The 288,358-nt window shown below is 37.0% G+C and overlaps 2 protein-coding genes across 2 annotated transcripts; one reads left to right on the forward strand and one right to left on the reverse strand.

Annotated features, from left to right (window-relative positions):
* The first annotated feature begins 7,813 nt into the window (after nucleotides 1-7,813).
* On the forward strand, nucleotides 7,814-216,270 carry sntg1 (syntrophin gamma 1). The gene is made up of 20 exons (XM_004915197.3): nucleotides 7,814-8,331; nucleotides 63,488-63,533; nucleotides 119,718-119,829; nucleotides 127,696-127,749; nucleotides 145,456-145,590; nucleotides 150,515-150,571; nucleotides 152,542-152,599; nucleotides 156,667-156,710; nucleotides 156,797-156,838; nucleotides 174,282-174,384; nucleotides 178,513-178,595; nucleotides 184,318-184,448; nucleotides 188,036-188,165; nucleotides 192,440-192,478; nucleotides 198,070-198,186; nucleotides 199,851-199,922; nucleotides 200,610-200,762; nucleotides 207,193-207,285; nucleotides 209,949-210,059; nucleotides 214,408-216,270. The coding sequence occupies exons 4-20, from the start codon at nucleotides 127,723-127,725 to the stop codon at nucleotides 214,579-214,581; spliced, it is 1,569 nt and encodes a 522-aa protein (XP_004915254.1). The 5' UTR covers nucleotides 7,814-8,331; nucleotides 63,488-63,533; nucleotides 119,718-119,829; nucleotides 127,696-127,722; the 3' UTR covers nucleotides 214,582-216,270.
* A 59,313-nt stretch (nucleotides 216,271-275,583) lies between these two features.
* pcmtd1 (protein-L-isoaspartate (D-aspartate) O-methyltransferase domain containing 1) lies at nucleotides 275,584-284,668 on the reverse strand. Its single transcript, NM_001011375.1, is given in 2 exon segments — nucleotides 275,584-276,862; nucleotides 284,607-284,668. A coding segment is annotated over 1 exon segment (414 nt). The 5' UTR covers nucleotides 276,746-276,862; nucleotides 284,607-284,668; the 3' UTR covers nucleotides 275,584-276,331.
* Nucleotides 284,669-288,358: the final 3,690 nt, after the last annotated feature.

Here is a 288,358-nt window from a genome sequence, read left to right on the forward strand (position 1 = left end):
TCGTAATGATCGCTATTTGGCGATTTTTTCGGAAAATTATCGCGACTTTTTCGTTGCCATCCGAATGTTGCGTAAAATCTGGTGATTTTTTCGTAGCGTTAAAACTTGCGCGAAAAGTCGCGCCTTTTTCGTAGCCATTCCGAAAGTTGCGCAAAATGTTGCGATTTTTTCGTAGCGTTCGGATTCATTTAAGCTTCAGTATGGTGACTTTTCTTGGGCCAGGTTGGAGCTGCAGGGTGCCATTGAGTCCTATGGGAGGCTTCCAAAATCATGCTAAGTCTGAAAGTTTCGGCCACCGCTTACGAGCGCTCAATACGAAAAAGTCGCGACAAGATACGAGCGATTCGTAATGGCTACGAAAAACTCGCGTTTTTTCGCGAAAATCGTATTGGTAACGAAAAAGTCGCGACAATTTCCGAAAAGTCGTAAAGGCGCCGAAAAAATCGCAAAAAATACGAAAAAGACGCAAAATGTTTGTTTTCCAATCGGAATATGTCCAATTCGGATTCGAATTTGTGTCTTAGTAAATCAGCCCCTATGGGTATAAATGCAGTGCTGTACTCTGTTACCTGCAAACAGGGGACACTGTTTTGTTACCTTTACCTGTCCTCAACCGAGCAGGGTGAGGGGCAACTTCCATCTACTCTTAGAAAAGCAGGCGTCACATGTGATGATTAAGAGCCCCAAGGGCACAAAATGCGTAGGGTCTATGGAGATGTCTTATGTTTTTGTGACCCCTGTGGAGATCCGAGTGCCTGCATGCCCACACTGGTTGCTGCTTTTTCTTTATGAACCCTATGCTGAGGGGCTGGGGATGGTGCACCTGGATCACCACCTTCATTTGGTGAGTGTCTTTCTAAAACTGGTCTTTTGTGCCTTTTATTATCATTTCTACAAGTTGTAAATTACCCTTATTGTTTCAACTTTCTGGGTCCAGCAATATATTTCATAACCGTTTTGTTGGCTATATATATAATTATATATAAAAATCCAATACTCATCCTTTCAAATAAAAAGTAAATTGCATATATGGGAAAATTCTTTCACCAGTCAAGAAGTAACTGACCATCTGCAATGGACAAATGCCATTTTTGCTGTGTGCATTTTTAGTATATATATAAATAATAAAACTTGAACTTACAAACAATCAGACAAAAATGCTTTTTTATAAGTCAGGCTTCATATTTTTGTTGTATTACAAGAAGATGAATTGATATCTGGTTATGAGGTCTTACTAGGCAGAACAGGAATGGTTGTATTTCTTCATATACATATATAAAACACCCTGCTCAGGGATGAAATACACTATACAACATATTTATATTAGTGTATCATTGCTTAAATTTTGTCAACTTGTAACATTGTCTTTGACACTCCTTTAAATTGAGGTACAAGTTGGATATTACATTGGTCCTTAGCGTAACGCTCATGTTGTTCCTAAATAGTAATTTCTTGTACAACAGGTAATGTATGGACTTAACATGAACAACATAATGCATAGGATTGCCATTTTTCAATTATCTGTATTGACCATTGGGGGTGTGTTTGTGATGTCACTGGGTGGGGTTATGACATCACAGGGGTGGGGCCATGACACAAAGAGGACAAGTTGCTTCATCAAATGTGGAATCCAAATAGGATTAGGTGATTAGCTAGAAAAAGTCGGGCTGGGGTGGATTGGAGGCAGGCTGGGGCCAAATTCACAAGTTATTACAGATTTAACAGCATGTCTGTTGCTGGCAAATTTGTAGTACCAGCCCCAGCCTTGTCTGGTCTAGGGTGGCGACCCTAATTATGCATTTTACTAACTTTATCGCTGCTTTTACAGCCATCTTCCCATGTCATGTTTATCTAGATGCAGGTCAGATTTAATTTTCTAGAATTTTTACTCCTCGAGCTATTTCCCTGTCCCCTATTGGCATACAGCCTAATGCCTAGTAACAATAAGATAGTAAAAATAGTTCACAGGTGTCAAGGTCCTTTAAAGAGGCTATTTGGTCTCTTATGAAAATAGGTTGTAATGTTCTGACTACAATAAGGAGCGCTGAAGTTATTGGAAAGTGCTACAGTCAAGGGTTTTTACAAGCATCTCAGATGCTCTTGCCAAAGAGCAAAAGAACTCTGCCATTAGTTCTAAACTGTGCTGCAGATAAAACAATGAATACTGAAGCAGAATAATGTGTAATAAAATATCTGCCAGAAATGTTAGACAACTCTTTTTAATATAAAAACGCCTTCCACATAAATCAGTTATCCATTTTGTTTCTGGTATGAAAATTGTCATGAAACCATTAGTCTATGGAAAAATTGTTGAAAAAAAATCACAAGTAATAAAAATGACTTGATTTAGGGTGCCTAGGCTGATGTCCCTGTCCAGGTATCTATCTGGGATCTGCACATGTGACCAGACTTAAAAAGAAACCCCTGGTATGTACCCGGAAGCCAACAGCCTGCAACCCAGCACAAATAAAAGTGCTGAGCAACAGAATCTCTTCAGAATGTGGCACAGTTTTATGCCTTCCAACATACAGGTAAGTGTGGTATTGCTGTCATTCCCAGCATCATTGCCCATGGAATAAGTACCCTTTGTGAGAAGTCTTCCTTTGTGCCACCCTTCCATGCAGATCAGTATTAAGGAGGGGATTAAGTATGACTGATACCTGTAGTTACGAACAGGGAATTGGCATTTGATAAAATAGAAGGAAGAATGGATGATGGAAAAGAGAACCTCAGTTAGCCAAAAATCCAAAGCCTGGTAGGAATTCAGTTAGACAATGACTGGGAATAGAAGGCAAAGTAACATAAAAAAGTGAATGTCCTGCCTATTCAAGGCCCTGATCTTAGTCCAGTTAAGAATTGCAGTACTCTTTAACATTTTGAGGCTTTAAGCTGTTATTGCTGCAAAAAGTGACTTTAAAAATATTAATGTGTGGGGACTAAATGTTTTTGGGGTTTTTTTTTGTTTGATTTCTTACGGTTTTTGCTAACAGTCCTATAAAAATACTTACAGGGTTATGTAATAAAAGGCACTAAGTTTGCCCAGGAACAGTAACCCTTAGCAACAATTAGATGTTTGCTTTTAAACAGGTGACCAATAAATGCTACCTGCTGATTGGTTGCTATGGGTGACTGCTATTTAATGACATATAAGAATTTGTTTGACTGATAAACATGATTTATATTCCCTTTAATGGGGCACAGGGGTGTTTCAGCAGCCTACTTAAGGTTGCTTTCCCACACTTAGGGGGCGATTTACTAATCCACGAAGGTCCAAAGGCGTCCAAATGCATTTTTTCGTAATGATCTGTATTTTTGCGACTTTTTCGTCGCCGTCGCAACTTTTTTGTATGTCCCGCGATTTTTTTGTCGCCGTCGCGACTTTTTCGTATATTTTCTGCAACTTTTTCGCCACCGTCACGAAAAAATCAGATTGGTTTTTCCACCGTTTACTATCACTCAATACGAAAAAATCGCGGCGGCGATGAAATAGTCCCGCAAAATACGATAAAGTCATGATGGCGTCGAAAAAGTTGCGACAAATACAAAAAATTGTGTCTGTAACTAAAAAGTCGCAAAATTTTCGTTTCCAATACGATTTTTTCCCTTTCGGGATTCAGATTCGTGGATTAGTAAATATGCCCCTTAGTTTTTTGTGTTATAGCGAGTCAAGGGGGGATGCAACACTAGTGCAGAGAGCACAATATAACTCTCTATTCAGAAATCAGAATTTAAGCTCTTGAAGTTGTTTGCTGCCCTTGCAGTAACTTGTGGGGCACTTGAGGTGGGTTTTTCATCTTTACTGAACTAGAGGCTTGAGTGGCTGAGTACTAAGGGCAGCAAAAAAAAAAATAAAAAGTGAAAATGGAGTCCCAAATTGTTATGCTACAAGGGTTGTTGCAGGTGCAGCGCTTCTGTAGACAGCAAATGTTACTAGATATGCATCCATCAGGTTTAATTCTTTTTGTCTAAATGAAACTTCCTAACTGCTGGTCTATCCAGAGGAAGGCAAAAACTAAATTAACTAAATAAATAACTAACTAATAAATAAAACATCTGAAGCCTCTGTAATTTGCATTTTTGCTAACCTGACTTCAAGCCCTTGGATCAACTTTGTACTTTGTACATTTAACTTCAGTAACATATTATGGAGACATTATACCACATGGCCCCAGTAGAGCCTATTAGTGATGAGCAATATTTTTCACCAGGAATTTGCTGCAAAATTCAGAATTTTGCTGGTGGCAAAAAGACAAAAATTTGCCTTCACATCAAAAAATGTTGCCCATGTCAAAAAAGTTGAGCAGCAGTCGCATTTTGAGATTTTTTTGCCATTTTGTGAATTTTTCAGCAGTTTTGCTAATTTTTGGGTGAAGAGAAAAACAGACAGATTAGCCCTTCACTAGAGCCTATGTTCACAAAATAATTTTACAAAATTAAACATTAATGTCTCTTTATTTAGACACCATCATTCACAGAGATACCAATTAACCCTGTGTCAGGCAGGCTTAGGCTGATACCACACCAGACGTATGGAGTATTTTTTTGGCAAGCTAAAAAAAAAACGCTTGCCGAAAATATGCGCCATACGCACCATATGCCCCCTACCTGTGCCTGCACCGGAATGAATGGAATACGCTCGGGTGCAGGCACATGTAGCCGATATCCACATAAAAACGTGAGAGAATGCAAAGTCTTGCGTTTTCATGCGTATTTCTGCACCCAATCGTATTCCATTTATTTCGGTACAGGCACAGGGAGGAGCGTATGGCGCATATTTTCAGCAAGCGTTTTTCAGCTTGCCAAAAATATATGCCATACGCTGTGTGTGGCATCAGCCTTACACCTCAGTGTTTCCTTTGGAGTCATGTGACCCTCACTTCAATTTTGCTTCCAGTCTCGGTGATGCTCACGCTGCTCTATGTTGTACAAATGTACAGTAGAGCAAACACCTTGTCTTTCATCTTCTAATTCCTAGTTTTGCTCTACTGTGCCAGGGCAGCAGTGGAAGTTAAAGTGACAAAAAAGTATAGTACTCATAACTTAAAGCTCTGGCCTGGTATTTCTCTGCTGAAAACAGCACTGCGCTGGGGTCTATGGTTAACGATTATATATAGTTTTGTATGAAGGTTTCTATGGGAGACAGAAACGTCGAGTAATAAACCTTTCTATTTTTGCATTTACATTTTGCTCACAATTCTTTAAATCCTTAGAGTGCTGCCCTTGTTCCAGTGCATTTTTTTGTACTAGCACCCAGGTTTTGTTGTTGCAAATGGTGTGCACCCTATGGACTATTTTATATATATATATATACAGTATATATATAAATATATAATATATATACAGTATATTGGGGGGAGACAAAAATGGGCACACTCCGATGCGGAAGACTTTCTGTTCATTTACTTCAAAAAAGTGCCTGCAATGCAGTATGTTTTCCATGTGCTTGCACAGGGCTTTCTTTGTGTACTATGTGGTTTCCTCATATAGTATACAAGCAAATTAGTATGCATGGATACGATGGGGATCTTACATTATAAGCTTCATTGGGGCAGGGAATGATGTATAATATCTATAAAGTGCTGCAGAATATGTCGGTGCTATATAAATAAAAAAAATGAAAACCTATTCATCAATCCGATTTTGCTTGCCATTGTCAGTGGCCTTGACAGAATTTTGAAAGAACTACATTTTCAGTTGCAGGCTATAATATAGTAGAAGGAGGGCACACACCACAATGGGAAAAATGCCTGGACTCAGCACTAGCAGGTATAGGTGAAAAAAAAACCAAAATATGTTTTAATGTGCAAAAATCTACATTTCAGTCACAATTTAGGACTTTCTCCCGATCTATTTTGAGAAGCTTACCGTCACTTAATTTACCCTGTGTCACATCTCTTGCGTTGCTTAACTCTGATCTTATTCATTCCCATACCTTGTGGCTCAACCCCTTCTCCTTATAGATTGTAAGTTCCTTTGGGCAGGGCCCTCTCCACCTCTTGGATCAGTATTGGTTGCTTGGTATATAACTCTGTATGTCCATTGTATAAACGTACTTATTGTACAGCTGCTGCGGAATATGTTGGCGCTTTATAAATACATGTAATGTAATAATATATGTTAAGTCATTTACTGCATTACCTGTCCGTGTGGGCTCTAGTGTGTAGGTAAATGTGTTACTTCTTTTAAATTAAGAATGAACAATCATGGATCTAATATAAGAGCTGTGTTGGCTACATACCCCAGAAAAAGGTTCCAGAGTGTTAAAGTTACACAGGAAGGTGAGAATTCCAAAGAAGGGACAAATCAGGAATAGTGATGAGTGAATCTGTCCCGTTTCCCTTTGCTGAAAAATTGCGAATCTTTCAAAAGATTCACGAAACGGCTAAAAATTCGCGAAACAGCGAAAATGTCACGCGTAAAAAAAAATAGTTGCCCGTGGCTATTCTTTTGTCGCGCAACTATTCTTTTGTCACCCGCGGCTATTCTTTTGTCGAACAGTTATTCTTTTGTCGCCCGCGACTATTCTTTTTTGACATGTGACTATTCTTTCGACGCGGGCGACAATTTTTGGATGTGCACAAACAACGTTTCGTGAAACAATCCGCCAAAGGCAAAATGCGGAAATTTGCCGCAAATCCATGCCTAGCGAAACATTTCGCCCATCACTAATCAGGAATAAGTTTGCTGTTGAACTGTGAACTTTAATGTTTATGTTGGGAAGAGTTTGCCTCAAATAAACTTGTGTTTTTGCCAAAAGAAGTGGTGTCCCAGACCCTCTGCTTACCTGCCTACCATAGCTAATTTCCCCTAAAAGTTACGTTTACAGGAAGTCGGTATCTCATATTGATTTATTTTGTGAAGATGTTTTTATATAGGGTGTGATTTATATTGTTTATTGTGGGATTGTGTTGATTTATGCTGTTTAATTATGATGTTTTTGGCCTTAAGATGGTGTATGAGCGCAGTATTTTAGCTTAATTTATAGAGCACATGCACTATCACTGGTCATATAATCAGTCTACAATTGGTATAAGTTGCACTAATTTGAATTGATACAATGTTGAAAGATACATATGTTTTCATATGAATTGTTCTTTTTTACGCTGATTGTTTATATATATATATATATATATATATATATATATATATATATATATTGACTGACTTGCATTTTGCACATTGCATCCTGCATTGTAAATGACCCCATTCGTTTAAAGAGTAACATGATTAGTATTTGGGACTTAATTAATACTATCTATAAAATACTAAGAATTCAGGTAAAAGTGAGTAGAGAAGTCACTGATAAGAACGAGATTTTAGAGATAGACGCACTACGTATGCTAGATATACATTTGTTGTCATGACTTGTTGCTAATGTAACTGCCGTGGTTTATGTCAATTTTTTGATTCCCCCCCCCTTCTTGCCTTCTGTATCCCCTATTTCAGTGTTGAAAATGAAAAAAAAGAATATTTTAAAAAAAAAGTGAATTTTGCAGGAAGCTGATTATATAGACCTTTTACAAAAATAAAGCACTAGCAGGGGACACAGGCAGGCGGAGAAGTGAATATGAAAGCCAGTTTAATCATATAATTAGCATTATTACTGCCCACCACTTCTAATAAAGCACAGCTTGTTGTATCAGGATTATATTGCACTGAGATGAATGAGGGCTTCTTCAGTGATACAGCCTTCAGTTATCAGCAGTGCAATTGAAAATACATAACGGAAACCTGAAATACACCACTAACATAAGTCAGACATTAGATTTCAATTAAAATGGAGTGAAGAGCATCTGGGTGCAAAATCAAATCTAATGAAGAGCCCTGCAGCCAGAGAGATTCTTTTCCCTTCCTATTAGATTCCATGTCAGATTTTCTGGGAGCTTACAAGAGGCGTGCCTGTGTGTGGATGGAGAGTTGGAAGCAGAGAGGAGAATTGCAGCTGTGCAAGGCTGAATTGCCACTGTGTGGAACAGAGCTCCGAGCTGAGGATGTTTCTGTGCGATGCTGCCAGACGATCCTAAACACTGTGCCTAGAGATGGACAAAGAAGCGCTGCAGTTGCAAAGCTTCCCACTGGATCTTTAACTGTTCTCCATCACTTTTCTCGTGAATATAAAGCCACTGACTAGACTAGAAAGAGAGCGTGATTACAGGCATCTGTCTCTGTCTCAGAGCATGGCTATTCAGGATACATTCTGCTCTTAGCAAGCCAGAGAATAAGCAAAGCTGAAGCTGAAGATGGTTTGGAATTAATAGGAGTTTGTGCATAAGTGTGCCCTTCCAGCCCAACTGCAGCGCCTGCTGAATTGTCACCTCGTGCATTTGGCCGGTACGTACCTGTTATTACAGTTATTTTCTGCAATGTTGGACACTTCCTTTGCAGTTTTCCCCCAAATTTTCCAGTTCCTGAGAGATTTTTATCTAGAAGTCTTCTTTTTTTAAAGCCATGCTATACAACGCAGTCAGCTCCCATCTGAATGCAGTCAGTGTCACCTACTTCATCAGCAGATGTTGCAGCTGCCATGTACCCAGAACAGACATTAAGCAAAAGAATAATACCTTCTTGTTGTTGTTGTTGAACAGTTTGCAAACAAATGGCTAAATATATCAGTGTCAATATTTTGGGGGGGGGGGGGGGGGGGGGGCACACACATACATTGGTTCAGAAAGCCTAGATATAAATTGGTGGTCTTGGCACCTGGATGTTGTCTAAATGCATCAGGCAACAGAGTAGTGCAGTTTCTGGTTCTCAGTAGACAGGCATGTTGACTGGGGTCCAAGAAAATTGTTTATTTATAGGATGCCTTTTTAGCTGGCAGTTTGAAAGTCATGGGGGGTCAACTTGTGGCTATCTAGCTACTATTGAACTGTATATCCTGCATGTGAGTTGCCGGGAGTTGTAGTCCAATAACAGTCTGTGGGGCCTATGTTATCATGGGAATTCATATACTTTAGACTTCAGGGCAGAATTGATTCTCTGGAATCAGAGGCCACATGGAGGACTGACCACCCTAAATTCAACAACAATTATCATTTGCATACACACTGACTTTGGTTTGTGAAAATGAACCACCCGATAAACTGTTGCCAATTAAAGTTGGTGGATTTAAGGCAAGAAATTAAGAGAACAGTGAAATTGTTCATGGGATTAGTTGCAAGTGACCCATAATACAACAGTGCAGAGAAACAGCAGTGCTAACCTCCGTCTTTATGCAAAGGGCTCGTGTGCACACATATCTCAAAAGACTGAAGTAAATGTTTATTCCATGCTTGGAAACTGTTCCGTTCAAACCATTAGGACGTAGCAGGAAAGGGCTCTTGCGCAGATTTATAGCAAAACAGTAGCATTATACTAAGAGCTTGATCAATTCCAATCATTCCTGTGTAGGAGGAACAGGCAGTACTGCTGGGTCCTGAGGGTCGAATAAACTTTCACAGTCATTTCTCTTTGAAGTCACCACACAGCTTGCAGTATGAAAAGAAAAATATCAAATGTGGGTATGAATGGGAATTTATCTTCCACCCTCGTGATGGGCCTGATGAATAAGGTGTAGGTGTGCTAGAAATGAATGCCAGCTATTATAAGAGATTTATAGACCACTATGGTAATCATAAGGTGGATTTCATTATATGCAGCTTGAACCAAATAGAACTGCACCCAGTTTGGGGAACGTAATACCTCCAGGATTACTTGGAAATGAAGGATGAATGACTTGAATAATTAAGGATTGTGATGCGCTGAAGCCAAGCTCATACAATAATGTTGCTAAGGGGATATATGAATGGTCCTTCTGTTAGCTCAGATGCGGAAGAGAAAACTGTAATTAATATATATGTTCAGTGACTCTTTTATTCACTGATGTTTTATTCCAGGTCAGTGGCTTCAATAGAAGGTGGTAAATTCATTAGAAATGGATATGTAGTTCCCTAGTACTGCAGATAACACATTGCTGGCTCTTGATTTAATAAATGATAAAGGAGCAAGCATGTCTCCTGGTGCTTAATCTTTCCTTAACTATTTGCAGCACATCCGTGTTGTAGTTAATGTTGACATACAGTGTGCTACGTACATTGATTCATGGCAAATCAGTCTTCTTGGGGGAAAATTCATCAATACAGTAAGAGACATTTACTTTTTTTCTGTATGCAGTATCCCCAGGGATATGTGCTTCTCTTCCATGCTTCTTTCCACTTGATTTTCACCTCTTACTAATTAAACCTTTTACATTTAGAAAATGAGTTTGCGTGCTGAATATTGTGAATTTGATTTTAATACAATAACACTGTAATGTCTAGACATCCCTCTACCAACCTTCAAATGAACTTAACATCTTTTACAGTGTCCAAAGGAAACATTAGTGTGTAATGAAAACAGCATAATTACCCACTCTGTATTTTCTAATGGAACAGATGTTTTCCCTTGTTTGATAAGAACCATACAAGGAAAGATTAGCTAGTCCTAAAATTAGCCATATTACCTGGGGAGAACATAGATGAAATCAGTGTGTAGCTTTAAATAATGTGGTAGAATAACAAAAGAAAATCAAAACAGTGAGCCTTTGATCTTGGAGGATGAATATTTGAATAGCTTGCTTTATTTTAAGGGTAGGAAGCTGTTCCCTCCGGTAAAGTGTAGACACAAAGGCTTCCATTTCAGTTTCACCCACAGACAAGTTACAGTTTATACCTTAACAGTTATTCATTTACAGTATGAAGATATGGGATCTGTTATCTGGAAACCCTCTATGCAAAAAAGAAAAACAAATACAATTTATAATTACTTTATTTCTAGCGTTTGATGGATACTAGCAGAAGTCCATGTTGGTGGCCAAAGGGTCCTATTGCTTGTTTTAATAATTTTATAGTAGCCTTCATGCAAAGTGGAACAAACCCATTATCTTTAGAAAACCCACTTCCCAGCATTTCGGTAAGAGATCTCATACTTTTGCACATAATGCCTACACTGCCATTTGCCTAAAGTTTGACAGATGGTAACTTGCTGCTTTGGAACATAAACATAGTGCTACTTGTTTGCAACATCTGATAATAAAGGATTATTATAATGCATATTCTGTGTCTGCTGAAAGGTCCAAACCAAAGTGCCTAGTGTCTCGCCAGACTCATGAGAACAGAAGAGTCAACATTGGACTCTTTTAGCTTTAGCTTTTGCTTTAGATCACGGTCTCAGCATTCTTCTTTCCATCAGGTATTTGTCTCTAACCCAGGCTATGCTTTCTTGTAGTGTCGGTCTCTCCTTCTTTCACTTTAGTATATATAATACATTTCTTGGTCTATCTTTTTTTATATGTTAACTTCTATATCCCAATTCTCAGTGTAATATAGTTCTCAGTGAAATATTTCCTCCACTCTATATTTTTGTTTTTCAGAACACTTTTTGTTGGATCTGTGATTCTATTATTAGTTTTTTTCAAAGGAGAGAACCACCCTAGGATAGTGAGAAATCATTCTGATACTTGTCTGTGTATTTTTAAGACAGAGTTTGAGGCAATGACTTATGTATTAACCAATTCACCTACTACAGCTGTAGTAAGAATGTAGAAGCAAGTAGTAAATTATCCTGGTCATTGCTTTCTATGATAAATAATTTACATGACAGCACGGATATTTTAATCCAGTCAGCTTGTAGTATTATTGCCCCATTTTCCATACAACTTAGTTTGAGTGCAAAATGTACCCCAGGGAGTTGATTCTGGGATAATGCTATCAAATTACAGCTAGTGCAGGTTTTGTACAGGTATGGGACCTGTTATCCATTTTGCTTGGGACCTGAGGTTTTTCAGATAAGGGGTCTTTCTGTAATTTAGGTCTCCATACCTTAAGTCTACTAAAAAAAACACTCAAACATTAATTAATCTCACTAGGATTGATTTGCCTCTAGGGATTAATTATATCTTAGCTGGGATCCAGTACAATGTACTGTTTTAATATTACAGATTGAATCGGCCATCCAATCAGGATCAAATCAGTTAAAAAAAAACCAACTTTGTACCCCACAGCTAAGAATGTATATAGCAGTTGCCCTACAGTAACTGCACACTAATCCTAACACACACATGCATCACATTCTTTTAATTTATTTGCAAACACAGTCATTAACCCTTGGAGTGATGTTTTTAAACTAATACACACGTGCTTGCTCATTCACTTCAAAAGAGATATACAGACACATATAAACAATCACTAATTCATAATGATTACAGTTTTGATTTAAACACTGTATTGATAAATACCTGGTCACCCTATAACCCATTCTTAGAAATATTATTATGATTGCTGTCATAAAGAGATATGATTATATACAGAGAGGAGCAAGCCTTAGTTCTCATTAAGGTAGCACTTCTGCCTAGGGGAATAGATAAACCGCGCACCTTGCGGCAGATAAAGCATCCAGAACAAGATGTTCATTGCACTGTCAGATGGTGTAGGCCAGCTTGGTCCTTATTGCCATGGGGGGTGCGTATATCCCCAAACCCTAGCCGGTCCTCTTGAATAGAGCTGTGCCAAAACAAAAATGGAGAAAGATCGTATGCACGATTAAAAAAAATGGTCAGTTGCAATTGTGCACACTGCCTTTCTTGTTGTAGATGACCCCTAATGTGCGCTTGCCTAAAGTGCTACATTCAAATCAATCCTATTAATGCAAGTTAAGCACACATTCACTTGAGATGGCCAGAACACATTACAGGCCTGTTGAATGCAAGATAAGCAAAAAGTGAAGAGACAGAGGATAAAGTGCAAAATCAAAAACATCTCCCAGAAACTTTAAAAAAGTCACATTTAGCAAAATGTTAGGATTAGTACAGATTTTTTTTCACAATTACATTTTGGACTGGGGAAAGAGGCAAACTGAGGAAGAAAATGACTGTCCATATCATACTTGATTCTGGGACAGAATTAATATTGTTCATGATTTTGTTCCTAGTGGCAACAATTGCTACTGCTAAAAAAAAGCCCAACAACTGGCTTACAATTAGATATCTGTTCTGACATTTTGTGAATATAAGATGGGGAAGAGAGGAGCAAAATCACTAAATTAATTCCATGAATTCCATAAATTTCCAAATGTCAGGAAAAGGTTAGTCAATTCATACAGCTTGGAAAATAACTTCATTCCTAATTTAACCTTTAATATATCCCCCTGATTAGCTGAGCAGCTCATTTCAAGAGGGCGATATATATAAAGATGTGTTTATCAGGCCAGGTCTCTAAACAAGCCTATGACCAATGCTCTGAGGGATTTTCACCTGACGAGAACAGCATTTGAATATGCCCACATCTAATACCATTTGTCAATTGGTTTGGTCTTATGCAGGGTTTGATGGGCTAGCATCCAATGGAATTGATTGTGCATTCTAATGACATATACACAGCCCAGCATAACTGGGACCATCTAGGCATTATAGGCTATCTGTCGAGCAAAGTGCATGTTGTCAGGTAAGCACTTGTCAAAGAAAACCTTGTAGTCTTAGCAAATGCTATTTTCTATCTTTTAACCTTGGTGTGCTGTTTTCAGCTCCACATTCACATTCTTATACATTTGATTTTTGCTGTGACTAAAAAAATATTTTATGATGAATGCCTCTTACTACTCATCAACTTATTCTGCTTAGGAAAAGATAATAGTCCTTCATAGACTTGATTTTGACATCTGCCTGGCTGGTTAAATTGTGCAGATCTATGTATCTGGCTCACATGGAGCCTGCAGATGAGTGTGAACTACAGCAGATTCAATACATGGGCCGCTGCTTTTCTCAGTTGACCAATTTTTTGCACAGCTTGATGAATTTCTGTATGTGCCAAATCAGATATTGTTTTGGGAAATTATTGCTTTGGCTGATATTTATTAACTAGAGTGTCATCTTTATTGACAACTATAGAAGGGTATAGATTTATTTTAACAGAAAACCTCACTAATTTGCCTCAGAAGGGGGAAAAAATCCTTTCTGACTCCAAGATGGCAATCAGTCCAGTCTCTGGATTAACGTTATATTCAACCCTTTATTTTCCCACTTGCTAAAAAGCTACCCAACCCCTTCTTGAAGCTATCTAATGTACAATGGCCAGTACAGCCACTTCATGAAGAAAATTCCATAACTTTACAACTTTCACTGTAAAAACCTTTTTCAAATATTACGATGGAACCTTTTCTGAGTTCATGTCGAAGGGAAGGCCCTACTAATAAATAAAGCACTAAAAAGTGTATCATATGGGCCCTTTATATATTTAAACATAGTTATCATATCTTAAGTGCTTCTTCTGCAGTGTAAATAAATGTAGCCATATACATTAAGATCCATAACAAATCTGCAGTACATATTCTAGATGGGGTCAATATCATACCGGATGCTTTTCACTATATATGGGTACACCATTGCTGCACTTTGTAAAGTCTCTCCTTAGTATTCCATTTAGAAAGGGCCCATTTAGAAGGTTGGTTAGGACAAAATTTGTAGAAAATGCCTATTTGATCTGCTACTTCTTGAGCTCAAAGATTAGCCTCTTGGTTAGCTTCCTCAATTTGAACTATAAAGCACTGTCTTAATATTTAAAATATATTTTAAAAGACATTGCCATGCATTGGATGGGGCCTCATTCACAAACAGTTACGAAATACAAAATAAAAACTGTAGTACTGTGTTAGCCAGTGTCAAAAATAATAATAAAAAAAAACAACAAAACACAAATACAAGTGTATTGTAGAAATGATACCTATATTGGCTAACAATAAAAATACATTGCAAGCTTTCGGAGCTCTAAGGCCCCTTCATCAGGCAAAATGAAGGGGCATTTGCCTGATGAAGGGGCTTTAGAGCTCTGAAAGCTTGCAATGTATTTTTATTGTTAGCCAATATAGGTATCATTTCTACAATACACTTGTATTTGTGTTTTGTTGTTTTTTTTTATTATTATAGTTACGAAATAGAAACCATTAGTTAACAAGGTAATTCCACTAATTCCAAGAAATGGAAACCATTAAGTTAATAAAGTAATTCCAAAAACTTACTTTGGAGGCAAGAGGGGCAGAAGCGAAATTCAACTAAGTCTGGACCCACAGTGAGAAGTTTGATTGGAATAACTCACTGTATAACTATGTTGATACATTGACTAGCAACTTCAAACCCACCAGTGTTTCTCCTGAAATTGCTCCTAATGTCGTACTGTTTACTCTGTAAATGTAACAGTTTTCTTCCATCGCTTGCCTTGTGTTTAATATTAGCTTGGCATAATGTTACGTTTTGCTTATTAAAACCAATAAAAACTTAAAAAAGATATTGTAATGAAGAAACAAAATATTTTATATATAGGCATTTTTCTTCACTGGTAAGTCAAGTTTACTGGAATTTATTTAATTTAAAAGGATGCTATAATCATAGTATTCATATAATTATTCCCCTGTTTCATAATTCTATTTAATTTTCAGTAGAAGCTTCAAAACGGCAGTTATTCACCTTCAGGATATCAGATTTTATATATTTTTAAAGTTTTATGGTATATTTTTGACTTCTCTAAGCATCATTTTCCAAAGAAGCGGTGCAGCAAATATAATGGATCTTATCATGTATCTTTCGAGACACTGGTACTGATCCTGATTGAATATATAGAACCTTTGGCATGAAGTATAAAAGAACTGCTGGATTTTGCTAGACTGGTACTAAAGTCACCAGAATAACATTCACCTATTCCCTATACGTTACTTTGCTGATGTAAAGAGCGAAAGCTCCATTTATTTAACCAGAATTAACTTTGCATTATAGTTTGCAAAATGTAATTATCTACGGCAATAATTAATAGTTTAGAAACAGAAGTTTGGCACATTTACTGTGCATTTTATAATTTTTAGTAAACATTGTGAGTGAGGGCCTCCAATTATGTTCTATTTATGCATACAGTTTGAACACGTTGGACATCAAATGTGCCATAATGTCATAATATTTATTATCTTTATTATTTTCATCTTCCTAGTGCTGATATTTTATCTTCATTCCACATGCAGTTTTTTCTTCAGAGATTGAAAAAATCTATTAACTTGGCTGAATTTATTTAACAAAAGAATGCGTGAGTGTGATGTCTGTGTGTTCCTTTCTGATTTCAAGCATAGACAGTCTTCATTACCATAGCTGTTGGGAAAACTCCATTGCTAGGGTGGTGCTGTGAACTTAAGTTTAAGAATAATCACCCCTGTGGTGCTTGCCTTTCTTTAAAAGAGCATTTGTTCAAGAAGAGATTACTCCCTGTTATTTTTTTCTTGATGGACATGGTTTCTCATACACACTGATAAATCAAAACTTGGGTTTTGATAGACATGCTAACCCTGGGAACATGAACGTTAAATGGCTGGATTGGTACTAATGACTGAAATGTAAAAAGATGACTGGTAGTCATACTGTGCATAACACAGTGCCTGACAAACCTCGGGTGGTTTATATACTGATAGGCATTGATTTATTGCAGCTTTTATTGTGTCATCAATAACAACGGTTGGTAGTGCTTTAATCCAAATACAATTTTCAGTTGTCCTTGAGGAGCCAGGAAAGAGAAAAAATTCCCTTCCCTCAAATTAAAAAAGCATAAGGTACAGGTTGTTCTGTCCTCTGGAATAGCACATTCAAAGTTTTTGAAGGTTGGCCCTTATGGATGATTTCTTACGTGCGGGAATAACTGTTATTATGGCTACCATAGCTGCATAAGTAATATAGCATAACATGTAAAATTAGGGCCCTGGAAAACACCAGAAATGCCACATTAATGCCACTGTATGCTGTAAATTCATGTCTGTTTATAAAGCTGAGTAATGATTGTATGTGTAGCTTGAAAAGAAATCATGAAAAAATATGGCACTTAGTTTAATTGCTTTTCATACCAGAATGTTTTTGCCACCTTACTTTGTGCTATTGACTTCAGTGAGGTACAGCAGGTCTGAGGTGGTGTAAAATAATGACATAACTGAAGGCATAAATAAATCTTCCAGCTGTTGCCAATGGTTCTTAAAACAAATGAAAACTTTATTGACTGAAATGGGTCTGATGCTGATCTGATGGTAACAACCTAAACCACTTCACAGTTTGTTTGTTTTTTAAACACTTTCATTCCTTCGATGGTACTTTTGAGGTGTTCTGTTTACAACACCTCAGAGGTAGTACTCCCTGCCTTGGTGCCACAATCCCCAACACCAGGCAAAGCTTGCAGTGGTCCCTTACTCCTATTCTTGAACCTAAACACTTAAGTTGTTATATTGACACCACAGGATACTAACTATTCATGGCCTCTTTGTTGGAGCCTCTGTCTGCTAACCCTTATCCTGTCTCTCGCAGGATCTTTTATATATACTTAGTCATGACTTTAGTTCACTGTACAAGCCTACACTGATACCAGAAGAAAAAGGTAACTGCCCTGGGTACCAACTTAACAAGTTCCGTATATACTGGAGTATAAGCCAATCCGAATATAAGCCGAGGTACCTAATTTTACCTAAGAAAACTGGAAAAACCTATTGACTCGAGTATAAGCCTAGGGTGGGAAATGCAGCAGCTTCTAAGTTTCAATAATCAAAATAAATTCCAATAAAATTAGGATCTATCAATCTTACTGAACAAATACGTGCAGGGAATGAGTATGCAAGATGCCAGGCTCCCCCCTACTGCCCCCTATTCAGAGTGAGTTTTACTTTAAGGAATTCCCCCTCCCTCTCCCTCTCTCCCTCCCTCCGTCACTCACTTGCTCACTCCTCGCCTCCTCAGTTAAATAGCATGCAGGCTTGATGGTTCCATTGCCTGCCTGCATCAAAGAGCTGTCACCACACAAAGAGATAAATAGGCCAGTTTGAGCTTTTCCATGCATGCCTGCTCTCCCTCCCCCTATTACACACACAGACACTGGAGCTGAAGCAGGGAGCGTGTGACATCACGCCGGGGGGCAGGGCAAGGAACCAGAAAGGAGCAGCACACAGAAGAGCATGCAGGGAATCAGGTAGCAGAGGGACTCGAGTATAAGCCGAGGGTTAATTTTTCAGCACATTTTGGGTGCTGAAAAACACGGCTTATACTCGAGTATATACGGTATGCTAAATTAAGGAGCATGCTATCAGTAGTAAGAGTAAAGGGGGAGCGGGACCATTGTTAGGTGAAAAGATATTTCCATATCTGCAAATTCATCCCATGCTGTTATAACTCTGCCCATCAGACCGATACAGAAATGAATGAATCCCCAGCCTACTCCATTGCAATGCATTAGCTGCCCTTAATGCCTTACCAGACATATCTTTATAGTTTACAACTGGAAAATAAATCATTTTTTCTTTCATGAAAAATGATAGCATTTTAGGGTCAGTAAGTTCTCTATACTTGTATCTGGTAAATATACATGTATCTGGTAATATATTTTATATATTAGGATTTACCTTCTGGGACAATTTTTACTGTTAGAAGCATCTGTTACATGTCACGTGAACCAAATTTTAATTCATTCATAGCTACATGTATAAAAATATCTGGCAGCCACTAATCTGCGAATTGTTTTCTTAAACAGTATGCAAATTCAAACATATTGGTGATTAGAAAATTAATTTTATTATACTTGTGTAAGAAATGCTGCATTATTTTGCAGTCTGTTTCCATTGCCGGAGACTATTTGTATTTCATACACCGAACCTACAGTTAACACAAAACAATATGTTTCTACTTTTTGACAAGACCTTTGGTTGCACTATGATTATTTTGAAGAACACCCATTACAGCAATAAGTAACAGTATGATACTCATTTGGAGAGGTTTGTAAATATTTCCTACAGTACATTTATCAAATAGAGGAAAGATATAAGAATTTGAATGGTCTCTTTTCTATCTGATTTCCGTTCAATCGGAAAATTTTATATGCTACTCCAAAGCCAGCATGTTTATTATGTGAGATCCATCATCTACAATCCACTTGCAAAGTGCAACAATAAAATGGCATCATGCAGCCGAAAAATTATAACTGCTCAGATCTCCATAAAGTGTAGAAAAAAAATACTCTTAAATGTGAAGAACTGGAAAAAAAAAACAAGCTGTAGCTAAAAATTGTCAGCTATTTTTCTTTTAGTTTCACTTAAGTTCTGTGCATACTGTAATTTTCCTGAATTGTGATGTTTTATGTTTGCGGATAAATAGTATATAATAAAGAAACGACTGCAAATATATTGCACACAAATGATGGTTATTATTATTGAATTTTTTTCTCTGGAGCTGGCCTGTATAAGAGCAGGAAAATTGAAAATATTGATGGCAGTTTTGTAGTTCTTAGCAGAGGTGCATAAGTACAGTACGGTTTAATTTTTAAAGCTGTTATACGATCCTCTATGGTACATGCCCTTGACGACTGCAGTAAAGAGGTTGACATGTTCTACTGTAAAGCAAGCATGCAGTTCTCTGCGGGAGATGTGAGAATCTTTTGCAGTCATTTGAGTGCTCCCTTTGGTATTTTGAAATATGTCCTCTGGGTTTATACCCTCCATGTCAACATTAGAAGAAGTCTTAGAAGAAGTCTTCTGGAAAACGTATTAGTCTTACTTTACAGTATTTCATCAGGGTTTGAAAATAGGATCCAAACTACATAATTGCAGCTATAATTCTATGACTGATCTTTAGAAAGTGTTTTCAATATCAAATATAGATTATCTGTGATTTAAAAAGGCAGGTTTTATTTTCGCTGACTTTTTTGTCCTCCTTCATATTTTTTTCTATTATTAAAATCAAACCACTTTGCATTTTTTTTGTGGCAATACAACTAGGAATTAAGTGACTGTTTAATAAAATGAAATAAAACATCCTGCCTTATTGTAAGGAGGTAAAATAAAGATTTATTTTATTATTTACAGGTGGCGTCAACCCCTATGGTTAGTCTGTAGGGGAACTCCCCTGCAGAAGCCTAAATAAGGAAGGCTTAAGAACATCTTTGAGGCAGGACTGAAAACTGTTGTGGCCAAACCAAGTGGGAGACTCATTCCTTCAGGGCTCTTAAATGAATAGTAGTTGGGTGTAGGAGTAAAAGATAGTTAGACTAGTGAGAAATGACAGTCTGTTGTCCCAACGAGGAGTAAGTGTTTTGGGGTAAAGCCCTGGGCATCTCTGCTCCGTGAAGGGAATTTAAGTGTTCAGGTGTAGGTTAAGAACCTATGAGAGAAGCTTGGGCATTGTATGTGGGACACTGCAGAAAAACAGGGGAAAGGAGAGGAGGCCTCTGTATACCTAAAGGCACTCTGCCTGTGCATTCCTACATGATAGGGGTAATAGAGGCTTCAGGAGAGGAATGCTGTGTGAGAAACAGAGAGAGAGAATCTGCTGAAGTATTGTTTATTGTGTAACTGAGATCCTCCAGTCAGCAACCAGTGCCCTGGTTAGTAACCTGCCTTGCTGCAAGAAGATGCTTAATAAAATTGTGTCTGCTTCATCACATCGATATGTATCATGCCTGCTTCTTACAGTAAAGGACATCCATACACAACTTACTGTTGTATGTGTCAGCCAGCCATAAGAAGCCCTTTTACATGATTCGGCAAAAGGAAGGAGATTATTAATAGGGCTAGATAAAAAAAATATCAAAAAAATTGTATGGGTCTAATGAGGAATGTTACATTGCAAATTTTTATTCTTATTTGTGTTGGTTTTTTTGTTTGTTTATGACTTTTATTACATTTCCCCATTTGACTCAAATGCATTTTGCACATGAAAAAAATCAGCATTGACAATGCATTTAAAAATTTCTGCAATATTTTTCCATTTTGTACAATTTTTCTTCTGTTTCTCAGAGTTTTTCAGTGAAGCAAAGCAGGGCAGATTCGCTTCTCACTAGTTCTTTGTATGCTATGGTATGGAAGTGAAATTCAAATTGACTGAAAAATGTAAAAGATAAAAAAACGCAGAGAATGGTAAAAAGTTAGGTCAGTGTTAATAGTGATGAGCAAATCTGTCCCATTTCGCATTACCGTAAAATATGTGAAACGACAAGGAAATTCGCGAAACGGCAAAAAAATTGGGAAACGCATTTGTTGCAAGATTTTTTTGACGCCCGCGTATATATTTTTTTTGCCCGCACTTTTTGCCACGACCGCGCCCCTTTTTTTATGCGACCATGCCTGATTTGATGCGCCTGCACCCGATTTGGTGCGACTGCGCCTGATTTGACGCGACCGTGCCCACTTTGACGTGCAACAAAAAAATTTCCACACAACGAATTTTTCTGCACAAATTTTCACAGAAGTTTCCCAAAACAATTCGCCAATGGCGAAATGCGGAAATTCGCTGCGAATCCATGCCTGCCGAAAAAATTTGCTCATCACTATTCTCTAAATGAAAATACAATAATACGATTATATATCTGTACAACAGGTACCATCTTTTAGGATTGTTAATCTTGTCCTTTCACTATCAAGAGTGGTTAGCAATTATTGTACAGGTATGGAACCCGTTATCTAGAAAGTTCCAAATTAAGGAAAGGCCATCTCCCATAGACTCCATTTTAAGGAAAAAAATTCACATTTTTTAAAAAAATATTTCCTAACTAAGATAATTAATCCTTATTGGAGGCAAAACAATCCTATTGGGTTTATTGAATGTTTAAATTATATTTTAGCAGATTTAAGGTATGGAGATCCAAATTGTGGAAAGATCCCTTATCCAGAAAACCCCAGGTCCCGAGCATTCTGGATAACAGGTCCCATACCTGTAGTTATACAGTATGTATCTGACCATAATTATCATTTTAAGTAGTTAGGCTAGCCCAGCAGGTGGATACATTAGGAGAATTATCCACTGATAAGCAAAACATTTTGTTTCTAGATAGTGGCGTCATATGGACAAACTGTGAGGAAAGTTACACAAGAGACAAGAAACTGTTTTCAGCAGAAATGTAGGGAGCGTGGAGCAGCTGCAACAGCTGGCCTCATTCATATGGTAATGAGACTTTTATGTTCTCTTCTGGGTAGTAAGGCACAAGTCTTTTATATTTACCACTTGCTATGCCTTTTAAAGACTCCTGCCAACACTGAAATAGATAACTTGATAAAAGCTCTGCTTACATTTAATTATTAAAATTCCATTAAAATAAAAGCACACCAGCAATCTAAGGAGCGCATAAAATAATTTACTAGAATATGGTTTGCGTGAACAGGTTAGTACTGAGTGTTCAAATTAATGTTCTCATTTTAATTTGATCAGCGGTAAAAAGGGTTTTTCTTTATTACAGTGATGAGTATTATAACTTATATTTTTATATTGCTTAAAAAACTGAGACTATGGCAGTAAGTAACCAGTTTTATTCCTTATGATAGCTGTACCTGCTAAACTATGTGTGCATATATATATATATATTGTATTATTATCTGTTATTCCAACATTTTGGTCTTCGTTGAGACCATTTACTATACTCTGCTTTGTAGAGAATGTATTTAAAAGCTTTCCATCTTCAGGAGGAGCTTACAATCATATTTAGTTATACAGTTATATAGAGATCCAGGTCTAGTAACCAATGGAAACCAATCAACTATTTGCTACTCAGCAGATCAGTAAAAAGTACTTACTAATTGGTTACTGAAGGTTATTGGACCTAAAGAAAATATTGTGTATATTACCTTTTTCCTATGACAAACTTACCCCCCCCCCCCCCCCCACTAGGGCCAATACCATATCTATTTGGTAAGAAATCCATACAAACACAAGAAGAATACAAACATTGTTGAAATCAAGCCCAAGACCTGAGAACTCATCACTGCCACACACATACTTTATTTATAACGCAGGGTATTTTTTGTGCAGAGCATCTACTTTGTAATGATGTTTCTGCAATGTTATCGGATAAGGGGTCTTTCTGTAATTTGGATTTCCATACCTTAAGTCTATTAAAGACTTAATAAAGCATTAATTAAACTCTATGGAATTGTTTTGCATCTAATAAGGATTATTTATATCTTAGTTGGGATCATTTACAAGGTTCTGTTTTATTACTACACAGAAAAAGGAAATCAGTTTTAAAATTCTGAATTATGTGATTAAAATAGAGTCTACGGGAGATGGGCATTCCGTAATTTGGAGCTTTCTGGATAATGGGTTCCCGGATAAGGGATCCCATACTTGTATTTGAATTAATTCATCAGTATTTTTGTATGCTGCATGTAAGTATTTGTGGGCATTGTAGTCTTCCTTCACAATCTAATTTGTAGTCTGGTGTTCATTTTGCCAGTAATATTGAGGTAGTCATAACATAATTATCACCAAGGCTAACAATGGTGATTGCATTTGCTCTGTGAGACGTGTTTACTCGCAATGCAACATATGAATCATTGCTGTTACCTTGTATTTATAGAAAATAGCACATTTTAAAGGTTCTCTGACATATTGTATGTTTGATTTTATAGTAGGCTTTCCATAGTGAACTATAAATACAACCACCAGTCAAGATTATTACTCGCATCTAGTAACTCTCAGGTAATATACAACACCCTCATAGAAGTTAATAAGCTTAGTAGAAAATGTGATTTAGGCATTACAAGATCTTGCTTTACTATATCCTTCTCTTCAGGTAGAGTTCTTAATCTCTGACTCTTGAGTTTACTGTATTACCAACTGAAGCAATCCCCATTCTACCCTGCGATGAAACACTGACTTGTATAGAAATCTTCATTAGAAATGCCTATTTCTAGCCCACAAGTTCCTTTCTATGTCCTATTGATTGTTGAATTTATTGATTTGTCTTAGAGCACCGAGGGATTCATTTTTTTTATTTTTACAAAAGAATACTGTACGTTTCCATCTGCGTGTTTCCCTTCCTTGTTATTTATAAGCGCTGACTTAGTTTTAGGTCTCTCAAAGCTGGAAAAGTGCAGAGCACACTGTATCTACATTGGCAGTATTTCTTTCTGAATTTATAGAGGATGATTTGTAAATTTAAACACATTCATTCTGGCAGGATTGTTAAATGTTATGTCAACCTTTTAAATAGTGATTCAAATATTCATCAAATATAATATATAAACCATCAACCAGCCTTTTAAAGAGAAGAAAGATTCATTCTGACTAATTCTTCACCTAAAATGATGATTTAGCCCCTTCAGACTAAGGGGCCCATTTACTTACTCACGAACTGGCCGAATGCGTCCGATTGCGTTTTTTTCGTAATGATCGGTATTTGGCGATTTTTTCGGAAAATTATCGCGACTTTTTCGTTGCCATCCGAATGTTGCGTAAAATCTTGCAATTTTTTCGTAGCGTTAAAACTTGCGCGAAAAGTGCGCCTTTTTCGTAGCCATTCCGAAAGTTGCGCAAAATGTTGCGATTTTTTCGTAGCGTTCGGATTCATTCAAGCTTCAGTATGGTGACTTTTCTTGGGCCAGATTGGAGCTGCAGGGTGCCATTGAGTCCTATGGGAGGCTTCCAAAATCATGCTAAGTCTGAAAGTTTCGCCCGCCGCTTACGAGCGCTCAGTACGAAAAAGTCACGACAAGATACGAGCGAATCGTAATGGCTACGAAAAACTCGCGTTTTTTCGCGAAAATCGTATTGGTAACGAAAAAGTCGCGACAATTTCCGAAAAGTCGTAAAGGCGCCGAAAAAAATCCCAAAAATACGAAAAAGACGCAAAATGTTCGTTTTCCAATCGGAATTTTTCCAATTCGGATTCAAATTCGTGTCTTAGTAAATCAGCCCCTAAGTCTGCTGTGCAAAAGCGCATTGCAATGAGTGCAATTGCATCAGTGTGTCTCCATGGGCCCCCATGGATGAGCTAATCGTAGGACTTGGACCTCATGGGTGGCCAAATCAGACCCGGATACACTTATTTGGTGACAGTGCCAGACGATTGGATCTGAGTGTGTATGGCCACCTTTACAGATGGACGCCAGGGCAGATTGATCTGATTGACTCCTTCCTATACAGAAGGAAGGCTAGGCTCTATCAAACGATCGTCGCATAGTGGATGCTGCTCCTTCCTTCACCGTATCGCCTTATTTCAAGTGACTGGAAGCCAAGTTTTAGCAGGTATTTTCTAATAAAGCATTCAAATTAATGTGGTTTGCAGGATAGGGCAATTATTGGTGCAGGGTAGAATAGATTTTTTACTTGAAAATTTTTAGTGTTACTTTTCCTTTAAGGTCATGTCACAGATACCAAATATACAATTTTCTTGCTCTGTGCTCAGTATATTAAAATATATATAGTCATTCATTTAACTATTAAAAAACTTATGCTGAAAATAAACTAATAATTTAGATGAAAAAATTGACATTTGGTACAATTCCCCAATGTATCCATTTCAAAGCTAGTTTCACTCTGTCTGTCGGAAAGCCTTATCCACCTTTATTGTAGCATTGGCCTTTATCAGGGCCATGGTTCTGGATGGCTCAATGAAAATACAGAGAGCTGGGTCATATGAAAGTGGTTTCATTTTTATTCATGGCAAGTAGTTTGTTAGGAAATTAATGGTATAAATCAGAGATAGCAATAATATTGAAATTCAAAGATGAAACTATTTACAATTTAATGACCAAATCAAACATTTTTGCCATTCACCATTTGTTAAAACGTCTATCACAATATAGACCCAATACAACTATGTCTTCCAGATCTACTTATGACATCACACCAATTTTAGTGGTATACAGGTATATTTTTTTCAGATGACAAATTAGGCTAAAATATACCAAAATTGACCTGCATACAACCCTAACCTGTCTGCTCCCAACCCACACCAACCCAGCAATCCACCTCTATTTATAGACCCACACCTACCCGACCCCATCTTTGACATCACACAGGGGGCAGGGCAGACACTTACCTATAAATAGGGGCTTCCAGAGACAGAAATAGGCACAGTAAGGTCACGGATGTGAAGGGTAAAAGAATGAGCTCTGCCCGAATCCACCCATAAATATTGTGCAAATGCTGACCCAACCCCCAGACCTACAGATAATCCTTAAAGTCCCTTGGGTTGGTTTTGGGCTGGCCCACACATCACTAGTCATCTGTTCTTAACCAGCTAGACCAAATTAGTAAGCAGAGTAATGGCAATGTCCAGCTGCTGCAAATAGGCCAGATGCAATTAGAGGACAATAAGATGAACTATATAGTAATCCAGACCAAATCTAGCTGGTTCATGTTCAGCATTGTCCACAGGTAAGCAGTGAGTATCTGTATATCAGCATAGTCTGCAACTGAGTGCCTCTTGGGGAATTACTTCTGTTCTCTAGAGTGTGTCTCAGCTGACAACTGCTCATATAAGAGTTTAGTCTGGTCTTGATTTATGGATTGCAGTGAATGCCCATTGATACATTGACTGATTCTGTCACAGGCAAGTTGACCACACAGGCCAGTGCAAACATAAGAAAACATATTCCTGAAACGTGCTTTGCAATTTCCCTTTTTTTACAGCAACACTGCATCTAATTCAGAGGTTAATGCTTGCTGTCATTCCATGTAGAGCTCTTATGAACCATTAAAATGTATAGTACTCGGGGTGGAGTGAATGGAACAACTAAGATTTTCTGTGTAAAATGGTATAAAACCATTTCTAGGAAAGTTCAATTACAAGAATAAATGTAAACTAGATGGTATAAGTACAATAAGATTTATTTAAGCCTTAATCACACCAGTTGTGTAAGTCATGGGAAGGTTGTTTGTTAAGGAATGAACTATGTAAAGTAGAGAGAGAAATGATGTTGGAAATGGAAATTAATGTTTCAACCCAAAGAACTTTTTTGTATTTGCATAGGGAAAGATTATGTAAACATTCATTATATCCAACAAAATCATTTGTCTTTCTTGAATTAAATGCCTTTTGCGTTTTAAAACTGATACAACTATATACAATATATAAACTATATACAATATATGCTTGCATTTTATCCCTCTAGAACCTATACCAAATTCTTTCTGATATTTCTCTACCTTCTTTGTTTAAAATCCTCTACACTTATATTAAAAGGATATTTCTCTGTCTCCTTGTATGCTACAAGGTCATTTTCTTTTTCATTGCCATAGCAGAGGGCAAAGTTCAAAAAACAGGCACTTGTACTTGAGCCCAAATGATTCCCAAGCTTGAAAGTCCTTGACGCGCGCAGCAATTTTTTTTTTTGGACGCATGTAGTTTTTTCAGCTTTGCAAATCTTTTCAAAGATTTGCGAATTTTTCAATGAAGTGAAATTGAACAGATTCGCTCATCACTAGTCCATATATCCTAGGCCTGGTCTAGGTAGTACATAATGGTGAAAGTATTTCAACAGAAATTAGTCTTTTCTGTTTCTCTGTAATTATAAAACAGTTCCTTGTACTTGAGCCCAACTAAGATAAAAAGGGGCAAAACAATCCTATTGAGTTTATTCAATATTTAAATGATTTTTTAGCAGACAAAGAAGATGAAGATCCAACTTATAGAAAAACCCCTTATCTAAAAACTCCCAGGTCCCGAACATTCTGGATAACCGGTACCATATCAAAGCTGTTAAATTTTGGACAATTCCGTTCACCTTTGCAAACTAATCTTCACTATTAATTTGACACAACATGCACAGTGATGACAAAACTCTTTAATGTGTCTGCAGTTTCACTGATTTTGTGTCAGAATGGAGGGTATAAATATATATGATGAAGCTATTTGTTAATGTTGTTGCTAAATCTCAATGTGAAATTTATGTTCCTGGCATTCCAGGCTTATATAACCTAAAAAGATTTTATATTTAATATAGATTTTTCAATACAATAGCTGCAAACCAAACAAAAAGTATTGGCTTGGTCATAATAGCACCTCTCAAAGTGGATTTCATGCAAACGCTCTGTATTGAATATGAGTTATTTATTTGAACCATTGATTTTTCTGTTTGAAAGCACACACACAACAATTTGGACACTTACTTTTGAGATGTCAAATTCTAAAAGATGTATTGCTTGTTCTGTAATGCATGTTCTGGAACTTTTTATTTTGAGAAATTATAAAGAAAAAAAAATTAAATTTGGCAGCTGCATTTTCCCTGCAGAAATCATCCACATTTGCGCTTCAGTTATGCTGTGTGTCCTCCCTTAAACTGCCGTCAGAATGCATCCATCAACAACTTTCATTTGAGTTCATCATAGTTAAATGTTGTATAAATGTGATTGTACATTGTCCTACACTTAACTTTTGTTGGTTTATGTTGGTCATTATTTACATGTTTAAAAAACAAGCTGTGGCATTTTCACCCAATATATCACATGTGGTTTGGTATGTTATTTTAATGAAGGGGGAGGAGCTTGGTGTCGTTGGGAGGGGCTTGCCAGATTGACGCTTCCCCTGTCTTGGAATGCTAGTACTCACTGCTTATACACCTTAACATATAAAACTATTTTTCTTACAGTGGAATCTGTGGAGGCCGAGCAAACTTTGACTTTCTCAGTCAGCAAAGGTTACCATGACTTATGACTTATGACTTCCAGATTCTAGGAGGTCACGGGCAATAAAGCCAGGTACAAGTATCTGTCGGCCACTAGCCCAGAGCTAATAGTGCACTGGGTTTTGTAAAAAAAAAGGAAATTTTAAGGTGTCCACTATCAACCCTATGAGGCAGCCAGGTGGGACATTCTAATGCAAATTACATTGGTGGCTATTGTTGATTGGCCATGTGTGAATGTAATACTTAATCAATGTCAACAAAACTCTGTTGTACTTTACAAATTATACTGTGGTATATACTGTGGTTTGTAACATTGTGAATTGTGGTGCCAGATTATTTTTTACCTAGTGCAAGGGGACACATGCTTTCCCTTTCCACCTTAAAGTGATGGATATCAATGTTTTCTGATGTGAAGGTGATTGATGCTTCGTTTGGGGAGGCATTCAGATCTAACCCTGTTTCTGAGACACTGTGTTTAGCTACAATGTTTTGTTTTTTTAAATAACAGACTGCAATTTTTTCTGCAAGAGGCCACTGTTTTGTGTTGTGTACTTATCATTTTGTGAAGAGTATTAGTTATCAGTTTGGTTCTCTCTTACTCCTTGTAGATTTCATTCCATATTCTTTTTGTATAATTTCATGAGTTGTATGTACAGAGTATATTTACAATATATCGCCCACACTTGGCAAAAGATGGCTAGGCTATTGTATATTCTGCAGGGGTTTGTTTTTTTGTTTTGTTATGAAAGAGAATGAAAATTTCCCTGTATCCTCTAAATGCTAATTCTGTTTTGTACTAGTCTTAATCAGGATGGAGAGTGGTATTTACAGATTCTGGCGAAGGCTGATCTTGACCTCACGAGGTTTGCCTTGTCTGCCCTTATTCACTTAAACTCTCATTTGTTGTTTTGTTCATTCTTGTATCTGTACTTTTATCGTCCTATTTCCATTTATATTAGTTCTGGATTCCTCTTTATCACACTTATGAATAAAGTGCCCATAGTTCTGGTTTGTTCTGGAAAAATAGGAATAACCTTTTACTTCAATGTGATACTTTTCTTTTTTTCTAGACTTAATATGGATGGAATATTGCAAACCTTTCCACAAATTGTTGCGACTATTTTGCATGGTCAATGCAGCACATGCTTGCAATATACAGAGCAGTAATTATTTTGCCTGTGTAATGTTTGCCATTGAATACTTAATGGCACTTAAGAAGTCTTTCTTTTATTTGAATCTTAGGGAAGAATGATTAGAAATCAGTCCCCAAGTGTAATGTGCAACCACCAAACCTGGGACCCACCAGAAATCACTTTCCAAACTATTTTTCATCTTTTCATCACCCAACCTCTTTATTCTCCTAGTTTCTTTTATTTACATTCTAGCATCTATTCTTCCATCTATTTCTCCTCTTTCTTTCCATTCAGAAATAGGGAATGACCATGAAACCGGCCAAATGGTTAGGAGCAGGAGGGCCCACGGACACCTGGGCCCACCGGGAGTTTTCCTGGTATCCTGATGGGCCAGTCCAACACTGCTCCTGGGTTTCACATGTATTGCACTTTGTTTTTGTGTCTAAGAACATGTGATAGATAATATGATGTAAAGTGCTAGCATTCGGACTCTTTTAAAAAATGTAATTAAAATTGCTCCTGTTACCAATTATATGCAGTTTTGTATCTTGGAGTAAAAAAAACACCTTTTCCCATTTTGAATTTTTCAGAATGTCTACTTTTAAAAAATATATTGTTTTCTGGGGTCAACTTATTGTTAAGGGCAATAGCAAAGAATTCATATAGACATAATTTTGCCGCATACTTTGTAATCCTATGCACAGTAGATGTCACTAGTACATAAGATGTTGAAAAGCATCAGCTTTGAGGCAGTTTTCAGAAATTTCATAAAAACTGTCAAAACTAGCTTAAATTTGCAATTTAGTAGTTCCAAGTAGAAAGAAATCTTTACTAGTGATGTGCAAAATGTTTTGGCAGGAATGGATTTGCGGCAAATTTCAGCAGTTCGCCATTGGTTGATTTTTTGGCGAAAATTTTGTGCGTGAAAAATTCACCACGTGTCAAAAAAATTCTTGCATCAAAAAAATTTGTTGTGTGTGTGTTGTTTTTTTTACGTGCGTCATTTTACGTTTCGGTACTTTTTCCGCCACTAGTGTGGCTTCCCATTACATTTTCCAATTAACAGTAGCTTACCAGTTGAAAGGCCCAGGGACTTCAGAAATAGAATCTATTAGTACTATTAGCTAATTCCTCCATAATCAAGCATTTTACATACTGTGGGCTAATGATCTTACATACTACATGTGCCTGGCTAATATTTTTGTCTGTGGGGCCAGAGAAGCTACTTGGAGTGCAGCACCCAGCCTGTGGATTTATTCTGAATTCTGCTTTTAGTTCTTCTAAAAAGAGTAAAAGATTTTGCTCAAAGGTCAAACAGAAATATATTAGAAGCACTATCTGATTGTTCTTCCAGCTGTAAGCATTCTAGAATGAACTTAGGAATCCTAACAGTAGAATGCTGAAAGCTATCGCCTGCAGATTTATAGTATGAACATAGTGTTCCATGACAGTGCATTTAATTAATAACCAGATTGTATTTATAAGGGAGTCTTATAATTGTACCACAACTAAGACTGATCCCCGTCACATACATGTATACCCATCACATGTGCCTGAAGGTCCAAGGTGCTCAAGGCCAGACTACAGGACCCAGTATCATGTAAGAAGCATGGATGATTCACAGGATTTTTTACTTAAGGGTTAACCCCCCTATATATTCAGACAAACACTATACCCTTTTATAATTAAAGGCACCATGGTGCAGATTTATTATGTTGTGTAAAAAACAGACAACAATATTCACCACACATCATGTAAAAATTTGGCATAATTTTTTATGCGTTTTTAATTCCACCTAAACTTTGTTTGTCTGGCGTTTGTACGGTGAACTTCTCCATTTATTTTAAACAGCTTTTTACACAGTTTTTTTCAGCAAATTTCATTTTACACTACATAGTAAATAGAGCCCTAAGTTTGCCCAGGAGCAGTAACCCATACCAACCAATAAAATGTTTCCATTTAAACAGGTAACCAGTAAATTCTACCTGTTGATTGGTTGCTATGGGTTACTGCTCCTGGGCAAACTTAGTTGTCGTTTTTTACATAACCCTAATAGTTTGCTTCCCAAAACATTAAAAACACTCATTAAAACATGCAGTTATGTGTAGCAGATGGCTTATATCTATGTCTGCTCAGTAAGCTTAATATAATAGCGTAATTGCTATTTTTAGGGCCATATTTATAAGCATGTGTTGAAATACACCTAACATTGGCACTTAAATGCCATGTATAATCATGCATATTTATAACACTGTCTATGCTCAGTGGAAAATGTTGGCATTTTATATCACTTCTCATGCCATATCCATTCATATGTGTGTTCCATCAAATTCCATGGGTTACGCCAGGTACAGAGTGGTGTAAAAGAATAGTGTAAGCATTAGAAAAAAATACACATATTAGCTCTTTGTAATATATTTTTTTTAATGCATAGAGTTTAATTTATATGTAAAAACAAAGGATCTTTATAAACACAACTATTTATTTTAAATTGCACACTTTTGGGGGGGGGCAGACAAACTAAATGTTACGGATATATATACTGTACATACATCTCTCAAATGTTAACCTTCCCATTGTTCTGCTGATCAGCTGCTGGGGGGGGGGGGGTTTATTAGAGCACAGGTTAAATGGCTGTGTCACCCTAGGAAATGAAGAATATGGCTAGCCCCATGTGAAATTTCAAAATTAAAAAATCTGTTTTTGAAAAATAGATTTCAATACAGGATTCTGCTGAAGAAGCTCTATCAACTGATACGTTTTGAAAAAAACATCTTTTCCCATGACAGTATTCCTTTAATATATACTTGTAAGTAAGTAAATTGTGTCAGTTGGTGGCTGTTTATATAAGAATCTGGGCTGATCCATGATGTGGCCGTCCACTGTACCAGAAATAATTCCACTTCATAATTGAACATAACCATGTGCAAGCTGAAAGCCAATTTCCTTGCAGAATGTGATTTGTGATATTGACGTTTGTGTCTGTGGATTGCCCAATTACTACACTTTAAATCTACCTACCTGACAAACCCATAACTTTCCTAGATGCACAGAATTCAGAGTCTTGTTTTTATGTGACTGATTGTCAACACAAGTCATTCCTGATGAAATATTAGTACACGTTTAGCTATTTTTCATTTTGACAAAATATGTCCCTCTGATGTTTCCTCTGACGCACCAGTAACTAAGCATCCATCGACCAATATAAGAAAATTTATTAGGTTGCTAGGAGGAATACTAATTCTGTTTTTACTTCAATGCAACATGCAGTGAATTATTTTTGATGCACTTACTGTAATCTCTGTGACTTTTATAAGTGACCTTGTACATCTATACATGTCAGGCTTATATGTAGGGCTATATAAATACACATTGGTATTCTGATTATTTGGAATACTTACTCCATGTATGCACAACTACTCACACATTTATATGCATACTATTATAAAGTACAACAAATAGGGCTTGTGCTGAACATACATTTTATCTGTTGTTTACATTAGAAAGTATGTATGGGTTTTATTGTATGGGAAAGTTACATTCTACTTCCAGTTCTTCCCAGTACAATCAAAACAAAGCAGCAGTCCAATGTGAAGTCCTCTGTAAAATAAACTGATCTTTAACCCGAGTCTACAGCTCGGGGGAAAGAGGGGTTTGTTTATACAGAGGACTTTTCATTAGACTTACAAGAGCCAGGAAGTAAAATGTGGCTTAGCTTTTAATTTTAGATTTTGTCCTGCTAAGTGCAAAGAAATAAAAAAAATGTATATTTCCCAATTAAAACAACAGTCAAAAATATATCCAGCACAAACCCTATTTATTGAACTCCTTGTGAAAAATGGGTGTATAGTACAGCCTAAAAGTTAACTTTTATTTATGTGTATTTTTTAACCCATAACCATAAAATCTACATCTTTTTAACATTTCTTGATGCAAGGTATTTATTTGGATCCTCTCTGTAGCTGAATGCCTTCTTCATACGGCATTTACTGTATATTCTGCATTTTTGCTAATAGATTTTGTCACAAATAATCATGAAAAGAGGCTATTTACACTAAGATTTGTTGCTGCATTTTTTCTCAAAAGGAGGAACAGACTGTGATACATCTAAATGTCACATTTACAAGATTAATAAATATGAGTTCAGCAAAATCAGAGCTACAAATTATGTAAGTGGGTTATATGCCTGTCAATGCAAAGAAATACAAACTAAAATATGAATTATTATGTCACAGCATAGAAAAGTTGTAAATTGTGGCAGAAGGCAAAGTGCCTGTTTGAAACTATAAAGAGGTAATCTATGGGCCCTTTTTGATCATTAAAGAAGAATATCTGCATAAATTAGGCATTACAGTATGATGTAGTTAATTCTATAATTGCATGGCAGTAGGTAAGGACAGGGCTGGCCTGTGCCCCCTGATGTTGCCTTATGTACTTAGTACTGTGAGGTGCTGCCACTCCCCTGGGCAAAAGTGTTGTTTGAATTAGCGCTGAGGGATGTACTTTTGCATCTATTAATGCTCTTCACTAAGCTTAAAGACTACCTTTTGGAGCACTCACCCAGCACCTAATCTGGGAACTGGCACTTATATTGTAATGTCACCCACTGTGACCTACAGCACTTATATTTGCCTATTTGTGTCTGTTAGTTACCCTCCCATATAGATTGTAAGCTCTACGGGGCAGGGACCTCCTTCCTCTTGTGTCCTCGACTCTTAACTTATTGCAGCTGTATTTATCTTGTATTTATTGTTATACTTTGTATTTATCTATTATTATCTTATTAACACCCTGTTTGTATTAATGTATTCTACTGTACAGCGCTGCGTACATAAGTAGTGCTTTATAAATAAAGATATACATACATACATACATACATACAATGCTCTTACACTTTTTATAAGACCCCAATTGTTTAGGCCAATACCATCTCAGCATAAAACAGAACCAAATACCCATTATATTAATGGAAAGAAATGTAAGTTCATGAAGGATTAACAAATGCAGTTTAAGAATACACAAGAGTGATCTTCATCTTTTTGCAGTGATTTGTTATCCCACAATATAATATTTTTTTATTTACAATCTATTTTTTTTTTTTTTTTAAATCCCTCCAGGTCTCAGTCAGTCTTACTTTGTACTGTCTGAGCCACCCAAGTGTTATAAAGCAGCAATGAAGAATGCAATAGAGAAACCAGTTTGCGGACCCCATACTATAGTTTTATCAGGTATTTGGCTTCATGGAAAGCAGAAATCATGTTATAAGATTAGTTATTAATAAATAAACAAAAAACAACACAGCAGATTCTGTTCAATGTGCATGTCCTTATACCAGGCCAGTGGTTGAGACCCATTGCAACCATGCTCCTTTATCTCTATATCATCAAACTCCACCATATTTTTTACTCTCTTTATCGAATTAATGGAATGCAGTCAGCTCATGTACAGGTACAGGATCCCTTTCCGGAAACCTATTATCCAGAAAGTTCCAAAGTATAGGAAGGCCATCTTCCATAGACTCCATTTTAAGCAAATAATTCTAATTTTTAAAAATGATTTCCTTTTTCTCTGTAATAATAAAACAGTACCTTGTGCTTGATCCCAACTAAGATATAATTAATCCTTATTGGAGGCAAAACAAGCCTATTGGGTTTATTTAGAATTTAAATGATTTTTATCAGACTTATGTCATGGAGATCCAAATTACAGAAAGATTGCTTTTCCAGAAAACCCCAGGTCCTGATCATTCTGAATAACAGGTCCCATACCTGTACAAATTGTAATTCACCACACAGTTATCATGAGATGGATGAATCTTTTCAATGTGGGTCCTGGCCTGGTCTCAGAGGTCTTATCTTTCTACATGACAGACACCAAGAGAAATGTATTTATTTATAAAGACCTGACTCTATCATAAAGCTCCTGCTTTCAGTATATTTTTTATCTGACGTTTACTGATGCTTTCTGTAGTTTGCCATAACCCATACATTATATCATATTCCTTATTTGCTTAGTTATTAATTCTTCTCCCATCTGCTCTCTATATGATTTATAATTATAAAAACACCTTCAGTAACAATGGTAGAATCAAATATAAATCTCCAATTATTTCTCTTCCTAGAAAATCTGCTTCAATTACATTCAGTCTTTTCACCTGCCATCAATAAAATTGCATTCATTTCAATATTCATTGTTTAGTCTGACATTTATTGTAGCTGGAGTTTTTAGATCATATACTGTTTAATTATTTAAATCTGACATTTTTATAAAGCGCACATTAAACTTAATGTCATATGAAAGTTGATTAATGGAGTATGTACAGTTGACTCTAAATAAACTCCATTCCCTTCTATTCTTTTCTATTATGTATATTAGAGGGTTGTACCTTAGTACAAAAAGTAAAAGAATCATTCCTTTGAATGGACTTGATGTCTCTTCCCTACTAGTGAAGTGGTTTCTTTAAAGCTCATGTGATTTTCTTTGTGTTTGCTTAGTTCATTTCTAAATGCCAGAAAGGTACAATATGTTATTATGCAAAGAGAGGGGTTATTTTAGCACTTCAAGGCTAAGTAAAAATATGTAAGTATTATAGAACAAATGTAACTGATTTGGCCAAATTAGCTATAAACATAAACAAGAAAGGGGATTGATCAATGCACATCCCTGTGCATATACAGGCGGTTTTAGTTACAAAGTCGGCCAATCTGACTTACTACAGCTCCTGTAGGTTCTCACTAACCTGAATGCTTACATTAATGCTTAAACCCCACCAACTCATCAGGGCCACGGACTGTCCTTACTGAATAGCTTGGCTACCTCTAACCTCTCAGGCGAACCTAGTACAAATTTCCCACCTTAACTAGTCCTACCAGAGTACTGCCTCCAACGTGGCTGTAAAGTCTGTCTTGCCTTTGATGTTCTCAGGCCAAAGGGGTAGTCCCCTTTGCACTTCCTTATAGGCTCCTGTAGAGGAATTCCCATTTTTTAATACTTACATTTGAAATAAAATATATTTCACCTCCTTACAAATATGCATCCCATTAGGTGCTACTGAAGGTTGTAGTATATATTTCCAAGTTTTCCAATATTTTATACCAATGATTGCGAAAGGTATAAATAGTGACCATTAGTGATAATCATAAAAAATGCATTTGGAGTCTATGGGGAGGCAAAATGACATTGCAGTTTAGACAATATAGCATATACATTGCCCTACCTTGTTAGAGAAGCTTTTTTCCACTATACCACAACTATTTTTTGTAAGAAAAGACAAGTTCCGCTTTTGCGCCAGGATGAATCCTAGGGGCTGATTTACTTACCCACGAACGGGTCGAATGGAGTCCGATTGCGTTTTTTTCGTAATGATCGGTACTTTGCGATTTTTTCGTATGTTTTGCGATTTTTTCGGATTCTTTACGAATTTTTCGGATCCAATACGATTTTTGCGTAAAAACGCAAGTTTTCCTATCCATTACGAAAGTTGCGTAAAAAGTTGCGCATTTTTCGCGTAAGTTTTAACGCTACGCAAAATGCGCAACTTTTTACGCAACTTTCGTAATGGATACGAAAAACTCGCGTTTTTACGCAAAAATCGTATTGGTAACAAAAATTCGTACAGAATCCGAAAAAATCGCAAAACATACGAAAAAGTCGCAAAATGTTCGTTTTCAAGTCGGAACTTTTCCAATTCGGGTCGGATTCGTGGGTTAGTAAATCAGCCCCCTAGTCTGTAGTGGGGAAAGAAGGATCTATGTCATTGTCATGGGATCACCTGGACTTTAGGCCCCTAAAATATATCTTCTAACACCATGACTAGCAACAAATAAAGTATATAACATTCAAATCATTTTTATCAACATACTTGCAAAAGTAAAAAGCAGCCTTAGTCTGAATTGAACAAACTCACAGTATAAATCTGTCACGGATTCATGAAAATATTTGCCACAGGAGAAACAGAAGATTTCACCATGAATCCATAATGCAACAGGTTTCATTAGCTAATCACTACTGACCAGAACCTTCCTTTATGAACTCATTAAATAACTCATTAAAGTAAAATAGATATTTAGAGGCTATTTGTACTTATGACAATTTTACATGTTACTTTCCCAATTCCATTAAAAATTTCAGTTTATCACCGTGGAATGAGCATTGATCAAGGGTAAGTTTTCAAATATACTAAAAAAAATTCCAAATAAAGCACATTAAAACTTTCCACAGATGAAATGAAATTTGGCTTCTTGAAAGATTGTTATTTGAGAGATGCCCTTACAGACAAGAACAATTCTATGGCAGATTATTTTGTAGCAAAGGTAACTTGTTCACCCATTTGCCATGATGGTAACACTAGCGTATTGGGTTATTGGTGTTATCCAAATTTATTTTCTACCATCCAGTGTCTTTTTTGAGATAACATTCCAGTTGACTCCTTTGGTCTTATCTGACTTGCTGCAAGATAAATGCAATATTAAATATGGGTAACAAATGAAAGATACAATGGCAGTTTTATTACAGTTATTTTCTGTATGTGTTACATTTTAACTCAAAAGAAGGTTTATGATACCAAAAACGTAAACACTTAAGAATTATGGCAGATTTATGCATCTACAACTTGCCCTTACTCATTGACTTAATCAGAGCAAATATCATTATAAAGGGGTGTGTTTAATGGAAACATGCCATAAAGCCTATATAGTTTTATACATATTATAAAAGCACAGTTCTTGTAAACGTGCCCTTATGGCCTTCTATTTGAATTCATATTATTCATATTGATTTATGAAAATACAGCTTCCGATAAATTCCTATAAATGTACATATTTACCAATGCTTTCGGATAGCTTTAATGCCTTATTTCCATAGTTTATAAAAACTCCTTGAACACCAAGAGAGTTCTATTTGTCCACAGCAGTCAATGTCAATTATTTTGCATCTGAAATGTTTTGTTTCTCCATTACTCAAGCATTATTCGCATACCTTCCTCTTTTATTTTCAATCTGTTGGGTGTCAGTCTGCCAGTGTTCCCATACACTAGGATCCACAAGCAAACATTCATTTGACAGTACTCCAATAAATGAATAAAATGTCTTTATTAAGCTGAATAGGGCACAGAGTAGCAACATTGCTAAACTGCTAAATAAAGGCATTTTATTCTTTTATTGGAGTACTCTCAAATGGACTGTTTTTTGTTTCTCCATTACCCCATTTCCAGTTTCTACCCTTAGATTTTTAATGAAGATTTTACAAACTTTGTAGCTGGAATTAGTTGCTATTAGTGATGAGCAAATCTGTTCCGTTTCGAGAAATGGTGAAAAATCAGCGAAATGTGTCCGTCGCATGACAATTTTGTCGCCTACATCTTTTTTTGACGCCCGTGTCTTTTTTTATCGCTCACATCTTTTTGACACGTCCGTGACTTTTTTTGACACGCAACAAATTTTCACGTGCAGAATTTCCGCTGAAGTTTTGCGAAACAATTCACCAATGGTGAAATGCAGACATTTGCGGCAAATCCATGCCTGAATAAATTCACTCATCACTCATTGCTATGCAAGAGCTAACCTCTATGCAAGAGTTAACCTAAATAGGAGGACAGTTACAAGTGAATGTAGATAATAAAAAAGATATGGAGCAACAGTACAAATCTATTAAAGCTCAGTAAAAGAGAAAATTGCCATTATAATGCTTTGATAAATATAGCCGGAAATAAACATTGTGTTTTTTTAAACATAAAGCTCTCTATGACTATTATTGCTGAGTTTAAATTTGTGTGAATGATTGTTGCACTTAGGTTGAGAAAAAAAATAATTATTCACTGAAAATATCTAATTAAAATAATAATAATCTTGAACTTCAGTTTTCGTTTGTTTAGAAACAATACTACTAATCTAATTTTTAATTCAGTTTTTTCTAAAATGATGAAAATGATGATGAATAATTGTATTTTCAATCTCCTAGTGAGCGAGCTTAGGAATTAAAATTAAATTGTACTTTTAGATGATTAGGTCCTTGCTGAAATGGATTTTTATCTTGTTTGCCATGTTCAGCCAGTCTGGAGAAATAGAAAATGAATGGTTGGATAAAAACGTGCCTTTTATACACAATTTACCTCACCAAAAAAGAGCAAAAGATTATAAATACTATATTTTAATTATGATTTCTATTCTTTAAAAAATGCATTGTGTATTATTTAACATAAAAGACTGGTCTTTAAATGGCAAATGTTATTATTAAAAAAAAAAATCTAGTTTTCAAGCCAATAAGAGAGCTATCAAGCCCTTCACAAAAGCTGGTCAACTACATCTTAACAATAGCACAAAGGGAAAAACAGCAACAACAGCAGCTATAGCAGAGGTCCATAAAAGACTTATGAATAATATGTCTTTTTAAAGCTGTTTAGCTCATGCACAAAACAAAGTCAATAAATTCCTAGCGATCTGGGCGCCCTGCGAATTGGTAGCTAAACCCCGCGATTAAGAAGCCACTCGATGACCCCACTCTGGGACTATCACTATCATTTATATGGGGGTATCACTATGACAAAAAGAAAAAAAGGGGGTCAGGTCAACCACTCTGAGGATAGGACAGTACCTCATTCTAATTTGTCATCCCCAAGAGGCCATACCACAAGTAGAAACATAATGACTATCACTGTTTAATTGTTTAATTTCTCCCTCCCCTTTTTGCTCCCTTTCCTTTCCTCTACAGTTTTTTCCATGTTCTCTACTCTTACTAGAACAAAGGGGAACCAATATTCATGTACCTATTATGTACGTTTACTACGCACCTTTCTGTCTAAAAATAACCCCATTCAATTGTATTTCATATGCATTGTTTGTATGATTCTTTTTGTTTTCTCCCTTCTGGAAAACTTTTTTTTTTTAAGTTACAAAAAAAATAAATAAATCTAGTTTTCAATATATTTTCTTACTGTTTTGGAGATACAAAGGGTTTATTAGTGTGCTACCTAGCAACTCAACCATGCTTTTTGTTGGTAATACACTGAAAAATTGCTGACTGATGCTATCCACTTATATTAAATAAAAACTGTCTCAGCATGACTGTGCTCATGCAGGGAGTTAGATGTGAATGTTTTAGTTAGCAATGAGGACATTGTAATGTTAACTAAGGAGGAAATGTAAGAAATAGAATAGTTTGTTTTATATTAATATTGTTACTTCTTTGTCGGACATCAGGGGCATATTTATTATTATTATTATTTATATAGCGCCATCAATTTACGCAGTGCTTTACAGAATAGAGGGGTACAAAAGACAGAATGATTATCTGCAAGTTATAATACAAACGCAAAGATCTGATTGGTTGCTATGGGCAAAGTCACTGGTAGTGATGGGCGAAATGTTTCGCCAGGCATGGATTTGCGGCGAATTTGCAAGTTTTGCCATTGGCGGATTGTTTCACGAAACGGATGAGAAAAATGCAGCGGAAAAATTCACTGCACGTCCAAAAATTGTTGCGACAAAATAATAGCTGCGCAACAAAATAATAGCCGCGGGCGACAAAATAATAGCTGCGGGCGACAAAACAATAGCGCATGACAAAAGAATAGCCACAGGTGACAAAACAATAGCGCGTGACAAAAGAATAGCTGCGGGCGACCATTTTTTGTAACATTTTTGCCGTTTCGCGAATTTTTCGCCGTTTCGCGAATCTTTTGAAAGATTCACAAATTTTTCAGTGAAGCGAAACAGGACAGATTCGCTAATCACTAGTCACTGGTAATGTTTGTCTTGAATGCTAATGAATACGCTAAAAGTCTGTAAGGAGGTTACATTGTCCCTGACAGAAGGAAGGAGCAGGAAAGTCAGCAAGGCAGCAGGCTGGGGCCCAGTGGTGTGGAATACCTTATTCTGGTTACTTTGTTCATTGGTGGAATTTGTGTGACAATACCCATTCAAGAAGCTGTACCAGTGAGTGTTTATAAAGAGTTTCGGAATTTGTCTGCTGTGTTGTGTGTGAACTTCTAAAGTGTGTACTGTAAGCCCCCCATGTTGTAACAGTGGTGTACGAGTTAGTTGGCCACATGTTCCAAGAAATGACACCACATTACATGCTCATTGCAGCTGCAAAAAAATGTTGGGTTGAGCAACAAATGTTAAATATATAAATGTATGGGTTTTATTATTGTTTAAGCTAAAAAGGGCAAGCAGGGAGTATCCCCCTCCTTTTTTTACAACTTTGTTGCGACTCTTTTGGTTTTCAAGATAAGCAGGAGTCTATTATGCGGGGGGGGATTATCTGTGCACTGTAATGTAATTATCGACCTTGCAAGGACCAAACATACCGTGTCATGCCTTGCTTTGATTTAATAAAATCTCATCTATAAATGGGGCATTTATCTACATTGTAATTGTCCTTTGTTAACTTCTCGTAATTGTTGATTTTCAGCTTGAACTACTGGCACAGCAATCGACTGAAAGAACTTAGATTATTTATTTAAGTACCCATCTGGCGTGTATTGCCTAGGGGCCTTTGATGTGACATGGTCAGCATTTGCATGCATCCATCTGTTGTGCAAAATACAGATTTCCTATCTATTATTCAGTTTTAAAATTTGTAAAATACCTGTGTGAAATGAAGGTGCTTGTTTTATCTGTAGGACAGTAATTAGTAAGCAAAAAATACATTTTTCAGGAGAGTACAGTATATAATAATAGTAGTACAGGTATAGGACCCATTATCCAGAATGCTCGGGACCAAGGGTATTCCGGATAAGGGGTCTTTCCGTAATTTGGATCTCCATACCTTAAGTCTACTAAAGAATCAATAAAAAATTAATTAAACCATATGGGACTGTTTTGCATCCAATAAGGATTATTTATATCTTAGTTGGGATCAATTACAAGGTTCTGTTTTATTAGTACAGAGAAAAAGGAAATCAGTTTTAGAGACGGGCATTCCGTAATTCAGAGCTTTCTGGATAACGGGTTTCCGGATAAGGGATCCTATACCTGTACTAGTATTCTTTAGGAAAATCTTAACCTTCCAAAAATGTTGCAATGAAAAACATCCTGCCACAAAAATGGTTATAAATATTTTACAATTTCTAGAGCTTCTGTTTAGGGAGGAGATATACTGTATTTCTAGAAAATTCTTATGATAGCCCAATGAATATTGGATGTATATATCTGATAAAGTTATTGATCTCATTCTTTGCTGTCCATCACATTGACAACATTGGGGAATTGTAAGATAAGACACTATTCTGTTTGTTTTTAGAAGTATCGAAGTTCTTTTTACGTTCTTCCAGCGTTTTCATGAATTTTATCTGGTTATTAGGTTTATTCCCGCTCCAAAAACATGCAGACATTTAATGATGAAATTGATACTTGTTGGTTGTGTAGATGTTCTAGGGACAGTACTTTGTGAATGATGAATACTGTCTCTCAAATTCTGTGTAAATATGTGTTATATGTAAATTCTGTGTTATATAATGCAGTATAAGTAATGATTAATAATAACGTGACCCTTCTTCGTAGCTTGAAGCTGGCAACCACAATAAAATGAGGCATGATGAAAATGAGATGGATAACGTAACACAAATAATAAATTCCTTTAAAATCACCCCAACTTTATCTTACATAAATAGTACAGATGCTACCAACCAACCCAATTATGTTATTCAGCCCTTTAGCGCTGTATTCTGCTATTCATATATAAAAGTGATTGTCAGACATTTTTGTTTAAAACTCTTCCCTTGAGATCAAATCTTTGGTCATGGACCATGGATCAGGAAACACTGATATAAAGAAATATCTAAACAATACAGATGTTAGTCAAGGATGCCAAAGTAACTTGGGTACGTGCATCATGACTATGGATCTGAAAACAGACCATTATAATTAGTGGAATATATCCTTTTATTTTCTCTCTCTGGCATCAGTATATATTTAACTGGGAATTTTTTCGCCTTTAGATTTCAATCACTTTCTTTTTAAAGGTATTTTAGCAAATGCTTATCAAGCTTTTCACTGTGCTTATTGCCTTAAATCATGATAAAAATATGTTTGCACTAGTTTTATATTAGCAAACACAAGGACAGCCACAAACCATTGGCTGACAGTAAATATAGATGTTGTGGGGGTTCACTCGCTGGTAGGCTGCAAATGAGGCAACTGCACACACCAAGACCGGTGTAAGGGCTTCCTGCCCGCGTTTATTTTTCAGCGGTTGCAGAAGTTTCCCCTCGCAGGGGGTATAAAACAAGAATTGGAACAGAAATATCAAGCCTCCTGGCTAACACAAAAATAATGCTTCTCTTTCTCCTGAAGCTGAGCAAATCCAGCAGCGTGTCTCTCTCCCACACACACAGGCTCATCAGCTCCCCTGCACAGCTTCAGGTGTACTACAAATAGGCCTAGGGCCTCCTGAAAACCTGGCCTATGGATTTGGGAATCCACCCACCCTGCTCTTGCGGATTCCCCGTAAGACCAGCCCCGGATCAACAATTTAAAAAACTGCAGAGAAACAAAGTGTTTCTATGCCCCAAAACACTGCTGGTCTCACCTCAGTAAAAATGTCTGAGAATCCGTGGCCCAACATACCTGTTGTCAATCACTTTTCCCCAGGAAACCAGGGACCTTTTTGTCACCATACCACATATCCCCCCCCTCTGCTCAAGCCCGTGGGGCTGAGCACAGCATGCCATCAACGAATATACCCTGGAGAGAGCATCTGCATTACCTTGCAACTTTCCAGGTCTATGTTCCACTGAGAACTTAAAATTCTGAAGAGATAAGAACCACCTGGTGACCCTGGCATTCTTTTCCCTATTTTGGGCCATCCATTTAAGTGGGGCATGGTCGGTGATAAGTTTGAACTGCCTCCCTAAGAGATAATATCTCAGGCTCTCCAATGCCCACTTGATGGCCAGACACTCCCTCTCAACAATGGCATACCTGCATTCAGCGGGGGTTAGTTTCCTACTTAGGTATGCTACCGGGTGTTCTTCCCCATTCACCACTTGTGACAGAACAGCCCCTAACCCAACCTCAGAGGCATCAGTCTGTACAAGGAACTCTTTTTTGAAATTAGGAGCTATTAGCACTGGGTATCTGCACAAGGATGCCTTCAGGTTTAGAAAGGCTTCTTCTGCCTCTGGGGTCCATGTAACTGCTCCAGTTTTACTCCCTTTTGTGAGGTCAGTAAGTGGGGATGCTAGGGAGGCAAAATTGGGGACAAATCTCCTGTAATACCCCACTATCCCAAGAAAAGCCCTCACTTGCTTCTTGGAATTGGGCCGGGGCCACTGCTGAATTCCCTCAATTTTGGACACCTGGGGCTTGACTACCCCTCTTCCAATAACATACCCCAAATAGCGGGCCTCTTCTAACCCCATGGCACACTTTTTGGGGTTTGCTGTCAGACCAGCCTTCCAGATAGAGTCAAGGACCGCTTGTACCCGAGGCAAATGACTTTCCCAGTCCGGGCTAAAGATAACCACATCGTCCAGGTAGGCTGAAGCATACCCTCTGTGTGGTTTGAGAATGCGATCCATCATTCTCTGAAACGTAGCTGGGGCCCCATGTAAGCCAAACGGTAGGCGTTTATATTGCCACTGCCCCTCAGGAGTGGAAAAGGCCGTCTTCTCTTTCGCCCCTTCGGTGAGGGGTACCTGCCAATACCCCTTGGTAAGATCTAGAGTGGTGATGTATCGGGCCTGTCCTAGCCTTTCAATCAATTCATCTACCCGGGGCATAGGATATGCATCAAACTTGCTGACCTCATTTAACTTTCTGAAGTCATTGCAAAATCGGATGCTCCCATCCGGTTTTGGGACAAGGACAATGGGGCTGGACCATTCACTATGGGACTCCTCAATTACGTCCAGCTCCAACATCCTTTTAATCTCCCCTGCAACTGCCTGGCGTCGGGCCTCGGGTATCCTATAAGGTCTGACATTGACTTTAACCCCAGGTCCAGTTATAATGTCATGTTTTATCATCTCAGTAAGCCCAGGCTGGTCTGAGAATATTTGTCTATTCCTGATCAGGAATTCTCTCATTTCCTGCTTCTGACTGTTAGTGAGGGTCTCAGCCACTTTTACCTCAGGCACATGAGGGATTTCTACCTCTACAGCTGTAGAATAGGCTGACAGGGCTTCCCTATCTTTCCAGGACTTAATTAGGTTCACATGATAGAGCTGCTCCTTCTTACGCCTGTCTGGTTGGGACACCTTATAATTAACTTCCCCTATGCGCTCTATAATCTCGTAAGGGCCCTGCCATTTGGCCAGGAACTTACTTTCTACTGTAGGAACCCAGACTAACACCCTGTCCCCAGGCTGGAAAGTTCGGACACGGGCCGATCTATTATATATTCGGCTTTGAGCTTCCTGGGCCTGAAGCATATGCTCTCTCACAAGGGGCATGACCATTGCAAGACGGTCTTGCATGTCTGCAATATGCTCTACCACACTTTTGTATGGGGTGGATTCAGATTCCCATGTCTCCTTTGCCACGTCCAACAGCCCTCGTGGGTGGCGCCCATATAACAACTCGAAGGGGGAAAACCCCGTAGAGGCCTGTGGGACTTCTCTAATGGCAAACATAAGATAGGGAAGTAAACAATCCCAATTCCTCCCATCTTTATCAACCACTTTTTTTAACATCCCCTTGAGGGTCTTGTTGAACCTTTCTACCCACCCGTCAGTTTGGGGATGATAAACAGATGTGCGTAACTGTTTGATTTGGAGAAATTTGCACAACTCCTTCATTACTCTAGACATGAAGGGAGTCCCCTGATCTGTAAGTATCTCTTTTGGAATTCCCGTACGGGTGAACATGTGGAACAGCTCTCGAGCAATGGTTTTTGAGGAGGTGTTCCTTAAGGGAACAGCCTCTGGATACCGAGTGGCATAGTCCATGACTACCAAAATGTACTGATGCCCTCTAGCAGATTTTATTAGTGGCCCTACCAAGTCCATTGCAATACGCTCAAATGGAATTTCAATTACTGGCAATGGGACTAACGGGCTGCGAAAATGGGGCATTGGAGCAGATTTCTGACACTCTGGGCAGGATTCACAATGGCTCTTTATATCTGCATGTACCCCCGGCCAAAAGAACCGCTGTAACACTCGGTCTTTGGTTTTCTCATATGCTAGGTGGCCACCTAGTGGATGAGAATGGGCCAGATTGAGAACCGTTCTCCTATATGGCTGGGGAACCACTAGCTGTTCCACAATCTCCCCTCGAATCTTATCCACATAGTAAAGCAAGTCATTTTGTACAACAAGGTGAGGAAATACACAATCTACACCAGGATTTTCTGTGTTCTCATTATTAATGGTGACATTTTCCCAAGCTTTAGTAAGTGTTGGGTCCCTTAGCTGGGCGGTTCCAAAGTTATCCCGGGAGACCTCTAGCTCAGGCATGCTAGGTTCCTCAACAGTCTCCGCAGTTGCTTCAGATTCGCCAACTAATACAGCTAAGGGAAACAACTCATTTTCTTCTGACCCCTCATCAGTACCATTTACAATAACATCTGAGACGAGTGGTCCCACTTTCTCTCCCCCAGACATTGTACTGTCCTTAACAGTCCCTGTAGAAGGATCCAGTTCAATTGGGTGGAGTCTCCCCTCCCCATACTCAGTCTCCGGAACCTGTTCCTGGCACAGTTCTCGAAATAAGGGGAAGACTCTGCCCAAAATTACACTGTGCAGGAGTATGGGAGACACTGCCACTTCATGGCACACAGTCCCTGCGGGGGTCACAAAAGTCACTAGGGCCGTGGGGTATTTCTTACAGTCCCCATGTACACACACCACTCCCACTTGACGCTGGGTTAAAGGACAGTCTTTCAGGAGCTGTGTGTTTACCAGTGTGACTAAGCTACCTGTGTCTAACAGTGCATTCACAGTGCGCTTACCAATCTGGACGACACAAGTAGGTACCTCAGGATCTGCAACAAGACCTGGTCGAGCGAACAGAGACAACTTCCTCTCTGTTCCACACTCCATGGGTTCTGGATCAGCTGGGCAGTTGGGGGCAATATGTCCCCACTCTCGGCACCTCCAGCACTGGGGAGCTCTGCGGGTCTGGCGTGGGCTGTCTCCGCGAGATCTTCCTCTTGTTGACTCTGAACCTGGGTTCCCGGGGTCCTCTGCGCTGGGCTTCTCCACTGTAGCCAACTTCTTGGGTAGGACAACTGCAGACAGCCTCTTCGGGGTGGACACCGCCCGGGTAGTGAAGTCCTCAGCAGCGAGGTATTGCTCCACCAGTTCCACCAACTGGTCTGCTGTATTTGGGTCAGATTGGCTCACCCACCGCCGTAATTCTGTGGGAAGGGCTCTCAGGTATCGGTCCATTGTGACCCTTTCCACTACCTGAGGTCCGGAAAGCAAGTCTGGCTGCAGCCAACGTTTCACTAGGTTAATGAGATCATACATCTGGGAACGCGGTGACCCCTTAACCTTAAAGTCCCAACTGTGGACCCGCTGGGCCCTCACAGAGGTGGTTACCCCCAGTCTCCGCAGGATTTCAGACTTCAACTTGTCATAGTCCTTAGCGTCCTCGGAGGACAGATCATAAAAAGCTTTCTGGGCATCCCCCACTAGTAGTGGTGCAACAATCATCGCCCACTGCTCCCTTGACCAGGCTTGCTGCTCTGCCGTCCTCTCAAAGGTACAGAGGAAAGCCTCCACATCATCCTGCCCAGTCATTCTCTGCAGGAGGTTGCTGCCTGGGATGGAGCGATGTACTCCAGGGGCCACAGCAGCATCCCCAGAGACCTTGGCTGTCAGCTGTTTTACCAGCTCACTTTGCAACTGCCGATCTTTCTCTGCAGCCTGTGCCAGTGCTGTAATCTGGGCTTCCAACAAACGATTTGCCTCCTGCTGGTTGGCGTTAGACTGCTGCTGTAGCACCAGGCTCTCCTGGTGGGCCCTTTGTAAGGTAGCCGTGCTCTCCTGGTGGGCCCTTTGTAAGGTAGCCGTGCTCTCCTGGTGGGCCCTTTGTAAGGCAACCGTGGATTGCAGCAAGGCCTTGAGGACATCCTCCATATTATAACTTTTATGTGCAGTGTCCCTTTAAATATCACTTATACGATATACAGTCCACACAATTCCCACAGGAGACTTACTGTGGTCAGGCGACTCCCGCGTGTGGCAGTCGATGCCCGCATCCGAAACACCAATTGTGGGGGTTCACTCACTGGTAGGCTGCAAATGAGGCAACTGCACACACCAAGACCGGTGTAAGGGCTTCCTGCCCGCGTTTATTTTTCAGCGGTTGCAGAAGTTTCCCCTCGCAGGGGGTATAAAACAAGAATTGGAACAGAAATATCAAGCCTCCTGGCTAACACAAAAATAATGCTTCTCTTTCTCCTGAAGCTGAGCAAATCCAGCAGCGTGTCTCTCTCCCACACACACAGGCTCATCAGCTCCCCTGCACAGCTTCAGGTGTACTACAAATAGGCCTAGGGCCTCCTGAAAACCTGGCCTATGGATTTGGGAATCCACCCACCCTGCTCTTGCGGATTCCCCGTAAGACCAGCCCCGGATCAACAATTTAAAAAACTGCAGAGAAACAAAGTGTTTCTATGCCCCAAAACACTGCTGGTCTCACCTCAGTAAAAATGTCTGAGAATCCGTGGCCCAACATACCTGTTGTCAATCACTTTTCCCCAGGAAACCAGGGACCTTTTTGTCACCATACCACAATGTATTATGTATACAGTTTTTTCTCTGTTTTTATTTTTAATGATTATTCTTCTTTGTTCAATTTCCCTGTTAACTAACCATGTTTGCTACTGGTAAGCCTTGAGGGATGTAGTGAAAGTGATTGATCGATGACAACTATTGTAATAAAAATTACTTTAACACAGTCACAGAGACTAACTAAAGTTACAGTACATATTGCTGCAAGCTTAGCTGTGGATTTTAAAAAAAATCTGGCATCTGATTGCCCCATCTGTCTTCGCCCTTAACCTACAAACAGCATCCACTTTGCTTAAAGGAGAAGGAAAGGCATTTTGGCATTTTACTGCCAATATATTCACCACATTAGTGCCATCTAGAATGCTATATTTATTCAGCAGAAAGCTTTACCATACCTGAGTAAAGAGCCCTAGATGCTCCCTCTCTTTGTTTAAGATACAAGCTGCCATTTTAGCTTGGTCTTCAGAGCTTCCTGCTGCAGTTCTAGCCATTGGTAGCTCAGATCACACATTCCTAAGGGAGGGGGAGGGAGTCCTTAGGAAATCTTATAGGAGGGGGGAGCAGGAGAAAGGAGAGAGGAGAGAACAGAGCAGATTTGTGTTCCAAACCTGATGGAGCCCTAAAGGAGAGGAAGTCAGATACAGAAGAACATGTTTACAAAAAAGGAGACAAGAAATCCTATGTTTCTTTTGATAGAGCTGTGAGTGCTTATGGCTGTATTTACATAGACCTTTCTGATAAAGCTTACTTAGTTTTTACCTTCCTTCTCCTTTAAGTCTTCACTTGTTGCTTCATTTGCAGCAAAAGTTGTGTCCTGCAAGGCAAAGTAGGAGACTCTGTACATTACTACTTAGCAAACATATTACATTGCAAATAACTGTGGCTCGCCTGTAGCTCCATACTTCTCTGCTCAGTTATTTATTGCAAAATAAAGGCAAATGTTGTCAATTGTTTATTTAACTGCAAAGTTAACAGGAGGACTTGTTCTGTTGCATTGTATTACTCACCTGTGTCACTGTCTTAGTTTTTACCTTTGTGCAACACCTGTGTCATAAAGTCTTATTTCAGTATCATTAGTGTCTGGGTTACATTTACAGTTCAAGCTGCTACTTATCTGTACTTAGTTCTGCATATGCAATGTCTTCCATCCTAGTTAAGCACATTGTCAGCCAAAGGTCCTACAAACCACTTCTTGCCTGCCTTGAGCCTTGACAAATACATAAATATTTATCCCACTGAACAATGTTTGCTTTATAAGCACTGAAAGGTTCAAGATTTTTCATACACCAAAGCTGAAGCCTTGAGGTAGCACGTAAGATACTAACCAGCTACATTTAATCTCACAGAAAATGCTTATATTGCATATATTTCAATTCCTGCATAATATGCTTTGCTAAGCGAACATTTACTCTATGAGCATTAACTCATAGATACAATGAGGTGAAAGACTAAATGAAACTTAAAAAATACTCTGAGGAACCCTGATAATATATATATATATAATTGATGTAACTAAATAATTAATAAATGTTTAAATATGGTGGTCATGTGAAAGAAAAAAAATATTTGTGTCATTGTTAATATTTACTTTTAATCCATACTGTTTTCCAAAAGTAATGGACGCTTATACAGCATTGTTCAGATTACTATATATGTAGCTAAGGTCTCAGAAAGAAAAAGAGAGAAAATGTCACATACTTCAAACTATAATTTCTAACAGTGAAAAGCACAGCAAGTAACCATTTTTCCTAAGGAACAGGGCCTAATGTGACCCCTGATCAGTCCAAGTGTTTTCTCCTGATGTTACTGAAATGATCAGGGGGCACTTTTTACATTTAAGCTTTCTAATTGTCCAAGACAATTGTCAACTTATACAGAGCATAAGTACTGATTTTTTTTGAAAATGGAAGGAATAAAAAATTTCAGAAAATAGCTGAACTGATTTGAAAGTAAGCGAAGCAAAAAGAGATTTATATGGAATCCATTATCTGGAAACCTGTTGAATTATTGGAAGGCCATGTCTAATAGACTTCATTTTAATCAAATCATTCAAAAATTTTAAAATTATTGTCCTTTTCTGTGTAATAAGAAACAGCACCTTGTACTTGAAGATACAATTAATCATTATTGGAAGCAAAACAATCCTTTTGGGTTTTTTAATATTTAAATGATTTTGTAGTAGACTTAAGGTATGGAGATCCAAATTATGGATCCCTTATTTGGAAAACCCCACGTCCCAAGGATTCTGGATAACAGGTCCCTTACCTGTAGCAGCTTATTGGTCTGCATAGTTACTGTGGTCAGCATGAGAACTATAGAGAGGGTATACGATTCAACTTCCGATTAACTATATTATGTGGGTTAGCAAGTTGAGGTAACGATTTCTCTATCAATATCTCATGCTAAAATCAGCATATTCTGTCCATTCGAAATATTGTATCCCAGTTAAGTAATTTCCTAACCAAAGAGAAGAGGTGTTTAAATCTGTACAAAACTTTTGTGATTATTTATCCTTAGTGATGAGCGAATCTATCCTGCTAAATGCAAAAATGTTGATCGTCAAAAAATAATGATGCACTCGTCAAAAAAACGATACACATTGCGACAATTTTTTTTGACAAAGACACCAACTTTTGGTCACACTGCTAATTTTTACATGCAGAATTTTGTCGTCCGTTTCGCAAAAAAATTCGCCGATGGAGAAACGCAGAAATTTGCCACAAATCCATGTCTGGCATATTAATTTGCCCATCACTATTTATCACATGGGTTTTAAATTCAAACTGATATTCTACAATACAAACTACAAATATATTTGTTTTTAACCACTTTTATAGTTTTATTGTTTATGGAACCAGCATGGAGATATCTGCATAAATAAACATCTAAGAAGCTCTGTATAAAGCATGTTAAAGTAAAATGATATACTCTTGTCAGGGTTACAGAATCCGATATAGATAAATGTGTTATGCAAGATAGATTCAGTGGAACACACAGCGTGAAAAACTGCACTATGCCTTATAGATTTTTGGAACAAATTCAGTATAAACTTTTTAGGCTTTACAGCTTGATATTCTGTGTTCTCCAGGGCACAAAAATATGAGAAGAAAACTCACAAACTAAATATAGCATGTCATTCAATCACTTTTCATCCTTTGCTTTCCAGTGATACTTTCCCTTGTGACCTCCATTAACTGTAAGTTAAGTTGACTTACTGAACTGCTACATTCCCCTAAATTGCGTTACACAGAACTACCTGATCAACTGTTGTGTCTGATATTGCTATTTTCTCTTACAGTATCCTAGACTAGATTTTATTTCTAGTCGGGCAAAGTAGAGAAACCTTTAGGTTAAGAAATTATTGTGGATTTTGACATGTTCAGTTCAGAAAAACCTATTCTACACAACTGTGTAAATCATCTTCGAAACAATTGAGGTAGCTGTGCAACAAGAGAATTAATACTTTCAACATAGTAAAATGTCCTTAAATTCAGGGAAATGGCAAATAGTAAAAATATCTGGATTTCTTTGCATGTTATTTTCATTATATTTAAAGAGATAACAACAAATGAACATACATTTTTATGTACAAAAGTGTCAATTCAATTACTTATTAATTGCAGGTTAAGGTAGCAACATTTTAAATTTTTACCATTTTCCTTAGTAAAAAACAAACCTGACTAAAACAAAAAACACCAACAAATCCCAAGTGAAAAAAACCTCAAGTGTATGAAAGATGGAGAAAAAAAAATCATATTTTTTGTGGGTCAAAAGTTAATAAATCAGCCCTGTAGTGTAGTTAGGCATGTTTGGGAAGAGGTTTTTAGTAAGTGCTATGGTAACGGAATATAAATATGCAAGAGGTCAGAACAGTCAAATCACTCTCAATCCCTTTAATCATAAAAATTTACATAGCTCAGTAGGTCACCATTTTCATTTGAAGCATTTTCATTTCCGCATTTCAGAATTCTTCTCTCTAACACATTCAAGTTATAGACATAGCCTTCTCCTCCAAATGCTGATAGCAGCTCACTCCTTAATTCCTAAACATTGGAGAAAAACGAACCCGTCAACAATTGAGGAATGGCGAAATACGGTCAATGAAATATGCCGCATGGAAGAATTATCTTCCTCACTCAATAATAAACATAACGACTTCATAATTACTTGGTTACCATGGATCTCCTACTATACGATCTAAACACTCAATTCTTGTAACAAAACAGGCACTACCAGGCGACCGCATCACTTTCTTACTTTCTATCTTCTTTATACTTTTCATCTCTTTTCTACCCATCCCTACTTCCCTCTATCAATACCCAGTCCTACCCCCCCTTAATCCTTCCTAACCTTCAACATGTACGATAGCCTCTCTTTAATGCATCTATACTATAAAGGGATAAGATGTAAAGAATGTGGAAACAAAAATGTTTGAACCAATGTAAAAGGCTATAAATGTATACTGTGAAGCTTTACTACTTTCTTGAAAATAAACGAGTTTAATACAAAAAAAAAAAAAAAGAATAGAGGATACAACCTGAGGATAAGTCCAAATAACAAGCCAGAGGTTGTTGGCAGGCTGCAAACTGAAGTCCATATAAACAGGTCAGAGATCTTCGCGAGCAGCAGGCAAAAAAACAAGGGACTAACACAGACTGAAGACAAGAAGGAACAGGGCTAATGAGGAACTCGGGCATAATGGCTAGTACATGGACATGAGTCAATGATCCAGCAATAACTGGTAGGAAAGCACAGGTTTATATAGGGCCTTTATAACAAGATTATTGACAGCTGGCCTTAATGAGATTAATTAATGAAATTATTAGCTGCAGGTTATTCTAAAAGCTTTTGGTGGCTCAACAGGGAAAACCACAGTCCAAACAACCTGCAGTCAAAAATTCAAGTTCCTACCAAATCCAAACGACTCTTCTGTTAATGCACAAAAATGCATAACAACAACCAGTTTGGTATGGCACAAGGTGAAATTTACTATTATTCTCTATTTCTTTGCTTGTTTTTGCAGAGGCTTTTCTACTGTAACCCCAAATTATAGGACGGTTCTATTTCTGTCAATATCAATATATTAATATGTTTACATATCATGTAGTTTGCTGTTCCCTCAGTAAAGTATAGCATGTTATGTTTCTTGGGGTTTTACACTTTGGGATCTTTTGGATGTTTGCTGTTCATTTAAAAAATGATCTATACAAAAACTGTTTGACTGCTACTCTACTTATATATTCTGAAGACACAGTAATCTTTTTGTGTAACTGGTTTCCAGATAGGGTATCTCATAACTGTAATATGGGGAGTAAAACATCATTCATCACGGGGAGAAAAAGTGGTGTATTCAGTGATGTTAATCTGCATTCTCAGTTTCCTTGCACTTTATCATGGCCTTGTTTATGCTTCTGTTATTTATCTGATTGGAGATTTTATAGGGAGACCCACAAACCAATGACCTCAGGAACCTACCGTCACCTTTTTCCCAAATCTCTATTTATATATTATTGCAACTCATTTGCAGTTCTGTGTATCTTTAGTAACCCCATAGCAATCTATATGCAAAATTTTCATGTTCACATCTCCATGGACAAGTATATATTCATTTATTTTGCAGAGTGAGAAACCAATACTAATCCCCAAAGCTGGATTTATTTTGCTGCTTCTGATGGAATTAGTGTAGAATTTCAGAGAATTAAATTCCCATTGATCATTTTTGAAATTATTTACCTGCTTCTGCCAGGATCATTGTTAAGACATGCAGATAAGCAAGGTTTAGTTTGTCTTTTTGCCAGATTTCCAAGAATACTGCCCTGTGATTTGTTTTTGCTTTTTAAATGCCATTCTACATTACTTAATATCACTTCAAGGCATAGATTTAAAAAATGTGCTTACAGTGGGTATATAGGGCATAGCAAAATGTCTACTTTATTTTTTCTCATTCAGAATTTCTAATTATAACACCAGTGACCTATTTATTTTACTCAGAGGACCTCCCAGCATGTCAGAAACCTCATTTCTCAAACATTTTCTGTAAGATGTATGGAATTGAGTAATGCCTTTGTCATTTCTGGAAACATATATAATTTTTTTGGCAGAAGCAGGTGTTCTGTCCTCTTCAGGATACATGGTTATTTTTAACTTCAGTATAAATACTTTTACCTTGTAAACTTCAAATAATTCTTTCCAATGTTGGTTGATTTCAGTTTCATTTACTATTGGAATCTGAGAGTTAAACTAGAGCACACTGCTCTTATTCTGACCTTTAAAATATATTAGTGTAGTTGTAAGGGCCAGATGTCAAAAGATAAATGGCAGTTGTGCCTGTTTTCCCACTTTGTAAAATTTAGGCCAGTACCAACAGTGCTATTAGCCCATGGAGGCACTATCAGGTCAAACAGCTGAATCCTTTAGCAGAGGGGTAAGGGAGCTGCTATCTTGTTACCTTCCCATTGTTCTGCTGATTGGTTGCTGAGGGGGGAGGGAGGATTGATATCACTCCAACTTGACTCATGTTTAATACAGGTGCTTTTTCGCCCTTTATTATCCTCTTCCATGGTAGGTGGGCCTTGCTTTGTTGCACAGGCTTTGATCTAGGACAGTGATCAGGGGCGGGCCGAGCCGACCGAGCACCCTAGGCAACCCGGTCGGCTACCTCACCCCTGCACCGCTACTTCGCCCCCCCCCCGTGTGTTCTGACGCGCATGCGCAGTTCGAGCGGGGGCGGGGGGGGTTCACGACGCGTTGTACGATTCGAAGCGGCGCGAGGCAAGACTTTACTAGGGGTAGGCAGGAGAGGCTGCTGCCTGGCGCCCCCCAATCGTTGCGCCCTAGGCAGCTGCCTCTTCTGCCTACCCCTAGTTCCGGCCCTGACAGTGATCCCCAACTAGCAGCTTTAATGTTGCTCCCAGTGGCCTTAAATTAGGTGCCCATTTTGAAACTTCTTGCTTGGAGGCAAGTATTGGGACACAGTTTTACTCCAAGCAGAGCCTCCCACAAGGGGCTGCCAAATCCCAATTACAGACATTATTTGGCATCCCCAAAGCACATTTTTCATGCTTGTGTGGCTGACCAACATTTTTTACATCTGAGTGTGGCTCATGATTAAATAAGGTTGGGGATCTGGTCAGATGTATTTTCCTTTTCAATGGAATCCAATGTGGCCAACAGTTTGGAAGTATTGGTATGTCTTCGAACAAAGCTGATCTGTTTTTTCCTTCTTAAAATTTCTACACAATACATGTTGCTTTTATCCACAATTTCAAAATGTTTATAGTTCATTCATTATGTCCTCTTAATGTCACTCTGAATCTAACATTCAATTGTTTTCAGACTAAAAGTTGTCTGTGTCATCTCTTATATAATGTGACTTTTTATTAAGCTGTCTCTCATAAAAGACTGGCACGCCACTAAAGTGTACTGAACTATGAATAATTTGATTTCTATAAAGACAAACAATGCACAACTCCTTATAATTCTCAGAGGAAACATTAAAAAAAAATGAAAAAAGCTTGTGAACTGCTGAAATCTTGCTGACACGTGTTATTAGAGGTGTCAGATTCTGTCTGTTTCAGTCATGTAAAGCAGCCTTCAAGCTTTCACTTCTCACACTTATATGCACAGTTTACATTGGGCATCTTAACTTGTCAAAATGAAATTGCTTCTGGCTTTCAAAATCCCTCCACTGAAAGGGACATCGAGAAATGAGCAGGAAGGTGGAATGGCATTTCCAGTTTAATCCATGTGATTTGATAGGCAAAGTTATGTACAAAACAAAGAACCTTTTAAACAACTGCATCTGAATTTCATTTTATTAAAAAAGCCCTTGACAAGAAGATATTTGAATTTAGTCTGATTACCATTATATGTACAGATATTACAGATAATTAGTGCTTGTTTAAGCCAAAAGTTTCAAACCAAATTATTCCACACAACAGCCCAAAACCATGGTATGCAGATGACTTTTATGACCAGTTGTTGGACATATACATTCCAGATCATCCAAAGTCATGTACCTGGCAACAATGTGTATGTTTATGGCTAGCATTAGCCTTGCATTTGCAGCTCTTGTGCCACTGGCATGTTAACCACAATGCCTTTATCTCCTCCCACAGCAATCTTAGTATGTTTATAACTCCATAAAATTAGACAATAAGGGGAATAGTCCAGCAGTTGTGCATTTTTCAAAAACCATAATAAGAGATGCCATAAATCTGTCTTTAATAGTTGTTTTGAGATGTTTAAAAATACTTTTAAAAATACTTTTTAAAAAAAAAAGTTGAATGGATGATTGTTCTGTTTTTAGTTAGTTTAAAAAGAGCACACACCTTTAACCTCACTATTGCCTATGACTTTTAATATACAGATGCAGCCAAGTCCCTTTACTATGTTCTCATGTTATGTCTCTTTCAGTTAAAACAGGGGGAAAAAAAATCAAAAAGTCTTTGCACTATCTAGAGGCAGGATTTAACACTCAAAAATGGTGTCTGGACATGGTGAGACAAAATGTGAAAACTTTCTGGCTGCATCTGTATATCCCCCCCACACCCTAAAATAGCAATCAGACCAGTCCCAAGATTAACTTTGTACTTTTTTAGTACAAAGTGTGCTAAAAAAAAACATGTTTTTCCTGACTTGCTAAAAGGCCATCTAACCCATCTTATCTGAAATTATCTAGTGAATCTGTCAGTTTAAGCATTACAGGAGAAAACACTTTTCAAAAATTATGGTGGACCCTAATTTCAAATTGGATGTTGGATGGATCAACTAGTGAATAAAGTATCAGTTTAAGGTATGATGCCAATGTATACTTATAGATAATTATCATATTTCCCCTTAAGCAATTCCAAATTGGCCAGTCTTTCTTCATAACTGGCACTTTCTATACAATTAGAGCAAAGGCACATGCCTTTTGTCTGCAGGATATTGCTGGTTCAGTGGACAACAAATGATTTATTAATACCTTTACATTTGTAAGTACGGGCATCATCACATATAACAAACTTGGCAAAATATCACCAATAGGACAAGCAATCTCCTTTTGAAAGTGCCATTGCCTGTAACCATCTAAGTTGCCCTTCTTTTAACTGTCTTCCATTAATATCCCTGTAACATTAACAAACACATTCTGTACACATTCTTTAGGCAGTTTTCCTAACCATGTAAAAACAACATTACCAAGACCAACAGATGTTAGTTAGAAAGCAGTCATCCATGAGGCACTGTATCAAAAAGCTTTGGTAAATCCAAATTGATGGCATCTACTGTATCCCCACTGCCCAAGTTCCTAATTAAAGCCTTCATAAAGCCATCATGATTCTGATTTATAATGTTTTTTTGTTTAATGTTCCTTTATAACTAAATTGTCTCCATTTTGTAATGGAGCCATAGTCTCAACCTACAACTTTATATGTTTATGCCACTTTTTTTTTTTTAGTTTAGGACTACCATCACAATTTGTGTCCACAGCAATGGTTCCAGTAAGTAGCATAATGGCTCATTTTCAAGATAGACTTTGATCTGGATGTAGTTAGGTGGGCTGCCTAGCTGAGTTTTTTTTTTTTTTTTTGACTGAGTGCAAGAAAATCATATAAAGTACTTGCTTATGTCTTGGCTTTAGCGGGAAAGGTCTTTTACATTGTGTACTTTCTAACAAATGAAAAAGACAGATAGAGTATTCACAATGATCATAATACTTTATGTTCTACAGAGCAGAGATGCTAATTAATTCAAAATGATCTAAGAGAGAGCTTCTAGTACTTGAGGTAAATTAGCTGCACAATCATAAGCTAGCTATCAGTTTCATGTGGTAAGCTAAAGGTTTATTCTGGGATTTGGCACTGCTTGTGTCATTTAAAAATATATCTTGGACTTTTTTTATATTCTTTTTTTCAGACTTGCTAGCCTTATAAATCTTCATATTATGTATATTTAGTGTTGCAGTGAGACATACTGTAAAAGTAGATAAACCTAGTCTGGAGGAATAAATTCTTTTATGTATGTGACAAATATAAACTAATATAAACTATAATACTATCACACATAGTTTTTCGGGTATAGACTGACTTTTTATAAAACAAGTCTCATTGCATTGTAAAAGTAACACATCTATTTGGTATATCTAATACATATTAAAAACACTAAAATAGTGTGATACTTGGGGATATTACAAAAACACTACCATTCATGTTATGCCACAACTACCAGCAAAAATGTTTTGCACTTGTATTAAAAAATCTGCTGCAAATTGCATTGAATACCAATTTCACATTTTTCTGAATTAGATCTTTCTAAACTCAAATTTATTTATCTTGAAAACTCAAATAAAACGTCTATCAAAAATTTTTAGATGGTGTTCCAGCAGCTTAAACCCTTGCCTGGGGGGAATTTATAAAAGAGTAAATATGTTATGGCACTTCCTTTTGCAAGGTGAAAAAAGGTATCCATTGAGGTTGGCAAAATGTTGTCTAGTCTTTCACCTCAATAAATACCTTTTTTTCACCTTGTAAAAGGAAAAGCCTTGGTGTTGTTGTTTTAAAATGCGTATGTAAGTTGTCACTTAAATATGGCAAACATTTAAGTTAATGGAGGTATGTTTTCAACATTCAAAATATTTTTTCAGTTTTTTTAAACTGAACTTGAATTTGTAAAAAATGAATAGTATATTGCTTTTCTTTTTAATTAAGTGTTTTTCCATGACATAACATATAACATAACTGGATTTTATCCTGTCTATGAAGATTCTCATTCATCCAGGTCATGATATACAGTATCTAGTAGAATTAAGTCTAAAACAACTGGACTTTTCTGAGTTTTTCTTGAAAACGTTTCACCACTCATCCGAGTGGCTTCTTCAGTTCAAATGACTGGTAGGGAATTCCCCGGTATTTAAACTCTTGATGGTAGTAGAGTCACAATGGTTCCATTGAACTTGTTCAGTTAGGTGTTAGCTGAAACTGATAGGTGTAAGAAGGTATGATCCAATCACAATGGTACCAAGATTCTCATTGATGAAGGTGTTAATCCTTCAAAGTACATGACTGGAAGTGTGAACTGTTGTGAAACTGCCGGGGTAAGGATGTCAACGCGCCATTGTATGTTGGTGACAAGCGGTGTCTCAGGCCCCCTCCTCTGTTCAGGGATGGTTTTTCCAGGTTGGCATAAATGGCCTCTTTCACACCTCTTTCAAACCATCTGTCCTCTCGGTCCAAAATATGCACGTTACTGTCCTCAAAAGAGTGACCTTTTTTTCTTTGAGGTGTAGATAGACCGCTGAGTCTTGTCCTGAGGAGTTTGCCCGCCTATGTTGGGCCATTCTCTTACAGAGAGGTTGTTTTGTCTCCCCAATGTATAAGTCTGAGCACTCTTCACTACACTGGACAGCATAGACCACATTACTTTTCATGTGCTTGGGTGTTGGGTCTTTCGGGTGCACCAGCTTCTGTCTCAGGGTGTTGCTGGGTTTGAAAAACACAGGAATGCGATGTTTGTTGAAAATTCTCCTAAGTTTTTCTGATGTTCCAGCAACATATGGAATGACTATGTTGTTTCGCCTGCTGTGTTCCTCCCTTCTGTTTGTAGGTCTGGTCTTTCTGTTGGTCTTTGATTTGGTTTTGATGAAGGCCCAGTCTGGGTACCCACAAGTTTTCAGAGCTCCTTTTAGATGTTTATATTCTTTCTCCTTGGCCTCTGCATTGGATGCCACAGTTTCAGCCCGATGATGTAGAGTCCTAATTACACCCAGTTTATGTTCCAAAGGGTGGTGGGAATCAAACAGCAAGTACTGGTCTGTGTGGGTGGGTTTCCTGTATACTTCAATATCCAGGTCCCTCCCCTCTTTGATAACTATAGCACAGTCCAAAAAAGCCAGTTTGCTGTCTTTCACATCTTCCCTTGTGAACGTGATGTTTTTGTCCACCGAGTTTATGTGTTTGGTGAAGGCTGGAACCTCGCGTTCTTTAATTTTGACCCAGGTGTCATCCACATATCTGAACCAATGACTTGGTGTTGTTCCCTTGAAGGTGTCCAGGGCTTTCTTTTCCACTTCTTCCATGTAAAGGTTCGCTACAATTGGAGACACAGGCGAACCCATGGCACAGCCATGTTTTGTCTATAGAAAACGTCCTTGTGCTTGAAGTAAGTGGTATTGAGACATAGGTCCAGTAAGGAACAAACTTGTTCTGGGGTCAGCTTTGTTCTGCTGCTGAGGGTGGTGTCTTGTTTCAGCCGTTTCCTCACTGTATCAATTGCCTCGGCAGTGGGTATGCATGTGAACAGAGATGTTACGTCATAGGACACCATTGTATCATCGATCTCCAGCTTTAACTCCTTCACTTTTTTGACAAAGTCCATGGAGTTCTGAATGTGGTGTAACTGTGTTTCCAACTAAGGGGGCTAAGATGTTGGCCACGTATTTAGCAATGTTATAAGTCACACAGTTAATGCTGCTGACAATTGGCCTCAAAGGGGCTCCTTCTTTGTGTATTTTTGGGAGTCCATATAGGCATGGAGTGGCTTCGCCTGGGTAAAGGCGACGATACAAAGCTGGACTGATGACCTTTTCCTTCTCAAGGTGCTGCAAGCAGTCTATAACCTTCTTCTTGTAGTTGCTTGTTGGATCTCTCTTGAGTTGCTCATATGTGTCTGAATCGTTGAGCAGTGTGGACACTTTGGCATGGTAGTCTGATGTATTCAGTACCACTGTACACCTTCCTTTATCTGCTGGCAGGATGGTGACACTTGAGTCCTTGGCAAGTGATGTCAGAGCCCTCCTCTCTTGCAGACTTAGATTGGAAGGGGGAGCTTTAGCATTAGCTAGGGCTGCTGATACTTTTAACCGGATGTTTTCAGCCTCATCCACTGGTATCTTATTGTTGTGGATGGATGATTCTGTGGCTGTGATGAAGTCTACCACTGGTACATACCGTGGGGCCACTGCAAAGTTCAGTCCCTTGGCTAAGACATCCTTCTCTGGTTCTGTGAGTTCCCTGTCTGATAAATTCTTTACCCACAGATCCTTGATGTTCTGGCATGTCTTGTTTTCATCTTCCTTCCTCCCTGTTGATTTGTCTGTTCGCTGGGTGTTGTTGGTACGTGATAATAAACTGGTGAATTTGTTTATTTGCCTCTCCTTGCCCTTGGCATGTTGTGCAAGTTGCGCCCGCTCTGTGAATTCAACCACTCTTTGCAACGTCAGCACCGGTAGTTTTGCTGTGCTCGTTTTTCAAATTTATGAAAGAAATTGAGAAGTTAGTCTGCTTTCATTTAACAGTTGTTTCTGGCTTTCTGAATCACCTTGGCCCTGTGACTTAACGAAGACCCAACGTAGGCTGCATGGTGTGATTTCCTGATATCGCATCTAGTTAAAACGAGATGTTCTGTTCGCAAGTTTCTGGCGTCCCTCATATTCCCGTACATTAGGTATTCTCCCCAATGAGTAAATGGATTTTATCCTGGTTTTAGTTCTTTGTAAATATGCTAGTGATGGAGAAAAAACCCTTAGGCAAGTTAGCAATTGCGCTTTGAAACAAACATGAATTCATTAAAAAAATGTATAAATCTGTCACTCAGTGTATGGTTGGCAGGAGTCAATATCAACTTGACACCACTAATACTACTATTAATAGTAAAGCATACATTCACAAACTGACCGGCTTACCCGCATTAAATGCAGGTGAGAACAGCTTGAAGGTCAATTTTACCAGATTTGTGGTAAGTTACTAGTGATGAGCGAAAAATTTTGGTATGCATGGGTTTGCGGCGAACTTCCGCATTTTGCCATTGGCGGATTTTTTCATGAAATCGGAAACAAAATTTGCTGCGGAAAAATTGCGCGACAATTGTCGCCCGCACCAAAAAATTAAACGCACGTTTTTGACACACAGCATTTTCGCCATTTCGCAAACTTTTCACCAAAGTTTAAAAAGATTAGAGATGGGACAGATTTGCTCATCACTATCAGTTACATTTGTATTTGGAAATGCTTATAGTCTTATAGTGAAGTGCTTGCCACTTGCATAGAACTAATAGAACTAAAATCAAAGTATTTTTTTTATCTCCTATTTCTTTATTCTAGCAACTCTTCTACTGTAATGTATAAGTCTAAATCTCCAGCAAGTGAAAGGGAGCAAAGGGGTGGACAGTAAACAGGTTTTAATTTAGTAATTTGTAAGCTGCTGACTTGAAAGGACAATATATCAAATGCTTATGCTATACTATTCAAACTGAGAAATGCATAAAAACTTTTCTTATTCATTGTTTATAGATGAAAGAGGAAACAAAGGACTTTGCAGGCTGTGACCAATATAAAGGTAACATCAATTGTATTATTTTCTTGTTTTGCTTGTTGTTTCAAGGGTTTATGTAGGGTTCAGCCTGCAGCTATAGTCAATGTCAACTTCTCTCGCCTGCCTAAAGCTGTCTGGGGAGAATTTAATGTGGTTGCTTATATTTGTAGCATGTGCACAAAGGGGGAGATTTACTAATCCACGAATCCGAATCCCAAAAGGGAAAAAAACGGATTGGAAATGAAAATGTTGTGACTTTTTCGTCGCCGTCGCGATTTTTCGTATTTTGCCCGACTTTTTCGTATTGAACGATCGTGAATGGCTGAAAAACTTTTGCGACTTTGCATGATTTTGGAAGCCTTCCGTAGGTAAAAATGGCACTCTGCAGCTCCAACCTGGCCCAAGGAAAGTCTCCCATAGGGCTCAATGGCACTCTGCAGCTCCAACCTGGCCCAAGGAAAGTCTCCCATAGGGCTCAATAGCACTCTGCAGCTCCAACCCGGCCCAAGGAAAGTCTCCCATAGGGCTCAATGGCACTCTGCAGCTCCAACCCGGCCCAAGGAAAGTCTCCCATAGGGCTCAATGGCACTCTGCAGCTCCAACCTGGCCCAAGGAAAGTCTCCCATAGGGCTCAATGGCACTCTGCAGCTCCAACCTGGCCCAAGGAAAGTCTCCCATAGGGCTCAATGGCACTCTGCAGCTCCAACCCGGCCCAAGGAAAGTCTCCCATGGGGCTCAATGGCACTCTGCAGCTCCAACCCGGCCCAAGGAAAGCCTCCCATAGGGCTCAATGGCACTCTGCAGCTCCAACCCGGCCCATGGAAAGTCTCCCATAGGGCTCAATGGCACTCTGCAGCTCCAACCCGGCCCAAGGAAAGTCTCCCATAGGGCTCAATGGCACTCTGCAGCTCCAACCTGGCCCAAGGAAAGTCTCCCATAGGAATCAATGGCACTCTGCAGCTCCAACCTGGCCCAAGGAAAGTCACGATACCAAAGCTTGAATATGCGACAAATTCGCGACGGTGACAAAAAAGACGAAAAAAACGCATTCAGATGCTTTCGGTCCGTTCGTGGATTAGTAAATCTGTTTAGTTGAAGTAGAGTTCCCTTTTTCTCAGCTATCATGGATGATGAAAATGATAAATAAATGTATGCTCGTCTGCAAATTACCGCTATATATTATTGCAGCCTATGATTAAGAGCAGGGTAAGCATGAAATGCATTAGGCTTTGTATACAGAGTGTAAGTAGTTTTTAATGGATTGAAATAAAGATTTTTTTTTTAATGTAAGCATTTGTGCAGGAATATATATTTTATGATATGTTCTATATATTATTTTTCATAATTAAAAAAATCAACAGTGATAATAAACTCTGAAAATGGTTTCCCACTAGTTGTGGTGAGTAGTGATGAGCAAAATTTTTCGTCAGGCATGGATTTGCAGTGAATTTTTGGGTTTCATCATTGGCAGATTGTTTTGTGAAACAGGTGCAAAAATTCAGGGCTGAAAAATTTGGAGTGCAACCACAAAAATTGTTGCGTGCATTGTCAAAAAATGGCGTGCGTAAAAAAAAAAAAAATATTGCACACGTCTTTTTTTGATGGTCACGTAATTTTTTTGATGCACGCAACATTTTTTGAACATGTGCTACATACTATTTGGATGCACACGACAAATTTTAAAAGTTACGCAAAACGGGACAGATTCGCTTATCACTAGTGGTGAGAGATTTTCCAGAGAAGCATACTGGAAGCAACATAAGACCAGGGGAAAAGTTTGCTCCTGTTGCAGCAACTGACCACAACTAATTAGGCAGCATTGATTGGTAGGGCAATTGAAAGCAAACTACTTGCTTATTGCATTCTTTAATTGTATGTTACGGCTAGATGGGATGCTTACATTCAGATAAGTAGATATGTTTGTTTTGTTCAGCTATTCAAATTCAGGCAAAGACATGAGTAGGCACTTGTGTGGTGCTTAGTGCCCACATAATGATTAACAACAAAAATCTGTATCATGGTTTGTCGCACAGTTTGGAAGTTTGCGTTTTCTAGAATGGAATAACACAATACTGCTGACAAAACAACAATAGACAAGCAGAGAGAGAAGTAAATTACAATTATTAATTGTTAAGGAATGTTAATAGTGCTTATCATCTGTTATACAAGGCTTGCCTAATTTGACAGCCACTCTTAATTTTGTTAGAATCTTCACAGTGGAGAAAGCATGGATGACCTTTTTGCTCCCCATGTAAAAGAGCTACTGCTGTCTTTAAATGTATGATCAGTGACCTAAATGATTATTTATAGTGGCAAAAGTAAGTGAAATATAAAAGTGAGTGTATAAAGCTCTTAAGCTGTATTTAAGCTCCTAAGGAGGTTTTTCAGCAAGGACAACTTAAATTAAATGGGGACTTGTCACCCTAAGAAATAATTATAAATCATTTTCTATCATGTCAGTCGACCAAAACCAACTTATGAAATCTGCCAATTGAGTTTGTTGAGGTGCTAAGTAGGAGGGACCTGGTTGTCCCTCCTGGGATGCAAAAGACTGATCCCCCAAGCAGTCAGGTGGTAGGTCAGATTGTTGGTGACCAGTATGTATGGTGCCCACAGAGTCTATACTGGTAGTGGGGGCTGCAGGACCTGAACTTAAGGCTGGGGGCAGGGTGGTGCCAAGTCAGTCTTTTTTTAACTTTTAAGACTTGGGTTTAAGTTTCCATTCCTTGATCTCTGGTGAAGTCATAGATCACGCTTAGAAGAGGTCTGGAGGTGAGCCACAATGAACATAATTGCACCTGTACCTTGTGTAAGCAAAGTCAGATGTACAAGAAGCACAATTATAGACTTTGAGAAAGGAAGGAGGAAGTGCTGAATGAAAAGTGAAAGTAACAGGCAGGACAGGCAAATATTATTGACAGCTCAGATTTATTTATAACAGTTATGGATGTTTTATTTTTTTTAAAAAGAATGAGTTTCATGTTTAATTTGAAAAGGACTTTTATTATACAACTTTTTATGTCTGGGTGACAGTTTCTTTTTAAGATGGCTGTTGATTTTATATAATAAATGCCAAAAGCTTATTCTATTTGATTCCTATGGGTGATCAAAAGTATACCTGTTAACTATGTGTGTTATGAAAATAGTCATGTTTTCTGAAGACTTACTGGGAGTTATTTATAAACACTAGGCAAATTTGCACTTGTGCAGTAGCCCATGGCAACTCATCAGATGTTTTCATTGTTTTACCAGAAGCTGGCTAGGTAAAGCTAATCACTGATTGGTTGTTATGAGTTACTGCTCAGGTACAGGTTTGCCCAGTGTTTATAAATGTGCCCCAGTACTAACTCTTATATTCAGCTCCATTAGGTTTTCTTGGATTTTGAGTGTAACCATCCATGTAATTGTTTTGCATATGAAACGTAATATGTTTGCTGTTTGGAAGTGTATCGCGGCAGTCAGGAGAAACTGGCTAATATTTCTAATGAGATGTAAATCGGCATCAAGAATATGCAGTAATTTATTGCATCTGAATGATTTTCAGAATAAACTTTTGTCAGAATAAATTTGCTCATTCCTATTTGCCGCCTTTTAGGTAATGCAGAATAACGGTAAAGCAATTAGTAATAATTTCTATCCAGGAAATGCTGTAAAATTGTATCAAATGGTTTTCCTAAAGTTGTATAAGCAGCGTTGTCTCAGAACTAGCAATTAAGCATTGTCTCATACACTGCAATAAAGTTCTATTTATGTGATCAGTGGTTTTATGTGTATTTTTCCTATCTACTAGATAATCTGAATTGTTTTACTGTGTCCATTTTGAGGTTATATTAGATATAAAATTAAAGAGGGAGAGTAGCATGCTGTAATTTTTACCTGCTTCCTCTATCAGACCATAACATCTCTGTATAATTAATATTTCAAGTTGTAAATCTGTCAAATGAAAATGAAAGATTTGTTTCAATGGACAAAATGACTATAAAAAGAAATACAAGATCATTTATTACATACAACCAAAAAGAACATTGAACCTGTACTCAACATTGTTTTAAAATTATACACTTATGTATGTAGACATTTCTCAGGGAAAGGAAAGACCTGGAGCTATAAGCGCAGGGGCTGCATGACAAGCGATCTGAATGATCAGCAGCCAGATTACGCTGGTTTATGTTTAGAGACTGGCAAAATCAGGTGCAACCATGATTAGGTGAGAAGGAAAGAGTTAGGGTAAGAGAAAGCTGGGCTGGGGGGCGGTCAAAGAGAGGGATGTGATGTCAGGAATAGACGCGCTCATTTCCTTATCTTATGAGAAGGTAGAAACATAGGACCCACCTTCCCCCTTTTTGCATATTTTGTTTCTCTTCTTTATGTTCTCATATTATCTATTAATAACTGAATGTGGATGTTTTCCTGAATGCATTTTTATATTGTGGTTCCTGTACCTTTATAAAGTATAAACTTGAGTCAGCATTTTATTTCCCATTGCCATGGAGGTCAGGAAGGAATGGGTTTTTTGCCTTTCTCTGGATCAAAACACTGTGAATATATGATAATGTGTTTTAAGTTTTATTTGTCACAGCAGCGGTAGGACCTTGCCAGAATACTGCACAGGTTATTTTAGCAGAGGGAGAAAAGAGGTTTTCTCCTGTGACTGCACGGTGGATTGATAGATACAGACGCTACTACTGCTTGTGCTAGGTGACAGCCTGCTTGGATTTCCTATCATAGAGACACTGCAGATCCAGGACCGGCAGCAGGGCTGCTGAACTTCTCTCATGGTTGGTGAGGCAGCTCCTGCTGGTAGCAGAGTTTGGAGCCATCCTCTCTGTAGGTAGAGGCAGCCTAATCCTAAGTGGTGGATATAATGATATAGTGCTGATCTCTAATGGCAACTACAGAAGTAAAAGTTAAGTCTTCAGTGAGGAACGGCAGAGCATAGTAGGGATTTCTTATGGAATTCTGGCTTTAGAACATTGCCTTGGGTTAGGCTGGCAAGGTCCAATTATTTGATAAAATGTGAATAAATGCTGTGACCATTTTACTCCATCACTGTCTGTTGGTGTTTAATTAAGGTATGTAGCAAGTGTGTTCAGTGGGTTTGCTCATGGCGAAGGGTTAATTGAGGAGTCCCCTTGTTATTAGATAAATAATCACTTTTTAAGCAACACTTAAAAGACAGTGATGCAGAGTTACAGAACAGCAAATTAGTTTCTTGCTTTCATTTGTATGTTACCATTAATTTTATAACATGTATAGTGGTAAAAAAACTGTGTCTGCATTTTACTTACATTAAGATGTAACTTAAAATTCTATTTTACTGTAAATCAGAGAGGTATATAGAATACAGGAATGAAAGGAGCAAGTAAAGTAATAATCCCAGTGATATAAACAGGGGCACTGCTACCATGAGGAGAGTTGAGAAACCAGCGGCAAAAATCCACTCCTGGTAACTTTAAGAGCCGAATTTCCAGTTTTTGTGCAGGGGGTCAAGGGTGGGGGGGTGGCATCAGAGGAGGTGCCTCGGGTGGCCCAGGGGCCAAAATGCCCCTGGATATAAAAAAAAGCCCCAACATTTCTGCCTGCACCACAGCTTGTCATTTACACCCCCAGTTTTATTATTTTGTGTTAGTGTTTTTGTATTAATTTTAGTATTTTGTGTTTTTTTGTAATTTCAGCCATTCAGGCTGAAATTTAAAATGTTATCATGTTGTTGGAAGTCACTTACTCTGACAGCCAAAATTCAGATGAAATCTGTGCCAAGATTTGTATTGCTAGTAATTATTATTTATTTCTGTGTTTTTTTATTTATATAGACCCTCTCATAATCATTTTCTAGTATTTTCTCATAATCATATTCTAGTATGCCAATCTTTTTCTATTGCAAAAATATGTGCCAGGTCTTTTAACCTGCAACTAATCATTATTTAATCATCAATCACTAATTATTACATAAAATCAATGACAGTGACCCTGCACCAACAGGCACCCCTCTATTACCAGTATTTATTCTGTCCACTATATAACCATGTTTTGTAACTCTTCCCTATGGATTGCACTCTGGACACATGAAGCACAGTTTTCTTTTTTAAATTCTTCACTAAAAGATCTTGAGTCCAGGGTTCTGGGAAAAAAAATTGTCTGTGCAGCATTTTTTACTTTACCGATATATTCTACACATATCTTTCATAAATAAGTAATGTCTAACGAATGCCATTATCATTTTTATAAATGAAAATATTGGCTTTTATTCTGAAGGTGAGAGATTTGCAGCAAATTGTGAAATGTCAGAATCATGGTGAATGAACTTGCAATTCATAATTCAATAGATTTATGCGACATAGTGGTCATGAAAATCCATCTAGATGAAAATATAAATGTGTTTGACTTTCAGTATTTTACATTTCATTTAAAGCTGTGCAAAAAAGCCATAAGATAATCTATAATGATGCTTAAATGGACAAAGGCAAAGCGTAAGCAAGAAGCAATCTAATGAACAAATATTAAAGCGTGATGAAGTTCAATCAGATGTGAAAATATGTGAAATTCCATTTAACAGTGATAACATTTAAAGTGTATAGTTCTGTATTTGTGCTGCTTCCAAATAATTACCCCATAGGTATTTGATATGCTACTTGCATATAGACTTCACAGTTGATTTATTATTACCACGCACTGCTCATTCTTCATGTACTTTCTATTATGGGTCAGCTACAGAACATTTTTATTTCTAGTTGTTTTGGTCAGTGCTTTTACACATTATAGTCAGTTTTGTGGGGTTGATTTTTAATGAATACTTAAAATGATAATAACGAGAGGTAAGCCATAGGCCTGAGGTAGTAAGGAAAGTTTCCTGCTTTGGCAACTGAATGGGAGATTATTAATATGTTGTAACCCCCTTTTGGCTGTAATACAGACAAAGTCCAGCTAGTGATAGAGCATGAGGTACATTAGACTCTCTTTCTTAGGATGGGTTTTCGCAATGTAAAGAGTATAATGGAGGGTGGTGTTGCACTACACCCATGGTCAGACTGTGCCAGTCCCTGCTGGGTGCTCCCCCGGGCTGCATGTCTCCCTCCCCCGATGCACTGAAGGTAAGTTTAATTTACGTGTGCTCAGGGCTAAGGCAGGTGGTGGGGGCAACTGTGATGGGGGGGTGGAGGCTGTGCTGGGGGCCCCTTGGGGGTGAAGGGGCCCCTGGGGCAACAGCCCTGGTGGACCCTGCACCCCCCCCAGTCTGATCCTGACTACACCTCCTACTGTCTAATGTATAATGTAATAAATGTGTAATGTAATAAAAGTGAAAGAGTAGAAATAAGGACATGAGAAGCTCTTTGCTACAGAACTGAAGAACAATTTAATTTGACCAGACAGACAATCCAGTGCAGGGTTCATAATTACAAAGCAGATGTAATGTAAAAGGAAGGCCACTGACTGTGTAAGGAAGGGGGGAGAATGGGGGGTTAATGTAAAAGCAGCTAGAGAGGAGGGGTTGGATCAGGAGGAGGGGGGTAAGGAGATTTAGGGACTACGGGAACAAGAAGTACCTGCTTTATCCGGTTCAGCAGGGAGCGAGCTACAACTTTTCTAGTGATGATGGCTTTCTCTTGGGTCAAACACTTCTGAGTCATGTGGATCCCAGGCTGCCTTGAGCACCTCCACACAGATCAACTGCTGAAGACCACCTAGCGCACTATATTTATTCTATAGAAAGCTTTAGCATTACGGAGTAAACAGCCCTAGAAGCTCCCTTGGTTTGTTTAAAGTAGCAGCTGCCATTTTAGCTCAGTCTCAGTAGGTTCTGTGCTGCAGCCCTGGCTGCTAATAGCTTAGATTACACAGCACAGTTGAGAGGGGAGGAGAGTTGTGATGGGTTGGGAAGGAGATAGTGCCCACTTCTAAAATGTTTATTTTTATGTAATGCTACTTTGTAAAGGTATACGCCATTCTTAGGTTGGGAAAGATTACTGCTCTGATGTTAAATGTCCCTTCTAGTTGTAGTTCATTGTTCACTTTGGTGCATGTTATAAAGCCTTTGGTCATAATTAGAGATTCCAAAGTGATTTTTTTTTTCATCCGTAATTATCCTGGTTGAGATGGAAAATTGTTAATTTTACATATGTTATATTTACTGAATTCTGCCTAGGGCTGATATTATTCATATTTTATTTTCCCTACATGCAAATATCCAAGTGGTAAATTTGCTGTCTGAATAAACAAAATATAGTAAAGCTGATGCAGCTCATGTATGCTGTTGGTTTATCATGGTTTTGTTTTGTAAATTTTCTCAAACAATCTAATAAAACAGTAGGTATAACACCATATAAAGCATAATCATTAATAGACATTCAGAATTATCATTTAACGTAAGTTTAGGAAAAATGTCATTTTAACACCCCCCCCCCCCCAAGAAAACAGGTATTTTAAATTTTTTTAAAATACTATTACCATTTTTTCCATAAATTATACAATCTTAATAGAGAAGCATATGGATTAAGGGCAATTTCAATCCCTGGTGTTACTGATTATACCTATTATGGAAATTTTAGCTACATTGTTCAGCAAACACTGGTGAATCAACTATATGTAAAAATGCTAAAGAGCCAAGGTTGCATGACAGATCTAATTTCAAGACATTTATCAACAATTTTTTAAAAAAAGGAAAGGAAATATAGTCTATATATAAAGTGTATTTCTCTCTTTTTCTTACAGGATACTTACATTTTGCCATGGGTTGTAATAAAAAACTAAAATCTGCAACAGTTATATGCTATGATTAGTGGTGAGCGAATCTGTCCATTTCGCTTTGTCGAAAAAGTGGAAAATCTTTTAAAATACTTGAAAAAATTGTAGCATGAATAATTTTTTTTTGCCGTAGACGACAATTTTTTGACGCGCACGTAAAAAAAAAGGACACCCACAACTTTTTTTATGTGCGTAATTTTTTTTACGTGTAGCAATTTTTTTTTGCTGCGGGCGACAATTTTTTTGATGCAATTAGTTGTTGAACGGCAAATTTTTCAGTGCAGAATTTTGCTTGCCCGTTTAGCAAAAAAATCCGCCAATGACGAAACGCTGAAATTTGCCGCGAATCAATGCCTGCCGAATTATTTTGCCCATCATTACCTATGATCTTTATAAACTTGTAGGAATCATTTTATTAACAGTTATAATGATTGTTGAATTTTGATCAAAGTATTCCAAGAAACATCTTTATAACCAATTAAGAAAACCTCTAAGAAAATAATCAATTGCAACAACTTTCAGTGCATCTTTGGGTGCTAGGATTGGAATTTTACACATTAACATACAAAGTCCCTTGACTTTTTCTCAATTAATTTAGGTAAAGTGATTTAAAAAAAAAAATTGGTATTAGATATTTTTATAGGAAAAGGCTGATGAAAGAACTTCTTACTATAGCAATTTAAGAGCTTTGTAATTAGAACCCAGAAGAGCTCTCCTGGAATATGACTAGTAGTTGACACTGAACAAAAAAGTGAAACGCTATACTTGTAGGCTTATTTATATACAACATTCCAATTTGTGAACTTTAGAGGCAATTTCAATTCAAATAAACTCACATTTTTACCAAACTTGAATGTTTGCTTATTTATCCAAAAATTCAAATGTAAAAACGGAATTGAATGAATAAAAAAAATAAAAATAAATAAAAATTTGTATTTTCGATGGGTCTGAAAGCTCTCAACAGATTTTGCAAAACATGAAAAACTCAATTTAAAAAAATATTTACATTTTATCTACAACTCCCATTCCCATTGATTTCAAAATTAACTTGCAAGCTTTTAGATGCTGAAGTTTTATATTTGAGTTTTTAAAATGTTTTGCATTTAATAAATATCGAACATTAGGTTTTAGTGCAAAAAAAAACTAAACTCTCAACAAAACATCAAGCATTAATAAATCACCCGCTTTGGAGCAGATTTATCAAAGATTGTTATTTTTTTCTGCTATTTTTCCTGTGATTTGTGGTTTTTGCTATTTATTATGCGTCGAAACAGTGAAAAACACAAATGTAAAAATACGTCTTCTAAAAGCTGTCAAGGTCATGTAGAAGTCAATTAGAGCACTGCCATTTTTTGTGGCCCTTTCACTTTGAGGTATTCAAATTTTTTGGGGGGAGATATTTTACCATTAAAGTGATGTAACATTCATGATTCATGGTATTTTTTTTTTTTTACACATTTTGGCATCCGTGGTTTTTTGTTGTGTTTTTTAATAAATAAGGAGACATTTGTCCTTTTTACATTTTTGAGTCATGGTAGAAGAAAAACCTCTAAAACTACATAAATCTGCCCCATAGTGTTGCACCTACTATAAAGATCATGCTTAAAAATATATAGTTATAGATATAAGCAGTCAATAACAAGTCAATTTTTTAATCACAAAGTAAATTCATTAAAAAGTTTTAATAACAAAATGAATGCTGCTCTACAAAATTAGTATTTAAATATTTCTAACAAAATGCATTTTGTGACCACAAAAATTAATTTTGTGATTATTACGGTAACTGCCAGTACCAAATACAGTTATTTATTTTCAAAAGTTAAGTTGATGGTTACACACTTAATGGTTAGCACCTATTTTGTTATGTGTCTTACTTTGGTTCACCAGGACATCGGTTAACAAACCTACTTTGGGCACATTGTTTAAATCTTAGGATTAGGTTATATAATGCTGTGGATAACTTTATTCTGTCGGTTGGTTGGTTAGTTGTTTCCAAGGGAAGTCAATGTGAGTTGAACTAAAAAAAATATGTATTACCTTGACCATTGATTTATTTAAAAAAAAATCCATTACATGTGGAATTGTTACCCTTTGTGTGAATCCATTTGCTAGAGCCTCTAGGGATGACAAGCTCATGCAAAGCAATGCATACAATCTGATGGCTTTGCAAACATGCCACTAAAAAACCAAATCACAAGCTGAGACAGACAATGAGTGACTGATTTGTAGATGGTATTGTGGCTTTATAAACAGTATTGGGAAGGTAAACAAAATGAAAGAAAATCGGTTGTAGAAGAAATTATGTTTACCACATTACAAATGTATCAGCAAATGCTCTATAGACAGAAGGATTTATTGTTGTGATATACCAGAAAATAGAAACATTAATCACTGAAACAGAAAAAAAGTGATGCTATTGTCTGATTTCTTAGAAGCTCCCCCAGGAAAGCAGTTCTTTCCAATGTATTCTCAAATAACCATGTTTGTTTCTTCCCAAACTGAAATACATTAGTTTGCTGTCTACAACACTTATTCCTTTCATATGTTAGTGTGTGTGTGTGTGTATAGATCAGTGTTACAGTTCTTTATGTAGGTTATTGTACACTGATTTGAATTGACCTTGTTATCATGTCTAGGCCATATTCTCACTATTTCTTTTTCAAGGGATAAGTTAATACACAGTAAAGGTATCATATGTTAGTAATGTAATAATGTATCTATTTATATATTGTGATATTGGGGTTTCTTGTAAAATTTCCATCAATGACTAATAAAATAACAAAGGACTGGGGCATCTTTAATAAAGAAATGCTTGGCTATGTCCACAGATGTACAGAAATTGTATAAGAGGTTATGACATTCAACATTTCTTGGGGAGGTGGGGGCATTTTTCACTTGTGAAGACGTGGTTCTTCCAGCAGACACATTCATTGTCTCCCCAAGCGCAAGCAAAATGCCATAAACAGGTATTTTTGCTAGCAGTAAGAATTAAGCCTCTTTCTGTTGCACTGGGTATAAATCAACATCAAGTACTACTTCCCCGTCTGCATAGTATAGAAACTGAATTATGCTTTTATGTTTCTCGTGGATGACAGCCAGAACAGTTTCTTGCAGCATTCTCTTTGGTGCCATCATACCTTTTCTATTTATATAAGATCCAGAAATGTAATAAAGGCCTCCAGTAGCTAAAATAAAGTATAAAAAAATATAGCTTTCTTTAGCTCCTGCTACTTTACATAGTATGGTACAGTTAGTCATATTCTAAATATACAGTATGCCAATGTTAACTAGTACAGCTTTGGGATCTGTTATCCAGAAACTCGTTATCCAGAAAGCTTTGAATTATGGGAAGGTCACCTCCCAAAGATTCTGTTTTAAAAGGACCTTTCAATGATTTTTCGTAGCCTTAAAGCATGAAAATTCAAATTATGAAAAGACCTTCATCCCTGTATTTACATTAAGGGCACACAAATCAAAGCCTTGAGGAATATACTGTATCCAAAGTATTTCTGCTTGAGCACAGAAAAAGTTGACTTAATTTGGTTTTGCATTCCTGCCCACAATCACTCAAATCTAATCTTAATAGCTATAATATAACCAAACTGTAAATATGCAGATACAATGAAGAGCACATTATATTTCTTGCTACTATATAATGTAAACCTTCAATTAAATAACCTATTTCCCATTATAGCACATTTGTTCTGCGCAAATAAAATGACTATAGTGACAATAAATTCACTATTGCTCTCTAGCAATTGAAGCGTGCCATTGTTACTAGATCTCAACATTACATTTGAATAGTCAATAATAAATGCCCTCCTTCATACAAACAATACCAATTTATAATATGACTCTCTTTTAAAGGTTACATGCTACTAAAAGAAAATGATTAACAAAATATATAAGGGATAGGGTACTTGAATACATTGCAGTTTACAATACTGTAAGTTTGTGCCAGCATGGTTTTATGCGTAACAGATCTTGCCAGACTAATTTAGCTGTGTTTAGAAGAAATTGGCAACATGGGAATCTTTTTTTTCTATGAAGAACAGATGTAAAACAAAGGATCTTCTCTAATAAAGTAAGACAATGTATATGCTATTGCAGAGCTAAAACACTATGGGGCACATTTACTAACCCACGAACGGGCCGAATGCGTCCGATTGCGTTTTTTTCGTAATGATCGGTAATTTTGAGATTTTTTTCGTATTCTTTGCGATTTTTTCGGCGTCTTTACGATTTTTGCGTAAAAACGTGAGTTTTTCGTAGCCATTACGAAAGTTGCGCAAAGTCGCGATTTTTTCGTCGCGTTAAAACTTGCGCGAAACGTTGCGCCTTTTAAGTTTTAACGCTACGAAAAAGGCGCGACTTTACGCGCAAGTGTTAACGCTACGAAAAAATCGCGACTTTGCGCAACTTTCGTAATGGCTACGAAACTCGCGTTTTTACGCAAAAATCGTAAAGACGCCGAAAAAATTTAAAAAAATACGAAAAAGTCGCAAAATGTTCGTTTCCAATCGGAATTTTTCCAATTCGGATTCGAAATCGTGTCTTAGTAAATCAGCCCCTATAACTTCAGTGAAGCACTTCAGTGAAGCACGTCAGTTACACTCATCAATATATAAATAAACTTTTATTAAACCTTTATAAATATAATATAAACCTTTATTAAAAGGAAACCTTTTTTTCTTATTTCACATCATCTTTAACACCACTTGTCTGTGCATACAATTGTATTATGTTGCATATATTAACATTTCCTCAAAAATATACAATCACTAGCATATTGAGAATAACTATTGCAATGAGTATATTCTATAGTGAAACACTTACAATGTTTATGTTATTAAATTTCATTATTCTAAATCTACCAATAAATGGGTACAATATATGCAAAATAATCATTGAAAATTGTAGAGCTCATTGCATAGAACATATTGCAACAAACATAAATGAGCATATTTTCCCAAAATACAGGCTTTTTCACCATAATATCAGCATAACTGGCAGTGCTTACTGTAACTTGTGGATGTAAATTGGCATCTGTAAATCACAGCGCACATGTTTATTCCTGCATTTGATTTTGAATGGCATCACATTGGCTTTAGTGCGTATGAGGAAAGACTGGGGTTGTTTTCTCTGGAGAAAAGGCGCTGGCAGGGAATATGATTACGCTTTACAAGTACATTAGACAACAGATAGTGGGGGATCATTTTTAGCATAGTAAATATAATAGAACCAGAGGCTTTTATGAACTTTTATTTAAAACAGCAAAAATTGTTCTTCACAAGGAGAGTAGCAAATGCTCTGTCGGTTGATGTTGTAATGGAAGATTCTTTTAATGCCTTTAAAAGTGGCTTGGATGATTTCATGTACAAATATTTTTTAGATGTGTAACATCTATATATGTTTATATATATATGTACTGGGGTGTCCTTTAGAGAAGTTGGGCATGACAGAACATGACAGACTACCTCCTCTAGCACTTAGTGAGGGGTCTTATAAAGAATGGATGATAAGAAGAGATACAAAAGAAGAGAATTGGAAAATGGATTACTGCTGACTGTTACAGGGTGTGGCGTGTACATTATAGCCACAACCATTTGAGTGCCAAAAGCCAGCTTTTCTGCATTCACATATAGGGGCCGATTCACTAAAGTGCGATAAAACGTGTGCTATTTATAGCGTGGGGTAAAAATCTTATCGTGTCTTAATTTCCGCGACTTTTCGCACGATTCACTATAAGCATACTTGCGCTATTTTATGCGCGGTATTTCATGCAATATTTTTGTTGCGATAAATAGTGTGCGCGGTATTTTTCGCATGCACGCTATTTAACGCATACGCTAATTGTTGCGACATTACGTACGTGACAATTGGCAGCATAAAACTGGCGACATTTTTCCCTGAGAGAGCACAGAGTGCTAGAGAGGTGCTGTATAAATGTTTATTTGCAAAAAAAAAACCCAAAAACCAATAAAAATATAAGTAAGAAAAAAAAAGAAGTGCTAGAGTTATCACACTCGGCAGAAAATACGCTACGTACTAATTTTGAAAGATCCCCGAAACAGCAAAAATGTTGTGCGGGCAAAAAATTTGTTGCCCGCGACTATTATTTTTTGAAGCCTGTGTCAATTTTTGGACGTGCGGGGAATTTTTGCCATTGGCGGATTGTTTTGCGAAACGCATGAAAAAATTTGCTGCGGAAAAATTCGCTGCACGTCCAAAAATTCACTGCGAATCCATGCCTGGCAAAACATTTCATCACTTGTAGCCGCATATAAATAGTCACGCAAATGAACGCACGCCATGTTAGCCATACACGCCAATACTTTCGTAAAATTACTGTATTAAAAATGACCATTTCCCTGCAAACTGGCGGCTGCGTCACTCTAGGGGAAACACATATTTGAAAAAATAGCACTGCAAAGTCCATATTTTATTGGCAAAAGCTCATTTACTGTACCTTTCTATAATTATTATACCTAGTAATGTATTTTGTGCGACTAAATAGTTACCACTATTGTACTGTATAATATCGCGACTAAATAGTTACCACTATTGTACTGTATAATATCGTGACTAAATATTTACCACTATTATACTGTATATTTTGGCGACTAAATTTTTACCACTATTGTACTGTATAATAGTAGCGAAACTCCATACATGCCAAGACTTTAGTAAAAAAGACACATACTTGAATAAATAACACTGTAAGTCCATATTTTATTGGCAAAAACTCATTTTTCGCCTGCCTGTAGTAGGTGTTAATTATCGCATAGCCGAATGTGATATTTAGCGCACCTAAGTTATAATGAATCATGCGATCGTATTCTTTTCAGCGCAGAAATTAACGCATGCGTTAAAACTAGCGGGAAAAAGACTGCATGCGAAAATGGTGACTTAACGCATGCGATAATACTATGGTGAATCACGCGCTAATTATCGCGACTTATTTAACGCAAAAAAGCGTGTGATAATTTTTAGCGCACTTTTGTGAATCGGGCCCATAGTCTTCTTACATTTAATACGTAGTAACATAGTAGATGAGGTTAAAAAAAAATACATGTCCATCAAGTTCAACATTTTTGTCAAAGCGAAACCTGCCTAACTGCTAGTTGATGCAGAGGAAGGCAAAAAAACACCTGCAGCCTCTCCAATGTTCCTCAGAGGGGAAAACATTCAGTCCCAACTCCTAAGAAGGTAATTGGACCTGGTCCCTGGTTAATTTTGTACTAGAGGTAATTTCAGTGGCTTGGTATTTTCTTACTTTCTAAGGGGCTGATTTACTAAGACATGATTTCGAATCCGAATTGGAAAAATTCCGATTGGAAACGAACATTTTGCGACTTTTTCGTATTTTTTGCGAGTTTTTCGGCGTCTTTACGATTTTTGCGTAAAAACACGAGTTTTTCGGCGTCTTTGCGATTTTTGCGTAAAAACGAGAGTTTTTCGTAGCCATTACGAAAGTTGCGCAAAGTCGCGATTTTTTCGTAGCGTTAACACTTAAAAGGCGCGACGTTTCGCGTAAGTTTTAACGCTACAAAAAAATTGCGACTTTGCGCAACTTTCGTAATGGCTACGAAAAACTCGCGTTTTTACACAAAAATCGTAAAGACGCCGAAAAACTCGCATTTTTACGTAAAGACGCCGAAAAAAATCGCAAAATTACCGATCATTACGAAAAAAACGCAATCGGACGCATTCGGCCCGTTCGTGGGTTAGTAAATGTGCCCCTAAGAAGGTATCCAAATTTTTTCTTGAAACTCAACATTCTTGAGGCTGTTATATTGGAGGGTTCATTAGATAGTTGCAGAAATGGAGAAGTTGTGTTGGCTGTGTTTCCTTTATGCAGACACAATCTACAATACAAGTGAAAAGATGGCTACTAGAAATATAGGTAATGGTATCAAAAGCATGTTGTACACAAATGGGTAATGAAATAGCCTCAATGGCACATAATAAAATAAGAGCAATTAGAAAAGCCATTTTCGGAATATTATATATAGTTAAACCATGAGAGCAGAGGTTCCTACACCCTAAGAATATAATATGACTTGGTAGTGGGCACTATCACCTCAAGCACATTACACAGTGAGAAACAGTGAGCATTAGATCCTAAAGCACATTATACAGTAAGAAACAGCAAGCAATGGTAGCCCAGTTACATTGTATACAGTGAGAGTTTCTCACACCCCAAGCACATTACAATGAATGTCAGTGCATCTGGTACACCAAATACATTATACAATGAGGGACCTGACCTGACATACTGTATATTGTGAGAACCAGCTGTTCCTAGCACCCCCTCAGCAGGTTACTTGTAAGGAGTAAATGTGCCATTTGAATTGCCACCCCTTTATGAATCAACTAATTCCTATCCTGCCACTTAGACGGCACTATACATAATGGCACTATATATAATGGCCTTCAGGGTGCCATTACGCGCGGTCATGCAATCAGCACGTGTCTGGTTAAACAGTGTTACATGCATTTTACATTATGAGACTCAAATTTGAGTTGCCTCCAGTACCAAAGACCTTGGGCAGCTGAACAGATCGTCCCTATTATAATCCACCTCTTGCGTTCATTTTAGTTTACTTTGCATCTGTTCACTACTTTCTTTCAAGCTCTTTTTTCTTGAGGTTTCAGTATAAATATCTAATGCAGAGGAAGGCACATTTCTATAGCGCACGTTATAACAGTCTCATTTACAATTTAATGTGCAATGGCTTTTATATCCTTGTGCACTGAGCAATTTCATATTAATCCCATTCATTAGCTTTGCAACAAAGTTGCAGTGTACCAAATGCACAATCATTGCATATTTAACAGAACATTGCTGATTCAATATTTAATTTCAGTAAAAGCAAAAAGTCAAGGTCTGGGCCTCCACTTCCATTGTGCAAGCAGCAGAGTAAATAAATCATCTCACTCAATCATCTTTATTTCATTTAACTTTATAAACATATCCAGCATTGTACAGTTGGACAAAGAAACAGAAATGGCTAAAAAGTAAAAGTGATTTCCATTTACATATATTGACCACTAAATGGTTATGTGTTTACAAAGCTCTGTTATAGTAGCTGATGCTTGCAGGGATGATTATTAATTTCTAAAGCAAACCTAATCTGAATCTAAATAAATTACAAATCAGCACTGTACTGTGACATTTATATTGTATGTATACTACATATTGCAAGTTGTTCTTGAGCTTGGATACCAGGCAACAGCACAGAGCATGTGCAGGGAGAAAGGAAGATAGGGGGGCTACTGGGGGCAACAGATCTCTAAGGGGGTGAGATAAAAAGTTTATTTCATTAGTGTGAATAGTTGAACCTATGTGTAGGTGCCAAGTGCATCTGGAAGTATATATAAGGCAGTGCAGTAGTGTGCACCTACTCTTTTGGCCAATGAAGAAGAGAATAGCATATGACGCCAAGGAGATGGAGCTTAGCCACCTCAGTAGTTGTCTGGCAGGAAAGAGTAGGAAAGATAGCAGTTGTAAAACCTTGTGATGCTCACTGCAGTTGGTAAGGGTCAGCAATAGGGTAGTGAGTGGAGCAGTTGAGGATCCAATGAGGAGAAAGTGAGGTACTAGTGTCCTGGCAGTAGGGATGGGCAAAATGTTTCACCAGGCATGGATTGGCGGTGAATTTCTGCATTTAGCCACAGGCGGATTGTTTCGCGAAAAGGATGAAAAAATTTGCGGTGGAAAAATTTGCTGCGTGTCCAGAAATTTCTGAAGAATGTGCGCTGTCCTTGAACCATGAGAGAAGGGCCAGGGAAGTAGGTATATGTTCAATAACAGTAACTGTGGGCTTCCAGTTTATTTAATATCTATGGTGGGATTCCACAGAGATACATCTTGTGACGGTGGTAGGCGGGCTGCTCGGCCTAATATCCCAACCGGGGTATGGTACACCACCTAACAGAAGTTCCCTGCTAAAGGGCTGTGGTTGCCTTGGGCTTGTACATAATGTACAAAATGTCTGCCCTACATTCTTGTAAACTTTAGTTCTCCTTTAAAATGTTATCCTGGGTTTGTATCAAGTTTTTAAAAACAGCTAAGTGCTATTTAGAGTATGATTATTTGCATCATAGATGTTAAAGTGTAACATTACAATTTTATTAATCAAGGGTTTTGTTTTTTTTCACCTTGAAAAACAATCCAATCTGTGGCATTATGATGTACAAGGTCCTGCTGTGTGTTATAACCTCCATAATGCAACATCAATCCATTAAACAACCTCATTGTTAGTGTTAAATGTATTTCTCTGAACTCATTAAGCCACAGAATGCTCATAGACAGCGAAAAACACATGCTTTGCTTGCTGTCAGTCTTTTTATCCCCTGGTGTTTAACATATACATAAATTAGGCATTTGCATCCTATTATATGTATTTATTGGTAAACGAAATATATCATAACACTCAATATATCTAGGAACTGACATTATTTTCTTCATTAAATAATAATGCACCCCATCTTAAGTAATAAAAGGGATTTCATTAAATTGATTGGTGCTAAATGCTTAAACAGTCCTACATTATTCATAGGCCAAACATATACCCACTCATACACCCAGACCAGTTAAAATGGTTAAATTATCACTACAGGCACAGTAAAAGGCAATTCCATGCCCAAACACCACACATATTAATTCCCTGTAATTAGGTATATGTTTTTCATTAATATTTGACTGAGCCTCAGGCAATTTATTTTAACAGTCATTGGGGCACATTTACTAATCCACAAATGCTCCGAATGCGTCCGAACACGTTTTTTTCGTGATGAGTGTAATTTTTGCGACAATTTTGTACCTTGCACAACTTTTTCGTATTTTTCACGACTTTTTCAAACTTTGTGACAAAATTTGCGCGACAAAATGATTTTCGGATCGCCAATACGACTAATATGATTTTTCTGTAAACATATTCGTGATATTTGTGATCTTCAGAAATTTTTGTATCCAATCCGAATTTATCCCATTCAGGTTTCGAACTCGCGTTTTCATGAATGTGCCCCCAGTCTATTTTTCTTTTCCTGAACTCTATCAATGTTTATATTTTTTTGTGCTAAAACTAACATATTTGAACTAAAAGTTACAAGCTTGAGTGTTCGATATTTATTAAGCACAAAACAACCTTATAGAAATCAATGGGAATTGTTGTAGCAAAATGTAAGCACATTTAAGTTTTTCTATTTGTTTTTGAGAGTTTGTAGATCCATTGAAAATGATGAATATAATTTGAATTTGTTCCATTCAGGTTTTTTCACATTCTTATTTGACGTTTTAATAAATAAGAACTCCTTTGAGTTTTGTTATATTTTGAGTTCATTTGAATTAAAAAAAAAGGCTTTAATTTACAAATTAGAATTTTGATAAATAGGCCTGCACATGTACCTTGGGTTCAAGAACTTCCTTTGTATGCTCTTGCAGGGTGTTTATAAATAGTGATGAGCAAATTTTGTCATGAAACTTCACCAAAAATTTGCAGTGAAAAAATTTGTTGTGCATCAAAAAAAATGTCATGGTTCCATCAAATTGGGTGTGGTAGTGTCAAAATGGGCATGGTCACAGAAAAATAGGCACAGGCACGTAAAATTGGGTGCGGTCATGTCAAAACAGTTGTGGAAAAATAGGGGTGGGTGCATAAAAAAGTTGCACGTGCCAAAATAGTCATGCGACAACCGCGTTTCGTGAATTTTTTTGCCATTTTGAGAATTGTTATGTAGTTTCGCAAATTTTTTGGCAAAGCAAAACAAGACAGATTTGCTCATCACTATTTATAAATACCAAGGTAACTTGATATTCTAGATATAATTCTAGGTTATATCTGTAGGTCATGGAAGAAAAGTGTAAACTACTTAACAAAGAGGCCATACATATTATTATTATTATTATTATTATTATTATTTATATAGTGCCATCAATTTACAGAATAGAGGGGTACAAAAGACAGAACAGTTAACATGTACATATAACAATTCACAAAAATGGTTTGCAGTTACATTGGATGAGGATCGGAGACACTAGGGGGAGGGCCCTGCTCACAAGAGCTTACATTCTAAAAGGGAGGGCTGAGACATAAGGTCAGGGTAACTAGCATGGCGTTGGAGTTCATGTAGCTGTGTAAAGTGACAGTAAGTGCGGAGGCTTGGATAGTCTGGCAGTGCTTAATGGGATGGGGAAGAGCAGCACGTGAGAAGTCCTGGATGCGAGAGTGAGAGGAGATGATGAGTGAGGAGAGAAGGAGGTCATTTTCTTTTTATGCTAAAACATGTGGTTTCTATTTATCTATTGATGCCAATCTTACCGAACATGCATTTATATTGAAAGAGCATTACAGATAAAAAATGAATTTTAATACAGAATACATCAGCAGTGTCACAAGGTCATGACAGTATTAATTCCCAGTCAGAAATGTTGTCCCTGCTGTGAAAATGGCCGTGAATTTCAAAAGGGCCTAGAAATACCACAAAAGGTTTTCTTTCAACCTTATCCCACACATAGCAAAGCATTTTCTCAGCAGGTAGAGATGGTCACTTTATGATTTTACAGAGTGCCCAGAAAATGCAATCCTTAGAAATGGTTTGCAATAAACCTCTGGCACATTTCTGCTCTGCCATAAAACTTGATTCTTCTTTGGCAGATTACAACATTAAGCAGAGGCTAGTGCTACAAGCAGGTCTGAAATCATTTTTATGCCTAGAATATTATAAAAAAAATATATGTAGGTAAAACATTTTCTATTTTAAACAATATATTAAAAAACACTGGCAACAAATAAGTTAGGGTTCCAGAATAAGTTAAAGGACATGTAAACCCCACACACAAACATTTAATCAGTGAACAGCCTCTATGAAATCTTTCAATACCTGCCACTCTGGTTGTCCAGAGGTTAACAGTAAGGCTGCAGCATCCCCATAGAAACTCATCTCTAGCTGTCTGCTTTCATTTTTTTCTCCTAACTTTCTCTTCTGAGCTCAGCTCAAACAAAGCAGAACTTTTATCAGAGACAGTTCTGCCTGTGTGATGTGCTGGTGCTGGCAAACAGAGGGGATATATGCAGTACAAATAATGCCATTTGATATACATTGTAGGCAAATGTAGGCTTTATATGTCCTTTAAGGTGCATAGTTAGAGAAAAAAATTGTATTCTGTCATTGATTATATTATCTCTATCAAAACTTGAGAAATAATGTACCTTATACTGATATCCTAATACAGGTACGGGACGAATAAACTTGTTTCCTGGAATGTCATTTACTAAATAGTCTGAACTAAATGGAAAAAGTCACAGAAAAGTTTAAAAAAAATATGAATATTTTGACTTGTCGTATTCAGATTTGTAGCTGCTTGGACGCATAAAATTCCGATTGGAAAACGAACATTTTGCGACTTTTTCGTATTTTTTGCGATTTTTTCGGCGCCTTTACGACTTTTCGGAAATTATCGCGACTTTTTCGTTACCAATACGATTTGCGCGAAAAAACGCGAGTTTTTCGTAGCCATTCCGAAAGTTGCGATTTTTTCGTAGCGTTAAAACTTGCGCGAAAAGTTGCGCATTTTTCGTAGCGTTAAAACTTAAAAGGCGCAACGTTTTGTGCAAGTTTTAACACTACGAAAAAATCGCAACTTTTTGTGCAAGTTTTAACGCTACGAAAAAATCGCAACTTTCAGAATGGCTACGAAAAACTCGCGTTTTTCCGCAAAAATCGCATTGGTAACGAAAAAGTCGCGATAATTTTCCGAAAAAATCACAAAATACCGATCATTACGAAAAAAACGCAATCGGACGCATTCGGCCCGTTCGTGAGTAAGTAAATGGGCCCCATAGTAAAGCTTGAAAATGTTGATAAATGTTGATAACATTGATAAATGGGTGTCTTAAAGATAACAGAGGTGGCTTTTGGACGCCCCTGTAACTGGCTGCTCACTGCCACCTGACACATGACTCTCAGGAGAAAACAATCTCCCAACATTGGCAGCAAAGCAGCTATTACTCAACTGGCACAAAATAAATATTTAAACCTTCTTATATGATTTCATATCTAAATCTAAAAAAACAACTTTTCAAAGGAATTTCTCAGTAATTGAGGAGACATTGCCGTACCATTAGGGTTGCCTAAATTTGATCATATTGGGTGGGACTAAAATTATTTTTAGGTTTGAAATGACTAGGCTCGTAGTTAATGAAAGACATTAGTTTCTATATGTGCTGTATAGTGATGAGCAGCATTTTTGGCATGTATGGATTAGCAGCACAATTCAGTATTTTGCCATCTGGAGTATTTTTACAAAAACGCCAATATATTTTGTGTGAAAAAAGTTGCAGCAAAAAAATGTTCATAGGCTCTAATGTATTATGAGTGGAAAAAGTTGCTGTGAAAAAAACACCTCTTGACGTGAATGTGTTTCGATATCAGGGCAGATTCACTCATCACCAGTACTATATATATATAGTGTGAAAAACTGGGTAGCTCGGACTAAACCATTGTGCTGTAGACAGTACAGGCTGTAAGAAATGTCCAAGCTACCATATATGAAATCATTTTCTATGAACTCAAAATTCTTTTCAGATGGACCACCTTTGTTTTTTTTACATTTTAAGCAGTCACAGTAGGACATACGTATAGGAAGGCTGAAGTGTTGTGGTCCTCTTTACAGCACACTTACTACAAACTGGAATATTTGTTAATAAAACTTCTAGTCATCTGGGCCTTCTCTCCATTCCACTAATTAATGTATCCCAGATGAATATTAGTCTTGCAGTCATAGCCTTTACAAATTGCCATTTCATTTATTTTCCCTTTGGGCAATAATTTTTTTTTAATATGTTTATAATATCAGTGCTGTAATAATTAATTAGAGCTGTAAACTTGAAAACATACTATTCGAGCAACACTCTGGGAAGAAGAGGCTAATAGAAGAATTAATTGTAGAGATGAGGGTTAAGGAATGAGGAAGATGGTTGTGGTACATAAAATCAAATTTATTCAAACTGTGAAATGTGTAAATATATGGAAGAGATCCAAAGCCACCAAAAATGTTTCTAAATGTATAATGCTTTATAAATGTATAATTGGATAACAGCTGTGTCCTGTTCACTTGGGCCACATCCATGAAAACAACCCATCAAGAAACACCCTGGTATTACTGCCATGCCTGCACTTGCAAGCAATTCATCAGAGCAGGCTGGACAGATACATTGGTGCTCCCTCCCTCTGCCAGTAGTTGCTAGTGGCTAGGAGAAAGTATGGACACAAGACTATAGATTGTGAGCTCTACAAATCAGACACCTCCTTCATCTTGTGTTTTTTACACTTAGGGGCTGATTTACTAACCCACGAATCCGACCCGAATTGGAAAAGTTCCGACTTGAAAACAAACATTTTGCGACTTTTTCGTATGTTTTGCGATTTTTTCGGTGTCTTTACGAATTTTTCGTTACCAATACGATTTTTGCGTAAAAACGCGAGTTTTTCGTAGCCTTTACGAAAGTTGCGTAAAATCTTGCGATTTTTCCGTAGCGTTAAAACTTACGCGAAAAGTTGCGCCTTTTTCGTAGCGTTAAAACTTAAAAGGTGCGAAGTTTCGCGTAAGTTTTAACGCTACGAAAAAAGCACAACTTTTGCGCAAGTTTTAACGCTACGAAAAATCGCAAGATTTTAAGCAACTTTCGTAATGGCTACGAAAAACTCGCGTTTTTACGCAAAAATCGTATTGGTAACGAAAAATTCGTAAAGACGCCGAAAAAATCGCAAAAAATACGAAAAAAATCGCAAAATACAGATCTTTATGAAAAAAACGCAATCGGACTCATTTCGACCCATTCGTGGGTTAGTAAATCAGCCCCTTAGTACTTAATCTTGAATATAACTGTACTTTGTATTTATTATTGTATTGCCCCCCCCCAAAAAAGCAAGTATATAGATAATGTTATTTATCCCCACCTGCTCGCCCTCCACAAAAAAGATTGATTAAAGAGGCAGAAGTTGCTGAAGAACTACCATACAGCAGACCTCATGGTATTGTGGCCCTGCGTTTGCAAAGTCTGCTGCATGTATGTATGTACTGTCGATTTTACTTACGAATATCTGCAATCTCACGTATAACATTTTCTTTGCCCGTTGTTTAAAGTATTGGTCATTGCAATCTCTACACCATGACTTCAAACTTAAGGCTGTAATGAGGCAGAAATGTAATTATATTATCACAGACAGTTTATTTCCACATTTAATTAAGCATTAATGGCATCATATAAAAAAAATGAACATTTACATTATAGTCATTGTCTCCTTGGTTTTCTGCTTGATAAAATTTTTTCCTGCAAACTTACCTGCAAAACAAAGGTGCACATTTTTTCACCTTAACATACAACTGTATATATGTATGTATGTATGTATGTATGTATATATTTATTTATTTAAGATGAAACAATAGCTGGCATAATTAAAAATAGAAAATTCTTCTCTATTTCTCCTGTAAACACACCTGAGCATTTTGTTTCATAGATTCAGGATTCCCATACTGAAAATAACACCAATGTAATTAAATATTCAGATATTAAATAAATTAGTAATGATATTTTTTGTGAAGTAATATATCATTTTACTATAATAAAAAAGCAAAATTTTAACATAGATAGTTTAATGAATGATTTTGAATAGGATTGTCTACATATTTTATTTTATAAGAATGAATTTGATGAGCTCTGAGTGCACCAGTATCACACGGAGAGTATGTGCTTCTAGTTCACATTACTGCCCATGCAGCATGGGGATGCTTTCGCTCTGATATAAATCTTGCAGCACTGCCAAATTCACTCAAACAGAACGGAGACCATCACTTCCAGTAATTACAGATAGTATAGGATTATTCTGGCATCACTGACCATTAAAGTATAAGAAGGCATCATCTAGACATTACAATACAGGCAGCAGGAAGAGAATTCATCCACTGCCTCCTCTTTCTCCTACTTTACCTCTTTCCAAACAACCATATTACAGGCTGTATCTAATCAACAATAGTAGAATAACGTGTTGTGAATAATTGCTTTCATTACTCCACTGGATGTAAATTTTGTATCGATTTGTTACCTATGTCTGTCAGATTCCATTGCCTAGAAAATAGCATTGCCTTTTAACATACAATCTGTCTTTTGCCCTTAAGGCCATAAAATAATGGAGTTTGCTATAAGTCATGTTTCATCCATAACACTGATTGGGACAGGTTTAGATGAGAAATGTTTATCTCAGTTTGATTCCAGATTTAACCATAGACTTTAATGGAGTTTTCATGAGATAAACCATGATTTTTTTTTTCATCAAACCGAATCTGGCCCATTGTGCCCAAGAAATCATATGCGTGTCAATATAAAAATGAGATTAAAGAACATGTAAAGCCTACATTTGCCTACAATCAATATCAGTTGGGCATGTGTCCCCCACCTAAATGTCATAATTTGTTCTGCATACAGTATCCCCTCCGTTTGCCAGCACCATCACATTTTCCTAAAGCAAATAGCAGCTTTCAACCGGTGGCCATTTTTGCTCTGATACGTAATCGGTTACATTTAAATCCGCAAACAGCAAACACACACAGACCCGTATTCAGCATACATTTCATAAAGAATACAGGCAAAGTTCTGCTTTGTTTGAGCTGAGCTCAGGAGGTTAGGAGAAAAAAAATTGAAGCAGGCAGCTAGAGCTGAGTTTCTATGGGAACCAGCAATGCCATCTCTTTACTGGCTGCTAGACTGGGGGCGTGTTTAGTAATCTGAGCTTAGAACAACTGAGCATGCCCACAAGCCAACAGCCAAAGCAAATTCCTGAGGGAGGGGGCCGAGTGGGTTACAGGAGGAGAAGGAAATCTAAGTGATGAAGGGGATGTTGCAGCCTTACTATTAACCTCTGGACAACCAGAGTGGCTGGTATTGAAAGATTTCAAAGAGGCTGTTCACTGATTACATTTTTGTGTGTGGGGTTTACATGTCCTTTAAATCAAATTACTAAAATACTGAATGAGTAGTGAAACGTCTTCAATGAATACTTAACAAGTCCAGTTGCTTTAGATTTATTTATACTAGATATACCATGACCTGGATGAATGAAAATGTTCATAGTCATATATAAGGTATACTGTCCCTTTAACAAAACAAACATTAATGTTAAAAAAAACTTTTTGGCATTATTGGTCCATTAAAGCAAAGATCTGGTTTCTATAACTAACAGGAGTGGAATCATTATTTAGGGGAACTGATAGCATGGCAACATTTTTGGGTTTTGTGGGATACTGACAGAATACTAAAAGTACATTCTCCACAGGTGATATTTATATACTAACAGGGAGATGTGCATGATGTTAAGCATTTCGTTAACTCCTTGTGGAAATCATTTGGAGATGGGGTAATATTAGTTTGCATTATAAGGATGCTAGAGAATTATGAATGCAATCATTTTTATGGTGTGTGGCACTGGTACCGCAGGATTGGGCTTTACTGTAACAGCAGGCTTTTTTGTGTACGGAGTCCTAGGGGGCTGGCAGGGCCCTAAGCATTGATCAGTTTTGACAGAAAATGTTAAATCCTTGTGGCTTATAACATCAGGGGATGAGACAGGAACTCCAACCTGTCAAAGGAGAGCAAATAAGGGAGTACATTTTGCTGCCTGACTATGGATAACAGACAGAGAAAGCAATATATGCAGAAGTGTCAGATTTATAGTGGAATTAATATGACATCAACTAGATTAACAGTAAAGGGACTATCACCAACGCACAGATGATGTTTTTGCAAATACTGTGAAGCACAGTTACAAGCAAAGTAAGAATGAAAACTGTAACTGCCTGCATTTCTATGCAACTGATTGCCTTTGCTAGTGAGCTTTAGAATCATATTTATTTAACTATTGGTTAATATAAGGTTAGACAGTCGGTTTAGGTTGTTATCTGTATATAGATAGTAGTGGGTATAATGAGATGGATTACAGACTGTGTAACAATTAAGCAAGATAAATAACAAGAGCAAAACAGTATTTATAGAAGAATACTGACGTGAATATTACCCTGGATAATACGAATAGGCAATATCTTCCTTCACGAACAAGGAGATTTGTATATGGAAGCCTGCCTGCAGGATGAACTATAAATCAAAATGATGATGCTCTTTGAAAGTGAAGGTCATCTTTCGGGTCCTCATAATATTTTATTATGATTGACTGGACTCATATTAACCACAAATGTTCTACATTTTTCTTGCTGAATAAAATATGGGTTCTACCATATCTTAAATGTGCTAGGTTTATTTTAATACACTGGCCCATTGGTTTTATTTTAAATGGAGACCCACAAGGTTTTGATTGCAACAACGTCTCTGGCGTTGGCTGAGCTGTCAGATTACATTATGCAGCATTAATGTAGAATGGGCTGGATGAATGTTATACAATGAAGAAGAATAGACATGTATATGTGCTGTTTATGTGCTGATACTCAATTAATATCTTCTAAGAACTAGGCAGCAGGGAATAGTAAACCATATCTACAATTTTAATATGTATTCAATTTGATTTCATTCCAAAAACAAAACTTAAAGGTCCCCATACACGGGCCAATTGTAGATGCCGATATTGGTCCCTTGGACCGTTTCGGCAGCTTATTGGTCCGTGTAGTGGCACAAACGATGGGCCTGTCCGACCGACATCTGGCCTGAAATTGTCCAGATATCAATTGGGCAGGTTAAAAAATTTAGTCGGATCAGGGACCGCATGGGCTCGTTGATACGGTCCCCAAACCAGCTGCGCCTATTACCGGCGTTCAAATTCGATCGCTTGGCCCCAGGGCCAAACAACCGAATTAGCCTAAATTCCCCTCAATATCGCCCACCCGTGGGTGGGGATATCGGGAGAAGATCCGCTTGCTTGGCGACCTCGCCAAGCGAGTGGATCTTAACGCGTATGGCCACCTTTATACACAACTTGTAAACACTGATCTCTATTAAACCAGGGATAATATAAATTAAGATTTGTGAGGTCAATCAATAACCCAATAGATGTTAAGGAATTCCAAGATTTAATGGATGCATAATGATAACCATATAAATGCGCTATAAACAACATCAATACAACTATCCTATGCATATGTATGTATTCTTAAATGTCCCAAAGTCAGAATTATTATTTCAAATCAATTCTACCCTGCATAATATTCTCACAGCAAAATAAATCATTCCATGATGGTAATCCTATTAGTAATATATTCAATTGTTTATGAGCTCAGATATGACCTACGTGTTAGTAGTCACTTGTATGAGCCATTAAACAGTGTCGGGATGTGTGCTTTAGTGCTGAAAAAAAAGGGAAAAAAGTGATGAAACTTAGGACATTTTATTTGAATGAATAAAGAGTCTGAAGATAAAACATATTTGTACTTCACATCACAATAGTTACAGGAATACTTTGTTGAAATTGTTCAAGCTTTATATCAACTATCAATCTCTTGAGAGAAAATAAAATATATTAAAATAATGCATTAATAAAGGCTAAATAAGGAACCTCAGAGCCTTACTGAATCCAAATTTTACTAATGGCTTAGTATTATATCTACTATTAAAATAATTCTAATTGACCTAATTTATCTTTACAAATATGTAATGATCCCTTGGCATTACATCTTAGGAGTTGTCTGTCGGGTACATTCAGCAGGGATATCTGTATGGAGCTGTTACATTGGTCACTTTCTGGAATGTATTCTAATAATATACAAGAGTGATATCATTAGTTAGCGCTTAGTAATGTAATTTGTCACATGACTGACTGAAACTTTTGCTGAAAAATTTGTGAAATGGCAGAAAAATGTGCAAAGTAGCAAGAATGCATGAACAACATTAATGTCAGTGGGCAAATGTGTAGCTCTTTTTGGAGCAAAATGCATTGAAGTCAGAGGATGCTTTTTGCAGTTTTTTTTCATGCAAAATACATTGAACTCAATGGGTGTTTTATCACAACATCTTTTTTTTTTAGGCAAAATGGGCTAAAGTCATTGGCCATTTGTTTCCGGCCCTTTTTTGCTCTAATTTTAAGTCTAATTTTACAAACTGATTTGTACAGTTTACTGCTGACAGTACATATTGTTTATAAGATTTCTGGACAGTTTTAAGGTGTTCTCTCTTGTAAATGTGAATGATTTGGTTGTAAATTTATTTTCACTGGTAAATTGGAAGCCAATGTAATGTTTACAGGAGAGGCCAGGAGAGAAATGAGTCAAGCACTTACATCAAGTAAGGATTGTGGATCACATAAATACAAAGTAAGACCAAAATACAGTAATCGTGATGAGAAATAAAAGAAGACAAACATGTTATTAATGTGGAAAAGGAAAGCAATTTTGGAGGAAAATGTGACTGGCAACTTAAGAAATAAATAATTGAAAGACAGCAGGTTTTCTCATTGGGGATTATATGGATATTCAAGAAAAATAAAAAAAAAATCACACCTTAATATACTTGGAGCTGGATTAAAATGATAATTTCAGCATGTAAAATAAATGAAGAAGAGCCAGCAAGCATCAAAATTATACCATGTGGGTTAGGAAGGAAGATTATTACTTTCAGACCAATCACCTTTGACATAAATTACACACGCTGCATTGTAGGATGTTGATTACATATGACCTTATAAAAAATCACCCGTGCAGCATGTATATTTTATAGAAAAGTGAGCTGGGAAGCGTTTGAGAGGAGATACACTCACCACGGTTTTGCTTATATGCCCACATGCACTGTGTTTCTGAGAGGGCTAATTCCCCTATAACCTCCTATCTGGGAGATGATAAGCAGATCGTTATAGCCTGCTGCTGGTCTTCCAAGCCTCTAAAAAGGAAATATGACTTTGTATATTTGTTTTCTGGCCATGAATTCCAATAGGAGACTGGTCCTAAGGGGGACATTGCACTATGTTTTAGTTAGACCCCAAGTTGGGCAAGGATTCTTGTGTTTTGTTTTTTTGTTAAGTTTATGTACCTGAAGTTGTTCCAGACTGTATCTTTATTTGATGAAGGGGGTCACTTTTCAGCCCAAGAGCCATCTTTCCATCTGATCCTGCTCATAGTACTGGTGGTCCTTACGTGTCCTTCCTCATGGTAGCCCAGCAAGCTTCCAGGATATGTATTGCTGTATACAAAATGTCATTTTTGCCAAACTTCCTGGATTTAAAGGTAAATAAAATAAATTAAATATAAAGAATATTCATCTACAAACTCTATAAATGTGTAATATTACTCAGGTACAGCTAGTGTGATTGATTAATGTACTCCTGAAAATTCATTGACTATGCTTTGCTTCTTATTGATGGCAACTTTACCATTAATTACATCTGTTTTAAGGATCAATATTTTCTCCAAACTGAACACTGCTACCATGTGCTTTTAATTATATGGATTTTTACTACAAATGGATAAGTTCCGAAGTCCTCGATATTCCCTTTCATTTTATCTTACTTGTGATTTTCACATGATATCTTCCTCGTGGGAATGAGAAAATCAGTGCTTGAAGCTATTGATTCCCTATTATAACGCCTCACTTACTTTGTAAGATCATTTTCTGAATATGACTAAAGTATATATATTAGCAAACCTTTAGAAGCAAAAGCATCATGAGGTTATCTACTGAAGTGCTGTTCTGGGCAACAGGCAGTCTAATAACACACTAACTGGATGATGTCTCATCTCCTTTTGCAAATGATTTGGTTTTGGGAGATGACTTGTTAATGGAGCTCTAAAAAATAGCTGTACTACACTGTAAAGTGCTGTTACAAAAACAGTTGTAGCCCACAGGGCATAAAATGCATAAAGAAAATTGTTTGTACAGGTATGGGATCTGTTATCCGGAAACCCATTATCCAGAGAGCTCTGAATTATGGAAAGACCATCTCCCATAGACTCCATTTTAATCAAATAATTAAAAAAAATTAAAAATAATTCCCTTTTTCTCTGTAATAATAAAACCTTGTACTTGATCGCAACTAATATGTAATTGATCCTTATTGGAAGCAAAACAATCCTATTGGGGTTATTCAAATTTCCTTGTACTGAAACTCACAAATTCTAATTAAGGTTTCCAAAATTCTAATTTTCAATATTTGTTAAGCACAAAAAACTCAAAAACGTTTATGTAAAACCATGGCATCTTAAAGCTTGCAAGTTCATGTAGAAGTCAATGGCAGTTGTCTTAGCAAAGTTTAAGCGATTTTTTTCTATTCAATATTTTCAATTTTTTGGGGGGAGGTTGTAGACCTAAAAAAATGACGAGTAGAATGAGAATTTGTGCAATTGTTTTTTTCACAATTTGTATTGATAGGGTTTTTTTTTTAAAAAAAATAAGCAAACATTCAAGTTTGGTCAGAAAAAACATTTGAAATTTTTTTTTTTAAAAAGACCCTTTCTAAGGAACTGGTCAACATTATAATCAATTGCTTGAAATGTCATCCCCTTGTCATTTGTTTATGTCACTTCATTTTCATTTGCAAACCTAGGGTTGTGAGTCCTGGTGACAAGTTTGCCATATCCATGAGGGACTGGACCTGTGAGCCAATGCACCACTCAGGTGGGACCCCAAACTGCACAGATCATGTTATTCTGTCTTCAGTCTGAGCAACCAATGGCTTTATCAATGATATGGGTTCTAACCCTACAAACAGGATATCAGGTTGGTTAAAGAAAAACTATACCCCTGAACGATGTAGGTTTATAAAGATATATAGATTGCAAAAAACAGCTTATATGCAAAACCCTGCATAATCTAAATAAACCAATAATCATACAAATATACTTTTTAGTGTGGAAATTGAGCAACAAGGTACTGTATATGCTGCTTTACGTATTAATGGGATAATCTAACTCAGAACCCATATAATTTATTAGAGACTTAGCTCAGCAAACTTAACCCATCACCTTTTCTGAATTTGGGTTTCAACAACAACAGGCCATCAGTACAAAGATCTTTTTATGGAGGAGTTTAATTTTTGTAAAGATTTCAGTGAGCAGATACAATGATGATTGACTAATATAAACCCCTAACATGTTCCTTTTTTAAAAAAATATAAGGGTAACAATAAGAAATAAAAGGAAAAAATGAACAAGTGTGTGCGCTTTGTTTCATTTCCTTTTGCATTATGAGTTGTCAGTTGCAATATACACTCTAAGCTTTTACTAAAGATTATCCTGCCTGTGGGATGTAATTCCCTGCCTCTCCTCATTAAAGTCTTACATCCAGGTATTGCTTTATAACAGTGTTAATTCAATGCTAGTATCTGTGTGACCCCTGGTGACTTGTATACTTGTGAAGGCTTCGTTTCACAGAACCTCGGTATTATGGTATTCTAGAGAGATTTATTAAGGATGATGGTGGGAGACATAAGAGATAAGAAACAAAGATAGCAAAAGCCAGGCTGCAGAATTTAATGCTCAGAATACAACCATAAACATCATTTTATACGTGTCCAGGATGTACAAGTTATTTGTATGAAAAAAATAGTCGTCAGTGCTTCATATTTAGGTGGAAATGCTTACAGTTATTTTGTAAAGTAATTTTATTGGTGGATATAAATTTTATATGCTTTATAAAATAATAAATTTACACTTTACTAGCAACCAATCAGTAATTGTTTTTTTTTAACCCAGCTGCATGTAGAACAATAAAAGCAGCAATTTGATTGGGTGCAATGGGTTACCGCCCATGGGCAAATCTGACCCCAATGTATTTGACCTGTCAATCAAAATCCAACTCCTGCATGAAGAGAAACAGATTGCTGAGAGGGGGGTATAGAAGATTAACTTATTTCAAATACAGGTCTTACAGTATGTTTTAATTGGTTATATACAGGAAGTTTATTATATCCATGAGATGAAGCTCTTACGTAATTTTCAATTTAACTTATAGATGTTGGTAGTGGTATTTTAAGACAAACTAAAACTTGTCTTTATTATTCTTGTTTTTTTTTATATTTTAACTTTATAGCTTTTAATTTTGGAACGAAAACTGTCAACTGGCTGCTAGGTATACAGTAATAGTCGGTAATACTATATTTACCAATTTTCTTCTCTGCCCCATTTACTGAGGTGGTAAAAATAATGTTGTATTTTTCTGGAATAAATCTAAATACTCACCTTTACAGATATTGGCTCTGGCTGCTCATTCCAGAACTGTTTGTATAGTGTAAAGTTAGTTTTCTAGATATCATTTTTATTTTGTACTGCTTTTCACAAGTCTTTGTTCCAAACACACAAGATTATAGAGATATGCCATTTCCTGTTTTACTTCAGTAGAAGTAGAAGAACAACTTTCTGATATTTGGTATTATATGGGGCAAAATGTTGCCTGTGTCATAATAATGTATAGGGATAAATTGAACACAGGAACACAGTTATGGCTAGAGAGATCCAGACAAGGCTAAAAGTGTTAGCAGGATCACTGTTCATGTTTATATTTACTCACAAAGACTGGAATTTACAGGTAAAAAATATACAATATTTTTGCATACAGGCTAATTTTGTATAGTACCATAAAACTGCTGTCATATTTAATATTGACGCTAGTAAAAAGGCCTATTGCCTCTGTAATGATTTTATTCTTTATGCTTACCAAAAACGTAAACCTCGCATTTCAATAAAAGTTTCAAATTCAACTGATAGCATAACATTTGTAATGCCAAACCAAGATATTCTGTTGAAAAAAAACTGCAAACTGTTTGAGGAAAAAAAGGTTTTTATTGGAATACTGTAGTTAATAGGTCCCTATTTATTGTGTGTTGATCCTCAACCTTGGCTAGAGATGGCTAGCCCACCAATGCTGATAAGCTACTGAACCATTAACCTGTCACATTGATTAAATCTATAGGACCTTCTTTCTTCTGCAGTAAGTAGAAACCCTACCATTATTTCACATTCATTGTAATTAGTTGGCATACTACTATACTTAAATACCTTTATATACTTTACTTTAGATTATTATAACTTAATTGACAGATATGTCCTTTATTATTATTATTATTATTAATAATAATAATAATGTTATTAATTTAGCCTTGATTACTATCTGCAGCACTCAGATTACACAAGAGTGTGGTTCATGTATTTCTTCAATACGATTAGCTTGTAGTGAAAGGTTCTGGGCAAATTAATCAAGATTATTTTCACACAGTGCTTATGACTCCTTAGGGGCTACATTGATTGTAACATTGATTAGTATAAATAACTTAAAGCTGAACTAAAAATAAAATCAAAATAATATTGTATCTAACACTGGATCTTGCATTTCATAGAAGACAATTCAATAAATTGCTAAATATATTCATTTGTAAACAAAAGATCTTTCAAATGTTCCATAGCTTTTGGCTTTGAAACAATATAAATCAAATTATTTGAACAATTCAGCATAAGATTATATTCTAATATGGATTACAAAGCGAAACCAGATATGCATACAAAACCAGAAAGACTTACATGCTGTTCCTGTACCACAAGAGTATTCTGTAATTATTTTCTTTGCGTTTTAGACCTCCTTTGGTGCATAGGAAATGGTATTTACTGCATGAAGTGATTAGCTTAATGAGTGCTGGCAGATGTGTTTTCTCTGTGAGCCACACAAAACTTAAAATGTTCCTTACGAAGGCATCAAAATTTGTTTTTTCTTCTTCTTGACGATGTTCGGGAGATATGCATTTAGCCAGCAGCTAATTTATTTGAGTGGCTCTTTAGTATACACCTGGGAAAAGGAGTACGTTGTTTGGTTCAATGAGCCTACTAGGAATATTTCCTCCCACTCGCTTTCTTTCAATAATGATTTTTATGAGACCTGCATAAAGAACAATTTAATCTTGCGGTATCCTGAGACAAGACTAATGTCAGGATAGATAGAACATGTTACAGAAGCCATGGCTCTCTATACTTATTTACATCTGATCGCATTACATTTTATTAACAAAACAAGATATTGTGGTTGATGGATTAGCATTAGTTTAGTAACTAGGGACCTTACTAATGTGCATAAACAAGGCAAGTCAGATGTTTTCCTATTTCTTTCTAAATCAGAAACAGTCGTATTATACTTTGAAATGAATATGCTCAATTACCGGAGCATAATTGTGGCTATATACTGTACCAGTGTTCTGATATTTAATTGTGTAGTGGATTTTAGCACATTTTGGCCACAAGTACTGAGCTAATAGATTAACCTGTAGACCCAATGTTGTGATCACGAGACGAGGGATGAGTGCATGGAGGTGGCTGGTTGCCCAGTTGATCAACAATTACCCATTTCTGTGTTTTATTCAGTGCTTTTTGTGAAATTTGATTTATTTTTTCATGTTGCATGTTGTGTGGTTTTTGGCCTTATTGTTAATGAGCTATTAATATATTTTTCTATAGAGAATAATAGTAGTAATAATAATAATAATAGAACACTATATTGACATGCTCTTTAATTCCCTTGGTCACATATAATCAAAAATCCTGACTTTAGATCACATAGGTTCAGTTTATAAATGTCGTTAGTTTGCTGCTGTACAGTATTCAATTTTAATGCCAAAAATAGTATTTTTGTTAGTTTAAAATCCTGCAAAAACTTCATAGACTAAACAAATTGCAACATACATTAAAAAACAAAAGCAAAGGCTGGGCAAGACTGAGAGGAAACAACCCTTTGGTACTTTTGAAAAATGCCATATTGTAAACTTGGGATATCTTTAATATGTTTATTAAAAAAAATATATTGTATTTAATAGCTGAGAATAATAGCTAGAATAATGTTTTAGTGCTTATTTTACTTTAGTCCAGTATAGCAATCAGTTGTTCATTTTATCTGTTAGTAACTTGATCACCACAACCTTTTCTAAATTACTTTGCCATGTGGCTTTATTCTTTCAGCCACATGCCTGGATTTTTTTCTCTGCAAGTCTCTTCCCTTTGTTCTACATGAAAAAAGGGGTTGGAATATTGATGTTAATAGGGTGGTACAATAAATTATATCTATCATTATAGCTTTAAAGTCCCATAAAACACCAACAATTTCATGCAGAACTGTGTTTTGTTTGAGGTAATACATCTTTTTAATGTTGAAATTTCCACCTGCTATAGAGAAATACATTTGCATCCCACTTGTTGGCTACACCCTAGTAATGTAGGACTTTCCTATTATGTTCTTGTAAGGGAATAATAATAATGGGATAATAATTGAATAAGTGGGCTTTGTAGCCCTCCAACCTGAGACAATGGAAGATAAGTCAAGACTAAAATTGAAAACCCAAGCCAGTATCTCCTTTATAAGGACTAAGGCCCATAACTACCTATATATATATAAATGGAGATAGAGAGATGGAAATAGGTGGGTGCAGGAAGTAGGACAAACAAAAACACGCCTGGGTGCAGGTAAAATTTGCACAAAGCAACAAAAAAGTACTAAATTCAAAAGGTTTTTTTTTATTTAAAAAAAAAAAATTATATATATATATATATATATATTTTTTTTTATATGTACACAAAATTTCACCTTACATTCTCTATCTAATTTTTGATTCTGTATATAAGATTAAGTAAAGGCTTCATATATCTGAACCTAATTTAAGTAGATGCAAACACTATAAAAACTTGTTTAATAACAAGCCCTTAAAGATTATACTAAGGAAGTCTCAGAATGATTAATTACACAGAGCACCTTCATCTGGATGCTTCATTGCTTCTTTTCAGACAAATTCTAATTAATCTTAATAGCTCAGATTTAAAATCACTACTCTGGCTTGTTTGTGAGATGGAATTCCTAACTGGTCTTTAAATCATTTGACTGCTGCTTTTCTTTAAATCAGGAGGGAAATACGTAAAGTTGTAAATTTCTCTGAAGTGAGAAAAGTGTCTGCAGGTTACATGCTGATTTCTAGTTGCTCTTTCTTTAGAGCCTTAAGACACTTTCATCAATAGTCAATCTGTTAAATGAGAAAGTACAACTGCTAGCACTGACTCTTGATGTACTTCTAGGAGCACAGCAGAATGAAAGTGGTGGGATATTGATAGACAGACATATGCTCAAAAGGCCAAAGCATCTGAGAAATTCTGTATTGCTGGCCATATCTGATGGTAGTTCTTGTTAAAGGAACAGTAACACCAAAATATGAATGTCTATAAAAGTAATTACAGTGTAATGCACAGTTGTCCTGCTCTAGTACAACAACTGGTGTGTTTGCCTCAGACTGTTATTCTTTATATAAACAAAGCTGTTGTGTAGCCATGAAGGCAGCCATTTTCATTTTCAAGGAGAAAAGGCACAGGTTACATAGTTACATAGGGTTGAAAAAAGACCAGTGTCCATCAAGTTCAACCCTTCCAAGTAAACCCAGCACACCTAACCCACACCTACCAATCTATACACTCACATACATAAACTATAAATACAACCACTAGTACTAACTGTAGATATTAGTATCACAATAGCCTTGGATATTCTGATTGATCAAGAACTCATCCAGGCCCCTCTTAAAGGCATTAACAGAATCTGCCATTACCACATCACTAGGAAGGGCATTCCACAGCCTCACTGCCCTCACCGTGAAAAACCACCTACGCTGCTTCAAATGGAAGCTCCGTTCCTCTAATCTAAAGGGGTGACCTCTTAGCAGATAACAGATTAAACCCCAGCTTCTCTGTTATCTTCTATGTAACCTGTGCATTTTTTCCTTTGAATGGCTGCCCCCATGGCTACACAGAAGCTTATTTATATAAGCTATAGTAGCGTTTCTGTAGCAAATACCCCAGTTATACCAGTGCAGGGCAACAGTACATTATATTTTAATTACTTTATATACATTATATACTTTAATTACTTTTTTTTCTGTTACTGTTCCTTTAGGACACAATAGCTTGCACTCCAAACTGTGAAAAAACAATGATCTAAGATAAGTGATGAGCAAACTTGCAGTGTTTTGCTTTGCCAGAAAAAGTTAATTTTCACTATTCTACAACTGTTCATTACAAAAAAAAAACTCCCCTGTTCTAATTTCTTCCAGATAAATTGTTTGGAAAGCTCCTTAGATACACACGGGGAGAGCTCCCATTCTATTGGTTGATGTAGAAGGCAAGGGGCAGATAATAATGTGAATATTTTCATTGCTAGTCAAACTCTTATAACGTCTCATCAATATATATATTTTTTAATAATATATTTATATTCATGAAACCTACAGGATTTACATATAAGCCTATTGCAAATACCCTGATACAGTATAGGTATCAATAGATGTTAGATGAATTGATTCAGCTATTATGGCACAAGCCAGTGTGTAAATTCAATGTGCCATGATATTCTGCTTTTACTAAACATGTTTTCTCTGATTGCTCTTTAAGATTTTGGTTTGTGTGTGTGGTTTTTTTTTTTTTCAAATTAAATCAATGAATATCTGACTTTATAAATATTTCCTTGTACTTGTCCTGGAGGGAAAAAAAATAAAGGGCAAAAACTGCGTCTCAGTGTATATATGATCTACAAATCCAGCACTTTAAAGGTGACTTATGTATGATGCAGTCATTTTGCATTACTAACATTTAAATGTTATTTTACATTTTAATATAATCCTCATAAACATGGCTTAAATCTAATTCTAAGAATCCTTACCAAAGCAGTACATGAAAGGTTGCTATGTCATTAAAATTTATCTGCTCGAAAATGTGTAACCTTGAAGTTTTGTCACAGTCAAGAAATTAGATTTCTATTATATAACTGTTCTAAGAGTGTCAGTTATACATCATGTTGTTTTCACTAGCCAAAGCAGGCAGGTGTCTAAGAGATAAGGGCAGTATGGATGCAAGCAAAATGCTTATGACAAGTTATTCCCTTAGCTCTGAGCCCTACAGTTCTTTGTCATACATTAAATTAAACCTTATGGCTGGTTTTGATATTAAAGTGGTCCAGTTTCTCTAATCGCCAATCTTCTTAAGATTGCATTGCACACCATTACTAGGATCATTACTTAGCTGAAAGTGCAGTACTTCAATTTGTACAGTGTTCCTCATCATTAAAAATTAATAATAATTAAGCATACCCAAGAGTAGGATTCATTATCACTAGCAATCATACGTAATGATGGGTTAGTAGACCAATAACTGCACACCATTTGTCATTTTTAAGGGATACTATCACCAGAATATTGATTTTGCCTGAAACCAGTGTGTAGTATATCAGTATAATTTTAGGAAAGGGATTTAAAAAGGGTTTCAAGAAAAAAAGGATGGCACTTTTTTCCTATTGTGGCAAAAAACAGAAGTCTTGTGTTGTTTTAAAAAGGAGATACACTGAGGATCAGAGCCAATGTCCCACAAAACAAGCAAATGTAATATCTCTTTGTATTTGAGGGCAGTAGCTGTAGCAAGCAATGTTACTCAGTAGCAGGGAGGGACAAATATATTTGTGGGGAGAGGGTTTTTATTTACCGCTTCCCCTTTACAAAGCACAACCACGTGACCTGTGCTCTGATAAACTTCAGTCACACTTTACTGCATCACTGCAAGTTGTAGTGTTATGACCCCCCTTCCTTTCCTTCCCAGCAGCCAACCAGCAGAATCATGGGAATGGAGCAAGATAGCAGCTCCCAGTAGATATCAGAATAGCACTCAATAGTAAGGAATCCAAGTCTGGCTTGGGACTCCTCCAGTTACATGGGAGTAGGAGAAACAATACCTGTATGTTACCTGAAAGCAGTTCTAATGTTTAGCACTGGCTCTTTCTGAAAGCTCAGACTCGGACACAATGCACAAAGATGGCTGCCTACACACCAATATTACAAAGTAAAAAAAAAATACATTTGTTGGTTTGCTATGTAAACAGTGTAACTTAAAATAAAAAGTACACCATAAAAATCATGACAGTATCCCTTTAACAACTGCAGTGGGCACCTGCAGTTTTGAGCACAATGTTATGATCACTGTTCCCTATACACTCTGTAGATATTGGTGTTTTAGGTATATGCTATAAACACTTTTATTTTAGTTATTATCAAAGAACAAAGATTTAGAACAGGACACAGGCACAGAACAACTGCACTTGTAGGTTGATTTTAGACATCAAGACCAGAGGTCATTCTATTTACTTGGGCTTTAGAATGTTTACACAGAACAAGGAATGCATCTGTTGTCTCCTGTCACAAGTATCCCTAGTGCGAGGCTGAGTATCCCTAGTGCAAGGTTAAGAATGTCACAAATATTCTCAGAAACACCAACTGCAAAAATATGATTTGGGAAACTGTGCTGATGTAGAAAACTTTTTCTTTTACCAGAGAGATACTTTTTTGGGCTATTGTGCTGAGACATTGAGACACTTAATCCTTTCCTAAAGATGGACATAGAGACACAGTTATGCTAAAACAAGGCTAATGATTGGCTTCCATGGGATCAGCCCTATGTAGGAAGAAATGGTTAAATGGCAACATTTTTGTACTTGAATTTGTTCCCTCACGTCCTCACGAGCTTTCAGGACAGATGACCTATTATTTATTGTAATACTCTGTATTAATGTATACCTCTAATAAAGCTGTCTGGTTAATATCCTTTGTGAATCTGAATGATTCAGGTCAGGCCCAGGGGGAACTTCGGGGCCGGGCTTGATTTGAGTAAGTATTTATTTAAATCCAAGAGTGACTTACTCACTGTGGGCGAGAATCATATATCCCTAGTGGAGGATCATAGGAGTATAAAAATATGACATTTGATAGAAATACAACACACTCACCCATGCATTATTAGGTATGACCAGGTACAAAAGGGAATCATTCCTAGTAGCTTCTTGAACTGCCTGAAATAAAAAGTTATCGCATATTTTCAAACTTGCTAACTTTTTCTGATCTGGCTGTTCCATTACTCCAGTTAATGTCTGGATAATTAAAGTCCCAGATAATAATAACTTGACCTAGTTGTTTGTAACAGTAGCTGGGCTTCATCCTCCTCACTTATACGGGGTGGTTTATAGCATACACCAATGATCATTTTCTTTGTAACCTTTAGCCCTGCTGAAGTCTCTACCTAAAGGGATTCCACACCCTCCCCGTTGATGTCCCTGGTAATTTCTTTTGGGCACCACTTCAATTCTGGCTTTACATACAGACAAACTTCTCCACCCTCTCTAATTGCTCTGGCCCTCCTAAAAAGGCTGTAACCATTTAAATTCATAGCCCAGTCACATGTTTTATCCCACCAGGTCTCAGTGATACCAGTTATATCAAAATTTTCAGCACATGCAATAAACTCCAGCTCTGTGCATTTGCCAGCATGCAGCGGAGGTTACTACTTTTCCCTCTGATATTTATATTACATAATGGAGAGTTAATACTCTGGTTTATTATTAGGCTGTTTTCTTTGTAACAGAGGGATCTCCTTAGCTCATAAACTGTATGCCCCCTCAGTCCTACCCCATGACCCCTTACTAATCCCACTGCCAGGTCTTACACTAGCTTCTCCATAATACTTTAGCTCACCTAACCCCCCTGCCTAGTATAAACACTCTTCCAGCCTCTTAGCCATTCTTTCCCCTAGCACAGTGGACTCAAATGAGGTGCAATCCGTAATGGCTATATAGATTGTACCCCAAAGAAAAGTCAGCCAAGTGCTCTAGGAACCCAAAAACTTCCTTCCTACCTCAAGACTATAGCCACTCATTTAGCTTAGTTGTAGTGATCCAGACGACACAATACCCTTTCCACTTTCCAAATAATTGAATGCACTATAACCAGAACCTGCTTAGGCCTAACACTGCTCCCCTCCCCACCGCTACTTGAGAAACTGATCAGCCCCCTCTAGAACTGCCTGTCCAGAGTTCACACTCCCATCTTTGCACATTATGGTGTCTTAAGTAAATGATCCCTCTTATCTCCATTGTCTAGTTCTCTATATTTTTAGGATTTGTTTACATGGGATTTACATTACAGGACATTGGCCCAAGTAATATCAATTCACCTTTAATCTAAAAAGTATTTGGGTGTAAAACATGCAGATTATACACTATGTGATAAAGAAAGATATGGCAAAATAGTCATTAAAACACATTTTTTTTCCAATAGCATAGGGGTTGCCAGTATAGAAGGGCTAAGAAAAATCACCACATTAATATGGGGGCATGCTTGGTTATTGCATACTTTTGTAGAAACAGTCATTTCTCTGTGATACTGAAAATTTAGTATTATATTTCTTCTAGGCACTAAACAAGAGCTGCATCAATGTCCTTGAAAAAATAAAATGACAGGCTGTCTGGTTTTGCTAGGAATAATTGTTTTTCACTGTTGCCTGGAAATACATGTATAGAGCATTGTGACTTACAGTTAGTCATTGCTATTCTGGAACATGAACAAAAGACAGTGACAAGTAAAGATGCTTTTTACTCTACATAATCTGTTTTTTCACCTTCATCAAGCAAATATTTATTGATTTTCATGACACATAACACACAGTAATGAACATTTTCCATTATGTTAAGCTTCACTAGAAAAGTTACAGAAATCAAGATGGAGGTTATTCAGTTAACTCACCAGAAAAGGGATGACTTTATTATTGTCAGTAGTATCCAGTAGCAACTAGATAGAGTCTGATCAGTAGCCTTGAAAATACAGACCTTTGTGAGATACTGTATCTGGCATTCGGAGTGTAGTGAAGTTTAGTGAAGGGTGTATTTGGACATACCAAAGATGTAGGTATGAGTTATAATGTGAAACTAAAGCCCATAGATTTTAAAAAGCAGGAGATATAACAATTGTAATGAATTGAATCAAGGTGGGAAGTAAATGTGGCATGGAAAAATGATTTCCAGAGCTAAAAAAAACAAATACAAATTTATTATGGTATATTGGAGCTAAGAAGGGCAGTTGAGCAGCATTCCAATAATAATTACATATTTGGAATATTATAGAGTGATTACATGATTTGGTTATTATTTTGTGCTGAAGATATTACCATATATACTGGAGTATAAGCCGATCCGATTTTAATTTTACCTAAAAAAACTGGAAAAACTTATTGACTCGAGTATAAGCCTAGGGTGGGAAATGCAGCCACTACTGCTAAGTTTCAATAATGAAACAAATAACAGATAAATAAATAATAGATAACTTTAGGGAAAGAAAAATGCTACAGCAGCAGACAAAAGCAAGTTTGGGAAGGCTAAGGAAGCTGCCATACTAATTATCAAGTACTTGCCATCCTGCTGTGTCTTCTTTAGTCTTCGTCTGATTTAGTAGGATAAAGTACTAATAATAAATTGGAGGATGTTCTGAACAAATCGTAGGAAAGTGACATCCCAGAAATGCATTAGAGGTCACCCAAGGATATCGTCAAAATTTTCAAACCTGTCCCTTTAACTATACGACCAATTGCCATGAAACAAAAATTGGATCTAAAAATCATATGAAACATAGTTTTGATTATATCGGTGCGTGTATGGCCAACTTAAGCACTGCTCCCTTTTGCCAGCATTGGGTCCCCTTTGAATTACAGGTCCCTGACATTCCCTACTTACAGTAGTCTGCCACTGGGCAGGGGTAGGGTACAAACTAGTAAGGGAAAGGCAAATGAGGGCTCACAGCAGAAGAAAAATAAGGTACAAAGCAAAGAAAAGGAGCTTTTGCGAGGAGCAGGCGGGTATTAGGATGGGGCTGAATTTGCAGCCTCTTGGCGTGCCCTAAATTGGAGACGCCACGTATCCCACCTCCTGCCTGTGCTGCCCAGCTTTTGCCTGACAGTAAAGAGAAAGCATAAGTTGTGTAACAGTTACATACATTTTTCAAAACTTACCGTGGACGGACGTGTGTCCGTGCGAACCTGCAAACCCCAGCATTTAATTACACACCTTAGGGTGTTTGCTCATCCCCACCCCCTGGAGCATCACCATGCGTGTGCGAAAGAGCACATTCAGCAATGCTGCAGGGGGGGAGCATACCAGGTTGCCTAGGGTGCCCAGCCAGCTTGAACCAGCTCTGAATTACGTGCACGAAGGGCGGTTCACACTGTCTTTTCTTAAAATATTGAGTTAGTATTAGTGATCAGTGAGATTTTTCGCCAGGCATGGATTCACTGTGAAATTCTGCATTTTGCCACTGGCAAATTCTTTTGCAAAACTGCTGCAAAAATCTGGCGCAACAAAAATTTGCAGAGTGAGGGAAAAGTCACCATCATGTAAAAAAGTCTCAGCTGTGTCAAATAAGTTGTGGTTGCATCAAAAAAGTCATGCGGTATCTGCATTTTGCAAATTTTTTGCTGTTTTACAAATTTTTCAACAGGCTCGCAATTTTTTCATTGAAACAGGACAGATTCACTCAACACTAGTTAGTGTCTTAATCCATCTAGTAAGGATTATTATGAAGTTGTTTTGTTGATGTGTATATCTGCCTACATACACATGTAAGTACGCACATGCATTTAATATTGGCTTTCCTGAAAGTATTGGGATGTTACCAGGATCAGTATAAAATCGGTTGTTCTGATTTTTGTATTTATATTCTATACATGTCTGTGTGACGAGAGATTCTTTTAGCCAAAGGTATTATCTTGACTATGTGCTTCACAGTTCAGGTACTGGTTTAAGGGCCTATCTTGCTAATATTCAATCTACACAGTTGCTATTCATACTATTTAGTCAATTATATTGCTGTACAGTATATAAAGATTTAATTATATCTCTGTTGTCTTTGATACAAGTCAGGTACCTGTTATGCAGTCATAAATGATAGCTAAAATAGTTGCAGGAACCACTAAATGCCAGAAGAACTCTTGCCACTTCAGTCTGGCAATTAAATGAATATGAAGAGTTAATTCCCAGCTGCTGACATTTTAGCAGCAGTCAAAATATGAAGTTATGAATAGTTAGTAAGATGCATCAGCATACGTTCATTTTCAAAATTGCCTTCATTTACCAACAGAGAAATGCCCACTCAGTCATTGTTCCGCCATCAGTGGGTCATTTTGTGTTTAAATATGTATTAGCACTTTGCTTGTGTTTACATTTGCTATGCAGTTTATACCCAGTTATTTCCCAAGATATATATAATTTAGAGCATGGTCTATAAATTAGATTTCAGGAAAGACTATTTTTCGGCAGAGAATGTTTTACTCTCAGTGTGCACAACTTTATGGTCGCAAATTGGAAAGTTATTGAACTGATGTATATGGTGCAGGGAGATAAGAGCTGCACTGTTTAACCAACCTTGAAAATATAGCAAAATATCAAAGGAAAGAGTGGACACAGGTTATGTTCATGGAAAATCCTTCTTTTTACAGGTTTTTATACTTACAAAAACATTGCATTGAACACAGTTCTTAAACACAGTCTTGAAATGTGAATGAGAGAAAATTTTAAATATATTTTCATATTACAGATAATAAATTGGGACTTTACATTTTATGGACTGCTGCACATCATCCAGAACATGCACATTTAACTATGCAGCACTGGAAACCATGAAAGCGGAGATCTATTGTTTGCCTTAGGCAGCAGAACTTCTGCCATTCAGTATCACTGATATTCATTTAATAATAATATCTACAAAAAGATTTTACATTTGTTTAAAAACACACTTTTGGAGTGAAGTGAGATATATTTGGTGCAAAAGTGTGTATTTAATCACGGAAGGACTTTATTCAATGTTCAGATGTTCTCCTTTCATTGGACGCAAACCTGACAGTTGTAAAAGAAAATACATATTCTAGATAGAATCTTTTGATTCCTATTGAATCCGTAAGGGTGATGGTAGATGAGGTAGGGTGAAACCCTGTTTTTGAGTTGTAAGTTTCAGAAATGTCCACCGAATTGTGAAATTATCAGTGTTACTTGTAGGTATCACATGCTCTAGGCCAGTGATCCCCAACCAGTGCCACGGGGCAACATGTTGCTCACCAACCCCTTGGATGTTGCTCTCAGTGCCCCAAACCAGGTAGTTATTTTTGAATTCCTGACTTGGGGGCAAGTTTTGGTTGAATAAAAACAATATTTCCTACCAAATAAAGCCCCTGTAAGTTGATAATGTGCATAGAGGCTGCCTAATAGCCAATTACAGCCCTTATTTGGCTCCTCCATGAACTTTTATGGTGCTTGTGTTGCTCTCCAAGTCTTTTTACATTTGACTGTGGCTCACGAGTAAGAAAGGTTGGGGACCCCTGCTCTAGGCTATCACTAAACTGTAGATGCTACTTGTGTTAGCAAGAACCCAACAGTATTCATTCAAAAGCTTTAAAGATTTCAATAAATATTCTGATCTTGATCAGTAGGCACTGAGTATATTGTACATCCAGACAGCTCTTAGAGACAGGGAAAGCTGGGGGGTCTCCAAACCAGTTGATTGACAAGCAAGGCAAGGGGCTTTTAATAATGACGTTGGTTTTTTTTGGTACAAAAGTACAATTGTCATTTTTTTTCTGTTAAAAAAAATGCATGACAAAACCCTAGTGTGTATTCACAAAAATGTTTGCTACTGGTGGAAATGTGACTTTGCCACATAACTGTACCAGGGCAAAAGAATTTACTCATCACTTATTTAGGGTTACTGGTATTTTTTTCCATTGGGTCATCTTTAACTTAATGCTGCTGACATAGGCATAGCCTTTGTTATTTCTTGCATTAACAGGACAAAATCTGAAGTTGAAGGCCGACACATTCTACTTCTTGTTCATGAAAACAATTAAAACAAATCAGCAGTCCACTGAGAAGACATCTGTATAATGAGCTTCCCTTTCAAAGTATAAAACAGGCTTCATCTAGAAGGGAGGAGTTTGTTTATACAGAGGGTTTCTCTGTGGTTTGATTGTGCTCCTGCAAACAAGATGTGGAATTTATTTTTTTTACCTGCTTAGTACAAAATAGTCAGCACAAACCTTAATAATTCAACTACTGCTTAAACAGGGGGTATACTGCCCTAAATGCACCATTCCCTAAAATTTGATACGGTTATTCTGGGGTCCTGAATTATTCACAGGTATTGAAGTATTGTACTGTATATGGCTTTATTATCTCTGCAAACAGATTATCTTTTTGAATGCTGTAAATGTGAATTCATCTTGTAGATTTTTAGTACAGTATTATTATTATTTGCATCAATTAAAACATTTAATGATAATATTGTAAAAACAGCATACTGGCACCTATCACTGCTGATTTATATTAGGTTTGGCTTGTGTTAGCTAGTTATTCATAGTATAATGAAATAACACCCAATGGCATGCATTGTATTTAAGTTGTGTTTTTTTAGATGCTTCTTTTGCTCTATTTATGGTTATTGTTTTATTTTAATGAATAGTTAAGGATACCAATAAAAGCCATATTCCAGTTAATAGAGGTTTGACATAGTAATGACCATCAATACCAGAGCTTGGGAGCAATAATTACAGCCATTTTAACTGGTTAATGAATGTGTTTGAACCATATAGTGAACCATGCCAATAAATAAAAGCATTTTTATTCCCTTTTTAGTTTATATGTATACTACCTAATGAAATGGTATTTAAAAGGAGCTTTTATAACGAACTTCGACCTGAATTTAAAGGAGTTTCTAATGATAGTTACAGATAAATATGTACAATCTTTACAACATTTGGTAAAAAAAAAAGTCTATGGCTCACAAACCTTGATATATTTCTTTAGAATATATCTTAAAATCAGATAAGCATAGTGCTTTCCCATACCTGATAAAGCATCATGAATGATAAAACTGATGCAGCATGGGATCAGATAAGATCTCCCAGGCAGCCATGTAGTTTCCATAGCGCATTTATTAAGCTTTGTAAGAACCTTATCAGCTGTTTACATTGGAGTGAGATTTCTTGTTGCAGTCTTGTGGTCTTGTCTTGATTGTACTGGGAGATAAAGAGCAGCAATATGTTGCATGGCATACCCATACTCCAGATCTAACTCTTCAGTTCAGAACTGTCTAAGCAGCTACAGATTAGAATTGCTCACTATTTTAATCTCCCAACTGACCTTCAGCATCTGATGTTAATCTTCTTGATAAATTGAGAAGTGCTATGTCGCTACTGGTTCAACTGTACCTCCTAGTTTGCTTAGAGACTGAATGGAAATGTCAGGCTGAGCAGTAAATATAAGGTTTCATGTAGCAAATAAAAGAAAAGTTTGTAATAATGTCTTATCCATCTGTTTTTCAATCAACAGTTTATTTTTTATGGCTAATCTTGCTTTATAAAGCAGAATTCTGGCCTCAGTGGTCACAGATATACATAACAGCTTCTGTGAAACACAACAATAACTCCTTGGTTGCTTTGCAAAATACATTGTTATGAAAACAGGGTGTGTTTAACGAAATAAAAAAGCTCAGGACAAATGCACATTAATACACATAATAAGTGTGTCAATCGAACCTAAGAATTGAAAAAATGACAGTGGGATACATGTAATAATGACATACAAAGCAGGGAATTGTGCAAAGACGTTATTTCTAATCTGTAAAGTTGATACTTTTTTGCACCCACAATTATGTATCTACTGAATGCTGGTCTCAATGATTTTTTGTATCTGATCAGATGGAAAATATGTGCTTGTATTGTAAAAAACCATAATCTTTTTATGTATTTTACAAATGAGAAGTAAAAGATGCGTTAGCATTTACACATTCTTTCTGTGATACAAGCTGCACTTGTACATCTGCCAACTATTAAAGTATCCATCAGAGAAGGTAACTTCTGAATAATGTCACAATATTGGGATATATTCTTTAAATGAGCTGTAAGTTTCTATTTAAACTGTACATAGTTATAATTATCTCAGAATAAACTAATGGTGCATGGAACAGTTAAAGACAAAAGTGCATATTAAGATAACCATAATTATCCTTAAGAAAGAATGCCAAACTGGCTAACACTGCTTTATTTTGCCTTTTCACAGGACTATGATGTCCAAAATTTTTATCTAATGAGAAACCTGCAATTTAGCACAAAATCAAAGTAGCACGTATTTATACAGTTTTGTTTGTACATATATACATTTGGCAGATTTGTTGTTTTTCTAATTCAAACTTAGTTTTTTTCATTTAATTTGGAAAAAATACTGATTTGATTCAACTTTTTACAAAAAACAAATCTGAAAAATGTGTTTATTTGCAGAACATAATTGTGAGAACAATGAAAATGGCATTGTACTATTCATTTTTACAAAGTCAACAAAGTCAATACTTAACATAAATAGCTTGAAGTTTGGAGATACACCTTATGCACCTCCCACTGATATTTATGGAAGTTTACCAGTTTTTTTACTAGCACTAGGGATGAGCGAATCTGCCCCCATATGGCTTCGCAAAAAATTTGTGAAACAAAGAAAATTAGTGAAACCGTTAAACATCCGCAAAACGTGCATGTCGCATAATTTTTTTGTCTCGCTCATCTTTTTTTGCCTCAACCGCGCCTATTTTCAATGCAACCGTACCTATTTTGACACGGCCGCAAATTTTTTTCATATGCATAAGATCCCTCAAATGTCATAATTAGTGATGAGGGAATCTGTCCTGTTTTGCTTCCCTGAAAACGACCGGAAAATTTGTGAACAGGCAAAAAGTCAGTGAAATGTGCAACTTTTTTGTCGTCCCCTTTTTTTTGTTACACTGTCTTTTTCTTGCTGTGACCGCGCCCATTTTGCAGCAACCGCACCCACTTTGATGTGACTGTGACTTTTTTTTGACACACAAGTAATTTTTCAGCACAAATTTTTGCTGAAGTTTAGAGAAACCATTCGCCAATGGTGAAATACGGAAATTCACTGCAAATACATGCATGGTATTAGCATGTCTTTTTGTTAAAATGTTTTGGATTTTTTGATTAATAAATCATGAAAATAGAAGTTCAGGAAACTACAGAACTATAATTTGGAAAATTATTTGTGATTTTCTCGAAGAAGTGTAATTTCAAATATTAATAAATAGGCTCCTACATAACTTGACACTTTACTAACTTTTACCTAAGTTCAAATAACCTAAACACTGACCTAAATCTTTAGTTTAACAATTGGAACATGATTAATTTATATAATTATATAAGAATAAAGAGTGGGCTTTGAAAGAATCCTTCTCAAGCTTTCACATGCATGTATTATAATGTTCATCATACACATCAACACCTTGAATACATTTTACATTTTATTTATAAAATGCTTTTAGAGACTTCACAACAAAGATCAAATGCCAATGAGATATGTGAATCTTTAGTGATGTCAGTTGCTACATAAATTATTGAAATATTTCTTATAGTAACAAAAAAATTAAAATGCATGGACATGGACCTTTGCGGTAAATAATCTTAAAACCATTTTTTACATCATTATAACATTGTCTTTGCATGCTATTTATAAATTTGCCTTAAAAGTATCTGCCCAATGCTTTTACCAATCTGATCCCCCAAGTTCCTCTATGAGGGGGCTGCCATATTTGTGCAGCAGGAGGCCGTTAGCATTAGAAGCTATAACTGTCAGGCTGAGAAGGGGCAGTCAGGTTGGCAAAACAGTCAGGTTTAGGAGCTTCAAGTAACATTACTTACAAAAGCAGTCCTATCAGTGAAGACTAGTTTTAAGCTATGTGTAGTGATGGACGAAAAAATTCGTCAGGCAAATTTCAGTGTTTTCGCCATTGACGGATTTTTTTTTGAAACGGGCGTCAAAATTCACAGCGGAAAAGTGTGCACATCCAAAAATTGCCGCTGGCATCAAAAGAATTGTCTCACTTGTCAATTCTATTGACGCGCACAAAAGTTGTTTTTTTTTGAGGCACAATATTTTTGCCGTTTCGTGAATCTTTCGGCAAAGCGAAACGAGACAGATTTGCTCATCAATAGCTATGTGTCTAAAAGCTTTCATTTAATACCCTGGAACCAGAGCCGCAGCCCCTTTGGACAATGTAGGGGGGGCATGCACATGACCAATTGGCTGAATAATTTGAATAATTAATTAGCCAGTCCATAACCATCTGTAAAGAGAAAGAAAGTTTGCCAGCGCTTAGTTTGCCTTTAAAAATAATTTTTACAAAAAATTAGGTGTTAGTACCACACTTTGGCCAAAATATGTAAGCTCACGTGCCACGTCAAGGCCCCTCATTATACGTGAGTCCTACACTGTCTAATGACTTTGAGTCTGTGATGCAATTAAAATAAAGTCCCCCAGAAAACAATGTGACTGAGTAGTAAGACCTATTGCACCTACCTTTAGCTCAAAAAGGCTCTAGTGAAAAAGCAGGGAGCTTTTAAGCCCCAGCTCATTAGCACACACATGAAAGTGATTCATTGGTTTAAAGGCTACATAGCAGCTAGAAGCAAAATTTGGCAACAATTTGTACACAAAACAGAGAAAGAAATCGCCAGCGCTCGGTCTACAGCGTGGGTTAGACCGAGCGCTGGCTATTTCTTTCTATGTTTTGTGTACATAACCATCTGTAATTCTGTCTTTGATACATTCTAGTTATTAAGAAACATTTTGCAATCCAGCAAAAGTAAGACAAATGGTTAGTTTGGAACTTTTCGGTACAGATGGGCTCGTTGTAATTATGCCTTCTGTTATCATCAAATTATCACTGAAAGTTGTTGTTGATTTAAGATCTGGAGCAGGTCACAATAAGGTGATATAGGACATCTAATGTATCTGCACACCAACAATATAATAGTTTAGTGATTTTAAAGTTTATCCAATCCTATTAACTTCACTGCATGTTTTAGGAAATCCTGACATCATTACTGTATGTGTTGAAGATGACACATTGAATATCTTTGTGCCACTTTTGATACTGGATTTTAGGTATTTGCCTAAATCTATTGTTTTTTAATAGATTTGTGGTCTTGCTTCAATATTCTAAAAATGTGGAAATGTGTATGTGACAGCTGAGGCTGAGAATACCAGCAGTAAACCTAATAAAATATATTTAGGACAAGATCTAAGTTAAGCTGGACCCCTTAGCAAAAACTGAAAAGGGTTTAATACTATATGCAAATCTTAGGGGCAGATTTACTAATCCACGAATCCGAATCCCAAAAGGAAAAAATCGTATTGTAAAGGAAAATGTTGTGATTTTTTCGTCGCCGTCGTGATTTTTCGTATTTATTGCGACTTTTTTCGTTGCCGTCGCGACTTTATTGTATTTTGCTTGACTTTTTCATTGCCATCGCGATTTTTTCGGATTGAGCTATAGTAAACAGCAGAAAAACCAATCCAATTTTTTCGCAACGGCGATGAAAAAGTCACGGAAAATATACGCAAAAGTCGCGACGGCGACGAAAAAATTGCGGGACATACGAAAAAGTCGCAACGGCGATGAAAAAAGTCGCAACGGCGATTAAAAAGTCGCAAACATACCAATCATTACGAAAAAACGCATTTGGACGCCTACGGACCATTTGTGGATTAGTAAATCTCCCCCTTAGTGTTACAGTACTACTAAATTCATTAGGCCAACGACATTCAGCCCTGAATGTATTACCTCCATATTGAAATGGATAGTATAATACACTAGTAAAATATGGATCCATAAAAATACCCATAAAGTATCTGCCATCAGCATGATTGTGTTAGCAATCTAAAACCACAGTGAATTGTATATGGAGCATACATTGACAAGCTACACAAAAGCAGGTAATAACTCATTAACATAAAAGCCTTGTTTAACCAAAGTTTCTTAGAGGCAGAGAGTCATATTGATGCATGATATTGATTCCTTGTCTGTAAGGCAAATCTTTTTAACGATTCTCTCATTTCACATGACTGACTGTCAGCATCAAATTTCCTGTTTGGTATCTCTGATCTTGTGTTTTTCTGCACAGGGTATTACAACACATTCTTTAGTCTACTTTGAAATTGTAAAAACATAGGTTTGGGAATCTCTATCCATACAGCTCTGCTCTTGCCTTTCTATGATTCTATTTCATCCTTTTACGACATACTGCACTTTGCTACAAAATCTTAGGGGCTCATTTACTAATCCACGAACGTCCGAAAGCGTCCGAATGCGTTTTTTCCGTAATGATCGGTATTTTTGCGATTTTTTTTGTCACCGTCACAATGTTTTCGTATTTTGCGCGACTTTTTCCTCGCCGTTACGACTTTATCGTATATTTTGTGCAACTTTTTCGTCGCCGCCGCGAAAAATTCGGGCCACGAAAAAAAAATACATTTTAGGTCTATAGATGATGATAATGTTGATGAAGATGATGAAAAGGGTTTAAAGTGGGAAGGTTTCAGCCAAGATTACCATTGCAAAGAATAGTAATCACATTTTTTCAGGTCAATATTTCAGATTTATCAATTGTGTTTCTGTTGTTAGCAAAACTGTTTTTAGCTTTGCAATATGATACATCATTAATGGCTCCAGGATGGTTTGTGGCTGCGGGAAAATATTTTTAACATTCTTTTACTATGCTAATGTATTCATAGTTCTGCCATTGTGACATAATTATGTTTTCAAATAATACAGAATAATTGTGATGTTCAATTTTATGCTAATACAATTTCTAATACCTTTTGCATTTGTACTAAAATACTCCCCTCCATCACTAAAACATGTTTTCCAGTGCTTTATAGGGTTTGTTCATTAGTGCTATTAGTCTCCTTATCAGTGGAACATACAATCTTTAGCCCCAGTCACATAAACACACAGAAGGGTTTTGGTTTTTAGAGGGTTTGAGTCCCAGTAGAAAACGCTCGCAGCAGACACAGAAGGAACATACAAAATCTCAGGACCCCAGAGCTGCAAAACCTGCTAGAAAGGCTGCTGAGATGAGTGTGAAGTCTGGTGAATAAATCAGTAGTGATAAATATTGTTATTAAGTTATGTCTGTTAGAAAAGCACACATTCTGTTTATTGTTGTTATAAAAAAGCATGTTTTAATGACAATTTTTTCTGGTCCATGAATTGGATAGACAGGATAGATTAATGCTAGCCTTCTTCATTACTGATATGAAAGCAAAACTTTTAGTTTACATGTAGATCAGACAAGTTAAAAATCATAAAATCACTCAAATGTCTTAATCACAATGCCCCGATTAATACACTAATCCACTTTCCATCAGGAATACATAACAAGTGATCTGCAATCTCCTGGACTTCGTAATAGCCATAGAGGTCCTCCTACCTTATGCCTTATATGGCTTTTCCTAAAATGGAAATAAGTTGTTTCCCTTCTTTTCTAACTTCAAATACTTTGTACCATACATTGTCTGTGGCAGATATTAATACTAAAAAGTACAGGTATAGGACCCGTTATCCAGAATGCTAGGGACCAAGGGTATTCCGGATAAGGGGTCTTTCCGTAATTTGGATCTCCATACCTTAAGTCTACTAAAAAATCAATAAATCATTAATTAACCCCAATAGAATTGTTTTTCATCCAATAAGGATTTTTTATATCTTAGTTGGGATCAGTTACAATGAACTGTTTTATTTCTACAGAGAAAAAGGAAATCAGTTTTAAAATTCTGAATTATTTGATTAAAATTGAGTCTATGGGAGACAGGCTTTCCATAATTCAGAGCTTTCTGGATAATGGGTTTCCTGATAAGGTATCCCATACCTGTACTATTTTAAGTTTGTTTACAAGTCTTATATGTAAATATGTGCCAACTTTAAAAAAAAAAACAATTTTAGACCAACTGAAAATAATTTCACAGCCATCAGAGGCATGAATGAGTGAAGAACAACATTCTACATTGTATAACTAATCACAATGTAGCTGAAATAATCACAGAGTGGGGCCAATGTGTTATGTAGCTTCTCCAAATGCACAGGGTATCCACATAGGTCCTATAGGCTTCTAGCTGTCTAGACCTCTAGGTCAACTCTAGGCCAACTCTTTCTTGGAAGCTGTTTATTTATGTGCCATTGTCATGGCTAGGAATGGCTACCATAAGATGTTCAGACTTGAACTAGAAATTATCATCTAAAAATATTTTTTGGTTGTGTGTCGAATTTTTCCGCTGCAAATTAGAAATACTGATAAAATGATGGAAATATGTTTACCAGATTATGTATGTTTTTTTTCTTTTTCCACCGCTGTTATTGATGCCATTGCCATCACATAAGACCTTGTACAGTGACTCTTTAAAATCTCAAATGAAATTTGAAACCAAACTATTTTTCCTGAAAAGAAAGCAGAAAAAAGGCACTGTTGATGGTAAAATTAGAAAACTGACATGAGCTTAGTGTATTGTTACTGATTACGTCTATTTAAACACACACACAGTTGTGAATACTGAGCAGCTTATTCATCACAACAATTCTTTTTCAGTAATTACTTCAGCCCAGACATTCTGTTGGTTGATCTCCACAGACACTTTTCTGTAGCTTTCTCCATTACAAGGTTTTACTTCTACTCAGTTTCTTGTTACAGATATTATTTGTACAATATACAGTATTTAACTACCATTATTACATAAAGTTATTGATTTATATATTTATTATAAATATTTATTGTTTCAGATGTTTATTTTACTTGCAACCTAATGACACAAGGACTCGGAATCTGGATTCATGCTTGGATACACATTTTAGTATCTGTTCTACACAACCAGAACTGCTTCATGAGCAACTAGTAAGTCTTATTTCTTTAATGTATGAAGATTATTGAAATAAATATTGAAATATTGACATTTATTGTCTCAACATCTGCCCTTTGATGGTGTTAAGCCTAATATAAAATGTTGTGCTTATTAAAGGGCAGATGTATAGAATGAAAGTGTTGTGGAGCATGCAGTTTCTTTGCCATATTTGCCAAGTGCAAGTTAAACAAATACATGAGTGTGGGTATCAATGGTTTTATATTATATATTCGCTGAAATGGTCCAGAGTTCCAGATCCAAAATCACTTTTTGTGCTACAGCTTCAAAATAAAGAGGAAAAACTGTTGATCTATATAAGAAAGCTGTCCTAGTTAACTGAAGGGTTAAACATGTCACTACTGGTGAATCTACCAATGTGTCTAGTAATTGTAACTTACAGTACTTACTGAGGGAAAGAGAGAGTCCAAAAATTCCAGCACACCAAAAATTTTAAAAAAATTAATTATCTGAGCCAGTAATACAAAATTGTACGAAAACAGATGCACACCAGAGAATATCTCTTAAAAATGTATCTTTTGTTAATCATAGTAAAAAGGAAAACAGGCTGGTGTTTTGGCTCACATCTAGAACCTTTCTCAAGACACCATTTTCCATTAAAAACAAGCAATATATAACTCACCAATCAATGTGCAACATCTGCCCAACATCCTTTCCTAATTACATTGTTGCAAAAAGTAAATACATAAAAAAACTAATTCATCTCAAAAACATAAAAAAGAACAGTGTTCATTTAAGCCTTAGGGGGGTAATTTTACTTTCTTAATCCAAAAGACTTCCCTGTGAAGCACGATCACCCCATGTTTCAGTGGGGGTATATATATATTTGAAAGTAGGAAGCTGGGCATCAACTCCAAAAAATGCTTAGCAACTGGTTTGCCCTAATTAAGGTATTCATGGTTGAAAGTTGACCATCCATCCTCATCCTAAGTTTCAAATCTGTTGTTTCCACATATGAGAGGTCATATGGACATGTCACTAAATAGATCATGTGGGTCGTAGAACAAGTAACATGATGCTTAATAGAAAATATTTTACCTGTATGTGGGTTTACCTGCAGGGTATTGAGGAATAACACTGAATGTTGGCCTGTTTTCCTTTTAACTTTGATTAATAAAAAACATGTTTTTAATGAGAGATAGTCTCCTGGTGTGCATCTATTTTCGTGAAATTATATATATATTATTTCAAAACTGTAACATAATATAGCCATAAACATTGCTACCGTGTTATCCATTCTGTAAATTATTGAGCATATCAAAAGTAATTGATGAATATCTTGACAATTAAAAATATACCTGGCTGAAGTTTGTTTGAGGCTAGTTATCCTGGTAGACTTATGCAACCTTTGTTTATTCCAAAGCACTGTCGGTAGCGAAACTATTACTAATTTCATAGACAGATAGAGAACTGCAAATTAGGCAAGATTCTTAAATAAGATTTTATACTAATGGTGAGTAATATCCCAACTACAATTTGTGCAACATTAATATTTGTGTGGAGTAAAAACTTCTCTTGTAAAATGTTTTCTAGGAAGCCAGTAAACATTATTTTAAACTAATGCAACTATCTTTTATTTAGTCGCATTTTCAGAAGAGTTGTTGCTCTCTGATAGACAGTGGCTGGCTGTAAGTTATGTTTAAATCCTTGACCAGTACTTTAATTTCTGTAAGAAAAGTGAATGTAAAAGGCTGAGTAAATAAGAATCTATCAAATATCAAGTAGTTCTTTTCATCTCTTCATCCTTTTTGTCTAATAAATATTTAAAGCTGTGTGTGAAAAGTCTGCAAAAGGAATACAGATATTTGGGAGTAAGCATTTATTGTACACATTCTGCTCATCTGTATGCAGGGTTTTCCTTATAGTAAATTATTTGTAGTTTTTTTGACAAGACATGAACCACTTAATGCAAATGCTTATTCAAACATCTGCCCATATATTTTTAAAGACACTAAATGCATGATCAGACTATAGTGGCTGGTATATCACTGGTGAGGGCAGTGAGGTTGGGGAATGCCCTTCCTAGTGATGTTGTGATGGTAGATTCTGTCAATGCCTATAAGAGGGGCTTGGCTGAGTTCTTAAACAAGCATAGTATCCAAGGCTATTGTGATACTAATACCTACAGTTAGTATTGATGTTGGTATATATAGTTTATGTATGTGAGTGTATAGATAGGTCAGCATGGGTTTATGTATGTGAGTGTATAGATAGGTCAGTATGGGTCTGTATGTGAGTGTATAGATAGGTCAGTATGGGTCTGTATGTGAGTGGATAGATAGGTCAGTATGGGTCTGTATGTGAGTGGATAGATAGGTCAGTATGGGTCTGTATGTGAGTGTATAGATAGGTCAGTGTGGGTCTGTATGTGAGTGGATAGATAGGTCAGTATGGGTTTATGTATGTGAGTGTATAGATAGGTCAGTGTGGGTCTGTATGTGAGTGGATAGATAGGTCAGTATGGGTTTATGTATGTGAGTGGATAGATAGGTCAGTGTGGGTCTGTATGTGAGTGGATAGATAGGTCAGTATGGGTCTGTATGTGAGTGTATAGATAGGTCAGTATGGGTCTGTATGTGAGCGTATAGATAGGTCAGTATGGGTCTGTATGTGAGTGGATAGATAGGTCAGTATGGGTCTGTATGTGAGTATATAGATAGGTCAGTATGGGTCTGTATGTGAGTGTATAGATAGGTCAGTATGGGTCTGTATGTGAGTGGATAGATAGGTCAGTATGGGTCTGTATGTGAGTGGATAGATAGGTCAGTATGGGTCTGTATGTGAGTGGATAGATAGGTCAGTATGGGTCTGTATGTGAGTGGATAGATAGGTCAGTATGGGCCTGTATGTGAGTGTATAGATGGGTCAGTATGGGTCTGTATGTGAGTGGATAGATAGGTCAGTATGGGTCTGTATGTGAGTGTATAGATGGGTCAGTATGGGCCTGTATGTGAGTGTATAGATAGGTCAGTATGGGTCTGTATGTGAGTGTATAGATAGGTCAGTATGGGTCTGTATGTGAGTGTATAGATAGGTCAGTATGGGTCTGTATGTGAGTGTATAGATAGGTCAGTATGGGTCTGTATGTGAGTGGATAGATAGGTCAGTATGGGTCTGTATGTGAGTGTATAGATAGGTCAGTATGGGTCTGTATGTGAGTGTATAGATAGGTCAGTATGGGTCTGTATGTGAGTGTATAGATAGGTCAGTATGGGTTTATGTATGTGAGTGGATAGATAGGTCAGTGTGGGTCTGTATGTGAGTGGATAGATAGGTCAGTATGGGTCTGTATGTGAGTGGATAGATAGGTCAGTATGGGTCTGTATGTGAGTGTATAGATAGGTCAGTATGGGTTTATGTATGTGAGTGTATAGATAGGTCAGTATGGGTCTGTATGTGAGTGTATAGATAGGTCAGTATGGGTCTGTATGTGAGTGTATAGATAGGTCAGTATGGGTCTGTATGTGAGTATATAGATAGGTCAGTATGGGTCTGTATGTGAGTGTATAGATAGGTCAGTATGGGTCTGTATGTGAGTATATAGATAGGTCAGTATGGGTCTGTATGTGAGTGTATAGATAGGTCAGTATGGGTCTGTATGTGAGTGTATAGATAGGTCAGTATGGGTCTGTATGTGAGTGTATAGATAGGTCAGTATGGGTCTGTATGTGAGTATATAGATAGGTCAGTATGGGTCTGTATGTGAGTGTATAGATGGGTCAGTATGGGTCTGTATGTGAGTGGATAGATAGGTCAGTATGGGTTTATGTATGTGAGTATATAGATAGGTCAGTATGGGTTTATGTATGTGAGTATATAGATAGGTCAGTATGGGTTTATGTATGTGAGTGTATAGATAGGTCAGTATGGGTCTGTATGTGAGTGTATAGATAGGTCAGTATGGGGCTGTATGGGAGTGGATAGATAGGTCAGTATGGGTCTGTATGTGAGTGTATAGATAGGTCAGTATGGGTCTGTATGTGAGTGGATAGATGGGTCAGTATGGGTCTGTATGTGAGTGTATAGATAGGTCAGTATGGGTGTGTATGTGAGTGGATAGATGGGTCAGTATGGGTTTATGTATGTGCGTTGGGGTTTGCTTGGAAGAGTTGAACTTCATGGACTTTTTTCAACCCAGCTTATCTATGTAACTGTATGTAACTATGCAATAAAAAGAAAAAAATAAAACACTAGGTTGCCGATTTGTCAGGCATTATAAATGTCATTCAACAATACCTGAATTAATTAATGAATTATTTAGTGGAATATTAAAATAATTGTCTGAATCTTTTCTCCCTGCATGAAATTAACCTTGGGGAGCAAACATTTAGAACAGAATGGCAGTCATATGCTCAAATCTTTCAAATACTTTTCAGGTATCAACTGTTCAGCTGGGTGGCTTCCTTAGACATAAGGAACATGTCATGTAAACCTATTTTTTTTACTGACAAATTCCCATCTGGAAATATACGTGTCAGAATTTGATACCTCAGAATCAGTAGTCATAATATTAAAAGATACTGTACTATAACTGTTACTTGTGACAGTTTCAGCTTATACCCACAGTATTCTCAGCCAGATTAAAGCACACATTGTTTCATCTTTCATCTATCAATTTTTTTTTTTGCCTAGTTTAAAACTGTGCGTGACTCAAACTCAAGATGCTGCTATTTGTTTTATTAATTCTTTATTAATGTTAGTAGAGAATAAATGCCCAGATTTTAGAGGTTTTCTGGGGGGGGGGGGGGGTCGTTTGTAAGTACACAAATTCTTACAAAAAATCGTATAAAGCCTTATAAACCTTGAAAAATGAAAGGTTATGGTGTTCTTTTTGTTTATGTTCCTCATTTTATTCTGTTCATGCTTTTTCAATTTGGATCTTTTAATAAATGACTAGACATTTGAGGTTTTAGTGGAAATTAATGGAAATTAAATTATTCATGGTTTCAAAAACCTCTAAAATCCCTTGAAAATCAGAAATCTGCCTCTCTATGTATTTTCATTTTGATTGTGACATTGATTTACAGTATCAGCCTAAGGGGCTAATATAATAAAATATGTTTGCACTGGGTCTACAAACCCAGACCAACTAATCAGTTTGCTTTCAAATAGGAAACATGTAAAATTCTAACTGCTAATTGGATATTATGGGTTACTGTATCTGGGGCACTTTTCCTTTTTGACATTTCCAAATTACTTTTTTTCATAAATAGCCATGGCAGTTGGAGTTAAGGACACAGGCTGGAACATCCTCTTCTTATTTCATAGAACAAAGAACATTCCCTTTCAAAACATAGGTAATATTAATAATTAACAAGTTAAAAACATTTTGGTAGATTATTAAAATGAAACCAATAAGACAGACTTCTCATCAGAGAAGTAGAAGAATAATGAGTATATTTTAGAATTGTTTAAAGATAATCTAAACAGAATTCTAAGAGACAACAAATCACAAAGAAAATTCTAATTGAAGGTAAACATCGAGATATAACAGTTCCTTATGATGACAGCCTTTACAGAAATGATTTTGCAGTCCAGCATTGATTGGAGGAAGTGAAGCATAGGGAAGTAGGCAGTCTAGCAATGCTTGTGCTATTTGGTGTCACAAATAAATAACTTTTTTTCTTCTTTAAATTAAACATAAAAATGTTATAGAATCACTTGAATTCACTAAAATGAGCTTAAATACTAGTTTTATTGAATGTAAAATCGGTTCAAGTTTTTTGATATACAGCCAATTGCCAATGGGACCATGCACGATGATGATAAATGAAGCCCAAGTCAGGAAATCAAGATCCTCAGTCAACAACAATTTTTGAAACAGAATAATCTCACAATTAATTATGTTGTGACAAAAGGAACCTTATTTATTATAAGTGAATGATGTGCTAGGTGCAACATAATGTGCATTTTTGCATTTGCTAAAATGCTAATAGGGCTAAAAAAATATATTTTAGAGGATAGTTAAAGGAATGCTGTTTGTTTTTTTTCAAAATGCATCAGTTAATAACATAGCTTCAACAGAATTCTGCATTGAAATCCATATTTTAAAAAGCAAGATTTTTCTTATACAGGTATAAGACCCATTATCCAGAATGCTCGGGACCAAGGGTATTCCGGATAAGGGGTCTTTCCGTAATATGGATCTCCATACCTTAAGTCTGCTAAAAAATTAATAAACCATCAATTAAACCCAATAGGGTTGTTTTGCATCCAATAAGGATTAATTATATCTTAGTTGAGATCAATTACAAGGTACTGTTTTATTATTACAGAGAAAAAGGAAATCAGTTTTAAAATTCTGAATTATTTGATTAAAATGGAGTCTATGGGAGACAGGCTTTCCGTAATTCGGAGCTTTCTGGATAATGGGTTTCCGGATAAGGGATCCCATACCTGTATTTAATTTTGAAATTTGACATGGCGCTAGCAATTACCTTACTTTCCTAGGTGCCTACAGACATGTGACTGGTGCTCTGATAAACGTTAGTCTCTTTGGAGTAATAAAACGCAAACACACAAGTATTGGAAAATGCTGCCAAACGGGACACACTCTATAATACATATTAATTTGTCGATTTATAGTTATCTCAGTTTTCTAGTTATCTCCTTATATAGTTTTTATTCTCCTTCTATTAGGGGCATATTTATTAAAATGTGAGCTTAGAGCTTAATACATAAAAACTCACCCACGTTTATGAACACATTTTTTCACCAGGCATGGATTTGCTGCAAAATTCCCCATTTTGCCATTAGCGAAGTTTTTCACAAAACTATTTCTAAAAATCCCCATAGAAATAGGTGAGTTTTCATGTATAAGCTTTAAACTCACATTTTGATACATCTAACCCCTATTTTAAGGCCCATTGCCAAAAATGCATGCAATCTCACTCTGAGTAAGTGGGCCATATTTTTTAACTCAAATTTTCAAGTTTTTCGAATTTGTAAACCAGTACTTTTCTGACTGATTTAATGTTGGACATAAATTGCCCTGCCACTAGGCCACCACTAAAAGGGATATTGGAGAGTATTCACTACAACCAGCTTACCTCTACAGGAAGATATGCAACATCTAAAATAAATGAATATTACAATTTAAAAAAAAATCAAACTAAAGATAATATTTATTTTAGAAAATAAATGTAAACATTAATCTTTTAAGAGAAGCATGGAGCATGTAGCGCAACCTTGAGTTCCTGTGTTTTCTCTTCTTAAAAAAAAAAAAAAAAAGGTGAAACGGCGATGCAGGGCAGAATCCACTATGCGATGATCGATTGATTGATCCTAGCCTGACTCCTTCCTATACAGAAGGAAGGCTAGGATCGATCAAGCGATCGTCGCATAGTAGATTCTGCCCTGCATCGCCGTATCGCCTTATTTCAAATGACCGGAAGCCAAGTTTTAGCAGGTATTTTCTGATAAAGCATAAAAAATAATAAATGGTGTGCAGGATAGGGCAATTATTGGGGCAGGGTAGAATAGATTTTTAGTTGAAAATTTTTAGTGTTACTTTTCCTTTAAATTTGTCAGAATCTCAGAATCTGAAAAAATCCTGCAAAAAATAAAAGGGACTTGGATTTGACTAAATCACTAATTGAATCTGGGATTTGGTGCATTCATAAAAGTCTCAGACATTTAAAATGTTATACAATATATATTGTTTTTATTTTCCTAATAGACTAATATACTTTTATACCAAATTCTACACAAGATGGCAGCTTAGTTTCCTTTCACAGTATCTGTAAACTCTTTGCACTATAAATTGTACAAATACATTTAAATATGCTTCTAATTTTAATGTATTTTTCTCTCTTCTCTACACAACAATTTGTCTTTTACAGACAAATACCCTATCAGTGCCACAGCATATGGATTTCCGGAACACATGTGATGAGGTGAGTATGTAAATGTCATGTCGCTTTCTACAAAATATTAATATTAGTGATGGTTGAAATAATTTGCCTGGCATGGATTTGCAGTGAATTTCCGTGCTTTCCCACTGGCGGATAATTTCGCGAAAGGGGTGACAAAATTTGCCATCGTAAAAAAAAAATTGTTGTGCACGTAAAAACATGACCAGCATAAAAAAGACAGTGTACGTGTCTAAAAAAGTTTTTACGTGCAACATTTTTGCTGTTTCGTGAATTTTCTGGGAAGATTCACTCATCACTAATTAACATTTCTAGTTTACAAACATTGACAGTACTGTAATAAGAATAAAAAATTAAAAAAAATGTGATCATGTAAAAACATGAAAAACTTGAATGCAGTGCCATTATTTTTTGGCAAATTTCTAATTTTGAAATCTCAGACTGAAAAATTACTTGAATTTTGCTAATACAGCTGATTTCTACATGAACTTGCTAGCATTTAAAAGCCAAATATTTGTATTTGAGTTTTCAATTTTTTTTTTAAACGTAATTAATTTGAGTTTTGGAAACTCCAATTAAAATTCATGATTTTTGTTGTAAAAACTAGAATTGAAAAGTTGCTAAATGTTATTTTATATTAATTGTTTTATTTACAGCATTGACACCAGCAGACTAATAATATCTTATATATATCTTAGTATAACAGGGTATCATTTCTGGTGACTCATTATGTAAGCAAAATTGCATCTTACCCATGATTTCACAGCATTGCAGTAAAATAACAGGTCACCAATAACCCCCTGAAGGGGCCCATGTTGTGCCAGGTGTTTGAATAAAAAAAAAATAATAATTGCCAAATGAAGCAAAACAGACTAAGAAAGATGACAATGTTCTTTACAACAAGATGAATAAAATATATTAATTCCTAAACAAAAGATATGAGCACCAAAATTTCTTACATAGTGAAATTTGTGATAATACTACCCTTTTCTCCCCTGCTAAGTTTTGAATTGTGGTTAAATTATGAGATGTTATGGGTAAGGATCTTCAGTATGTATGCATTAACAGTATTTCTACATGCAACATTAAAGACAAAGGTAAAATCATGGGAGGTTGTGGTCTAAGTGGTTCAATTCCTTAGGAAATGTGGAACATCACAGAAGCTTATTATTAAATATCATATTTTTCTATTTAATGAACTAAACACTAAGGGGCTGATACTAAAACTTCTTTCCATGAATGTTCCATGACATTTAGTAAATCAAAAAAGTATTTTACAGGGAAGGGACATCTGCAATTGACTTCTACATGATCTTGACAAATTCTCGAATTTGGATTTTTAGCCATTTTGTCACATTGTAAATCTTGAAAAAGTTGAAACCTAAGTGTAAAATTAGAGCACAGCACAGTAAAATTCCATTGCTTTAGATTACTTTCTATAGGATTTTTATAGGCATATTTCTAAATAGTGAACCAAGGGACAGATATTAATGTTCGAATTCAAATTTTTGCATGAATTCAAGTTAAAGCTTCCAAAACATGAATGTTTGTTATTCAGTTATTGAATAATTGAAAATTCAAAAGTGATTTCTTTAATTCAAAATGTTTTTAATTTTTTGAGAGTTTGTAGACCGGTTTTATCAGATTTCCCATGGTTTTATCAGATTCAAACTCTTTAATAAATAATCAAACATTCAAGATGGCAAAAATGAGTTTATTCAAAATGAAAAAAACCCTAAAATGCACAAATTTAAATTTTGCTAAATATCCCTTCCTGTTTCACTCATTGATACTGTAAATGTGCCTCAAAAAATCCCATCAAAATGAATATAGAGCAGAGGGATTTTACTGTGGTGAGCTCTAATTTCACACTTGATAAATTTGACATTTTAAGCAGATTTCTCAAAAATGAAATTTCTTATTTTTTTTCTAATTTGAAAAACCTTGAAAACTCTAAAACCTCTGTGTGCCTATTTTTTTTACAAATGGGACAGATTCGGCCATCCCTAGTTAAAACAACTCCCATTTACATCTACATGAACTTGCCAGCTTTTAGATGCTGGATTTTTATATTTGAGTTTAAGGTTTTTTGTGCTTAATAAATTGAGAATATGCATTTCAGGAAATTCACTATTTTTGCCCTAAAAATTCAAATCAAGATAAACCTGCCCCAATTGTTAATTTAATTAAAAGAATTTGTACATTTCCGGTGTTTACACCTTTAAGGTTTGTAATGAAACATTTTGCATGCTCTCTCCTTAAATAATATTTACAGATATTAAGAAGCTGTTATATACAGTGCCTCTGATTGCTGCTCCGCTACTGCATTTAGATTTATTTAGATGTAATTAGAATGTCATGCCAGCAGCACTGAAAATAGAAATTCAGATGACCTTTACCTAGATCTCTCATACAAACAGATCTCTGTGAGATCTAGGCGAATGTACCAGTTCATTTAACATTTTTCCAAAAAGAAGAGAAAAATGACAAATTGTTAAAAATAATATTTGTTGTTTTATACTTGTTTGCTTTGTTTTACTTCAGTTCTGTGGCACATTGCCTTGGGTACACAAGGTAAATTGCCAAAATATGTGGCATCTGTTTAACATGTATAATCATGCTTCTGGTAATAATTGTTTTACATTGCCATGCCTATGGATGCCATGACAACCAATCATAAAGCCATTAAAAATGAATAACCAGTTATTATTAGGTAACCTACATAAATAATGCTGAATGACTAAAGTGTTTAGAAATTAGTGAAAAAATCTGTTATTCTGAAAATGTTGGAACAATAGTGCAGCCACAACTTTACATCTAACACACAACTTGTCCATCTAAGAAAGATTAATATCTATAAATATAACATCATATATAAGATGAAGCTTTCAGGGAGGACCTTACCCTAATACTGGCACAGGTTCGTGATTGTTGGTTCAACTTTAAAGTCAAATATCAAGGTCAGAAAGTCCAATGTATATTTCTTCAGAAGCCAAGAGATGCCTATTTACTCTACCATATTACATCCTACAACTAATCTGTTGCAGACTACACCTTGGGCTCCACTGTTGGCTCTTACTGTCTCCAAGCTTAGATAGTGAGGTACTGTATAAAAACATTACAAATACATATTAATTGTGAAAGCGATACAAAGAGACAGACAGACGGACAAACAGAGACAGACCATTAAGATTGCCAGTATTCATGTGTACCCTATGTGCATTTTGTCCAGATGAAGCCTAAAAGCCACAGTAATCTGCAATTATGAATATCAACAAAACAAAAGTTTAAAGTATCTGTATGCCAATATCATTCACTGATAAATGGTGGTGCTATAATGCTTATGCTTACTTCTTTTATCTGATTCAGTATGCTTCTTTCAGAGTCTGATTTGCAATCTTGCTAAAGTTATTCTAGATTGCATTTGCAAGCACCTGATATAATCAAATCTATCAAAGCAGAATGCAATTACTTCTCTGCAGACACTCAGATTAAACATGCCACTTTGTACATATGTGCACTCTGCTGATGAACAAAGATTACACAGAGGACTGTGACATTTGTGCTATTAAGGAAAGTCCAAGAGAAGCTAAGCTACCCTACTTACTCATCTAATTTACTTCTTTTCTTATTTCCTGGTTTAAAAGATAAAAAAAATCTCAACTATTTGCTTAAAACGAAGTATAATATCCAGTGATCAGATCAGCATTTGGGGAAAGGTTTAATTTTGTAAAACAATTATTTTCACCGTTTTATATTTTAAAGTAAAATGCCTTGCAAAGGTATTTAGATCCTTGACAAATGCTCCCATTTAACTGAATAATAAAACCTATTAGTGTTTTATATAGTGTTTAAATTGGTTGATGGTTTTAGATTTGGGTTGATATGTAACTGGGCCTTTTTTAAAAAAAAAAAATACTGGCAAATACTGCAGTATAAACCCATCTCCCAAAAGATTTGAAGCTTAGCCAAATGTTACACTTCTATGTAGAGTGAATTTTTTCAGCAGATATGGATTCACAGTGAATTTCTGCATTTCGCCACTGGCAAATTGTTGCGCAAAACTTCTGCAAAAATAAGCTGTGGAAAAATTTGTCACATTTAAAAAAAAAAGTTTTGATTGCGTCAAATTAAGTGCAGTCACGTCAAAATGGGCGCGGGGGCGCATCAAAATAGGCACCGTTTCTCAAATTTTACTGTGGTTTCACGAATTTTCTGGCGAAGAGAAACGGACAGATTCGCATATCACTACTAGGCGCAAGCAAATAAAGAGTGTCAGTGCTGTCCCAGTAAAAGTCGCTATCAGTCGATATCAGTTTGAGACTCTGTGGCACTATTTGAAAACTGGGAACACAATTATTATCTGAAGATCCTCTTCAAACAAAATCCCTTCCAAACAGGGTGCATCATGACACATACTTTACATAAACCTTTAAGCTAAAGGAAGCCTTACAAAATGTTAACTTGTGGGAACTGAATACTTAAACAAACAGCATATTTGTTTGTTTCTTTTTAATTTTCTGTTAACATTTTATTTTTTTAACAAACTAAAAAAGACTAAAAAAAGACTTTAAAGGGGGCATATACTAATGCTCGATTTTTTCAGTTCAGTTTTTTTGTCGCAGATTTTCTAGCAGAAAAGACATGAATTTGTTGTAATTTATTATGTGACAAAACTGTGATGATTCCAGATGAAAAAATATGTCAGCTAAAACCTGTCGAGATCTTTCTTTACTGTGTGGTTTTAGAGCTTTTCTGGAATTTTAACGCTGCCTTTTGTCAAAAGTTGAAAAAGTTGCGTTCTTTTGGCAACTATTTTTCGTTCATGCTTTTTCAATTCAGATTTTTTGATAAATGCATAATGTTCATGGAGTTTAGTTTGAAAAAAATATAAAACCACAAAAGTTTAATTGTTAATATATCCCCCCTAAGTATTGTGAAACAAAAAATCTCATTCTTGTTCAGTAAAATAACATATTGGTCAAGAGCCTGAATATTTTTTTAAAGCACTATATGTGTGTATATTGGTGATAATCTAAATGTCTACTTTTTACCTTTATGGGATTACAGCTATCTTTATAACAAATAGTAAGTCAGAAGATTAGCGGAGAAGAGTGATCCTTCACATGAAATAGTCAGTGTTATGACAGCTAACACCACTGCAGCCTAGAGATATATTACTCCACAGGGTATCTTATGACATCTCTGTATTATTATCCTTCTATCTAGATCAACATTCTGTACGAAAGAGAGGATTAAAAAAAGGATTCAGTTTTAGAAATTCCTAGATATTGTAGCTTGTGCACTTCTTTCCCTTTATCCACCAACCATTGTTTTTTACTAATTATTATGTATATAGAGTAGACTTAACTAATCAATAATATTTGGCATAGTCAAGGGGTATGCAGTATGCAGCAAAGCTGGAATTTCCCCTGCCAAACACATTCATTATGTTCTGTATTATTTATATATCTGAAAACTCCAAAGACTGACCAAAGTTAACATGAGACTGTTACTCAACAAAATTCCTGTATTTATCCATGCCATATTACAGAAGCATGCAGCTTTATCAGCAGGGTGGGACTGGGCCGCCGGGACACTGGGAAAAAACCCGGTGGGCCCTGACGGCCCAGACCCAATGCCCACTCCACCGGATCTCTGTTCAGGAGGGAAACAGGGGGCGTGTTTGAAGGGGGAGCAGGAGGCGTGTTCACAAGGGAAGCAGGGGACGTGTTCAAAGGGGGTGCAGAAGAGGTGTCCAGAAGGGAGTAGGAAGCGTGTTCAGAAAGAGAGCAGGGGGCATGTACAGAAGGGGATCAGGGGGCATATCGCCGATCTCCCTTCCCGACACGCTGCAGGTTCGGGGTCAGACAGGTGGTGGGGGCCCCTGCAAGGGGAAGGGAAGGGGTGTGTGAAGGTGGTGGGAGCCATTGGTGGATGCAGGGGCCCTTGAGGCAGAATCCCCGGTGGGCCCTGCACCCCCCCCGTCTGACCCTGTTTATCAGGGTAAGCCTTATTTATAGTGTTCTACATTCTTATTTAATATTTTAATACGAATTATTTAACTTAGGAGCTCCTGATGAGGTTCACTTTTAAAAAAGTTAAATCATTAGGAGTTCACAATAATTTGAGAGATAAAATATGGAATAGATTCTGTCTCAAATTGCTGTGCTGCTTGGGAACCAGTGTTTAAGTCTATGTTTATAGAAAATTCCTATTCTCGACAATAAAACTGTGCATAAAAAATGCATTGGAAGAAGTGTTCTAAATCTGTCTTTAATAATGCTTGTTGTATATACACTGCAGAATATGACAGTAATTTCCCCATTTATAATAGCGCTATACCATAACTACAGGGAATGTTTAACATGCTTAAAATATAAAATGTCTCTTTTCAAAATGTATAGCTTCCATTGCAGTCCTTTCTTATTTTTATCTGCAAAATGAACATTCAAATACAAAAATGGAAGTAGCTTATTATTTTGGGCCCGTGCAGTAGAATTATCAGAAGGTGGACAGTGAATTTGTGGGATGATTTATGACTTACAGTAAGTGCCCTTCTAAAATGTCATTGTTTCACACTATAAAGGGCAGGCATCAGAATCAATTGTAACAGTATTTTTATTTTTACAGAATAATAGGTCTCTACCTACTCCACATGAAAAGACAGAAAAAGAAATATAAAAATGAATTGTGATCCAAAGTACTTTAACATATCGTATTAAAACGAAGTCTCTTTTCTTCTACAGCTAAAGTTCACATTTCAGACAAACTGTATATTTAATAAGAATGTATGACTATATCTTCCTAACTGGGTTACAATCTATAATCTTAACATACAACTTTTCCTGTCAAAATGATTGTACAGTATAATTTGTTATTTTATTAATTTTGTTTTTTTTTATCTATCTTTCTATAAATCTATTTTGTTATCCAGAAATGCCACTCTGGAATACATGAATGTCATTTCCACATACAGTCCATTTTCATCAAACAATTCCTCTTTTTTCCTATTTTTTTTTTTAATAATTTACCTTTTCACTATAAAAGTAAAACAGTTCCTTATACTAAACTGCATAAATCCTTCTTTTTAATGTTTTATTTTAGACTTAAGGTTTGGTTTCCAAAAACATGATTATCCCGATATCCTGGCACCCATTCATGGGTTAGATAAAAAAAAAGCTCCCCATACCAAAGATCTGGGGAGATTTACAAGCCTAAGTGCTGGGCTATATTGTTAGTAAGAAATTCTAACAGATCAGTCTCCTTCTATCTGCTTGCTAAAACATAGTTTTTCTTGGGAATTTTTGCTGGGTAACCATATTTGTATTTACTATTAGGGATGTAGCGAACATCGCCAAAAATGTTCGCGGACCCGTTCGCGGACCCGTTCGCGGACTTTCGGCAAAACTCCCGAATATTCGCGAACTTTGCGAACCCCATAGACTTCAATGGGAAGGCGAACTTTAAAACCTAGAAAAGCCATTTCTGGCCAGAAAACTGATTTTAAAGTTGTTTAAAGGGTGCCACGACCTGGACAGTGGCATGCAGGAGGGGGATCAAGCAAAAATTTCTCTGAAAAATACTTTGTAAAAAAAACGCCAAAAAAAAACGCCAAAAAAAAACGCCAAAAAATAACGCCAAAAAAAAACGCCAAAAAATAATGAAAAAAAAAACGCCAAAAAAAAACACGGCGAACCCAAAATGGCGAACATCGCCGAAAGTTCGCGAATTTGCGGACTTGCGAACACCCGATGTTCGCGCGAATTAGTTCGCCGTCGAACAGTTCGCTACATCTCTATTTACTATGGATTATTCCCCCAGCATTTACTCTCAAAGGTTTAATTCACTGTAAATCAAATATATCTTGTAAATCATTATAAAATCAATGATAGAATAACCCCTATTTGTCAAGTTTGCTTTGTTGTTATCCATTTTAACCTTGAGTTTCCCTTTGTCACAGTCTTTTTTACTAACTTAAACAACATCACATGGAACAAACATTTTTTAACAGATCTAGAAATTCCTACCTCATCCAACTAAAGATTTCTACCATCATTTCTCTATTCAATCAGCACTACCAGTCCAGTAAGGTGTAACATTAATCCAATCCATTTCAGTCTGTGTTTCTCATTACACCTATGTCACTGCTTCTTGATATGTTTCCTGTCACCTTAACAATGATTTCCTTGAACTGAAGGAAGTAAATCTTAATACTTTAGGTTTTCCAAGTATTAACAAGAGCAAATGATTGATGTAGCACATCATACTGGTTACATTGATTAAATATAATCCATTAATGTTAGTGCCATTTCTTGTAACAGAATGACATTTATGGGCTTATTTATCAATTTTTGAACTTGTGAATTCAAGTTTGTTTTTTCTAAATTGAATAAACTTGCAAATCAAATGCCTGCTTATTTATTTATAAGTAAAACTCATCCGAATAGAAAACTTGAATATCTTGAATTGAAAATATGGCTTGACTTTGCCTAGGACAACTCCCATTGACTTCTATAGGAACCCCCAATCTTTTAGATGGCGAATTTTTACATCCAAGTTTTTGGGGGGTTTGTATTTAATAAATACCAGACATTTGAGTTGTTTAACCCTAATTTTATTTCAAGTTTTTTGTTGCAAAAGAAACTTGACTCATGAAAAATAATTAAACCCCAACATTGATAAATCTCCCCCTTAAAGTCATTCAAGTAATGCAAAATGCATTAAATGGACTATTTTTAATCAGTGAGAAAAGGTATGGTTAATGCATTGTAAATCAGTTTATATTCAGTAATATTTCAGTGTTGTACTGAATGCAGGCTTTGTATGTTGCTAAGAATATTCCTTTAAAGCCTAACTGTTGGACTTTACAGTGATTTTTATTCTTGAATTGTTTATTCTGAATACATTGATAAAGCCAGATGATGTTATGCAAATGATATGTACATAGTACAGGTATAGGACCCATTATCCAGAATGCTCGGGACCAAGGGTATTCCAGATAAGGGGTCTTTCCGTAATTTGGGTCTCCATACCTTAAGTCTACTAAAAAAACAATAAAACATTAATTAAACCCAGTAGGACTGATTTACTTCCAATAAGTATTAATTATATCTTAGTTGGGATCAAATACAATGTTCTGTTTTATTATTACAGAGAAAAAGGAAAAATATTTTAAAAATCTGAATTATTTGATTAAAATGGAGTCTATGGAAGACAGGCTTTCTGTAATTCGGAGCTTTCTGGATAACAGGTTTCCGGATAACGGATCCCATGCCTATACTATAATACATACATACCCAATAACTCCAATGCATTTTGAAAAATGTAGTGAGAACATTAACTGACTGATACCTAAGAAATTGTGAGCCCAAATAATGACAAGATAGTGGGGTGTTTATCTGTGTGAACAATCAAGGCAACATCAAATCTTTCTGGGTGTTCTTTATAAAAAATGATCCATATGATTTTGCGTTTCATGTATCCAATGTGATTGAACATGTTACAGTATATTGTGGAGATAGGAGCAAATGCAAAGTTGCGTGGACAAACACTTGAGTGTTTTGTTTTATTCTCAAAACCCATAATGCATTCTAACTTGTGGTCCTTATTCACTGTTTCTTTTTAATTGTTTCAGTTTAATGGCGCAATTCAGAACAACCCAAACCTTTTTTTTTAAATGCAGCGATTACGCTTTGGCAGCTTTTAGACAATAAATATTCACATTCAAGTTTTTTAAACTTAGATCTCAAACATTAGATTTGCAGAAACTGTAATTTGAGTTTGTGAGTTTTAGTAAAACTATTTGGGGCTTATTTGTTGAAAGTTGAAATTAAAGCTTTCCACAGTCAAATTCACAATTTGACTAATGTGCCTCTAAAACTCCCATAAAAATGGTATTTCATGCTTTGATAAGAGTCTTGTTTAGCAAAATGAGAATTTGCTAATTTTACCAAACTCAAATGATTGCTTATTTATTAAAACATTTGAAGCTAAAAAAAACTTGATCTAATTAAACAGTGAATGCATCCAAATTGATTTTCAATGGGTCTAAATATTTTTATAAAAACTATAACAATTGGAATTAGGATTGAAAAAAATATGCTTACAAATTACCTAGGATAACTCCCACTGACTTCTACATGAACTCACAAGCTTACATTTGAGTTTTTTGCACTTAATAAATATTGAATATTAAAGGAGAAAGAAAGGTAAAAACTAAGTAAGCTTTATCAGAAAGGTCTATGTAAATACAGCCATAAGCACTCACAGAAATGCTGCAGAGTCCTCTGAAAAAATATTTGTCTGTAATTCCTGTGCCTGTGCTTTCTGTTCTCTGCTCTCTCCTGCTCCCCCCACCCTCAAGAATGCTAAGAACTCACCCCCCCCCCTTAGGAATGTTGATCTGAGCCAATCAGCAGGAAGCTGACTCATAGGGGCAGATTTACTAATCCACGAATCCGAATCCCGAAAGGGAAAAAATCGCATTGGAAACGAAAATTTTGCGACTTTTTCGTCGCCGTGGCGACGATATCATATTTTGCACGATTGTTTCGTATTGAGCGATACTAAACGGCGGAACAACCAATCCGATTTTTTCTCGACAGTGGCAAAAAAGTAGCGGAAAATATACAAAAAAAGTTGACGAAAAAATCGCGGGACATACAAAAAAGTCACGTCGGCGACGAAAAAGTCGCAAAAATACTGATCATTGCGAAAAAATGCATTCGGACGCCTTCGGACCGTTCGTGGATTAGTAAATCTCCCCCATAGTCTAACTAACTGAGCATGTTCACTTGGTCTGGGTGTCTGTGCAGGAGTGAGGCATTATGGGAACTTTCTTTACACAGCTCAGCATTTTTTTTTTTCCTATGAGGCTTCTGATCTTCTGAACAGGTGAAATATGGGGAGACTTAAGGGCACTATTGAGACAACTGAAGGTATGCCTGCAGCTTGAGATTAACTCATTACTAGCCTTCCCTTCTCCTTTAAAGTTTTGTAAAACATAGTTCTAATTCAGTTTTAGTACAAAAAAAATGAAAAACATTGAATTTGAACATTGATAAATCAGCCCCTAGTGTATATATAAATGTATGTAACATGCTTCCTTTTCTCACTTCTTTCTTGGGGTAATGGGCCATGTAGCTCTAGGTTTGGTTGAGGCAATCTGCATTGCAAATTCTAAAATGCTACAGGTGTGTACTACATTTGTATTTTACATTGTTTCAAAACAAGATCCGGAAAATACAATGTGATTAACTTTTAACGAACTGTTTGCAACATAAGCCGTAGATTACATGGAGGAAAACTGATGGTTATGAATGTTATAGTTAAACTAAAGAAGTGAATTATCTGAGCATAACATCTTTAAGTGTATGCCATAGAAACACTAATTATAATCTGTAGTCCAATTTCTGTAGCAAAAAACGCCTTCCACAAAGGGACAATATGTATGTTCTCGGAGTTTTGTTTGGGGATAATGGAGTCCCTTATTGGAATCTGAAATAATTCTTTCTTACACTAACTATAATTACTGAAGTATATAATTTATTTACAGAAACCAGTGTCTAACAGCACCTGTACCATGGCTTTTATGCCTTCATAGTGTGTGATTCTCGTACAGCATACAATGACTTGCTATACCAAGTACATGAAAGTTTCACCCACGACTGTAAGAGAAAACATTTTGTTGCTTGACAGCTGCTTGGAAATAAACCTTGGTAAATTGTCATAAAGACTGCAAGAATGAACCCAAATGTGTATTTACAATTGTCCCAGACAACAGTCATCTTATCTGAGATATATATATATAATTCAAAAGTGAACAGGTGTACAAAAAAAAAAAAAAAAAATCTTTAATTCACTTAAAATACTAAGCCAAAGTTATGGTCTCCTCCTAAGATCTTTTTCAAGGTCTTAGGGGGATAAAGGTCTTAGGTGGAAAACGAAATCTTGGCCCGGTAAATAAAATAAAGATTTTTGTTTTTAACTTTTATAGGCTCCTGGTCTGCACCTGTTCACTTTTGAATTTTGGTTAATCTAGCACAATTTGGCAGCACCCAGGTCACTTCTACTGTTGGTGTGCTGAAAGTCAATGGATTGTATATGCATATATATAGATATATAATTAGAACTCACAAAACAAAATGATCCAATATTTCATTTACTGTTACTACTATAAGTTGCTCAGGGGAATTTATAGATTTTTCACCCAGAGATTCTTTCTATGCTCACTTGTGGCATTTCTCTTTAATAAGGTTACATTCTGTGATCCAGATTTCCTTTTAAGCTATCCTTCCATTTGAAAGGATCTGTTAGCTTGCTACATCCCAGTAAGTTATGACTCCGTGTCCTTAGATTCCCTTTCCCTTGGTAGTTTCTAGAGGGTTGTCACTAAACACCAGATTGGGTTTGGCTTTTGAAACTTTGGGGAGGGTCCTTCTGATGAGTGCAGTATGGTGGGGCTATGCCCAGTAGGTTATGACATGGAGTTGCCCAGGAAAAAAAATCACTGTAAGTATAATACAATTTTTCTTTTTTGGAATGAGGTTAAAATGTATAGAGTAATGAGTATTGTCATGCACTAAAACAAATGGTGTCCCTTAAAATATTCTATTCTAACAAATTAGCAAAACGTAAAAAAGTGGCGCGGGTCAAATTTTTGTGCCTGTGAAAAATTTCACTCATCACTATACATTAATCATGGAACAGTAATGTAAAAAAAATGGAAGTGTATCAAAGTATTGAAAATATAATGTACTGTTGCCCTGCACTGGTTAAAGTTGTGTGTTTGCTTTAGAAATCCTACTATAGTTTATACAGTAATTAATTCTTCTACACACCACTTACATAATTCCATAGGGTGCATTCAATGCCACGTTTTTATAAACAAAGCCGCTGTAAAGCCAAGGGATGTAGCTATTCAAATGTAAATAAGGCTACATTGCACAGGTTACATAGCAGATAACATTAGCTCTGTAAAACATTATTGCATTCTAAAGAGCTTATCTGTTATCTGCTATGTAATATTTGCCTTTTCTCCTTTTTTTTAAGCTTAAATGGCTTCCCTCATGGCTACACTGCAAGGTACTTATATAGTAGCCTTTCTGAAGCAAACACACAACTTTTACAAGTGAAGGGCAAAGGTTTCTTATTTTAATTACTTTAAAACAGTTCTCTAGCTGCTGGTAGCTCAGATCACACATTCTGATGGGAGGGGGAGAAGGGAGGAAAGAGCTGTGTTAACTCAAGCCTCCGGAATGAAGGATTTTTCTAAAAGGGGAAGTGCAATACTGAAGAACATGTTTACACAAAGGAAGACAAGAAATCCTGTGTTTCTTTTGATAGAGGACACTGCAGCTATTCTGTGAGTGCTTATGGCTGTATAAAGAAGCTTTACTATAAAGAACATTTGTTTTGTTGCAATCTGCATGTTCTTTCTAGGTACAACATGGTATCCAAATATTGAGAATGGGACCTTTGCAAAACCCATTATTTCCATCCCTGTAGCTCAGTTTTGTGAAAAATGTATAATGTGCAATATGTACTATACATTACAATTTGGTTAATTCCCACATATCTTACCCGTGAATTTATTAAAGTACATATTTAGTATATATATATATCCACTATGAAATAATTTGTGTGAAAAATCTCTATGTAATCCTTCACAACTCCCCTGGTGTTGATATCACTGCATGAGATATCACTTTCTTAAAAAGCTAAGCAGTTTTAGTTTTACCTCCTGTAGTGCAACATATTTTACCACAGATATTTTTTAACATCCCAATTCTATCACAGATTTTAAAATAGCTATGTTTCCTTAATTTCACAATTGGAAAACACTTTAACAGAATAGTATTATCCTATATATTTAGTCAAAGCAGCCTCTACCTTGAGTAGTAAAAAGAACTTGTTTGGATGGTCAGAATAAAATGTTTTAGTGCCAAAAAATCAAGACACTCTAGAAATGTGATTTTTTTCTTTTTAACTTGGTCATTTGTTGGGACTTGGTTCTTTTGCTTTCATCGTTCAAAAATTACCCCCTTCTGTGTCTCCATTTACCTGCCCTTTTATACATTATAATCTTTGAAATACTCACTAGATATGATCCACAAAAGAAGGATCAAAGGGAGTTTGAGCAAACCTGGTATGTAGTCATTATTCTATATTTATAAAAATGACATAATTTTGATCATTATGGATGATAAATAATGAAATGGGTCATTATTTCGTTTTTATCTCATTCAACCTCTCTGTTTGATGCAATGTTTAACACCTTAAGAAATTTACTAATTGGTGAATTGTCGGGTTCAGATTTTTCACAGTTTTGACACGTAGTACATCTTGGAAAAGTTGCAACTTTTTTCAGTGACTTTGAGAGCTAAAAAAATTCAACCATTAGTAAATAGTCCCCATATAAGTTGATGATGACTAAAATTATCTGAATGCAAAATCACTTTTCAATTAAATCCAACTTTTTGGACAATGGATTTGCAAAACAATCACCAGCAATAACCATATAACAGGTATAACATCTACGTCGTGTTACAATTAATGCATTTTAATTAGTAGTTACTTCTGCCTCCTATAGCCATTTTAATGCCTTTTTATTGTTATAGTCACTAGTATACCCAGGTAGTTTTGCAAAGAAGGCTTATATATATTTTGCCTTTAATGTGTTGGCATCACTTCAATTATAGGCATAACATCTTTCAGTTCAGGGTCAGCCAAATCAAGAATTGCATGAATATTTTGATCAAATTAGAGGTCAGTTGCTAGACATATTATATAATTCGCCACCAGGGTCCCTGGGAAAAACCCTTGTACTTGCTAGTCCTGGAGTGGAGGGTGACGTTTCATACCCTTGAGATCAGGACCTCGGGTGGGCCTAGGTACCCCAGTCTGACTCTGCCATAACTCACTGGGTGATCGTATAATATAAGCTATTATACAGTATTTCATAAAAATGGAAAATTGGTAATAATAGAAAAAATGGAAATGTGGTTATAAAGCCTGATTTCCTGCTATTTTGCAAATGAGCTTAGCATCTACTCACAGCGATTGTTTTTGATGTGGAAAACCTGTACCACACCGGAAAGCCCAGTAGGGTTAAATCCAGTGGACTGAGTGTCTACAAATTCTAGCAGATGAGGTTTAGCCTATATAATATATTCTATGCAAATAATATATTAAAAGTCAACCATGGATGGTTTTATATATAACAATTTATTTTCCATGCCGGAATCACTGCTCGATGGTTCTACTGAGCTGCACTGGCTAAAATCCTAATGAAATGAATGTGTTTGACAGCTCTGAGCAGTGGAATGCTTCTAACTAATTGAAACAGGTGTCTTAAGATGGCCATACTTTATCAGTCCTAATTAACTATTTGTGATGTTCCACAACTCCTATGCCACTCAAGCGGGAATCACGTGGGCAACTGCAAACGTCCGATATATAATTGTTTTCCATTTTATAGCGCATTTATAGCACAACCTATTTAAAACCTTACGACTTCCAACATAAATGGGGGGCACAGGCAGCACAGATGCTAAGACCAGAGCCCATAATCACTACTAACACTTGAAATAAGAATAAGGTTCAATTATCCCTTTTATTAACATGTACATTTACAAATTAATTTGTGCAGTTTCCTTTTTAAATGAAGGAAATTGGTAAAACACATTTTCTGTGTAATCACTAATGAATTTATTGGTTTTATGTCTACTGTGGGTGCACAATTAATATATTAAGTATGTTAAAGTAGAACTAATACTAATACCAATATACTTATTAGCAAAAGTCAGGAAAAAAGGATTTGGTTAAAAATTATGTGTAGCTTATTAAGGTGTGATTATTAAAATAATTTTTTGAATTTGCAATCTTCACTTTTAAAGTCATGCCATTATGTAAAAAAAAAATGGCCAGTAAGTTCTAAGGCTAACATAGATTTGTCATTAATCTCACTACCTAAACAGACTATACCTTCTGGCCAGGGTGGTTGGGTGTGGTTAGGGTGTGGGAGGATGTAATTTGTAGATTTTGAAATTCAACACCATTCAGTTTAGAGGAATGAATGCATATGGTAATTTTAGATGGAAAAATAAGTATTTTATCATTACTTACCTATTCCATACTTGTTATTTAATCTTTCTTTTTCTATCTGAAACTGCATAATGAAGATGTTTTCTTCCTAAGGGATTTATATATAACAGACATTATTAGATTATTTCTTTCAGAAAACTGACTGAACTGAACACTTTTTCAATGTATATATTTATGGAATATAAATGAATAACAGATTTTATTATTTCACTTTCATTAGTGCTGTAAGTTGTCTTCTTAAAGAATCTGTGCATAATTAAACCTCCCTCTCGGGATTCAGTATCTTTCAAATAGTGATGATGGGAAAGCAGCCGATTTTTTTTTTCTTTTGCTTCTGTGTTGATAATATAATTTGGTAATCACAGATAAAATATAACAATCATGTTGCATGCATACCAACTAAATAATATAATCATCCAACATGGTAAACTGAAATGTTTATTCCTATATCATTTTTTTTGGCTTATTTATTTTTGAATGTATTATTGTTAAAAAAAGATCTCTTTAATATATATATATATATATATATATATATATATATATTCTTCATTCTTCATTTATATCCACACGACAGCACCTTACTCCAAACTTGCTACCATGTAGCTGCCCATGTGCACAGAGTTCAATATATATACCGAATAAAACACAACCAGCACCAAGGGTCTTGAGGTTCAAATCAATATTAGTGTATTTTAATATATATATATATATATATATATATATATTGAGCAAATGGACAGTTTGTTATCATGCAAAAGTCTATGCAAAAAAGATCTAAAACACAGGGTATTTCTCCCTTTAGGGGAATACACAATATACAATACACATATTGATTCCCTTATCCTATTCCATTTACACTATTGCAATCTCATGCTAACCAGACCCATAGACTCCCACCTCTGTCCCCTGCAATCAGTCTCCTAAGAGGGAAACTGCTCCTCTCCCAGTAAAATCCCTGTCATGGCTGCCTGAAGATGGAATTTAATCTCTGTATATGTATACTTCTTACAATGCTTGTCCTCCCTGTGCCTACTTTTTTACCTGTACCTTGTACAGTGCTGCATATCCATGTAGTGCTTTATAAATAGTTATACATATTTACATACAAATACATCAGGCATCAAAAGGTGTATTTTTTTCCATAACTTATTTCTAAGCTTTTAAAAATGTCTTTCATCCAATTTGTTAAAAGTTTGGCTCTGCAAAGAAAATTAAATAATTGCTATAATTATGCTATTGAACAACTTTTAAGCATTAAGCACGGGCCCTTTACTACATTTTTATGGAACAGGGACATTTGCTAAAGAATGTGCTCTAAATATTAATAAACATAATCATCTAAGATTATTTCCATTTTATGTATGCCACATACTTAGCTGAATATTGTTTTTTCCAGATTTTCACTGCAAGATTAATTAATGGTGGCACTCAAATTCCACTGGAAAATTAATTTCATGTTCTGTCCCCTACAGATTACCTTAATGCTGCTTTAGTGCATTAGCGCAGTAGTCTTGTAATAACAAAAAGTCTTATACAAATTAATAATCTCATTTTGTTGCTGGTTTTTATACAGAAGTCCATATTTTAAAAAAACATCTTGCTTTTTCTATGTTTTCCTTTTAGGCAAAGACAGGAATTTGTTTGTTGCAAGATGGTAATCAAGAACCTTTTAAAGTTCGGCTCCACTTAGCCAAAGATATTCTGATGATTCAGGAACAAGATGTGATCTGTGTGTCTGGAGAACCTTTCTATTCTGGTGTAAGTAATATTTTATTTGTTTAATAGGTTATTTTTACTGGTGTTTTTAAAATAAAGTTGTATAGTAGTGATGGGCAAAATAATTTGCCAGGCATGGATTAGCGGCGAATTTCCGCATTTAGTCATTGGAGGATTTTTTCATGAAATGGGCGTCAAAATTCACTGCAGAAAAATCACATCAAAAAATTTGCACCCGTGTCAAAAAAATTGGTTCCATGCGTCACAATTTGTTTCTGGAAAACTGATTTTTGCACACAAAAAAATATCTTTTGTGCATTCATATGTTTCGCATATACCTAACCTAAACCATTTCTCTCCTTATTATTGGCCTATTGCTCACAATACCCTCTTAACATACAAAGGTGGTTGGGAATGGATTGTGTCTGCACATTTCTGCATTTTTAAATGAACCATACAATGACAAATATGATAAACCATGCCAGAAAGTAGCTGACTCCTCAAGCTTATACTTGTGTTTTGTCCTATCTGACATTACATAGAAGTCTCATTCAAAACAAATTACATCTCATTGTATGAGGACCTAAAGTGCTAGGTTTTAAGAAGATTGATTCACCCCAATCTTTAGTTTTGTGTGCACAGTTTTCTTCCTTTTTCATGTAACTTCCTGAGGCCAAGTGGCTGATTTATTTGAATTAATTTTTTGCAAAGCTTGCAATGTATTTTTATTGTTAGCCAATATAGGTAGCACTTCTACTTTTTTATTTGTTTGTTTTGTATTGGAGGCCCATTTATCAACATTCTGATTTTCAAAATTATAAATGCCAAGTGATTTATTAAAACAGGCTTTTAAAAGAAACCACAAAAAGCACATAACAAATGCAACAACTGCAACCTTTTTGTTTTGTCAAACAAATAAACCACAAAGCAAAGAAAGATTAGCCAATTGTAATAGGATACTTGCCATTAACTTCTACATGACCTTGACAGTTTTTCGGTGGCGTATTTTTACTTTCAGATTTGTGGCACTTTTGTCCCATAAAGGTGAATAAAAAAAATATGAATCATGAAAAAAATGTGAAAAGAAAGGAGGTTCCATTTAAATATTCAGAACGCATTTTTTTACAGTGAGAGCTGTGAAGTTGTGGAATTCCCTCCCCGAATCAGTTGTGCTGGTTGATACATTATATAACTTTAAGAAGGGGCTGGATGGATTCTTAGCAAGTGAGGGAATAACTAGATCAACTAGAAGTTAGACAGGTTATATATAGGCATTATGGTTGAATGTGATGTCTTTTTTCAACCTAACGTACTATGTTACTATGAATATTAGTAAATGCTACGCTAATATTTAATACTTTATTTTACTCAAATGTAAAACTTTTTCATCTAAAAGCATACAAGTTCATGTAGAAATCAATGGGAGTTATTTTTTTTTTTTGATTTTTTTTCAATTGAAATGATGATTAGAATAATGATTAGAATACAAATTGGATGCATTTGAGTTTTTACATGCTTTTATTGAAGCAAGTTTTTTTTTTACATTCAAATGTTTTAATAAATAAGCAAATATTTGAATTTGGTAAAATGTTGAGTTTATTCAAATTTGGGGGAAAAAAACTCTCAAATTCAATTCCAATGCTGTTTATAGAAAAAATACCTGTATAGATATTTCCCTAAGTGTACTAGAAAGCTCAGTTGTACTGCAACTGAAAACCCTAATATTAATTCATTAATTCATGAAAAACACAATAAACCAAAAAACAAGAATTAAATAATCTTAGTGTTTAGTAAAGTGTGAAAGTCATTGTAACATATTTAACAAAATGGAGCAATTTGCAGGATATGTAAATGCTATTATATGGCATAAATGTGTAAATGAAACAATATCAATAGCAAATTTACTTCCAATGCTATTTTGTGTAAATGTAAGATAAATCTAAAACAAAATGATGCAATAGAAATGGTGTCCACAAAGTGTCTATCAATCTTGGCAGTGTAAGATAAATCTAAAACAAAATGATGCAAAAAAAAAAAAAAAATGGTGTCCAAAAAGCATTTGTCAACAAATCTGTCATTTAGCTGCAATGCTATAATGTATCTGTGCCCAGAAGAACCACCAGCAGCTAATGTATTATTCACTGTAGGTGAAATGTTATTTATTTTAGACCTGACAGTGACTGGCATCTTAATGCAATGCTTGTGAAAATGTACCTTTGCTTGTTATGTACAGTATAATATACCTGTAAAAATTCAGTTTTATTCAGTGAGGCTCTGAGTTATTGTGCCTTGGTAGTGGGAAAGGGTCTGGAGAAGGGTATTGGAATATTTAAAGGTTGAAAGAAAAATAACTAGGGAGGTGACAGCATAATAGCCAAGATTGCCCCTAGGTTTAAATGAATTATTTATGACATGCCGTTTTGGTAAAATTAGAGCAGGGATCCCCAACTTTTTTAACTTGTGAGCTACATTCAAATGTAAAAATACTTGGGAGCAACACAAGCAATAAGGACTGTTATTGGCTATTTGATAGTCCCTATATGGACTGGCAGCCTACACGAGATTCAGTTTGGCAGTATAGCTGGCTTTTATGCAACCAAAACTTGCCTCCAAGCCAAAAATTCAAAAATAAGCAACAGCCAAAGGGTTGGGGAGCAACATGTTACTCACGAGCCTCTGGTTGGGGATCACTCAGAGTATGTGTCAAAACAAAAGGAAGAAAAAGTACTCTATAGTGATGAACAAAAATAAACAGAAAGAAAAAAAAGGGTTAACCTCAATTTTAACAAATGCTACAGCTCAGACTTCAGTCTGTTTTCTGTACTTGATATGGAGTAGCAAATAGTAGATCAAATAAATCCACGTCTTTCAATAGCTGTGTTTGTGTTGAATACATGGGAAAATGAGAAGATTATTTTCAAGCGTGGCTTCATGAGTAAACTTACCAATATATCTCATATTTGTGGTGGAAAAACTAATATCTAGGAAATGTCTGTATTTCTTTGCCCAATGTTACTTGAAGAACATAATAAAATGACAGCTTATTTAATGGCAAGCTATGCTTATCTTGAAATGACACTGGTGCCTCATATTTGGCATTGTTATCCTGAGGAAAGCCTTTTTTTACTTCTTGGCTGATTATTCTATTTTGTTATTTTAATTTTATGAAACAGTTTGCAGTATATTAAAAAGGGAAAAAGATGTTTTGGCAAGAGAGTTAGTTTTCATTTCCCAACTTCTGCAATCCCTGTAACCAGCAAGAGAGCTGTATAGAAACCAACAACACTGGAAATATGTGAGAATTGATATCGTCTTCCTAAATGTGTCACATAATTTTATATGTGTTCCTGAAACAATGATGTATAAAATATTCCACTTTATACAGTACAGAGCTTGGGTATCTACCCTTAACTGGAATTAGATGAAAATATTAGATAATTAATCTAATTAAAAAAGCAGATACAAATCCCAATCCCAAATAGAAAAATGTGATCAAATCATATCGATCCAGAATTAATTTTTCGGAATCAATCTAATTTAGACCGATCCTTTTACGAAATCATGTTTGTGATTTTAATTTGATCAATGTTCATTAATATTAACTAAATAAAAATAATAACATTGCCTATAGCCTACTAAGAGATTTGACATCTAAGACCAGTCATTCTTTTGTGGGCAGCAGCAATTGAATCTCTAATTGACAATGACAAATAATGGATTTTAAATTGGCCTATCCCTTTAATCTGCAGGATTTCTCATTCACACTGACATGAATCAACCCCGGGGTCATGAGTAAAGCTTAACATATCTCATGCATTAAAATCACAGATTATACTCATAATGCATTGATTATTTTAATATAACAGAATGGTTTGACAGTAATTAGTATTGCTGCTTTGTAGAGGTGGAGCCCAGGCACTACCTGTAAAGAGTTTGTGATTCAGTATGTATTTATGTATATCTTTATTTATAAAGAGCTACTTATGTACGTAGCGCTGTACAGTAGAATACATTAATACAAAAAACAGGGGGTTATTAAGATAATAATAGATAAATACACAGTATAACAATAAATACAAATAAATAACAGTTGCAATAAGTTAAGAGTCAAAGACACAAAAGGATGGAGGTCCCTTAAATGAGTGATAGCACTTACATACAGAACATACATACATACATTCTCCCCTGCACTCTATTTCACCAAGCTCTGAGATGCCTCAGTTCCCCGTTTCGCTTTGCCAGAAAATTCACATAACGACAAGAAAATTCACGAAACGGCGAAAAATCCACGTTTGCCGCTGGTGTCTTTTTTTAATCGCCTGCATCTTTTTTTTGTTGCCACGCCTTTTTTTGTCACCCGCATCTTTTTTTTTTGCATGATCCTGCCCATTTTTTTTTTTCACGAAACAAAACAATGGCAAAATGCAGAAATTTACTGCAAATCCATGCCTGGTGAAAACAATTGCTCATCACTAAACAGCACTCATTTGATTTTCAGGCACTTAGTGATTTATAAAGTCACTGACTGATTTGTGCAGGCAATTCAATGATTCAGAGGGGACAACCCTGCCTTCTCCAGGAATAATGAAGGCAGGGCTGTCCCTCTTTAAACACTGAAATGTCTGCACTATTCAGTCTGCAGTTTGATAAATATCAAAGTATCTGAACATCAAGTGAGCACAGTTCTACTTTGATTGTACCGAATAGCAAGCTCTTTCACTCTCTGCCTAATTATAAGGGTCTAAGTCTGACCACATAGAAAAACCCATGATCTTCAAAGCTCAACCTCAGTCTCTTCTGGCTGCTACTGAGCTACAGCTAGTCACACAAATGACTGTAAATGAATGCATGTAAGCCTTTGTCAGGAAAAGGAGAAGGCAGCAAATTAATATATATATGTATAATTATGCAGTTATATCTATAAATATGTTTCTTTTTACGACTTACCTAAATATTCTGTTCATAGGAGAGAACTGTTGCCATCAGAAGGCAAACTGTAGGAGGATTTGGACTAAGCATAAAGGTAGGTATAGATATATTATATTTGTTAATTACATTTACTTTTAGTTTAAAAAGAGTTTACAATAACTACTCCAGTTTATATGGATTTTCTTTCAATGTATTTCATCTTTAAATTCCAGTAAATTGGATTTAGTGGAAGGGAGTAAGACTTTAAGGTGTAATCAGTAGATGGAAATGATTAATACAGCACAGTAAAATAAAATGAAAAAATATGGGTCTGACCGGGAATTAAAACATGCTCCTTTTTTTGCAGTCAGATATAAAGCGTTCATGTGTCTGTGTCCAGGATTTGAGATATAAATTCCCTGATGTATTTATGCTAGTTACTGTTCACTGGAATAATAAATTCATTATCCTGTTTCGAAAAGCTAGTATCTCACAAACAATCATAATAAATTTATAAATCCATGATATATATAGTCTATTTTACATTTATCAAGAACTGGATTATTTAATATTTAAAGTGAATCTGACAGGTTTGAATTAATGTGCTTGCTGTTTTTTGCCCAAGGTATTTAATGGGAAATCTATAACTTATGAATTGTGTATGCTCAGCAATGGTTTTGGTGAAAAGACTGAGATAATACATTTCTAACAGACAAGCACCTGCTTTGAGGCCACTGAGAGCAACATCCAAGGGGTTGGTGAGCAACATGTTACTCCTGAGCCACTGGTTGGGGATCACTAGTCTAGACTTTATTGATGCATATGGTGTACTATGTAGGTTTCATGTTCCAGATGCATCAATAAACTCTAGAGCAGTGATCCCCAACCAGTGGCTCGGGAGCAACATGTTGCTCACCAACCCCTTGGATATTGCTCTCAGTGACCCCAAAGCAGGTGCTTATTTTTGAATTTTTGAATTGGAGGCAAGTTTTGAGTCAGAAAGACCATGTGTACTACGAATCAGATCCTTCTGTAGGCTGCCAGTTCACATTTGGCAAAACAATAACCAATCACAGCCCTTATTGATCACCCCTAAAACCTTTTTTCATGCTTGCATTGCTCCACAGCTTTTTTATACTTAAACGTTACTTATGGGTACAAAAGTTTGGGGACCCCTGGTCTAGAGAGTTATTTTACCTGCCATAGGGAAATTGCTAATGACAGGACTCTATAGCAATGTTGCTGCTAGCACACCTCTGTATGGCTCTAAAGTTAGGGGCAGGCAGGAGGTGGGTAGGAGGACAGAGGTGTCTCCTCCCATGTCTCATGATGAACACAGGCAGCACTACATTCATGGGGCAAATGCAGGTCTTTGAGCTTTGAGGTCAAAACCAGGAGATCAATACTAGATAAAGGACCAGGACAAGCCAGAAATCAGTGCACCCAGCCTCAATAGACCTCAATGGGCAGTGAATGAGCTCAGAGCTGGGGATTTTATAGAGAAGCTAATGGGAAAGTCAGAACATCTATGGCTAAATTAAGAACAGCTCCCAGGTACCAAGGCAGGAGCTCTGTCTAGCGCATAGACTAACTGGAAGTTACTTCCTCACCTCATCATGCACATCCAGTGTTGGGCATGTTTTCATTTTTGCACAATTTTCCATATTTAAACCTGCCTTTCTGTAATGCCTTTGTGAAAGTTAGTTTTTGTATTTTTTTTAATGTATCTGCTAGTATTTGTTATCCTTGTTTGTTTTGTCAACTGGCCTGACCCATGTCTTGCTCAGAGACAAATAAAGTTGATCAATTAACATTCTTTTATTAGAATCCTGGTATTTTGTAAGCAAAAAAAGTTTGTTTACCAACTAAATACAGTATAATGGACAATGAAAAATTAATGAAAATGAAAAATAGCTTCTATTTTCTTTACCATATGCGTGTGGATTTTTGTTATTAAATTTAGTGTCTGCATACCGTTATTGCAAAATTATATAGCCACTGTAGAGGACATCATCTATAAAGAGACATTTTTCCTGTGTTTGTTCCATGTGGTATTGATAGATATAATTGTTTTTTTTTCCATAGGGAGGATCAGAACATAATATCCCAGTTGTTATTTCCAAAATATCCAAAGAGCAAAGAGGTATGATTTTTGTATACAGATACAAAATAAAGGGCAATAAAGGTATGGGATCCATTATCTGCAAACTTGTTATCCAGAAAGCTCAGAATTACATCATGGTCAACTGCCATAGACTTCATTTTAATCAAATAATATAACATTTTAAATATATCTCCTTTTTCTCTTTATAATGAACTATTACCTCGTACATGACCCCAACTAAGGTATAATTCATTCTTAATGGTGGAAAAACAATACAGTTGGGTTAATTTTAAGTTTAAGTAATTTTCTAGTAGTCTTAAAGTATGGACCTAAATTACAGAAAGACCCCTTATGTAGAAAACCCCAGGTCCCGAGCAATTTGGATAACAGGTCCAATACCTGTACAAAAGCAAAGGAAACTTTTTTTTTATCCCTTTATGTGACATAGAATCTACTGTGCTATAATACCAAGCATATGGAATCTACATGTAGGTTTATTAATTTCTCTTTGATCTGTGCCTGGCAACATGTTATTGTCAGCTTATTCAAACTGATAGAATGGGTTAACAGTGCGGCTAGCAAATGCCGATTAAGGGACTGGATGTTGTGTATTTTATATTGGTGGTGGCGTGATTGAGATGCCACGTGGATGCTTGTTTATTTGGAACAGAACAGGCATCGCCATGATTCAGCAGCAAAAAACTGTGCTGTAAATTGTTTAATACGAATCTGAGTTGGGTACACAGCCTGGGGGAGGGAGAAAGCTGTAGGGCAGCGAATTGGGGGATAGGGACCAGGCTGTGTGGATAATTCGGGTAACTATATACCTCGCCTAATTGCTAGCTTCCCTAACCCCTGATAGACCCCCAACCTGTGACTTACTGTTGACTGTGCGTTCTGACCTAAAAGAAGTGGTTTCCCCTATACTGTGAGCAGCTATAGAACTAAATATAGGCACCTTGAGTAGTGGAATGACTTTATTTAAAACTGTTGGAATTAATAGTAAATTGGCCTGAATATGAGATGAACTGTTGGGAACATCGGGGCAATTTTCTAATGAGAATAATATAAATATAAACTCCGCACTCATAAAGAATTGTTTTTAATAAATCATTGATTTTTTTCTTAGTAATTGTGGATCCGATTTTATGAAGGAGTGATTTCTCCCTATTTTTAAATTGATTAAATTAAAAGTTATATTTTAATTGCAAAAGGCACCAAATTAAATTTTGTAGGTTTATTTGAATAGAGGTAGTAAATACCAGGTGTACAGCAGTAATGAAATTGAAGCCAGATCTTTTGTTTTTTGTTAGAATGGGTTAAAACTGCGTTGTGTATACATTTCTACACTATACCAATTCCATAAATGTATTGAGTTATTTGACTCCCCTATATGAAATATATAGGGGAGTCAAATAACTCAATACATGACGTTTATAAAAAAAATACATTAATGAGGCAAGAAATGGCGAGAAGAATCACATCCTGTATCATGTACTGATATATTCAGGCAAACCTGAAAGATCTCTGCCAGCAAGGTTGGTCTTTCTCTCCTTTAGACTCTAATATGGTATCAGTTGAAGTCACAAAGACAACCCAAAATATAATTTAACTATAAGAAACTTTTTGACAGGCCAAAGCATGGAAGCAGTGTAATTATCCTCTTTGACTTTCTTTGAATTATGCGGGCTGAATCTGACATTCAGTGAATTATGCAATCTGAGGTTTTATAATTAGCCAGTGAAAATGTAAATGTAGTATAAATTTACTCTATCAAACTGAGATTACAGGTTATATAGGACTATATTATGTGTAACAGCAGGTGGGCAAAGTCACTAGGTAATAGGGCATGGAAGATATATTTCTGGGAAAATGGATTTAAAGCTGATGAAAACATAAGGTCAGTTATGGACTGTTATTCCTTTTTCTCATTAAATAAAAGTAAGTAAGTAATGAAATTAAATGTTTACTTAGGCAAATTGTAATTTTACAGCTAATAGAGAATAATAATTTAACTGTAGTCCACAATTGTATGGGACTTTGGAAAGGATACTATCCTGCCACTTAAATTATGGGACATGGTGTCCCCCTCAGGTGGAATACTTTTAAATCATGAAACTTTTTTTTGGAAAACTGAAGCTTTCTTTCATTCCTCTACACTTCCACATGTATATTAAAGGAACAGTAACACCAAAAAATGAAAGTGTATAAAAGTAACTAAAATATAATGTGCTGCTGCCCTGCACTGGTAAAAGTTGTGTGTTTACTTCAGAAAGTCTACTATAATTTATATAAATAAGCTGCTATGTAGCCATGGAGGCAGCCATTCAAAGGAGAAAAGGCACAGGCACATACGCAGATAACAGATACAACACTATTGTATTCTACAGAACTTATCTGTTATCTGCTATGTAACCTGTGCCTTTTCTCCTTTTTTCCAGCTTGAATGGCTGCCCCCGGGGCTACACAGCAGCTTATTATATAAATTATAGTAGTGTTACTGTAGCAAACACACCAGTTTTACCAGTGCAGGGCAACAGTGCATTATATTTTTATTACTTGAAAGCTCTTTCATTTTTTGGTGTAACTGTTCCTTTAATAAATGCATTTCTGGCATTTTCCTTCATTCTACTGCTTCAGATGCAGCTTTTTTCCCTCTGTAGGAGGATGCACAGGGAATGGATAGACTGAAAAGTGAGCTTTAAACCTGTACTGAGACTTACAATTGAGAAAATAATGAGCCATAATTAAAGCTGCAAAATTAAACTAAATGCCAGCACTGTGGGTTATGCTGTTTTAAAGAAATACCATCCAAAGAAAATAATATAAGTGGAAGACATTAATTTAAAATATAGGCTAGAGAGGTGGAAAGAAGAAAACAATTATACAACTAGAAAACAATATAAAACTGAAGGCAAAGCAATGAAGGATAGATGGGTGGATCGTAAGGTTAAATGGTAAAAAAGAGTTAAGGAAAAAAGTAAACAGGAGATGTTAAAAGCATAGAAGGAAAAGAGCTCACGGAAGTAAAGAGGGAGAGAAGATTGCTGGGAGAAAAGAAAGAAAGCAATGGGAAAATGTTATGCAGATGAAGGAGAGGGCTATAGAGAATGGGGAAGCAGATGAGAATAGGAGAAACAAGAAGAGATAAAAGTGTATAGAACAGGGGAGCAGAATGAGGAAAGGTGAGAGGATGATAAGTACCTGTGAATAATAAAATTGGCTGCAGCCTTTTGCCTGAGATCCACAGGTAATGGGACCTTCAAGAAAAGAAAGAAGCAGTGAACATTTTCATTTTTATTAGGAACCACTACCTCAGTTGAGAAGATAGTAGAGGCACAGGCAATGAGTATGACTTATAAACCCTTCAGGCTAAGGTTAAGAGTCAGTACGGATTACCCTTATTTAGTGATTTCTTCTTTTGTGAGCACAGAGTGAGTGGGAAATATATTAATTAAATTATACTCCCTAATACACAAAAGATTTGGGCCTATTGCCAATATGGTGTGAGAAATGTAAGTAAACCATTTTGCTGCTGATTAATTCCCCATTTTCAGCTGCCACACATCCTGGCCATAGCAGCCAATTGGGGTACATACTGGAACCTGTCAGAAAATAACTTAATATGGTTTAATGATGACCTAGATATTAAACATTTTTTGGGGGATGAGGCCTTTATCCTTTTTAAAATAATAAGATTCCTTAAAAATACATTCTGTTTGTTTGATAAGGAAAGTATGCAAGGTTCTTTAAGAGTGGAAGTCAGTGCAGTCAAGGAGATAATTGAAATGGAGATTAATACTTTGGAGAAGATAAAAGGCAAATTGAATTATACTACAGTGGCAGAAAGATGCATTCCTCTTAGAGCTAATCAAGTAAATGTGATCTAAAATAGCTCCTACTACTGCCCAAAGGGGAGTTTTAAAAAAGGCCCTCCCCATTCAAACGCTCTACATTTGGCACATCGTAAATAAACTTCAATGCCCCGGACTTTCTAAATATTTTCTCTTAAATCTGCAGTGATCCTTCTAGCGTTATTCATTCAGGCTGTTCATTTTGTCTGTTTGCCTCAGTTTATCTCATTGTTAAATTGTTTGTGATTGCAGCTGAACTCTCTGGCCTTCTCTTCATAGGAGATGCAATCCTGCAGGTGAGAAAACACAATAGCTGGAAAACTAAAGATAAATTATGATGTGTACACTATAACCAAAAATGATGGTTTTCCTCTTTTTACAGATCAACGGCATAAATGTGAGGAAGTGCAAGCATGAAGAAGTGGTAAGCTTATACGTTTTATAAGCAATTCTTGAATTTGTGGCTATAGCAGAAGCTGATGTTGTTCCTGAGCCTGAAAGTAACACTTGCTTAAAACATTCTATGCTTATGTTTTACCAATACAAATAAATTGTAGGTCATCATTATTGCATTAATCTGGGTTGAAAAAAAGACAACAGCTCATCAAGTTCAACCCCTCCAAATGACCCGAAGATCATATATTAAACTAAGGGGCAAATATATTGAAATCTGATTCCAGGACATTGCAACAAAAACATGATCTCAATCGAGCAAAAAAAAAAATCATGATTTTTTCCCTCAGTTGAGCTTAGAAAAAACTTTCAAAAACCAATGAACTGGCCTTCAGCTGTAGATTTTGTTATTACTGTAGCCCTTGTTATTATGCTTGTCTAAAAAGGTCATCCAAACCCCTCTTTAAGGCATTAACAGAATCTGCCATTACCACATCACTAGGAAGGGCATTCCCCAACCTCACTGTAGAAAACCCCCTACACTGCTCCAAATGGAAGCTCCGTTCCGCTAACCTAAAAGGGTGGCCATTTTCTATCTTTAAAATCCTCTAATGAACTTGTATTTTTGTTTTTTATAAAAAAAGATTTTAGCAATATTTACAACTTAATTATTTTCATTGGATAAGAAATCACTTTTTTTAATTTTTCAAGATAGCAGAAAGATATACTGTATGTCAGTTTTATTTTACTTTGTTCAGGATCTGACTGTGCAAATGAAGGCAACTATTATGTTGTTCATTTCACTATTCTGCGTGTCTGAAGATCTGTGTATCCCGTGGGAATTAAATGTGAGTTCCCACAGATTGATTGAATATGCTGGACAATTTGCATACTGTGCTGTAAACAAAGATGACAGTGCCTATGCACATTATCATATTTCCTAAATAACTTCCACTGGTTTCACCAAAAATAGATGAGCAAATCAAATCCTATTTGAATTGCAAAGTAATTCATTTCAGGATCAGATTGACTGAAGGCAATGTGACCAAATAATTGGGCACGAAAATTCATACATTGCTCCACAACGAGCAGTCTCCTATAATAGAGTAAATTCCTGGTTGATGGAAATATGTTTACTTACTGCTGAAACAAAATTGCCCAGTGTTTTGAAAGGGTAGACGTAACTAGTGATGAGCGAATCTGTCCCATTGCGGAAAAATTCGAGAGACTGCTAAAAAATTTGTGAAAATTCCTGAAATGTGGCTACCATATGACTCTTTTGATGCGTGCAACTTTTTTTTATGCAAACGCAACTTTTTTGATGGAATAGTGACTTATTTGACGTGACACCAACTTTTTTCAATTCCACCGCAATGTTTTCCTCACTCACCAAACATTTCTCATAGCAAATTTTTGCTGCAGTTTTGCAAGAAAAATTGCCAATGGCGAAATGTGGAGTTTCGCAGCAAATCCATGTCTGACGAAAAATTTTACTCATCATTAGACATAACCTGATATCCAAGCATAGGACAATTTAACTGTGTAGGAGGAACCATAGGAAAGTTACATGAGCCAATAGGAGGAGATGTGCTACAGCAGGGAAAAGCTTAATGATGGACCTCTGTCTTAAACTATGCTGCAGATGTTTAACAGGTTGCTATCTATGAGGTTTGCTAGGCTCTGTGTAGTTAGCAGGTTACTAAATGACTAAATAATGATAGCTAACGGTCAACTAATGGCTAAACAGCTTTGCTTAAAGGAGAAGGAAGGCTACTGACACTGTTTACTCCCAATAAATTAGCCACATTAGTGCCATCTAGAATGCTATATTTATTCTGTAGAATGCATTACCATACCAAACAGCCCTAGAAGCTCTCTGTTTGTTTAAGATAGTAGCTGCCATTTTAGGGCAATGTTCCATAGCGGATTATTTGCACGCAGTTAATTCGGTTACCGCAGGTCATCCTGCAGGAAAAGTTTCGCAATTTTGTAAACAAAGCAATGCATACAGTATGCCTTCCCACCAGCAATTCACTTTATTGCCAGTGGGAAAGCATCAGCTGTCAATTTCCTCTTCTGCCTGTTTCTCTCGCACACTTCTGGCTGGTAGCTCTGGGCTCAGATTACAGCAGGAAATGGGCAGGAGGGAGAAAGAGAAGCAAACTACACAGTCTTGTTGCCTGGGGCCAGGAGGTTTCACTTGAGACAGGAAATCTGTTCCCCAAGCCAGTGTGTAAGCAACAGAAGCAAAGGAATGCCATGTTACTTTTCATTAAGGAGTAATACTGTGAGTATAACTGGGTGTATTTACATAGACCTTTCTGATAAAGCTTACATGGTTTTAACAATTTCAGACAATGTTTATGTACCTTTTCTACAAGTCCATCAGCGTGAGATCATGTCAAAAGGGGGGGGGGGGGGAGAGGTATAGGACTATTTATATAATTATATGACTATAATAACTATTGGCCGCATGTTAGTGCTATTTCTCTAAGAAAATACTGTTTTATTGTTTCTCGTTTGTTATAGTGCTGCTGTGAATGTGGGTTTTCATATAAAACAACAAAATAGAAATGTTAACTTATCTTGAACTCTATGAAAAGTATTGCAAGTGATTTACACGCATGCGCACGCACACACACACACACACACACACATATCTGTATCTAAATATAGATAGATGTATTCACCAAGGGACTGTACTCTGTATGATTCATCCCACTTAACTTAAAGAATTGGCAGGGTTGGCATTTAGGGAGCCAGAAAGAGACATCAGCCGCTTACTTTAATCAGACAACTGCTGGGGTAACTTCATCCTGTTCATTTCACCTTATCCAACTTAATCTTTTCTTTTAGAGTTGGAATGACACTATCTATTTAAATCACCATAGACTATGCTTGTGTATAAGTATTATAAAATGCAGAATTTGTGCAAACAAAATGTTCTACAATAAATATACAGGTTAATTGAATGTTTTTCCCTATATGCTCTTCTTCAAACACTTCCTACTACCTCATTTGTTTATTTCCACATTTCCATTTCCTTAGGATTTATCATAACTTGACTTTTCTATTATAGCTACCACTCTGTAAGGTGATTTGCAATTGAAAAGGATTGGTGGTTTAAATATCAGATATACTGAAATTGTGGGTAGCAACTAGTGATGAGCAAATTTTTTGGCCAGGGATGGATTTTGCAGCAAAAAATGTGCGTTTGTTTCTAAAAAAAGGCGCGGCTACATCAAAAAGTTTGCACGGAACCCATGTTTCATTCATTTTTCACCATGTTGTGAATTTTTCATCAAAGCGAAATGGACAGATTCGCTCATCACTAATAACAACATTTTACGAACAACAGAGTAGTAAGCAGGTGAAAGATGTATAATGTTATACTTTGTTTTGCTGTTCAGATTTCAGGATAGAGAACTGAAAGTGTAATAGTTACCAGCTGTGGTTATATGAGAAAAGGAATATGGAGGGACATTATAAAGTAGGGGGAGGACCTAGAAAGAAATAAAAGAATGGTAAAATATATAAGAAACTCTTTGGCCAAACTGGGTACCAAGCAAAAGCAAGACAGGAGCCTAAGGCACCAAACACAGGTACAAAGGATGGAGTTGTTGTTAAGCTTATAAAGAGCAGGGGAAGGTTATGACATGAAAAGATGGGTTAGCACAGAGGCAAATACACCTGTGTCCAGGTTAGGAAGAACATGGTAGAAGTCAACTTGGTGTGTCTTAACTGGAAACTGCAGAGGAATGTGCCCAGAAACCCATGTTGGATGTAACTGCCTGTAGACTGTACTTGTGGGTTCTGCAATTAAAATCATGGTTTGAGGAGTCCTCCTGAAAATATGTACTCAAGGCTGTTTATATGTGTATCATGGTACCATAGAAAAGGGGGTATATAATGCTCTGGAATAACTGTGTGCCTGCTGTTCAATAATTCAGCATGTCTCAGTATGAAATCAAACAGTGTATAGCTTTAATGGCTTCCATATTTCCTCTGAATTTCCTTGGCTGAATTGTTGATTGCAGTGGTGTTGATTTGTACAAATGCTTTCCGTCGTACTTACAGTAACATCTGGAAAACACTATATTGAATGACTGAAGGTTCACTTTGCATCTGCCTGCATTATTATTATTATTAATGTTATGAAATATCCACTGTTGTACCCCCAGAGAGACTAATTAGTGTTAGATACCATTATTAGATACTATTCACTGTTTTTTTTACCACCATCTAAATAGAAATCCTCACATGTCAGGTATCTGTTAGATTTGCAAGAACATTGAGAATGAGTATGACTAGGCTTCATTTTTTTTCAGGGATTTTCTTTTATTATCCCCTTTGTACTTACCTAGCAATAAGAATTTATGTATAATGGACCTTTGTTAGTGGTACATATTAGGACAAATTAAAAATGTACTTTTACTGTAGCATTGTACTATAAGCAGCACTATATATAATACAAATTGAATGCTCTGTTTGAAAGTTCATGTAAATAAATGAAAGCACTCAGGGACTCATAGGTATAACAAAACTCTAAGGGGGGCATTTACTAAGGTTCAGGGTTATTTTTCATCATGATTTATAATGTGACCAAATGGCAGCAAATCCAAAAGCAAAAATATGCCATCTAAAACATGTGCAGATTATGTAGAAGTCAATGGCAGGTGTCCCTTGTAGAACTGGCAGATCTTGATTTGCTTTATCAGCTCTTTACAAGGAACCGCAGCCATGATGTCTTGGCTCTGGTGTGTCTGTCAAGTGCATATATTACACAGCTGAGCAGCACCCATAAAACCTCATGCGCTAAATTAACAATGCCATAAGGGCTTATTTACATTTGTAGACACAGTGGGCAATTTGCACTTTTCTGTGTACTTTCATTAAAACTTGTGTCCATATGTGCTCTGCACTAGTGATGGGTGAATTCAACAAAAACTCATGAAAAGCATTAAAGTCAATGGGTGGCTTTTTGTGGCAACTTTTTCCAAGCTGTAAAAGTTTTTTTTTTCCAATACATTGAAGTCTAAGGGCATTTTTTGTCTGAGAAACCTGGTAAAAATTTTCACCCATGACTGCTCTACACAGCGGGGATCAGTCCTTCCTGCCTTCCATTCACAATTAAGCACTTCTGTGTCTGTTGATGCACAGTAGGAATCAGTAGAGGTAGTGCACTTTCATTTAAAGAATCAGGCACAAAGATCATTCACACCCCAAACACCAGGCAGATTGGTGCAACTATGTCTCATTTACAGCGAAGCACATGGGCAGTTGCATCCCTTTTTGCAGATTGGATGCAGCTGGGCCAGATGCAGAAAAGAGAAGAACACCATTCAGGTAATCTTAATAGACTCCAATTAAGTGCACCATTCCCTCCCCCATATACCAAGTAAATCAGTGCCCAGGAATTAAATAAAACGACACCAGATGCAGCATGCAAGAGTCAGATGCATCACTGTGTTGCATTTGATTCAACACCCGCAACATTGCATTGTGGGAAAAAAACTATGCGATTGCATCTGAAAGTGCACTTTGCTCACTGCATCAGGGTAAGTGAATGCACCCTATAATATAAGAACTTCTTCAGTCATCACACATAAACTATACTGCCATTAAAGCTAGTGATAAGCAAAATAAGCCTATTCCTCTTTGTAAGTCTGTGAAATTTTATAAAAATGCACTGTCATTGAAAAGGTGAAATTACATTGCAGTGTTTTTAGCTGCACAATAGCATATAAATTGCTGTATCTTGTCAAAGAATATCCATTCCACTATACTGCAGCTGTTCATAGCAAAAAAGCCCCTATGTTACTAATTCTTTCCAAACATGTCACCCGGGCAGAATCATAGATAGACGGGGTGGGCTCTAATCCCAGAGGTTAATGTGCAAGGCAAGGAAAGCATAATAATAGTTACATAGTTAATTTGGGTTGAAAAAAAGACCAAAGTCCATCAAGTTCAACCCTTCCAAGGATATTCTGCTTGTTCAAGAACTCATCCAGGCCCCTTTTATAGGCATTAACAGAATCTGCCATTACAACATCACTAGGAAGGGCATTCCCCATCCTCACTGCCCTCACCGTGAAAAACCACCTATGCTGCTTCAAATGAAAGTTCCTCTAATCTAAAGTCCAAGTAGATGCCATCCACTGCCATTCTAGCATCAACGTTCCTGCTCACCTCCTCATAAAAGGCAATTAATGTAGCCTGGCAATAATGATATTGGCAATTTTCTGTGTATTTTTCTGGCATAAAAGGGCATGTTTTTCTTCTGGAGAAAGAGACCTTTTTTTTCTAGTGAAATTCTAGCACAGATTGTCTGAAATTGTCACTGCTGGTGAACTTGCAACCCTAATTGATTTTGAGGATATAAATTCCATACATTGGTGTACACATTTCTAAGTACAGTGATCCTATGTATAGAATTTTATTGCCACTGATCCACTTAAAATGTCATTTAAATAATAATTTTAAAAAAAGCAGCCCCAGACCCATTTACAGTATAATCCCAGACAGACCCATAGTGGCAATCTGTGGATTCTGGCAAATGCCAGAGGGGCTGCTGTAAGGCTGATGCCACACTAGGCGTAGGGCTGAATATCGGCTACATGTGCCTGCACCCGAGCGTATTCCATTCATTCGGGTGCAGGCAAAAGTAGCAGGCGTAGGGCTGAATTTTCGGCAAGCGTTTTTCCGCTTGCCGAAAAAATCAGCCCTACGCCTGGTGTGGCATCAGCCTAAGATGACACAGACAGTCACTATTTAGTGGGCTCTTTGGGCCTCTGTGTGCTTGAAATGCCAGAGCCTATTTCGTGTCCCAGTCTGGGCCTGCTCCCAGGGCATAGATCTTACTAAAAGAAAATCATCCACATTTAACGGAACACTCTTACTTACTTATTTACTCTTACTGGGTGCCCTAAAGCCTGTAATTGAATAATGTGTTCTAATTTATGGCGCCCTTCACCCACAACTTGGCAAACATAATTGCAGCTTGCAAGCAAAATCTGGGATAAACATTTCATTGTGAATAAAAAACATAGTATAAATTACCTGTAAATATAGTAATGTATAAAGTCTCTTCTTTTACTGTATGAGGGAGTATGCAAGAGAAACTGGTACTGTGCCAGCAAGGCGGCCATCTCACACTCTCAATTTGTTTATTTATAAAGCTTTTTTTTTTTTGTCAGACTAACATAACTAACCTAAAACTGAAGATAAAACGTAACATCTCAGAGGTAAAATCAATTCATGGAACAGTGGATCAAGATGTACATGCCCCAGACCTTCAGCTAGCGGAGATATCACTGGACCTTGTAAAAAAAAAGTAGGCTTGCACAAACTGGACTTTAGTTAATAAAATTGTTACCTCTCTTATATGGTATAAAAATAGCATTATGTGTTTCATACCACACTGGGGCATAGGCTCAAAGGCTTATAACTGAGGTCCGGTTTGTACCAGTCTACTTTTTCTATAAGGTCCAGTAACACCTAAAACTACATGATTACATTACATGATTTCGTAGTGAAAATGGTAACACCTCATTTTATTCTGCTTTTATACATACTGTATTACTACATCAAAGCCTAACTCATAAATGAAAACTAATGTTTAAAGAAGCAGCCTAGAAAAGCTACACATTAGGTTTTGGGCTTTTGTACCAGCCCAAGGCAACCACACCATCAATGAAGATCAGTGCCTCATAAGCTGCCCCCTGTAGCTAACAAGGCTAATTAATTACGAATCCAAAGTCAGCTTATACGGCAGCTCAAAAAACAGTGGCATAGGCATCAGAATGTAATAATCAGTCCTGTAGCAATAGCTTCTATGACAGATGTAACATAATTTTCCAAAGCTTAGCCGCTCGATAGCAGCCTTCCGAGCTTGTGCAGTGCTTCTGACACCCAAAAGATGGCCTAACGTGTTCCAAGATGGGGAGCTGCTATGGGCAACTTTAATGGCTTGAATCATTACTAGTATAGGGCTGTTGAAACTCTATGCTGGTACAGTAAGTCCAGTGAATAGAATACAGGAACATACAGGAATACGGAACAGTAACACAATAAAAAAATAAGCTTTTAATATGCTTTCAAATATAAAACAATGTTCCCCAAAACTGGTAAGGTAAAATTATTATAGTTTGCTTCAGAGACACTACTATGGTTCTATAGAATAGAGTTCAATAGATAAGACAATCAACAGATCTAAACTTTTGCTTTTAAATGTTGGTCCTTATCTATTAGAAATGTGTGTTTTCTGTATTCATTGTAACAGATTAAACCTCTCTGAAAAGAATTAGGGGGCCATTTACTAATGTTCAGATTTTTTTTTTTTTTTTCGATTTGGATTTTTTAGCACTGAGTCCCCCCAAAAACACAATTTTTTTGAGATTTACTATGCAAAAACGGCTAAAAAAATGTGAATCTGACAATTTGCCAGTTATAACTTGCCGACATCATGTACAAGTCAATGGCAGATGTCCCTTCCCTGGAGTAGCCTTCTTTGCTTTGAAACTTCAGAGGTTTTCAGATTTTTGACTCTGGGTTTTTGTGCAACAAAATTAAAAAAAAGTTGAGATTTTTGTGTAACAATTCAAAAAATTCGGATATTCACAACTTTTCTGCAACTTTTTCTCGCACAGACTTTTAAGTTAATGTCAGACATTCATGGAAATAAGTTTATTCTAATTTTTAAAAATAAGAAAACTGAGAAATGTTAGAGTTTTGGTAAATGCACTCCTTAAAGTACAGAATGAGACCTACAGAGCAGTGTGCCATACATTGTGCACCCTTGAAGTGAAGACTTTTATTTAAGTCCCTTTATTGTAATTAATCTATTTGAAAACGATTTCTGAGTGCAATAGTAATGAACGAAATATTTTCCTTTAGCAGCATGACAAGAACATTAAGGCCCTAATTGAAATGAAAAGGTCAAGATAAAAGGCGTTTATTTTTAAAGACTGAATTGTTATTAGCTATTATTTAAACAGCATCAATAGGTTATGCTTTGCCTTACAGAGCTTGTTCATCATTCACATTATCCCGTACGCAGCAGGCTGCAGATCAAGGCTGCTAAAGGTTATTACTCTACCACGTGGCTTCTTCTTTTCAGCTTATCAGCAGATGACCCGTAGAGCACTGTTTACAACCCTGCCTGATGAAAATTCAATACTGTGTTTATGTGTAATCTTGTATTCTCTTTCTTGTATTGAGATTTCCTTTTTTATTGGTCCTCTTTTTCCCAGATGCTCAGTTAAATTGAACTTGCTGATAAAATGATTGTACTGCTGTCACACATGTCGAACTGCTGATGAACAAACACACACATGCACAAACATTTACACAATTACACTTAGCTGTTATATTTATTATATAACTTCTGATAGTAAAGTCTTTAAGCCATCTTGGGTGGGAGGCCATGGTGGTTTGCACACACCTATAACCCTACTTTTGATTTTAGCAGGTTTAGGGTTATAAATAGTCACAGTTCTTAGATTGTAAACTCTCATAAGCAGAGCCCTCTCTCTATTGTCTCCTAACAATATGCAATTGTAACCCTTACTCCGTACAGCACTGTGGGAGAAGATGGTGCTATATAAATTCTAATAATGGTCACATACGTTAAAAAAAATACAGTTGCAGCTGCCTCCTTATAAAGGGTTACTTAACTGTGCAGTAAAGTATTTTAGAGGCAAGGTGAGAACCTCTCCTCAGGTGGTACTTGTACAGAGTGTTAGTTATGTTATGGTCTAACAGGAGGTTTAGCTTTTACAGTTAAGTACTTCATTGTGATCTGTGTTATAAAATTCTATGTGTGTCCTGAACTGGGATAGACTATTGGTCCACTAGAGTAGGAGGAAATCAAATGATTGTACCCAAGCAATACCTATATATTATACTTTGTATAAACATAAATATACACTTCCAGCAGCATATATATATATATATATATATATATATATATATAACTGGGATAGAAAGACAACATTGCCACATGATACTGCAAGGTTTATATATCAAAATTCAGATTTGTGCCTTTTTGGTGTTTTAACTTCTTAAAAAAAACTTAAATGTTCACTTATTTCTTAAAACATTTGAATATAACAACTTGATTAAATAAATTCATGGACAAAACCCAAGTACCTTGAGTTTGTGAGTTTATAAGCTCAAAAAAATCCCCCAATAATAGTTTAAATTGTAAAAAAAAAAAATCCCTGAATAGTTTACATTGTTTCTAGGACAGCTCCCATTGAATTCTACATGACCTTGCAAGTCTTAAGATGCCAAAATTTTACATTCAAGATTTTTTAGCTTAATAAATACTTGATTTGAAGTTATTAAAAATATTTTTTAATATTGTTTGTTTAAGGTTCAGCATAGTTCTCCATGGTCCCATGGGATCCTCTGAACTGTACAAACTTTGGACTAATGTTTTTGCGCCTTACACACTGCCCTGCATAGGACAAATGCAAATGTTATTTTATTTCAGTTTAGTATTATTTTTTATGTTGAGGTGATGCTGGGCCTTTAAAAAAAAAAAAATAAAAGAAAAATATATATATATATATACTGTAAACCAACTGTAAACATTTTAACAGCTACAGAGAAATAGACAGGTCTAAATATTAAAGATATAAGTGTATAAGCATATTTATCTCCATTGCAAAGCATTATAAGTGCAAAAAGTGGTTTGGCATCACCAGAGCCAGAGTTCTTTAGGTTGGATCTTTGAGGATAAGGGGTGCACACTATAATGGAACAAGGTATAACAGATGGTTTTACAAAGGAAGTAAATGCCTTTTTTTGATCATTTCTGTTATGGTGAAAGAAGATGAATTGATGATCAAATGATGAATGAGATTATCTTCTGTATATGAACTGCAGGCTAATTAATTTTGTTTAGGATTAATTACTATGCTTATGCCACTATGCTATTTCTGTTGCTATGCTAAAGATAGGATGATGGATCAAGGCACAAATTAAGAAATAAATAATAAATCAAATGAACCTTGATTAGTGAAGCAAAGAAAGTGTCATAATGTATAAATAGCATTCTTTCCTCTGTAGTTTTATCATTTTATCTCCTTAATCATCCCTTTATAAACCATATCTATACACTGAAATGGAAGACATGGACTGATAAGCAAACAACTTGTAATGTGCATTAAGGGATAAATACACTAAAAACATTTTCCAAACATTCTTATGTAAAGTTCATTTTGCTTTTTAAAACCATTTTTGTTTTTGAGAGCTTTTAATACTATAACCCCCTGTTTCTTATCTCTGGTCCCCAGATGTTGCTGGACTTCAACATCTAGCATGTTAAAAGATCTTTGGAGTTCTAGCACAGAAATCTGCCGATTTGACAATATTGATATAAATATGGTACAGATTGATGTCTAGTTTTCATTACCATATAAGATAACTTAACTGTGATATGATGTGTATGGTGCACAAAGTTTAGAGTGAGTCCAGGGCCTTGGCAGAAGAGCTCTGTGTGCAGCATCTGGGATTTCCTATAGTGCTGCAATTAGACAAAGATATTTGTAACTTAACCTCAAGGACTAGAAACTTTGCAGTCTACACCCTCATTAAATGAGTCCCCATTTTGCTTGTTTCTGTTGGACAGTAGAGGTTCTTCAAATTAAAACATTTTATATATATTGTACATCTTTTATATAATTTTTTTTATATTATTGTAGCAAGTTTTATCACAATTTAAAATTTTATAAAACCAATAGAAAAAAACCCTAACAAGTTATGTAACAAATACATTAAATAGCTTCCCAACAACTAATTACAATTGACTCCCCTTCTCTTATAGTCATATGATTAACTATCATGCAAGCCAAGTCTTGCTTATTTATGTTTCATTTGGATATGAATCCCTTTTTGATCAGGTAAAGAATAAAGTATTATCTTGAATGTATTAGTCCTCTGTATATGTGATGTGTCTCCCTGGAACAGACTGTTGTCAGGGTTTCAGAAGTGTAATCCAAACAAACTGATAAAAGTTTAAATTTGTTTGCCCTTTATATTATAATAGATATTTCCAGAACAGTGTAGCCTTTTCTAAATAAATCAATGATTTCCTTAGCTAGTAGAAAGGCTATACAAAACCCTGTGTTTGTTGGGTTCTACAAACTGGTATCAACCAGACTGAGAAACTAAAAAAGGGCATACAGTTAATAGTACAGAAGGCTAATTCAGTTTATTTATGCAAACCAAAAATGTTAAAATATTTAATTACATTAGTAAAATAACAATAAATGGAGGAATTTGATTATTTTGTATATTTATGTTGGCCAGGTCAGAGCCCCCTACTTTACTCTACTGCAAGAATTCAGTTAAAAAAAAATGTTTTCAGTTAGAGAATAGGAACACATATCATTAAAAATAAAAAGGATTTAGTTAAGCTATGTCTTTAATGTATCTATCTTATTATGATTTAGATTTAGTTTGAATCATATTTAAGTCTGGGTTGTTTTCGGAATCCATTTGACCCTTGGAATCCACAAAATGATTCTATATTATATATTAGCAAGTAAGCTTCTGCCTTCAGGCATTCTGCATTCAAACCATCCTATGTGATCATTTTCCCCTAGCCTATCAAAACTTACTATTTGATAAATAGGGGCACAGCAATCAATCCTGACTCTCACTTATTGGAGGACTATATGAAAATCTGCCCAGTTAATACTATTCTAAAAAACCCCAAGATGAAAATCAAGACCAAAGTCCATGCAACTCCGTAAAAAGCATTGGATTCTACCTGTACTGGCTGTGCAGGAAAACAAAACAATCACATATATTTCATTTCTATTGATATATGTATTTATCCCTGAATGTTTAAATATCTTTGTTGTTTGCCAATCAGTTCCATTTCTGATAGTATATCTCTGTTTCAGGTGATATGGATAATACTTTATATCCTATGGATGCACACAAGATGTGAGTTCCTATTTCTTTACATGGTATGGAAGCACATAACATGTGAGTTCCCCATTATTCTTCATTGCCAATTGCATAATAAGCATAGATGGATTTATACAGTTAATAGCTAGATATTCCAGTTACGTTATATTGTTGTTTTATTATGGCCTCTGTTTTTTAAAGGTTTGGTATTCCTATTAGAATAGTGATACATTTTTAGAATTTTTTGTAGATTTTCTGTAACTGGAGCATTTTATCATAAACTATATTGTATTCTCACAATTATGAGCCTATATTATTATTGCTGTATATGGACTATACCAATTAAATACTGGGGAGAATTTAACTGACCTTTTTGAAGTTACTATATTTCCTTTGGTCACAAACTCTTGGTCTATGAATATCTTACACTTGTAGTACTTAATTTAATCAATATTATGCAAGGGATAAGATAACCAAGATCTTCAAGTACTTCTGTGACCATTTATAGACTTGATACCATGGGTCAGGTCAATTAATTCTTAGCTGACTTCCAACATACTTTCAATATACTCTAGCAATTTTAAGTCATTCTCTAAACTGTTAAGGATCAGGATTTCTAACCTCAATGCAGAATTCTGGGGAAAATTATACATTGCTAGAAAAATACATGGCTGATATTGCATAGAATTATTTTTTTGGAATTCATGTTTTTCCCTATTAGTAAATGAGACCTGTGATCAGAAGGTGGGACTGTAAAAATAGGAACTAACTGTAAATAAGTACTACAATCATGTAAAGTAATACTTTGGTTTCATGTATAAATGTGCTTGTAAAATGGTTGAAGTGTTCAATTCATTTCTTTTGACATCTCTGGCTGCAGAGGAATCCACTTCTGTGATGGCTGTGAAGTGCACCCAGTAAATGTCATGCAAGATATGTCATTCATAAAGTGAAGAATAAAAAAAGTATTTCCCTTCTCCTGTAGAGTAGAAGGAATGTTTAATTTCAGTCATACCTACAGTAGAATAGCCACAAAGTTCACAAATTATTTCATAATACTATTTATTTACTTTTATCCATTTATATATTCTAAACCCAAGCATGCCTTAAATATCATTTTTTTATCAGCAGAAACTAACACCTGAGAAAAACCTTTACTTAAATCCCTGGAAACTGGCAGTGCTGCAAAGCTTCAATACATTATTATAATCACACCTCTTATCATTCTTGTTACTTACCTCCACATAAACAAAAATAATTGTGTGCACATTGGTGCAATAGATTTACTAAAATCAGAATAAGCCATGGATAGTCTACGAATAGAATAATTCTATTACTATCAATATTAATAACAAAAAGAAGAGACCTAGCTGCTGTGCTTACTGTTGGGTTGGATACTGTGTAGGTAATATATCCCCTCAAGCAAAAAGAAAAATTACACATTTATATATAATTAATTATAATTAATTTTCAAAAAAACATTATAACTTAGCAGATGCCTCTAACTGTTTTATTAAGAATAAGAGTTTGTTAAAATGTTATATATTATGGATTAAATTTCCATCACTTAAAAAGTTATGGTGTCCCTGACTGTATAAAAAATACTAGTATTGAGTTTCAATGCACACAATCAGCATGCCTTTTCGAGAAGACCAATATTCATAACATGATTAGGTAATAAAATAACACTGTGTAGCCCACGCTATGTGAATTCTTTCATACAGTAGTTCATTGCATTTATATCTTTAGAATGTCATTCATGCCAATATCTATTGTCTGAGGCATTGAAAAAAAATAAAAACAGGAGATACTATTCTGTGTATTGTTTAATAGCAGTTGAAAGGATTTCCTCCAGGGTACTTACCCCTCAGTCTATTTACCGAGTTCTCTCTCCACAGGGATGGTAAACCTATGGGGTGGGGGGTCGAACAAAGTATGACACCTCCTCTACAATTCCAACAATGTTAACATACGCTGTAACCTATCTAAGGAACAAAGTGAGTAGGTTAGCGTCCATATTAACCTTAGCACGTATTTTGTTGTATGATCACACACTAAACAGGACTGGTAGTAAGGCAAGTCACCTCTACCCAGTGAAGAAAGTAGAAGTTTCTGGGCTCAAAACCAAACTCATTTTAGAACTCCGCTAGCTTTGTGAATAAGTAGTGATGAGCGAATCTGTCCCGTTTCGCTTCACCATAAAATTTGCAAAACATCAAGAAAATTTGTGAAACGGTGAAAAATCTGCAAAATGCATTTGTCGCCTGAATCTTTTTTTGCTGCCAGCATGTTATTTTTGTCGCCCGCGTCTTTTTTTACACGAACGTGCCCATTTTCGACGCACCCAATTTCACATTTTTTGACGCGCCGAATTTTCATGGAAGTTTCATGAAACAATTTGCCAATGGTGAAATGCGGAAACTCGCTGTGAATCCATGCCTGCTGAAAAAATTTGCTCATCACTATTAATAAGATATATTTTTTTAAATGTGTATTGAAGCTTCTTATCAGTCAGTGCTACACTGGGTCCCCTATACCTTCTGGGCCCCTTAGCAGTTACACTGCTTTCTCTGCAGTGACACACATAGTTCTAATTTCTCTTTTTCTTTAAATCATTATATAATTTTCAGATAATAGAACAAACTTCTTAATGTGATATTATTGTGCTAGCAAGAAAACATGGACGGCAAAGAAAACACATTTACTCTTCAATATTCCCTATCTTTTTCCCCTCTCTTTTTAACTGAGTAATACAAGAGTTGTCAATGTGTAAGAAGTGTTTAGTTCAAAAAGACTAAAAAAAAGGCTACTATATGCAACTCTTCAGAAAAAGCTATATCAAAGTGTTTTACTTAATATCTGTACAAAAATAAAATGAAAGTAGTAAATTTGACATTTAAATCATCTGTGAAGCTATTTTCCTGACTATTGTAACTTTTAATAATACCCACAAAAAATCTATATAAAATGTATATTTCGTAATAAATTGTACTTTCAATTTTGCTGCAAATTTAGCTACATGAATGCTAAAGATTTGGCTAAATATATTTTTGGACTACCTGTAAATGCATCTACAGTCTTTAACCGCACTCCATTAACTTTTCTGTTTATCCCAAACTGCATTTTAATGATGCAGCTGATACAATTTTAACTAGTTAATATGCTCTTAACTCTAATGGAATAAAGGTACAGAGTTTCTGTATTCATTGCCAAAATGCTTAGTTAAATGCAATATGTTGGAGGAAACAAATAGTCCTTGGCATGTGTACTTATACCAGAGAAATACTCAGATGTCTATCTTCTCCAGTTACAATAGAAAATATAATTCATGGGCAACAAAAGAATCGCAGCTGAATTAACTGTCAAAGCCATTTTAATTATCAAAGGGAAATAGAAAATAATAACAAGTGATTTGCTGTTTTGTTCTTGAAGCAAATTCAGACAATGGAAATTGATAGGGAAATTGATTATATCAAACATTTGTCAAATATGGGGGGGGGGGTATGCAATAAAATACTTACTTTTTAGTACATATTGGCAGAAGAGACAACATTATTTTGACAGAACATGTAAATACTATAACTGATCTTTACATCTCCATATGTTATGAAACTATTTGGAAGGTTGGCAAGACCTGTATATTTTTTATTAGACTTAGAAAATAGAAAATAAGAATATCATTTACATTTAAGAATTAATATTATAGATAGACGTCTTTTTATGTAAACTTCATAATGCCCAACAACACAAGGTGAAAAGAGGCCACCAGTGCTTTCCGTTACTATTCTGTATATGAAAGCAGAGCAAAGTAACCTTTAGAATATACTATAAGTAGATATACACCTCTAATAATATTCAGAGTTACCACAGTGTTGCGGTCATAGAAATCAGTACAGGTATGGGACCTGTTATCCAGAATGCTTGGGACCTGGGGTTTTCCAGATAAGGGATCTTTCTGTAATTTGGATCTCCTCAATTAAAGTCTGCTAAAGATCATTTAAATATTGAATAAACCCAATAGGCTTGTTTTGCCTCCAATAAAAAATCATTTTTAAAATTTAGAATTATTTGCTCATAATGGAGTCTATGGGAGATGGCCTTTCCGTAATTCAGAACTTTATGGATAATGGGTTTCCAGATAAGGGATCCCATACCTGTACTACCAAAACATTGCATTTTGCAAAGCCGACCACAACTGTGTGAAATTGTCTCTTTAAAGAGGTACATCTAGTCTTATGACCTTTAAAGAAGCAGTCTAACAAAGACACACCCCTATGTATTCTCCTATGTCAAAGCATTCTATTTTTCAAGACATTAATCATATGTGAGTTTATCCCAAGGAAATACAAATTATTAAACAAACTTGTAAAAAAAAAACTTATTGAGGTGAAAAATTCTGTAAACCTCTCTCTTCATATCCAGTAATTTATAATTATAGTCTAATAATATAAGTGTCTATATATATAACATGACCTATGTAAATGTCTTTTTTGTAGGAAAAAACATGTATAAAAACAATAGCCTGTAATTTCATTCCTTGTGTTGCTCTACAGGTGCAAGTCTTAAGAAATGCTGGAGAAGAAGTTACGCTGACAGTCTCCTTTCTCAAAAGATCACCAGCTTTCCTAAAATTGCCATTAAATGAAGATTGTTCTTGTAAGTACTTCTGAATAATTCTGTTCAGGGATGGGAGCAATATTAATATGTAGTGAAACCTCCTTACACGTTGTAGTGGCCCTCGATTGCAATCTAATTACAGAGGCTGTTTTGTGATATTCATATTGTGGCCAGGGTTGCTCAGTAAGGTTGCTGTGATTATACACTTGCTAATAATCCTGATGGCCTTCAGCTCTCTGTGAATCTTATGCTGAAATGATGGTACGGAAATAAACCTGTTGAAACACTGCAGACATTTTCAGTGTTATGTACTAGTTTAGACTCATTAATTCAAGAAGGTTCATGTCCCAGGTACCCAAACTGTGGGGACATAGTTACTGTATATAGGTTTGTTTTCTATTTCTGTTTCTACATTCTTCTGCCAACCCTACTTTTTTACTCTATAGTATAAATACAACATACACTAAGACCTATATTAAAACTAGTAAACTGGATATTTAACTTCTTTATTTCAATACCATGCTGTCAGAAATTGGGCATGGTCATGGCAAAAAAAAGACGTGCACACAAAAAAAGTCACATACCAAACGTGTCGTGGATTTTTTGCCGTTTCGCAAATTTTCCTGTCGTTTCTCTACATAAAGGCTCAAATTATCCTCTTGTTTTGTACCCACAATGCCCCAAAATATCATTCTAATAGCAGGCGTCAGTTAATAAATAAATCATTTGTAATTTATACAAAGTATTAAAACATTCTAACTTGAAAATACTGATAAGACCACTTAAAAATTAATTCACAATTTCAACAATTCTCAATAAATATTAAAGAAAAGATGCTCATGCAATTCTAAGATATAATACTGAGAGCTGGTCTAATAGTATATATTAATATTTAGCATCTCTATGTTAGTGGCATCAATAGCAGCATTTGCTTTCAGTTCCCAAAGTGCAAGTCAGCTGCGGATGTAGGTGGAACACACTAGGGGGCTGATTTACTAAGACACAAATTCGAATCTGAATTGGAAAAATTCCGATTGGAAAACGAACATTTTGCGACTTTTTCGTATTTTTTGCAATTTTTTCCGTCGCCATTACGACTTTTCGTAAATTGTCGTGACTTTTTCGTAACCGTTACGATTTGCGCGAAAAGACGCGACTTTTTTGCAACCGTTACGATTTGCTCGTATCCTGTCGCGACTTTCGTATTGAGCGCTCGTAAGCGGCGGGCGAAACTTTCAGACTTAGCATGATTTTGGAAGCCTCCCATAGGACTCAATGGCACCCTGCAGCTCCAACCTGGCCCAAGGAAAGTCTCCCATAGGACTCAATGGCACTCTGCAGCTCCAACCTGGCCCAAGAAAAGTCACCATACTGAAGCTTGAATGAATCCGAAACTTTCGTACTCGGCGCGAAAAAGTAGCGACAATTCGCGCAAGTCGTAACGCTACGAAAACTCGCGACTTTTTGCAAAACATTCGGAATGGCTACGAAAAAGTCGCGACAATTTTCCGAAAAATCGCAAAATACCGATCATTACGAAAAAAACGCAATCGGACGCATTCAACCCGTTCGTGGGTTAGTAAATGTGCCCCTAAGGGAAACTGGAAATAACATCTCCTCAAGCAAGGTGTTAATTCAATGGCCCTTGTGTTTTTAAGGGCTATACTTTGTATTTGTAATTGTGAGCTATTGTTCAACACAGACTGAAACATAGCGCATAATGTACTATGGTACAATGGTAATATGCACAAATATTCACTAAAAACAGTTACATGTTGATCAGACTCCATTGAATGACTTCTCTTCAGACAGTGTCCCCAGATGCTGATCTAAATAAATATGAATCCAGTTGACACCACTCCAATATATATTAAATTGTATTAAAAATACAAATATTAATTTAGATTTACAGCACAGAAAAACCATAGAGCTTAGATGACTTCATATAACTTATGGCTTCATATAACTTGATAAAAATGTTACTTTTCTGTCCTTTATCTCTAAATAAAGGCATTTTAATTAGGGATGCACCGAATCCACTTTTTTTGATTTGGCCAAACCCTTCATAAAGGATTTGTCCGAATACTGAGCTGAATCCGAATCCTAATAAGCATATGCTAATTAGGTTTTGGAAGGGTTAAATGTGGGGAAAATGGGAAAAAAAAATTTAACTTCCGTGTTTACGCGACAAAAAGTCATGTGATTTTTAGGATTTGGTTTGGCCAGAGGCATGGATTCATCCCAATCCGAATCCTGGCAAAAAAGGCCAAATCTTGGCCGAATCCCAAACCTAATCCTGGATTCGATGCATCCATAATTTTAATTCAATCATATTTGAGAGCCATGCACAAGTTGTAAGCAACCACAAATACCTTTGTAAATTGTGTTTAGACACACAAAATAGCGTGCATTTTTGCTCTTGCATTCATTAATGAGCCTAAATTATCAAATGGGAATAAGACATTATGGTATCATGTACAAAGGGGTATATATATCATGCTGTGTAAAAAGTAAAACATAACTTGTGATGTTGCTTATTGCAGCCAATCAGATGCTTTGCTTTGATTTTGTAACTGTTGAAATCTAATTGCTGATTGGTTGCCCATGGCAACATCACTGGTAATGCTTCACTCCATTTTTTACACAGCATAATAAATATACCCCTAAGTCTCCCAAAAAAGTACTTTGTGGGAATGATCTTGGATACTAACTAAAACTCACAAAGTAACATATTAGGCTTTAGGAAAGTTTCTTTTAGTCAACTAAAGAGGATGTTATAGCATAGGGGACTTAATCATATACTAATGCTGTGGGGGGGGGGGGGCTCCAGAATGAAGCACAAATACCTGCTTCAGCCCATGAATACAGTTCTGCCTGCATTTGCCAGCTCTGAACTCATGTTCTATATTGTTGCATTACCTGAATTATTATAAAATGTAGTTACAATGATTAGAAATACAGGAAGCCACCCCATGAATTCTCACATACAATTTGGAAGGTTTTTCTCCCTCTGCTAAAATGCAGATACCTTCTTTTGTCAGCCAACGTAATATGTAAACTCTGTTCTTTTTTCCTTATTTCAAATATGTATGGCCTGAATGTGCTTTTGTTACCAGCCTGATTTGCATCTCGACGATAATATGAACAGTTGTAACATAATATTGTAGGTTTTCTACCAATGAATACACATATATATATATATATATATATATAGATATATGTTCTTACTATGTATCCTTTGATAGGGTTGACATTTCCCAGTACTTCATTAGTAATCCAAGTTATGCAGGAATTGGTGTCAGCAGCAGCTGCTGGAGAAAAGCCACAGGCTTATAAGATGTGACTGTGACAATGATATTTATTAAAAAATCTGTACTCATACATGTCACCAGAGCAGTAAATTTATAAGGCACATTTACTACACTGAACTTGTAGAAGTCTGACTGAATTAGCTATAAATAAATTAGAACATGTTACAAGCAAAGGACAAGCAAAAGCACTGGCTATTTAAAATATATGATCTCTGCCTTTAATATGACAGAAAATATATCAGCACTATATAAAGTTGTACAAAACTAAATTAAATTTATATTTATACAAGAGACAGAGGGTGTATTTATTAACACTGGAGACAAACATCACCAGTGATGTCACCCATAGCAACCAATTAGCAATTAGATTTGAAAGGTCACCTAGAAAAAAGACCAAACAAAAGCAAAGATCTGATCGGTTGCTATAGGTTAGCACCGGTGATGTTTGTCTCCAGTGTTAATAAACATTGTATAAATATAAATTTCATTTAGTTTTGCACAACTTTATATAGTGCTGACATATTTTCTGCCATATTAAAGGTAGAGATAATATATTTTAAATAGCCAGTGCTTTTGCTTGTTCTTTGCAAACATCATGATGTTTGTCTCCAGTGTTAATAAATATGCCCCTATCTATGAAACAAGCTAGGGGCCTTGTGCCTCATGTACTAAGCTGTGCATAACAGGCACAAGGGGACAGAATGGAAGCATTGGTAGGCACAAGTGTACATATTATTAATTAATGAGCAATAAATGAACATTTTAGCATCTGCTTAGACAGCAAACTATTTCACTCACAATATAGATATAATGGTCATTTCCACCCAATAGTAACACGAAAACCCCTTTTTCATAGGTGTACCTTGTGACCAAAGCAGTGGCACATCCTCTCCTCTCTGTGACAGCGGATTACATCTCAATTATCATCCCAACAACACGGTAGGAATATTATAAATGCAATAAGGCAGATAGTGTATACGGTATATATAGTCATAAAGTAGCACACATATATAAAATATCCTCTTTGTCTCATTCTGTGTGTGTGTCTCTCCAAGATCTGTTGAGCCTTATTATATATTTTTCTGTTGTTGTTTTTTGAATGAGGGGTTACCCTTGCAAAATTGGATAGTATGTGTTATTTCTCCTTTATATAACTCTGACAAAAGGGCAAACAGCACTGCTGTAGCTGCCCATGGGTGTTTCTTATTATGATTAATTCTTCCTTTCATTGTATTTCCTTTACTCTATTACTGCACAGCTCCTGACTCAAAAATATTGTCTGTTTGTTAAATAATGTCTTGCTATTATTTTTTTCATTACATATATATATATATATATATATATATATACTGTATATATACTGTAAATATATATATATATTGATTTGATTCTTTTTAAATAATAAATGGAATTTCCATACCTTAAATCTACTAAAAATTATTTAAACATTAAATAAACCCAATAGGATTGTTTTGCATCCAATAAGGATTAGTTTTATCTTAGCTGGGATCAAGTGCAAGATACTGTTTTAATATTACAGAGAAAAAGGATTTTTTTTAAATGGAGTCTATGGTATGGTAATTCAGAACTTTCTGGATAACGGGTTTCCAGCTAATGGGTCCCCTACCTGTACTTGGGAAGAACACAAATGCAAAATGAACTTTGCTTATAAATTGGTTCCATTTATTATTGGAATAACTGATTATATTTATGAATACTCATTCAACGGCCTTTGCAGCACAAGTTTATGAACTCTGAGATAGCCCTATCACACTATGGAGGATTAGGAATCCTCTTTCCTATCAGAAGGACCCTCACAAATCTTTAAAATACCAATGCCACCACTCAACTGGCATCTTTTTGGTCCTTCTGTTTTTACTCCCATTGGAAGCAAAGTTTTCTTTTTAACCTTGGGAAACCTTAGGCCTGCCCATAAAGTATCCTAGGGACAGGGGATTTTGGCCCATGGGACCTTTTTGTTCCACAGTAGGTGTGGTAGGTGAGGGAGGTGGCCTGTTACCCTCCCACTGGGGAAAGAGTAGCTTGCTACCTCCTGGTCAGTACTGACATGGAGCTCATCAAGGAAGGTAGATTTTATCATACTTACCATCTTCCTTTTCTGGACAAACTCAAAACTTCCTTTATTAAAAGAAAATTGGAAAGGTCTACATCCAAGGCCTATGACTGTTGCAAGTTTCAACTATAGATGCAGTGAATCCACAATTTTTGAAATCAGACAAATACACAATATATACTGTACATTGCCATATAATGTACAAGGTTTATCCAAATATCAAAGAGATTCTGAACCCTGATTAGCATATTAGCCAACCCCCCCAAAAAATTCAACAAAATTCAATATCATTCACATATTACAATTTTATCCAAACCTCCCAAAAACACTTTATTAACATACCAAGGAAATTATCAAAAGGGTTTCTTATTGAAACACAATAAAATGTAAGTATTTTAATGTCTCTATTTTTATGAAATCAACACTTCAGTCATATTGATTTATAGAGCCAGTAATGCATGAAAGTAAAAATACTATATTGTCATTTCATTATCCAAAAACACAATATTTATTGGTAGCAACAATCATATTTTATTTATACAAATGGTTTTCATCCTGCTATTCTATAGGTGCTATTAAGAGCAATGAATGAACTTGCTGCTATTGTATTACAAGCACTTTTGTTAATTGATAAATGGCATTAGAGCTTTTAAAGCAAGTAAATGTAAAGTATTATTAATAACACCTCATTTGTGAATGTATATGAAGCCCTTTTCATTTTATTGTTACTGGTCATTTAAGTGTTTAGGCGATTTTCAGATTATTTTCTATTTTCCAAGACGATTTCAAGTAATGCTAACAGATTGTGGGAAATATAGCTATGTTCCTTCCTCCTCCTTGCAGTTATTTGATGTTTATAAGGTCACTTGTTAGCACACTCCATTAAGCTTTACTAAATATAGCTGAAATCCAAGTACTACAAAAATCAAACCTTGGACTGCAGAAGTTTAACAGATTAAATTATCTGTACTGCAAAACTTACTGTCCATTTGCAGAGGACTCGCTGTTCTAGAGATTACATTTCTTCTAAAGCTGAAGTTTGCTATGCATGCTGTGCTCAAGGCACCTTTAGTGTTCATACATTATTGGTCCATTATTGCCCCAATAACAAGCTCACAGAGAGTTCCATAAAATGTGTTATCAAACTAAAGTAACATGAGATTGTTGAAAAATACAGTATTGCTGTTTGTATGCTTTGGCATTTTGTGCTGTAGTTCTTTTTGATCAGCCTTTCTAAGATTCCGATGTATCTCACAGCTCTGATATATCTATAAAGGTGAGTAACTTTCAAATACCGTTTTAGTAGAATTTATTTTCTAATTGTGTTATGTAGCTAAGAGTTATGAAGCTTTGAAATTGGAACAACCAGATATGAAAATGTAAAAGTGTTTTTATAGTAGGGCACAGAAGTAGATTACATTTTCTGTAGAGGACGTTATCTAGAAAGCCATCAGTTGCCACTTCATCAGTTTCTTTTAATGGATATTATAATCAGCTACAGTATAAAGGGATATGGCTATAGCATAACCATAGCAATGCATCCCCTAGGAGTGGGGGTAACTTGCCTTTTTCTCACTGTGTTTTGTTTTTGAGTTTTAATTTTGGGGAAAAACTGATTATTAACATTTATTGGTTCTAAATTAGAACATTAGATGCTACCCTTTCAATTAAAATATAGAATACTGTGGAACTGTTGTGTAGATTCCAGAGTACTCAATATAATGTTGTTGTCAAGAGATGATGTTTCTCTTTGAGCTGGTACTTACCATATGATTTGCTCAAAAGGTAGACCCCTTGTTGGGAGATAGCTATGGGCTACAGCATGAATAGGTCCTTGGGATGTTTAAAATGTGATCCAGTTTAATAGCAAACAATAGACTTGTGTTTTATGTGTCACACTGAATGATTTGTTACAACTGAAAAAAAAACCTTCAAGAACCCATTCCTATTCCACTTTTTTTCCATGTTTTGTTGTGATTATAATCCTGTAATATGGTTTTTGTATTTATGAGAATGTCTTTTGATACATGTAGGGGCACATTTACAAAAGCACGAACGCTCCAGGCGTTTCGGGCATCCGCACAAATTTTTCGTATGGTGCACGACTTTTTTGTATGCCGCATGACTTTTTCGGACGTTTGCATGAAAAAATCGGAAAGGTTTTACTGCTGTTTACAATTGTTCGGTACGAAAATTTCGTGAATTTCGGATCGCCAATACGATATTATCGTGACTAATACGATTTTTTCGTAAGCATTTTCGTGATATTTGCGATCTTCCGATTCCAATACGATTTTTTCCCATTTGTGATTCGGATTCGTGGATTAGTAAATGTGCCCCTAAGTCTCTCATTCAACAGTATCCGTAGCATTTTATAAAACATATAAACACATTTTTTAATGTAGGCTTGCTGATGGGCATGGCCAGTAAGATTTCAAAAGGTCAGAATATGCAATGAAAATATTATTGCTACAATACCAGTTTCAATCTCATTTTGTATGTTGGGCGCTTTCAGAAGTCATTTGTATGCACGTGATTCAGAACAGGGTTTGACACATGTAATCTTCCGTTCAGAAAGAGATGGGAAATCAAGTGTGTTAAAACAAATATGGATACTTGGAATTCCTTAGTAATTGGAAGGTTTCATTTGCCCATGCTTCACGTACTTTTTATTATAACAGAAAGCTAGATTGCATTTGCTTTCAGCCTCTCCATTTTAAAGCAGCCATCCATAATGCACCATTATAAATGTAAATATCTGTTTCTCTTCAGCCGCAAGGTAATTCTGCTGCTATTCATTTTTTCTAGTTGTTCCACTTTTTACATGTGGGTCTTGAAATAAAAGTCGTGTTATCTCTTCAGCAGAATAAGCAGAATGGACATTGTTATTCTCGCTCATTAAGTTGATAACAGAACCCGACATGCAATCAGCTGAAAGCAGTGAAATTGTAAAAAAGGATAATAAAACTGGGGGAAGTTTAAAACATTATAAAAATGTATCTGCATATCTTACTGCATCTTATTTCCTTAGCCCTTGAACTAAGGATACCAGAATTTCAAATGAAAACTCCAGGATAAACAGTGAGCAACATTTTTTCTCATGACCGCAGATGCACATTTTAAGAACTATATTCATGTTGTGCATATTTCTGCAGAAAGGTTCCAATACAATACAATATAACGCTATATAAAACTGTAAAAGAGATCAATATTTTCAAGGGTTGCTTCATGTACATAGCAGTATAATTGCAGTGCCAGCTTTATTTTAAATTCCCCAAGAACAGAGAACTGTATAATTGCAGTGCCAATTCATGTTTAATAGCCCCATAACACATAGCAGAATTGCCATCACTTCGTATTTAATGCCTCCAGAATGCATAGCTGTATTAATGCAGTGGCAACTTCAGAGTAAGCAAAACACATATTAATATAAATGTAGTATCAGCTTTATACTAAATTCTGCAAAATGTATATGCATGCCAACGTCAGTTCCCCCGGAACACACTGCAGCATAAATGCAGTTCCAGTCTCATGTTTACATGAACACTGTGCAGTAAATGGAATGCCATCTTTATATTCAATTTTTTTCAGAACACGTAGCTCTAAAAATCCGGTTCCAATTTCATGTTTACATGAACACTGTGAAGTAAATGGAATGCCATTTCAATATGCTATTCAATATATATGGTATATGCATATGTATATGCATCTAAATACACTCCTTGCATTTCCGTTACTTATTAGTCCTTTGTGCCTTCCATTCAGAATCCAGCGCTGCTGCACCTATTGACAGAGGGGAAGCTTGGTGCTACCAGCACCTCCTGACCAGCCAGTTGCTCCAGGATTCCCTTAGTGCTCTGTGTCAATTGCCACAGTTCAGTTGCGCCAAAAGAATAGGGTGCACACGTCACTCGTATCCTAAAAGACACTGGGAAGAATTAAAAAAATTTGGGGACAGTTGTACCCAATTTGCGACAAAGCACATGTGCAGTTGCATTAGCTAATCGGAAACAATTCTGCACTGTGGAAAAAACATGTCTATTGCACTCAAAATTGCACTTGCAAAAATCTAAAACCTGTCAAAGATCATGTAAATGGAAATGTCCCTTTAATAACTGGAAGATCATTCTTTGCTTCGTGGGTTTTAAAGGTTTTCAGTTTTTTTTACGCTGGCTGTTGTACGATAATATGAAGTTGAGTTTATTTTGCAACAAATTGAAAAAGCAGTGGGTTTTGCGGTTTTTCCTTGACTTTTTTATGTTTGTGCTTTTCCACATTCATGATTTTCTTTACATTATTATAATATAATTTTTCTATGATATACAGTACACTAAATTATGCTGAATTTGATTGAGATCACTAGCTTTTGCATATTTGCATATGTGATGGATTACTGTGTGCAACAAGGTTACTTTTCTTCTCTCTGTGTCCTCTTCATATTTTTCCTTCACAATTAGGTTTCAAAGCATCAGGCAAAGAAGTGCTTTCATCAATTTTATTTGGAAAGTAGGACAATTTAAAATTAGAAGAATATTAAATCTAAGAGAGGCATTTGTAATAAAAATACAATATATTGACTCATTACAGGATAGTTTATCATGTTCATCATGGCCAACTTCACCAGGTCTGAGATGGGAAAAGAGATGGTGTGATCTACGGTTAATTCCTCTTCTTCATTCAAGACTATCACAACATATTACAGGAACAGATCTGTGCAGGTAATGCCAATAACAAGATGCAATTTCTTAAAAATATTCTCATTGTAAAACTGTCTAAAGATCTCTTAAGGGCGATGTAATAAAAAGTCCTTTGGATTCCCCCGTTTGAACTTGAATACATCTCCCTATAGTGTTTTAAATGTTAATTCAGTTTCTAGCACAACCTTGAAGGGGGAATAAGAGAATTAGGTTAGAATGTATTAGGATGGACCTGTACTCTCTTTTGCATAGGCATCTATCTAACATTGGGCACAATATTGGTATAAAATACTTACCGTTTACACATTTACACATTACACATTTTTTAAATTTGTGTGCACTTCAGTTTACATCTTAGTTTGAAGATTACTATATTATGGGGTATGGGGGAAATGTATTTAAGGTCACAATTTTTCCCAAGATTAATAAAAATCACAGTGAAAAACACTACTTTGGATACAGTATATTCAAGTTTTTGGTTTTTTTTTAAACTTGAATTATTGTAATTTATCAAAAGAAAAAATTGTGGATGTAAATATGATAAGCTCTGCCACTCGGCCCCTGATATTCTATAGAAGTCAGTGGGGCATATATCTGGAGTATTCTGAAGTTTGCAATCTATTTTCTTTTTACACTGAAAAAATGCAGTTCTGTTGTGTAACCCACAAATGTTTTTACTTAAATATAATTTGGATGGAAAAAGAAAATGTTGGAGCATCAAAAATTCATTGAGTCATTGAAGCCAATGGGCAACTTTTTCCACTGTGATTTTTTTTCTGTGCAAGATACATTGGAGTCAATAGGCATTTTTTTGCAGTGCCTTTTCCTTAGGTGCCTTTTTTCTCTGCAATTTTATCCACAGTGACTACACAATGAACACATTGGAGTCTATGGGCATTTTTTTCTTTTAAATACATTTGAGTCTCTGTGTGCTTTGTTGCTGCTTTAGTTATGTGGCATTTAGTGAAAATACTTGTTGATGACCAAATGCAGACATTTGTTGCAAATCCAGACTTTACTGAAAATGTTTGCTCATCATTAATAATAAATAATGATTGTGTGAGTTCCCATCATAATCTGGATACAAATAGTTGTAGGCAGTGCAATTGAAGTGCTCATGGATAGCCACACCAAATTTATATTCAATTTAGCCCTCACTGAAACTAAAGAAAGCTACAGTAAGTAACAAAAAAGAACTCAATTCTTTTGTAACTTGAATTTTTATTGTATTAAGTATTTTATTTTAAAATAGAAAAAAGCAATATAACAGATACAGGAGAGTAACAATGATAAATTACAGAGGCCACAGTGAAGGGATAGTTATTAAAAAGAAGAGAAAAAGAAAGAAAAATAACAATTATACAATATACAAGTTTCAGTGGAGACGTATATATCAGAATCTTTTAAAACACATCTTGTCCAGAGTTTTTTTTTTGTTTACCCAAAAATGTCTTCTGCAAACCCCACAAGGACTGTAGTGTTCTCTCATGACTGATGTCCTGTTATATAAAGCCAACAAAACATAGAAAGGTCAATAACATATTCCTGGTCCATTAGAAGGAGAAGGCTGTGCTCAAGGTTTAAAAATAACAGGTGCCCCAAAGCATCTTCTTCTCATATACAGTCCTTTCCTGGAAATGTCATTTCTTATGACAGATAAAACTAAATATGTCATTGGTGACTGGATTATGCTTACACACACATATATATATATATTACAGTAAGTAGCAAGGCAATAAGTGATATGGTATTGGCTCTATATTTTGTATCTAGAGCTTGGTGTAGAGAACGTTACCTTTTTAGATGACCTTAACCGTTCTATTAAATTAATATTTGTTCCAAAGAACTGAGCAGATGGGAAAAGTATACGTGGGAGTCAGGATGCAGTTGTTTCTCAGCATTGTAAGATACCTAAGAAAATAATAGACTGCTTCCCACAGAGAATAAGATTAGGAGTGTGGAGTAATCGTTCTCACAATGTGAGATGTGACTGCAAATACAAATAAAATTCCTAACTTTAATTGAAATTATGTTTCTGCTAACCTGTAATATTACAGTGGACCTGATACATATTTTAAGAGATGTTTATCACAGATTTATGGATAAAATAATTACAATTTGCTAGCATCTAAAATGAATGTATCCTGTATCACCACAGGTTTCTAAATGGATATTTGTCCACAATTATACTTTCAAAAGCTAATTCACATTTCTAACAGAAAAATTAAATTTAAGGGATTTTAGAATATAGCGCAGAGGGAGGTGGGAAAATAAAAGACTATCCCTCTCCTTGAAAAGTCTCTGTGGCTACCATCTCGGCCTGTGCACTGTCCCAGAAGGAAACTATTAATTAGTTCTATTTTGCCATGAAAATTGTGCTGCTTTTTAAGACACATTTAGGAATGCCACGTTTTGGTTGTGGTGGAATCGGGCAGGGAAGCTATGGGGTGGGGCAAATGACTACCAAAGTTGCTGGCAGTGATGTCAGGGGGGTGGGGGCAGTGAAATTTAGGGATGGTGGCATGGCAAAGGGGTGGTGCTATAATATAGCTGACTATTGGTACATTAAGGCCATTCTGTCTGCAGAGTTTTGTCCAGTTTTAGGACTATGCAGTTTTGAACTGGATCGACTGTACAGTGCCAAACTAGACAGGTGGCAACCCAAGGCCACAGTTGTTTTTAATATCTTCATATACTGTTGAATTGTATCATACTGTAGCTTGATATTTACTACCTACTAATGCTAAATCTTTAACTTTTTTAACATTGCATATTACAGTATATCATGCAGGTGAAAGATCATACCGGCTTGATACCTACATTTTTTTAGTTTTCTTTCTATTAAGAGTTTAACAGTGCTAATATCATGAATATACAGTATAAAAGGAGCACCAACCAAAGGTCTATCCAGCCAGCAGGACAGGGTACTATATGTTCTGAAGGATTGACAAAAGATTTGCAATCACACATATAAACTGCCCTTAGCTCTAAAAACAGCTTCTCTTTTATCTGTAAAGTCTAAAATAATAAACTGACAAATTAATGTTATTCATAGCAACTAAAAATGTTGAATTAATATATTTTTTAAACTTAATTAGAATTAAATTTTTTTCATTAGGGAGAATTTACTGCCTAATGGAAAGGTTTACTGGGCAATGGCACCCAAAATGTCCCCACTTTTAGCTATTCTAGCCATTTAGCACGAGCTAAATGGCTAGAATATTAATTTATTATTAATAACTGTAGCCATATATCGCTATCATTTTCCAGCTTATTATGACACTACTTCACTCTACTTATGATCAAATCTGTTTCTTTTTGCTCCACTGAAAAGTTTACAAGACAGCAAAAAACTTGCGAAATGCGGCTACCATGTAATTTTTTTACGCGACTGCAACTTTTTCCATGACAAATTTTTTTACAGTAGTTTCGCAGTGAATCCATGGCTACCGAAAAAAAATTTCCACCTAAAACCTGTCAAGATGCCTTAAAAGTTAATGGGAAGTGTTCCTTTAGCATTCAAGCAAATTACAATAAAATTTATGCCAGTTTTACAATAACAGTTTTATTCCACATGTACCATAATTCCTCTCTTTTCATATTTATAGGCAAAATGCTTTTCAGGTCACTGCTGTTGATGGGGTTGGAAGTGGAATAATACAATGTTTATTGGCGGAAGAGTGCATTGATTGGTTGCAATCTATATCTGCTAACATATCAAACCTCACAAAGCACAATGTAAGTAATAAATAAAAAAGAATGAATTTGAGTTCTCTCTATAATATATTTTCTGTTAATGTAGAAACTTGCATTGTGTGTGCAAATAAATAGAACTCCTTATGGTAAATAACATAATAGTATTATTTACTGTAACTATTGTATACTATAAAACATTTTCTCCAGTAAAACTATGCTAGAGGGGTTTGCTTTTAATATTATTATTTTTATTATTATGTTTATAGAACAATATGTGTTTCATCTTTCTCATGCAGTTTGTGATGTACAAGAACAGCTTGCTGCTTAAAATCACCTTGAAGCTCCTTTTAGTTGCCTCCAAGGCACAACTGACAGATATAAATTAAGCAGAGACTTATATATAACCAGCCTCAGCCTTGAAAACCTGCTTATGACATGTTAAGGATTGTAACTGGCTGAAGCAAATGGTCTCTGGTTTGTTGTTTTTTTTCAGTCAGCAGTCAAAAAGCTAAGCAGGAATTGTAATAAAAGTCACCAAGTTATTCCTTTATTGTCATATTTTGTCCAAAAGCTGGGTTTAAGTGCCCTGTTAGGGTGCCTATCTCTGCCTATACTGGGAGTATGTTTATAAGAAAAAAGAATGGTTAAACTGAATATATTATGATATAGGTCCCTCACCTGTTTATAAGGATCCCTGTTTCTTCAATCTTGTACATGTTAAAGTATTTTATTTCAGAACAAAGTTTTCTTTTTGTGTTTGTATTTTTATTGCAGTGTATTTACAACCAGTTGTGTTGTGTTCACACATCCATTATGTAACCTATGCCCCATCTCATCTGTTGTGTTGTTGTGTTCAGCAGAGGTTAATTAATGTAACAAATACTGACCTGAGCTTTTACTGTGTCCTTTTATACAAGAGAATGAGGAACAGTTTACTGATCTTTTAAATACTAAATGTATTTAAGCCTAGAATTTTATTAAATCATGAACCATGAGAAATCATTCATGTTCAGCAGGTAACACCAACTGGAAAATCTAGATAATCAGTGAAAACCCCTTTTATCAGCATCCCTTCTCCTTATGGTGCAAGCATGGATCCCATTACTGTGTTTGTACAGCATGCTGCGTTTGTATAAATGTTTGTATGAATAACAAGATGTTGAGGTTAGACACCCAGTGAGAGCAAGAGAAAGATTATAGAAGGAGTAGCAAGATTTTATCTAAATTGTCAGGCAACTCAGTCTCATGCTGTCTGGACAGTAGAATGATGTTGCATGTCTTTCTGAGAAGGAGACATTGTGCTGCTAACCTTTTATGGCTGCATCGCCAGTATCTGACTTTCTTCCTCCCACTTACAGGCCCTGTCATAGTGTTCACATGGTGAAGTTGTCACTTTCCACTATTTGATGGACAGACTTTAATTTCCATCACAAAGTGCTGCAGTGACAGTCATTTTCCTGCTGTCTCCATCTACTGTGTTGGCCAAAAATAACAAAAGGGGATCTGGAAACTGAATTGAATTAGTTCCTGTGCTATGTGGCACTTTTAATCTTGTTTAACCCTGCTAAATACTCATTCTCTAACACATTGTTGGTTGGGTTTTTTTGGTAATATCCTGCACAAAATATAGCAGCATAGTTTTATTTTACAGTATATATATACAGTAGTACACTATTAAGTATAATGAATATGTTCAGTATATGGAATAAAAAAGAGTGTATCACATACAGTAATAAGGCACAGATAAACTGGATTGTATTTATAGCAGTGAATCTGTTTATCTCTTGCGTCAATGGGCACATAAGATTTATAGGCACAGTCAATACTACTGTATAGTCTACTGATTTAAAGATGCATTCATACATGACCTAATTCTTGAAACATATTTTATACAGGTTTCCTACACACAAAGCTATCTATCCAGCCATCATTAACTTTAAAATCAACTGTACATTTCTAAGCAGATAGCGATGCCACACATATTTGATACTGGAACACAAATGGGATTATGTAATAAAAAGGCACAAAGCCTGCCCATGTATAGTAACCCATAGCAGCCAATCAGATGTTTGTATTCAAACAGCTGACCAATTAATCCTACCTGCTAATTATATTTGTTACCTCACTGATAGTACACCTAACCCCTATATGTGTGGTGACCAATTAATGTTGTATTCTGACTAGTTACTATAACTAGACCTGTAGCAAACCTTTTTATTCCACAACTTCCTTTTGCCTTATAAAATTGCCATCAAAATATCTTGCATCCTGCCTTATATCCTATCTGTGACTGAACAACACTACTCAGTACTTGCCTCAGCAACACCTGCCATTTATTGGTTAAATAAAGCATGTCCAGACAATATGAGTTTGCCATAGAAAGAAGCTGCCTGGAAAGTGCACCACAAGACTATATTATAAATTGCATCCCTGAGCCTATATTCTCAAATAAGGCGGCATTTTCATATTGTGTTAAATAGCAAAGTTGAGAGACACTGGTTTATAACAACTGGCACATACTGTAATACCTCAGTAAAAACCTCATAAAAAGAATGGCAGCTAAGCACAATCAATCAGAACTTTACACAGACTATTCAGAGAGGTTACTTATACTCCGCATACAAAAAAGAGAGGGAGATTGATCAATGCACATTCCCTGGTACCCTGTTTCATAAGTAAATAAATATCTATGCTAGTGCGTGTATTTTCAACAGGGGTTTTTTAGTTACAAAATTATGATCATAAGAGTGATAAGCCACCATACCACGTCAAGGTTAAACACATATGGTGGTCCTTACTATTTACCTCTGGTCATATTTTTCAAAGGCTGGCACTTCCGAGCATAGTAGCCTTTCTTGACCTGGGGGCTGGTTTCAGTCAGAGGGCTTAGTCCACCCCCATGCCTTTAGCTTTTATAGGAAGAGATTGCCAAGACCACAGTACTGGTTCTACAGGATTAAAGGAGAATGCAAGTCAAAATTTAAAAAGCATACTGCCCAATAGCCCTCCTATTGTTTAGCAAAAACACCACACTTTTGGCTCACCTAATCAAATATTTACTCAGTCACACTTACTTCACATTTTCTAGAACAGGCAGCCATCTCTAAAAAGGTATTCTCCCTTCCTTTCCCTCCTTGCTTCATACTGCACATGTGTTTCATTCCCTCCCCCCCTCCCCTCTGCCAGATCCGCTTCTGATTGGCTGGTGGGCATGTTTAGCTCAGAACAGGAGTCAGGATCAAGTTACACACATGCTCAGAGAATAGGAAGGCTGCCGCTGGCACCTACAGGAAGGGGAGAGAGATTTCAGTGATGTCACTGTAGTCTTCACTCAGAGAAGCAAGCAGGGATCTGGGAATTTAGATATGCAGTACTTAAAAAGAATGCCTTTAGACTTACTTTTAATTTATATTAACCTTTCATTGTCCTTTAATCCTATCCTATCCTGTGGTCTTTGCAATCTCTCTCTATAAAAGCTAAAGGCATGGGGGTGGACTAAGCCCTCTGACTGAAACCAGCCCCCAGGTCAAGAAAGGCTACTATGCTCGGAAGTGCCAGCCTTTGAAAAATATGACCAGAGGTAAACAGTTAGGACCACCATATATGCTTTACCTTGACGTGGTTTGGTGGCTTATCACTCTTATGATCATAATTTTGTAACTAAAAAAACCCTGTTTTTTGAAAATACACGCACTAGCATAGATACTAATTTCTTTAGAAAACAGGGGACTAGGGAATGTGCATTAATCAATCCCCCTCTCTTTTTTGTATGCTTCTAGCTAATTTGGCCAGATCAGTCGCATTTCCATTGTATTTATATATTCTATTTAGCCTTGGAGTGCTCCCACAACCCCCTTTTGTGTATTTACTTATACTCTGCCTTTCTTTTGAATAACTTAGGGAAATACATACACATTATTATACACCTATATTTACACCTTCAGGGTTTCTGTAATAGCGGGTACAAACCACACTGTAGTTCCTAGCTGCTCAATGTCTCAACAAAGGAACACTAGACTTAGTAGTTAGGCTACTTCAGTGTCTCTAGACCTATATTCTGGCACATTTTAGACCGAGATCTGGAGCCTAAACATGACTTCACCAAAGCTACTGGTGACTATATGGATCTTGCCAGATGGAGTTGAATAACAGAATTGAAAATCTCAAGTTATTTTCTGCAAATTATTAGTACAATAGGAAACATTTATGGATCTTTATATACCTTAAAATATACAAGTTATTGATTTAAAAATATATATTTTCCTTTGTACAATAACTCTTCAATGTTATTTCAATTTCTTTTTCTTTCATGACAGATTAAAAAAATCAACAGGAACTTTCCTGTAAATCAACAGGTATGTTCAATCATTTCTCTTTTTCTTAAAGCAGAAAGTAAAAAACATAAACTGTTGCATATATAGTATAATGTACACTTTTTATTACATGGTAAGGTTGAAAAAGAAAACACAAACATACATACACGTAAACATTCTTATGTTTGGGAATTAACCCAAGACTGTGATACAAACAGAGAAATAATGTAAACTAGTATCATGACTTCATGGCAGGATGGGAATTATTTATCCAAACCACTTTACTCCCCTCCCTTTTACCGTAGATCCTTCATTCCCTATCTGCCCTATCACAGGGCCTACTTTCTCCTTGTATGCCTGTCTACATCTCTCAATGTTTTGGAACATAGCTCTCTCCTATTGCATAACAAGTCTTCTTCTCTCTCTCTCTCTCTCTCTCTCTCTCTCTCATTCTTTCTGTGCAACATTAACATGCATCTTTCTCCATATGTGTGCACGTCTCTCTGGAGGTACCTAACTCTTAATCTTCCTCTGTATTTGTGTATGTTTCTTTTTCTGTTTGCATTTTTTATGTTCTTGTTATGTGTATTATTCTGTCTTTGTGCAACTCTGTTACATAAATAGTTACATAGTTAAGTTACATAGTTAAGTTGGGTTGAAAAAGTCCATCGAGTTCAACCCTTCCAAACAAACCCCAGCACATACATAGACCCATACCGACCCATCTATACACTCACATACATAAACTATATATACCCAACAGCAGTACTAATTGTACATTTTATTAACACAATAGCTTTCGCTATAATGCTTGTTCATTTGTCATCCAAGCCCCTCTTATAGACATTAATTAAGAAAAGGGCATTTCACAAACTCACTGCCCTCACCGTGAAGAGCCACCTACACTGCTTTAAATAAAAGTTCTGTTTCTCTACTCTAAAGAGGTGGCCTCTGAACACCCCCTGTCTGTCTGTAATCCCCTCTAATGTACTTGTAATCATGTCCCCTCGCAAGTGCCTTTTCTTCAGAAAAAACAACCCCAACCGTGACAGTCTAACCTCATAGCTTAAATCTTCCATCCCCTTAACCAGTTTAGTTGCACGTCTCTGCACTCTCTCCAGCTCATTAATATCCTTCTTAAGGACTGGAGCCCAAAACTGCACTGCATACTCAAGGTGAGGCCTTACCAGGGACCTATAAAGGGGCAAAATTATGTTCTCATCCCTTGAGTCAATGCCCTTTTTTATACAAGACAGCACTTTATTTGCTTTAGTAGCCACTTAATGACACTGCCTGGAATTAGACAACTTGTTATCTACTAAAATTTCCAGAACCTTCCCAATTAAGGATCCCCCCAGCACACTACCATTTAGTGTATAACTTACTCTTATATTATTTCTACCAAAGTGCATAACTTTGTCTGTGTCTCTTATCTGTTTGTTTGCATCCCTATAAGCACTCACTCTCTGCATATGTGCTTCTATTTACCTCCTTTCAACCAATTCTTGTGTTTTCCCTCAGTACATTTGCATAAAATATCTCTCTGAGGAGGTCTATACTTCTTTTATTCCTGTTTCCAAGAGAATGTATTTTCTCCAGTTTGCATGCATGTCTCCCTGTGGTATTTTGGTTGAGTATGGCTTTGCAGTCCTACATATTCATTAAAGTATGACTGAATGACTGAAACACTAGTATTTTCCTATATCTATACTCATGTAGTGAGGTAAGGGGCCACACTCAAACGGCTGGAACTTTCAAGGTTGGACCTTCTTATGGGCTTGAGCTAGAAAAGTCTGGCAACCACATTCCTACACCTAGTTACCAAACCCACCATTTCCCAGCTTATATTTAATAAATAAAATTCAAGTATTAGGTCCTTGCTCTGAGACACCATCACAGAAATCCAGAATTTCTTTTAACTTAAAGGGGACCTGTCACCTTAAGAAATCATTTCAAATTGTTTTCTATTGTGTTTGTCAAGCAAAATAAACTTTACTTAGACTATATAAATTATTTTGATTTTATTTTCTTGGAATTCACAGTTGCAGCCAGCAGGCCGGCACCATTTTGTGGACACTGTTATCAACGCAGGCATTGCATCCTGCCAATATCTTGTTTCTGTGCCAGTATGGAGGGACCTAATGCCCATATCCATGCACTGGTTACAAAATTACATGATGAGGAGGGAGGGGGAAAGTGAGGAGGGCAGCAACATCTAAAAAGTTCTGAATTGAAAGTGAAAGTAACTGTCTGCCACACCTCTATGCCTAAGGCATAGAGGCGGGTCAGGCAATATATGATTGACAGCTGGGATTTTTAAATGCTTTTATAATGGGTATGGATGTTGAAATAAAAAATGATATTGGGTTCCTTGTTTAATTTGAAAAGGGATTTTATTATAAAGCTTTTTATGTCTGGGTGACAGGTCCACTTTAAACAAGTGTTTTACTAAAATGAAGCTTAGGAGGATCAGTCAGTTCTAGAAATCATGTTGTAATATTTTGTAATTCTCTCTTGAATCCAGCTTTGCAGCTATGTACATACTTTAGGTTTGGATAGGCCAACACTGAAAATACTATTCACTTCCAGTAAGTGGCTAACTAGTTTATATTCACCAGCACCAGAGACAATTGGAATGCTTCTGTAAAGTGTTACTTTAATAATTGTATGGACAATAGTAATGCCATTAATACATTCCAGTGTGCATATTTCACTGTGTTTCTCTCTCTGTAGGTGGTTTTGGTCCCAGCACGACATATATATCAATAGTTAATAGGTAAATGTAGTGTTAGACTGTTAGGTAGTAGCATCCCAGATGGGCCTAAGGGTAGTACTGGCTGAGAAATGGCTGGCAGAGTGACAGGAATTAACCTGGCCTACCTGTGACTGCACTTGGATTTTGGTCAGAAAAATGTTTGCATTTTCTGTTCAAAAACCACCCCAATGGCACAGTAGCAGGCAGATTGCATTGATTCCTGTCACTGTGTATGTGGGGCTGACAGGGTAGATCAGCCTTTTCTCTGCCAGAATTTATTGCCTGTGTTGCCTTTTGCTCCAAAGTATTAGTCTGACACAACAGAGTAATTCAATGGTTCTTCCAATGGGTCCTCCTATTCTCATTCATAATAACTTCTACTATCAAGGTCAGTTATTTAGAAAAATCCAGTTCCATGTATTTTGAATTGTTTGGCAGCTCAACAACTTCTCATTCTAATTTGAAATGTACCTCATGAATTTGCTGGAATGCAGTGAATTTACTTCTGTCACAGAATATTTACTGTGTAGAGGTATGTCCATCTATAATGCAAGATGACAGGGCAGGCAGCTGTTATAGTTAAATGTCACATTTCAATGTGTGCTAGTCATTTGGGTGGTGAATTTTCCTACCAGATGAACTGAGCCTTGAGAAGCCTTTCTGTTCTGTATATAAAGAAACCCGTGGTACAGGCTGATGTATGCCAGTGGAACGCACATGAATAAATATAGACTGAATGGGACTAATCGGTAGATTACCTTACAAATAGAAGAAAAATGCTATCTCTTCATATTAATGTATTTGCCGTGCCGCCTTCACAAGCTTCAGTCAAATCTTTTAGCATATTCATTAATGAAATAATTTTTCTGTCAAAAGATATATGTACTGTATATCCACTAGTCTTTGTCTTGAGAATCAACAGATTTTCTGAAATGTGACTGTCTATATTAAGCAGTCAAGCAAAAGAGGGAAAATGGGTTGCTAAGCAATACAGTTCATAAGCTTTTTACCTTAGCTAAATAAATAGCCAATAATAAGATTACCGGAATTGTAAGTATCGGGATTAACTAGCATGACATTATGCAGGCGTCAGTATAAAGGAATAGGTTTTGTAGAAGTATGTTGGAAAGTTTACTTCTCACGACTAATTTGTTTCAGGATATTTTAGACAAAGGTTGAATTTCATTTTAACTTTTTAATTTATGAATCTTTCTTAAAGAACTCAATTTACATGAACAAATATAATAATTATCTTTTCTAATAATAATTATCTTTTAGTAATAAAAAAACCTTTAACTTTTTCTTGCCTACTAGCACTTTGTTATATTCTACCAGCTTTATAGAGACTCTCCTGCAGATAGCTTGATAATAGAGGGAGCTAGAGATATCGCCCTTTGCATTCCTTAGGTTAGCCTGGCTTGCCAAAAAAGCAAATTATTTATTGTACAATAGTCACAAACTCTGTAAAAGAAATAGAAAGTGAACAGAAAGAGAAGTAATATTTTGGGGCCCAAGAGTAACCAATAGTCCCGGCTGGATTTAACCTTGTATAAACACCTGACTAGATACCGATTTGTACTCCACTAGTGTATTTCCCAAAAGAGGTTCAGGTTAAATATTTCGATTACCATTCTAAGCACTGTGCGTTTCAGCTTATGCTGACTGGCACCCAGTTTATTCAACCACTTATAGATTTTATTGTTCTCGTCACCAACTATTAGTTTGTAAATGTGAGTTTTTTTCTGATGCTACCTTAAATTTCTACACCCACAGAATAATGCTTCCCCTAAGTGTTTGTTGTTATGAAAAATCACTGTATTATGTAAAGGAAAATATGTTTATATTTTTTCTCTTGTCCATTAGCCTTTTGCCCCTTTCTTTACAGTTAATTAATCTATTTATTTCTCCATATGCTTTAGGGACACTGACCTAAAAGTATTCATTTTTCTTCTCTGCACTCACATAATTGTAATTTACAACTTTGAATCTGCAGACCCCTTTCAGTTTCTTTATACAACGCAACATGAGTAGAATTTATGGTACTGGATCCCAATTTTTGACACTTGCTGCAGGAAGACCTGTTAACTGCTATAATGCCCAAATGTCTGAATATGTAGGCTATATTAACTCATCTTGGGGTGCAAGCTCCCACATAGATATTTGGATAAGATCTTCTAGTTTTCAATTAAATTCTGGATGTAGAATGAAAACAAGGAAAAATGTTATTTGTGCCGTGCATAACCTAGTGTCAGAACCATGAAAGCTATCTAACTGCTGTCCAACAGCATGATGGTCTAAGTGCTTTAGGCCAAATTACTTCAACACAAATGGAAAGCAAAACTGATGACTCGTTGACACTTTTCACATGGGTTCTTGCATTTAGGCAAGGTCCTAGTACCAATGACCATAGCAAGTCAAGCAATGGTGCAAGAGAACCCTGGAGTTAAAACTAGCCTTGATGTGTCAGTAATTCCAATAGTGCCCTAGTGATTTACCATTACCGTTGTGTGCATTTGCTCAAGGGAAGGGACACCGACCAATAAGCAAACAATTTGCTAAAGAATCATGTTACAAAGGCAAACACTGTTGCAAAGGATGTAAATTAGACATGACATGTGCTGGAATTTTCTCAGGGGATAAATGCCGCATTGCGGGTAAAACATGGTAATTTGTGTCTGAAATTAATTAGTCATATGTACCATGTGGCACTAAATTATACTTTGTAAGTGCTCTATTACAAGGTAAGCCATTTAAGTGAGAATAATGTTTATTGCTGTAGCTGTTTACGTGGAAATTAAGCTAAGTTTCTGCTAAATAACTACCAAAAAGTTTATAAATATGTCATATTGGTTTACTTTTTTTGTTCTCTCTTTGTCAGATAGTGTTTTTGGGCTGGGTAGAAGAACGAGAACAGGATACACTTAAAGACTATGTATATTCACCAAAGTTCTTGGCATTAAGAGGGTCTTCACTCTACAAATTCAATTCCCCTCCTGTAAGTATTTTTAAATAAGAAAATAAGCTAAGCATGATCACTTTCTTAGATTTCTAAAGGGAAACTTAGATGCTATAAAATAAATCATAACCAACAGGTAACTTACAATATATGCTAAAAAGTGACCTTATCAAGGAATCTGCACATAGCAAAAATATCCCTGTTCTACATCTTTTCCTTGAGCCATTTTTTGATCCGGGGAGGCAGGTAATATTCTCCATCTATGCTTATAAATGCTCAATGACTTGACAGGAATGAACAAATAATATGTAAGTGAAAAAGTGAGAAAGTGAAAGATATTACTCTGTCCATACATTGAAGTATAATGGCTTGCATGCAGCTTGGCACGGTACTATTACAGCAGTATTCTACGGCAAGCAGTTTGGCTAAAACCTACCACTTCAAGGTGTCTCTAAGAGTTTGACTCTTTCCAACTCCAAAGTATGAAAAAATGATCCCCCTGCAGCTGATGTTACTCTGAACATTCTAAAGAGAAACTCAGATCTTCTGAAGGAACACTGGGTCCAAAACCAGGAAAGCCCTTCTCTATAAACTTTGCCTTGGCTGGTTTCTTCATCGCAACAACAACAGAGAGCAAAACATTTATCCATAAAACACTAGAGAAGGAAAAACAACAAGCTTCCTAATCTTCATATTTCATGTCTAAAACAGAATTTAGGCAAAATGAAAATCATCCACCTTACATGTAATGCACATCTAAAGATGACTCTAACTTACTGTGGGTAACAGTAACCAACAAGATTGAAGCAGATCAGGCCATTCAGACTGCGCCACACATGGCCAGCTGGGTAACTGCTGCACTTTTCCTGTGCTAAATATCAAACCACTCTGTAGACTGGAAAGGTACTGTATACCCCACGAAGTATATTTCCCAGGTCAGGTGGTCTGACAGGCTAGAGGACAAAAGTGGCTGTCCAGTCTACCCTTCTACAGAATGACCCACCCATTACAAACTCAACAACCAATCTCAATAGATATGGTAGACCCCACCAGTCAACATAGAGGACCCTTCAACCACATAAATCTTTCCTCAGAAGAAAAAATAAACTTACCTGCAAAGCAAAAATAAGCAAAATACACAGGTCTATCACAGTTTAGCAGATTTTTGAATGTTTCAAAGGTTCTTTACAAAGGGAAGAAGTGGAGATATTTCTAGATAGTAATGATGGGATGTAGAGAGTTCCAGGGAAAATGTAATTCTTTAAAGAGGGGTTGAAAGTTCTGATACAATTCTCATTGCAGTCTATTCATATTATAAACCTTCTGTTCACTTTCACATATACATTATGTATATATTAAGTGTATCCCTTTAAATCAGGACATTGCCATATATAACAAATAGTTTTGCTCATTGCCCCTGTACCTCATGCAAAGTCAAATGCTAAACATTGTGGCATTGGTGGAGAAGATGGTTAAAGAGTAGGATTCCAGAAAAATTAAAAAGTGTAGTCTTAAAGTTCAAAAATGTTGCTTTCAAATCACCAGCTGGAATCAGTTTTTTGAGATTGTGTACAGCTTGGATCTCAAAATCCCTATGCTAATAGAATACACAAAGCACTCATTTTATCATGGCTTAATGTATCCTTTAACGTATGAAACACCAGTCTTATTTAGTTAAGCATATGACATATTTTGTTCCTAAGGTTACTACATGGGACTGGATGCGAGCAGAGAAAAAGTTTACAGTATATGAAATTATGTGCAAGATATTTAAGGTAAGGGTAAGAACTCTGTGTGTTGTACGGAAATGTATCATCTGCTCTGAAATCTTTATATTTTATTCAAGTTCCCTAATGGCTTCACGTTTCAAGCGTACTTCTATTAAATTGGTTTGAAAATGTCAATTATGCAATAAAACTTTCAGAAAATATATTCTAAGGTTGGTTTCAAGTCATGGATCTTAGTGAAACAAAGGTGGAACTCGTAACTTTGTCGCAACTCAAAAACATCATCTCAGTGTTGTTGTGTGCCTTAAAGGGGTTGTTCACCTATAAGTTAACTTTTAGTATGTTACAAAATAGCAATATCTACATCATACTAACAGTTAATTTAAAGGTGAAGAACCATTTTAATAACAAACGCCACTCATGATTATTTGCTGCAGCTAAATCAGCCTTGTGTTGAGAAATTCAATACATTTTTATTGTTTGGCCCCTTAAATTAGAAGGAAGTGCCAGAGGAACGCCAACATAAGAATCTATTTCAGAAGAACAGTTTCTTTTAATCTTTGTGTTTGAAGCAGAGATTCACCTTGTGCAGTTCTTTTGGAACCTATTACATGCTTATTTGCTTGTTATTTTAAAGAATGGAGATTTTCTCCGCTGTTAAGTTACTTTATTAAACACAATGTACATGATACTACTTGATGTATGCCAGACTGTATAACTTCAGGTTTTCATCAGGACAGTGATCTTCTGGACCGCCGGAAACATTGCTTTGGGGTACAGTCAGAAACGGGGGAAGATCTCTACTTTTCTGTGGAATTAGAATGTGACCTATTGCAGTGGGAGAAGGCTTTTCAGACAGCAACTTTTTTAGAAGTAGAGCGGATTCAGGTAATACATTAGCAGTTGATTTACAACTTGTTTTACATCTATTCCATTTAGTCCATCTAGTCCATTTAGTCCATTATGTGAGTTGAGGATAAACGTGTAATGGCTAGCCATAGTAATATTTATCATCTACAACATTATTACTATTATAATATAATTATTATAATTATTATTATTATTATTATTATTATTAAGAATTCTGTATATTTGGTATTTGACATATGCAGGTATGGGACCTGTTACCCCACATGCTTGGGACTTGGGTTCATTCTGTAACTTAGATCTTCATACATTATGGGGCAGATTTGCTATAACTCTAACATTTATCATATTTTTATTTTAAACTCCAGGCGGCACATTTACTAATCCACAAATCCGAATGGGAAAAATTCGGATTGGAAACGAACATTTTGCAACTTTTTCTTATTTTTTGCGCCGTTACGATTTGCTTGTATATTGTCGCGACTTTTTCGTATTGAGCGCTCGTAAACGGCGGGCAAACCTTTCAGACTTTGCATGATTTTGGAAGCCTCCCATAGGACTCAATGGCACCCTGCAGCTCCAACCTGGCCCAAGGAAAGTCTCCTATAGGGCTCAATGGCACTCTGCAGCTCCAACCTGGCCAAGGAAAGTCTCCCATAGGACTCAATGGCACTCTGCAGCTCCAACCTGGCCCAAGGAAAGTCTCCCCATAGGGCTCAATGGCACTCTGCAGCTCCAACCTGGCCCAAGGAAAGTCTCCCATAGGACTCAATGGCACTCTGCAGCTCCAACTGGCCAAGAAAGTCTCCCATAGGGCTCAATGGCACTCTGCAGCTCCAACCTGGCCCAAGGAAAGTCTCCCATAGGGCTCAATGGCACTCTGCAGCTCCAACCTGGCCCAAGGAAAGTCTCCCATAGGGCTCAATGGCACTCTGCAGCTCCAACCTGGCCCAAGGAAAGTCTCCCATAGGACACAATGGCACTCTGCAGCTCCAACCTGGCCCAAGGAAAGTCTCCCATAGGACTCAATGGCACTCTGCAGCTCCAACCTGGCCCAAGGAAAGTCTCCCATAGGGCTCAATGGCACTCTGCAGCTCCAACCCGGCCCAAGGAAAGTCTCCCATAGGGCTCAATGGCACTCTGCAGCTCCAACCCGGCCCAAGGAAAGTCTCCCATAGGGCTCAATGGCACTCTGCAGCTCCAACCCGGCCCAAGGAAAGCCTCCCATAGGGCTCAATGGCACTCTGCAGCTCCAACCTGGCCCAAGGAAAGTCATGATACTAAAGCTTGAATGAATCCGAAACTTTCGTATTCGGTGCGACGGCTACGAAAAAGTTGCGACAATTTGCACAAATCGTAATGGCTACGAAAAAGTCGCGACAATTTACGAAAAAGTTGTAACGGCTACGAAAAAGTCGCGACAGTTTACGAAAAAAACGCAAAATACCGATCATTACGAAAAAAACGCATTCGGACGCATTCGGTCCGTTCATGGATTAGTAAATGTGCCCCAGGAGTGTCTGACATTTACAAAAAAATCTGAACTGATAAAGTCAGTGCGGGAAAAAGTCACAAACTGCGACTTTTTCGAATTGTCACCCTGCAGCACTAGGATTATTATTGTTGTTTTGTTTTTCATTTTTGCAGCAAAATAAAAAAAAAATCAAAATAGTCAAAAAGTAATTTTGATTTTTTATTTACACTCTGGGAGATTTAATTAAAATGGAAATAATTAAATATACACCATGCTGACTAGAAATTGCTTTCCTCATAATAATATATCATAGCTAATCTATTATTCTAGCATTAATACAAGAACTAACTTGAAGTATATTGCAGTACTAACTGCCACAACTCCTATTTACTCCACTGTAGTCTTTATGTGCCCTAATGGGTATATGTTCAGCATCTGACCTAACACATCTGTTTTGTTGAGGCTGCTCGAATACCATAAATCAGCTCCTTATAGCAGGCATTATATGCCAGGTTTACATCCACCCTCCACCTTGTTTGCATAACAGAACTTGTCATATTACATAAAAGAACATTTCAATGACTCCATGCAGATACATAGCACCCATCTGAATGTACATAAACAATCTACTGCACAATAGCCTAGTGTTTTTATTCCACATGAAACAAAACAGATAGAAGGAAATATTCTTTCCTTGTAGCCTGAGGGGGTAGTGCTCAGCCTCACAGGGCATCATTACACCATCTATCATAGGCATCAGTTTTATCAGCTAAACTGTTGTTTGTTACATTTTGAACATTCTGAACACTTGTGCCTTGCAGCTTGATATTTGCTCTGTTGTTTGGGATACACATTAACCCTAAATCTATTTCTGAATGATATAAAACAGTGCTGTTAATGTCCTTTTATTTGAGATTCTGATCATAACTGGTATCATTCGCATTGAGCCCCAAACCTCAAGCCATTCGTTCCCTATTAAATGCCCTACATTTAAGCAGGTTGATTTCACAGTTGTATCTTTTGTATTTGCAATCATAATGGGATTTAGGATTGTCTTTTCATGGACTATCCTTGCATATTCACCTTAAAGGAAAATGAAAGCTTAACTAAAGGAGTAGGGTAGAAATATTGTATATTATGTTTTTGGGTTCTGTACCAGCCCAAAGCACCCACATCCCTTTTGCACCCTTGCACCTCCAAAGATGGTCCAGTAGCTCCCCATCTTATTTTCTGCTGGGCCAGTCTTATAAACAGCAGGCCCCAATTGGTACCATTTTGGCAGGCCCCCTGCACAAGGTGTTGCCAGCTGGCACTAGATTCCAGGGTTGGGTGGCAAATAGTCTCTGCCTTTCACTCTTTCCATGTGACTGATGATGTAACCCTGCCTTATCACCTCTCTTTCTCTTGTTTCATTGACCCCCAACATTTTATGGCACAATGTGGCCCCCAAGCACTGGGCACTGACACAGCAAGCATACTATATGCAGTGTGAGACAGTGATTATTGGCCCCTCAAGCACACTCTACGCACTCTGGGATAGCAGTATGAAGGCAGGGCCCACTTTGTGTTTAATGTCCCAGAACACAAAGCTGCATTATCAGGCAATCATTGTTGAGGATGGGCTTGACAGCTTTATGTGTTATTTCCGCTGGTGCGGGGCCCCCATGAGGGCTGGGCCCTATTGGGTCCAATAGGTCCAACTGGCCTAAGGCAATCTCTGATGGGGAGCTCATGTGACAACTCTGAAGTACTGGACTATTACTGCTATAGAGATGCTGAACCTTCAGGCTGGTTCAATAAGTTCCAATTATAAAACATCACAGGGTGAAGTTCTCCTTTGAGGTCTACATTGGCACAAATATAACAAGAGGGTAAGAGAAGGGATGAACACAGTATAAATGAGAAGAAGGTGCATCAAACATGTATAGCAGGCAAATCAAAGAAATGTATAGCATATAGTAAGGATGAATGGGGTGGAGGCAATAGAAAATTCAAAGAGTAAGGCGATCTGGTGGTAGAGCAGTAGAATGAAAAAGGGGGTTTAAATAAGAAGGGTACACAGTCGATGAAGAAGGGGACATGTGCATATTATTATTATCTTTTATTTATATATCACGAACAGATTAAAAATCACCTGCCTAATGTCCCTATAACAGTCTAAGGTCCCTATAACAGTGACACACTATAGTGAATTCCAAGCTAATTAACCTGCCTGCGAGGCAGCAATGCTAACCACTGCACTACCGTATTGTCCTGTAAGTACATAAACATGTTTCAAACATTTCTAGACTTTCCCACTTGCTGCAGAGAACCCTTCACACATCATCTGAACAGCCCCTTGACTCTGTAATTGTACTGTAACTGTAGTGCTTTATGTCTGTACCTGCCACAGAATGTGCCTGAATGAAACATCTCAGTGTGAGAGTAAGAGCATGACGTTCTTATCTGTGACAAATTATCACTGTGAAGCTATATTCCTGTCACTCAATCGCAACCTTCATTTGGCTATGGAGAAGAACTCAGATATGTACCTCTTGCAGTTGCAAAGATAAGGCGCAGGCCGCCTATAAGTGAAATAATGTATTTCGCAATCCTCTGCCTGTAAAAAGGAACTGTGAAAATTCCTGTAAATATGTTGCACTAATATGAACAGAACTAATTTTGCTTCATAAATCGCACAGAGACCAAAATTAGATAAAAAGATTTCATGATGCATTAAAATTACTTGCTTACTACAAAGGAAGCAGACCCTGCAGTTGCAGCAGGGATCAGAGTTGTAGGGGATCCAGTAAGGCCCCAACTAATGAGCAATTTTAATACATTTTGGTAGAATATGTAAACTTACCCTAAATTGGCCCTAAATTGTAATTTGCTGTGGGGCCGAGAAACATCTAGTTACACCACTGGTTCAAATGCATTAAATTTACCATCATTTTACCCATTCGACCTCACATAAACATGCCAAGTCAGGATACTTGAAAGGTGTGATATACGTCAATACTATGCAATAAGAAGTAAAATGGCATGGAATTAATCGGGACCTGGGATTAATCCCAATTAGGGATTGTCGTATAAATTTACACTGCTAAAAATCATTTAAACATTAAATAACCCTAATAGGATTGTTTTGCCCCCAATAAGGATTCATGCAGCTTAGTTACCATAAAGTACAGGTATGGGATCCTTTATCAGTAAACCAATTATCCAGAAAGTTGCCAATTACAGGAAAGCAATCACCCATAGACTCCATTATAAGCAAATAATTCTAATTTTTAAAAATGGTTTCCTTTTTCTCTGTAATAATAAAACAGTGCCTTGTACTTGATCCCAACTAAGATATAAGTAATCGTTATTGGAGGCAAAACAATCCTATTGGGTTTATTTAATGTTTAAATTATTTTTTTAGTAGACTAAAAGGGGTTGTTCACTTTCAAGGTAACATTTAGTATGATGTAGAGAGTGATATTCTGAGACAATTTGCAAGTAGTCTTTATTTTTCATTATTCCACTTTTTGTTCAGGAGCTCTCCAGTTTGGAGTTTCAGCAGCTATCTGGTTGCTAGGGTCCAAATAACCTTAGCAATCTGTTACTGGTTTGAATGAGAGATTGATAAATGAATAGGGCTGAATAGAAACAAAAGTTAAAAAAAGTAAGAATAACTATTAAATTGTAGAGTCACAGAGCAATAGTTTTTTGGCTGCTGGGGTCAGTTACCCCCATATGAAAGCTGGAAAGAGGCAGAAAAAGAAGGCAAATAATTAAAAAAAGAAATTATGAAGACCAATTAAAAAGTTCCTAGGAATAGTTCATTCTATAACACACTAAAAGCTAACTTAAATGTGACCCATCCCTTTAAGCTATGGAGATCCACATTACGGAAAGACCCCTTATCTGGAAAACCCCAGGTCCCGAGCATTCTAGATAACATGTCCCATACCTGTACTGTTTTACTATTACAGAGAAAACAAAACTCATTACAAAATAAGTAATTTTCTTAAAATAGACTCTGTGGGAGAAGGTCTTTATATAATTCAGAGCTTTCTGGGTATTGGGTTCCCAGATAAGAGATCCCATAAGTTTCATATCTCTATATCTGAGTTAGGTGTTTTTGGTACAAAAAGTAGGCTTGTACTTTATTTAACAAATGCCACCATGGCCTCTGTATTTCTGTTTCCTGGGCTGACAAATATAGAGTATGTGTGTTACTAAACCCGTAATTCCCCTGGGATTGCTTGCCTGGCAGTTCACCCTGAATTAATGTACACTTTCACAAACTAAATTTACCTTCACTGACAATAACATAGATTTCAATTTGGAAAACCATCACAATGAGCTATGTCAGTGTTTCTAATACATTTGATTCTATGTCCCCAGAGATGGGCAATTATGGGGGTCCCATTTGTGGCTCGTGATAAATCAAGGCAAAAAAAAGATTTTATTCTGTGTTTAAAAAGAAAAAAAAAAGTTTTTTTTCATGATGACTGAATCCATTTTTCTAATATGGAGAACATGCAAATATTTTGTAACTAGCATTTTAACAACTGTAAATCACTTTATAACCAGGATGAGGTGGTTGTCAAAATCCCCACTCTACAGGGTTATTACTTGCCAAGCTACTGAATATATTTATTTTTATTATGTGCGTCATTCCCTTGCTCTCACCACCATTTCCATACCACGTGTGTCCTATTTTGCATCCCTGCACAAACTGATTGGGGGTGGGTGACAAGTAATTGATCATCAAAATTGGCAATTTTTATTGTATCAACACATGATGCATTCCGTGTAGGTAAAATTATGCAACTTAGTATTTTTCTGTGCTTCAAAGTCTGTTTTTCGAAACAATATTTCACATCATTTTTATTATTTGAAATGCAATATATATTGATAATCAGATGAAGTATCAATAATAATTCTGTAACGCTTTATAAAATAGAGGAATTGTAATTTATTATGTTAATATTTTGTATTTTTTAGTGCAAAACCTATGCCTGTGTAATTGAAAGCCATTTGATGGGTCTTACTATCGATTTTGGAATGGGATTTATCTGCTTTGATGCTGCAACAAAGGTAAACATATTATCTGATGAGTGTAAGCGTAAGCAAAAGTGAGGAAGGAGAACCCCCTAACAATGTGCAGTATGTCTAATGAGAATGTAAAGCTCTAGAGCAGGGGTCTCAAACTCGCGGCCCGCGGGCCATTTGCGGCCCTCGGTACAATATTTTGTGGCCCGCACCAACGCCTTCTCAAAAGCAATGAATGGATCGAGATTTTTATTGCGATTCAAGGGATAATGCAAGGCACGGCGGGCGGGAGCTGCTGATTGCGGAAATGACGTTATGCCATCATAACAGTTATTATGGGAAGACGTTCTGTGTGCACAATTAGCTGATTTCACAATTTTTTTGTGAAATCCCTTATGCGGCCCAGCCTCATCCTGACTTTGCCTCCTGCGGCCCCCAGGTAAATTGAGTTTGAGCCCCCTGCTCTAGAGAGTGACATACTGAGAGAGCTGCAAAGAGAAGAAAGAGGAAAAGAGTGTTAGCCTGAGAGAGGAAGAGTGATGATGATGGGCCAGGTCAACATGGTATAAAAATGGCACCGGTTTGGGTTAGAGAATAAGAGGGCATTTACTCAGGTTTGATTTTAATTTTGTCCCACAATCCGGTTTTTGCAGCAAAATACAATTTTGTTATGGAAAAAAACTATTTTTTCACAATTTATTAATCAACAAAACCAGAACAGAAAATAAAATACGCCATCTAAAACCTGTTGAAATCATGTAAAGGTCAATGGCAGATGTCCTTTTTACAACTGGAAGACCTTTCTTTTCTTCCTAGTTTTAGAATTTTTTTTTGGGGGGGGGGTTTGACGCTTGCATTTGTACGACAATATGGAAAAGTAGACGTTTTTGAGTTTTTTTCTGCGTCTTTTTTCATTTGTGCTTTTCATATTACAACTTTTCATAAATGACAGACATTCCCAGAATTTAGTTTAGTCGTGGTTTCAGAAACCTCGAAAACAATGAAAATGAGAATATTGATAAATGTCTCTAAATGTCTAAGGCAGAGCAATTATGACTAATAGTAATAAATCTGGTCCTTATTAGATTAGTCACAAAGTAAAGGAAAATGTTTATAAAGACAGTGATTAATAAGTATGTTCAGCAATAGCATTTTGATCTCCAATGTGCCATCACAATACATAATAATACTGTATATACCATTTCCTCTCCCCTGGGCCCAAGTTACAGGGCCATAAAATAAGGAACAATTACACAACACATATTGCAGCAAAAAAGTGAATAAGGCAACAATGCAATGTGCAAACCAATGCAATTTCAATTTCCAATGGGTTACCATAGTGCATACACGTAGCAAATAACTATATTATCTTAATCCCTGTGTGTTATTATAATAAAGTATACATTTTTTCTGCAGAAGTATACAAATTCCAATGTGAAAAAAGACCATTAGCCAGTTGCTAACCCCATCAGTCCATATATTATTGCTCTTTGAGGTTACAATATTATTGTTACTGTTACTATTTTTTACTTTTTTTTTTTTACTTCTCTCTCTATTCAGGCCCTCTCCTATTCATATTCTAGTCTCTCATTCAGACCACCGTCTGGTTACTAGATTAATTTGGACCCTAGCAACCAGATAGCTCCTGCCATTCCAAACTAGAGAGCTGCTGAACAAATAGCTAAATCATTAAAAAAAACATGCACAATAAAAACATTAAAACCAATTTCAGATTGTCTCAGAATATCACCCTCAACGGTGAATAACCCTTTTAAATTATGGATTGAGGTAGTTTCCTGTGAATGTCATTGCATTATATTGTTCTGATGTCCTAGACATCCCCTGCGCCATTTTGGGGAGCACATGAATTTCTTTGGCATTTTCTGCACTGAGCTTCATGAGGAACAAAATGCCGGCGCAGCACTCTCAGGAACAGTACCCCAGCCCAGTGCATTTTCTGAAGAAAAGGAGCATCAGCCTATGATAGGACATAAGCAACTAGAATCATTTGTTGCCTAAAAACTTGGCACCCCTAACAGTAATTTTACCTTACCTGAATTATTCAGGCTTATATATATGGAAATAGCTCCCATTGTATCTGTGAAGAAATTGTTCATTTTATTACATTTTTACTGTAGTTTTCTAATTGTCCGTTTGAGTAAGTTGATTCAGATAGGTATAGGCATGATTACTTGGACGCTGTCAATTCAATAATGCATACCAACTTTGATTTGCTTGAGTAAATATGACAATTCAGCCTTTCCTAAATTGTAATATTTGTCCTGGTTAGATCAATACATCTATGGTACTGCCTTCCTTAGGTACTGTAGTCACAGTTCTAATAGTACTAATAGTAAATAGAACTAATAGTAAATAGAACTTTAGTTTAAATTAAACAAAAGATTTTGGTGTCTATTTTTGGCATCTAAAATCTGTTTGGGTAACATGTAAAACTGCACAGAAAGCAATTAAAAAAAATACCAAACATACAAAAATGCATAGAAAATATTCTTTACACACAATTTAAATTATGGCATTCATAACATGCAGGCGCAATTTAACATGTTTTGATGCATCTGCCACAATTGGGTCAGACTCTTACCCCCTCCAGTGGACACAATTAAGCAAGAATTATAAGAAAAAAAAGTGAACTACCCCTTGAATGTGTCTCATCTTAACTATGTTTTTTTATTTCCTTTTTCTTTAAGGCAATTCTGTGGAAATACAAGTTCTCTCAACTCAAAGGTTCTTCAGATGATGGAAAAAGTAAAATTAAATTTTTATTCCAGAACCAAGATACAAAACAAATTGAAGCAAAGGTAAAAGTATTTTGTATCCAAACAACTGTACTCTTGGGAAATATTTTGTCGAGAACAACAAACAGTGTAAAAAATGATTATGATCATGATTATGAAGAACACAAAAGTCCATTCAGTTCATCCCCTCCAAATGATCCCCAGTGCATGCATACATACTGTATACACACACACCTAAGACCCAACACTCACAAATATATAGGGTATTATGTACCCCGTGTGTGTGTGTGTGATTGCGTGAGCGCGAAAGCTTGTGCAATTATAAATGGGCCCCAACCCTTCTTGATTCATTTGTTTTCTATTTACATATAAAAAAAATAGGTTTTATTTTACATCTTACTACAATTCCCTATTAAATCTTTATTTTAGCTTTTCTAATGCTTGTCTTTAGCTTGTTTAGCTTTTATGCATGCTATATTGGTATATTGGCCTCTTTGTACTTAATAAATGTATCAACTGTTCCAGCTAGTATAAAGGCCTTAAATGCATGTTTTTCTTACCAACCTCAATGATAACCTTTTTATCAAACCATAATAGTTTTGCTTTTGCAAAGTACCATTTTAAAGACATTCCGCTTTCTTTCATTCCCAGTTAATATGTTGCAGAGATACGCTTATAATGCTAAAGTTTGTACCGTATATACTCGAGTATAAGCCGATCCGAATATAAGCCGAGGTACCTAATTTTACCTAAGAAAACTGGAAAAACTTATTGACTCGAGTATAAGCCTAGGGTGTTTTTTTTTTAACTGTCAGGCAAGTTTGGGAAGGCTAAGTAAGCTGCCATACTAAACTATATACTTGTATATAAGTATATATTTTACACTATATACTGTATAAGTATAGTGTATATATACAAGTATATAAACTATATACTCACATATACGGTGCCATAACAAGTTCTCCGTGCTCCTCATATACAAGGTGCGCTCCTCACATAGGCGCTTCCCTTGACTTCCCCCCCCCCGTAGACGGACGGGTCCCGACGGCGGGACAAAATACTGTTTGTAACTGCAGTTGAACTTATTTAGTTCTCCTTATATAGCTTATTGTATACAGAAAGCACCCACTTATAGCCCAAGTGCATTTACAAATACTGTGTAGCTTTGCTGTAGCATACTCTAAACACAGAGGCAAATGCACCTTCTTCATGTGGCTAATGGAAGTGCTAAGTCTGGGGAGAACACCTCCAGCAACCAGATTATAATATACCAGACAGAGTACCTGGTAGAACCCAAATCTACACCTGATCTGCAATCCTATGAGCAAGCACAATGTGCATATTAACTGTGACTGTAGTAATTGACTGTTGTAATATTTAATATTCAGTGCATTTATGTCCGCTTTATGCTTTGTGTGATTTAATTGTAATAATTTATAAAGGAATACCTACAAGTGCGCTTTGGTTACCATCACCCTCAGAGGATCAGAACAGTGCCACAACAGTTCCCCGTGCTCCTCCTCACATAGGCGCTTCCCTTGACTCCCCCCCCCCTCCCCCTCCCCTCCCCCTGGACGGACGGGTCCCGACGGGCGCGCTACTCACATGCGGCAGTACCGCCCCCCTCCCCCGCGGGTGACCCTGATGCCCCACTGATACCCCTTTCTCAGCATGGGTTGGGGCAGTGAGAGGCGCTGCAGCGGTTACCTGCCTGGGCGATAGATCAATAGGATTGTGCGAACCCCAGAAACAGAGTGACATAGGAGCGTGGCACACCTGTTGCTGAATCACCGTGACCTTAAGTCCTGTCTGGGCAGCAGAGACGTGCAGCACTGGAGAGAATGCACCGGCAGTTGGTGCCTGGGTGAGGCTTACAGTGTGCGCTTCTCTCCTTCGGGGGGAATATGGGCAACCATTTTAGCTGCTGTGGGGCGCATTTCGCCTAAAATAATAATATAAAATAATAAAGTGAGCAGCTCATCTTGGAAGGTGACCCGTCCGTCCAGGGGGGTGGGGGGTGCCGTATAAACTCGATTATAAGCCGAGGATGTCTTTTTCAGCCCATTTTGGGGGCTGAAAAACTCGGCTTATACTCGAGTATATACAGTATGTCTAAAATTTTGTGTCTTAGTTATTCCATTATAAAGTTGTCTCTGCAACATATTCTTAAAGGAGACCAATTTATGATCACTGTTCTTTAAATGCTCTCTGACCCTAGTGCTGGAAATAAATTCAATTATAGACCCAAAAAAAACATCTTTCCTAGTAGGTTCCTTAATGACCCAAATAAAAGTTGTCATTTAGCATATCAACAAACCTACTAGCTTTTTCAAGCTTGGCTACTCAATTACTCAAGTCAATATCTAAATATCTGAAATCCCCCATAATAACAACTTGACCTAGCTGTGAAGCCTCCTACATTTGTAAAAGTAACAAGGCTTCATTTTCCTTGCTTATTCTAAGCGGTTTGTAGCATAAACCAACAATACATTTCTTAACAACCTTAAGTCCAGCTGAAGTCTCTACCTATGGGGCATCCACACACCACTCAGTACTATCCTTGTTAATTTCTTTAGTTAATGGCTTTAATTTAATATAACAAAATGTCCACGCATTTAGCTCCCTAAGCTCCAGCTGTTTTCCCTTCCTTCAGATGCAGGTGGCACTGGCAAAATTTCAGAAAAAATTACATTTGAAGACCTTTCCTTAAATTTAGATTCCAGTTCTGGATTATACCCAGCGCCACCCAATAACATGTGTACCTGATAGCCATATGCCGTATCCTAGCACAGGGGGATAGAAAACTGCTCAGATGTAGTAATCTGGATAACAGATACCCCTATCTGATTTTCTAATAACGGAATCTCTATAACCACAAAATTTCTAGATCTTGGCCATTACTATGACCATGGATAATGACTGAAGACACACATTGATGAATGGGATGATAAATCACTAGTGATGAGCGATACTGTCCCTTTTCGCTTCGCCATAAAATTTGTGAAACGCATTTGTCGCGTGATTTTTTTGTCGCCCATGGCTATTTTTTTGTTGCCCGCGGCTATTTTTTTTTTTGTCCCCCACGGGTTTTTTACGCGACCGTGCCCATTTTGACGTGACTGTGCCCTTTCTCTGTAGCGTCCGGGCCCAATTTGACGCGCGGCAAATTTTTCTGCAACAAATTTTCACGGAAGTTTCGCAAAACAATTCACCAATGGCGAAATGTGGAAATTCACTGCGAATCCATGCCTCGCAAAAAAAAAATCGCTCATCACTATAAATCACCCTTTAACACCTATGGGATAGGGTATGTGTTTGTATTATTCATAGAGGATCCTACAATGCCATGCGTCTAGCACCAAAAAAGTGTAATATTATGGTATTTCTTAAATCCCATCATCCTACATTGGGGAAATTGGAGCCAGTGTCTATTTTGACTTTTTAGGTGCTAAAAGAGATGTAGCTAGTGAAATTGATTCTTTGTTTTGTGGTACACAAAGGGTTGATGAAAAATAGTAGTCCCTGCCATATTAATAAATTAATTTCTACATGTACAGTATTTATCATGCATAAAATATTAAATCTGTATATTCCAGTTTACATGGCTGTACTGCAACTTGCTTGCTAACAGAAAATCAAATAACTTCTAGGTAACCTTTCCCTTAATAAAATCTAGAAATCTCATCTTTTAAAAAGTCTTTCCATTCCTTATACTCTAATGAATACAGTTGTTTTGTGTTCTATCACCAATTAATGTAATATTTATATATAATTACACTTTGTTTAGGTATAAGTGCACTGAAAGTACAGAAATGCCTCATTTTTCATCATAATTTGATTTTGGAACAAACCTTCCTGAAAGATAAGGCACACTAAGCCACACTTTTTTTCACTTTCAAAGTAAAGGTGTGATATGGCACAGGCACACTCATAAGGGCTGCTCTGGACCTGGAGTTTTACAGATACTAGATAACTCCATAATTTGGATCTCTGTAACTTAGGTCTACTAAAAAATGATGTAAACATTAATTAAACCCAATAGGATTGGTTTGCCTCCAACACAATTTAATTATATCTTAGTTGGGATCAGGTACAAAAATTTTAATTATTTGCTTATAATGGAGCCTATGGGTGATGGCCTTCCTGTAATTCAGAGCTTTCTGAATAAGGAGTTCCTGAATAACAGTATTTCAGGTGGGGTATAGTGGTTTTTAGTGGGGAAAATTATTCTATTTGAGCAACATCAGATAAGTGCCAACATATCCAGGGTTATGCTTAATTGATGTGATTTTATAGCATGTTTAGCACACCAATAATCAGTGCTCCATCTGTACCCAATACATTCAGTAGTTATTTGTTTTATATTACTGCTTAGTTATAATTATATTTCTGTTATTTATTTATTTTGCAGGAGCTGGAGTTCTCCAATCTCTTTGCAGTACTTCACTGTATACATTCATTTTTTGCTGCTAAAGTTGCTTGTTTGGACCCTCGTTTTGTGGACAGTCAGGGAGCTGCCTCTGCTGCTGTAATAACTACTTCTTGTGCCACAGCAGGTGTTTGTAAAATGAAGTATTCCACCTAATGTTTTCAAAGATTGTACATAATACGATGACATAAACTTCATAAACTGTGAATCCCTATTTATTGGATATACGCAGATGGCAACTGTGTGAGCCAGAGGTCCTCCCAGTGAAACTCAAAAAGCTGAACTTTTTAAAGCAGGAAGGTAGTCTTGTGGGTTCAATGGATCACCAACTGTATATTCATGAAATTATTATTTCATAGGTATAACTGTGAACTCGGACAACCGTGAAAGCACTTTTAATATGATCTGTGTTTTAATGTTAGTACTCAGTATTAAACTGACTTATCAATTCAAAACAGCAAATGGAAACATGAACTCAGCAATGGTTTTATGCTACTGGACATTTCTCAAACATAAATATTTGATAAATCCGTATCAGGCTGATAAAATAATGTTTTTCTGTTACAAGCAGTAAAGAAGAAAACCTTAGTTCTTGGAAGGGTCTCGTATGGTGGGTAACCTTCAGTAGCCACACTTATTGTAGGCACTGGTAAGAACCTTACATAGAGAGCTCCTTAGTAAATAAAGGTCTTAAGGGCACATTTACTTTAGTGCAAAAATTGGTGCAATTTGTCGTGTTTCACCCACAACATTTCTTTTCTGAATTTCTGCATAATTGTGCCAAACACAGGTGGCCAAAAAATTAGCAAAGGGTGCAGCTTGTGCCTCCAAGAGAAATGGTGGCTCTTGGGCAGGGCTTGGACATACATTTTTGTGCTCTTCAACTTGTGCAGGAGTCAATGCATTATACAAAGTGAATATAGTACTTTCTGCATCAATGTAAGCAGTTGTTAGGTGCAGGACTCCCTTGCACCAGAGCACACTGTCCCCAGCACCTCACACAACATAGTAGGAGCAACTTGCAAGCTGGCACTAAGCACTAGAAGATGAGTGCAATAGCCACAAGCACATTGTGTATAGCATTTTTATGACACCAATTCTTTACATCCTTGCATTTGTAAATGAGCCCTATAATGTCAAAGTTACAAACACAATCAGGTTTTCTTCCTTACTACGGTATATCAGTCTGTGTCTCCTTGAAGTGAGGAAGCCATAATGACATCTGAAAAAATTGTACAAAAGCCAGAAATCTGGTGCCATGACTTTCAAAGTCATCTCTGAAAACCGGCAACTTTGTGTATACGGATAAGGCAAGGTGACCTCTGGTTGGTTAGCATGGCATCATGACTCGGTTTCTTAAGCACTGTTTAGTATTACTATAACTGGGTGATGTTGCGCTCCCAAAGAATTGTTTATACTTTTTTGATCTATTAACATTAATTTTACTAACTGAGGAGAATAACAGTATAAGACACAGTTTAAAGCAGTAACCTACAGTATGCTGCAGAATAAGCAATATTGAGTGTGACTCTCATTGAAAAACTTCTATATTAGAACCTGTTGGTAATGACTGTGATACTACAAAAATGTGAAAATGGTTGAGAATGACGAGGTCTAAGATGCCTTTATAGCAGAAAGTAATCTGAGTCACAAGCAGAAGCCTTTCTTGGTATTCAATGAACAAAAATTAAAGGATTTTTGAAATATAAGAAATGACAAAATTTTCATATAATGATGGTACTCTTGATTTTACATTAAGAAGAGATGCATTATAGTGTTAAAATATTATATAGAATAAAATATTTTAATGATGTGCCTGTCTTTTAATAAATACAGAATGCAAAATATGTTTGCACTAAAGAACGTTTTTGTAAGTTAAAATTGGAGTAGTAATAACACTAATGTCACCATCCTCATAAACTAGGAATAATGCTGTGCAAGTTTAAGGCTATAGATGGGCAATATTATATTGTATTCATAGATACCTGCTGAATGATATATATAAGCTTGGAAATACCTGCAGTGTTTGTTGAACCATCCCAGGTATGTATGTGTAATTGAGACACTCTGCAGTATGTCACTGGGGGTCACTTATCAACACTGAGCAAATTTGTCCATGGGCAGTAACCCATGGCAACCAATCAAACTGTTGCATGACTTGTTCTACCTGTAGGTGGCTAAAAAAGCCAATCATCATTTGGTTTCTATGAGTTGATAATGTTCCAAAGAAGGTGCAGAAAAAAGGTTCAAGAGAAATGGTAAGTATCCCTAAGTAGGTACTCAATAAATATCAATAAGTGCTATGTTGCACTGATGGGTGATAAATGGCACCTACTGGTGTGCCTTTACTCTTGTACCTAGTGTTGGTATATGAGCACTATAGTGTTTAGCGAAGCATATGAACAGGTTTTTGCCTTTAACAGTACATGGCACAGAGCACAGCAATCACAGGCTTCCCAATGCAGGCATTAAATACAAAACCTTAGAATGCATTGCATCCCCTGGAACTCCTTCCTCTGTGCATCATTCATGACATGCATGAAAGGGAGATTAAAGGGGAAGCTCGTGTCCCTCCCCTGTACTGCCTATTGGGCATTCAGGACGGCTACACAACACCATAATAAGGAAACTCTTTGTACTATACTCCTAGAAGAGCAAAAATGTGCACTGTCAACAGTGGGTGGAACTTATAAGGGACAGGTACATTGTGGGCAAAAAATAAAGTCTTTTACTCCTTTGTCCTTCCATGATAAAGTGCCCTTGTGACATGCTAACAGATGTAAGCCCATCTCCTCTCAGACACTGAAAAACATATTCCATGCAAGCTTTTTGTCATCGCTCATTTAAGGAACCTGCCTATAAAATATAATTCTATAAGATAATAAAAAAGTTACCTTTAAGTTATCTGAAGGTTGGATATTGGGTGCAACATTATTGGGATGATTAATTACTCCACTAGTTAGCAACAGACATAATATAGACTTTGGTATAAGTGCAGAAAACACTAAGATCATTTGAACTTCATACTCAATGTGACCATAGTGTCCTGTTGTTTTCAGTATAACAGCAGAAAGCATGATCCTTTCCATGTGCAGGAATGAAATTCCTATATTGTAAATCTCCCTTGGAATGTTAGGGTTGCAGTAATTCCTATATTACTTTGTTGTGTTTGTGCCAACAGTTATTTTCATACAGCAATCAAACTGATGGTCAGTTATCTCGGGTGCTACTGCTTGAATGAAATGGAGCATCTACGACCACGATCCTTCATTCCTCAGGTTAATATCCAAGGTCTATTCCTTACATAACTATATTTACACATAATGGTACTTAAAGAAAACATTATCTGCATACTTGCAGGCAAAGAACCAAGAATGATTTACAGTAAATGGTAACAAAAAATCTGTAAGTCTTTGAGGGTGAATGTAAACTGATCAAACTGAAGCATCTAGACAAATATAAACTCAAATTCGGGATTAAAAATATGCAATACGCCAGACTTGGACATGTAGGTGACTACATAGTGGCCCATACCATTTGGCTTATAAGGATTCTGTTTCATGTTAACCAAAGAATTTATAGATTATTTCAGTGCTTTGGAGGATCTTGTTAGATGATATTCCTAATTGGAATTTAATAATGTTTTGTAGTGTTCAAACTAACTTTTCTGCAGGGGGACCAGTAATTCCCATGTTTATTGTTGACGGGAAATGTTCTTGTGTCATCTGGAAGAGGGGATAAAAGATTAAGGTCCTATTTCCCACAATGGTTTTCTTTTCACACAGGAACATCCCTCTGGCATCTGAAGGCATATATATATATATATATATATACTGTATATATATTTGTTATAAAAGGAAGGGTAACTGAGATATGACCTAAGACCTTAACCTTACAGGTTACAGGAGAGAAAAATGATTGAAATGATAAAATATTTAAATATGTTTAAAGAATTAACAAAAGAAAAGAACCTTCCGGCAGCAAGACTTGGCTAGAATGAAAAGACACAGCATACATTTGTATGGAGGAGATTTGGAAAGAACATTTCTTTAAAGAAAGGTTAATAAATACATGGAATGGCCTTTCTGAGTGTATTGCATCTGCTAAGTGTTTATTTGAACATTCATTGCAAAGATACAAAGAGACTATAAAAAATAAAACAAAAGCAGAATTAACCATTTAATGATAGACAAGACCATCATATCTTTAGACTTAACTAACTAAATAGTTCAACTGAGAAACTCGTTTCAGTTTATTAACATTTACATTAACATGTTGTTTTCATGTTAAATGTTTAGACTGGACCCCAGACTTACCCAAGTCTACTGGTCCAACTAAAACATTGGTCCTTGCAATAATGAATAATGTTTATACGATCTTTGGAGTGTGGTTCTCTTTAAAAAAAATGCTCAGGCTTGTTCATTAAAAACTAGTAGCCTTCTAAGCCCTAAAGTTCTCCCTTTCTTTAAAAAAGTACATTTCTGAATAACATGTCCAATTTGATCCAACTTTCTAGTAAGGAATTTTTTGGCTCTGATAGATCAAAATGTCCCTCTGTCACCAGAACTGATCATCACTTAAATTTTAAGTTCATGATGGCACACTTTGTGGCTAAGCTACAGTATGTCAAAACAAAGACCCACATTCAAACCGATGATTTGAAAAACGTCATGTGAAAACTCCACTGAAGTTTATGGGAAAATCTGGACTTTCTCAGTTAATTGAATCTTGCCCAAAGTTTGCTTCCTCTGTAGATATGATGTGAGCTAGAGACGCAGCTACAGTGCTCAGTGCTCAATAGGGTAAGTGCATACTACAGATAATTTCCTATATTAAAAAAGTTGCTATCAAAATCACAGCTCAGCTTAGTTTGAAAGAGGTGAACTGGGTTCATAAGTCCTGTGTACATTTTAATACTATAGATAGAGCTGACATTGATGGTACATAAAAGTTGCCCAGTGCACACATAGCACTTTCACTGAAATAGAAAGAGGGAGTGGCCTCCATAAAGCTTGTGCAGAGTTTTCTAGAAATTTTGCTTTCTATAAAATTGCAGTGTTGTGCTGCATAAACCACAGGCTATAGTCATAAAACCAGACCAAATATACATGTTTGGTTGCCACAAGTTGCTATTCCTTTTCAAATTTATCTATAGTAAATGAGGCCCAATATCTGTTTAAGGAATGTTTGATTATCTATATACATAATCATTCACTGCAACACTACGGTAAATGGATACAAGTACAAAACCAGTTTGCATATACAGGTATGGGATCTCTTATTTGGAAACCCGTTATCCAGAAAGTTCTGAATTACAGAAAGGCCATCTCCCATAGACTCCATTATAAGCAAATCATTCTAATTTTTAAAAATGATTTCCTTTTTCTTTGTAATAATAAAACAGTACCTTGTACTTGATCCCAACTAAGATATAATTAATCCTTATTGAGGGCAAAACAATCCTATTGGGTTTATTTAATATTAAAATTCTTTTTTAGCAGACTTAAGTTATGGAGATCCAAATTATGGAAAGATCCCTTATCGGAAAAACACCAGGTCCCGAGCATTCTGGATAACAGGTTCCACACCTGTACAGACGATCATTTCACAACAATTGAATCACAGTTACAATTGGATATTGTTAGGAGACAAAACGGGGCTCTGCTCAGGAGAGCTTACATTCTAAGAGGAAATAAAGGGAGATATGTAATAAAAGGTTCAAGGTTTGCTACAGATCTAATGGTCTGTAGCAGCCAATCAGCCAGGTCTAATTACCTACAGCACCCAATCAGCAGGACGCTGTTAATGATCACCTGTTTAAAAGCAAACATCTTTTTGTTGATATTAGTTACTGCACCAGGGAAAACTTTGTACCTTTTATTACATATTGAAAAGGCTTGCTGACTTACAAGGAACACAATCAGGAATTTACAATCCATAAATTATAGCTAAAAAGGGAAAGTTGTGCTCACCGCTTAATTTTAAACCATTAGGCCGGGGTGTAATGTGATGACAAAATTCATATAGACAGACACTAAAGGGCAGATTTAACTCTATTTTGCTGTTTTTCAAATAATAAATTCAAATAAACTTATTTCCAATGTACTGAAAAAGTACATACAGGAAAAAGTTGCAGAAAAGTTGTGAAATTGAGACTTTTGAATTGTGACGCTAAACAGTTCATCAGACATGGTTATGAATTGTCCCTGCTTCAGGGCTCTCACCACCCAGGGTAACTCTCACACTCTGGAACCTTTTCCTGGGGCTTCTCACCATCCCCAATGGCTTTCACACACCCACGGTGACTTTCACACTCGCGAACACTCTGAGCTACTCACTCAGCCCTGCTATCTCTCCCCCTCCTGGGATACCAGCTCACCAGCTTCTGGCACACTTAGGCTTCTCACCAAGCCTCAACGTTCCGGCACTCAAACACGTGGCCACGGCTCCCTCTGCTACTTGTAGTGGCAGGCAGCACCCCCAGCCCCTCTGGGAGTTCCTCACACAGTCAGGCAACCTTCCTGTCCAGTGCCCTGCTCTGAGACCTTTCTCTGTGACTCCTGGCAATTCTCTGGGTGACTCCTCACTTGGTTACCGCTCCCTCTGCTCCTTGCAGTGGCAGGTGGCACCCCAGCTCCTCTGGGAGTTCCTAACACAGGCAGGCAGCCTTCCTGCCCTGTGCCCCGCTCTGAGAGTGAACCCCTCTGAGTCCCCAACCTTAAACGCCAATCACCTATCACCTCTCTGTGTAATCCCACAGCTCTTTTATGTGCTGCTCACCTGCAGCCTAATCAGGCAGCTACTTACAGCTGGCCAAATTAACATACTAATCTGGAGTATGGAATGGACTCACCTATACAGCTTTCCCTAATCCATTATACATATATATATACACACACACACAGCACTACTTATGTATGCAGCGCTGTACAGTATAATAGATTAATACAGTGGGTTAGTGGGTTATTAAAATAATAGATAAATACACAGTATAATAATAAATACAAGATACAATTGCAATAAGTTAAGAATTAAAGAGACAAGATGATAGAGGTTACTGCCCCGTACAGCTTACAATCTAGATGGGAGTGTAACTTACAGACACAAATAGGAGAATATAAGTGCTGTAGGTCACAGTGGGTGACACTGCTATAAGTGCTAGTTCCCAGATCAGGGGCTGTGTGAGTGCTCCAAGAGGTAGTCTTTAAGTGTAGTTCTGAAAAGACTATAAACTTATAATAGGTGAGTGCAGAGGGCCCTTAGGAGCAAATTTATCAAAATGTAAGTTTAGAGCTTAATACAGTACATAAAGGGGCAGATTTATTCAAATATGAGATTAGAGTTTACCACAGAAAAAGTCACTCACTTTCTATTTATTCCTATGAAATTATTAGAACTGCATTTATCAATGGGTAAAAGTTGGAGTTCAGCTTCACATTAAATAGTAGCACTGAAACCAGTGCAATTGCATCAGAATTTAATAATCAGTCCTTCAACATCAGTTTCTATTACAGGCCAGCCTCATTTTCTTCTTAGTAAGTTGTGGCAACCCCTAAACTTAGCTTCCCAACATCTGCTCAGAGCACACCAAACATGATGAGGTAAGTTCATTACATAAACTATGGCATTTTTAAGCCATATTCATATTTAGGGTTTAGTTCCCCTTTTACTGTGCAAAAATGATGTAGCATATATTATATGTATATGGATTTTACATTTTCCAAGACAGTAACATAGTAACATAGTAAGTTGGGTTGAAAAAAGACATACGTCCATCACGTTCAACCATAATGCCTATATATAACCTGCCTAACTACTAGTTGATCCAGAGGAAGGCAAAAAACCCCATCTAAAACCTCTCTAATTTGCCGCAGAGGGGAAAAAATTCCTTCCTGACTCCAAGATGGCAATCGGACCAGTCCCTGGATCAACTTGTACTAAGAGCTATCTCCCATAACCCTGTATTCCCTCACTTGTACTGAGAGCTATCTCTCATAACCCTGTATTCCCTCACTTGTACTGAGAGCTATCTCCCATACCCCTGTATTCCCTCACTTGTACTAAGAGCTATCTCCCATACCCCTGTATTCCCTCACTTGTACTGAGAGCTATCTCCCATAACCCTGTATTCCCTCACTTGTACTGAGAGCTATCTCCCATACCCCTGTATTCCCTCACTTGTACTAAGAGCTATCTCCCATACCCCTGTATTCCCTCACTTGTACTGAGAGCTATCTCCCCTACCCCTGTATTCCCTCACTTGTACTAAGAGCTAGCTCCCATAACCCTGTATTCCCTCACTTGTACTAAGAGCTATCTCCCCTACCCCTGTATTCCCTCACTTTTACTGAGAGCTATCTCCCCTACCCCTGTATTCCCTCACTTGTACTAAGAGCTATCTCCCATACCCCTGTATTCCCTCACTTGTACTAAGAGCTAGCTCCCATAATCCTGTATTCCCTCACTTGTACTAAGAGCTATCTCCCCTACCCCTGTATTCCCTCACTTGTACTGAGAGCTATCTCCCCTACCCCTGTATTCCCTCACTTGTACTAAGAGCTATCTCCCATACCCCTGTATTCCCTCACTTGTACTAAGAGCTATCTCCCCTACCCTGTATTCCCTCACTTGTACTGAGCTATCTCCCTACCCTGTATTCCCCACTTGTACTGAGAGCTATCTCCCATAATCCTGTATTCCCTCACTTGTACTGAGAGCTATCTCCCCTACCCCTGTATTCCCTCACTTGTACTGAGAGCTATCTCCCATACCCCTGTATTCCCTCACTTGTACTGAGAGCTATCTCCCATAACCCTGTATTCCCTCACTTGTACTAAGAGCTAGCTCCCATAATCCTGTATTCCCTCACTTGTACTAAGAGCTATCTCCCCTACCCCTGTATTCCCTCACTTGTACTGAGAGCTATCTCCCCTACCCCTGTATTCCCTCACTTGTACTGAGAGCTATCTCCCATAACCCTGTATTCCCTCACTTGTACTGAGAGCTATCTCCCATAACCCTGTATTCCCTCACTTGTACTAAGAGCTAGCTCCCATAATCCTGTATTCCCTCACTTGTACTAAGAGCTATCTCCCCTACCCCTGTATTCCCTCACTTGTACTAAGAGCTATCTCCCCTACCCCTGTATTCCCTCACTTGTACTAAGAGCTATCTCCCCTACCCCTGTATTCCCTCACTTGCTAAGAATCCATCCAGCCCCTTCTTAAAGCTATATAATGTATCAGCCAGTACAACTGATTCGGGGAGGGAATTCCACAACTTCACAGCTCTCACAGTAAAAAAACCTTTCCGAATATTTAAATGGAACCTCCCTTCTTCTAAACGGAGTGGGTGCCCTCGTGTCCATTGGAAGGACCTACTGGTAAATAAAACATAAGAAAGGTTATTATATGATCCCCTTACAGTATATATTTATACATAGTTATCATGTCACCTCTTAAGCGCCTCTTCTCCAGTGTAAACAAACCCAACTTGGCCAGTCTTTCTTCATAACATAACAGTGTGTTTTTCAAACCACCAGAGCAGTCACAATAATACCCCAAAAGACACTGCAAGCAAGGGAATTCAGGTGGTGTCTCCTGATTGCTGATTGTATAGCAGAAATGCCTACTTACAGACCCCTAGCAAAGGGGAACCATATCAGCTCAGTCCTGACCAGCAGGTGCCAAAACTCCTCTTCAATAAATGTAATTAAATTTGGCGCAATTAGCTATGGTACCTGCCTACAGAGGGTCAGGAGCATAAGAGACAGGGACACCACACATTACATCATGTTTCTTCCTCAAAACATAACATTTATTTGGGGTAAACTCCTCCCAACATAAACAGAACAGTCATTTCATAAACAGTTCATCAAACATAGTTATGGTTTGTCCCTGCTTCAGGGCTCTCACCTTCCAGGGTAACTTTCACACTGGAACCTTTTTCCCTGGGCTTTTCACCATCCCCATTGGCTTTCACACATCCTCAGTGACTCTCACACTCGTGAACACTCTCTGAGCTACTCACTTAGCCCTGCTATCTCTCCCCTTGTGGGAAACCAGCTCACCAGCTTCCGGCACTCAAATACGTGGATTTACCTTTTCCAAATACATATTCACCCCAAATCTCACTGATCTTCAAGCTGAGTGTATCTAGGAAAGCAAAATGCCATGTTCCCCAATTCTCACCGAATTGGCCTTGAGAATGAGACCCTATGTCATTGCTTCAACCCCCCAGGGAAGAGAGCCCCATAATTTGATCCTTAATGTTGGGAATGAGAACTACTGCTAAGGGGATAGAAAATAATATAGTACTTGAACATAACACTTCAGCTCTTTTGGGTATATGCAGACTGTAAAAGGATCTCAAGTTGCTGCTAATTAATAGGAAACTATTAAGTTTTAAAAGCCTGAAGTAATACAAATCCCTCACACTGTGTCAGCTGAGCCTTAATATCTTCTAGTAACATTTTCCTGCTACATTTTACTTTGGCTTTGTTTGCAAAAAGTAATGTGATTTTATTAAATAGTCAAATACCCAACAGTAAAACGTTTACAGTCATAAATCCAATTGGTTTATTTGGCTTTACTTCATTTATTGGTATACTATAGTTGTAATCTAAATTTACTTTTCAATAAACTATAATTTATCAAGTTTGGAACTTTTATAAAGGTAAAATGATTTAAAGATTTTTCCAGAACACTGTGCATTATCATATCATTTCCTGGGTTCCATTATATTTTGCTTTACCCATGCGGTTTCGATTTTTTCGTGAGAAAGAAAAGTTCCTTTTTTTTTACTTTTAAGAAGCAAATAACTTCTACATAAAAGTGAAGAAAGCAGGGTCTAGCTCTCAACTCCAGCACCTTACTGTGTTCCAACTGGGAATTGTTTAAAGTCGGCCATACACACACCAATATTATCGTACGAAACCTCGTTTTGTAAGATATTCGGTGCATGTAAGGCTGCAGATATCGGATGTCTTGTCAATTGGCCAGGTTAAAAGATTTTGATTGGGAGCCATTGAAGGCTCCCGAGCAAAATCTATGTTTAGTGCTGAATCGGCAGGTGGAGGTAAAATTTCTATTGTTTCTAACTCCATGGGGCACATTTACTAATCCACGAATGTCTGAAAAGCATCCGAATGCATTTTTTTCGTAGTGATCGGTATTTTGCGACTTTTTCGTAGCCGTTTTCGACTTTTTCGTAAATTGTCGCGACTTTTTCGTAGCCATCGCGCCGAGTACGAAAGTTTCGGATTCATTCAAGCTTCAGTATCAAGCTTCAGTATCGTGACTTTCCTTGGGCCATTGAGTCCTATGGGAGACTTTCCTTGGGCCAGGTTGGAGCTGCAGAGTGCCATTGAGCCCTATGGGAGACTTTCCTTGGGCCAGGTTGGAGCTGCAGAGTGCCATTGAGCCCTATGGGAGACTTTCCTTGGGCCGGGTTGGAGCTGCAGAGTGCCATTGAGTCCTATGGGAGACTTTCCTTGGGCCGGGTTGGAGCTGCAGAGTGCCATTGAGCCCTATGGGAGACTTTCCTTGGGCCAGGTTGGAGCTGCAGAGTGCCATTGAGTCCTATGGGAGACTTTCCTTGGGCCGGGTTGGAGCTGCAGAGTGCCAAAAAAGTCACAACAATTCGTGCAAGTCGCAACGGCTACGAAAAAGTCGTAAAGGCGACGAAAAAATAGCAAAAAATACGAAAAAGTCGCAAAATGTTCGTTTCCAATCCGAATTTTTCCCATTCGGATTCGTGGATTAGTAAATCAGCCCCCATGTCTGACGATTCACCCTGAACATCAGTGCAGGGTGGGATTGATCTTTCGTGCGACCATGCAAAATTGTTATTGCTACGTGTATGGCCACCTTAATTCTTTAATGTGCCTGTCTGATAGGGTGGGATTGGGGGTGAATATGTATTTAGAAAAAAAAGAAAGTAACCCTAACTGACCTTCAAGCTGGGATTCAGGTGTATCTAGGGCAGCAAAATGCCATTCTCTCCACTTCTCACCCTAACTGGCCTTGAGACCCCCTGCCACTGCTTCAAGTCCCCAGTGGAGTGAGCCCTATCATTTGGGAACCACTGCTAAGCTGACAGAAAATAACGATAAAGTTAAACAACACTTGAAATCTTTTAGGAATATGTGGACAATAAAAAGATTTCAAGTTGCTACTGATTAATAGGAATCTATTAATTTTGAAAAGCCTGAAGTAATACAAAACCCTCACATTGATTCAGCTGAGCCTTAATATCTTGTAGTGATATTTCCCTGCAACATTTTACTTTGGTTTTGTTTGCAAAAAGTAATTTGTTTTTATTAAATAGTCAAATACCCAACAGTAAAGCATTTACAGTCATAAATCCAATTGGTTTATTTTTTTCATCATTTTATTTTATTTTATTTATTGGTATACTGCAGTTGTAAAATACATTTACTTCTCAATAAACTGTAATTTATCAAGTTTGGAACATTTATAAAGGTAACATGATTTAAAGATTTTCCCAAAACACTGTGCATTATCATATCATTTCCTGGGTTCCATTATTTACTAGCATTCCTCATACAGTTTGTTTCTTACTAAATAAGAAAAGTTTGCTTGCTTTTTTTTTCTTTGCTTTTAAGAGGCAAATGACTTTCATGAATAAAAATACAGAAAATTCAAGCCATTTACTGAGTACCAAGTAGTCGGTGTCCTGCATTGTAATTATTCAATGTACAAATAACTGAAGTTGACAAAGTGAGACCCTGTGAGTCTAAGGGGCAGGTTTATCAGTGAGTTTAGAGCTTAATACATAAAAATTCACCCACATTCTATTTATTCCTATGGGATTTTTAGAAGCATAGTTATCACTGGGTGAAAGTTAGAACTCACCATTTGCTAAATCTGCCCTTAAAAATCTACTGTGTGAAAATCAGTCAGAAGATATTCTGAGATAATTATATTCTTATATAAGTTATATTACTTAAAATATAAAATAGTTTTGAGCCATACTATAGATTATTCATTGGACATGAAAGTGGCACATTTTGTGTATGCAGATTATTCCACTATTTTTCTAATTTTGGGTATGGCAATTTTGGTTTTGGGTATGGCCATGGTATGGGTATGGCAAATTTGTGTGACACTAACCATATAGTGTGAGGGAGAGGGGAAGATCAGAAATTCAAACTGAGTGTTGGAGAGTAAAGAACTCTCATATTTTTATATTCCTAAAGTACACACTATGGCAAGTTCCCTGATTCTTTTCTAGTAGCCCAGCACAAAAAGTAAGGACTATCAGGTCAATAGCTTACAGCAGGGAGGATGGAAGAGTTTAGGGTCGCCACCTTATGCCCATGTTCTTACTGGCCAGAGTGGGGGATGGGTCCACAAGGGGGTGGGTCTGTAACATCAGGGGAGGTTGTGACCTAAGGGGGTAGGGCATGACATCAGTGGGACGCATTCAAGAAAACAAATAGGAAGCAAGGTGGGTTATAAAGGGATCTGGGAAAGGGGATAGAGGGTGGGACACAGATCAGAGGCGGGGGGGGGGAGGACATTACAAGTTATTACAAATGTACCTGTGACCGCATGGTTGGTAAATTGTTGGCAATTCAGTAAGGGGTCACATGGTTTCAAGCAGGGCTGCTATGGGTTGGCTGGTGTAACTGCAATATTTAGCCATTTTTGTTAAAGGGGATCTAAATTTACATTTTAAATTACCAAATCTAGGTTCACTCCGGTAAAATAAACAATGTTTAAAGAATTCTAAATCTATTTAACATTCTGCATCTGCTTCCAGGTACAAGCAGGCACTTTCCCTTTTGTCACTATCTGTCACTTGTTCACTAACCCCATTCAATTTCTGTATTTGCTTTCCAGCTCACTGGTGCTCGGAGAGGCAGTAAGTGCAATTCACCTTGACCCCTTGATGAATTAGGAAGCAAGGTTTAAGGGGAGCACATTTAGTTACCGTTTTTGTCCTCTTGTCCAGCAGCATCTACAAATTGGGTTAAATTAGATTTAGACAATGTGTGGTTTGGACTGAAAAATAAATTCCTAATTTATTTTTAGCAGTCAAATATAATCAATCGCAGGCAGCTGCTTAGGGTGCAGATTTTAAAATAGGCTCCTTAAATAAATTACCTCTGTAAATTGTAATACTTTCATCCCCTAGTAAGACTCATGGGATCCTATGAAAATATTATTTTGTCTGCTTATCAGAGTCTTATCCGAATCATAGCTATGTCCTATAGTTTGTAGCTAGGAAGGCAAATCAAAATGAAGGACGGCATACAATATTTCTCTGACAGATGCATGAAATGGGAAGACTTCTGGCAGAATTTCCCTGACAGCTGAAACACTAGAAAATAAGATGAAAAGAGTTTTCAAAGTAATTTTTATCTGAATCATATTTTAACGGCAGAGTTTTTACCAATTAGTTGAGGGTCGCAGAGGACCCAGTCCATAGGAAACCAGATTTGTTGACTTTTAAAGACTATATGAGACTTTTTCATTCAGAAGCCTGAAAGTCTAAATTCAGAAGTGAGAAAATAAAGGAATAATTAGCAGAGAAATACATGGCACATAGCTGAGACTAGTCTGCATGTTTCACTGTTTGTTAGCTCTTTATTCTGGGCCACAAAAGCACCAATACAAGATAAGATTTCCCACAAGTGAAATTTGACAACCATTCCTTACATATTATCAAATTATTTATTAGAAATAATTGTAAAAGAAATTGCCAAAGAAATATGTATATGGATAATAAACCTTAGTACACAAATTAATCTGCAGCAAACAAGTTATGAATTAATTCTTCATTTGTAATGATAAGGAATTGTCTGGTCTTTCTCACAGTCTTTAAATCTGCAAATTTTTAATTAAATTGATGCTGTAGATGTAATTATTTTCACTAGTGATGAAAGACAGTTAGAGATAGACCTAATCTAATATACTGTATGTAGGTTAGAGAAAGTAAAATGTGGAGTGAAGTCCTTTGGAGGGGATAAAGTTAATATAATGTATATCCAATTCCCCACTAAGGCTTTGCATGACACTGCTTGGTATGTATTGGTCTGTGGCAAAGATGATGTAAAAATTATGATATTTTTTAAAGCTAATTACCTTGTTCATCAAGAGGCTAATTGATGTTCTGATCTACACCATGTAAAGCTGAGCATTAATCACTGGTCACTACACTATTGTTTCAGAGGTTTGATTAAGTCAGTAGGCAAAGGTCAAGGTTTTGGCTCTTTGAGGCTGAAAATTGAAAATGGAAAATCTGTTAATGGTATCCTATAAAACATAACCCTGGCTATAGATTAAATGTAGAGTAGAGCCACAGTAGTAGAGCAGAGCCAAAGTGTGACCCTTTCCTAAAACAGAATAGTTTGTACCTGTTAGAAGTGAACACTAATAATGTGCAAAAGAAAGCAGAATAGGAGAGGGAAGTTTCTGCCATTTTTATTTTGATAGTCTATAAAGTAAGCAAGCTCTCATTTATTGATTGCATGGCAGGATGTATAGTATACCCTTGCACCCTGCTTTGCCTTCAGCACCTGTGAGCACAGGTCCTTATTCTCCAAAATGGAGCTCAAGGACATGTGCATCCCCCAAGAATACAGCATTTGGCAGCACTGTATTCATGATGGGCACAAGGGTGGAAACATGTAAGAAACCCCACTCCTGCACTCTATGTCTTGTCATTAAGCATGCAGTGCAGAGTGCAGAATCTTGAACATAAGTTCTTATAGGATGAGCACTAAGAAGAGTATTTTACACCACTGAGTGCTCTAGCACTTGCATAAGGGGCCTTTTAAAAGCCCCATCACCTACTGTAACTATCATTTTTAAAGATGAGCAAATCTGTCTGGAAAAAAATTGTTGTGCAAGACAATCTTTTTGATGCTCACAACACTTTTTTGCCACAAGCATCAATTTTTCGTTGTGCTGCAAATTTTTCCACCGCAAACTTTTGCACCTATTTCACAAAAAAACCCGCCAATGGTGAAATATGGCACAAATCCATGCATGGTGAAAAATTTTGCTCATCCCTATTCGCCAGTTCTTTCTTTTCTTTGTTGACAAAGTCTGTGCTGCAAACATCATCACTGCCCTGTGCCATACATTTTTCTTACCTTGTATGCATCCTATTGTAAAGTTCTATAGAAATGAAGGTAGATTACAAGTAAATAGCAATAAATTTAGTGTACCTTGTGTATCTCACCCCAATACATGACCAAGTAGACTTCTGCCTTTCAGCTGCTTTCGGCTGTTTTGATTAGACTTCTTTCCACATAAACACCCATAAGAATGATCTTATTCTGATTTGTTGATCATTATTTACCTAATTATGTATTCACATACTTTATGCCTGTTTGTCCCATTTGTCATTATTTGGAAAATGACTTCATTTCAATTAGACGTCATGCCAATGAGTCTAAACATATTATATGATTACAGCTTTATTATAACTGAAACATTCCTCTTATAAGTCTAGTGACACTGAATTAATATTCCCAATAAAAAGACTCACTGATCACGGCATGTTTTAAACAGTTCATCAAATACTTTGCCAGTCACCCTATTTCTGTGACAATATAAATATCTGATTAAGTGACTCAATTGGTTTAGATGCCTGGGGGTGACAGTAGCTTGACTGTATCAATACTTTTACTTACTGCTTCAAAGATCATCAAATTAGATGAAATGTAACAGATGAGTTTTTTTGCTGATTGTCTTATCGAGCAGGATAGCAAGTTAATGTGATTGAAAGCTCTATTAAAAATCCAATGTAATAGTAATGCAATATTCTGTATACCATCTATATTTAACATGTGGAAAATCTTAATACCAAGGTATCCTTAATGCTACAAACATGTGCCCCTGATACTCACACAATACACAGGCATGCAGGGTTTTGTGCTCAGCTCCAGAGAACACAGTCTCCATAATTATTGGTTGCTGCAAAATATGATCACGATTTCCTTATATTTACACTACGGTTTATTCTAAACAGATTAAAGGGCAGCTGGATGAATTCATGTATATAGCTCTGTCACTCAAGATTAGCTGCAAGCAGGAATTGATGCGAGTGCCCTTTATACTGAGTGTTTTTTAAATCTTGTTCCTAAACAACGACAATATATATATATATATATATATATATATATATATATATATATATATATACATTATTTTTATAAACCTGAGCTGTTTTTATTTTCCTTTGGGTGAGATCCGTTTTGTCATGCCTTGTGGACAATTATTATTATCTTTAGGAGTGGGTGTGCTGTGGGTGAAGATAAGAGTAAGAGGGTAAAGTATCATGTAGCAAATAAATACATCATTTGGAGACCAAATTTCTACTTAATGGTTAACTCGGGGCAAATTCTCCCTAGAGTAAAAGAACAATTGTAAATAATAGATAAATAATAGATGTTCAATTATTCAACAACCTAAGCACAGAGAAACCCATGGTGACAGCCGAAGCATCGGTACTTTGCTCAGTGAATATGGGCTGCCCAGTGACAGCACACAGATGCAGACTTTACTATTATTACTGTGTATTATATGTATTTTATTAAGAAGGGAGCACACAATAAATATACAAGTTACATACAAATACTGGTTGATACAGGCCCTGCTCATTAGAGTTTAGAAACCACTCCGCAGGCTGAAAATCAGCCTGGTGTGGCAGTAGCATTATGGGATGTGATATTCAGACAATAAAACTTTCCTTCTCCTAACAGAATAAATACAGAGGGACTCAGGTTGGGATTTGCAGGGTTCACTTTGTGCAACAGCCACAGGAGACATAACCCCCCTAATTATTGTCAAATATTTCACACCACACACGCAAGCATTTTCTGTGACATACACACATGCAAGCAGTCTCTGTGACACACACGTGCAAACAGTATCTGTGATGCACACACACACATTCATGCGGTCTCTGTGACACATGCAAGCAGTCTCTGTGACACACACATTCATGCGGTCTCTGTGACACACGCAAGCAGTCTCTGTGACACACTGTCAGGATCAGCGGGATTCGAACACCACTTGGGGTGTTCCTGGCGGCATGCATTTGCCTCTGTAGCCACTGGAGGCATTTCGGTCTGTCTGTTTCTTCTCTTGTCTCCTACTTTCTATCTGCTCTCTTTCCTCCGCCCACCTCATTAACCTCATGTGTTTCCCATCTCCTAATCTTCACCCTTTATAAGCCTTTCCCTGACCATTGCCCCTTGCTTGGTCATTAATTGTCTTTTGTGACCCTGCCGTCCTGTTCCTGTTCCTGTGTCTGTGTCCTTGTTCTCGCTGGTTCCAAGCTCCAGTTCCGTGTCCTGATCCTGCCTTCTGCCTTGTTCCTGAGCCCTTCCTAGTTCTACCTTGATTTCCCGGTTTTGACCTTGGCCTGCCCTGACTACGTTTGACTGCCGCTTGCCCTGACCTTTTGCCTGCTTTTGGATTCTGCCTCTGCCTGCCGTTCTACATTCAGTTTGTATGTTCATTGTATGTTCGGTTACATCACTAGTTTATTAAAGTTCTTCACCTTCAACATGGCCTCTGGCACCAGTTCTGTGACTTATGGTTACACTCCGGGTTACCCAGTCTTCAGGCTCCCACCTTCCTGGTACTCCACAGGGTCTCCACAGGGAGACCGTGACACACACTCACACAAACAGTCTCTGTGACATACACACATGCAAGCAGTCTCTGTGATGCACACACTCAAGCAGTCTCTCTGACACACACAAACATTCATGTGGTCTCTGTGACACACACAAGCAGTCTCTCTGACACACGCAAGCAGTCTCTGTGACACACTCACACAAACAGTCTCTGTGACATACACACATGCAAGTAGTCTCTTACTGTTGACAACTATGCCAGAGGAGCTTACAATCTTAGATCCCTATGTTATTCACACACAGTTTCATCAGGAACCAATAAATCTTCCCATATAAAAAATCCAACAAAAAAACAAAAAACAGGTGCATCCATCCCTGTTGTGATAGGATGATAACTAAAACACTGTTGTGGTTAATTAAAAATGGGGACGCAGATAGCTATGAATAAAGAAACTCCTTTCCCAATTTGCAGGTTTCCTGCCCTTTACTTTTATTCAATTTTTTAATTTTCTTTTAATAGTAACCCACAGCAACTAATCGGAGGTTTTTTTAATGCTACCTGCTGATTGGTTGTTCTGTATTTCTAGACAAGTACAGCTTATGACATTAGCCCCAAAATGTCTACCGATCATTTACGTAAAATAAAAAATATAGTGTGATGATGAAAATGTGTTTCTATGATTTTTTTCTGAATGCTACAATATAAGAATTTCCAGTGTTTTGATTGTTTTGACATTGTCACAAGCATTGACCTTTTACAGAGACTGCTGCTGTTTATTTGTACATACTGTTCTGCCTCTTCAAAATTTAGCTTTTAAGCCTACACAAAGCATGCTTTTATCTCTCGCAAGTCATTTTAATGTTGATTTTTATCTCTGTTTTTTTATAGTCTGATTTTCCCTATTTTTTATTTTCAGAAAGCTCTGTACACTGTATATTTCAAATACAGGCCAATTGTGTCACCTTTAATTGGAATATGCTCTATAGAGACATAATGGGATGGCACAGGGTAAATAATAAAATCCACCATGTTTTACTTTTTGTGAGATTGGGCCGTAGGGTTGCTACCTTTGTTTATCTGACAAGGTTAGACCGGGGAGTCGGGGTTGAACAGGTGACGTCAGGGCACGTGGATGGAGCTGATAACATCTGGGATAGAACGATGATGTTTAGGGGGCAGGCTTTTAATGTCAGGAGGCGGGGACAAGGCAGCCCATAATTGTCTGACAGTAATTGGCCAGACAGTTTTGAACCAGCAATCCCATGCTGTCCAGTTCAAACCAGACAGATGAAAACCTAGTGGGCATGGATGTTCAGATTTTTGGTGGTCCAAATACGAAACAGCCAAGATTTATGTAAAATCTACATGCTGTATTGCTAATTACATGTACTGTATATGCTGCACCGGACTGGCACCTCATCCAACATATGAAAAGAAAATTAAATGAACTGTTGGATGTGAGCTAAATTGCTCAAATGATGGATTTAAAAAACCTTTTACTGCCATCACTTTTTTTTTTTCTAACTCTCTACAATTTAATAATCACGAATAGAATTTTTTGCGAAATTCCTTGATTAATAGCTTAGCCCTCAGTTTCACAATATTTAATTAGAAAGGCCCATGCACGAGATTCACAAACATCCTCCTTATTACTGCAGGTGAGTTATTTTTGAATCAAGTAAAAGAATGATAAATATTAATGTTACGGCTGAATTAAAGTAAACACTGCCAGCCTGATTCATTGCACATCAATTATTAATAGTGACTTTAATAGCACATTTAAATGCAATATATTAGAATATTTCTCATGTTTATGAATGTACAGTATATGTCCTTCATATGTCTTCTATATATCACATTCTGTCCAAACTTTCTGCCATAAACAAAGTTCTCTGCACTCTCATCTCCATATATTATTGTTGAACATGTTCCCGGGCATAGCACTACTATAGAATTGCCACATGTGCAGTACTAAACACAAATGAAAGAGCAAATAGCTAGAGATGAATTTTGCCATTCATTTTTTTATTTATCTAGATGTTTAGATTGTATGTGTAACCCTATGTTGACTAGAAAAGGCCTGCCCAGCTAGATTTGAGAGCATCCGTTACATTATATGGTCCTTCGCTATGTGGAATGATTAAAGGGGAAATGCAGTGAACTACAACTCACATACGCTGTGTGCTAAAATAAGGTTTTTTCAGCAAACTCAAACATAAACTAGTTTATTGGCAAAGACAACAGGGTTTCACAAGGTAAAGCTTGCAAGATCCACAGAGGTAGCACAAATGTCAGGACAGTCAGATTCACAGTGTGCTGTCTACCCTCTCTATGTAGAGACAACTTAAGGAAGTTTAGGGTTCATCAAAAGGGATTCAATACCTCATGTGGTCTGGATCCCATACAGCAGACATGGATTAGGGAGAACACTATGCCTGATTCCCTTGTCAATACTGAAGAGCCTAAGTGAGAGCTACTCACTGCTATTAATCCTCGTTGGAGCAAAGGATGCTCTTGCTAGCTAGATTTATCTATCTCACTTTCCTAGAAAGTGCTATAACAATTTCTATCCTGTCACTGACTAAAGCCTCATTCATGTGGTCCCTGCTTGACTTGCCCTGCCTAGAGGGGTGTCCCGCTAGGGCAGAACACTTACTGCGCCTTGTTGACCCCAGGCTCTCTGGGAAACACACTCAGCTGGGTCAGCAACTGAATGCCAAAGAGGAAGGACCACCCCTTACCAAAAGTGTGACAGGAAATAAGCCTATGGGTCAATAATAGAGATATGCTAACAAGCAAAAATAATGCTGGACATTTACCCAGCAACTAAAAAATAAGTAAGTATAGGGATTTAAAGCCAAAGGGGGATATTAACCCTATGGGTCCCTACATAGGTATAGATCATTGTATTCCTAGTAGTGTTTCAATAGATCTTCATTTGAAATTTTGAGTGGTTTGACATGATCTTTTGCCTTTCTATTCTGTCTCTTTCTGGCTAGTTTGTTAACTCTCAAGGTCTGTGAAGCTAAAAACAAAGTTTACACGGATTCTAAAAAGTGGATATCTACATTAAACTAAATAAAAGGGGTAATTTACTACCTGTAGGGCAGGGTGCAAAAAAACACGCAATCCTCTTGCACACAAGGCACACAAGGGCAGCACTGCCTTGTGTCCACCAATATGCCAATTTCTTCCAGTGCGAGGTGCTCTCTGAATGAGCACTAAGGGGTGTGTGTTTTGTACTCCTTGCACTGCTGTACCCCAGCAAATATTAAAAACTAATGCTTCAGACATGCCCAGTATTTTAGGCATCTAGGGCAGATTTAATAAAATAGGTGTTAAATTGGATCAATATGTAAATAGTGTTGCTCTGTCTGCTTACTGTATAGAAAATGAAGGCAAAAATAAAATTGGTTGCTAGCCAACTGCACTGGTGCAATTTATCACATATGTTAGTAAATCAACCTGTCTGCTGAATGTGACATTTAATAGCAGGTGCATATTATTAGCAAAAAATGAACAATTCATTGAACAATGCTTCCTGCTACGTAGATTTTTGTTGAATAAATCGGTCCATATAAATTCAGAAAACATCACAGATCAATGTTCAGCTTGCATAGAGCAATACTTTTCATGGCAATTATAAAATACTTCCTTTCAGTCACAAGATTAGGTAAGATTAGTGAGCTTTATTTGAAGCGCTGTCTGCTATTGTTTTGTAACAATGGAACTTGGGCAGATTACAAGATGTACTAGTATCACATCCAATCATTTCCCATTAAAACATGTTCTTGTATATAAAAGTATTACATGTGTAGTTTTCTTTTTTCAGGTTTTCCTAAAATAATGCATTCCAAATGTTCAGACTTAGTTATTCTGCTTTTATTATGTTTTCACATTTCCTCTTTTTCTTATTTTAGGCAAATTCTCAAGCTGCAGTGTCGTTTAAAACAATAATATAATACCATCAAATAATAAAACATTGCACCGCAGACTAATTTATTCATACTGAGCTTGAATCTTATAACTGTAGAAAGAACATGTGCATGAAGAAATACATTATCCCTTATGTGGGTAGTAGAAGTGTTGAGAAATTGGCGAGATGTCCTGGAGCTTAATAAGTGCACAAAACTTTGCTCCATCTTTGGGGCCACAAACTTCTGCCGAATCCAGCTGATCTCAACAAAAAATGGAAACTGGGAGTTCCCCTGGAAGGCTTTAACCCCTAGAACTACTAGGCTTAAAAATTCACAAGGAAGAACAGGCACTTAGAAAATAGCACCAAAGATCCTGCATCCGAAGCCTCAGCATCTCAGTCCTCGAGATCTTTGTTGGAAGAATCAATGCTACCCTAGTAAAAAGAGATTCATTCCACAAAAAAATCTGCAGTGACCTTATTAGGTCAAAATCAGAGAAAATGAGGAAAGCATGGAGCACCACTTCATCAGTCCTTAGTTCCATTGGTTTACCTGTTTCCTGCAGGTATGTACAACAGGTTTATGGCCTGAGTAGGTCAAGTGACAGCTCCACATTTCCTTTAACCTTTATAAAGTTTTGTGCATAATTTGCAGGGAGTTCTGGACTAAATTGATAGTTTCTCAAGCGCCTTATCCTTAACCAAGCTTTTCACATAGAATGCAGGCAATTCCTTGAAGTAGATATTGGCACCACTGAAATACAGGAAGCAATTGATTCCTTATGCCTAAGAAAGCAGGAGCCAATGGGCTTCCCATAGAACTGGATTTAAAATTCACAATAAACTTAATCCCACGCTGTCTGTGGAATTTTAAGGAGGCAGGTTATACCTTTCCACCTTTGTTAGTTTGTAGATTTGTTGGCTTTACGAGCCAAAGCCAAATCAATACTAACTCTGATTTATCTTTGTATTCTAGACACTCGAACTCTGTTCAGACCCTGCAAAGAGAACTCATAAATGTTATAAATGATTATCATTTTAACTACAGTACTAACAATACTGTAAGATGTTGACCTTAATTTTGTGATGTAAGAAATTCGAAATGATGGGGCAAAAATATTCAATACAGAACTATGGCCTTCAGTTTGATATTTTCTACTCTATGGGCTCAGTAGTAGTGCCGAACTTTAACACCATTTTAAATTGATAATCCTCTCTGCTAGTTTCAAGTGTGGAGTAAGGATTTATATTTTTTAAAATACAGCACAGAAAATTAATGGTTAAATGGGAAATTATTAATATCTTTTACAGAGTGTTGATAAATAATCATCATCCCTATACATTTTCTCCATGCTAAATGTCATTCAATAAACAATGCACTTATTTTCAGGCAAAAATTTAATTACTAAAGCCAAACGGGTGGAAAAAGTTTCCCCCAAAATTTTCCTTACCATTTGTTTAAACTTTTCAATCCCTATAATCTAAATGCAATTATATTTTTGCCAGTGTATAGGATAGATTCATTTCATTGCTTGTGGATGGTGAATACCAAAATCTTATTCTCCTTTGCCATATACTTTTTTATCAGCTGTTAGCTCAGGTATAGTAAAGGGCTGCTTGTTTTGCTTAAAAACAATTTCTATTGTTGAAGAAATTGCATAAAAGATGATATCCCTGGGGGCATATAGCGCTGAAATTATTCCATGAAAATTTAGATCAAAGTTTTTATGAAACAAATGAGCTAGAAATACAATTCACACACATATGGCCTTAAAGCACAAATTTATTAATCCATAAACCTTGTGGTTTTCCTTATTTCTTTCCAATTCAACCTCAGCACGATAACATGCCTTCTCAGCAAAGATAATATATTTTTAATCATTTTTTTTTTCAGTGTTCATAGGTGAAACTTTTAGTAATTGTTCTTTGTGTGCAGTATAAAATGTGACTATAATTACTGGTTTAAGTTACTGAGACTAAGGTTCTAAGGTTATACTAACTAATTTCAAATAAAATGTTAGCATGACAAATGGCTCAAAAATAATGAATAGTCACCATGCGATTGCTAATGTGACATTTTATTGAAAACATATAAATTATTGATTGTTCATAGCTAAAACATTTATATAGGTCTCACTTTACAGTACAAGATGCAAAGGTTCACTGTTTACATTATACAGATATCAGATTCTGGGCAACCTATAATCATATGTGCAATGCATTTACTTTACCAAAAGAATAACCAACAAAATTATAGTAATATTACCAGCATTCAACCTCTGTACCTTATGGGAGTACATAAACATGCTAGGAGCTAGCCCAAGGCTATAAAACAGCATGGATGATGATATAAATCATTGGACAAAAAATACTAGATGAAGATTGATGTGGATTATTTAAATAAATGAACTAGGCCAAAAGATTTTTTTATGTATGTACATGAAATACACTGTGAATGTACATGTTGTATATAAGCTCACAGAAAATGGCATAAAACATGTTTTTAGCTGCTGGATCTATATGGTTGTCTCGAAAGCTGTGAGTATACACTGGAATAAGCAAGCCTTTGCCTGCATTGATATATTTCAGATGTTATATTCCTGGTGAGAAAAATGGAAAATGTACTGGAGATTACATGATAGTGAAAATCCTGGAGTGTGGGATATTTTTTTAAACATTGAGTAAATAAAAAGCATTAAAAGATTGCCAAGTTTTAGGTGGCAAGCTTTTCATTTTTAGAAAGAAAAAAAAAATCCATGCCAAAAAACACGATCAAGTAAAATAGCTTGCTTGAACTTTCTGAAATTGCTACTAAATTGTGCAAAACTATACCTTCCATGCAGGATGCTGAAACTTTGCAAAGCAATTTAATTAAATTGGTTTGGGGAGCAAACTGGCAAATAAAGTGCAAGGTTATGCTTTTTGGTAGAAAACATAACAAGCAAGTTATACACTAAATGGTAATGTTAGGGGGTATCCTTAATTGAGAAGGCTCTGGGGATTTTTGTGCAACTCTAGACAGAGTCATTCTGTGGCTACTAAAGCAAATAAAGTGCTGTCTTGCATAAAGAAGGTATTAACTTAAGGGATAAAAACATAATTATGGTCTCTGGTAAGGCCTCACCTTGAGTATGCAGTGCAGTTTTGGGCTCCTGTCCTTAAGAAGGATATTAATGAGCTGGAGAGAGTGCAGAGGCTGCAACTAAACTAGTTAAGGGCTGGAAGAGGGTAGACTGTCAAGGTTAGGGCATTGAGGTTGGGTAACACCCTTCCTAGTGATGTTGTGATGGAAGATTCTGTAAGCCTTTAAGAGGGGCTTGAATGATTTCTTGAACAAACATTATATCCTAATCTTTTGTGATCTAAATATCTACAGTTTAATACAGGTATCTGTATATATATGAGGTCTGCATAAGTATGTGTATATTTGTGCACTGGGGTTAATTTGGAGGGGTTGAACTTGATGGACTTTTTTCAGAATTTTTCTAAAGATATGTTTGTATGTTGAGTGTAACTCTTCTAGAAATGTATCTTTCACAGGGCAAACCACAGGAATTAAGAAAGTAACAAATAAGGAATTTATTTTCTATTTAATTAAAAACACAAATATGAAAGAGAAAACTAATGCATTTACATGAATAATAATATAATGTATATCTTAGTATTTGTAAGATATATACATATAAATTATTATATAAACCTTAAAAACATTATTTACACACAATATGTACTACAATACTAGAAAGCATTTTCTGCAATGCTAGGAAATGAATTGGGTTAATATCCTAAAAGTCCCACAAAATGAGTTTTCTAACAGCAGCCATTATTTACCCCAATTAAGCTGTCCACTTGCAGAAAACAAACATGCCTTCCCTAAGCCAAGTGAGAAATTCACAGGTGCCATAGGCTTGGAACGATCTCTTCTGGCACAGATCTATTTATATAGGACCAAGCCAAACTAGAATCCATCTAAACACTAGGAATTTAGCTTCCTACAAACTACAAATATATTAAAAATGTGTTAGTTTTCAGTGCTGAAAGCACAGAGTGGATTGAGGAAATCAATTTCAAAAGTTAATGGAGTATCCCAATTCCCCTGCCGTTCATGAGATGCAGATTATTGTAGCCATTTGAATGCTGTACTGTACATAGCTCCAGGGATCCTTTGGGAGATGGTCTGGAGCTAGATGTCACAGGCAGTGGCCAGGAAAGCACAAGGGCAGGGGGGTCATAACATCTGAGGGGGCAGAGTATGGCTAATGATAAATGCCACATACTTTACCCTTATTCACTTTTTAAAGTTGGTCCTTAGCATACCTTGGATTTCCCTACCACAGCCATTCAGTTCATTATAAGCTACATGTACATATAACAGGGTTTACATTCACTTTCACAATTTTTTGATAAATCAATAACTGCTCAATAAAATATAATGACAAGTTATTCTGCTGACAGAGGCTCTGCATTTATCTGCATTTTTTGTGTTTACTCAAATACATGGAAATTGCACAAATGGCCACATAAGTCCACGACACACAGGTCTTTTATATTGCCACAGTCCTTCTCAGTTTGTGTGATTGGGTTTCCAATCTATATGATTTAAAAGCAGCTTTCAGTTGGCACTGGTGTTTTAACCACCATGGTTATTCCTCAGTATTTAACTCCATCTATAATATGAAACTGTGGCCTCTAGTGGATTGTTGTTTTCAGTAGTTGAATATTAGTAGAATATAGTAGAATATTGGGTTTCCCCAAGCAATAATTTTTACTGCTGAACATAACACAGTCATCAGAGTAGCCCTGTTTTACATGTAGGGAAAGACAATACTAAAAATTGTTGTATCAAGCCATAGTTAATCAGTAAGAATTTGTTACAGTACCTTGTGGTCAGAGAAATTGCATTTGCTATAGTTAAATAAAAAGACTGGGAGAGAAAGAATAGCACTTGCATTAAGAAAACATAGTAACTTGCTTTCTGTATGACCATAAAAAGCCACTTTAAAACCAGTCAACCCATTTTTTTCTAGCCAGGAAGCTTGATATATGATAACATTACTGCTGAATGGGCTGCATATAACCTGGGATGGATAGCACATTCTGCTGAAAGAATGTATTAAACTAACAAGGTATGGTTATTTTTCTGGGAGTACAAAAGCAGTGTATATTAAAAAGAACAAATAACAACCTATTTAAAAGGATTTGCGTCCCGGGAACAGCCAAGCTATCATTGTAAAAAAGCATTGAAATTATTAAGTTTCCTATTTATGGGATTATAGTTTATATAACTGGTAAAACACTGCAATGTCTGAATCTGCCTTGCAGTTAAAGAGGTGATATATTCCATTCATAATGAGGGTTTATTTCTCTCTAAATAGAGAACGATATGGGAACACATGAAGTATTTAGCGTAATGAAAAATCATTAAGCATATTAAAAACATAGAACTGTACTCTTTTCTCCACTGTACGTTTTCAACACTATATAAGCACTATTGCCTGTACTGTTGCTTGCTTGGACAGAGGCATATCCAAGATAAAAAGAAATATATTCATATATGCTCATAAATAGATGTGTTCTGTTTCTGTGCATGAAGAATACCTCAGTAAAGTTCAACCAAATGGATCAAGACATTTACTGGTAATTGGTGATGATTTTAATTGAGAGTGGTCCAGCCTCAAACGGAACACTATAAAAAACGTTATTTCCTAGAAAACTAATATGTAAAAAGATTTTTATGAATAAAACTGGTGAGGGTAAAAAAAATCTGAAATGAAAATGCACATGCGGAAAAGCTGCAGAAAAGTCCTAAAAACCCTGAACTTTTTCACTTACTGCATTAAAATTGTGACTTTTTCCACAAATAAATCAAAATCTGAAAACCTCTAAGGTTTTGAAGCAACGAAAAATCTTCCAGGGTTTGGGTAGGGACATCTGCCATTGACTTCTACATGATCTGAACAAGTTTTAGATGGTGAATTTTCAGTCTCCGAAAAGCTGCAACTTTTTTTACAGTGACTTTTAGTGCTAAAAAAAATAGAATCATTAGTAAATGATCCCAGAGTAAAACAGCCGAATGCCTATTTTTCCTACTTTCACACAGCAGATAATCCAATTAATAACTATATATAGGTTATTGAAAGATATGAGGAGAGATATAAAGTATTGCGTAAAAAGGGGTGTTGGTTAATTTAACTAAATACGGGTATATGAAATAATCACAATATTAATATTACTTGGAAACATTTTAAACATATATATATACGAGTCATACGTTTTTAAACCAAATGCATTTTGTATGCTTGGTTGCCAAACAAATTGGGTTTTATCCCATATTAAAATGGTGGGATGCATTGTAATGTAGTCAAATGATTTCAACAGCCAATTATTAGTCTGCTGACATAATGTCCTCTCTTCATTATTCACTTTTTTAAAGAAGACTGCACATAAATGTTGTTTATTCTCCTGCATACATGCACATTTAGAAACACTCCTACTGACAGATTTATCATGCCAGCATTCTTAAGAGCACACCGAATTGAACCAATCTATTTTTGTCTCTTGAAAGCCATTATCATTACAGTAATGAAGAATGTGAGCATCCAAAGGCAGATGTATAGATGAAAAAATCAGCAAGGCAGCTTGTCTCTCATTAGCAATGATTAGGTTGAAAGACTGCCATCCTGTCACCCAGCACCCATAAAAAGGATGAACAGAATGGCAGTTAACTGCTCTGCATGCGCTCAATGGCACAGTAGCTGAGCATGTTCCAGCTAAAACGTTTACATTTTATGACTTAATTGGTTCATCCCAAAATAGTTTTAAATATGTATATGATGTCAACTGAAGAGTAAACACCACTATATTGTAATATATTTACCTTTTTCATGAAGATGGCTGTGCACAGAATAGATAAAACCAGAGCTCAGTTGCAAGAAGTGGTATCATTTCATGAGGGGGGTTTGGTCTATATAGGGTTAGGCAAGTTTGGTCCTATCTCCTTTAAGAACAAGTCCCTTGACAGTATTTATTCTTCCCACTGTTCTATTTACAAACCCAAAGTACAGTTGTTGCAACTGTACTTAGAGGCCTAGAAAAGAAGGTGGGCAAAATTGTAATGTGATCTAATAAAAATGTAAAAAATAAATGACCTTAACCTCATAATGTTATATCCATTATAGTGGTGCTTGAGGTTGTAAAACCTTTTGAATTTAATATTTCTGAAGAAATATAGGCCAAAAATGTCATCTATTTTTTCATGCAAGCCATAAAAGTAGATACTTAGAACCCTATTAAATTAGTCAAAAACTTAATGTTTGTTCATTTATTGTTTTATTCAAGGCATAGTGACCTAGTTTGCTCTCATCTGTCTACAGAACATTCCATTCTTTCAATAGCCCTTTGGCTTTTGTCTTTAGCAAACTGTAGATGGGCAGCAATGCTTTTTGGATAGCAGGACTTGAGTCAAAAACAGATCAAGTTTTTGGGTAATACTTATGCAAAAAGAATAAAAATTCAAAAGTGTTCAAAATGGTTCAAACACCACTGTACATACATGTCCTTTATCCTCTTCTAAAAAAAAAACATTTTATCTATCTATTAGTTACTCTTGCCAATTGGAAAGTCCCACTATTAAAATCTTGGATCAAGATTTCCGCATTATAATTCGGGCACCTTATTTTTTCTTGGACATGAAGCAACTATCTTTATGTCCAATTTGACCAATTGCTTTACAGCACCATTTTGTCCCATTTCTATTTGAATGGAAGTTGCATTTAGCACATACTATCCAACCTATTAGTGTATGTGTGCCTTAAGCTATACAGTCTCTACTGACCTGCAACCTGAACCTGCCTGTTGCATATTTACCATGAATGACAAATGAGCTAAATATGGTTAGCATGATATCACATAAAAAATGACAAGAAGCTAAGAAATCTGAAAAGCACAGATCTAAGGGAAGAAGCTGTTCCAAGAACATTCCCAAGCCTGTGGTACAGTAGCATACACTGGAACTTTGGTTTTTGTGTTACTCTATTATGTATTAAGTTTATTGCTTCCATTTTAAGATTAGTATGGGTTTATGCTCTGTTCTCACACTGCTATCAGCTATTATTGCAAAACTGGAGTTCCTGATAAGTTCATAAATCTTTTCTTTGACATGCTTGTTCATTCTTAAACTGCTTTATTGATATTTTAGATCTCTCTTTGAACTGTACTGTTCTGACACCGCAGGAATCATATGTTACGAAAACACTGCTGCTTTGTCTCAGAAAGGAACGAAGTTGGACGTCTCTTTCTTTTATATTGTATCAGAACGCGTGACCTCTAACATTACCTTCTTCAAAATGCCGAAATAATGCAGATCATCATGGATGGGTTGATATATCTGAGCATCTCTGAGTTGGTTTCACCTTCATTTTCAGCATTAATTGGCACTTATTTGAAATTCTATTGAAGAAGATAAGTGAGAGAAGATAACGAGCTTTGTTCATCCTTGAGCAACACTCTCAATAAAAATTCAATAATTCTGACCTACCTCTTTAATATTTCAAACCAAATATAAAGCACCTACATGTTTATACTTTTTAACTGTGATGTTTTATCTGTGATATTTACTGTGAATCTGAGATACTACTTATGATGCCAGAATGTGATTTAAAGTATTTTAGCGATAATGACTTGTTCCTATTTGGGGCAAGAATTCATATCAAGCATGGCATTTCCACCACATCCCTACTAGGAGTCTTGGAACAGCATCACTGATTCTGACCCATTTGAAGCTACCCTTTCTATGATCCAAGGTCCCTGGCTAGAGGAAATCCAATCACAATTACCAAAGGGCATAATTATTTACTGTTATGCCTAATTATGGAGCTACCTATTGGGACCTGTCTCAGTAGGTCTAAGCTGGTGATCCACTGGCAGGCTTCAGATTTCTCATATAGTAACTAGCACTGTTGCCTTACAACACTGGGGTCCTGAGTTTGATTATGACTGGGACACTAACTGCAAGGACTTTGGGTCTACATGGGTTACCAATGGATAGGCTCCTCTTACACTCCACAAACATAATGGCACGCCAATTGTTACCTGGTGGAACTGACCATAGTAAATGTGGTGGGGTTTTTGATTGTAAGCTCCACAGGTACATGGGCTAATTTCTATCAAGTACAGTGTACAGTGGGTGCATACAGTATTTATCATTGAATAAAATAATTAGGAGTCTCTTTTAGACTGTCTTTTTTGATTTAGGGAGAAATGTATCCATGACCAAATGTACCCATGAGCCCCACTTGATTACTGGGTGGCATATGGGGTGGGGCTGTTGACTTGACTTACATATATTTTTTGCACTGTAGGAAATAGGATGGCTATAAATTTAATAAATAACTCAATTCTATGGATAAGCAACCCGGTTTGCTGATTTTTAGGTGAAGCAAAACAGGAAAAACACAAAAAGTTGCAAAATACAGTCAATGGGTGACTTTTTTTTCCCGCACAATTTTTTTTTCACCCATTGAAGTCTATGGGCATTTTTTCACAGTGAAACTTGGCGAAAAATGTCACTTATCACTACACAATTCTGAATTATGAATGTCCTGTTATTCATATAGCACTGACACATTCCGCAGTGCTTTACAGAGATTATTCATCATTATACATCATTTATATAAGCCCTCCAGAGAAACCTACAATTAAGTCAAAAGCCAAATAATCTTTATGTTTTTTAAATGTTGGAGGAAACCAATGCAGACACTAGAAGAATGTAAAACTCCTTGCAAATAGCACCTGGCTGGGATTGAACTCAGGAACCCGGTGCTGCAAGGCAGAAGTGCTAGCCACTGATCCACCATTTCTTCTAGTTCCAATTTATGAGGGAGATAGCCATACTATCTGAATACCAAATCGTCTATGCCCTTAGTTACACAAAAATTGCACAGGAATAGTGCCTACATGAGAGGGGTCAATATAATGCAACCCTGGGAGACACATAGTTATCCCCCAAACCACATCCAGACATGCATGTTAGGTAGCGCTGGGTTATGCAAAGTGATCAGTAGCCCTGTCCTTAATGCCTACCGGAAGGCTGCTGTGCACCCACCAGCAGTACACTCTGCAACTTGCAGTGGATTTTTAGTCTGACACAAGGTATAGATGCAGCAAAAGTGCCCAGATGCAAGGGTTGGATAATTAAAGGAGAAGGAAAGGTAAAAACTAAGTAAGCTTTATAAGAAAGGGCTATGTAAATACAGCCATAAGCACTTACAATAAGTCCTCTATCAAAAGAAACACAGGATTTCTTGTATCTTTTTTTGTAAACATGATGTTCCAGTGTCTGACTTCCTCTCTCAGAAACATCCTTAATTCCTGTGGCCAGAGTCTGCGCAGTTCTCGCCTCTCCTGCTCCCCCCTTCAACTAGAATTCTAAGAACTGCCCCCCCCCCCCCTTTTAGGAATGTGTGACCTCAGCTATAACGGCTAGACTGTGGGCAGGAAACTACTTAAAATGGCAGCTGCTATCTTAAGAAATAGGAGAAAGCTTCTAAAGCTGTTTACGCAAATCTATTAGCAGCAAAATTCCAAAATGACTTTCCTACTCATTTAAGCACCAAGAGGGTGAGATTTTGTTCCCCTAAGTGCACAAAGGTAAATGTTAGGTGGGCAAGAAGTCTAACACCTCAGTTTTGACAAGTTTTAATCTCCTTATTTGACTGAGAATTCTGTACATGCTGCTCTGTACAATCTATGGCACTCAGAGGGTCAATATGAGTTCTGAGATTCCCATATACTCATGTTTTTCTGTTTAGGTTCAGTCTTTTGAATGGCCGATGCGGCAAGTGTAACTGGCACCACTCGTGTTTTTTTCCGTAAGGTGAAATGTAACCTGGAAATGATGACAGTGGCGTGTGGTTAATTCCACAGCAGCACCATATAAACTACAATATATACTGTAGCACAGTGCTGTCCAACTTCTACGGTGCCGAGGGCCGGAATTTCTCTAGCATACATGGTGGAGGGCCGCTAATAGAAGCCAGTTTTGACCACTCCCCTTTTTGAAACCACACCCACTTCAAACCACACCTATTTTATCACAATGGTGGTAGCACAGCAAAATCCCAAATGCTTGGTCCTTACTGTGGGGATATCAACCATCATTCATATGTGAAAGAATTATGTCATATTAAGATATACCCTTAAATTCCATATGACTCCTCCTCCCCTGTGGATAGCAGAGCAACCCCCAGTACATAATTACACACCTTAGGAACCATTTAATGGCTATTTACAACTGCTAACAAACTCCCACAACAAACCCCTGCCAGGTTCACCTCCCACAAGCAGCATGGGGCAAGCAGAGTATGGCACACACAGGCAGCACTCTGCCTGTCCTATGCTGCCTGTGTGTGCCATAGTCTGCCTGTCCTACCCTGCCTGTGTGTGCCATACTCTGCCTGCCCTACCCTGCCTGTGTGTGCCATACTCTGCCTGCCCTACCCTGCCTGTGTGTGCCATACTCTGCCTGCCCTACCCTGCATGTGTGTGCCATACTCTGCCTGCCCTACCCTGCCTGTGTGTGCCATACTCTGCCTGCCCTACCCTTCCTGTGTGTGCCATACCCTCCCTGACCTATGCTGCCTGTGTGTGCCATACTCTACCTGCCCTATGCTGGCTGTATGTGCCATACTCTGCCTACAGTACCTATGTCTGAGGTGTGAAGAAGTGAACAATGGGAGTGATTACAGTCTGAGCCTGAGGTGTGAACACTGCAGGGGGTGAACAATGCAGGTATTAAAAGGTGTGAAAAACACAGGGGATTACATTTTTTAAACAATACAGAGGGATTACAGCCTGAGTCTGAGGTGAGAACCATGCAGGGGGCCAGTTAATCTCAGTACTGATACCATTTAATGCTTACTCAAAGGTAAGCCATCAAAGCAGACAGGTGGGTGGCCACACAGAGGGGGGTCGCGGGCCGCCAGTTGGACAGCACTGCTGTAGCACATAAAGAGGCTTCTGTAAGTGAAACGTTTAAATCCCTGCATCTGCAAATGTAGGGCAATTTATATGTATATGGAAAATGATTGTCCCTTTGTACATTGCTAGTAAGCATCAGAGGGGCAGCTAAATTTCAAGACCACCTTAAGACCATTTCTGCATGTGCGCCTTTCTTTAATAGTCCTCTTGCTTCACTATATTTCTTTAATCACTGCTGTGCTTCTCAGAGCATGATGTGCACACAATTTAATATCAGGCTTCTCTAGTAGCAGAATAATGATTCTTTTCCAACTTGCAGATTCTTAGGAAATATGAGGAGCTCATTAGCGCTAATATTCACTTTTTTTTATTATTAACAAATTTTTATTTTCATAATAAAATATTATCGAAACAGCATATAACACACATAATGGCCATAATACAAGTTATTAGTTTCATAACTTTCAGCTTAGGCCTTGAATTTTACATTAATTGTTCCCAGTGTCACATAAGGGACACATAAGGGATACTTAACAAAATCTTAAAGAAAAAAAAAAAAGATATATGAAAGAAAAGAAAAAAAAAGAAGGAAAGAGAAAAATAAGACCAAGAGGGGGAAAGAGAGAAGGAAAAGGGAAAAAAAAGGGGGAAAAAGAGCAGGGAAGCAGACATTCATAAATTATAGTTAGACTGAACAGTACGTTAAGCATGATATAATTATTACTCTGTCTACCCTTTGTTGAAGTGTTTCCAAGGGGACCACTTTTTATAGTGGTTGCCCAAAGAATTTCTGTTTCTGGCATCAAAAAATTCAAATCTTTCAGTGAGATCTAGAAAATTTACTAACTCTGAGATAGCTGGGGGTAAGTCCGTTTTCCATCGCTGAGCAATTAATAGTCTTGCCACTTCTAAAAAGTGTACTACCAGACGTTTTTGAGAATATTTTAAGAAGTCAAGGTCCAAATTTAAGAGAGCTGTTAAGGGAGTTTTGTGAACTGGGCATTCCAAAACTTTATTAATTAGATCAAACACTTGAGTCCAAAATGAGGCAAGTTTGGGGCATTCCCACCATATGTGAACATGTGTCCCGTCTTGGCCGCATCCTCTCCAACACTCCTTAGATGCTGTTTGTGGGAAAATTTTGTGCAGTCTCGATGGAACTAAGTACCAGCGGTACATCAGCTTGATACTGGGTTCTAGAAGTCTAGCAGATTTAGTTGAGGCCATAATCAGTGTGAAAGCAGTATTCCAGTCTATTGGATCGATTGATAAATTAAGTTCTTTTTCCCATGCAGATAAATGTGACCCTGGTGGTTTTGAAGACTGGTCATTAATTGCCGCATAGAAATGGGATATTCGTGCTCCAGCCATTGTTAGGGAAGTAATTTTTTGCTGAGTAGCAGATAGTTGTTTGGGTTTACAGTAAGGATTTGCCTTACAGAAACTTGATAATTGGAGGTAGATATAAAATGACTTGGAAGGTAAAGGCCATTTAGTGCGAAGTATTTGAAATGTAGGTAGTTGGTTATTAATCAGGATGTTCGCCCACAAATCAATTCCAGCCTGGAGCCAAGGAGCTGGGTTGAAGTTTGGAATGATCCCTTTAAAAGCTGAGAGAGGAAATTTAGGATGAAGACCAAGACTTAGGTGGTCAGAATGTATGACTGAGTCCCAGACCGTAATTGACGCATGAAATGTAGGGAAGGACTTGATAGATTTTAGTCTTAGTTTTGGAGGGATCCAGATAAGTTCGTCGAGGTGAAGAAGAGATGATATGGTTATATCCTTTTCTTGTCTCACCCACTGTGGCTGAGTTGTAGTTGTAAAAATACGTTGTATAAAGTTTAAGTGAGAGGCTTGGTAATATTTTTTAAAGTTAGGAAAACCGAGTCCTCCTTGAAGTTTGCCTTTTGAGAGTGATGCCAATGGGATTCTAGGCTTCTTGGCTTTCCAAATGTATTTTGAGATTGATTTTTGTAGTGCAGTGAAATATTTATTGGGAATCTTAATCGGAATTGTCCGGAATAGGTACAGAATTTTCGGTAAAATCATGGTCTTAATAGCGGAAAGTCTACCCATCCATGAAATTTCTTTGTAAGTCCAGGATTGAAAATATTGCTCAATTTTCCCTGCTAATATTCACTTTTAACAGAGAATTTAATAGTCGATAGGCAGGTTTTCAATTTGCTCGGGTGTTACAGTTCAGCGCTGCCACTGAACTATAACAGCCCATAGGAAATCACTGAATTCAATGAACTGCTGTGCTTTTTTAAAGCAGGAAATGTTTTAATAAATGTGCCAGTTTATTAAAACATGTTCCTGTCAGGATAGTGTTAATTAGTAATGAGTGCCTTTTCTCCTTTGAATGGCTGCCCCCATGGCTAAACAGCTGAATTCTTTATATAAACTATAGTAGTGTTTCTGAGGCAAACACACCAGTTGTACCAGTGCAGGACAGCAGTACACTACTGCCTCTTTTCTATTACTGTTACTGAGCAGAGTCCCATGTACTGTATCTCGTTTCACTATACCTTATGCCTTATTGGGTAAGTTAGGATGACCCCTCCCCTTGCAGACTGATAAAGTGTCTGGCAAGGAGAAGTGGCTTCCTCTTTGGCTGCCTTCTGACTCTTAAGGAACAACTCCATTGAGCCTGGGATCAGAATAGGCCCCAGTAAAGCCACCTGCCCTAGAGTAGCCCTCTGTGCTCTAGTAAAGTCGGGGACAGGGCCCCATGAATGAAGTGAAGTTAGTGGTAGGATTAACTCTGTTATAGCACGCTCTAGGAGTGTGAAGTAGTTAGAGCTATCTAGAAAGAGCAGCTGCCGCTCCAACATAGGAGAGATTAAGGGTTTAGCATACCCCAGGCTCTGTTGCCTTGCTGTAGCAACCACAGTTAAGACACAGGTATCAGGCTAGTATTAACCCTTGAACCACCGTTGGCTGTAGGGATCCGGTCCAGTAAAAGGTACTCACCCTTGGGAATCCTAGCTATCAGCCCTATCAATCTCCGCTGTGGTCCTGCACTGTTTTCTGTATTTCACCACTGCCACTAACCACTGTGACATGCTACCTCAAATATTGTGAGTATAACCCTGCTTCAACCTTGTCTGTGACAATAAACCGTTCTACAGTTATTCATCAAGAACCTTCTGGCGTCCAACTTGATACATCTGCACCACACAGCCTCAGTGAGTTGTAGTTACACAACAACCTCAGCTCCATTATCTGCCATTCTCTGCGCAAATCATACCCTCCTTTGAAAGAGAGTCCCAATGTGCCCCATGCTCTAACCTTAGCCTGGTATTTAAAGTGCTTTTTTAACCAAAAAGGGGTTACAATTATATTGAAATTACTTTTATACACTTTTATACTGTTCCCTTAATAAGGTGCTCATCTTCATATGGCATCAAAAATAAAGACAGACAGATGAGAATGTAGTCTTCCTGACTACCCCAGGGCCTCACCCACACTCTGGGTCACCAAATAGTCAGCTTCACCGTTGCACCTCTCTTGATTCTCTCTTAATCTCAGACATTCTTTGTCTTGATCTAAGGCACCATATGCCCCTTTGTACTCTCATAAGTTTCCTCTCATACCCCCAGGTATTGGAGCACATCCCTTTTACCTCTACAAGCAGCTCCTCTCTTAGCTGCCACCTACCGTATATACTCGAATATAAGCCGAGTTTTTCAGCACCAAAAATGTGCTGAAAAAGTCCTCCTCGGCTTATACTGGAGTATATACGGTAATCTGAAGGTGTAACGCGCTGGCCTCTGTGTTGTAACATTGCCCTACGCACTATTACGGCACTAATCGCCTTCTTTGAATAAGCCTTCAATATTGTGCCTTTAGTACATATATTTCGTTCCAGCGAAAATAAGAAAAGCAAGGGTTATAAAACATCCAAACTTTATATGCGCTTTTAGTTTCCAGTCAACCTACTTGTCAGGGTTATACTTTTAAATTACTCTTCAGACCTTGCAATCTATTAACCGGCCCAGAGCACCCGCTCTGACATTACTTCCACCAACCAGCTAACGTCTCTCAGTTTGACTCAGCAGCTTTACTGATAAACTTTTCGCTGGGTTCGGCGGCGGCGGATCTCTTGGGACAGGGCGTCACTAGCCAATTGATCTTCTCTTTCACATAGATTGACGCTGACCCTGGCCAATTGTTCGCAGCTTCTAGTATTTCCTGGATAGTAATTTTTAATATGGCGAAGACAGCAGGATGGGGAGCGCACACGGGAGCACAGCCGGGGATGGGAGCGCACACGGGAGCACAGCCGAGGATGGGAGTGCACGCAGGGGAACACAGCCGGGGATGGGAGCGCACACAGCAGCACAGCAGGGGATGGGAGCGCACACAGCAGCACAGCAGGGGATGGGAGCGCACACAGCAGCACAGCAGGGGATGGGAGCGCACACAGCAGCACAGCAGGGGATGGGAGCGCACACAGCAGCACAGCAGGGGATGGGAGTGCACACAGCAGCACAGCAGGGGATGGGAGCGCACACAGCAGCACAGCAGGGGATGGGAGCGCACACAGCAGGGGATGGGAGCGCACGCAGGGGAGCACAGCCGGGGATGGGAGCGCACACAGCAGCACAGCAGGGGATGGGAGCGCACACAGCAGCACAGCAGGGGATGGGAGCGCACACAGCAGCACAGCAGGGGATGGGAGCGCACACAGCAGCACAGCAGGGGATGGGAGCGCACACAGCAGCACAGCAGGGGATGGGAGCGCACACAGCAGCACAGCAGGGGATGGGAGCGCACACAGCAGGGGATGGGAGCGCACGCAGGGGAGCACAGCCGGGGATGGGAGCGCACACAGCAGCACAGCAGGGGATGGGAGCGCACACAGCAGCACAGCAGGGGATGGGAGCGCACACAGCAGCACAGCAGGGGATGGGAGCGCACACAGGGGAGCACAGCAGGGGATGGGAGCGCACACAGCAGCACAGCAGGGGATGGGAGCGCACACAGCAGCACAGCAGGGGATGGGAGCGCACACAGGGGAGCACAGCAGGGGATGGGAGCGCACACAGCAGCACAGCAGGGGATGGGAGTGCACGCAGGGGAGCACAGCAGGGGATGGGAGCGCACACAGCAGCACAACAGGGGATGGGAGCGCACGCAGGGGAGCACAGCAGGGGATGGGAGCGCACGCAGGGGAGCACAGCAGGGGATGGGAGCACACACAGCAGCACAGCAGGGGATGGGAGCGCACGCAGGGGATGGGAGCACACACAGCAGCACAGCAGGGGATGGGAGCGCACGCAGGGGAGCACAGCAGGGGATGGGAGCGCACAAAGCAGCACAGCAGGGGATGGGAGCGCACACAGCAGCACAGCAGGGGATGGGAGCGCATGCAGGGGAGCACAGCAGGGGATGGGAGCGCACGCAGGGGAGCACAGCAGGGGATGGGAGCGCACACAGCAGCACAGCAGGGGATGGGAGCGCACGCAGGGGAGCACAGCAGGGGATGGGAGCGCGCACAGCAGCACAGCAGGGGATGGGAGCGCACGCAGGGGAGCACAGCAGGGGATGGGAGCGCACACAGCAGCACAGCAGGGGATGGGAGCGCACACAGCAGCACAGCAGGGGATGGGAGCGCACGCAGGGGAGCACAGCAGGGGATGGGAGCGCACACAGCAGCACAGCAGGGGATGGGAGCGCACGCAGTGGAGCACAGCAGGATGATGGGAGCACACACAGGAGAGCACAGCATGATGGGAGCGCACACAGCAGGATGGCGAGTACTTGATATTTACTTAAACCAGATTATATTACAGTAGCTGTTAGCAGTAGCTGTTGCATTTCCCACCCTAGGCTTATACTCGAGTCAATATGTTTTTCCAATTTTCTTAGGTAAAATTAGGTACCTCGGCTTATATTCGGATCGGCTTATACTCGAGTATATACGGTAATTACCTGACTGAGAGGGAATATTAACCCTAACTGCCCTAGGTATCCCCCCTGCAGCCCATATCAAAAACCTTAAATGCACACTTTCCTGTACATGTTTATGCCAGACAGATGTGTTTTCTAAACACACTGTCACAACATATTACTTCAAATTGGCAGGAATGCCCAGCAAGGTATTCCTTCAGTTAATATGGTAGAGATTCCTGGGAGGAAAAGGTAATGCTTCCATTAAGAAAAAGACAAACCAAAACAAAAACTTTATTACGGCCCCATCAATAGTATGCAGTGCATGTTTGGTCCCCAGTACAAATAAAAGCAACTATGTTGACAAAGGGTATGAATCTCAGTTATGAGGAAAGGCTGGCTAAAGTTGCAGTATGAACACAGAAGAAGGGGCACTTATTGTAAAGTACCATTTTTTCAACCTCATCTGTTACTACTATATGGCCTTTAATATTCTGAACCATTTGTAGAAAGTATGATGATATCTGCAGTTTTTGTGGTCATACCTTTGAGGGTATTAGATAAAAAAAAACATGGTCAGTCTTTCTTTAAACACAAGGTATTTGATGGAGAAACATAGCAAAATTCATAGCAAATGCAATATATTAACAATCTGGGCTTCAACCTCATATAAAAAGTTTTGCCACAAAATAGGACAGAATTCTTCAATGCAAATTGCATGACATTGTGACCGAGAAATGAGTTGCATCTGCCAAACTGCCAGCCTTTTTTGAAGTGTCTGAGTTTTTGTGGCACAGGGGAATGTACAACACATTAAACATCAGGTCTGGCTCACTTGAAGCCATAACTATAGTGTGTAGCTTTTATATCTGCGCTAAAATGTATACTGTATCTCAGCCTGGGCAAAGGCTGAAAGATACCATTGCAGCCTAGATACAGTTACATATCTCAGCCTGGGCAAAGGCTGGAAGATACCATTGCAGCCTAGATACAGTTACATATCTCAGCCTGGGCAAAGGCTGGAAGATACCATTGCAGCCTAGATACAGTTACATATCTCAGCCTGGGCAAAGGCTGGAAGATACCATTGCAGCCTAGAGACAGTTACATATCTCAGCCTGGGCAAAGGCTGGAAGATACCATTGCAGCCTAGAGACGGTTACATAGCTCAGCCTGGGCAAAGGCTGGAAGATACCATTGCAGCCTAGAGACGGTTACATAGCTCAGCCTGGGCAAAGGCTGGAAGATACTATTGCAGTGCAGAAACAGTTTCATATCTCAGCCTGGGCAAAGGCTGGAAGATACCATTGCAGCCTAGAGACAGTTACATAGCTCAGCCTGGGCAAAGGCTGGAAGATACCATTGCAGCCTAGAGACAGTAACATATCTCAGCCTGGGCAAAGGCTGGAGGATACCATTGCAGTGCAGAAACAGTTACATATCTCAGCCTGAGCAAAGGCTGGAAGATACCATTGCAGCCTAGGGACAGTTACATAGCTCAGCCTGGGTAAAGGCTGGAAGATACCATTGCAGCCTAGAGACAGTTACATAGCTCAGCCTGGGCAAAGGCTGGAAGATACCATTGCAGCCTAGAGACAGTTACATAGCTCAGCCTGGGCAAAGGCTGGAAGATACCATTGCAGCCTAGAGACAGTTACATAGCTGGAAGATACCATTGCAGCCTAGAGACAGTTACATAGCTCAGCCTGGGCAAAGGCTGGAAGATACCATTGCAGCCTAGAGACAGTTACATAGCTCAGCCTGGGCAAAGGCTGGAAGATACTATTGCAGTGCAGAAACAGTTTAATATCTCAGCCTGGGCAAAGGCTGGAAGATACCATTGCAGCCTAGAGACAGTTACATAGCTCAGCCTGGGCAAAGGCTGGAAGATACAATTGCAGCCTAGAGACAGTTACATAGCTCAGCCTGGGCAAAGGCTGGAAGATACCATTGCAGCCTAGGGACAGTTACATAGCTCAGCCTGGGCAAAGGCTGAAAGATACCATTGCAGCCTAGAGACAGTTACATAGCTCAGCCTGGGTAAAGGCTGGAAGATACCATTGCAGCCTAGAGACAGTTACATAGCTCAGCCTGGGCAAAGGCTGGAAGATAGCCACAAAAAAAGCACTGGCCTTCAAAGCTGCAAAAATGAGACAAGCCCTATAAAAATCTTTAATGCGGAGGTGCAAAGATTTTTATAGGGCTTGTCCCATTTTTGCAGCTTTGAGTGCCAGTGCTTTTTTTGTGGCTATTGGAATTCGGGAGGGTACCGATCCCTCCAAGCAGTGTGCACCGAGCGGTAATTTTTTGGAGCTAAGGGTGTGCGGGTAGGATCTCCTGTTCTTCAAAGGCTGGAAGATACCATTGCAGCCTAGAGACAGTTACATATCTCAGCCTGGGCAAAGGCTGGAAGATACCATTGCAGCCTAGAGACAGTTACATATCTCAGCCTGGGCAAAGGCTGGAAGATACCATTGCAGCCTAGAGACAGTTACATAGCTGGAAGATACCATTGCAGCCTAGAGACAGTTACATAGCTCAGCCTGGGCAAAGGCTGGAAGATACCATTGCAGCCTAGAGACAGTTACATAGCTCAGCCTGGGCAAAGGCTGGAAGATACCATTGCAGCCTAGAGACAGTTACAATAGCTCAGCCTGGGCAAAGGCTGGAAGATACCAATGCAGCCTAGAGACAGTTACATACAGTATGTGCTGTTCTTATTATGGCTAAGGTAGAAGTTATCTAAGGGGCATATTTATTATGCTGTGTAAAAAACGGCGAGAAAATTCGCCACACATCGCCAGGCTTCACTGTGTAAAAATGGCGTAAAATCGCCGTAATTGTTTTACACTTTTTTTCTTCCACCGGAACTAATGGAAAATAATGGCGTAATATCCGCATTCAGATGGCGATCTTTTCCATTTATTTTACACAGCTTTTTACTCCGTTTTTTTGTCGAATTAGTTTTACACAGCATAATAAATATGCCCCTATGTAACTTTCATTTCACTTACTTTTTATTTTGTGTCTTTTTCAGTTATTTGCCTTTCCATTCTGCTACCTCCAGCCAAAAACCGAAGCAGCTCTTTATTGATTTTCAGGCTGGATTTGTATTGCTATTTTCCTCATTACTGTTATGTCTCATCTTCCAGTCTGCTCGGCTTGCTTTAGAGGAAATGAAAGTTAAAACGGCGTTGAAATACACTGCACATCACAACTTCAGTGCCATGGTACCGCCATGTAAAATTACACAGATTCGCAAAGCTAATGAATTTTGTTACACTTTTGAATAAAAGAGGTCATGTAATGAAAGTTTTAGTTGAGAAAACAGTAGATTATGGGGCTCACTGCACATAACGCAAAGTTAAAAACGCTATTAGATGTTCAGTGATAATAACAATAAATAATAAAGAATAAACAAAAAAGGACCATGTGCATTTAATTTTATAATATAATATATCATGTTTGATACATAATGCCAGTGTATTAAAAAAGCATACCCAGGCACAATAAGCATAGTAAAACACAATAAGGGTGTGGAAAAAAAGGTGTGATACACAAATTATGCCAATATACTAGTGGTCTTTGGGTTGGCCATACTGGTCCACTAGTCCAAACTGGTCCAAACTTTTAAATCACTGATTGCTTAACAACTATACAAAGTACCGATGCACCACCTGACCCTAACCCGTAACCGATGCTTTTATTATTTATATACTGGTGTCTGACCCACCCATCACTGATGTCACCAGAGTGGGTGAACATGTATATAAATAAGCCAACGGCAGGTGGCACACTAGCATTGTGAGTGGAATGGACAGCAAAGTTTGCCTAAAGACGTGCTTTGCCAGCCCGAACCCATCTGACCTGTGGGTTTCGGCATAGTCTGCACTAATATAATACAAAGTAAGCAGACGCCATGAAGTGGGGATCACCACATAGTGGGTCACCTGCAATTACCACAGGGGGGCCAGTCAAAAAGTTTGTGGGGGTAGTACTGCACCACATTACTGAGTGAGCTCCTAGGGAAGATTATTTTATAAACACTGTAATGTAATTCTTTGTAATAGATGATATGATTTTCACAATTGTCATGCATGGGGTTAATCAGTAGTGAAACTAGCTATACAGCGGGGTCTGCTTTATTGCAGTCCCTCATTCCCTACCTTACTTTTAAAATACTGGTACGGAGCATTATGGCCCGGGAGGTGCAATACGAGCGGGCCAGGGGGGAGGAGGTTAGAGTAGGGACTGTTCACCAGAAGATTAGTTTGCAGTGGTGTGACTAAGTTACATCACTGGGGTTAATCACTAAGAACTACAAAATAGCTTAAAAAAATCATTGATTTAAACTAATTATTACACCTTTTTGGCATAAAACATTTTACACACTTTAATAAGTATGCCCACGTCTATTCATGTTATTTAGTTTTCATGTGTTTGTTTATTTGTAGTGCTTGAAGATTAATACCCCTCAGCACATGAGTAAATATTTTCCAGTATTCCCAGTATCCACTGTTGTTCAAGGTAAAGGTTAATGTATATATAGCACAAGTAGGTATGTAAAGAGCTGCACAGCCTCTGGTGCTATTTAAATAACCAAATAGATACTACTTTGCTTTGATATTGGTGCATCATGCATTTTAATTTGTTACTACAATTATTTTGTATTTCTGGGTAAAATTGTGGGTAAAATAATGGAGATTTGCATAAAAAAATTGCACTTTGTATGCTTTGTTGCCTTCACAAATGAGCCCTTAAGAGTTCCTCCAACATGCAACTTTATATTGTCCTTGAACATGAAAACCTTAACTAGCAATCTGTTATAGGTTTAACAAAAAAAGTAAAAAAAAAACTGAAAATCATCACAGCTTTGCTTAGCCCTGCAGCATGTATTTTGGCATATAATACACAGATAGTGAAATATTTGGCACTGGATTGTCATAGCTCAGAGTTTGAAAGAGAAATACTGCCATCTTTTGGCACTTTATAATATAAGAAACAAATCTACATAAACTAAATAAAACACATGAAATTGCAGGTTTAGGATTTATTATTCAGAATGCTTGGGACCTGGGGTTTTCAATTTAAGGGGTCTTTCCATAATTTGGATCTTCATTCCAGTCTGCTAAAAATCTTTCAAAGATTAAACACAATAGGATTGTTTTTTCACCAATATGGTGCAGGTTAGTTTCCATCAAGTACAAGGTACTGTTTTTTTATTATAGAGAAAAAAGAAATCATTTTTATTAATTGGAATTATTTGCTTTAAATGGACTTCTTTAAATGGACTTCTTTTCTGGATTATGTGTTTGTGGATAATAGATCCCATACCTGTTTATTTGTAGATGTTAGGAGGTATGTTCTAGTGCCAGTTATATGTTCATATTTACAGAGAGTCAGTAGGGGTCATTTACAACCACAAGTGCAGTGAGCTAAGCGTAATTTCCAGGAGAATCTACATGTTTTTCCTATTATGCAGCTTTTGTTCCCAGAATTCCAGCTTCACTGGGCTCGCCAAGGGGAGCTGTGCTTGAGACAACTGTGGCTGTCAAAATGAATATAGCAATTGCACTTTAAAGTAAATCAGACACAATTACATTTAAAGATTTCCAGGTCCAGCAGGTCCCCTAATGTGATTAAGGCTGATGCCACGAGGCGTTTTTATGCTGCGTATTTTCGAATTCTCTCAGCGGCTGAAAAATGCACAATATCATCATCCAGAGAAATAACTTGAAAAGACTCGAAGCAAACCACACAATTCGGAAATACGCTAGAAAACGCCTTAGCACGGATTTTTCAAGCGTTGGCCGAAATACGCCGCTATTTGCACAGCAAGCTATTCCTATGTATACACAAAGGCAGCTGCCAGACCTAGTGGAAATACGCAGCGTTTTTTACTATTTCGCACTATTAGCACCATGGAAACGGGATTTGCTACGTCACCAGTACTAGGCTGAAAAACGCCATAGTCAGGGGCTGTGTGGCTTGTGCGGCGTTTTAAGGCTGAGAAAAAACGCAGCGTAAAAACGCCACGTGTGGCATCAGCCTGGAGAATGCAAGTCAAAATTTAAAAAGCATACTGCCCAATAGTCCTCCTATTGTTTAGTAAAAACGCCACACTTTTGGCTCACCTAATCAAATATTTACTCAGTCACACTTACTTCACATTTTCTATCTGTTTTCTTGAACAGGCAGCCATCTTTAAAAAGGTATTCTCCCTTCCTTTCCCTCCTTGCTTCATACTGCACATGTGTTTCATTCCCTCCCCCCCCTCCCCTCTGCCAGATCTGCTTCTGATTGGCTGGTGGGTATGTGTAGCTCAGAACAGCAGACAGGATCAAGTTACACACATGCTCAGAGAATAGGAAGGCTGCCGCTGGCACCTACAGGAAGGATAGGGAGATTTCAGTGATGTCACTGTAGTCTTCACACTGCTGTAGGCTGCCAGCACCATATCTCAGAGAAGCAAGCAGGGATCTGGGAATTTAGGTATGCAGTGGGGCTGATTTACTAATCCACGAATCCGAATGGGAAAAAATTGGATTGGAAATGAACATTTTGCGACTTTGTCGTATTTTTTGCGATTTTTTCGTCACCGTCGCAACTTTTTCGTAGCCGTTACGACTTGCGCGTTTAGTCGCGACTTTTTCATAGCCATTATGCCTTTCGTGAATTGTTGCGACTTTTGCATAGCCATTACGACTTTCGCGAATTGTCGCGACTTTTGCATAGCCATTACAAATTACGTGAATTGTCGCGACTTTTTCATAGCCATTATGCCTTTCGTTAATTGTTGCGACTTTTGCATACTGAGTGCTCAAAAAATTCGCGAAAAAAACGCATTCGGACGCTTTTCGGACATTCGTGGATTAGTAAATGTGCCCCAGTAAGTACTTAAAAAGAATGCCTTTAGACTTTTAATTTATATTAACCTTTCCTTGTCCTTTAAGGGGCGTATTTATGATAGAGCCTTCAGGTTCAAGTAATTTTAATGGAAACCCCACATACGTTTTCTTACTCATGCTGAGTTTTGGGCAGGAAAACCTTGTTGTCCGAAGGCTTTAGCAATCATAAATAGGACTGCCTTTTTCATCTGGTGCTTAGTACATAGCACAAGACGCAGGGAGGGGGGGGGGTGCAAGTATTCCGGGCAAGTAATTAGCATTAACGGGCACGCTTTTGACCCCTATAATCTAGTTCTTCAGGACTGCTTTCTAACCTGATTTTAGTTTCTTCTTAGTTCATAGTGGTTTGGGTACAAATCCTGAAATCCTGCCCATGCAAAACTGTGTGTGATTTATTTATTTTTTTTAACATTTGGTATGCCTTTTCAGTAAGCATAACTACATCTTGCTAAAACACTCCATTGTGTAAAAGTTAAGATGTGTAGTTAGAATCTTGCCTTAGATGGCAGTTTCCTGCAGGTTACCAAGGACAGTAAAAAAAACACTCCTGGTAACTTGAAGAGTCGAAATTGCCGTTTTAAAATTGGAATTCTGGCTTGCCTAGTGCAGGGGATGCAATTGTGCTTCCTATGTACTAGCAATTCAGCCCACTTTGACCCACTCGGATGCTAAAAAGTTATACGTTGGGGGGGAACAAGGAGAGGAAGCATCGGGAAGGTAGCCTCAGGGCAGCCAGAACTGCCCCTGCTTCAACAAATTCTTCTGACCCCTTAAGCATCCTCTGAAGCTGAAAGCACTTTGTGCTTGTCCTAGAAAAATTGTATAATCATATAATTATAAAATAGAGAGCGTAGCCTTATTGTTTGTTTAGGGCCGGTATGTTGAAACACACAACATCCTCAACTAATGAGCAATGGGACACAAAATTGGTACATAAGGAAAATATAATTACAAATGTTAGGGGGTTATTTAGCAATGTTCAAGTTTGATTTTTTTTTCACAATCCGAGTTTTTTTGCACTAAAAAAAACTCGAATTTGAATAATGGCTCAAAAACTTTCATGTCTGGTATATATTAGCTGCAAAAAACCTGAAAACTCTAATGTAAAACTTTGTCATTTAAAAGCTTGAGAGTTTGTATAGAAGTCAATGAGAGTTGTCGTAGGCAAAGTCAAGCCATATTTTCAATTTGAGATATGAGTTTTTTTTATTCAAACATGTTTTCCTTTTTAATAAATAAGCAAGCATTCAAAATGTGAGTTTGAATTAAAATAACAATCTTGAATTCTCAAACTCGAAAACTGATAAATAAGCCCATTAATGTAGAGGCCATCACCTGGGGAAAACTTGTAAACTCAATGTATAAGCCCCAAAATTTCAAGACTACTTTCACAATTTAACAGTAATAAAGAAGCATTCTTAAACTCATGAAAAAACTCATGAAATAAACAGTTTGATCAATATTTTTGGAAATGTATCATCCCACAGGAAAAGACCTCCTGCTAAATAACAAGCAGAACCGCACATTTTACTGAATGCTATAACGTCCTCAATGCCCATCATAAACAAACCCTAATATGCAGTTTCTTGGATTTGTGTAAACCTATGAACCCTACTTACTTTTCTCTCTGTTTATTTTGTACATTTATTACTACTCCAGAAACCTTAGATCAGGGATCCCCAACCTTTTATACCTGTGAGCCACATGGAAATGGAAATAGTACTGGGGAGCAACACAAGCATGAGAAAAAGTTCCAGGGGTGCCAAATAAGAGCTATGATTGACAATTTGGTAGCCCCTATGTGGACTGGCAGCCTATAGAAGGCTCTGTTTGGCATTATACTGGGTTTTTATGCAACCAAACCTTGCCTCCAAGCCAGGAAATTAAAAACAAGCACCTACTTTGAGGCCACTGGGAGCAACATCCAAGGGGTCGGTGAGCAACGTGTTACTCCTGAGCCACTGGTTGGGGATCACTGCCTTAGCTTAATATAGCTGCATAACCTTATTAACATAATATTTTATCCCACCCCCAATATGTTTTTCAGTAATATTTTTTTCTAATTTCATTAAATAAAAATATATTGAGAAAAATGATCCCTATACAATAAAATGAAAGGATAATAAACACATGCTAACACAATTTTTTTTTAAAAAAATGTACCACACCATGCAAAATGTTCAAATAACCACTTTTTATTTTAATTTCTAATTCAAGTGGATTTGGATGTCAAAGTGGTGAAAAGAACAGGACAAGCATTTTTTTTTTTACAAAACAGATATAAATCAAACATGTATAAGCATGAAAACATCTATTTTTTTTTCCAAAAAGTACAATTTAATGAAGTAGCAATGCAGCCATTCTACAAAAGCATTTTACAATATATCCATTTAACATTTTCTAGACTACCTCAACTTGCCAACAGGTCCAAGATTTCACATATTTAGACACAAGGCTTTTAAAGGTTTCGCATTGTTCTTACTGATGTTGTTTAATTAAAGGAACTAAATTATAACAAACACTAGTATTTTTTTTGAAAACAAAGTTACTGAATGCTTCTACGCTAAGAATTCAAAAATAATGTGGAGCCAAGAGGCCGACTGCATCAAGGAACATCACACACTATTAAAATGGGCCATATCCAAAGTCTCTCTTAAATATCCGAAGTTTTCTTTAGAAAGCATTCACCCCATGCCTTTGTTCACAAAAAATTATATGTACCTTTTCTTAATTCAAAATATGCCACATTTGCAGGACACCAAAATATTTACAAGATAAATATTTTATTTTTGAAAGTGGTTTCATGAACTGGTGAATGTCTTCTGTTGTTTTTTTTTTATTTTTTTAATAAAGCTATTTTTTTTATTTATTGTCAAAATATTCCATTTTTATTTCTATTGCTTATAATCATAAAACTGTGATTGGTTTTGCATCTATATAGCTGGTGATTCTTTAAAAGGAATGTTTGAATTTTGTACCCAAGATAAAAGGCTTCTTGCAACAAAAGAAACCTACGAACACTCAACTAAAATACTCTGCAAATTAAAGAAAAAAAAATAGAGAAGGATAATAGGAACAGGGTACATTTCTTTGGGCAACAAGTTCCTAATTAAGACGTACAGAAAAAACAATGTAATTGCAATTCAAAGTGTGCTTGTAATCTCCCTAGGAAAAAAATGGGTGGAATTTGCACGTCCTTCTACAAAAGGAGATAAACTGTATGGAAACTGTGGGACATAACTGGCAAGTGTTTGAAAAAGCATCATTTTCGTTCATCTATATATTACCCACATATTTATTCTCTCTTTATGTTAACATTTTAAATAATATAGGCCAAAGAAGGGTCTGAATAACAACCCAGAAAAAACAAATAGATTATCAGCATATATTAAAGATGAAAAAGCAGGTTTTCCCTAAAACAAAGGCACACCTACTTAAAGGATAACCAGATCAAGTTGATTTTCTGTATGAATTGTATTAACATTTATCTGATAAATTGTTTCACTATGAAACAGATTCTCGATAGATGCTTAATCAATGCGAACTGAAACATCTTATGAACTTTTTCAACTATTTGTACATGTAGATTAAACAAAGGAGACAAATGGTTTTTTTTTTATGCTTTTAGATAAATATTCTGATCAATATTTTCTGTTCCAAAAAGGAAAGTGAAAAAGCCAAATTCCTTTTTCAAATCTATTGCACTTCTTGTTCTTTTAAACAGTTATTAACAAAATATGATTTTTTCCTTAAGAGGAATGCCTCTGTGAGTTCCATTTGCAATATCTCAGATATAGTTCTATGGATCATACTTGCGTCTTTAAAGTGCTATAATGTTTATGCATTGAACTGACCTGTTCCATGTGCTGAAAGATCAACACAGGTTTGTAGACAAAGAAATCGCTCAAATTCTTAAATTCTTAACTTAATGGCGCATCTAACTTTGCATTAAATTACTACGCAAAAACGTGTGTAATTGTATTTCAAACTTTAGCGAAAATACAGATATTAAAAAATAAAGCAAGTAGAGAACTTAAGACAGGTTTAGGTGTTGATGGTGTATCTTGCTGAGCAATCAATTATATCTACCAAATTAATTCTTAAAAAAATGCTACATTTTTAAGAAGTAAATGAAATATCAGCAGGCAAAAAAAAGTTTTCGATCCAAGTGCATCATTTTTCTCTGTAATAGGTCAAGTATGCCTTTAAAGATTCAGGGAGTGGCAAGCTCAAAATTTTTTCACGCAACAGATTTGGAGGAGGTTCCTCAGCTTTCATAGCTTCATTATGGTCCTTTTCATCCTCTTTGCCATCCTCTTCAATCTTTTCATCATCGTCACTGTCTAATGGTTGGGGAATAAGTTGATTTCCAACAAACACATAAGTATTTATACGGCGTCTTCGACATCGCCTTCTTTTACGCTTTGGAGGTGCCTTCGGAGGAATACCTTTGGCTTGCATCTCTTCATTTATACGGTTTCTAAGTGTACGGCGTATATAGATGCGAGCTAAATCCTGAAGGCTCCTAACGGAACAGGAAGCTGGGGAGTAAAAAAATAAGCTAGTTCATCAGGACATTACACCTTTTGAATTACAGGTAGAAAAGTAGAAAAGTATTATGACTACAGGAATTATTCCATTATGGTTATCCACCATCTAGGATAATAACCATCAAGTTATTTATTTATTTGTTTGGAAAAAAAAAAATTCCTATACCTAAAATAACAACTAAATTTAACTAAATTAACTAATACATATTTTTTCAATAATAAAAACACATTTTTTTAAATGATAACACATCAGAGTCCATTTGGCCAGCTCTATTTACAGACAATTACAATACAGTTTTGTATGGAAAAACACAATAGGTAAAAAAAAGATATCTTTTATTTACACTTTACAGATCTTGAAATAGAAATGAGAAGTCTCATTTATGCTGCATATAATTGAATATTAATATCATGCTATAATTATAAACAGATTGCATCAGCAACATTATTCTCTTATTAAATGCCTTCCATTTGCTCCTAAGTTAACACATAGATCTAATTTTAGTATGTTAGCATTACAAAACAGGCTGGTGTCCCTGGCTCAAAATTCTTGTCAGCGAGCACCACAGAGTGATCGTCTTCTTCCACTTCATCTTTCTTCCCTACACTGGGGCCGACACATGTGCAGTAAAGTAAAGCTGGCTTTTGTGTTAATGTTCAATTTTCACTTTACTGCACATGCGCACCAGCGAAAAGAAAAAAGAAGCAGGAGCACTTGGCCAAGGTATCAGGTAAGTAAATACAATCACTGGCCTTTTTGTACCCCTTTTTGATTTCAACCTTTCCTTCTTCTTTAATTGTGAAGTCTACTCTATAACCCAAATACTTACTTGGGTCAGGAAATGCTCATATAAAGCAAGCAAAGTTTAGCTGTTTAACGTTAAAATAAAAACAAATCACCTTTGCTGCCTCAACAGTAACTTTTGGAAAAACAGTGGAAAAATACTGCATGTAAACGGTCGAATTAAGCCTAAAAAACAGAGTTTTCTTGAAAACTCATCCAAGTGGCTTTTTCAGTTCAAATGAACGGTATGGAATTCCCTGGTATTTAAACCCTTAGGAAAAGTAGAGTCACAGACATCACAATGGCTCTATTAAACTTATTCAGTTAGGTGTTGGCTGAAGCTTACAGGTGTAAGTATGATCCAGTCACAATGGTACCATGATTCTCATTGAAGAAGGTGTACAAGTACATGACTGTAAGGGCTCTGGCACACGGGGAGATTAGTCGCGAAATCGCGCCACCGCGTCTGCCATCCCGCCGGCGACTTACATGTTCGCCGGTGGGATGGCAGGGGTAGGCAACTCGGGGAGATTAGTCGCCCGCGAACAGGGAGTTTTGCCGCGGGCGACTAATCTCCCTGTGTGCCAGAGCCCTAAAACTGATGGGGTAAGGATGTCAAGGTGGCACTGTAAGTTGCTGACAAGTGATGTCACAGGTCCCCTTCCTCTGTTCAGGAATGGTTTTTCCAGTCTGGCATAAATGGCCTCTTTTACATCTCTTTCAAACCATCTGTCTTCTCGGTCCAAAATAAGCATTTTACTGTACTCAAAGGAGCATCCCTTTTCCTTGAGATGTAGATAGACTGCTGAGTCTTGTCTTGAGGAGTTAGCCCTTCTATATTGGGCAATTCTCTTAAAGAGAACACTCTTCAATATACTGGACTGATCAGACCACATTACTTTTCATGTGCTTTGGTTTTCGGTCTTTAGGGTGCACCAACTTCTGTCTCAGGGTGTTGATAGGTTTGAAAAACACAAGAATACAATGTTTGTTGAAAATCAGTTTTTCGATGTTCCAGCAACAAATGGAATGACATTCTTTACCTGCTATGTTCATCCCCCCTGTGTGTTGGTCTAGTTTTTTTCCTGACTTTCATTTTCTTTTTATAAAAGCCCAGCTTTCTCTTTAACCTCTGCATTGGGTGCCACAGTTTCAGCCCAGTGATGTAGAGTCCTTTATAACCCTCAGTTTATGTTCTAGAGGGTGGTGGGAACAGAAAATGCTGATCAGTGTGAGTGGGTTTCCTGTATATTTCAATATCCAGCCCCACCCCCTCTCTTCGATCACTATCGCACAGTCCAAAACCGCCAGTTTGCTGTCTTTTACATCTTCCCTTGTGAACTCAATGTTTTTGTCCACCGACTTTATGTGTTCAGCGAAGGCTGGAACCTCACATGCTTTAATTTTGACCCAGGTGTCGTCAACATATCTGAATCATTGAGTGGTGAAATGTTTTCAAGAAAACTCAGAAAAACCCATGTTGTTTTTAGACTTAATTCTACTAGATACTGTATATCTTGACTTGGATGTTTGAGAATCTTCATGTAAATAATGACTTTAATAAAAATATACAAACTTCTAAAACATACTTACGTAATCTCACAGTATCAGACTTTTGGTTATCATTTTTATTTGGTTGCATCAGTGGAGCAAAAGATACAGCCAAGATGTTTTTACTCTCCCATGTGTTCTGTCCAGTTCTCTGAATTTGTGTAAGCTAATTCAAAAGAAATATAATAAAAGGAACCTTTAAAATGTCAACATTGCTTATATGGAAGATATGTCATTTACATTGAATTTGTCTATGAAATCAGACTTTTTGGCAAGACAAATGCATTATTACACTATTATCCAAATTCCTTGGGACCTCAGGTTCTCCAACAATGTTTTTTTTTTAGACAATATGGATACCATAGCTTGCAGTGATAAACTTACACTTTTTATTACTTCCAAGTCTTACCTTTTGACTCAAGATCTCTCATTTTTGTCCTTCATTCTGTAATTTACTGGGGCCAACAATACAGCCATTTAAATGCCAAACATTAGGGCTTGCAGAAGTTAAATACAGGAACCAACAAATCTTAAATATATTTATTTTAACACTAAGGAGGTAAACGTCTTAAGAAATTGATGCATATAATGAAAAGTCTAATGTTCTTGAACACAGAATGAAAAGAAAATGTAAAATAAAATGTCACCTGATCTTCAATAGGCATAACTAATATCCCTCCCACTTTCAATAAGATTTTCATGTAATTTTCATGATCTTTCTGGACACCAGCTCCACAGTAAATTCTATCATACTGAGGACTATCTGATGCAATCTCCAGACAATTACCAACCACAAAAGAGGGCTCGCAGAATTCAAATCTGAAAGAGAGGACAGACAAACAGAAATATTTTTTATATCAAAACAAACTTATCTTTATGTTTGTATTATGATCAATAACATAGTAACATAGTAATTTAGGTATAAAAAAATGATACACATCAATGGAGTTCAACCTTTTCATCTATATAAAACCCCCCTAACTGCTACAGAATGTAATATTAACCTCCATGTAATAAAAGGCACAAAGTTTGACCAGGAGCAGTAACCCATAGCAACCAATGAGATGTTTACTTTTAAAACAGGTGAACAGGATGATAACTTTTTGGAAAACTTTGATCCTTATATTACAAAACCCCCTAAGTATGTACATAAAAAAAAAAATCTTATACAGCGTTACAAAAGAACTGCCCAACCCACCCCCTCCAAACAAAAAATAAAAAATTAAAAATGAAGCCCTTAGACAACCTGGAATAGGAGCACTGGCCTGGGGTATCAGGGAAATTATTATAATCATTGGGGGTGCCTAATATTTGGCACCCCATGTGGTTTTTTAAAGGAAAAAATATAGTCAGCTCTAACATTAGATGCAACTTGTTTATTTAAATAATGGCAAAGTTAACAGAGCATCATACTGAAAACTTACTTGTCAAAACTATCACTCTGTTTAATGAAACACTCCAATTTTTCCTTAGCATATTCCACCACATCTGGATGAAGCTCAATTCCATGGTTTATACCAAATGGGCCTAAGAAACAAAGATTTACAATAAAAAAAAAATACTCATCAAAAATCTATCAAGATATACAGGAAAACTCCACAGTGGAAATGTACCTTTAAGAACATGTTTTAGCTTTGTTCACTATCTGTCCTTATAGTGAGTATTCTTGTTTCAATTGCAATGATCTTACAGTGAGCTTAGGTGAGTTTAATAAAGAAGCCATTGGGCGATTACAAAAGGCAAAACTTTAGGAAACCCAGTAATTACCAGGGCCCTGTAAACAAATATTTGGTTGGTGTGTGTACTGTGTGGTATGGTATAAAGGGCCCTAAACGTTACATCAGAGACGCATATCTGAAAAAAAATCCTCTCGCTTAATATTTTATGAAGTTAAAAATTAGAGTTTTCAGTAAATATTTGTTTATCATTCTTTCTTGAAATTTTTCCTGGCTGAATTGTTTTTACATTTTTCATTTGTTTTTCAAATTTCAATTTTTTCCCCACAATGTTGACAGTTCAAAAATTTTCTCCAAAATAAAAAAAGGTACTGCATTTCAGTAAAATTTATTTAATACCTTTTTACTCAGAAAAAAATATATAAGGGAAGGACACAAAATTCAGAAATAATTTTAGACATGGATTTTTTTACTGATTTAAAAAATATATATATAAATCTGCTCCTAAGAAACAGTGCTACGAAACAATCATAAATAAGGCAAATTCATCTCACAACTAGTTTTTGTCACTGGTGACAGAATGAGAAAAGGAATTTTCCCCCAAACTTCTATAAAGCCAATTAATATAATTATTTTTAAACTGCATTCAGTAACTATGACAAACACACTGTATATGGTATATCTTTATAGGATGGGGGAAGATTGTATTGCTGATCTGCTTGGTCTTTTCACATATGACCAGGTCATACTTCTTATCTGCAAGCCAACATTCTTATGTTGGTTTCATTTTAAAGGAGAACTAAAGGTTAACTAAAGAAGTAGGCTGGAAATGTTGTACATTATGTTTTGGGCTTCTGTACCAGCCCAAAGCAACCATAGCCCTTTAGCAGGGAAGATCTGTGCCCCCAAAGATGCCCCCAGTAGCTCCCCATCTTCTTTTCTGCTGATTCCCTGCTCTGTGCTGCTCTCACTTACCTGAGCTTAGGAGACAACCCCTAGGCTTAGCTTCTCAACAGCTGCCCAGAGCACAGTGAGCATGTGCAATGTCACTGACACAATGGGAAGCTGCTGTGACAACTGTAAAGACCTGGATCATTAATGGTATGCTAAAACTTTAGGCTGGTGCAGCAAGTTCAGTATATACCGTATGGTATTTCTATCTATATTAATTGTAGGGTTAAGCTCTCCTTTCAGATATTAACAGACTGGTAGGTGGGGTTTTAGAGTACATGAGGTTTACAGAAACAAAAAAAAAAAAATTGCTAAGGCAAATTGTAGCAAAAAAGAAAAAAAAAATCAGTGCCACCTTTATTTTTGTTTGGCACTTATTGCAACAGAAACAAAATAATATAACCAAAAAAATAATGTTTATTTTTCCCTTTCAAGCATAAAGTCACGACGTAACAAACCTTTCTGATTTGCTGGTGTGGTGCATTATAGCAGCTCATTGAATGTGAGCCACAGTAGCATGAACCATCCAAAAAATATGGCACACACAATTAATTCCATATATCCATGACAAACAGAATGCCCACATTTTCAGGGGATTTAGCATTCACTTGAGAATGGTTATTCATTGATCTAGAATAATCCCTAGCGATTTTCTGTGGGAGTATTATCTGTCCTTTATCAACTTATTCTGTAGTTCACAAAATCGTATGAGCAGGCCCCATCATCTTGTTTTTAATTTGTAACCCTTTTAAGACTAATACATGTTTGGTATACATAAATGTAAGGTGCTGTATAACTTGCTAGTGCTATATAAATAAATGGCGATGAACAGAACATATAAATGTGAGGTAACTATGAAAACTATCACCCTACAGTCTACTTCAGTGTTCCTTGTGTACACTTATAAGGATTTACTGATTTTAAATATAGTATTACAAAAAAAAACCAAATCACCTGCATGACCAGCATACTGCTAATGCTACGAACAGTAAATAATAGAGCCAATAGGCATATTCATAGCTATTTTTAATTTTATTTTCATGCTTTTTTCTATAACATTTTTATAAGAATGAAACTAGATATAAGCTTAGCACTACCTACACAATCAGATCAAAAACAATCAACTAAAGGATATATTCAGTGTAAAAATACAACTGGGTAAAAAGATAGTCTGTGCAAACTACAAAATGTTTTCAATATAGTCACATACACAAAAAATGTAATCTATAAAGGCTTGAGAGAGAGCAGATGTCTAATGTAATAGCAAGAACACTACTTCCTTCTTTGCATCTCTCTAGCTTGTTAGCCAGTAGGGATGTAGCGAACCTAAAAAAAAAAGTTCGCGAACTTACGCCAAAACCCGCGAATATTCGCGAACTTTGCGAACCCCATAGACTTCAATGGGAAGGCGAACTTTAAAACCTAGAAAAGCCATTTCTGGCCAGAAAACTGATTTTAAAGTTGTTTAAAGGGTGCCACGACCTGGACAGTGGCATGCAGGAGGGGGATCAAGGGCAAAAACTTCTCAGAAAAATACTTTGTTGGCACAGCGTTGCGCAAAAAACGCAAGCTATTCTAGCGAAAATACGCTGCTTTTTTGCTATGTCGCGCTAAACACCATGAAAACGTGATTTGCGGAAAAACGCCATGTGTGACTTGTGCAGCGTATTGTACAATACTTTTGCGACGATAAAAAACGCTGCGCGAACCCAAACTGCGAACATACGCTGAAAGTTCGCGAACACCCGATGTTCGCCGGCGAACAGTTCTCTACATCTCTATTAGCCAGTTGGCGACTAGAAGGGGCTCACATGGAACAAACTGTTTAGTTAGTTTGCTTTGGACCCCAAGCACGCAGGTCAGGATGGACTACACATACTTAAAGTAGATGAAAGGGAGTCTAATGAAAAACTCTTGGTATTTGCAAATATTTTCCTAAAAAACATAAAAAGTACAATTCCATTATTTTATATGGATAAACCAGTAGCCTTGATTATAACTGCAGAGTGTGTGGCAGTTCTTTGAAGTAAAAGTGTGATTCTTTTCTGAATGACAGAATCTTAAGGTTAAGATTCATTTTAACCAAATAATTTAAAAAATTTTAAAGATTTTTTTCTTTTTCTCTGTAATAATAAAACAGTAGCTAATACTTGATTCTAATTAGTTTGCATAAATCCATACTGGCGGCAAAACAATCTTTCTGGGTTTATTTAATGTTTAAAAACCCCATAGCTATCCCTGCAAACAGGATTTCAGTCTTAAAGGAGAAGGAAAGGCTAAGTCACTTGGGGGTGCTAAAATGTTAGGCACCCCCAAGTGACTTAAATCGCCTACCTTGTACCCCGGGCTGGTGCCCCTGTTAGGAGAAAACAGCACCAGCCCGGGGTACCTGTAGCGAGCGCTTCCTCCTTCCTCTCTCTTCTGCCGGCGAAATCTCTGGGCCGGCGCATGTGCAGTAGAGTGAAAAGTGACTTTCTTGTTAGTTTGGCTTTTCTCTCTACTGCGCATGTGCGCCAACGCAGAAGAAGGAATAGCTCGCAAGTACCCCGGCTGGTGCGGTTCTCTGCTAACAGGGGCACCAGCCCGGGGTACAAGGTAAGCGATTTAAGTCACTTGGGGGTGCCTAACATTTTGGCACCCCCAAGTGACTTAGCTTTTCCTTCTCCCTTAACTTGAGGTTTTCCATGGACAAATGGATTGTTTTCTTTATATACGAAGGATTACCCACAACATAGGCCTTAAGTATGGTCCCATGACAAGTGATATCCATAGATCATGACACTCAAAATATGCAATTTAAGTACATATTTATGCATATTATCACTGATACAGTATGGGACATTATGGGCTATTCCACCATTAAAAGGGAAGAGTGTAAGGTTGATTGGTCATCAATGTGGTTGTAGTACCCACATATCTGTCCCCTTTAATGGAGCAATGAGCATAAACTCATTTTTTAAATTGCATGCACTTGCAAAGAATTACTAGTAAAACATGGGGCCTGGAAATGTGGATTGATCAATCCCTTGTAATGTTGATTTACTCAAATGGCAGAAGTGGCAATTCCTATTTGAAAGGAAGAGACAGTAAGGCTGATGCCACACGGGCGTATTCTCGGCAAGCCCAAAAAAACACCTGCCGAGAATACGCCCCGTTACTGTAGAGTTACCCTACCTTGTGCTTGCATGCGAATGAATAGAATACGCTCGGGTGCAGGCACATGTAGCCGATATCCGCCAAAAAAAACGTTTGCCGCTATTTTCGGCACGCATTTTTGGGCTTGCCGAAAGTGTGGCATCAGCCTAACACCTATGTGCCTGTGTTTTTTTTTTACAGAAGGGTCTGTCCTTGTAAATGCTTTACAACGTATGCAATCAAATTATAGTTTATTCTTCTAAAACCAGAGCAGACTGCTTTACTGTCTGTATCTCTAGGAAACCTGCTCTTTGACTACTATCAGGGTTCTGACAAATGGGATGCCTTACTGCCAGCAGAAAAATGCCTCTCCTGCAGATGACAAAGAACCCCAAAATACATTTCAACAGGCAAAAAATTCAAACTGGTGAATATGAAACACTTAATGCATAATGTGCAATGCACAGCAAAGTAAGTCACACACGCAAAAGCCCACAACTTTTTTTTGTATTTTACTTAAAGACACATTTACAGAAAAACAATAAAATGTATAAATATGCGTAAACTATATAAAAGCATGATTTTAAGGGAGATTTATTCATGCTATTTCTGTATCTTATGTGGAAAAGCTGCAAAAACACTATGTGAACTTCCAGAACTAAATATAAATGGATTTATTTTGCACTGGGAATGCACAGGGACTTAAAGCCCCAAAATCCATTACTTCACAATGGAACAAGGTGAGGGAGGGTTTGCATTACACTGTGAGCCTAAAGGGGGGGGGGATTGGCCTTTGCAAGCACAGAGACATTTTATCATAGTTTCCTTTCAATCTTTGGAATCAGGTATATCTAAAAATAAATACATTTATTAAGGGAAGTTCAAATATTATTTATGCGCCTCTTTACATAACCCCAAGTGATAAAATGAGCTAATATCAAAAATGGGGGGATGTTATCCTTTCAAATTTCTTTATGATTACCAAGCTTGAGATAGCACGCTTCTTATTAACAGCAGATGCTCACAAATAAAAATAACCGATACATAAAGGTCAATAAAAATAAAAGAAGCAACAACAATAAAATAATTACAATTTGGTTACTGTTTAGAAAACGGTTTATTTATAACATCTACTGATTCCTAAGGAATTGAATTATTTTGTTTAAAAACAAAACAAAAAAAAAAAACAGTTGTTCTGTATAGGATACGCAATTTTATTTTATTCTGAACTATTAAAATCTTTGCATCAATGTCATTAGAAAAGTGTATTTTTAGTATAACATCTTAAAATAAATGTCCCGATTCCCACAGGAATGAATGGAGCATTTTGATAATTGCCCTTTGTGGTAAGAAACACTTGGTATATCATACCACTTTGGTAAGGCTTATTTATCAATTTTCTAATTTGTGATATATATATATATATATTTTTTTTTTTTAATTCAAATAAACTTGAAGTTTTACCAAACTCAAAAGCTTATTTATTTAAAAATTTCTAGTTTTGGAAACCATATTTTGAATCCGGGAGCTTTTGTGCAAAAAAATTCAAATGTTGGAGAAAATTTGAATATAAATGTTTATAAATCACCCCATAGTTTTGTCCCGATACCATAATCTACAGCGGACAGTAGAACTTGTGTTTAGGATATACTGTCGTATCCACGCAAGGTGCTCTCCTGCACCTTGAAAGGATGTTAATTTCCCCTGTCACCTTCGCTGCTCTGTCACTGCTATCCTATTTTATCAAACAGATTATGCTATGTCATTTCTGCACTCCCTTCTGCTCATTACTTACAGATAACAATGAGATGTGCTGTACCTCAAGATAAGGAAATACAGATAACATTTTCAGAGGTGAGGATCTTCACTACTACTGCTCAGTGCTGTGCCTCTTGGTTTGTACAGTAAACCCAAAATAGCAGTCTTTGTTAAGCTAGCGCTTTAAATGTTTTTGAGTGGAGAACAGCTTATAGTCAAAACCACTTTTTTTTTGTTAAAAAACAAAGCAAGTACTATACTTATTACTATGAAAAGATAAAGGCATTTACCTAATATTAAGCCCACCATTGTACTTAAATATCCAGTTCCACTTCCCAGATTGAGAAAAGACAATCCCGGCTGAAGCTTAAGTGCTTCCATAACTTCAGAATAGATGCACGGTGCTGATAAGTGTATGTTACCATGCTTCCAAGCCAAATCTTTATAAGCATTGTCCCTGTATCCCTCCAAATAATATTCTCCGCGATCAATTGCTCTAAAGGCCTGTTCCACCCTTTCAGTTCGTATATATTGGGCTTCTTTAAGATTGTCGATTAGATCATCATTGTCTTCACCAGCGCTCACTGCTCCACCCATGATGTTCCTTTTGCTTTAAATAGTTTGGTAATGCATCAGCAAAAGGGCATCAATATATGATCAGCTGGAAACAGTCTCCCTCTAGCAACTCATTAGAATGCCTGCACTATAAGCATCCTGTAGAAGAAACAAAATGCAGAGGTTTTAAATTACAGGCAAAAAATACAGAAAAGCATGCCACTGTAATATCTCACAAAAATCAGGGAAATCTAAGTTAGTATAATGTACATTTGTGTTGAACAATAATTGGTTTAAATTTTTCTACAGGAAAAATGCAACATTAAATCATGCACAAACAACCTCATCTGCACTCTGTATGGCGGTAAGCATGCAGGTAATTTAAAGGGGAGATAAGTCCAAAAATAAAATGTTTCATAATTAAATTGTAAGCAACGTTCCAGCATACATTCATACATACATTACTGCAAAAGGCAGTCAATAAAAAGGGACAGATACTACATTCAAAAACAATTATATACACAAATACCTTTTATTTACATAAAAAATATAGACACGCACACATATAGATATTCAGTTTGGTGGTACACTTAAAATTAAAAGAGGAACTAGCATAAACATTACAATTTTATAGAAGCTTCATCTCACAGAAAAAAGAAGCTTTATAAATATAATTCATGTACTGATATTTAAATAATGGAGTTACTCTTCACTATTCCCTTTCAGCAATTAGTCTATTTTCATTTTCTCCATAGGCAGATGTATTAGAACTAACACCTTTAAAGTAACTCCAAACTGCTTGTGGAGCAAAAGAATTTAGTTTATTTTGACAGCTCTAACACTTCTAGACAAAGGGAGCACCCCAATAATATATCAGACCTATCTGTAAAACAATCTGACTCCTGCATGAGCCTATATTCAATTTTCATTTTTTGTGATAGTTCCCCTTTAAAGTCATTATAATGTAGATGCCCCAAAATACACTATACATGTTTTGTGACAAAAATTGCAAATAAGAAAGTGGACCCCAGAAAACCATATATCTAGAAAGGACACGCTGGGGCTCAATTATAAACACTGGGCAAATTTGCACCAGAGCAGTATTCTATAGCAACCAGTGGCTAGATTTTTCCAGCCAGCTGGAGGTTAAACATTAAAAGCAAACATCTGATTGGTTGCCATAAGGTGCAAATTTGCCCAGTCTTTAAAAATGAGCCCCAGCGTGTCCTTTCTAGAAATATGGTTTTCTGGGGTCCAGTTCCTTATTTGCAACTTTTGTCACAAAACAGGATGTACAGTTTTGCAGTAGTAGAAATGGACTACCTAAGCACAAGGTGTATTTTGGGGCATAAATTACCCCCACTCTGTGCAATCCAAAATGGGTAATTCTCTGTAATGAAACAGTACCTTGTACTTGATCCTAACTAAGAAGTTAGCAATCCTTATTGAAAGCAAAACAATCTTGTTGGGTATATTTGATGTTTAAATAATTTTTAGTACAAATTATGGTAATCCAAATTAAGGAAATACCCCTCATCCAAAAACCAAAGGTCCCGGTTCCATACCTGTATTATCCAATATTTATAGAGCGTTACATATACATTTATGCAGTGCTTTACAGAGATTGTACATCATTCTCATCAGTTACTGCCATAGCAGTCCCTATAATATTTATATACAGTAGAGTCAGTTTATTATCAGGGGCCCATTAACCTGCCTGTATATTTTTGGAGTGTGGATGGAAACCCACTTTGGCACTAATTTATCTGCTTTAAAGGGGTTGTTCACCTTTAAAATTAGATTTTCGAATTATGCAGAGAGTGATATTCTAAGAAAATTTGCAATTTGTCTGAATTTTTTTTTTTTTTTTGAAGGGAAAGAATAAAATAGCTTTTTTGTTCAGCGGGTAGCTAGAATGCAATTTTCCCTAACAAGCAGGCATTGGTTTAAATTAGAAACCAGAAGATGAACAGAAGAGGGCATACATAAATAAGTAGTAAAAGTAACAATTACAATAAAATTGTAGCCTCACAGAGCAACAGCTTTTCGACTACTGGGGTCAGTGAACCCAATTTAAATCCTAGACAGAAATAATTGAAAAACTTAAAAAAGTTTGAAGTTGCTAAGAATAGGATATTGTAATGACTACGAAATGCTAGTAAGGAGTTAATCTCAAGCTGCAGGCATACCTTTAGTTGTCTCAATAGTGCCCTTAAGTCTCCCCATATTTCACCTGTTAAGAAGATCTGAAGCCAAACAGGAAGAAAAAACGCTGAGCTGTGTAAAGAAAGTTCCCATAATGCCTCACTCCTGCACAGACATGCAGACCAAGAGAACATGCTCAGTTAGTAAGACTATGGGGCACATTTACTAAGACACGAATCTGAACCGAATTGGAAAAATTCGAACGAAAACGAACATTTTGCGACTTTTTCGTATTTTTTGCGATTTTTTTCGGCGTCTTTACGACTTTTTCGTTACCAATACGATTTGCGCGAAAAAACGCGAGTTTTTCGTAGCCATTCCGAAAGTTGCGCAAAATCTGCCCATTTTTTCGTAGCGTTAAAACTTAAAAGGTGCGACGTTTCGCGCAAGTTTTAATGCTACGAAAAAAGCGTAACTTTTTGTGCAAGTTTTAACGCTACGAAAAATCGCCAGATTTTGCACAACTTTCGGAATGGCTACGAAAAACTCGCGTTTTTTTCGCACAAATCGTATTAGTAACGAATAAGTCGCAACATTTTTCCGAAAAAATCGCAAAATACCGATCATTACGAAAAAAACGCAATCGGACGCATTCGGCCCATTCGTGGCTTAGTAAATGTGCCCCTATGAGTCAGCTTCCTGCTGATTGGCTCAGATCCACATTCCTAAGGGGGGGGTGAGTTCTTAGCATTCTTGAGGGAGGGGGGGAGCAGAAGCTGCGTGTCTCTGGCACAGGAATTACAGACACAACTAAACTTTTTTTCAGAGAAGTCAGTGCAGCATTTCTGCGAGTGATTATGGCTGTATTTATATAGACCTTTCTGATAAAGCTTACTTAGTTTTTACCTTTCTTTCTTCTTTAAAGGTGAACTTAATTTAAGACAATTTTTTTTTACAAGAAATCATTTAGTAGAAGACTACCTGTGAAGACTGTGTGTCAGGATTTCAATACATGTACACAAGGCAGTAAACTGTAATGGTGAGGGGAAAAATAATTTAGGGAAAGGGGTATGTGCAGACCTAAATATGTAATAATAACAATGTTTTCTAAACGTGTGTAGAGTTGACACCCTCTTTTGAAAAAAATACAATGTCCACATTCCCATATATTGCCATTATAGCTTAGGCTTCACCTTGTTCATTCTCTTGCTGAACTTACAGGGAGAGCGCACTGAATAAAATCAGTGAATATGGTGCCTATGGAATTCATTACACCTTAAGTGGATCTCCACCCAAAAAACAATATTTTACATAATAAAAAAAAATGTTTTTTTACACTGTCTGACTCACTAACATATACAATATATAATAAGTGGGCTCGTCTAGGGCAATTTGACAATTTAAGCTCAGTAAATAAATTTGTATTTATTTTATGACTAACAAGAAATAAGCCTTAAACATATAGTTTACTTACTATAACTGCCGAAACAGTTCTATTTAAACACGACACAAAAAAAAAAAAGCACTTGTCCGAAATGAACTATATTATAACTGGAGTAAGCACTAAGAGAAGCCTGAACCACAACAAGAATATATATATATAGCACTATTTCACAAGATTAAAGAGATGGAGCCAAAGCACATCATTTCAGATGCATGAACATTTCCTGTTATACAGTTGCTGCCTTAAGCACTATTTCTCACATGATCGACAGTCTGCAGTCGCCTTTAAAGGAAAACTATACCCCCAAACAATGTAGGTCTCTACAAAAATATATTGCATAAAACAACTTGTATGTAAAACCCTGTTTCATCTTAAACCAGCAGTTCTCAACCTGTGAAGTCAAATGACCCTTTCACAGGAGTAGCCTAAGACCTCCTCTCTGGTTGGGGGTCACCACAACGTGAGGAACTGTATTAAAGGGTTGCAGCATTAGGAAGGTTGAGAACCACTGTCTTAAACTGTTTTAATTAAAATATACAGTTTAGTAGTAAGTGCCAATGGGTTGTCCTAAATAGAGAATTGCCATTTTCAATATTAAGGGCTGCCCACTGGGATCATACCAAGGCACACATATATCACACATAAGTCACATCAGCTAATAAATAGGCAAAGTTTTGTCTTTTGGTCCCACACTTCCACAAACTGCTGCATTATTTCCTGTCAGGTGACCTCTGAGGGAACACACAGACCAGCACACAATGGCGGCTCAAGGTAAAAGGGCAATTTTTACTGATATAGGAAATAGATTCTTTAACAAGACACTTAATATGAAACTATCTGTTGGTTAAGTATTTATTATTGGGTTGTAGTTATCCTTTGAATGTATTTAATACTTTTTATACTGGTCAAATAAGTACTAAGGGAAAAGTAAGTGCCGATTAGTTTTTTTTCCACTTATCTAAAACAGGTCAAACACAGGAATATCCACACAATTGGGTAGGTAGGCAAATGAGCAGGTTCACTGTCTGAATTGGACAGCAATATGAATGAGCCATACCATGCTTGTTCAATCATTTGCCCCATGGAGATAGGACTGCATTCAAGACCTGATGCAGTCCGTGTCCCACAAGATTTTTTTAACTTTCCCAATATCTGACCTGAAGTCTGAAGTTTCAATGACACACTGGTCTGGAAGGCCATTGTTTTTCCCCCTCCTTCACAGAACAATCAGTTGTATACTTGGACAGGAGTTAGCAGGTAGAACTTGGTATTCCCAGTTTAAGGGTGAAGACACACTGAGCTACTAGTAGCACTACTTTTTAAGAGCTACTAAATGCCAGAAAATACCCTGCTATTGACAATACTGAGAATTGCCTCTGCTTAAACACACATAGAGACAATTATCAATATTCTTTAGTAGTCACGACAAGTAGCTGCTACTAGTAGCTCTGTGTGTCTTCACCCTAAACCTGATATTTTTTAAGGCCACCTATGCTCCTAATAACACAATGCACGTTATGCCTAATTTTTGGATCTGGCCAAATAACAAATCCTCCACAAACATTTGCCAGAAAAAAAAAATCAGATCGAAAACCTAATTTGGATCACTTTTAGGATTCAGATTGGCTAAGCACTAAAGATTACAGTGAATTGGAATCCAGCAGAATGCTGACCCAAATCCTGAATTTGGTGCATCCTCATTAATAACATAAAACTACTTACCTGGAGCCCCGTGTGCTGTTAAAGGTATCATTCAAAAGATTGGTAGTGAGTTGCTGCCTCCCACTTATCCTCCACCCACATCCAAAACCCAGGAATGTAAACTTTGGCCTGATTGATCAGTGCTGGGCACCCCTAGTGAACAGGATTGCTAGGTTTGTTTACAGGCTAGTGGCTAAAAACAACTGCCACAGTGCAATCTTACCTTGCTTACCTTGTTTTCTGTTAGATTTAGACTTAAATTTTCATTTGCATATGCACAGTAGCATATGAATATGAATTTCACGCTGCTACACATGCACAAACTTAAATGTGACAGAGGGAAGACTTGGAAAGCAAGGTAAGATGGTGCTACATGACTGCATTACAAACTTGCCCAGGCCAGTGCAGTTTTTTCCTAAAAGAAGCACTGTCAACAAACTCAGCAATTCTATTGCCTGGTGGGTGCCGTGTCTAACATTTGGCACCCCCAGTGAATAGAACTTTCCTTGTCCTTTACAGAATTGCTTACAAATTCTTAGTTGAAAAACAAACAGCCTAATGTTGCAGAGCAGAAGCAGCAGCTGTGTCAGGTCAAGCACATTCTTATTTGGGAAATAAAATGGGGTGGAAGGGCTAGATTTGGGCAGAACAGAACTCTGTGTTATTGTCCTCTTAAACTGATTAACTGCCAGTTTATCTGACACAAATGTTTCTACAAAACTGCCAAACTATCATTTGACATTTTGGACTTTTTCACTTTAGGGAACTTCCAGAAAAGGAACTTTTATTTTATATAGAAAGATTTTTTTACAAGAAAAGCTTTTAAACTTTTCCTATATAAAGTGTGTAACTCTCATTCTTTGATAATCCACAACTCTAAATTTGCTTCCACTTTATCTTTAAGTGGAAAAATATAATGTAACTATGTTTTTATGCCAAAACCAAGTATGTATTATTTACTGGACTTCAAGTCAGTGCAAAAGAGAATTTTAAGCACACCAGATGACAAATAAGCATATAGCACAGCCAAAGCACAAGGTAATTCCCAAAATATGTCTTCACAACATATATTATGTATAAGCAGAATTTTAACTTAATTCTAAAGTATCCCAGAATAACTTATTATACAATAATGTGTTTTTTTTTTCACTAGCGTCAACAACAACACAAAAGCTAAATATGCAACACAAATCTCCAACATACTCTTAAGATCTGCTCGTTTTTCAAGATCGCCAGACAAGTGGATCCTTCTCCTGATATGCCCTCTTAAGGTGGGCGATATTGGGCTAATTCGATCATTTAGACCTAGGGCCAAAAAATCAGATTACAACATCGGATATAGGAGTCGTCAGAGCAAGGACCTCATTAATGAGGCGATGTGCTCCCTGATCAGAAAATCAAGTCTGCCCGACTCACATCTGGACGAAAAAAAAAATACATAGTCGAAGATTAGAATGCACTACCTTTGTCCCTTGCAAACAAAACTCGCTGTGGTTTATATGTCATAAAACCCCAGTTTATTTTTACAAAGTACAAATTAAGAAGAATTAATAATTGGTATTTGTCCTTTCATTCCAAACAACCAAATCGCAAATTGTTGCTACACTTAGTGGTTTATGAAAAGCGACTCATAACCTTCAGTATCTGCCACATACTCTAAAGGTGGCAGATCATTAAAGCATGATTAAGGGACCAACCAGCCCCTGGGCCAAACAGGTAGATACCTACAAATTTCACTCATCTGGGTTGCTAGCCTGAACAACCGGAACAGCACGAAGTGAGCAATGGCTTCTTTTTACTCATCTGCCAAATGCACCACCAGATCCATATCTGGCGATGTATGGTGTTTGGTCCCATAAGCAGATTAGATCTATACATGACCTAAAAACAAACCAATGGATTTCCATAGTAACTGGATCCGCCGGGCTACCATACACAGAATGCTAATCATACAAAGTAATTGTGTTGATAGGTTTAGAGGCAACATCATTACTCTAACAGATGTGGGACAGTTGTAGGTATATCACTGCGGAACACAGATCCCATTAGATCTGTTTCTTGAGTGGGGGGGGGGGGGGTTTAGGTTTATAAGTGTTGTCATTAGGATTTCTATGGATGAGGATACCCAGCAGTGAGGAACCACATTCAGAAAGGGGAGCCTGTGTTCCACATACTGACCCATAACCCCAGCTCCCCTTATCCCCAACAGGGAAACTGGAGCACACATAAACAGTTCCATCTACGCTGAAACCACCAGTATCATACGATCTGTAAGCTTTGCACACGGAGCCTTTTAAGCCAATTAAGTAGATCCTACACTTTGAGTGTTAAATATGAAACTGTCATTGCAACTTCCTTTGTTTACATGAACACCCGCACTAATAATACATTTCTACTCTGGTAGTAGCTTTCTTAAAAAAAGAATAAAAAAAATACAGCTTTGTGCGAATAAAGGCAATCAGTTTAGCACTAACCCTCTATGCGCAGTCAAAAAACACAATTCCTTTCCCGGAAAATCACACTATTTATTATGCACACACAAAACAGGTGACATGGCCCCGTATAGACAAACAAGTGCAAGCATACGGACATCATGACAGTCAGACATCATACCGCCCAACAGTCCTGCTTTTCACAACACAGCCCGCAGTCTCGAATCGTTGTTTACATGGCCAGCTGCTCGGCTTCTGCAGGCCAGCTCTCGCAGCTTCCTCATAATCTCGCGAGATGACACGGTGACGTCACCGCCGACGGCCTATACAAACACACTCACCCCGCCCGTAGCCGCTATAAGGGTGATGAGTGGCGAAGCGTTGAGTTATTCTGATGTGTAGAAGTATACTTTTTTCAATAAAAAAAGAAAAAAGCCCGGTTAATACCTTATAATAAATATTCCCCTATCTGTGCGGGATACAGGTGTACACTCATTGTTTTGCAGCAGCTGTTGTCAGGGAACAAATGAAGGAAGGGAAAAAAGTATTGTGTTTGTATTTGGTTGCCAGCAATACCTGACATCGCCAGAGCCTCCGCTCCCTATTCGAACAAATAAAAGTAATGGTTGTTTTCTCGGTAGAACAAAAAAAAACCCCCAACCAGTGGTAGCAAGCAATAGCTGCCCTTACAAACTCTGCTCCCAGTATTTGATAAATAGTAATTATTTACTCTGCTCACAGTTCCTACCTCACCAAGGAAGAACAAACAAAACAATGTTTTTCCTGTATGTGCTATTGCGCCACCTCCAACCAGTGTTTATCCAAAAGTGTAGTGCTTTTTTTTTCTTTTCTTGCTAACGCTCTTACATGTGACAGAACACAAACAAAACTAAGGATGTCCCTGGCGGCTGCCAGCAATACTTGGGGCACATTCATCAAAGCACGATTGTTTCCGTACTGTACTGAAGTTTTCGTACTGTACGTATTTTTTGCGGCTTTTTTGTTAATTTGCACAACTTTTTTGTACTTTGCAACAATTTGCGCAACAAAATCATATTTGTCGCAACGGGTACAAAAGTTTCGGATTCATTAAAGGAGAAGGAAAGGTAAAAACTAAGTAAGCTTTATAAGAAGATACTATGTAAATACAGCCATAAGCACAGTTTTCTGTCAAAAGGAACAGGATTTGTTGTCTCTTTGTTTTCCTGTGCCAGAGACATGCAGCTCTCTGCTCTCTCTCCCCCCTCCCTCAAGAATGCCATTGTGATATTATCGTGACTATTACGATTTTTTCTTAAGCGTTATCGTGGCATTTCCTATCAGAAATTAAATTAATCCAAATTTTTCCCATTTCGGGATTCAAACTCGTACTTTGATAAATCTACCCCTAGATGTCACTTCACTGTCAATATTGTAACAATTAGGCCTGCTTCTGCCATTTGGTATGATAAAAACCTTGCCAAAGATGGCAGTGTGAGACAGGTTATCAGGGGTTGCAAAAACCTGCCTTTGGTATAAGAGCTTTCTGGTTTTAAAATTCAGCTTCTAGGGCAGACAGTGCAGAGATTGCACTTTGAACTAGCGATGTGGCTAGATCTGCTCCATAGGAATAAAAAAGGAAGGTATAGGTAAGGGCGTTGGGCAGTCGGGGCTGTTACTGCCTGGTAACTCCCAGCTTATTCCAAGAAACAAAACAATTTTTTTTTCATGGTTGCCAACAATACCTGTCTCCTCTGGTGCCTCTGAAACACCGCCTTCTGGAGATAACTAAATGAAAATATCGTTCTGAGAATAAAATACAGTATATGCAATGAAAGTCGACTTTTGAGAATAAATTCAGTTTATTGACTTACAAGTTCTTGAGCTTTGTTTTCAGAGCTGAGTCTGTGGCTGCTTACTGTATTCTGTTTTGTGCTGTCATTTGTAGACTGTAATTTGCAGCCTATGGATGACATTTTACCATGTTAATGTAGGGGCTTATCAAAAATGGGCCCTTAGGACAGACACCCCTAGGACAGGCCACAGGGTGGTGCTAGTTAACAGGGACACTGGGATGACTGGGTTCTAAATAGTTAACAGGGAGTATACCTGTAGTTCGGGTTATGGCCACAGGGTGGTGCATAGGCCCATATAAGGGGATGCAGCCATGTGCTGTAGGTCAGACATTTTGGGGACTGCTCCAGTAAGGAGTACCCCAGGCACAGTTTAGAGATAGTAGTTCTGTAAGAGATCATTCTAGGAGTGATTTGTAGGGCACCAAGCTAGAATGGGCGGATATTGCCCCTCCAGGAGTGGACAAGGTCACCGCTAGTCCAGGAGGCTGGATCTGAGGGGGCTTAGGCGTGAGTACCGGAGTGGGTCGCCTTCGATGAGGCTGCCTAGCGTGAGTACCGGGGAGGACCTCAAGAGGGGGTGCCTCCTGGCACGCGTACCGGGGAGATCACCTAGAAGGGAACACTTGGCGGGAGTACCATAAGTTGCCCAACAGGAAAAGGCTCTCAATGAGTAGTAAAGGAGAAAGCCCTGCACGCTGTATGAAATGATATGTGACACTCCTGGAGAGGTTCTGCCTGACTAAAGCATCTTATCTGATTCATCATATTATCTGTGTATCTGGATCTTTCCTGCACCAAGGATCACCTACCTGCCAGTAAGCAACTACCCCAGGAAGGGGCAAGGTACCGGGGGCTGTGTGTGGATCTCAAGCAGAGGTACTAGTGAACTATTAAGTTCCCAGGGTGTGGGTTATAGTTCCACAAGATCATCCCTGGGTGGAGGCACACCTTTAAGGGGAGAAATCCCTGTTAACCCCCATAGTAAGCGGGGGCTCAGGACTCCTGTAGCGCCAAGTATAGTGCTCCAATAGGTAGTGCCACAAGAATGAGCAAAAGTGGGCTACATTAAAAATAATACTTCTTTGGTTAAAGTCGTTGGTGCAATTTATGCAGAGTACCCCCTGAGGAATTTTTACAAGACTGACCTGGACCCCCTGAGAAAAAGGAAGAAGCAAAGAAGATAGTGACATGGTAACATAGTAACATAGTAAGTTAGGTTGAAAACCTACGTCCATCACGTTCAACCATAATGCCTAACTTCTAGCTGATCCAGAGGAAGGCAAAAAAAACCCATCTGAAGCCTCTCAAATTTGCAGCAGAGGGGAAAAAATTCCTTCCTGACTCCAAGATGGCAATCAGACCAGTCCCTGGATCAACTTGTACTAAGAGCTATCTCCCATAATCCTGTATTCCCTCACTATCTAAGAAGCCATCCAGCCCCTTCTTAAAGCTATATAATGTATCAGCCAGCACGACTGATTCGGGGAGGGAATTCCACAACTTCACAGCTCTCACAGTAAAAAAACCTTTCTGAATTTTTAAATGGAACCTCCCTTCTTCTAAACAGAGTGGGTGCCCTCGTGTCTGTTGGAAGGACCCACTGGTAAATAAAACATTAGAAAGGTTATTATATGATCCCTTTATATATTTATACATAGTTATCATGTCACCTCTTAAGCAAATTTTCTCCAGTGTAAACAGACCCAACTTGGCCAGTCTTTCTTCATAACTGAGACTTTCCCTACCCTTTACCAGCTTAGTTGCCCTTCTCTGGACCCTCTCTAACTCAATAATGTCCCGTTTGAGCACTGGAGACCAAAACTGAACAGCATATTCTAGATGGGGCCTTACCAGCGCTCTGTAAAGGGGAAGAATAACCCCCTCCTCCCGTGAATCTATACCCCTTTTAATACAGCTCAAAACCTTGTTTGCCCTTGCAGCTGCTGCCTGGGATTGCTTGCTACAGCCAAGTTTATTATCTAAAAGGACTCCAAGGTCCTTCTCCATTATGGATTTGCCCAGTGCAGTCCTATTAAGGGTATAAGTGGCTTGCATATTTTTACATCCCAGGTGCATGACCTTACATTTATCCACATTA

This window comes from Xenopus tropicalis, chromosome 6, assembly GCF_000004195.4.
Source record: "Xenopus tropicalis strain Nigerian chromosome 6, UCB_Xtro_10.0, whole genome shotgun sequence".
In the NCBI taxonomy this organism is placed as follows: Eukaryota; Metazoa; Chordata; class Amphibia; order Anura; family Pipidae; genus Xenopus; species Xenopus tropicalis.

Coding starts and splice junctions, on each gene's coding strand:
- sntg1 (XM_004915197.3), top strand. CDS start 127,723: ATGGATTTCCGGAACACATGTGATGAG. Junction 174,385..178,512: donor ATTAAATGAAGATTGTTCTT/GTAAGTACTTCT, acceptor CCTTTTTCATAG/GTGTACCTTGTGACCAAAGC. Junction 178,596..184,317: donor ATTATCATCCCAACAACACG/GTAGGAATATTA, acceptor GACTCATTACAG/GATAGTTTATCATGTTCATC.